Here is a 257,362-nt window from a genome sequence, read left to right as displayed (position 1 = left end):
CCACAGTGTCAAGGCATAATGATTGAGGAAAAACTAAGAAATTTTAAGAGCCTAATCTCTGGTTCTCAGGACCTGGTGCTTTTTCTCAATAGGCAGTTTGCCTTTTTTCCACAGTAACTGGAAGAAAACTGAGTTTAGGGATTGCCCAGAACTGGGAACTTGTGAGTCAGAAAACAGAGCAGTCATGCTGATAGCTGGAGGGGGACTCCACCCCCTTGACAACCCAACAGCCTGGAGACACAGCCCCAAAACATCTGTGCAAACAAGTCCTCCCTGAAGACAAGCAGAGTCTGGGAGATGCCTCACTTCTTATCCCCAAGATCTCTCCCACCATATGACATATACAGAGCATCACAGCACACACTGTTCCTAGAGGATTAGCAGTTCAGCAAATGTGTCAGCATGAATTGCTATCTGTGCCACGTCACTCAGGGCTTTTAAACTGTCACGACACTATTCTTTTGCCATTTCAACAAATGTTTTATGGAGCTCCTACTATGTGACAGGCACTGCTCTAGATGCTAGGATTGGAGCACTGAGTAAAACAGAGACCTTGCCCTCACAGAATTTACATTCTAGTTAGGGGAGGCAGATTAAGCAAGCAAGCAAGCATCTTCAGATAGTGCTAAGTGCCATGAAGAAAAATAAAGCCAATAAGGGACCAGTGTGTGATGCGGAGTCCTATTTCAGCTAGGGTGGTGAGGGAGGCCTTCCCTGGAAAGGTGTTGTTGGAACAGACATTTGAATGAAGTGAGGCATCCAGTCACATTAGCATGGGGGGGGGGAGAACAGTTCTAACAGAGGGACCAGCAAGGACAAAGAGCCTGGCATGTTCAGGGAATAACAAGATTGCCTGGCAGACATAGAAAACAAACATATGGTTACCAAAGAGGAAAGCGGGGTTAGTGGGAAGGGGGTAGGGATAAATTAGGAGTTTGGTATTAACAGATACACACTACTCTATATAAAATAGATAACTAATAAGGACCTACTGTATAGCACAGGGAACTATACTCAATATTTTGTAATAACCTATGAGGGAAAAGAATCTGAAAAAAATAGATATAGATGTATATATAACTGAATCATTTTGCTGTACACTTGAAACTAACACAACATTGTAAATCAACTATACTTCAATTTAAAAAAATTTTTAAAAAAGATTGCCTGGTAACTGGTTGAAGTGGAATGAACAACAGGAGAATGAAAGATGAGGTGACAGAGGTAGACAGGGGCTAATCAAGTAGGACCTCATAAGAAAATGTGGTAGCATTGGATTTTCTACTAAGTGAGATGAGGAGTTGTTGGAAGGTTTAATTTGTTTTTTTTAGTGTGAAAAATTTTAAACACATACAAAACTAGAGAGAATAGTAATCATGAACTTCCATGGAAGTTCTGGATTCCACAACTATTAAGATAATGCCACTTGCTTCATCTATCCCAACTCTTTTTTTTTAAGCTGAAGCACTTTAAAGCAAATTTCACCCTTATGTATGGCACATCTAAAAATTATGACCGGGCTTCCCTGGTGGCGCAGTGGTTGAGAGTCTGCCTTCCAATGCAGGGAACACGGGTTCGTGCCCCGGTCCGGGAATATCCCACATGCCGCGGAGCGGCTGGGCCCGTGAGCCATGGCCGCTGAGCCTACGCGTCCGGAGCCTGTGCTCCGCAATGGGAGAGGCCACAACAGTGAGAGGCCTGTGTACCACAAAAAAATAAAAAATAAAAATTATGACCATTATGTAACAATAAAGCCATTATCACACCAAAAAAAATTAACTATGCTTCCTTAGTATCATCTAATACGCAGTCCACAGTCACATTTCCCTCCTTGCCTTCAAAATAGTTTTTCTTACAGTTGGTTTATGATGTTCCATCAATTATTTTAATCTAGAGCAGTCCTCTCCCCCAACCCCCCACTTTTTTCAAACCATTGACTTATTGAAGAAACTAGACCATTGTCTTATAAAAAGCCCATATTCTGGATTTGTCTGTTAGCTTCCTCATGGCGTCTTTTAAGTTGTTCCTTTATCCTTCCTATTTTCTGTAAACTGGAAGTTAGCCAGAGGCTTGTTTAGATTCAGGTTCAATTTTGAAAGTAAGAGTACTTGATGGGTACATGCTTCACATTGAGGTTATCCCCCCTTTAGTGCTTCTGAGATTAATCTGAAGTGTGGGTGGCGATAGCCTGATCTTTTCATTGTAACATTCCACATCAACCTTCACCTCATGGTTACAGCAGTCAGTGATGATCGTTACATGTCACAATTAATTTCATCAGAAGTTGTACAAGGATGTTTTTCTATTTCTATCATCCCGTCCACACTTATTAGCTCACATAATGCAGTGTACTGATAAGCTTCACTTCCAACTCTACCCCCTCTAAACTTTTCCTTCCCTGTCTCTACGGGGAAGGTTAATTTGGTTTTTTTTTTTCCTTCTAGAGTTCTTTTTCCAATTAGAAGCATTTATATGATATATTTGTATGTACACATATATATTCATATCCCTCCTCTTCTTGACTAAAGGTTGCATAGCTGTATATGCTATTCTGTATCTTACTTTTTTCACTTAAACTATATCCTGGAAATCACTTCATGTCTGTCTCGAGATCTTCCTCATTATTGGTTTTGAGCAAGGGAATGACAAAATCTGACTTATAGTTTAGAAGCCTTCCTCTAGCTGCCTTGTAAAAAATAGAATTTAAAAGGACAAATACCAGACTTCCCTGGTGGTGCAGTGGTTAAGAATCTGCCTGCCAATGCAGGGGACACAGGTTCGATCCTTGGTCCGGGAAGATCCCACATGCCGTGGAGCAACTAAGCCTGTGCACCACAACTACTGAGCCTGTACTCTAGAGCCTGTGAACCACAACTACTGAGCCCACGCACCGCAACTACTGAAGCCCACGTGCTTTGGGGACCCGCGTGCCGCAACTACTGAGGCAGTGTGCTGCAACTACTGAAGCCCATGTGCCTAGAGCCCGTGCTCTGCAACAAGAGAAGCCACCGCAATAAGAAGCCCGAGCACTACAACGAAAAGTAGCCCCCGCTCACTGCAAGTAGAGAAAGCCTGCACGCAGCAATGAAGACCCAATGCAGACAAAATAAGTAAATAATAAAATAAAATAAAACAATATTTTTAAAAAAAGAACAAATACCAAAGCAGAGAGGTCATTTAGAGGCTGCCATCTTGGATCATGCAAATAAAGGCAACACCTTAGGGATGGAGGGGCCTGGGCCCCTGACAACTTCACTGAGTAGCCTGGCACAATAGCCACTTCATCTTTGGGTCTGAAAGAGAGAGAAATAGATCTTTATCTTATGTAAACTACATTTTATTTTGGATCTCTGTCACATTCACTGAACCTACATCCTAATTAACAAATCATTCTTATTCTAACATGCTCTGATTATTATGACTGGAGTCAAGACAACTGGCTTCTTGTCTTGACTGTATTGATCATGTGACCTTGAGCAAAGAAGAGGTGAGAGAGTGTTCTGGATAGAGGAACAGCATGAGTAAGTTTTCAGAGGCTGTGTAATTTGGCTCTTATCTCATAAGCAATAGAGGACCCCTGAAAGTGGTAGTACAGAAGGAATTCTCAAAAGATTAAGTGGGTAGTAGTATAGAAGGGAAGAGAAACCAGAGACCAGGAGACCAGAATAGGAAGCCAGCCCTAGGCCTTGCTTCTACCCAACACGTAGCCATTGATGATCCAAGATAACTTATTTCCTCAGTGACTTACCATGGTTAACCTTACCACCATCCTTCTAACTCCACTTCCTACTATTTTCTCTACTTGTTGTTAACTCCACTCCAGCCACAAGATCTGCTTGCTGTTCCTTGAATAAATTCCTTGAACAAGTATGCTCCTGCCTCAGGGCCTTTGTATTTGCTGTTCCCTCTCTCTGGAATGGCTCTTCCCCTTGATAGCCACATGCCTTCCCCGACCAATCTACCTAAAATGGCAGCCCCATCCCCATCCCCCTTACTCTGATTTCTTTTACTTCACAGAATGTATCACCATTTGGCACTATATATTTATTTTGTTGTTGTTGTCATCCCTCCCTGGAATATAAGCATCATGAGGACAGGGACCTTGTTTAGTACACTGCTGAAATCCCAGCACTTAGAACACTGTATACAATAGTTGGCACACAATAAGTATTTGTTGAATGAATGAATGAGATATAAAATAGATTTTACTTATGTCATTCTATGAGTAATTGACTTTAAGAAATTTTAGAGAAAACATGAGGCTAAAGAGGTGAGGGGGGAAGGCCTAGAACGGAACACTCAGCCCTGAGGCTAAGAACATGGAGGAATGAGCTTGAAGAGGAGATAAGAGGCTTAGCCTAATCCCATTTACAGACTGAAAAGCACTCAAATAGACTTTTGTGGCGATTTTAACGTTTTCTGTAAGTAACTAAACCTATTTTTGCATCTCTATCTTTTTCCCAAAGTTATTAAATTTTTTTAAGAACAACAAACTTTTAAAATTTTGGAAGAAAGTGTAGAAAAATATCTTCATATTCTCAGATGGGGAAATTTTTATTAAAACAACGCACAAAGGATTGATACATTTACATTAAAACTAAGAACTTTTTAAAATCTTTAAAGAAAGAGAAAAGACAATCTACAAACGAGGAGAAAGATCATTCAACAAATATTATTGAGCACCTACTATGTGCCAGGCACTGTTAATGGTCCCTAGGATAAATTAGTAGACAATCAAAACAAAATCCCTGCCCCTAAGGAACATTCTATTGAAATGCATATGTTGATTAAAAGGGGCCAGGTACCATCCTAAGTACTTTACATATATTAACTTATTTAATTGGCACAGTAACTCTGTGGGTTAGGTACTCCACGGGTGAGAAAAATGAAGCTCAGAGAGGTTAAGGAAACTGAGGCACAGAGAGGTTAACTGCCTGAGATCACACAGTTGGTGAAGGGTGGAGCTGGGATTTGAACCCAGTCTGGCCCTAGAGGCCAGGTACTCTATTCCTTATTGTAAATTGGTATACTGACATTCACAGCACCCAAGTGACAAAGGATTAGTATATGGACTGTGTCAAGAGCTCCTACATATCATTAAGTAAAAGATAACCAATAAAAAAATGAGTAAAAGACATAAGCAGATATTTTCCAGAAGAAATATGGCCCATAAGTATAAGAACCGATGCTCAACTTCTTTAGTAATTAGGGAAATACAAATTAAAACTGCAACAAGGTAGCATTTGACACTAAACTGATTGGCAAGAATTTAAAAGTCAGTTAAAGCCAAGTGTTAGGATATGGAGCAATGCGTACCCACACTCTGCTGAAAGCATATGATATAATCACTTTGGGAAACAATTTAGCATGTCCTAGTAAAACCGAATATGCACAGAACCTATGACTCAGGAGTTCCACTCCTAGGCATATACCCTAGAGAAACTTTTACGCATGAGCCCTACAAGACATGGATAAGAATGTCCTAGAACCAGGGTTCATAATAGCAAAAACAAGCTGGAAACAACCCAAATGTCCATAAATAAGACCATGGATGAATAAACCATGGTACATCCACCCATATTCATACAGTGGAATACAAAAAGCAAAGTTACATATGTCAACAAAGATGAAACTCAAAATCTTAGTGTTGAGTGGAAACAATCAAGTTAGAGAGAAATACCATATATATGTGTGTATGTGTGTATATACACGCACACATATATACACAAAAGTAGGCAAAACTAAACAACATACGTGATAAAACTACAAATAAAAAAAGGGAATGACAGACAAACACATCAGCACAGAGGTTATTCAAGGTAGGGGAGGAGATGAGGGGAAGGAGATTAGGGAGAGGCACTCAGGGGCCTTCGAAGCTACTGGTAGCATATTATTTCTTTAGCTGGGTGGTAAATACATGTGTGTCCTCATTATTATATAAATATTAGTTATTATATATTATAATTATAAAAATGAATAATATAGAACAATATATCATAATAATGTCTTCATTATTATTTCAATTCTTTTATACATATGATACATCTCACAAAAACACGAAGAAAAGAAAAAGCAGACCCCTAGCCGATCTGAAAAAGATTATATATTCTTTTCAGAAACAGGAAGGTAGGGGAGGAGTAGGAAGGCCATGCCCATTTCTGCTGGTCCCCCCGTCGCTCTGTGTAGGAGCTCTCAGTGTTAACTGGGTGTTAACTGGACTCCAAAGACTTCCTCTTGGCTCCCCACACTTGGTCTGTGTCCAGTCCTTCCCCAGTGATCACAAATGAGCAGCCCTTGGGCCAAGTCTGTCTGCAGTTGTGTTTTGTTTAGACAATCCAGTTATTGTCATTTTAAAAATTTTAAATCGTTCAGAAAAAGAGAATCCACATACATATATACATACATGTGTACATAATTCCTATAGAGACAGATAAAATAAATATGTGAAATACTGACAATTGTTGACTTGAAGAGGTAGATGATATACAGGTGTGTATTATACTATTCTTTCAACTATCCTGTATGCTTGAATTTTTTTTACAAGAAAAAGTTGGAAAAACTAACTTTGAAGGCCTTTAGAAGGAGCACGCCCTCTCTAGTTCACCACAATCCCCACCATTCCCTATTATAACTCTCAGCCTGTTCCCTCATTTCTAGTACCCCTGGTTCCTAGAGACATTTGAGTTTGCAACTGGTAGCTCAGCTTGGAGGGCTTGGCCCCTCTTGCATCTCCATGTCTCCTGCATGTACGTGGTTTGTTCGGCCATTCCCACAGGCCGAACAAACCTTATGCAAAGTTTTGTTTTTAGAACAGGAGAGGACAACACAAGCTGATGTAATTCCCCACTACCCTGCAGTAGGGAGGGAAGCCCTCTTCACCCACCTCCCAGCAGCTACAGAAACTTCAGCAAGTGTACTCTACCTTATAAGACAAAGGTGGGGCCTTGAAAAAGACAAGCCACACCAGTTAGTTTCTCCTAGAAGATAAGATGAAGAATTTGATGATTCTTTATGACTCTCTGGCATCAAAGGTGAAAAGGATGGGGAAGGAAAATCTTCCAGCAACATCAGGGGGCCTGCGAGGCAAACAACTATATCAGGGAGATAAAGTATGAGATAAATGTGAAGTATGAGATAAATGTGCCTGGACTTATGAGTTAGAAAGAATCCCTTGAGGGTGCTTAGGCACCAGTTTGCAACCAATAAACCGTTCCTCTTTAGACTGATCAGTGCTTAGTCCCTCAGAGTCCAGTGGCATCGGGGAAACTGAAGCAGCTTCCTAGTTAGCATCTGCCCAGCCATGTTCGGTGATATGACAGGTTCTTTCTTTGCAAACTCTGGTTTTCACTCCCACTGCACTAAACAAATCCATGATTCCTGCCACCCACAGTTTGGCTATTTCTGCACACACCACACAGCATGAATTCATCCAATTGTTTAGCAGCAAAACAGGCTTAGAAAGGAATAGGCAGATAGCTAGAGGCAGGCAGTGCCACTTGAGGGATAAGGCCATTTTGGAATGGCCTTGCCTTTTGGTTTATTCTTGCCTTGACCTCCACACCTTGCTGACTTCCCGGATCTTAGAACTTCAACTCGTTTCTGATATCCACCTCTCCATAGGACCAGGCATCAGCTTTAGGGAATATTGATGCCCGTCCATCCTTCCCCATGACCTACTTTGGCTATTTGCCATCCACATCCTATTGTGACAGAACTCACCTAAGGATTTGATGCTGCGGTCATGAATCCTTACCAGGTCAGGGACTGAAGATAAGGAAAAGAACTCTATTACCAAAGCTGTAGCATCAAGACGATACCTTCAATATATAGAATGGATAAACAACAAGGTCCTACTGTGTAGCACAGGGAACTGTATTCAATATCCTGTGATAAACCATCATGGAAAAAAATATCAAAAAGAATATATATGTAAAACTGAATCACTTTGCTGTATAGCAGAAATTGACACAATATTGTAAATCAACTACACTTCAATAAAATAAACTAAAAGAAGAAGAAGAAGAAGAAGAAACCTTCTGATGTCTGAGAAGGAAGTGAAGGTCAAGACCAGACAAGTAGCTGCTAAGTTGTGACACAGGGGCAAGACAGTACTTCTCATGTGTAGTGCTTAAGAGAGCAATTCCTACTGCAAAAGTAGATAGATAAATAGATAGACAGACAGATAGATAGATAGATAGATGATAGGTAGATAAATAGACGATAGGTAGGTAGATAGATAGATAGATAAGAGGGAAGGGGGACATCCATAAACAATGAGAGTGTGTCATCAACCAAGGATTACAATTAGTACAATTCTGTGAGGTCATGTTAAAATAAAAAAGGGTGAGGGAAGAAAAGAAAGGATCAGTGTACTTACTACCAATCAGTTCTCACATTCCCGGGTTTCCTAATTTCTTTGATACAATTCATGGTGACCAGGACCACCCACATACCAAGGAAGTCTCTGGCCTAGGGAATTGCAATCACTCTCATTCTTAGTTCAGGTGAGACTAGATTAAAAAAATTTTTTTTTCTCAAAAAGAAAAGAAAACAATATGAAAGCATAGAAACCAACGTATTGATACAACAGATTTCTTGTACTGATCTTTGCCGGATACAGGCTCATCTCAGTGATCCACACCTTTCAAGACCCTTTTTTTTTTAATTTTTATTTTGCGGTACGCGGGCCTCTCACTGTTGTGGCCTCTCCCGTTGCGGAGCACAGGCTCCGGACGCGCAGCCTCAGCAGCCAGGGCTCACGGGCCTAGCCGCTCCGCGGCATGTGGGATCTTCCCGGACCGGGGCACGAACCCGTGTCCCCTGCATCAGCAGGCGGACTCTCAACCACTGCGCCACCAGGGAAGCCCCAAGACCCATTTTTCTACACTTCACCTCAGCCCCGAACTTGGCTTGTGTTTAAACGCTCCTGAGCTTGAGCGGAGGTGAAACTAAGCAGCAGCCCTGCCAGGTCTAGTATATAGGGGGCCTTCAAGAAACCTGTTTCCTGAGCTGTTTGGAGAAGAGGGTCAAGCCCTTTCTTCAGACCTAGTCATTTCCTGGCAGAGAGAGGCCGACTCTGCTGACCACACTACCCGGTCCCCGGACCTTACCTGGGTTAACTGAGGCTTGAGGAAGTGGTCCGCTTTTTGCACCAGTAAATCCTAAAAACTGCTGGGAAAGAGGAAGCTGAGCAGTGCCCACTGAAGGGGCTGCGGGTACGTGACGGTTTCTGATCAGTAACCTTTCACCTACCATTAAAAGACCTACAAGTCTGACCAGATAGTGAAAGAGGCATGTCTAAAAATTAGTGCTTCCTCCATAATAGGAGATTGGTTAAATGAATCATGGCATATCCATACAATGAAATGACGATGTGATAGAAGAAAATTGACATGAAAAAAATGTCCATCATATACTTTTAGGTGAAAAAACAGGTTACAAAACAGTACAGAGAATATGATTTCATTTTGATTAAGAAATTATACATATAACTAACATTTATTGAGCTTTAAATATGAGCATATAAATAAACAAGGCACTGAAGAAAAAGCTTTACATTAATTACTTACCCTCATGACAACCCAATGGTATCGGTAGGTATTATACTCATCTTTTAGAGATGAGGAAACTGAGGCACTAAGCAGTTAAGTAATTTGCCATAGTTCACTTAAGTGGCAGAGCTGAGGTACAGACTGGGATCTGTTGGACTCAAGAGCCCAAACTCTTCACAGTGACACAATATTTATCTCTATATTCATACAGGAAAAAGTCAAGAAAGAGAGATACCAGGATGTGAACAGTTAACAGTTGTTATTTCTGGATTGTGAGATTATGAGTCACTTTTGTTTCCTTTATGTTTCCTTGTGTAGTCTGAAATTTTTATGAATTACATGGATTATTTTTATAATCAGGAAAAATAATAAATCAACCTCCATTTTGAAAAACGCAAACAAGCCATTGTTTCTAACCTGTAAGCAGCAAACCACTGTGGGGGCCAGGGAGTAACTTAATTATTACAAGCATTCTGGAAATTCCTATATGGCCCAAGCACTGTCTAGAATGAATAAAAAATATGCTTACACATATTTTTTTTCAAATGTCACAATGTATACTGTCATGATGTATAGTGGAAGTCTATAACATTTTAAATATTAAAATTTGAAAACAAAGGATGCGATCTGCTGTTAAAAGAAAAAAATATGTGTACAGATCAACACTCTGTAGCTTGAGTGTCTTCTCAACAACTGACCTCTTTTTTGGGGGGGTGAGGGAGGTGGGAGGAAATAAAGGGGAAAAACTGAAAATGCACAAATTATTAGAAGTTAATCTAGGAGCAGTCCTGAGGAAGACAATTTACAAGGACGAGAGGGCATGGAGAGGGAGTTAATGTCGCCCCAGAAAATCCTATTCTGGAAAGACAGAATGCTAATCTCCCCTGTATTGCCAGGGGCTAGTCCTTACCTTCAAGCACAGGGATGTCAGCACAGATTGCAGGAGACGCTGTAATGCCTGAATGCTCAAGCTTGCTACAGGGCCGGGCTGATATTCAATTAGCAGGAAGAGCTGGAGTGGGGACAGCCCTCCAGGTGCAGAGAAGGCAAAGTATGCAGAACTCTGTCTTTTGCCAAACCGACTCAAAGGTCAACACTTGCCTTCCTTCCTCTCATTCTTCTTTTCCTGTTTTGCAATGTGCCCCTTGTCCTCTATTTCTGTACAGCCTTTTGTCCCCCCACTCATGTCCCCAGGACACACTCCTCCATAGGACTCCTGTGATCTCATTACCCAGAAGAAACCACAGACCTCAAACTAAGATATTCACTCACTGATTATTTATTTAATACTGAGGGCCTAGGACTTTCCAGGCATTATAGGAAGATGCATTTAAAAATAAGATATGGTCCATATCCCTTTAGAAGCATACCGACTTCAGGTGTGAAAATCAAACAAAAACAAAGAAAAAAAAAACAAAAAAATCAACAACTCAGTTTGCTTCATTGGGCATGAAGTTATAACAAGGTAAGAGATGGGAGTCAGAAAGAAGAATGAGGGCTTTGCTGCCCCCCCCCACTTTGGCCTGTATGTGGGGCTCACCCCTGCTCATGGGAGGTGGTGCTGCGGTCTGGAAGACAGGCTAACTCCAAGGGAGAACAGTCTTTGACAGGTCAATGGCAAGGGGAAAAGGAGGGTAGGAAGTGGGATTGTTCTGTATTAAAAGTAAATGAAGGGGCTTCCCTGGTGGCGCAGTGGTTGGGAGTCCGCCTGCCGATGCGGGGGACACGGGTTCGTGCCCCGGTCCGGGAAGATCCCACATGCCGCGGAGCGGCTGGACCCGTGAGCCATGGCTGCTGAGCCTGTGCGTCCGGAGCCTGTGCTCCGCAACGGGAGAGGCCACAACAGTGAGAGGCCCGAGTACAGCAAAAAAAAAAAAAAAAAAAAAAAAAGTAAATGAAGATCTTGCTGAAGGGCTCAAACCTGAGTCTGATCCAGTGTTTGAATCCAACTGCCAATCTGGGGGAAATACAGACACGCAGCAAGCGAAGTCCAGGCTGTAGGAGATTCTCCAGGTCAAATGTGGGTTGTTCAACAGATAAATGATCAGGAAAAGAAAGGGATGGAGGGGGAAGCTGGAAACTAAAACAGACCTAAACTCTTACAAAATGCCAAGGTCATAAAAGACAAGGAAAGACCAAGAAACTGTCACAGACTGGAGAAGACTAAGGAGACACGATGACTAAATACAACATGGGACTTGATGGCACCCTGGAACAGAAATGGACATTAGTAGAAAAAAACTAGTGCAATTCGAATAAAGTCTGGAGTTAACAGTAATGTCACAATATTGGTTTCCTAGCTGTGATAACTGTACTATGGTTACATAAGATGGTAACGTAAGGGGAAGCGGGGTGAAGGGTATAGGGAACTCTCCGCACTATCTTTGCAACTCTTCTATCAATCTAAAATTATTCTCAAATAAAACATTTACAAAAAAGAAATTTTAAGGGTTATAATAATCTTTTTAATGGACAAGATTAAACCATAGTCATTAGGGAAGTGTGTTTGGGTAATAAAACCATAGAAATGCAAGGGAACGATTCCTCTAAACGTCAAAGATAATGGTTACTTTGGGAGGAGAAAGAGAGCTGTGACTGTAATAGGGCACATGGGAGGCTTCTGGGGTGGGTGAAAAACTTCTATTTCTTGACCTAATGGTGGCCACAAGGTATTTGTCTTATAATAATTCATTAAGCCATATTTGTTTTAGGTGGTTTTCTGTATCTGGGTTTTATTTTACAATGAACAATTAAAGAGAGAGACTTAACAGACATAACATCCAAATAAAGTCAGTGGACCTTGTTTAGATCCTGATTTAAATTAACCAACTATTGGATTGGCCAAAAAGTTCGTTCGGTTTTTTCCATACAATGGTTCTAGTAGCACTTAGTTGTCTTTAACTTCATTCGAAACAATTTTGTTAGATTGTATTGTGACAGCTGTCATATCAGCGTGCATTAAAAAGAAAACTTACCAAAACTGGTGAATTTTTGTGTAGCTATTTTGATATTGAAGATGGAAGAAAAAAAGCAACATTTTGGGCATATTATGCTTTATTATTTCAAAAAAGGTAAAAACGCAACTGAAACACAAAAAAAGATTTGTGCAGTGTATGGAGAAGGTGCTATGACTGGTCGAACGTGTCAAAAGTGGTTTGTGAAGTTTCGTGCTGGATATTTCTCACTGGACAATGCTCTATGGTCAGGTAGACCAGTTGAAGTTGATAGCGACCAAATCGAGACATTAATTGAGAACAGTCAACCTTATACAACGCGGGAGATAGCCGACATACTCAAAATATCCAAATCAAGCGTTGAAAATCATTTGCACTAGCTTGGTATGTTAATCGCTTTGATGTTTGGGTTCCACGTGAGTTAAGTGAAATAAACCTTCTTGACCGTATTTCCGCATGCGATTCTCTACTTAAATGTAACGAAAACGTTCTGTTTCTAAAACAAATTGTACAGCAGAAACTAACACAACATTGTAAAGCAACTATACACCAATAAAAATTTAAAATAAAATAACATGATTATAATAAAAAAATAAATTAAAAAAATAAATTGGGATGGGCGATGAAAAGTGGATACTGTACAATAATGTGGAATGGAAGAGATTGTGGGCAAGCGAAATGAACCACCACCAACCACACCAAAGGCCAGTCTTCATACAAAGAAGGTGATGCTGTGTATATGGTGGGATTGGAAGGGAGGCCTCTATTATGAGCGCCTTCCAGAAAACCAAATGATTAATTCCAACAAGTACGGCTCCCGATTAAACCAACTGAAAGCAGTACTCGACAAAAAGCGTCTGGAATTAGTCAACAGGAAATGCATAATATTCCATCAGGATACCCCAAGACTGCATGTTTCTTTGATGACCAGGCAAAAACTGTTACAGCTTGGCTGGGAAGTTCTGATTCATCCGCCGTATTCACCAGACATTGCAACTTCGGATTTCCATTTATTTCAGTCTTTACAAAATTCTCTTAATGAAAAAAATTACAATTCCCTGGAAGACTGTAAAAGGCACCTGGAACAGTTCATTGCTCAAAAAAGTAAAAAGTTTTGGGAAGATGGAATTATGAAGTTGCCTGAAAAATGGCAGAAGGTAGTGGAACGAAACGGTGAATACGTTGTTCAATAAAGTTCTTGGTGAAAATGAAAAATGTGTCTTTTATTTTTACTTAAAAACTGAAGGGGGCTTCCCTGGTGGCGCAGTGGTTGAGAGTCCACCTGTCGATGCAGGGGACGCAGGTTCGTGCCCCGGTCCGGGAAGATCCCACATGCCGCGGAGCGGCTGGGCCCGTGAGCCATGGCCGCTGAGCCTGCGCGTCCAGAGCCTGTGCTCTGCAACGGGAGAGGCCACAACAGTGAGAGGCCTGCGTACCACAAAAAAAAAAAAAAAAAAAACTGAAGGAACTTTTTGTCCAACAAGTATAAAAAGACATTTGTATATGGACTGGATATTAGATATTATTAGAGGAGTATTAATTTTGTTAAGGGTGATAATGGCATTGTTATTATCGAAGAAAACATCCAAATTTTTGTAGATGCATAGTGAAATTTAGGGGTGAAATGACATGATGTCTTAGAATTGCTTTAAAATAATCCAAGGGGGGAAAAAAGAGCTGGGAGATAGATGAAACAAGTATGGCAAAATGTTAATAGTTGTTGAAGATGAACATAAAACATGAACACAAAAATGAAAATTTCTTGCATTCTCTAGTTTTGTGTGCGGGGGCAAATTTTTATAATAGAAAATTAAAAGAGGGGGACAGCCTCGAACCAGGCTGCCTCAGGGCAACGGCCGCAACAGATATCTAATCCCAGGTGCTCCCCCCCCCCACAAACCCACAGCGCTCCCTTCCCACCAGCCATCTCCCTGAGGTCACAACCCCAGCAGTCTCAGAGTGGCCTGTGATGTGAGGGGTGTTTCCCTTCTCTGGACCTCTGCGTCATTAGGACCAGATAGCAGCCCTTCTCACCTTTTCTTCATCCTTATGTTCTAGTAATACCAGGAAAGGGAATCAAAGGGCAAATGGGCAAGGCCCAGAGCTCAGAACTGATGGGGCAGTCCTTACCACTCCAGAGCCTGCCCCCTTCAGTGGGTGGTAGATGTGGGGCTGGACAAGGACGGGACAGGGAGATGAAAATCCTCATAACTATATGCATTCAATATCGGGTGAGCTTCCAGAGGCTAGTGGTACCTTTGGTTGGAACACCGTTCTGGGATCTTCGTCTCCTTCAGGCTCCTGGGCATCATGCCTTGTTTCAAGCAACCTAAGCACTTCCAGAGTCTGGTATTTCTGTACTGACCCCTGAGCGACCTTGCCATATGTGTGTACTGATCCAAGAGAGCATGGCAAGAAGCCAGAGTCAGAGGCCAGGACCAGATCTGGGGTGACTTTTGTGCTCATGGGAAGTCTCATCTCTGGCCTTTGATCATCTCAGTTGGTACTACAGAGTAAAGCCAAGGAGTCTCAAGTTCCCTGAGTGCCCTGGAGAAGGAAGAGATAGAGTCTCAGGGGCAGAAAGGACAGGTGGAGGTGGGAGGTGGAACAGGGTCATGTTGCTTATGAGTAGATCTAGCTAGTTTCAGCCACTTCCTAACCCTCACTATCTGGAGAGGAGAAATGAGGGCCATGGAATAAGCGTGATATGTCCAAAATCTTAAGGAAGCATGGGGAGTGGGGCAGAGGAAGCATTAGCATTACAGACTTAGAGAAGTATCGCCTGTGTTTGAACCATAGAATTTTCCATTCTGGGAGGGGAGTGGTAGTAGCATGGTGGGAGTGAGGGGAGACAGAGATAATGGAAGGAATGGTGAAAGGGCAAGGGGACAAGAATGGTGTACGGGGAACAGTAGAAGGCTGCAGATGCTGTATGCACGGAGTATGGGGAGATATAGACAGTATATGGACAAGGGAGGGTGAGCTAGTGTTTTAACAAGAGTTCAAGGATGATGAATAGGGAGGGAGACAGGAGACAAGAGGGAAAAGACGGTGGATGAGTGGAAGCAGTGGGGGAAAAGCTGGTGGCAGGCAGGGATCAGGAGTAGGGGGATGGTGAGCGGGCAGGTGGACGGGGATGACAGGTAAGCAGAGAAATAGATCTGGAATGTATGGTAAATGATAGAGGAAAAGTTTGAAGGACAAGTGGACATGGCTGATGGACAGGCAGGAGCTGGATTGTGCAGAAGGCCAGGACCAGGGCGCTTGGAGAGTTTGGAGGGCTCTTAATAGGGCTGGACATGGTCAAGTTCGGCTGGCAGCACAAATTTGGTCTGATGTGCTCCCTCATCAGTTTGGATCTTGCAACCATTGTCCATTTACCTGCTGTTTACATCCTAGTGGCCGCTACCAGCCCTCTACTTTGCCTGTTTTTTCCAGGACTGGAAGACCCCAGAGCAAGGTAAGACTCATGGACCTAGAAAGAACAGTACTGAAGAATGTTCCACCTCAACCTGTAACCAGGCAGTCCCACTTACCATGCCACAGGCCTCTCATCCAAGTTCTCAGAGCCACAGGAGCTAGGCCAGCCAGGACCATCCTGGGGTCTCTTCCTTTTCCCTAGCAGAGCCACAGTCCCTCCAGGCTGCTAGGGAAGCACTGGGTGAGTGGGAGGGGTGGGCTTGGCACACACAGACACCATACCCTACAGATATTTCTTTTTTTTTTTAAAGAAGATGTTGGGGGTGGGAGTTTATTAATTAATTAATTTATTTTTGCTGTGTTGGGTCTTCGTTTCTGTGCAAGGGCTTTCTCCAGTTGTGGCAAGCGGGGGCCACTCTTCATCGTGGTGCACGGGCCTGTCACTATCGCGGCCTCTCTTGTTGCGGAGCACGGGCTCCAGGCGCGCAGGCTCAGTAGTTGTGACTCACGGGCCCAGTTGCTCCGCGGCATGTGGGATCTTCCCGGACCGGGACCCGAACCCGTGGCCCCTGCATTAGCAGGAGATTCTCAACCACTGCGCCACCAGGGAAGCCCCCCTACAGATATTTCTATCTCAGGTGGCAGGTGATCAGCCTGGGTAAGGAACTGGTGTGCCTGGACCCGCATCAGGGACTATTTTCCCATTTCTGTAAGTGTCTCTTCCCCAGCGTCTCTCACAGTTCTCCAGATAGTAAGCATTGATGCCAGATGACTAGGGCTGTCCATAAGGAAAATGAGCATCCCAGAGAAGTCTCAGTGCAGGCTAGACAGACTTCAGGGTCCAACATTGCTACTGGGCTCTCACTACCTTGCTAGTACTTAACTATCACTTCTAAGCAGCACCAAATCCAAATGTAGAATTCTGGTTCCTCGTCCAGCTACACTAAAGTTGAGAACTTTTGAGAAAGGGTTTCCACCCACAGGAACTGTAACTGATGTTTTTTCATCCATTACTCCACTGACACTTCACAACAGCCCTGCCAAATAGGTATTACTATCTCTAGTTTATCAATGAGGAAACTGAAGCTCAGAGAGATTAAATAACGTGTACAAAATCATGCAGCTAGTGAGTAACAGATCAAGGATTCAAAGCCACATCTGGTTATCTGACTAAAATTGCTATTCTCTCTACTACTCCTCATCACCTCCTTCACCAAAACACTGGCTTTCATCACATGAATGAAAGAGAACAGAGGTCTCAGGTGAAGCATTTAGCATAACCAGTTAGGGATTGTGGGATGCAGTAGTAGAAAATGTGGGGAAAGAAGAAGCTCAGATGTACCATCTCCTTCACTCCACATCCAGGTTACCCTTACAGGTAAGCCAAGCAGTGAGTAGCCAGTGTAGTAGAATGTGAGATATGCTGGACAGGCCTACTTTCCTTCAAAATATCTTTCCAATGCCCTCCCAGCCTCCACTGCTCCTGAAGTACCCCTAGATCTTTAGGCTCCTTGAGCTCTGTGGCCTCTTAACATGGAAATATTCCCAGGAGAAGAAACATTAAGCTGAATTACTGTGTGTAATTATTCAGAAAATACTTATTAAGCACCATTTATTAAGCAAATGGGATGATAAAATAATAAATATTTATATTTGCTTAGTTGTCTAGATTTGCAGAGTCTTGCCACAATCTGGAGTACCTAAAGCTGAGATTATGATCTTCATTTTACAGATGTTGAAACTGTGGCTCAGAGAGTCTGAGTGACTCACCCAAATGACATACCTGAGCCCCACCTTGATAACTAGTGCTCCAACTTGGTTCTTCTGATTTTCAGTTCTATGCTCTTTCCTCTCTATCACAGTAACTCAAGGGGTTTACAGGTAGGAACTCAAAACAAGCACACATAAAAACTTAAATAACAATTCAGGATAATAGTATAAGTGATATCAAAAGACAATAAAAGTGTCAAATGACTGATATAGATAATAATTACTGGAGGGATGACCAGGAAGATCACTGTGGGTAAGAGTCAGCAGAGAAGACCTCCAAGAGGAAGTGGGACTTAAGCCTGGCCTTTGACACTGGGTAGGAAGAAGACAGTGGGAAAATAAAGGGAGGGCATTCTAGAGTATGGGAAAGGAAGAATAAAGGTGGAGAGGTGAGAAAGCGAAAGTCTTATTTGGAAAAAGAATGAGGAGATCAAAGTAGCTGGAGAAGAGAGATTTGTACTGGGGAGGAATGGAAAATAAAACTGAAAAAGTGCTCTTGAATTTCTTCTTTTTTTTTTTGGACACAGCACAAGCTTTGACTAAAAAATGGAGAAACGAGAACTAAGTTCACAGATCAACTTCTCATCCACCTGGCAAGAGGGATTTAATTTTAAAGAGTAAAGACAAAGGGAGCAGAAGTGAGACTAATGATGGGGAGGCATAGGCATTAGTGCTCTTGAATTTCTGACAAAAGGATTTCAACATGTCTTGTAGACAATGGGGAACCATGAAAGAGTTTTGAGTGAGAGAGTGAAACTGAAAGCAGTTTGGGGGCCAATTAATCTGGCAATATGCACTGTATGTATTGTGCTAGGAAAGACTGGCGGCAAGGAAGACCAGTTGGGAGGCAGTGACAGTCAGTCAGGGAGAAGGTGACAAGAGCCAGTATTAGAATGGTAGCACTGGGACCATAAAGGAAGGCCAATTATAATTGACATGATGAAGGAAGAAATGTCAGAATCTTGTGAAATAGGGAGGGCAAAGAGTCAAAGTTGCCTGAGTGTTTTCAAGCCTAGGTGACTTGAGAAAAGAAGATGCCATGAACACAAATGAGCACGACAGGTAGGGAAACTGGTTCAGGGAGTTTAGTTTTTGACATTTTGGGTTAGAAGTAACAATGGAAGATCCAGTGAAACTATCCAGTGGGCAACTGAAGACATACAGGTGGAGCTTGGGAGAAAGGTCAGACAGATCTGAGTTGGCCTGGTGTAATGGAAGGAGCTCTGGAATTCAGGGGTCCTGGAGCCTCGTCTCTGCTCTGCCCCTAATTTACTAAGTCATGGGCAAGTCATATCTCTGGGCCTGTTTCCTCCTTTGTAAAGTGAGGGGGTGCCCCGGCCCTAGAAGAGTTCTGAGATACTCTCAAGGACTATGAGTCAACTGAATTGTATTCACATGTATATATGTTCTCTCCAAGAGAAAAATCAAGGCTCAAATGAGGGGAGGGGATTAAATAATCCCCAAATGCTATGACCATGACAGATCTTGGAACTCTGTTTACTTAGGGAGTAAAAGAGAAAGAGAAGAAGTAATAAGAGAGAGTAAAGTAGGAAGAGAGAAACTTTAAAGCAAGGGGATAAAATAAACTAAAGTTAAAAGTATTACAATAAATGGAAGAAATAGTTATATCAAATATGACAAAGGGTTAACATGTACGTTAAATAAAAATACATTTAGATAGATAAGAATACCACTAAGATACCAATTGGAGAAGGATATGAACAGAGAGTTCACCCAAGAGAAAGTGCAAATAGTAAACATATGGGAAAGTGTTCAATCCCATGAGTAATCAAAGAAAGGAATTAATAAGTTAATGTTTAAGCCATCCAAAGAGATTTCTAATAAAGTCCAATGCTGGGGCTGCAAGGGAACTGGAACACTCGCATGTCATTGTGGTGTTGAAAACTATGCAGTCCTTTGGGAAATCAAGCTCTATAAAAACATTCATGCTCTTTGATCTAGTAATCTCACCCCTGGGAACTTTTCCTAGGAAGAGGATTACAAAGAAGAAAAAAGCTATATGCATTAAAATATTCAAAGCACAGAAAAATTGGGAGTCGCCTAAATGTCCAGTAATAGGGGAAGAGTCAAATAAAATATAATCTACTGATGGATGTAATTTTATGTGGCCATTGAAATGATAAATATGAAAGACTGTAACACAAGAAGAGTATCTGCAATTAAGATTTTTAAAAGAAGAATTAAAAAATATATGTATACTATGATTGCACTTATATAAACAAATATATATGTATTATACAAATTGGAAAAGCACAGAATGTGGAAAAATAAAAACAATTGTCTAGGGTTGGGAAGTTGAGGTAAATATTTTCTTTCAAATTTTGCTTTAATGTTGTCATAGTGGAATTTATTAATGTGGTTTTTATAAAAAGTTTTAAAGAAGATATGCAACAGGGTCAAGCGAAGCAGAGAAGTCAAAGAGGATGAAGGCAGAGAAAAGATCATTCAAGGTTTTGCTTATGAGGCAATTTGTGTTCTAGGTACAGAAAAGTGTAGGAAGGAAACCAGATCCAGAGAGTTAAGGGGTGACTTTGTGGTGAGGAAATGGGATTCATGGTACTCTTTCCAGATATTTGAGAGTGAAATGAATAAGATGAATAGAATTTGGTTTTTGTTTGTTTGTTTTAATTTATTTATTTTGGGGTTGTGTTGGGTCTTTGTTGCTGCACGGGTGCTTTCTCTAGTTGTGGCGAGTGCGGGCTACTCTTTCTTGTGGTGTGCAGGCTTCTCATTGCAGTGGCTTCTCTTGTTGTGGAGCATGGGCTCTAGGCACGCGGGCTTCAGTCGTTGTGGCTCTCGGGCTCTAGAGCCCGAGGCTCAGTCGTTGTGGTGCACGGGCTTAGATCCCGCAGCATGTGGGATCTTCCTGGACCAGGAGGGCTCAAACCCGTGTCCCCTGCATTGGTGGGCGGATTCTTAACCACTGCACCACCAGCGAAGTCCTAGAGTTTGTTTTTTAAGACTAGATGTAATCAGTTACAGAAGAGGCTGAAAATGAAGAGGGATACACAAAGGAAAAGGAAAGAGGGCCACTTCTTATTCTGGGACTGCAGGGAAGAAAGGGAGAAAGACAAAATGAATATAGTAGAGTTATCGTGAATGAAACAGAGGGAAGCTGACATATTAGATTTTCTCCGTTTTTCAGGAGGCAAGGTAACTCTTTTTTTTTAACATCTTTATTGGAGTATAACTGCTTTACAATGGTGTGTTAGTTTCTGCTTTATAACAAAGTGAATCAGTTATACATATACATATGTTCCCATATCTCTTCCCTCTTGCGTCTCCCTCCCTCCCACCCTCCCTATCCCACTCCTCTAGGTGTCACAACGCACCGAGCTGATCTCCCTGTGTCATGCGGCTGCTTCCCACTAGCTATCTATTTTACGTTTGGTAGTGTATATATGTCCATGCCACTCTCTCACTTTGTCACAGCTTACCCTTCCCCCTCCCCATATCCTCAAGTCCATGCTTTAGTAGGTCTGTGTCTTTATTTCCGTCTTACCCCTAGGTTCTTCATGACCTTTTTTTTTTTCCGTAGATTCCATATATATGTGTTAGCATATGGTATTTGCTTTTCTCTTTCTGACTTACTTCATTCTGTATGACAAACTCTAGGTCCATCCACCTCACTACAAATAACTCAATTTCGTTTCTTTTTATGGCTGAGTAATATTCCATTGTATATATGTGCCACATCTTCTTTATCCATTCATCTGTTGATGGACACTTAGGTTGCTTCCAACTCCTGGCTATTGTAAATAGAGCTGCAATGAACATTTTGGTACATGACTCTTTTTGAATTATGGTTTTCTCAGGGTATATGCCCAGTAGTGGGATTGCTGGGTCGTATGGTAGTTCTATTTGATAGAAAGCCCAGAGATAAACCCATGCACATATGGTAACCTTATATTTGATAAAGGAGGCAAGAATATACAGTGGAGAAAAGACAGCCTCTTCAATAAGTGGTGCTGGGAAAACTGGACAGGTACATGTAAAAGTATGAGATTAGAACATTCCCTAACACCATACACAAAAATAAGCTCAAAATGGATTAAAGATCTAAATGTAAGGCCAGAAATTATCAAACTCTTAGAGGAAAACATAGGAAGAACACTCTATGACATAAATCACAGCAAGATCCTTTTTGACCCACCTCCTAGAGAAATGGAAATAAAAACAAAAATAAACAAATGGGACCTAATGAAACGTCAAAGCTTTTGCACAGCAAAGGAAACCATAAACAAGACCAAAAGACAACCCTCAGAATGGGAGAAAATATTTGCAAATGAAGCAACCGACAAAGGATTAATCTCCAAAATTTACAAGCAGCTCATGCAGCTCAATAACAAAAAAAAACAAACAACCCAATCCAAAAATGGGCAGAAGACCTAAATAGACATTTCTCCAAAGAAGATATACAGATTGCCAACAAACACATGAAAGAATGCTCAACATCATTAATCATTAGAGAAATGCAAATCAAAACTACAATGAGATATCATCTCACACCCGTCAGAATGGCCATCATCAAAAAATCTAGAAACAATAAATCCTGGAGAGGGTGTGGAGAAAAGGGAACCCTCTTGCACTGCTGGTGGGAATGTAAATTGATACAGCCACTATGGAAAAGAGTATGGAGGTTCCTTAAAAAACTACAAATAGGAGGCAAGGTAACTCTTAAGAGGTCATAGGGGAGGATGAAGTTGGGGTCTTGAGAAGGTAGAAAATACAGGAAAGAGTTGCTCTGGAATGTTCACTAGGAACTCAGCAGGCTAAGGGGAATGGGGGCTTAGATGAAGTTCTAACACATCAAGTTTCAGTGGGTCAAGCCAGCCTTGGGCTCTGACTTCACCTGCAATCCCCTCTAGTCCTAGGAGAGAGAAGACTGTCCCAAGGTGAAAGTCAAGGTGTTTAAAATTAGAGTGTGAAGGAAGGTGGCCCAAAAGTAGCAGACCACAAAGTCTGGGCAGTTAGTCTCAGTTAAGCATAGGGGACTTCAATGGACTGGAGAAATGGAAGAGCCTGGGTCAGCTGTGATGAAGAGAGCAACTTTGTTAGGTGGGGCTGGTGGATAGGAGAGGTGATAGGTGAGGAGACTGTGGTCATCAGAATAAAAGGGAGCGAGTGCCGATGAGGAACAGCATATGAAACAGTCTAGGCAGTGGCCATGAGACTGGGAGGCTAGTAAGAAGAAGGCCAGTTCATTAACTCCTAGCAGAAGGGGTCCTTGATGTCTAGAGAGGAAGAGGGAGCACTTACAAGAATGCAAAGGGGGACTCAGGGGCAGTGAAATCATTTTTTTTTCTGCAGACCAGCCCTAACTTTACTCTCCAGAGAGACCCCTTAGAAGCCAGGAGACAAGCAAGGGATCAGAGCTAGGTCAGCAAGAGTGGGGCAAAAGGAAAGGAAGGCTGGAGACTCAAGAGACCAAAGGACTGCAAGGCAATTTTAGAGAGGGTGCCTGGAAGTGTAAGCCTACCCTTCTCACGAATGCCTTCCCAGAAACTCTTACTTCCCAAGGCTTGGGAGTTAGCTCCCCAAATTCCACACCCCACCCCCACTCCTGGAAGTCTGTAAGCACTAAGATAGTGCTGGAGAGGAGTGACTGGATGGGAAACTCTGAGGGGAGCTGTCCTAGTCCCAGCGCCTTGCCCTGTCCTCGAAGTCCTAAAACCTGATCTGAAAGAGCTGGTGAGAGATTTATCTTTATCTAGGGCAGGAGCTAGAGAAAGGGGAGAGACCAGTGGAGAGTCAGCTCTGGGCCTCAGTCCCTGTCACCACCCCAATCTCTGCACAAACCTTCTCCACCCTTTGGTGCTGGAACTTATGCCATAGACACGAGAGCTCCTCCCTTGCGTTCTGAGCCATCCACTCTGCCTTTCATTAAGTACAGGAGAGCTGTCAAATATGTTCTCAGCAAACCTCATAAAGAAGGGCCAGTCCCATTCCTGTTCCAAAGGCCATTATCAGCTTGGGTCCTGCCCCCTGAGGCTCCTCAAGGTCCTCACCCCATGGGAAGACTCAGGACTCCCTCTCTACCTCATGGCTACCCACCATTCAACAGGGCCATGCCTCTAGCTGCACATGGGGACCCTGTCAGGCAGGCTCTCTGGGACGGTGCCCTAGTTCAGTGCCTCAGTAGACAAGACTATCCTGTCTTCCAGGGGAAACCAGGGAGTGGGTGTGGGCACTACATATGTCACTTCCCAGGCATTTGTGATATGCTGGTGCCCCCACTTCCTGATTCTGGCTATCACTGTCAGATGAGTCAGGCCAATACTGAGATCACCCCAGCTTCTTCACCCCTCCAGTTAAATGCTCTGGTCTGGCTGAAGGAATGCATGCTATACAAGGATATGGGGGGAGAGGGCAGGAGAAGGAGGGCTGGGGAAGATTTCCAGCAGCCTTGTAGGACCAAGAAACAGGACCAGTGGCCCCAGGAAGGGGACAGAAACAAAGAGAAAGAAGTCGAGGACGAAGAGTGGCTGCTAGTGTCTTTGGCTAAAAAGGAGAGGGCAACTGAAGGATTTAGGAGAGATGGGGTCACACGTGATTTCTCTGGCTCCTCCTAAACCTCAGGGTGAGGGCCTCTCTCCAGAGCTCAGAAAAGAGGAGAAAGCAGCCAGATAGGGTGTCACTATAAGGTTCCCTCCCCTCTGCCCTGCACTCACCCCCTTTCCTTCACTTCCCGGCTTCCGTTACAATCTATCTGCCCAAGCCGCCATCCTGGGGGGTGGCTGTCCACCTGCAGCTGCTGTCCTCAGGCAAGGACACCAGTGCCAGAGAGGAGGCAGCTGTGGGGAGCCGGGGCCTGCCACCCCTGCAGAGCTGCCGGAGCTGACGTCAATACTTGTCCCCAGTGAGCAAATAGAGCACAGGATCCAGGCAGCTATTGGCACTGGCCAGAGGCCGAGTCACTTTATAGACCATGTTGATGAGGTTCAGCACCCAGCAGTCAGCTTCCAACAGCCTTGCATGTAATAAACGGTGTGGGTGATGTGGAAAGGCACGAAGCAGACAGCAAAGACAGTCAATACCACAGCGATGGTGCGCAGCGAGCACAGACGGGAAGATGACTGGGCAGCCCCTGGCAAGGGCCGTTACAGGCGCTGGGCCATGAGCCCATAGCAGACAAGAGTGACCAGGCAGGGCACGTCAAAGAGCAGCCCCATGACTGCCGAACTGAAGTGCACGTAGTGGTCAAACTCCTCAGGCCGGGTGGTGTCGTGGCACAAGATGATGTCCCCCTTAGGGCTGGTGGTGACAAAGAACATGTTGGGCACGAGGCAGCCAGCTACGACCAACCAAACTGCCAGGCAGAGAAGGCCAGCAAGGCGTGGGCAGCCCCAGCGCAGCGCCCGCAGCGGGTGGCAGATGCCCAGGTAGCGGTGTACGCTGATGCAGGTGAGGAAAAGGACACTGCAGTAGAGGTTCCAATAGAAGAGAAAGCGGATGAACTTGCAGAGCCCAGTGCCAAAGGGCCAATGGTTGCGGGCTACATAATAGTAGACGAGGGTGGGCAGCGACAGGACGTACAAAGTATCTGACAAAGCTAAGTGGAACATGTAGGTGGCTGTCGCGTCCCACGGTCGGAGGCAAAAAAGGAAGAGCCAGATGGTCAGGGCATTGAGGCCTAGGCCCAGCGCAAACACAACTGCATAGCTCACGGGCAGCAGGATAAACTTGAACTCCTCATTAAACCGGCAGTCCAGCTCCAACTCACTGTCGTCAGGATCTGAGTGGGGGCCTAAGGCTGTGAACAGTGAGGACTCCGTACTGGTCATGGTCCCCCTAGGGGTGGAAAGGGCAGAAGTGAGGGTGACCAGATTTCCCTGGCCCCCCAGCCCTGACCTGGGGCAAAAATGCAGAAAATGGGGAGGGCAATGGTTGAAGCACAAGGGGGAGTTGAGGATGCATCTGGGAGTAACCTGGGTCAGCCTGGCTCCTGCCAGAGCTCCCTCGGTCCAGCCTGGGGAATAGTAGGCAGCAGGCAGTGCCAGGGCTCAGGAGGGCAGTCAGTGGGTTTGGGTCGTTCTTCTGAAGCTGACTCTGTCCTTCAGAGCTTGGTTAGCTAAAGGGGGTCAAGGCCTACCAGGACTATCCAATGTAGGAAGATACCCAGACCCAAATTGTCTCCCAACTTATCACAACAGCTGTGTCCCTGTGAAGAGGGCATCTCTCCATACAGTAACTTCTCTCCCCTGGTCCCAGTGTGTCTGAACTACAGTGATCTCTGATACCTTCCCCCAGCCTGGGCCAGCCCAGAAACCCCATCACCACCCTTACCCAAGAAACTTGGCACGTCTCCTACCTGCTCCCCTTGAAGCTGAGCCCAGCTGACTCTGTCACCCTTCCCCTTGGCAGCCAGAGGGCATATCCAAGGGGGCGGGGTTGGGCGTGGGACCTGTACCTCCTCCCTGTCCTGGGAAATCGTTAGAGCTAGAAAGGCCCATCAAGATTATCTAGTCCCACCCACTCAGTGCACCATTGGGAAACTGGGGCCCAGTGAGATGACTATTTAACGGCTCCTAAACGACTGTAGGAGAGAGTACACAAGGAAACGTCCAAGTTGACAGATGAAGAGCCAGGCCACTGGAGATAACTAAAACTGCAGGAAGATCATAGAAATCTGTATGAGCAGAAACATGGAAAATGAATGTTAGCATGGATAACACATCGAAAGATTTTAGGAAATCTAAACTACTGATATAAATCTTAACTCCATGTGCATATAATTATAAGAAATCTGTATATAGCACTTACTACATGCAAGGCACTGTTCTAAGTGCTTTGTACTTATTAATGGCCCCACAGGCTCTCTGTGATGTGGGTATCATGATTGTCCCTACCTCACTGATTAGAAAACGAAGGCACAGAAAGTTGAAGTGCTTTGCTAATTAGTGGTAGAGTCAAGATTTCAAACCCAGGAAGGCCAGCCTTTGAACCAGGCTTTAGCAATCCATAACTGCTATGCTTAGTGGCCTCTCTAAGCCACTGGCCATAATCTAGGAAAGGATAAGCAAACATGTTCTGAGAGCCTATTACGTGCTTGGACCAGTTCTAGGCACTGGTAGTTCACTAACAGTAAACAAAACAGGCAAAACCTCCTACTCTAATGGAGCTTACATACCAGTGGGAGGGAAAAGATAATAAAATTAACAAGTAAAATATATAGATCATGATCATTGTTATGGAAAAAAGTAAAGGAGGGAAAGGGAATAGAGAGGGTTTCTGTTTTAAATATTAGGGTGACTTTTGAATAAGGACCAGATGGTTGTGAGGAAGAGGAAACATAGAGAAGAGGTCAGAGAGTTTGGCACAAACCAGATCATGAAGGTCCTTGGAAGCCATTGTGAGGACATCTTGGCTTTTACTTTCAGTGACTGGGAAGCCATTGAGAGTTTAGAAGAGAAAAGTATCAGGATCTGATTCACATTTTAGAAAGATCCCTGGCTAGCTCTATGTTGAGAATAGACTACAGGGCTAGGGACACAGGAGGAAGATCAGATCAGAGGCCATTGCCAATAGAGATGATGGCGGCTTGGACCAGGCCAGTGAAGGTGGTGAGAAGTGGCAGATTCTGGCTAGCTTTTGAAAGTAGAGACAACAATATTTACTGATAAGGGGTATAAGAGAAAGAGAGGAGTCACGAATGACTCCAAGATTTCTGGCCTGAGCAACTGGAAGAATGGACTTACACCATTGACAAAGATGGGGAAGGCTGTGAGAGGAGTAGGTGTGGGGAAACATGAGGAGCTCATTTTTCCACCTGCCAATTTCAAGATGCCTATTATGCATGTAAGAGGAGGTGGTGGGGAGGTGATTCACTCCTCCTCAAGGATGCTAGCCCACATGCTTCCCTTACAGACTCCACCCCCTCCTACATACCACCCTTCATCTCTCTCTATCACCCCAGGAGACCCTGGTCTGAATACAGCCAAGACAGTACGGACACCAAGCCTAGATGTTTGAGAGCCTAGTGCTAGGGAACATGGAATTGTCAGGAGCTCTGGGCCTAAGGCTCCTGGGGCTAACTAAGTCTCCGTGATTATGGAAGTCTTAGGCACAGGAAGCAAGCTCTGGGCCTGGAGGACTCTGAGGGTAAGGTGGGTAGTGCTCTTGGGGAGGGGGAGCAGGCTGCAGTAGAATCCAGTCTGAAGGGAGCTGGGAAACAATGGGGACTCTGAAGTGATCTTCAGATCCTGAGAATGTTGCCCAGCTGGATCCCGGGAGTGAGGGGAGGAGGCAGGGCTGTAGGGGAGGCTCTAGAATCTGGAATCTAGATCTCTTGGAAGAAGCAGAAACCTAGATGGGGGAAACCTGGAGATCCTTGCCCAGTGAGGGTGTGGTGGATAGAAGGTAGGCGTGGAGAAAGCACTCATAGCCTGAATCCTGGACAGCTGATCACTGTGATTTTGCACAAAAGGCTCAGGTGTTTGGAGTCAGACAGACCTGAATTCAAACCCTTGTTCTTCCATGTATTAGTTGTGTCACCCTGGATACCTCTTCATGACTGAATTTCCTCATGAGTGAAATGGGGTCAATAATACCAACCTTTTAGGGTTTTCTGAATACTGAATTGGTTAATAGATGTGAAAACACTTTGTAAACCGTAAAATGCTGCTAATCTGTAAAGTACTTTGTATTATTTACTTTGCTCCCAGGGGTGAAGCTGGCCTCTTCAGAGGAGGACAAGTGTGATCTGAAGCTTGGCATACACCCAAGGGGACATTCCAGTGTCCACTAAACTAGAGAAGCCCCAGGAGGAGCCAGCTTCCTGCTCCTATTGCTTCAAGCTGGTTTAGCTCTGCCAGGTTTCTGCCAGTCCCTGGACGCAGCTGCAGCTGCCAACGCTGCCACCACTGCCGCCCAGTGGCTACTTCAGGAAAAGCCCTCTCCCAACATTCCCCAACCAGAAGCTAGCTTCCGCTGACGTCACCTGGGCCAAAAGAAATGCATGCCTTCTGAAAGGCTGCAGACCAGACCCCTCTCTCCTGTGAAACTCTTCCTCACTTTCATTTCTGTGACTTTACTCTGATTCTCCTATTCCTCTGGATGTTCCTTCTGACCCCTTCCCTGGCTCCTTTTTGTCCTCCTTCCTCCAAATGTGACCCTTCCGCAACACTTACTTCCAGATCTCTTCTCTCCTCTCCTCCTTCTCCATTCCTCCACTGTTTCTTCCTCTCTCCTTCTCTCCCTCTCTCTCTCTCCATCCACTCTCATGATTTAACTTACAAGTTATGAATAATTATAATGACCAATGAGATTCCAGCATACAAATCTCCCTCCGATCAAAATTTCTCTTCAATTGCCTAGGTTTTCTTTATGAAGTGAAAAGACGAGGTCGCCTGCTGAAAGTAAGGTACAGTGTGGAGTGGAATAAGACAATCCTCACAGGCTTGATGGAAAGGAGCAGTAACCTGAAATCCTTGACAATCCAAATTTACTAATAAAATCATGGGAAAGTGACTGGTTCCATATAATTGTACCCAAGTTAGTGTTGTCCAGGTGTCTTTTCTATAGCGTTCCCTTTTAGTCTTTCTAAATGTCTGTTCTTTATCTCCAACAAGGCTGTTAACAACTTTAGACTAGAGACCAGTACCACTGTGTCCGGTACCTAGGACAGCAGGGGAAGTCTCTGTTTCTACCATTTGATTTGTCTGCCTCCTCTCCATCCTCCCGCACTGAGCCAGTACCGTTGTGCAGATCCCACTTAACTCTGCTGGTATGCTGTCAGCTGCAATAACAGAAAATGCCAACTCAGTTGACTTTAAAATAAGGAAATGTATTGTCTAGCATCTAAGTCCAGGAGCAGGGAGTTTTCGAGTTGATTAATTCAACAGTTCAACGATGTCATTCAAAAAATCCTGATTCTTTCCATCTTTCTGATCAGCACCCCTCAGCCTGCTGCTCAGCAACTCTCATGGTCACAAGGTGGCTGTTGCATTTTAGGCATTGCATCCAAACATGGAAATACCACTGACAAAAGGAGAGGAAGGCCTCTCTTCCTGTGTGTTTATTTTTATCACTCAGGAAACCTTTCCCAGAATCTCCCTAGCATGCTTCCCCCCATGTCTCAGTGGCCTGAGTTTCATCATGCCTATAACTAAACCAACCACTGGCAAAAAGGATGAAATGACCATGACTGGCTGAGAGGAGCAGAGAGCCAGGTGGAGGAGGGTGGGGTACATAAAAAAGTGGGGATTCTGCCCACAAGAAGGAAGGGAGAGATGCCTACTGAGTTGATAAACAATCCTGTCTGCTAGGATCCCTTATGGAATAACCAGCCCTTCCTCATTCAGCTATCCGGTCATCACTTCCAAACTGGAAGGACTGTCTGGGAATATCACTGGGGTGTGCAGAGTGAGGGTGGGTAAGGACCTGAAGATACCTCTCCCATCAATCTATCACAGGGGCCAGACACTTCACCTTTAGAGAGGCACTCCTTTGCCTTCTTACTCTTGCCTCCTCATAAAATGCAAATACTCTTGATCAAAATAAAACTATGGTGTCTCTCTTTGGGAGACTACTAACTGGAAAGGGACACAAGGGAATTTTGTGGGGAGCTAGAAATGTTCTATATCTTGATCTGGGTGGTGGTTACATGTATGTATACATAGGTGTAGTAGTTTCTTATTGCTGCTGTAAAAAATGACCACAGACTTGGTGCCTTAAAACGCCATTTATTCTCTTACAGCTCTGGAGGTCAGAAGTCCAAGATCAGGTTCACTGGGCCAAAATCAAGGTATGAGCAGGGCTATGCCTGAACTGTGACAGCCACTCGGCAACCATGAGGGACTATAGGGAAGAATCTGTGTCCTTGCCTTTTCCAGTTTCTAGAGCTGCATTCCTCCATCTTCAAAGCCCAGACATAGCATCTGGCTGCAGTCCTCATATTGCCTTCTGTCTCTGCAGTTAAATCTCCCTCTATATCCCTCTGCTTCCCTCTTATAAACAGACTAGTGATTACATTTAGGGCCCGCCCGGATGATCCAAAATAGTCTTCCCCTCTCAAGATCCTAAATTTAATCACATCTGCAAAGTCCTGTTTTGCCATATAAGGTAACATTTATTGGTTCCAGGGATTAGGACCTGATATCCTTGGGGACGCATTATTCAGCCTTCCACAGTAGGTAAAAATTCATCAAGCTGTGCAATTAAAATTTGTGCATTTTACTTTTGCTAAATTATACCTCCGGCAAGAAATGCACATACTCCAGGAAAAGAGAGAATGGTTTAAGTTCAATCATAATAATGAATTAAAGGCCTATGAGATCTACGTCCTGTTGAGAGTACCATGGGCCTGAGTTGAAAGAGGGGCTAAGCTTCAAGTGTGGGTCTGAAGACAAAAATGGGTTGAAGGCTAGTCCAAAAGTACATTCATTCTGACTTTTCACCTTCTCCATAGACACCAACCTTCTCTGCAGAGTCTGGGCTTCTAGCTGTAGCTGAAAATCCCTGAGAAGGAGAGAGTTACAATGACTAAAAGCCAAGGCCCTGGGATGCATACTAACAAGGAATGGCAAAGGCTAACTCGGTTATTTGGGCAAAGAGATTATAGGACAGCTAGCTCTCCAGTGCCCACAGTGGGGGGTGGGAGATAGGGAAGGCCCAGCCCCCTGAGCCACGGACATAGTCACCCTCTGAGGAATGGACACGCTGTCGTGGAGGGTTGAGGGCTGCATCTATGGATAGATACTAAAGCGCAGCCGGCACTATGGTGAGGTGAGGTGGTGTAGGGTCCTGTAACCCCAGAGCTTGGATATCCTGTCTCTACATCCCCCATGTTCATGAAGCCTGGGCCTGGGCCCTATGAGAAGGACATCCAAGAAAGGAAGATTACTTTTGTTGCTACCATTGTGGGGAGTCCTGGCAGCTGCAGGACAGAAATATCTCTAATTCCATGAGTGGTCATATGAGGCGAGGGAAGCTGCTTAGAGCCTATAGCGTGGACTTAGTTTTAGGGATTGGAGAGAGTCAAGGGCTGGGGGGCAGGAAAGGTTTACTTCAGGTGGGGGTGATATAGATGTCAATTGCTTTTTCCATCCACAGGCAACATCCTGCCCAGAGAACCTGCCCCTGGGCCAAGAATCCTTTGTTACCTTCCTCTCCAACAAGAAAAGAAGTTCAATGCTCACAGACATGTGCACACAGCTCAACACACTCAGCCTCCCCTGCCCTACCCGACCCACATGTACGGAAGATTGACTCCTGCTGTGCACATAAGCTGGGATAATCGGGTCTCTAAACATCACTTCAAGAGTCCCAAGTCCTAAGGAGTGGGGGGCTGGGGAAGGGGTGCTCTTTCCCATACCTTTGGCTTTTGTGTGGCCTGTAATAGTTGATCAAGAGATATAGAAAGACTGGAATGTGACACAAGGCTCTCCTTTCAGAATCACAAAGGCCTATGCTTTGAGCCCTCCTATTTCTATCTCTCACATTGCTTTTCTTTTAATGTCCCAGAGTCCCCTTTGATCCCGGTCCTCAGGTTCAAGGCCTCACAAGGCCAAAACCTTGTAGTTCCCTTTCTCAAGCTCCCCTGACTTTAACACCATCAGATTCAACCCCTGACTCCGGCCCTGTCCCAGCAGCAAGAGCCTGCTAATCTTTTAGCCACTAATCTTTTAGCCACTAATCTGCTTTCCAAACTCTTGGCACCTGAGCTATTTATAAAGCAGTATTTCATGCCCCCCCAGAACCCTATTCTTCTCCCCTGACCCCCACCAATCTAAAAACTCAGAGGACCTTGGGTATAAGAGGTTGGGGAGGCGAGCATAGTGACCAGAGCTGGAGACGGATGTGAGCTTCATCTTCCTCCCCAGGTAAGAGTCCAAAGTCTTCTATTTCCAGCCCATACTAGGCCCCATATCCCCTGCCCTTAGCACCCCCATCAGTATATCAAGAAGCACTTGAAGGGCACCTTTCCTGACACAGCTGACAGGCACTCAGGCTGAGAGACCCTGGGGGAGACCTCTGGAAGCTCCCCTAAGTTCACCCCTCAAGCCAGATCTAATACACATCAAAGAAAAGCATTAGAGAGACGTCTTCCTCTCTCTAAGTATCCCTACTCCAAGGCTTAGCACCTGGGGACATGGATGGAGATAAGGGTGGGAAAATCTGGGGAGGGTGATGAGAGCGATGAATAGGTTCAAGGAAGGCTTTCAACCCCCATACAGGTTTCTGCCACCAACAACCACGAGCGTTAGGGTACCAACCTTTTCTCTCCCGCAAATTTCTCCTTTCTTAGCTGAGTGTTAAGGCCACCGTGAAGTGAACTCAGGATCAGAATCCATTGCAGGAGCAAAGCCAGAGTCTGGGTTTTGTTCATTCATTCATTCATTCATTCGTGTATCTAACAAACATGTCTTGGTGCCTACCGTGTGCCAGGTGATGTTCAGACTCATCCAGTCCAATTCTCCTCATACTTTCCTGGATGGAGGCCTTTCTCCAGACAAATTTCTTCTCTCAAAAGGCTCTCAAGAGTGCCCCAGCTATTTCAAAAAGCCTCTCTCTTTCTGGAGAAAAGACAGTATGGTTAGTCAACAATTCATAAAAACTAGGGAAGGTTTTTTCCAATGTCCAGGATAGTTGAGATTATGGCTGAATAAGTAACCTTGGCACAAGGGAGAATAGGAAGCGTGGATGGTGGTGAGGTGTCTATCTAAGAAGAAAAGGTTTCATCCCACTAGGTGTGTCTGGATGGTATACCAGAGCCAGGTAAGGAGAATAGGGACCAAATGATTGAGCCTTCCCCCTTCTTTCCCTTTTGCCAGAAAAGGCTCAACAACAACGCCATGGCCAACATATCCAGGTAAGTAAGAACTCCTAATTCTCTGAATCTGTGACTTGTCACTTACCCAAACCCAAGTACTTGCCTTTGGGGTGAAGGGGTTTGCAACCTCTCCCCAACTTGTGTCTTGGACTCTATCCCAACTGCCTCCACCTTTGTGTCATTTCGCTCTCCCTGGGCCTCTTCTTTTTTTCTTTTCCAGCTCCTCCCCAATCCCACCAGTAAGATTTATTTATTATTTATTTATTTTTGGCTGCGTTGGGTCTTAGTTGCGGCACGTGGAATCTTGGTTGCAGCGCGCGGACTTCTCTCTAGTTGTGGCGTGTGGGTTTTCTCTTCTCCAGTTGTGGAGTGCAAGTTCCAGGGCACATGGGCTCTGTAGTTGTGGCGCACGGGGTCCAGAGTGTGTGGGCTCTGTAGCTTGTGGCACTCGGGCTCTCTTGTTGAGGCCCGAGAGCTCAGTAGTTGTGGCACACAGGCTTAGTTGCCCCAAGGCATGTGGGATCTTAGTTCCCTCACCAGGGATCGAACCTGCGTCCCCTGCATTGTAAGGTGGATTCTTTACCACTGGACCTCCAGAGAAGTCCCTGGGCCTCTTCTTCTAATCCTAGAAATATTTCCTTTTCTCCCCCACTTCCCTTTCTCTTCTTCTCCCCTTCCCTTCTCTTCCAATCCCCCTCCCTATCCTCTGATTTTCTCCTCATAGGGTATTTAAGAAGACCTGCTCCAATGGCAAGGTGAGAGAACCTGGCCCAGCTGGGCAAATAAGAGGGCAAAAGGGATAGGTGGGTACGTCCTTCAAGGTCTCAGGGGTTTGGGTTGGGGGCTTCAGGGGAATCTTTTCAAAGATGATTATGAGAATAACATGGGAGGTTGTTCCACAACAGCTCTCCATCTACCTGGGGAAACGGGACTTCGTGGACCATGTGGACATGGTGGAACCCATTGGTCAGTGAGTCCAAAAAGGGAAAGAGCCCGGGGAGAAGGGAATGGGGGTGAGGGAGTAAAAGAAAGCCAAGAAAGGACCATGCAGAAGAGGAGGCCAATTAAAGAGAAAAATGGGAGGAACCATTCAGGGGTCAACTTCTGTTTCATAGTCTGAGGACCTTTCCTGACCAGAGGGCCATCTCTCCCCCTCTCCACAGATGGTGTAGTCCTGGTTGACCCTGATTACTTAAAAGGTCGAAAGAGTAAGTAAAAATCCTTGTTGGTCTGTGTATGTGCCAGGAACCCCAACCTAAAATGTTACACATGCCAGGCAAGTAACCTGAATGAGTGGAGTGGACGTGTGGACCAGAAGGGTATAAGAAAATATAAAAGTAGTGGGAACTGTGAATGTCTTGTCTGGTGGAGGCTAACCACTGAGAATTTCAGCCCAGTGTGGCCAGATTTTCCAATTGTTAAAGAGGAACTGGAAATGAAGCTCAGAATACAACCTTGAGAGGCCCAAAGTCTGAAAAGATTCTAGTGCCCCTTCCCCAAATGATATTCAAAATAGATATATTTCTAAACATAAATGAAATTTTGTTTTTCAAGATCACACAAAATTTACATGTGTGCTGAAATTAAGTCTTTTTCTAAAATTTCTGATTTTCTCCATTACTGTTGGTGGTGCCTCTGCTTAGGCTGCCCATGGAAAGATCCAGTACACCAGAAATCCATATTTTAATGCAAATTTCCTGATTTTCAAATGTTGGCAACTAATTAAAAGATTTTTAAAGGCCTGGATAAATCAAAAAACTTTATTTTTCCATAGGCTGGATGTGACCTTCAGCCTGCCACTTTGCATTTGCTTTTTCCTTTAATTGCATATGTCTTTTCATATTTCCTTTGTGTAGGGAAACCCATTTTTTCCATTAAAAAAATCCCAAACAAAGAAACAAACAAAACAATAACTACAGCAAGTAACAGCAAGCGACATTGCTCTGGCCACAGGATTATATATCCAGATTACACTGAAATATTGTTTTGCCACTTTTTTTTCCTTTTAATTCTTATGCTGTGATCCAATTAGACTGAAAATTGGGTTTGATTTGAAAAAGGCTCAGAATAAATTGATGAATACTAGTTCATATGTAACCTTTAGATACTGTGGAATAAACCAGACTTAGTCGCTCAGATTAAACAGTGCAGATAAGCAGTCCACCCAGTTTTAAATAGCAGAGGAACTTTGGGGTATGGCCAGTAAATTAACCAACTTATTTAAGACTCTCAATTACTCTGTAGTTCTAAAACCTAAATCATTTTTTCACAGTCCTACAAAGTCTTCAGAATAACCTACAGAAAGAAATCTTTAGTTGAATAAATGCATGTCAATCCAGGAATAAGATGTGTTTTTTCCTTTAATTCTAATCTTCTTCATGTCCCTTAGTAGTTTTATATTATTATTCATTTAAGTTGTATATATTTAAGTTTATTCCTTAGCTACTGTATATGTTTTGTTACTTTTATGAAGATAATCTTATTTGCATCATATTTTCAAATATGCTTTTTTTTCCTTTTGAGGTGCATTTGTTGATGTGAAATATGCTTACGCTACACCCTGAATGAAAAAGGCTGGTTGTAGGGCAATATATGTGGTTGTGCGAATGAAGTGCGGTTTAACAAAAATTGATGTGTGATCTCTCTGTATTATTTCTTACAACTGCATGTGATGATCTCAAAATAAAATGTTTCATTTAAAAAAGGCAATGAGAGAGAAGTCAATAGCTAAGGTGGCCTTATGTTTAATTATAGAAACAAAGTTGGGAAGCAAATGCAACAGAAATTAACAGCAGTTATCTCTGGAATATGATGTATGATGGCAGGGCTTTGATTCTCTTTGTGTTTTCTGATTGCCACACAATTAATATGTATTGTTTATATAATAAACACAAATATAAATTAATAACTTTAGAATAGATGTTGAATTAAAAAAAAATAAAAACAAGCTATTTCCTAACACACTAAAAAAAGGATGATTCTAAACTGCCAGAGAGCCAGTAAGGTCTTGGGGGTGGGGTGATGCCCTCCCCACATGCCACAGCGGGATGTGACAGAACAATTCATCTGATTAACACCTTTACCTCAGGGGCTATTAGATACCCTTCTGCCTGGTCTCACCTGATCTTTTTCTGTCTTATTTCTCATCTCTTTCATTTCCTCCCTTCCATTGTTTCCTTCCAGCCACCTCTTTTCCTCTTTTTCTCATCTTCTGTTTTTTCCTTTCCTTTGACCCCTCTTTCCTTTTCCTTTTCTTTCTCTCTCCCTTTCCCACTTTTATTGGCATAATTGGGAACCAAGGTGAATTTAATTTGTTGTATCTTTTGAAAATTGTTAAGTTTGTCTTCATTGTAGAAATATTAGAAAGTACAGATGAAGGAGAAAAAGACTGTAATCCTCTCACCCAGAGATAATCACTAATATTTCACTTCATATTTTCTGAGCAAAAATATCTATATTTTTATTAAAAATACTATATTATAAATAACATTTTCTAATCTTTTTTACCTATGCAATATGTAAAAATCTATAAAGTTTTAAGTTGCCTAGTAGTATATTGTATGGGTGTACCATAATATATTTAGCCAACTTCAATCGTTGGACATTTTTTGCTATGATAAACAACCCCATAAAGTACATGCTTGTATGTATTTCTTTTCATACTTGTCCAATTATTTCTTTAGACTAAATGCCTAGAAAAGGAATGAATGACCAAAGGGCAGTCACACATTTTTAAAGGTTTCTATTGCCAAATTGCCCTCTAAAATGGTTGTACCAATTAACTCTCCCTCCTGCAGGGTATGAAGTTGCCCATTGCCCCAGTCATTATAAACACTACCATTATCATTACTTTCAGTCTTTGTTGTATCTTTTGAATATAGATTCATTTTCTTTGCTTGCTCGTAATTTTAAAAGCAGATAATCTGGCTGTTTGTTGTTTTGATCTCTTAAAAACACAAAAATGACTTGCTTTCTACTAGTGTGTGGCTCTTGGTAGTTTTCTTTTCTTTGGGTCAGGGCTCCTGATTAAAAGTAAGATTCCCCACCCCTGTTCTAAATCTTTCCTTCCCTCAGTCTCTGTCACTGTCTTTGGACAGCTATCTTTCTGTACCCCATCCCACACCTTTAGTGCACTCAAGTGACTTTCTATTTGCCCCTAATCTGAGGTACTAGCTGCAATGTATAAGTTCATTTATAACTGTTCCACTTTTCTAATATTCCCATGATCGTCACCATCATCATCCACATCTAATTTAAATTTCCAAAGGGATTTCTCATTCATCAACTCCTTACAACCATCCTATGAGTTAAGTTGGGCACATACGAGACTGGGCTTTGGAGTCAGGCCTGAGTTGAAATCCTGGGTTGTCACTTAGCTGCTCTGAGCTCATTTTCTCTACCTGTAAAGTGGAGGTAATAATACTTCAGAGGATTATTGTGAGGTCCAAATAACATATGTAGAGCTCTCAGTGCAGTCCTATTATTGACAGGTGAAATAATTGAGGCTCAGACAACTCGAGGGACTTATGCAAGTCATATTCAAGCCCAAGTATTCTGACCCTAGAGAATTATGTAATGAATACCCTGTACTCACCACCTAGCTTTAAAAAGAATCACAGAATCAAACTGAAGTCTCCTGTGTATCCTTCCCTAATCCCATACTCCTTCCTCCCTCCCTCCTTTTCTTCCTGCCTCCACCGCAGATAATTACTATCCTGAATTTGATGTTTATTACTCCCATGATGTTTCTATACTTCTACTCTATATTTATATATCAGTGAGTGACTTTGGTACTGTTCTACATGCTTTTCAACTTTACGTACATGGTATCAGATTGTGCATATCATCGTGCAGCTAGCATTTTTTACTCAATAGTTTTTGAGACTTAACCATGTTAATACATGGAGTTTAGTTCATTTATTTTAACCTCAGTTTAGTATTCCATGATATGAATATACCACAACTGTTTACCCATTCTCCCATTGATAGGTATTTAAATCATTTCCAATCTTATGCTATGACAAACGTTGACGCAATGAACATTCTCATAGGTATCTCCTTATAGACATGAGCAAGACTTCCTCTAAATTCGTCTTAGATCATAAGATATGAGAAGATTCAGCTTTACTGGATAGTGCCCAACAGTTTTCCAAAGTGGTTGTACTGATTTGTTAGCAATTTTTTTTCTGCATTCCCTTGACCAACTACAAATCTCTAGGTCCTTGAATTTTCTATTGTATCAGTCTTAACATCTTACTGGTTTCCTCATTAATTGAATTGTCCTCTGTAAAAAAATAAATAAATAAACCTAGGGACTCTGACAGAAAAAAAAAGTGGTTGTACTAATGTATATTCCCACCACAGTGTGTAATGAACCCCATTGCTCCACATCTGGAGCACTGCTCAACACATAGTGCTGTCAGACTTTAAAGTTTTTGACAATATGATGGCTGTGAAGTGTTATCACATTGTGGGTTTTTTAAAATTATTTATTTATTTATTTGGCTGTGCTGGGTCTTAGTTGCGGCATGCAGGATCTTCGTTGTGGCATGCGGGATTTTTTTTTAGTTGCAGCATGCAGGATCTTTTAGTTGCGGCATGTGAACTCTGTTTTTTTTTTTTCCCGGTATGCGGGCCTCTCACTGTTGTGGCCTCTCCCGTTGTGGAGCACAGGCTCCGGACGTGCAGGCTCAGCGGCCATGGCTCACGGGCCCAGCCGCTCTGCGGCGTGTGGGATCTTCCCGGACCGGGGCATGAACCCGTGTCCCCTGTATCGGCAGGCGGACTCTCAACCACTGCGCCACCAGGGAAGCCCCATGTGAACTCTTAGTTGTGGCATGTGGGATCTAGTTCCCTGACCAGGAATCGAACCCAGGTCCCCTGCATTGGGAGCACAGAGCCTTAACCACGGGACCACCAGGGAAGTCCTCTCACTGTGGTTTTAATTTGTACTTATCTGATTATCATTAGACTGGACATGTTTTCATACCTTATTGGCCATTCTGTTCTGCTCTTCTGTGCAGAGTCTATTCATAAACTTTGCACACTTTTATATTGGGCTGTTTTCATTTTTATTACTGATTTGTGGGAGTTCTTTATGTATTATGAACACTAAACTTTTGTTTGTTATATGTGTTGCAAGTATTTCCTCTCAGGCTTTTGCTTGTTTCATTATTTATAAAGACACTTAATGTAAAGAACTTTTAAATTTTACTATAGTCAAATGTATTGATCCTTTTCTTTATGGCCATACTGTTTTGATCATATTACATTGTCTCTCCATGTCTTCCTCTGAGCTATTTAAGATCTCCTTTCCCCCTCAGGTCTGACAGGTCACTCTCTTCCTCCTTTGCCTGCAGTGTTTGTCATGTTGACGTGTGCCTTTCGCTATGGCCATGATGACTTGGATGTGATTGGTCTGACGTTCCGCAAAGATCTGTATGTACAGGTCCAGCAAGTGGTCCCAGCTGAGCACAGCAGCCCCCAGGGGCCCCTCACAGTCCTGCAGGAGCGACTGCTGCACAAGCTGGGGGACAATGCCTACCCTTTTACCCTGCAGGTACTGACCCCAAGTCCCGGGTAAGGCTTCCAGGGAAGATTAAGAAAGGAAGCTAAAGAAGGAGAACAGAGGAAAGGGGTCCCTGTTTCTTCTGTTTGCTGACCTCCTTCTGATCTTTTAGATGGTTGTCAACCTGCCCTGTTCGGTGACACTGCAGCCAGGTCCTGATGATACAGGGAAGGTGAGGTCTGGGTTCTGAAAAAGAGGGACAGGGGGATAAATGGACAAGACTAGAGAAAGGGACAGTTAAGGGACGGGATCAGACATTTCCTTATAAACCCATGAGGAAGGGAGGGGTAGTGTCAGAAATGAGTTCTTCTTGCTCCTGCCCCTTTGCAGGCCTGTGGTGTTGACTTTGAAGTGAAGAGTTTCTGTGCTGGAAACCTGGAGGAGAAAGTCTCCAAGAGGTATTTCTTTGGTCCTCTCCAAAATCCCTGCCTCCGGCCTGTGCCAGAAAACAGATCTTGCTCTCAGGACAGAAACAGCCCTACTTCTAACCTCTGTAGCACTGTCACCACCAACTCAGATGCCCAGTTCTGATTTCCCTCTGACTCCTCTTCTTTGCTCTAGGGCAAGGGTCAGCAAACTTTCCTGTAAAAGGCCAAAAAAGAAATATTCAGGCTTTGTGAGCAATGTAGTTTTTGTTGTAACTACTCAGCTGTGCCACTGTAGCATGAGAACAGCCATAGGCAGTACGTAAATGAACGAGCGTGGCTTTATTTATGGACACTGAAATTTGAATTTTACATAATTTCCACATGTCATGAAATATTATTGTGGATTTCTTTTCAACCATTAAAAAATGTAATAACCATTCTTAGTTTGCAGGCCATACAGAAACAGGAAGCAGGCCAGATTTGGCCACTGAGCCATAGTTTGCTGACCTGTGGTCTAGATACCTACCTTGAGGGTCCAGAGGAGTTCTCTGACAGAGGCCTCCCACCACCTCCCCTCCCCAAGCAAGGACTGGGCTATGGTGTTAGCATGAGAAAGGTCTGTGGGTCCTAAGGAGACATTCTGGCTGTCCCCTTGGCCTCTACTTAGAGACTCTGTGCGGCTGGTGATTCGGAAAATCCAGTTTGCACCCCTGGAGCCAGGCCCTGGTCCCTGGGCCCAGACTGTTCGCCGCTTCCTTCTGTCAGCTCAGCCCCTACAACTCCAGGCCTGGATGGACAGGGAGGTTTGTCACCCCCATTTAATGCCCCCTACCTTGCAACCCCTCTGACACCCTTTCTTCATTGATCTCCTACTTGGGAAGACAAGGGTGGAAGCCAGGGTGACAAAAGCACTGAGGAAACAAATTCTAGGCCTTGATCTGGGTGTTCTCCCTCCAGTCTTATAATGGGCCTCTCCTCCTGCTTCAGGTTCACTACCACGGCAAATCCATCACTGTCAACGTTTCCATCAACAACTGCACCAACAAGGTCATCAAAAAGATTAAGATTTCAGGTGAGCTTCTTTTCCTATCCTCCGCACCTGGTCCCAAATCCAGAGGTCTTTTTCCAGAACTCTGCCCCACTTACCCAGTCTGCATTCTTCTAGGCTTTCCCTCCATTGCAGGCTTATCAGAACACGTATCTCTGTTTGTCCATATGCACATCTTAGTATATCATGAGTAATGTGCCCGTGTACAAGGGCAGCAAGTTGGGGTCTCGAGGATGACTGACTAATTGTAGTCATGTGTTTTTCCCGGCTCTTCAGTTGACCAGATCACAGATGTCATCCTGTATTCACTAGACAAGTACACCAAGACTGTGTTCGTTCAGGAGTTCATGTGAGCTGGCGCTGGGGCCTGGGTCAGAGAGCCAAGGGATAGGGTGGTGGGACGAGGGCCGGGGTCTGGAGGCAGAGGAGGGGGTTGGGGAAAGAAGGAAGTGGAGAAGAGCCCAGGACTGAGGAACATCAAGGTGAGGGTTGATGTGGAAAGAGGGAGGGATTCTCAAGAGAGCTGGAGGGGGGATACCACAAGAGGATCATCAAGTCCTGAGAGAGGGCAGAGGCATAAGTATTTCCCACCAGAGTGAATTGTTCCCACTCTCCACAGTCAGACATGCCAGCTCTCTTGGATACTCCAGTAGTTTCATGGAATCGTGCAAAAAACTCTTGGGAATGAGAATCACTTAGTTGGCAAGCCTAGCTTAAGTTCATCTCTTCTTTTCCTTTGAAAGGGAGACTATAGCTGCTAACTCCACCTTCTCCAAGAGCTTTGCAGTAACCCCACTCCTGGCTGCCAACTGTCAGAAACAGGGCCTGGCACTGGATGGCAAATTCAAGCATGGTGATACCAATCTGGCCTCTAGCACGATGTAAGCTCAAATGTAACTCCCAACCTTCATTTTCTACCCCCAACCCATTCTGTGTGCTATATGTACAGTTATGAGGTTTCACCTCCAATGAAGCCTACCTGTTTTTAAAAATGTCCCTAGGTCAGTGTTCAGAGCTGCCTCCAGGCAAGAGGGCTGACAGTAAGCTAAATAATACCCATGGGACCAATGGCAGGCTTAGGTCATAGGCAACAAGAAAGGAAAAAGTGGAAAGGAAAAATTCCTTATGTTGTATAATATTTCACAGCTCATAAAGGTCTTACGTATGGTACTGTTATCTTCATAAGAATCCCATTAAAGTAGGCTGGATATGTATTCTTATTCTACTTTACACTTAACGACCCTGAGGCTCAGAGAGATGAAGGAACTTGTCCAAGCTTGCGTAGCTAATAAGTGGCAGAGATGGAAAAGATTCTATCACATGTCATCTGGCTCTAACACTGCGATCTCTACAGCAGCTACTCTCTAGTGAAGATAGAAGTTCAATGCAAGACAGATGAGAAATGGAGAGAAAAGAGGACAAAAAGAAGAAAAATATGATAGGAATTGATATAATTCTACCAAATCATTCATTTGGTCCTATGCCTAACACTTGGAGGCCCTAGTGTAAGATGTATCTCCCACCAAAAGCCATCTGCCACCATCTAACAAGCATCAATTCCCACTGCCTTTCCCTATGCCTTATCAATCATGTTGCTATGGACTATTATTGCTTGAAAGAGCCTGAGAAATCATACAAACAGCATTATTTTACAGATAGAGGATCAGCATCCCAGGGCAATGAAGAGACTTTCCCAAGATCATATAGTTTTCTGTGCCTTATTTTTCAATCAGTGGGTTTTCATTGAACACCTGTTACATGCTTATTCCTATGCTAAGCAATGTGGGAGGATACAAAGACGTTTAAGACAGTCTCTGCCTTCAGCCAATTTACAGCCTAAACGGAGAACAAAGAGGAATTTAAATGCAATCTAACAGTTAAATGTTAGTACGTGTGGTTCAGACTACAAATCCAATAGAAGTTAATAGAAGCCAGCACAGCTGGAGAGGGCTTCCTAAAGGAGACAGAAGGAGCTAGAGCTTGAAGAAGGTGTTGGATCTGGATAGCAACAGAGGAAGAAAAGAGTGTTCCGGGTTGGGAACATAGCCTGTGCAAAGGCTAGAAGGTAGGAATCTGCATGGCACGTTCTGATGATGGAGAGAGCATGGGTCCACTTAGGTTGTATCCCAGGTGTTAGGGAGTTAGGGCAGGAAGGTTAGATTGTTAAGGGTCATGAAAGCCAAGCAGTGTAGTAGTCATATTCAGAGAGGTAGGCTCCTGAGCAGAGGGTGACCTGGTAAAACTGGATCTGAGGAACAGAAGTGTGGTCCCAATGAGTAGGAGATCAGAGCCTGGGAGCCCTGTCAGATGACAAAAGGTGCACTGAATGAATTAACCCCCAGCCCCTCCCCTCCAAACACACAACAATGAATACTACCACCTCCAGTCTTCGACCAGGAATGGACAAGGAACTGCTGGGGATCCTGGTGTCCTACAAAGTCAGAGTCAACCTGATGGTGTCCTGTGGAGGGTGAGTAAGAGTGCAGGGTCTGTCTGGGCAGGGGCTGGGGAGCCACTTCTGTTTTCCTCCCAGTTGGACTGACCCACTCAAGCTATTCCCCACCCCTTCTCCTGGACCAGTTTCCCAAACCTGTGAGCTCCACGAACAAGCCACCTTCCCTTCCAGAAACCCATTCTGTGGTTGAGTTGGCCTTACAATCCTTCATTCCCCTGCAAAATTAGGTTGCTACTAACCATTTCCAGCTGCTAATTTTAGGGTGTCATTCTACCCTCAGCATCCTAGGTGACCTGACAGCCAGGTAAGACACTGTGGGGAGGGGGAACTGGGGCAAGAAGGGGAGGATGCGATCAGGAGACGAAAAGAATGACACAGGAGAATCTAAGGGCATCCCAGGACTGAAAAATTGAGGGAGAGGTTCAGGGAGTGGCCTTGGAGGGAAATCTGTAACTCTACCTTGGGATCCTTGCAGTGATGTTGGCGTGGAGCTGCCCTTGATCCTGATGCATCCAAAGCCATCGAACGGTGAGTGACCAGGTGGGACTCACAGGAACAGTGGTCCCAAGGGTTGGGAGGACTGGCAGTTTGGGTAGAGATTGAATAGCAATAGGTAGGTTGGGTGTCTAGGTTTTCAGGGGAAGTTGTGTGTGTGTGTGTGTGTGTGTGTGTTGTGTATATGGGAGGGAGAGGGTTAAAAAGGGAGAGGAATGAGTAACAGGACATTTCTTCAGGGAACTTATCAGCTTCAATCCATATTTCCTTCCCTCTCCATGCTTGCTACAGAGGCTGCTAGGTAAGAAAATGTGAGGCCTGGAAACCTCGCCCCCCTTTCCCCACTGCCACTCTCCATTTTATGACGATGGAAATGGAAAAAAGCTTCCCTGGAGTGTTGCTTTCAATAGGTGTGCAGTGGAAACATATGGTTTAGCTTCGTGTCATAGTTCAGTGCTTTTCATACGCCCCCCTCTTTCCCTTTTTGCGTCCCCCGCCCTCCACCTCCTGCTCTTCTCCCAATCGTCCTTCCCCCTCATCCCTTCCAGTTTTCTTTTTCCTTCCCCCAGCGCCTCCTCACCCTAACTTCTCCCGTCTTTCATTCTCCCATCCCTTCCCTCCTTCCCACCCTCCATTCTTATTTTCCCTCTGGCCCTCATGGGGGCTTTTGTGTTGGCAGACTGGGGAGGACACAAAGGAAACAAGCCAGTGTGATCCAAGTGGGGCGGGGGCAGCTGAGAGGCGGTGAGGATCGGAGTTGGGAAACAGGGAAGGGATCACTTCTCTGGGATCAGGAAACGGGAGTGGATGTGGAAGACGCTCACACAGCTGTTCCTAACCCTCCATTTCCCTCTGCTGCTTCTGCAAGCTCTGAGGACATAGTCATCGAGGAGTTCGCTCAGCAGCAGCCCGGCAGAGAGGAGAGCCAGGAGGCTTTGGCGGCTGAGGGGGATGAGGGCACCTGAGTGCCTGGCTCGGGTGCCTCTGTGTGGAAGCCCCACTGTAACACTCTAATAAATCAGCTTGTCCAGATGCGCCCGCTGATCGCTTTGGTATCTCCTCCTCCCGCAGGAGGGTAATGGAACTACCTAGAATAAGCCACCTCCCCACCCGCCACCCCACATCAGTGATTAGATCTCCTGCAGCACGTGCTTTTCCTCTAAACAACCCTGACTTCCCTCTGGCAAGGCCACCTACCCCTGAGTCCTTCAACTTTCCTTCTGAGCCCTGGTCACCTCTGCCCCCACACCCAACTATCCCACTCCTACCTCGGAGCTGCGGGCAGCGCCTGAGGGGACACAGCCCTGAGACCAGCCCTGAGGGCGACGCTGATGGTTGGACAGAGTGCCATGTGGCCCCAGGAAGCAAGTACCACCCACCTGCCAAGCATACAGCACACCACAAGGCCCACAGCCGAGGCACCCAAGCACCAGTCTCTGCGCAAATCCAAACACTGCAATCCTTGGGGGTCAGAGCAGCGGGGGTCTGGGTTGGGCTTTGGGAACAGGAAGGTGTGATGGTATGGAATGGAACGGGGGGGTTCTCTGGGGAATCAACTTCCTCCTCGCCTAGGGTGACACTTGACCTACTTATCATCACCCACTTTATGTACAACAGCTTTGAAGGCGCCTGCTTGGTGAGCCCACCGCCAAGGCATCACACAGTACATTTTTGCCCCCTTCTTTGGTCAACTTACCCAGGGATTCTTCTCCTCAAAGTTATCTATTGTAAGCGTTGAAAAGCTGAGCCAGGACACTTTTCAAGAGCTATTCTCCACTTCCGGGTCTAACACTGCCTGGTATTGGGGGTAGAGGAGGGGTTTGCAGGAGACCTTTGGAATTGACTTTCTAAGATCATGTACTTGGAGGACTGAATAGTGAGTGTTCACTCTCATGCCACTAATCCGGTACCTCAATCACTTAGGCCTATTCATCACAGTAGGGTAGCACCACCCCACATTACCTGTGGATAAAGGAGAAATAAAATGTGAAACCTCCCCAAACTACCAAATCCTGTGCTGTTTCTTATTCTGTCTGCCCTCATCTAATCTCCAGCTGTAACCAAGTCCAAGTAGCCTTGAATCCTTAAATCTGCTGCTCTGTAGGGTCTTCCTTAATCAAAATAGTGTATTGAGATCGGACCTGTCCTAGGATGGTAGGTACTTGGTTTGTGGCCATAGCAGCCACTTTTCAGGAACCCAATTTCCTTGACTCTTTTTATGCCTTTATTAAGTTCTAGCCTTTAAAAAGCTAGTTTCTTTTCTATCTTTCTCCACCTTCTTTCTAAACATTTGTTTTATGCAGGTTCAGCTGCAGCTATGGAATGCAGCTGGCCAGGAGAACTTTTGCAGCCTAATTCTAGCAACATTCATGATTCAACTATTGCTGTGGTTGTCTATGATATCACAAGTGGGAGTTATGCCATGTTTTACTTGAAAAGGGGATTGAGGGAAGCAATAGAGAGGTTGGTAAGACTAGCAGAGAGGATTAAAAAATACAAGCATTAGAGCATAAGAAAAAAAAAGACTAGGAGAAAGACAGGTATGTTATTTTCTCCAAATCTCTACTAAATGTTTCAACTCTCTGCAACACATTGTCCTGTAGACATCAACTTTTTCAAGGAAACAGATAAGTGGGTAGAAGATGTACTGGCAGAGTATATCATCATCATGTTGGTGGGTAACAAGATTGATCTGAACAACAAAAGGAAAGGTATAACTGCAACTGCTTCTGGCATACCTAGAGCTCAATCCCAATGGGGAGGGTCTACTGTGCTCTATTTACTTGGGAGGCGTTACCTGTGTCAGGGATCAGAAAGGTCATGGGTTCAGGGCTTCGAGGGCTCCTGGTCCTAGGGATGCATCTTTACGCCTCAGAAGGATCTATCCCTATCCACTAACTCTGGGTCAGAAGGGGGTCTTACCACTATCTGGTCCCTTGTATCATTTCTCATTTGTCCAGACAAGTCTCTACCGAGGAGGCAGAAGAAAAATCCAGAGACCTCAATGTGATGTTTATTGAGAACAGTGCCAAATTCACCACTGCTTATTCTTTTGGATAACCTTGGCTTGTCCTATCGTGGGGGTGGGGGTAAGGTTCATCTCCCCATCATGCAGTGCAAAGGCCTGGAATCATATCTCTAAACCTGACCTTTTCTCTTTCTTTTGCACACACACACACACACACACACACACACACACACAGGGCTATTCCATAGCATGGCTTCTGCCCTCACTTCCAGAGGTAATTCCTCTCCACTGAAGGAAGACGAGAGTATCCTTTCTCCCAGCTTTGCTGGGGTAGGGAGGGTACAAGCAGAGAAGGCAAACTTCCTTTGCTGAGTTGATGGCCAGGCCAATTTTTCTGCCTGACTGATACTGAAGGGAAAATGGGACTAACTTCAGCCCAAAGCAGCTCCCTGGTTTGCCTTTAGGTGAAAGGGATCATAAGATAAAAATTCCTTTTCTGTATGTCCTAGAAGATGCCCCTGGGAGTTGAGATTTGACCCTAGCCACTTTATTACCTTCCTTCCTTACCACACACTTCAGTGCTGAAATCCAACTGGAACCCTCCAATGAGTCAGGCATCAAAAGCCATTGTTCCTGTTGATAGCTTAGGTTATCTCTCTGCCTAACATGATCAACTTACTGCATTTGGGCTTCCCAGTACCAGTCCTTCTCCCCCAACCTCATGTTTATGGTTTAAATACTTGGCCACTTACTAAGCTCTTGTTCAATTCCTAGGCTTAGGAGTAAAACGGAACCCCTGAAAATGCTATCACTTTCTCTTGACCACTTCTCACAGTTACAGGGTGGAAAGTTCTGACAGAGTCCAGGAATTCCACCTGGCCGTCTCTGACTGCTAAAACACATCTATAGGGGATGCAGTTCTACAGCAGCTGGGATACCTCAAAGATTGATACAGTTCCTTCTCCACTGTTTTCTTATCTCACCCTCAATAAATGACTGGTCCTTTCACCTCAGCCTCTTATTGTTTGCACCTTGTCCATGCTCTGCCTACACCTCCACAATGCAGTTGCATCATGCTGTGCCCCAACACAGAACCATTCTAAATACCTCAAAGAACCAATTTAGGGCAGGATTTTTGCCTCTTAGGCCCATGGCACCTGGCTGGGACTTTTTACCCTGTTTACCACACTTCTTTGATGAGTTGTTTTAAAACCTTTTAACCACAGACAGTTGGGAGAGTCTTGGACCTCAACATTCAGTAGACTCAGCCAATATGCCTTTGTGCAAGTATCTCAGCCTCTAGCTTCTCAGATGGCCACTGGGGGGCAGCAGAGCAAACAGGAGCATAAATTCTATATGGGGGGATTTCCCAGGAAACACAGAGACAGCTAGATTGATTGTACCTCCAGCTCTGCTCACTAGGATGTTGCCACCTGACAATAGCAGCGAGCCTCTAGAAGAGGTACCATAGTAGAGCTGGGGTGGGATTTATAGGAAGAACCAGAACTTCCTCAAAGAGATATGTTACTACTATTTAGAACTGTTTCCCGTATTTGAAGACTTATTCCCCTTATTTTAAAATCCATTAAAAACAAAAAAGAAGCATGGAAACCCTGGGTGATTACTGCTTCGCAGAGTTAGTAAATTGGTTGGTTTGTGCAAAATTTGGAGAGAAGAGAGTAGAGTGGCAAAGTGGGTTAACTGTGGCAACATGAGTAGAAGTGGCACTGAAAGTGCAGAGGGGCAGCCTCCTAATTGTATTGTGATTGTTTAAATCGAAGTATAGTTGATGTACATAATTGTATTGTGACTTTGAATAAAAAGATCTTTAAGTACAAAATAATAAAAAAAGAAAAATAAAAATTCAGACTTCCAGGCTCCACCTCAGATCAATAGAATCACTCAATGGGGGCAAGGGCCTCAAAATATATATTGAAGCTTCCCAGGATTCTTTCAAGGCAAATTCGGGACTTTCATTATGGGGTACAACTTCGCCCCATACCTCATTAGACAACTTTCTATTCTGAACGGGCATTGTGAACATGCCAATGGAAATGGCATAAGGTGTGGCCTGGAATCTCTAACAATGGAGTGCTAAGAACATAGCAGAAGGTTATTTGGGGGCTGGGGTGAAGACAAGGGGGAAATCAGCAGTCAGTACTACTCAACGAACCAGGTGAAAATTGGGAAGCAATTTCTTACTGCTGTCCCTGAAAAGAAATGCATCCAAGCCTCTCCCTTAGTTTATGTTCCCGATGAAAGAATCTGGGAAAAGAGAAGACAGAACTATATTAATACTGCCCCCTGCAGAGAAATGGCCACAGCTCATGGGGGAAGGGGCACTGTTTCCTCCAGTACCCCCTCACCCTATACCATTCCTCAGTTATACTGTAGGTAAGCTTCCTGGGTCTCCCTAATGTTCTGAGAGAGATAATTGTGAAGTACATATAGTGTTGCTCTGCTGCTTCTAGTGGCTCTTCTCTTTGGAAGAGCTTCTATTTTTATCTCGAAGGCATTTAACACCCAATCAGTATCATCCAAATCAGTATCAAGCAACATTTCCTCAGCATTGTGTTTTACTTTTTTGGAGAGAGAAGATAGAAGGAGGGAGTGGGGGAAAACGGGGTTCCACTGGAGTCTCCAAAGTGTATGACTGGTAGCATAAGGATGGGATGAGATGGCCAGGCAGATTAGGTGGGAGGCCCCCAAGATTTGTAGACGTTAATGAAAATGACATGACATATGTGGAATTGCCTCGCACATGGTATTCAATAAATGTCAGTTGCCTTCTCTAGCAGGGTTCTCCACAGGCTAAGCGATACCTAGACATCATCAGCCTTCTCCTTCCAGGGAATGAAGCCCACCTAGAAAACTAGGGAACTCAAAGTGCAGTACAGGTGGGATAATGCAGTTGGCCAGCTGGCTCAGGACAGGGCCTCGCTGTCTCCCCATCCTCCCTCCTCCACTCTGCCAGGGTGGGGCTGAGAGTAGAGTTTCCCAAGTGGCTTCCCTGAGGCCTAGCTAGCTCGTCCTAGAAGATTCCATGTGGAGGGCTGTGGGTTGCAACTCTCTAGTGCACAGTCCTCTCTTTCTGGCGGTGATAATCTGGGGGAAAGAAGGAGGAAAAGAGCAGGTTATTTTCCAGCCTGAGCTCCCAACTCCCCATCTCCAACTTGTGGGGCCTCTAGTAATTGGTATTTAAAGAGTTCCTACCGAAGGCCCCGCCAGGTAAGCAAAAAAGAGAGCGGCACTTACTATAGGGAAAGAAGCGGACACGCATGCTGATTTCTCGAGCTGTCTTCAGAATCTCAACAGCCTGGAAGGAACACAGCAGCTTGTACAAATGAAGAGATACAACCCAGGACAGAATCATAACAGAAGGAATGTAGTTTGCCATTCCAACCTTCTGGGTCACTAAGAGCTGCTTCCCTCTTACCAAGGAGAAATTCTTTCTTATCAAGTTACACATCAGGCTAATCTTATCCACTGTGTCCTACCTGGGATGGCTTCTTGCCTCACCACAGCCCAGGGTGCTGTGCTCACCTTGCTGTGCTCAATATCTTGGAAATCCACATCATTCACAGCTAGGACTTGGTCCCCTTCCTGAAGTCCTGCTCGATGTGCATCAGAGTCCGGAATCACCTGTTGGTAAGAAGAGAATATACATGATCAAGGTGGGATAATTTCAAAGAATGTAAGTGAATTAAGTGCTATTCAAATGTAAGGTACTATCGGTTGTGTGTGTGTGTGTGAGACAATGCAGGGAAACGGTGGCTTGCCAGGTGGGAAGTTTTAAGTGGGCAAGGGTAACCCCACTATGCCCCTTCTATGAGTCTACTAAATCATCCCTCTCCCCAAGCCTTGGGACATCAGGGTTCTGCAACCTGATAACTTAACAAAGGGAAGTAGCTATCCATATTGCCTACCAGGCACACGCACCTTGGAGATGAAGATGCCTAGCTGGGAGGCCTTTCCTCCTCGGATGTTAAATCCCAACTGTAAGACAAGAGCACAGAATGGGGGCTCAATACAGACCACAAACACAAGAACATCTAGTGGCATCACTGTATGATAGCTTGCCTTGTGTCCCTTAGAGAGAAGTCAGAAGTTGTGGAAGTGGCATCTCAGCTTTTCTGCCCATAAGAGTAAGTTTCTTTACCTCCTTACCTGCTTCCCAATCCGTCCCCCCAACCGTGGCCAACTTCAGGGCCTGGTACGGACAAATCTCGCCTGGAATAAGAGGCAACTGTTCCATAAGCTCACCTGAGCTCCAGGGGGCTTCTTCAGTGTGATGATACGGGGCAGAAACTGGGTCAACTCATTGTTGTAGTCTGGGTGGTATACCCTCTGCAAGACACAGCAACCCCAGAAATATTACTGCCAGTCTTACTACCTTCATCTAGGACACAACTGCATCACCCTGAAGCCAGGAGAAGGTGAAGTCATGGACTTAGTTTAAGTAGAACAGATAACACTGTCCGAATAGGTAGATGGATAGCAGTGGGGAAATGCTAGCCACCCAGTAGCTCCCCACTTCTTTACCTCGACAAAATGGAAATCAGGGCTCTGAATTTCCAGAATTCTCTGGTGTAAGTGGACTCTGGCAGGAGGATTCCATAAGAAGTTCCCAATGGGCCCAGTTGCTCAGAATCTAACTTCTGGCTAAGATTCACTCTCCATTGAGCTTTCTAACCCTGCCATCCTACCTTTCATATATCATCCCTTGCCTATGGGGAAAAAAAATCCCTTGTACAGATGGTTCCCACCTCATGAGGAGGAATCCATGCTGGGGGATTCTCATAGGCAGGCAGGAAAACCACCGGGTAGTCATCATAAGGAATCCGGCTGTCCATCTCCAGCAAGGCCCTGAAATGGAAGGGTGAATCAAAGCTGACGAAAATGGTTCAAAAGGGATAGCAGCCCAGCGAGTTTCAGAAAACAACCCCAACCCATTCCAAGGCTGTCAGTCTCTAGGCCCGACCCACTTCTAGGAAGGTGATAAACATTTTGGGAGAGAAGGAAGAAAACTATCAACTTGGCTGAATATCTGGACTCCAAGCAACCTGTTAGGTACACTATAGAAATGATCTCTTTTCTCACAACAATCCTGCAAAATAGATGTACCGTCTTCATTCTAGAGAAGAGGAAATCAGGAACGCGTCTAAAAAGATCTGACTTCTTTGGAAATTCAAGGGAGTGCTGACTCCAACTACCCACAGGGACTCGGGGCAAGGTACCACCCCACATTCCCTAATTGGATCAGTAATGGTGGGGGTCCCCAGATCGGCCCTTCCTTTACCACCAGACACCTTCCAGATACCCGTCCCGCATCGTGCCTGAGTCCTGCGCCCACGGCGCTGTAAAAAATCTTCGTACAACCTCTCCCGCCGGCAGGCCTAAGGCGCCCCGTACTCCTCTCACCATCAATTCAGCCTGGGACCCGGAAGCGGATGCTCATCTGAGGAAAAGGGGCGGGGTCAGGGTGCGGCGCGCAGGCCTTCCTCCTCCCCAACGCGTCTTCCTGCGCGCGCCGCGTGCGTGCTCCACGCACAGTCTGTCTGCGCTCCAATTGGCTGGCGCCTCCGAGAGAGGTTTGAAACTTGGCGGTTAAAGCTGCGGTTGGGGCAGGACGGCGGGAGACTGGGGAAGGGACGTGTAGTTTGGTGAGTTAAGGGGGCACACCTTAGCTCAGGATCTGCCTTTCCTGGTACCCTGGGGCTTTGGTTCTTTGTTGTCGTCTCCGCTGGGCTTCTCCTTTTCATTTCAGACGCCACTTCGCTCTCTTTAGAGGGTCGGCTGACTGGCAGCCCTGTCGTGGCAAAGTCTGAGGGACAGTGACTTTCCCGAGGCAGCGATCCCGCTGGGAGCGGGAGGCTGCCACCGTAAGCTACCGCTGACTTCCCTAACCCACCACACCCTCCGAGGAAGGCCGGAACTGAGGAAGAACGCCTTCCCACCCCTGCCAACCTACCAAACTTAATCAGCGATCATCTCCCCCCCCCCCCGCAGAGACGGTGCCGAGGTAGGATCATGAAGGAAGAGGTGAAGGGCATTCCTGTAAGAGTGGCACTGCGATGTCGTCCTCTGGTCCCCAAAGAGATTAATGAGGGCTGCCAGATGTGCCTTTCCTTCGTACCCGAGGAACCTCAGGTGCGTAGCGAGTCCTGGGCCTGCCTCTGAAGAGCTGGGGCCAAATGGCAGTGAGGGGCGTGGTCTGGCCTTTCATTTTTTTTCTTACTCCTTGTCCCTTGCCTTCTCTAGGTGGTGGTTGGTACTGACAAATCCTTTACCTACGACTTTGTGTTTGACCCTTCTACTGAACAGGAGGAAGTATTCAATACAGCAGTAGCACCACTCATAAAAGGCGTATTTAAAGGTGAGGCTGTTTGATTCTTCAAACGGTTCTTGAGCATACACTGTGTTAGGCACTGTGATTGCGTGCTGCCAATACAGGAATGGATGAAGCATGAGTCCTGCCTTCAAAAAGCCCACAGCCTAAGAACTAACCCAATATCACTTGTACCCTTGAAACTAGTTTTATACTATATTTGCTTTCTATGGTTCTGCTCATCTTTGACTTGTATATGTTTCTGTTTGTTCGTCCTGGAACCTCATTAGATTCTAAGCTGTTTGATGGGTGCTGATGAGGATCTACTTGAGGCCCAGGCACTGCAAAGCCTGTTGAGGGATTCAGAGATAAATAACTTAGCTTCTGGGCCCTGGAAGAGTTCAAAGTCCAGGGGTAGGAGTGGAAATAGATGACTACATACATACTTTTTAAAAAATCTTTTTATATTTTATTGACATTTATCACTTGTGTTTTTTCTTTTGTGAATTTTAAATTTATTTATTTATTTATTTGGCTGCATCAGGTCTTAGTTGCAGCACACAGGATTTTCATTGCTGCGTGCAGGATCTTCGTTGCAGCATGCGAACTCTTAGCTGCAGCATGTGGGATCTAGTTCCCTGACCAGGGATCGAACCAGGGCCCCCTGCATTGGGAGCGTGGAGTCTTAGCCAGTGGACCACGAAGGAAGTCCTCATACTTTTAAATACATTAGAAATATTAAACTTTTTGCTCCTATCTTTAAGAAAAAGTATTTTAAAAGTTAAAACCTTTGAGATTTCCTAAAGCCCCCGAATACCCTGGCCAGTTAATAATCTTGATTACAGAAGCTAAGGCTTTAGTGTTATTGAAGACTATGGCAAAGTTCTGAAGAAGGGAGCAGTGCCTGAGAGGTGTCTAGTTGTTATTCTAGTACAGTGGTTATTCAGGATTCAAAGCAGAGGGCTATTTAAAAGAAGTAGAACCATGGCATACTAGTCCCTTAAAGTTGAAAGGGATATTTGTACATCATCTAGTCTAACTTTCCATCCAAAGAAAAATACTTTCTAGCAATATCTCTAAGTGAACTTCCAGCATCTGGTTAAAATTTTTTTCTTTGACAGGGATATCACTGGCTCATAGGGTAGTCCTGTTGATTGGTTTTGGACAACTCTAATTGTTTTAGATTATATTGAGATGAAATTTGCTTCCCCATAATTTCTGCCCAATGATGTTAGTTCATCCCTCTAGACAAACAGAAGCCTTCTTCCGAGCAACAGCTATTCACATTTTTTTTTCACTTCTTAAAATGATGTCATGGCTCAGGACACATTGAATACTTTGTTTCAAATTTTTAAATTATTAAAGCAGTAATCTCAAACTTACAGAAATGTTGCGAGAACAGCATAAAGACCTTTTTTTTCCTGAATCATTTGACTTGAGTTGTTGACCTGATGGCCCCCGAATACTTCAGTGTATATTTGCTACAAACAAGAACTTCTGTCCTACTGTCCTATGTAACTACAATACGACCATCAAAATCATGAAATTAGCATTGCTACCTCACTACCATCTGGTCCTCAGACCTCATTCAAGTTTCACCAGTTGTTCCAATAATGTCCTTTGTTGCAAAAGGATCTAGTTCAAAATCGTATGTTACGTTTAGTTGTACTACTTCTATAGTCTCCTTTATTATAAAACTCCTTCAGTCTTCTTTTGACTTTCATGATCATGACACTTTTGAAGATCACAGGCCAGTTATTTTGTAAACTGTTTTTCAATTTTGTTTTGTCTGAAGTTTATGATTAGATTCAGGTTGTATCAATATATCTTTAGCAGGAATATCACAGAAGTGATGCTGTATTCTTCTCATTGAATTCTATCAGGCAGCACACAATTTTGATTTGTTCCATTACTATTGATGTTCATTTTGATCATTTGATTAAGGTGATGTCTGCCAGACTTTTCCACTCTAAAGTTAATCTTTTTCCTATTTACATATTTGGAGGACCATTATTTGATTCTAAGTCTCTTCTAATTAACCATCCCTCCTTTCCTTTAGCCATTCCTAAAAAAAAATATGGTATCCAGACCCTTCATTATCTTGTTATCTTCCTCAGAATGTACCTTTCACAGCTTAGTAAGAACACTATAGTTCTACTTTAGTATTCTTAACTTGGGAAACTATGAGAATTATAGTCTTTAGAGGCAGTATAAAGTAGAAAGTGATTCCAATATCTATGTGTTTTGTTAACATTGCTCTCATTTGCAGAGATAAAGCCAGTATTTTTCAGTCAGGTCAACAGCACCCTGAGTTTTTGTAAAAAGTACTGAAACTTGGTTTCCCCACTTATTACTATATATACATATCTGTGGTATTACAGAAGATTATGGAATATTATTCTCTTGTCCCAGAGTCATGCCAGGTGATATTAGCAATCTATTACAGGGAAAATCTCAATTTAACATCTTAAGATCTTCCAGAACATCAAGGTCTTCATTTAGGTGAATAAGTTCTTTCAAAAAGAAAAAAAAGCAAAGGACATATATCACATTGAATCATACTTAAATGATGACATTTCTATGAGGAGCCTGATAATACGGTCCAAATGCAGTCTGAGAATTCATATAGGGAGAGATGCTTTCTTTGACTGTAAAAAGCAAATTTGTTGCCTTTTCAAATGAAGACTCTGTTAATCGAAGAAATACAGGTTGGAATCCCTTCTATTTGCAGCTTCTAAAACTTTCATTTAATTGCCCTAATTTAGAATTGTTCCAAGTAGAGAGAAAGTAGAATTATAAAACTCTGAATGGCTTTTAGACAGTGACTTGGCCACCTTCATTATCTCAGTCATATCTTTAAGTGTTTTACTTCCTAGCTTTTAAGGGCTATCAAGAGAGGCACACATTCAGGTTTGATATTTTTCTTCTTTGCTTATTTGGAGTAGTGCAAAGTCATGGCACTCATATAACTTTTCTTTGTGTCTGACATTCCTAAGAGACCCTTGTGTTTAGAGAGCAGTCTCAATTTTGTTACAAGTAATTGCTGAGGAAGTAGAGTGTACTGATTGGTTGAAAATATTTGAGCATCACCGCACATGTGACTTCTATTTTGTCAGGATACAATGCAACCGTCCTGGCCTATGGGCAAACTGGCTCTGGAAAAACCTATTCGATGGGAGGTGCATATACTGCAGAGCAAGAAAATGAACCAACAGTTGGGGTCATTCCTAGAGTAATACAGCTGCTCTTCCAAGAAATTGATAAAAAGAGTGACTTCGAATTTACTCTGAAAGTATCGTACTTGGAGGTAAATGATTTATCTTTAATTATTCTGAATTCAAATTTATCTTTGGGTAGAAAAATAAATACAAATCAGGTTTTTCCTGGCATGACTCAAATGAATAAATTGCATTTTTAGTAAATTGCATTTTAATAAATTGATAGAGAAAACTCACTGGCTCAGTTGGATCTGGCTCCCACCCAGTTCTTTCCCTGTTGTCAGAATAGTCTGTTTAATCCGATTGTTAGAGGAGTTGGCATTCCCATATAAAAAGATAATAGGAATCCTTTAATTCCAGTTTGGCCTCTATTATTGATTCCCTGTAGAGTCTGTAGAAAAATATTTGATATCCCTTTAGTGTTTCGAGGCTTGAGTGATAATGTTGCTACTCCATGAAGAATGTTATAAAAATTGGGTGAAGTATTGAGCTGTGTAAGTGATGACAGAGTGTTTATTCAACAGATATTTATTGAGTACCTACATGTTACAGGCCCTGTTCTAGGTATTTGGGATATATCAGTGAACAAAACAGATAGAAGTCCCTGCCTTTGTGGGTATTTTCATTCAATTATATATCAGTATACAAGTAGACTGACCAGTTATATCTAACCTCATGACACCAGAAACACATAGTTAGGGAACTTATGGCTTCTGGGAAACTAGCTGGTTGACTCCATAGCAGTGATAAGATGTCTTATCTTTAAGGAGCAATAATTAAATGTATATAATTTAAACATGCAATTATAAATAGTATGTGAATACTTCATCCTGAAGTTGAATCTCAATATGTTAGTTGGTATAGGAGGTATAGAGGTGGAAGATGGGGAGTTAAACATCATTAAGATTAACCTTCTTGAAACTCTTGATTAACCCAGTTGTGGCCAAGGTGACCAAATGTAAAAATAACTTAGGAACCTGCTATATTAAATAGTAGCAACAGCAATAATAGCAAACAAATGTGGTGCTTACTATGTGCAAACACTGTTTTGGTACTTAAAGTTCTGGTTGTTGTTGAAATATTGGTTGCTACCTCTCCCTTTTGCTTCCCACTTCCACCCTCCACTAAGGACCCATTGCTTACATTTTAACAAAATTGGTGAAGGTGATGTTGTCATGACACCATCAAAGAACTGAATTTGGGCACCCATGTAGCTTTCATCGTGTCTGCTATTCCTGAGAAACACTCTCTCAAGAGAGCAGTCTCAATTTTGTTACAAGTAATATGTGAATTTATTCCTGTGAGTATCAAATGGTTACATGTAGTGTTAAAATCCTTTTCTTAATTATAAAAATAGTATGTTTGTTGCAAAAAATTTTTTTAATACAGAAAGTCATAAAGAATTTTAAAAATTACCTGTGGTCCCACCACTCCTCAATTACCACTGTTAACATCTTGTTTTTACCACTTTGTTTTCAACAATACCAGATTTACAATGAAGAAATCTTGGATCTTCTGTGCCCATCTCGTGAGAAAGCCCCTCAAATAAATATACGGGAGGATCCTAAGGAAGGCATAAAGGTGTGTTTTTCTCTCATTTGATGTTATTTTAAAATGTTGGCCACTACTAAAGTTCACACTCCTTTTATTTGCCACTGTGGTTTTAAATCACTACTAACATCTCAGTCCTTCAGATTTTGTGTGGTCCTAATTCCCTTTGTTAACCTAGAATTCCTAGATGGGAACTTTTGTGGGGAAAGAAGTTTTATCACCTTCCTATTACCTCTTGAAGGAATGCTAATATCAATTAAATATTTATTGGCTATTTACAGAGTTCTGAGGCTGGGCTGTCCAGTATGGTAGCCACTAGCCACAAATGGCTATTTAAACTTAAATGAACTAAAATTGAATATAATTTGAAATTCAGTCCCTCAGTTACCAGCCACATATCAAGTGCTCAATAGCTACGTGACTAATGGCTACTGTATTGGATAGCATAGATATAAAACATGGTCATAGTAAATTCTGTTAGACAACAATGTAATAGACATTGTGCTAGATCTCTGGAATGATATTTAGAAAGTAAGACAATACAAAAATTTTAAATTTATAAGTACCATAGGAAGAAGAGATCGCTTATTTGAGAGGCTTCCATCACATGGTATAGATGTAGGCTGAGGAGCTGTAGCTGAACAAAGGTTGAGGCAAGGTTGGGAGTATTGTATATGGGAGTGGACCAAATCCAGGAGCCAGTGTTGAAAACAGGCAGAGCTTGGTTCTAGCAGCAGCTTGAGTATTCAGGAGTGGGAGAATTTGAGGTGGGAAGTAGATGAGAATAGGGTAGTACAGACTTAGGAAAACTTGGTAAAATAATACTTTATCCATCTTTCTCTCCTTCTTCTCTTCCCTGCAGAGAAAGCTGAAATTTAGGGTGCAGGTGCTTGAGGGGCAGATGCCTATGCTACAGAAATATTTTTCCTTCTGGGTCGTTAGGTCATTAGCCAGGCACTAAAGCAAGGCTTGAAGAATCAGACTTATTTTGAAAGCCTGATAAGCGTGGGTTACAGAAAGACAGTTTGGATAGTGGGGATAAGAAACCTGGGTAAAATACATGCTGTCACCAGAAAGAATGTTGGTACTGAGCCGGCTCTTGACCCAGTACTAAGATCTTTTATATGTCCTATACCAAGGCAGGAATTAAATCCCAAGCACTATTTGAGGGAAAGTTTGCAATACAGAGAAGTGTTAAGTTTCTGACTCAAATTGGGAAGGGTAAGGACAAGTTTGTGAGCACTCTTCAGTTGGGATGGATGGAATATAAGTAAGTAAAGAAGTAAGGTTATTCTTGTAGTAAGGAATAGCTTAAGCAGGAAAGCAGAAAATATATTCCTGGGGGTAATAAGACTAGATCGGTCTGTCTGCATTAGAGGATATGGGTTGGGAAGTAATAGGAGGTATGTTAGGACCAGATTATGAGGCCAGGCTAAAGAGCTTAGTTTCTATCCCTGTGAATAGTATGTAAGCTACTTAATACTTCCAAATGAAGGATTGCACTGGCTACTTTTACCAAGTTTTTATCTTACGTGTATATCTCCGACTAGGTTAGCTCCCGGAAGGTTAGGAGAGTATCTTAAAATCTCTTTGTACCCTCATTATCTAGCATAGGGCTTAGGAGTTTGGTGACATTTTAGGAAGCAGGACTTTCGGAAGGCTAAAGAAGAATGGATTGAAAAGGAGAAAAACTAGGATGAGGAAGGAAAATTTAGGGAAATGTTGCCTTATTTTTCAGGCGTGAAGTAATATGGGCCTGGATTAGGCAGGTAGATGTGGAAAGGAAAAGGAAACAATGGATTCAAAAGAAGAATGACTGGGAGTTGGTGATAGGTGAGATATGGGGGAATAGCAGGAATTAAAGGCGAATCTGAGGTTTTGAGAATAGCGATCTCAGTAGAAACGAAGAAGTAGTGGAGAGAATCAGTATTGGTGGAAGGAAGATGAGTTTGGTTTCATAATTTACTGATGTCAAAGTGTAAGTAGCAGGCAATTTGAAGTATAGGACTAGAAATTAGGGCCACAGATATAGATTTGGGAGCTATGGGGTAATAAAATCATAGCATATTGAGGCTAGAAGGGACTTCGTAATCATCTAGTTCAATCTCCAGAGGCTCCAAGAGATTTTAACTTGTACAGATTCTCCTGGGTAGATACAGTACCAAGCCTAGGACCCTGTTTTCCTGGCTTCCTAATCCAGTGGAAATTGTACCATGCTATTTTCCCTAGTGAGTATGAGGTATAAAATGGGTCCAAGATATAGGGAGGAACACAGGGCCACATGGAGGAGAATGTAGCAAAGAGAAATAACCATAGCTATTTGTGTTACCCTTGCTGTCCTTAGGGCCAAAACTTACCTTCACTTGGGGCTCCCTGGAAGGCACATATCCATTGCTACCATAAAATCTAGAGGTCTTTTGTAGCTCTAGTATTGACTGGCATCCTTGTTTTGGAGGTCCCCAGCGAAGACTGGAGACCTTGGTTTGCAGTGATCACAGAGTTGCTAGTTAAAACTGTCCTTATGGGACTTCCCTGGTGGCACAGTGGTTAAGAATCCACCTGCCAGTGCAGGGGACATGAGTTCGAGCCCTGGTCCAGGAAGATCCCACATGCCATGGAGCAACTAAGCCCGTGCGCCACAACTACTGAGCCTGCGCTCTAGAGCCTGTGAGCCACAACTGAAGCCCACACACCTAGAGCCCGTGCTCCACAACAAGAGAAGCCACCGCAATGAGAAGCCCATGCACCGCAACGAAGAGTAGCCCCCACTCACCACAGCTAGAGAAAGCCCACACACAGCAATGAAGACCCAACGTAGCCAAAAATAAATAAAATAAATTTTTATAACAACCCAGCCCTTATTACTGTGACTATTTATTGAGGTTCTACTGGAACATCAAGGCATTATTTTTTAAACCACCAATCCTTATATTTCTGATGAAGTATTTGAAGTCGAATCATAAGAGAGTTTTTTCTTTCTCTGAATTAGATTGTGGGACTCACTGAGAAGACTGTTTTAGTCGCCCTGGATACTGTTTCCTGTTTGGAGCAGGGCAACAACTGTAGGACTGTGGCCTCCACAGCTATGAACTCCCAGTCATCCCGATCTCATGCCATCTTTACAATCTCCATAGAGCAAAGAAAGAAAAGTGACAAGTAAGTTCAAGTTACAAGTAAGAGTCAAGATTTTTAACATTCGTTCTACTAAAGTTGAATAATAGCTTGTTTCTTGATTTGAAAAATAACCAGACATCAGTACTCTGAGCATGAGTAATGAATGGAGCCATTTGGACTGATGTGAAAGAAAATGAGAACTGGCAGGTGAGCTTTGATACTCACCTACCCTCAAGCTTGTGTACCATTCTCACTTGTGTCCTGTTATCATCACAGGAATAGCAGCTTTCGCTCCAAGCTGCATCTTGTAGACCTTGCTGGATCAGAAAGACAGAAGAAAACCAAGGCCGAAGGGGATCGTCTAAAAGAGGGTGAGAATAATTAAGGCTACAGTCATAGATAAAAACTTCTAGTACTCTTACTGCTGTTGTTGGTGTCTTGACCGGAATATTTCAGGTCACATTCTAACAGTAACTACAATTCAAGTTTGAGGCTGATTTCAGAAACAGTGAAAAATTGTTTCTCTCCCTTGCACTCATTTTCTAATTTAGGTGTGAGATTTGGATCTGGTCCTTGGTTTGATTTCATCTGGCCCAGGCAAGTTTTAGTTTTTGTTTTGTTTTGTTTTACCCCCAACTACTTATAATTAAAATCAATATCCTGATTCTGTCATCCCAAGTATTCACTATCCTTCCCAGATGTTGTCACTTATAAACCTCATCAGCATGGTTTCCATATCTTCATTTAAGTGGTTGGATATAAATGATGAAGCTCCTAAGGCTAGGAGAACCCCATGGTATACGCTATTAGAAACCTGCGTCTAGCATGATAATGACCTGGTAATCTGCATGCTTTGGGAATGGTCTTTCAAGCAGTTATTAATCTAGCTAACAAAAATTAACAACCAGCTCCCATTTCTCAATTTTGTACTTAAGGATCTCATAAAAGATTTTTTCAAATGCCTTGCTAATGTCCAGATATACTATATGTCTACCATATTTTTCATAGCTACCAGCTTAGTAACAGTACAAAAAAGAAAGAAGGATTAGCCTAAATTGACTTTTTCTAAGTGAATTCAAGCTGGCTTCTAGTGCTTATTCTTCCATTTCTAGGTTCTTGCCAGCCATCTCTATAATAATCTAGAAGACTTATATCAAACTGACTGGTGTGTAATTTATGGAATTAACTTACCTCTCTTTTTTCGAAAATTGAAATTACATCTGCCCAGTCTTCCGGAACATCCTTCTCTGTGATTCCTCAAATATCATTGACATAGCTTCAGTGTTCTTGTTTGAAATTACTCTCAGTTCCCTCAGCTATAATTCATCTGGTCCAAGACATTTGAACTCTTATTAAAGTAGCTGAGTTCTTGCTTACTACCTTACTACAATGATTCTTTACTCATATTGGGCTTCAGTTCCCTCTTGGGAACTGAGAAGGCAGAAGCAGAAATAGTAATTGAGGAATTTTACCTCTTTGTCATTTATCATTATTATACTGCTGGCACAGGGCAGAGACCTATTTCTTCCTCATTCAGCTTTTTGTTCTGAATGTATTTAAAAGTGCCCTTTTTGTTCTATGTTTGAACTTTGAGATTTATCCTTCTTAAGACTATTTTTAAAGGTTATTTTGCCTCCTCTATCTTTTTTTAGGTGTACAGTCTGAGGTTTTTTATTTTTTGTATTTTAAATTTATTTATTTAATTTATTTATTTTTGGCCGTGTTGGGTCTTTGTTGCTGCACGCAGGCTTTCTCTAGTTGCAACAAGCAGGGGCTACTCTTCGTGGTGGTGTGCAGGCTTCTCATTGCAGTGGCTTCTCTTGTTGTGGAGCACGGCTCTAGGCACTCAGGCTCAGTAGTTGTGGCACACAGGCTTAGTTGCTCTGCCGCATGTGGGCTCTTCCCAGACCAGGGCTCGAACCCGTGTCTCCTGCATTGGCAGGCGGATTCTTAACCACTGCGCCACCAGGGAAGCCCTCTGAGTTTTTTTTAACAGCTTTATTGAGATATAATTCACATGCCATAAAATTCACCTGTTTAAACTGTACATTTCAGTGGACTTTTGTATATTCAGAGTTGTGCAACCATCACCACAATCTAATTTTAGAACATTTTCATCACCTCCAAAAAGAAACTCATACCCATTAGCAGTCACTCCCCATCCCAACCCCATTTTCTAGCCCTAGGCAACCACTAACCTATATTTCATACAAATGGAATCATATAATTTATGGTCTTTTGTGACTGTCTTATTTCACTTAACATAAAGTTTTCCAGGATCATCCATGTTGCAGTGTATATCATCACTTCATTTTATTGCTAAATCATATTCCATTGTACAGATATACAACATTTTTGTTTGTTTGTTTTTTGCGGTACGCAGGCCTCTCACTGCTGTGGCCTCTCCCGTTGCGGAGCACAGGCTCCGGACGCGCAGGCTCAGCGGCCATGGCTCACGGGTCCAGCCGCTCCGCAGCACGCGGGATCCTCCCCGACCGGGGCACGAACCCGTGTCCCCTGCATCGGCAGGCGGACTCTCAACCACTGCGCCACCAGGGAAGCCCCAGATATACAACATTTTGTTTGCCCATTCATCAGTTGTATCCAATTTGACTATTTTGAATATTGCTCTGTGAACATCTATATATAAGTTTTTGTGTGGACAAATGTTTTAATTTCTCTTTAGGTATAACCTAGGAGTGTTATACGTGGGTCATATGGTAGCTGTTTAAATTTCTTTTAAAAAAATTAATATGTAATTAATATACCATAAAACCCACTTTTTTAATGTGTACAATTCAGTGATTTTTTAGTATATTCACAAAGTTGTACAACTATCACCACAATAAATTTTAGAATATTTTCATCACCCCCAAAAGAAACCTATACCCATTAGCAGTCACTCATTTTTTTCCATTGTCCACCCCCCACCACCCCACCTCCAGGCAGTGACTAATCCTTCTGTCTTTATGGATTTGCCTATTCTGGACATTTCATATAAATGTAATCATACAATATGTGATCTTTTGTGACTGGATTCTTTCATTTAACATCTTTTCAAGGTTCATCCATGTTGTAACGTGTATCAGTACTTCATTCCTTTTTATTGCCAAACAATATTCCACTACATGAATATATTGAGTTTTTATTTATCCATTCATTTGTTGATGGACATTTGGGTTGTTTCCACTTTTGGTTTTTATTAGTAATGCTGCTATGAGCACTGATGTACAAGTTTCCGTGTGGATGTGTGTTTTTATTTCTCTTGGGTATATACCTAAGTGGAATTGGTCAGTCAAATGATAACTCTATGTTTAACTTTTTGAAGAACTGTCAGACTGTTTTTCATAGCAACTGTACCTATTCTACCTTCTTACCAACAATATATAAAGGATTGTAATTTCTCCATATTCTTAGTTTTATTATGTCTTTAATTATAGCCATCCTAGTGAGTATGAAGTGGTACCTCGTTGTGGTTTTGGTTTGCATTTCCCTGACGGCTAATAATGTTTCATGTGCTTCTTGGCAATTCGTGTATCATCTTTGGAAAAATGTCCATTCAGATTCATTGCCCATTTTTTAAATTGGGTTATTTATCTTTTTATTGTTGAGTTGTGTGTGTTCTTTACACATTCTGGATACTAGCCCCATATCAGTTATATTATGCTTTGCAAATGTTTTCTTCCATTCTTTGGGTTGCTTTTTCACTTTATTGAAGGTGTCCTTTGAAGCACACATTTAAAATTTTTAGATGAATTCCATTCATCTGTTTTTTCTCTTGTTGCTTGGTGTTTGGCATCATATCTAAAAAATCATTGCCTAATCCAAGGTCACAAAGATTTACGTCTCTGTTTTCTTCTAAGAGTTTTATAGTTTTCAATGTTAAATATAGGTCGGAGATCCATTTCGAGTTAATTTTTGTATATAGTGTAAAGTGGCAGTCCAAACTTGAATCTTTTGCATGTAGATATTCAGTTATCCCAGCATCATTTTTTGAAAAGACTATTCTTTACCCATTGAATTGTCTTGGAATGCTTGTCAAGAAGCAATTGGACTCTCAGTTCTATTCCATTGATCTATATGTGTATCCTTATGCCATTACTACACTGTCCTCATTACTGTAGCTTTGTAATAAATTTTGAAATGGGGAAGTGTGAGGGCTCCAGCTTTGTTCTTTTTCAAGATTGTTTTGGCTGTTTTGGGTCCTTTGCATTTTCATATGAATGTTAGGGTCAGCTTGTCATATTCTGCAAAGAAGCCAGCTGGGATTTTCACAGGGATTGTGTTGAATCTGTAGATCAATTTAGGGAGTGTTGGCATCTTTCAATTCTTTCAAGTCCTTCAATTCATAAACATCAGATGTCTTTCCATTTATTTAGGTCTTCTTTAATATCTTTCAATAGAAATTTTTTTTAATTTTCAGAGTACAAGTTTTACACTTTTGTTAAATTTATTCCTAAATATTTTATTCTTTTCAATGCTTTTGTAAATGAAATTGTTTTTACTTAATTTCATTTTCAAATTATTTATTGAGCTTTGTATATTGATCTTGTGCCTGCAAGCTTGCTGAGCTTGTTATTTCTAATAGTTTTTTTGATGGATTCTTCAGGATTTCTGTTTACAAAATCATGTCATCTGTGAACAGAGATGGTTTTACTTCTTCCTTTCTGATCTGGATACCTTTATTTCCTTTTCTTGCTTAACTGTCCTGGCTAGAACCTCCAGTACAATGTTGAATAGAAGTGGCGTGAGTGGATATTGTTGTCTTGTTCCTGATCTTAGGGGAAAAGCATTCAGTCTTTTACTATTAGGTATGATGTTAGCTGGGGGTTTTTCACAGATGCCCCTACCAGGTTGAGGAAATTCCCTTCTATACCTAGTTCATTGAGTGTTTTTATCATGAATTTGTCAAATGTTTTTTCATCATCTATTGACATGATCACGTTATTTTGGTTCTTCTGTTGGTATATTGCATTAATTGCTTTTTGGATGCTAAGCCATCTTGTATTCCTAAAATAAATCTAACTTACTGTTTTTATACCTTTAATGACTTTACTGGACTAATTCTACAACTCCCTATAGTTTGTGGTCACAGAAGTGTCTGCTCAGTTACTTTAGTAGTTAGCTAGTGATTGGTCTCATTTCCTTAAATGCCTTGAACCTATAACTCTTCCAGCATTTGCCTAGGGCTCTGAGTTTGTGTTGCGGCTTACCTTAAATGCTAAGGTTCTTTACAACGCTTAGTCTCTACTTCTTGAGCAGGGTCTCAAAGTCAGCCAGAGGTACAAGATGAGGGCCTTTTAGGTCTTTACTGACATTTTTAGGTCTTTCCTGAGCATGCACATGGCTTTCTCCAGCAATATATCAGAGCTTTTAAAGTCCCCAGTGGACTAGAGGTGGGATAGGGACGGTGGGAGGGAGACGCGAGAGGGAGGGGATATGGGGATATATGTTTACGTAGAGCTGATTCACTTTGTTATAGAGCAGCAACTAATACAACAATGTAAAGCAATTATACGCCAATAAAGATGTTAAAAAATAAATAAAATAAAGTTCCCAGTGGAGGGACTACCCTGGTGGTGCAGTGGTTAAGAATCCGCCTGCCAGTGCAGGGGACATGGGTTCGAACCTTGGTCCGGGAAGATCCCACATGCTGCAGAGCAACTAAGCCCGTGTGCCACAACTACTGAAGCCCAAGTGCCTAGAGCCCGTGCTCTGCAACAAGAGAAGCCACCACAATGAAAAGCCCGTGCACTACAACGAAGAGTGGCCCCTACTTGCTGCAACTAGAGAAAGCCCGCACACAGCAACAAAGACCCAACACAGCCAAAAATAAATAAATAAATAAATAAATTTATTTCTAAAAAATACATTAAAAAAATAAAATAAAGTCCCAGTGGACATTTCACTCCTCAGATCTTCCTTTTAAGTTTTCAGCCAGGCTCTTGTTTGACCATGGCTATTAAGTTGGGTGTGTATCATCACCAGATATTTTTCTATATACATATATATATGCACATTTAGTAATACATTTGTTATATGCCTTTTAAAATTTTGGCATTGCTAAATCAATTTATTTCCTTTTAATTACACAAGTAGTACATGAATCAATTCCTGGTATACAAACATAAGCAATATGGATGAAGATAAAATCCCCCTTGATTTACCACCTAATCCTAATCTAGAGGTAACTACTTTTACCTGCCTGGTGGGTAGCATTCAAGATGTTTTTCTGTGTATATATTTTTATTGGTGTTTCCTGTTTTTTGTTTGTTTGTTTGTTTTTTGCGGTACGTGGGCCTCTCACTGTCATGGCCTCTCCCGTTGCGGAGCACAGGCTCCAGACGTGCAGGCTCAGCGGCCATGGCTCACGGGCCCAGCCGCTCCGCGGCATGTGGGATCTTCCCGGACCGGGGCACGAACCCGTGTCCCCTGCATCGGCAGGCGGACTCTCAACCACTGCGCCACCAGGGAAGCCCTTTCCTGTTGTTTTTAAAGATAGATGCTATCATACTGCATATATTGTTTTTCAGCTTGCTTTTATCTCAGCAATATATGTTTGAAATCTTTTTGTATTAGTATATAAGTCTATCTCATTTTTACAACTGCTATCTAGGATTCCACAGTATACAAAGTCTACCTTGTTTGTTTATTCCTGTTTTGACTGACATTTAGGTTGTTCAGTTCCTGGCTATTGCAAAATGATGCCTCAGTCAATAGCCTTGTATGTGATATACAAGTGAGAGTATTCTCTAGGTTATATACGTGGAAGAGAAATTGCTAGTTTGAAGGGTGTACACATTTCAGATTTTTAAATACTGCTAAATATTGTCCTCTAAAATGTCTGTCCCAGTATGCACATACCTACAATATATGAGACTATGTTTCACTGTACCGTTGACAATATTGGATATTATTGACCTTTTTTATTTTCCCCATCTTGAACATTGCATGTTATTTTTATAGAACTTGTATTTCCCCAATTACTTACGAAATTAAGCATCTTTTTATGTTACTGGCCATTTCTCTTTCCATTTCTGTGAATTCCCTGCTCATACCCTTTGTTTTGGTTTTTTTCTTTCAGGTTGACTTTTTCTTGTTTTTCTTGTTATTTTTCCTGTTGACTTTAGGAGTTGTTTCTGTATTCTAGATATTAATCCCTTGTTGCATATATTTTTCTTAGTCTCATTTTTTAACTTTTTTAATCTTTCGATTCATGTCTTATGTGTGTATTTCTTCCTATATACTTTTTTCTTGAGGTAAAGTTTATACGCAATAAAATGCCCATATTTTAAATGCTCAATTTCTTGAGTTTTGATAGTTGTATGCCCTCATGTAAATACCAACGAAGACGTGATAAAAAAACATTTCCATCTCCCCTAGAAAGTTCTCTTGTGTTTTTTCCAGTCAATCCACCCTTCCCACATTCCACTTTAAGCAACCACTTTCTGACTTCTATCACCATAGATTAATTTTACATGTTCTTAGACTTCATAGAAATGGAATCATATAATTTTTTCATGTGTCTGGCTTCTTTTGCTCAACTTAAGATTTTTTGGGCAGATTTTTTTCATGATCTTGCTTTGATTAATAATGTGTTCCTTTGTACTGCTGAGTAGTATTCCATTATATGATTATACCACTATTTGTTCTTCAGTTTTCCTATTGATGGAAATTAGGGTTATTTCCAGTTTTTAGCTATTATGAATAAGGCTGCCCTGAACATTCGTGTACAGGTCTTTTTGTTAACATACATTTTCATTTCTCCTGGGTAATTACCTAGGAGTGGAAGAGGTAGATATATGCTTAATTTTATAAGAAAGTGCCTAACAGTTCTGTAATATGGTTTGTACTGTTTTATGCTCCAGCAATGTTATTGAAAGTTCCATCTTATCACAGCTTCATAAATAAAGATGTTGTCTTAGAAATTCTAGTGGGCATCAAATACATCTCATTATAGTTTTTTGTTGTTTGTTTTTGTTTTGTTTTGCTGCACCACGCAGCTTGTGGGATCTTAGTTCCCAGACCAAGGACTGAACCTGGGCCACGGCAGTGAAAGCACTGAGTCCTAACTACTGGACCGCCAGGGAATTCCCCATCATAGCTTTTAAAAAAATTTTTATTAAAGTATAGTTGATTTACAGTGTTGTGTTCATTTTTGCTGTACAGCAAACTGACTCAGTTTATACATATATATATTCTTTTTCATATTCTTTTCCATTATGGTTTATCATAGGATATTGACTATAGTGTGCTATACAGTAGGACCTTGTTGTTTAATATAATACTTTACATCTACTAATCCCAAACTCCCAATCCTTCCCTCCCCTACTCCCTCCTCCCCCTTGGCAACCACAAGTCTGTTCTCTATGTTTGTGAGTCTGTTTCTCTTTCATAGGTATGTTCATTTGTGTCATATTTTAGATTCCACATATAAGTGATATCATATGGTTATTTGTCTTTCTCTTTCTGACTTACTTCACTTAGTATGATAATCTCTAGGCTCATCCATGTTGCTGCAAATGGCATTATTTCATTCTTTTTTATGGTTGAGTAGTATTCAGTTGTATATATGTACCACATCTTCTTTATCCATTCATCTGTTGATGGACGTTTAGGTTGTTTCCGTGTCTTGGCTATTGTGAATAGTGCTGCTATGGACATAGGGGTGCATGTATCTTTTTGAATTATAGTTTTGTCTGGATATATGCCCAGGAGTGGGATTGCTGGATCATATGGCAACTCTATTTTTAGTTTTTTGAGGATACTCCATACTGTTTTCCATAGTGGCTGCACCAACTTACATTTGTACCAATAGTGTAGGAGAGTTCCCTTTTCTCCACACCCTCTCCAGAATTTGTTATTTGTAGACTTTTTAATGATGGCCATTCTGACCAGTGTGAGGTGGTATCTCATTGTAGTTTTGATTTGCACAAAAATTTTAATTTTGATGAAGTTCAGTTTATCGTTTTTTTTCTTTAATGCTTAGAGCTGTTGGTATCCTGTCCAAGAAACCTTTGCATACCCAAAGTGATGACGATAATTTCCTATGTTTTCTACTTGAAGCTTTATAGTTTTAGCTTTTACATTAGTTGTATAATCTATCTTGAATTAGTTTTTGGTTATAAAGTGAGATAGGGGTTGAAGATCATCCTCCACCCCCCATGAATATCCAGTTCTTCTAGCACCATTTATTAAAAAGAAGGTCCTTTACCTACTGAATTGACTTAGTATATTGGTGTATTGAGTTGACTGTATGTGTGTGTGTGTCTATTTCTGGACACTATTCTGCCCTATTAGTGAATTTGTTTATTCTTAAACCTTTTATTTATTTTTTATTATTATTTTTTAAAATTATTTATTTATCTTTGGCTGCGTTGGGTCTTTGTTGCTGCGTGAGGGCTTTCTCTAGTTGCTGCGAGTGGGGGCTACTCTTCGTTGCGGTGCACGGGCTTCTCACGGTGGTGGCTTCTCTTGTTGTGGAGCACGGGTTCTAGGTGCACGGGCTTCAGTAGTTGTGGCACGCAGGCTCTAGTTGTGGCTCACGGGCTCTAGAGTGCAGGCTCAGTAGTTGTGGCGCACGGGCTTAGTTGCTCCGCGGCATGTGGGATCTTTCCAGACCAGAGCTCGAACCCGTGTCCCCTGCATTGGCAGGCGGATTCTTAACCACTGCACCACCAGGGAAGTCCCAAACCTTTTAATAAATACAGTTCATCACAGTATATTTTAATCTCTGGGAGGGCAAGTTTCACCTCACTTTTCTTTTATCAGAACTGTTTTGATTATTTTCTTGTCCAGGTGAATTTTAGAATCAAGTTGTCAGGTTCTATGAAAAATCTTTTTGGGATTTTTATTGAGAACTTAAATTCAGCTTATAGATTAAGTATAACTGAGCCTACGCATCCATGAGCATGATCTCTCCACATTTATTCAAGTCTTCTTTTATGTCTTTCAGTAAACTTTGTAGTTTTCTTAATGTAATTCTTACACCACATATCCTGGTAGGCCTATTCCGGAATATTATAGTTTTTGTTGCTATTTTGAATACCTCGTTTTCTATTTTTATTTTCTAATCCTGTTTAAGAAAAGTATTAATTTTCTAATTTCCATCTTATATCCAACCACATGGCTGAATTGCATTCTTAGTTTCTCATAATTTGTCAGTTGTGTTTCTTGGATTTCCTAGGTAGGTATTCACATTATTTTCAAGTACATACTTTGGCCTCTTTCTTTCCAACATTTATATCTTATTTCTTTTCATATCTTTTTCAGTGTAAGCTTGAATAGTACCAATGATAGTAACCATTCTCATCTCTTTTTTTCTTTTTTTTGCTCTAACCAGAACATTGCTAGTGTTTCACCTTAATCTACTGGCAGATAGCCTTTATCAAGTTAAGGAAGTCCTAGTTTTAGTCCTAGTTTGCTAAGAATTATATATTTTTAAAATAAGAAATGATTATTGAATTTTATCATTGATTGGGCATTAATGAACATGTAGTTTTTCTTTTTTTCAACCTATTGATAGAATAAATTGTAAAAATAAATTTTCTGTCATTGAATCATCCCCAGTTGATCATGATAAATTACTCTTTCTGTACATTGCAGGATTCACATACTAGTTTCCAATTTAGGGCATTTATATATCTGTTCCTATGAGAGAGTAATCTATAACTTTTTTTTGTATGTATGCTCTCCTTGTTTTGGTTCGAAGATTTTGCCAAGTTTTATATATATATATTTTTTAAATTTATTTTTGACTGCATCTGGTCTTCGTTGCTGTGTGCAGGCTTTCTCTAGTTGTGGTGAGCAGGGGCTACTCTTCGTTGCGGTGCGCAGACTTCTCATTGCGGTGGCTTCTCTTGTTGCAGAGCACGGGCTCTAGGCACACGGGCTTCTGTAGTTGCAGCACGTGGGCTCTAGAGCACAGGCACAGTAGTTGTGGCACACGGGCTTAGTTGCTACACAGCATGTGGGATCTTCCCAGACCAGGGATCGAACCCGTGTCCCCTGCATGGGCAGGCGGGTTCTTAACCACTACGCCACCAGGGACGTCCCAAAAGATCTATTTAAAACTATACATTTTCCTCTAAGTACCACTTGGATATAATCATATAATTTTGAGAAATAGTACTCTAACTGTTCATTTTTAAATAGGAGATTTCCTTTTTAATTTCCTCTTTAACATAAGAGTTAGGTAGAAGGTGTCTCTGTGTATTCTTTTGTTGTTAATTTCTGATTTATTGCATTATGATCAATGAATGTGTGTGATTTCTGTTTCTTGAAATTTTGTCTGACTCTTGTTTGAGCTTTGTTAATATTCCATGTATATTTGAAAAGAGTGTGTTTTCTGCTAGGTATATAGTTCTATGTATACCTATTAGATAAACTCATTAATTGTAGTATTCAGAGTCTCCATGTCCTGTCTTGTTATTTACTTAATATGCTATTTTCTTACATTATGACCAAGGATTTATCAATTTCTCCTTGTATTTCTTTGTTTATGTATTTTATATATATATATTATATATATATATATATATTTTTTTTTTCGGTATGCGGGCCTCTCACTGTTGTAGTCTCTCCCGTTGTGGAGCACAGGCTCTGGACACGCAGGCTCAGCGGCCATGGCTCACGGGCCTAGCCGCTCCACAGCATGTGGGATCTTCCTGGACTGGGGCATGAACCTGTGTCCCCTGCATCAGCAGGTGGACTCTCAACCACTGTGCCGCCAGGGAAGCCCCCTGTATTATATATTTTTAAGCTATGTTGCTGGCTGCATAAAGTGTCATGGCATATATCTTCTTAGATGATTATATCTATTGTATCTGATTAATATTTCTTCACCTACTTTCTCTTTGTTAGCCCTTGCTTGGTATGTCTTTTTGTATCCCTTAATTGAAACCATGTATCTTGAGTTCATTCATTCATTCATTCATTTATGCCCAATTGGGTGTTCTCTTTTAACAGAGGGTTTTATTCTACATGTTTTTATGTTTGTGTTTGGACTTATTCCTGCCATATCATTGGCTACTAGCCCAGTGGCCTACTCCTACGCTGGTACTACAACCAATTACCTTGATTGTTATCCCAAGGCTCCCTCTTGTTTGCTAGATCCACTACCTTCAAGTCTACACTACCCTTAGAGTTGGTGCCACCTTTTCATAGCAGTTCTCTCCTGTATATTTTTTCTTCTGTTAGTCCAATTCATCTGCTTTCAGTCTCAAGGATTTTGCCATTTCTGATCCACCAGTGATAGATTCAGAAGTGGCTGCTGGGCCATTCCAAATTGGCAGATTTAATAAGCAAGGGAACTTAACACGAGGCTTGTGTTGGGCAGCTGCAAGACAAGTGGATCTCCACACCTGCCCACCAGAATCTTAAAGTTTATATAGAGGCTTAACTGAGTTTAGTCATGTACACTGTCCATATGGTCTCAATACGACCTTACTCTCTCAAGGCTGCATTCTTGAAAATGGCTCTAGCTGTGGGAATGGTGGACAGCACATAAGTTCCAAGGACAGGGAAGGGGATGAGGAGCCCCCAAATGCCCAGGTCCATTTCATGGGTCAATCTGTGGTAATATCCTCTCCAGTATTACTGAGTCCAAGCTTGAACTGCTTGCTACACAACAGGCCAATAAATAAAGAGATGCATTGTTGGGGCAAAGAATAGTGACTTTATTCGGAAAGCCAGCAGATCAAGAAGATGGTGGACTAGTATCCCAAAGAACCATCTTCCCAAGTTAGAATTCAAGCTTCTCTTATACTAAAAGGAGTGCGTGTGTATGGTTGTTGGTACAAACTTCTTGGTGCCAGAATCCATTGATCTTGTAGCTGTCTAAGTAGGTCTGGTCACAGTGTTCCTATAAACCTCCAATAAGACAAATGGTATTCTCTGTTCTGCAACATTTTATCTCTATATGAATGGAAAAGTGTTACATCTTTAAAGGGCAGAGCCTTGAGAATGGACTGTCCTGTATATTTCAGGCTATAAGCAACATTCTTAACTTGTAGCAAAAGCAATAGAATACAAAGGTTAAAGTAAAAGAAACAGATCCCTTATGGAATCAGATTTGTTCTTCCCCATTACACCATGACCTCCTCCAACATTACCATCTTTCTCCAGAAGTCTCTTCAGGTCTGGATGGTGTGATTAGGGCCAGTTGTCCCCTTCTGAACTGTGGTCTTTGACATAAAAGGCTCAGATGGGCTGGCTTTCAGTCACATGCCCACTCTGAACTACAGGTGGGGTCAAATACTCCACCCTCTCTCCAAGTAAACCCATAGATTGAGGGTTGGGGAGAGAATAATTTTAAGTAAAACGTGCTGTTTCCAGAAGAAGGGTCAAACTACACTGAGTAAACAAAAAGTATATGTGTCTATTAGCAGTAAATAATGGTTCATTCAAGTCATTTAGATAATTAAATGCCAAAAGTAGGAGTTGAAATTATATGTTCTAGGTAATAGGAAACTATTAATCATGGATATAAAGATCTGTTCTCAAAGAATTCTATAGGCTCTTAGAGGAAAGGCAGTGAGTTTATATTTTTTACCATTGTATCCTCAAAACTTAGAATGGTACCTGGCACAGAATGACTGCATAATGTATTTGCTGATTGGAGTTAATGTAACTGACTTGAACAATTAATTATCGGTCCCTGTGAGATACCACACAAAACTTTTCAATCTAATCTTACATCTTATCTTTCTTATCCACTCTCAGAATTTTAAACTAATTTCTGTATTATAATTCTATGTATGGTGATAAACAATATACCTAAATCTCCTGCCTTAACTGCTTCTCTGAACTTCTTAACCATAATGAAACTTTCCTTTTAGACTAGTTTTCTCACTAGTTCAGAATGTTTAAAACTGAACACATTACCAGTTCTCCAAAGTTTCTTTTTCTTTTTTTTTTAATCTTTATTGGAGTATAATTGCTCTACAATGGTGTGCCAGTTTCTGCTTTATAACAAAGTGAATCAGCCATACACACACACATGTTCCCATATCTCTTCCCTCTTGCGTCTCCCTTCCTCCCACCCTCCCTATCCCACCCCTCTAGGTGGTCACAAAGCACCGAGCTGATCTCCCTGTGCTATGCAGCTGCTTCCCACTAGCTATCTATTTTACGTCTGGTAGTGTATACATGTCCATGCCACTCTCTCGCTTTGTCACAGCTTACCCTTTTTCTAAATATCTATTTAATATATTGCACCACCTTGTGTGTTTGGACTTAATTACAAAAGCTTGAAATCTAAAATCATTTCAGATCTCTCTGTGCTTGAACAAGTGTGAACTTGTGAAAAAGTTCCCCCAATTCTACTGCCTCACTATTTTTCATATCTGTGTTCTCCAGCCTAATCAATTGCAGGAACTTAGTAGGTGCCTTATATAATGTCTGGATTATCAAAATAATTACCCTTGGGCTTCCCTGATGGCGCAGTGGTTGGGGGTCCGCCCGCCGATGCAGGGGACACGGGTTCGTGCCCCGGTCCGGAAGGATCCCACATGCTGCGGAGCGGCTGGGCCCGTGAGCCATGGCCGCTGAGCCTGCGTGTCCGGAGCCTGTGCTCCGCAACGGGAGAGGCTACAACAGTGAGAGGCCCACGTACCGCAAAAAAAAAAAAATAATAATAATAATAATAATTACCCTTATTTTTCAGCTTTATTGAGGTTTAATTGACAAATAAAATTGCAAGATATTAAAGTGTACAATGTGATAATTTGATATATTTATACATTGTGGAAGGATTACCCCCCTTGAGTTAATTAACACATTAATCACCTTTTTTTTTTGGTGAGAGTATCTACATTTAAGTTGTACTCTTGGTACAATTATGCAATACAGTATAATCAATTTTAGTCACCATGCTATACATTAGATTCTCAGACATTATTAATCTTATAACTGAAAATTTGTACCTTTTTACCAACATTTTCTTGTTTCCTCCATCCCCAAGCCCCTGGCAACCACTTTTCTGCTCTCTGTTTCTGTGAGTTCAGTTTTTTTTTATGTCCACCTATAAATGATATCATACAGTAAAAAAAAAAAAAAGTGGCTGCCAGCTTTCTCACTTGGCAGCATCTTCAAAGACTTTTAAGAGCTCTCAAAGGAATTTAACTCAATTTCATTAGAGAGTTTTGCCCCTACATTCCAGGTTCCTTTTTTTTTTAACTTCAGAGCTTCAATTTCCTCATTTGTATAATAGGATTTGAATATATACCCCCACAAAGATGTGAGGATTAAGTGAACTCATATTGTAAAAAAATGTAACATAATTCCTAGTATATATTACCCTCTTAATAATTATTAATTCCATCTTCTGTGGTTTCACTTGCTCTGAGTGGTGGTTAATAAGGAATATAGGGGCCCTACTGATATTTATAAACAAGCTCAGATGAACTAAGACCACCTAGGAGCTTGCTAGGGTGATTGTCATCATTTGAGGTAGATTTTTGAGGGTGGAAAAGGCTTGTGGGAGTGTGACTTATACCAGCGTAATTAAGTTTTCTTTAGCTAACAAAATATCATTCCCAAAGCCAAGCCCCCCACTGTTAGAGGGAATCATTTTCTACCTATCAAGAGCTAAGAAGGTTGCTAGCCCCTCTAGGATATTTTCAGTGGGTGGATATGGCTCATCAGAATTTTGTTGCATATTGCATTACGGGGGGTGGAGGAAGGAGGTGTACTCAAGTGTCAGATTTGATTTATGAGGCAAAGAAGTTTATGACAAAATCACAATTGAGTCTTATATCAAGTGGGAGATGCCTTTAGCTGAAAGGGAAGCCAGTGAGAAAGCAAGGCACAGGTATATAGGAAGCAGACAGCAGAGAGAAAGATAAGGAGTTTGATTTTGGATGTGTCAGATTTGGAATGCATATTAGAAAAGTCCAGGAAGAAAGGGGAAATTCAGAACTAGAACTTAAAAGCAAAGTCTGGGCTGGAGATAAATATTTGGAATCTATGGGTGAGGTTGCCCAGAGAGAGTTTTGTAGAGAAAGACTAGATATTGAGAGAGCCAACACTAAATATTAATGAGGAGCACTAATATTTAAGAGTCAAGAGTAAAGGAGCCAATTAAAGAGGTTCAAGGGACACAGGATATTAGTAGCTAAAAAAACAAAATAAGAGTTTCTAGAACGAAGGGATTGTTACCTGTGTCAAATGTTTCAGAGTGGTTACATAAGATGAGGCCTGAAAAGAAACGGATTTGTTCACTGAGGTTTTTGGTGACGGAATCAGGGCAGGTTGCATCAGATTGAGGTGTGAAAGTAACTACCATTCTGAATGTGATGTTTATCTTTTCCATTAATTTCCTTATTCTTGTATCCCTTAATGATATGTAGTGGTATTTTGCCTGTTTCTAAACTTTTCATAAGTGGTTTAATAATGTATTTGTTTTTTCATCACTGATTTTTTCCTCAGTGTTATGTTTGTGAGATTCATCCATCTTGATCCATATAGCTCTGTTCTAAGCTTTTTTTTTAACTAAAGTCTTAAATTTTCTTAGTATAAAGTCATATCAGTAAAACGAAAATTATCTCTTTGCCAATATTTGTTCCTGTTATTTAATTCTCTTATTTTTTGTTTATTAGCAAGAAACATGATGAAGGACACATCCTGCGCTTGTAAAGTTGCTTTCCTTGGGAGGAATCTAGTTTCTGATTTTAATTGGAATAGTTTTAGTGTTTTAATATTTGGAATGATAATTGCTACTGGTTTTGGTAAATGGTATCTAATTCTTTTAGTTCCAGAAAGTAAAGCTGTACTTTAATCTCCTTGAGAGATCTTTTTTAAGCTAAGTTGTCTGCTTCCTTTCAGCAACTCTATTTTATAAAAGGCCTATTCTAAGCGTTCTGCTTGTTTCTTTTATTGGTTTCTGGGTCTCCTTACGTGTATTGTTATTTTCCTTTGCTCATTGGGGCTCGTCTAATGCTGGGGTGCCTTACATTGTAGCAGCTATGTTGAGTGGAAAAGCCACAGTGATTTCTGCCCATGAGCCAGGACTGTAGCAGCAGGCATGTTGTCAGTCAGCTTGTCACACTCTCGGGAGGCATCAAGAGGGGCCTCTCTATACTCTTGTTCCCTGGTGCTGTCCTTGTCTCAAGGTGGGGAGGACCCAATCCAACTCTTCAGTTTCTTCTCAGCATTTTCAGATCCAGGAAAACCTGGCATACTCACATAGGTAATATCCCCTGTCCCCTAGGAGTTCATAGAGTCCTGCAGGCCAAGTCTTCACCAGGAACTGTGTTCCCATCCTTGCACTTTGGCTGTCCTACATCAGACCCCAGGCCAGTAACCCAGAGCTCTCATCTGTTCCAGAGATGAAAAACCCTGCATCACCCCTTATTCTCAGGTCTCAGACCCATCCTGTGACCTCATTCTCTTGGCTGACTGCAGTACCTACTTGGCTCAAGAACAGAGTAGATGGATCAGACTTGGGAATAGAGGGGATCTGGGATGTCTTTAACCTACCATCTTCCTAAAATCCCTCTACATTTTTAAAATCCCCATGAAGGGATGAGATTATTCATTTTTCTAAAGTTTTTTCACTTTTCTACTATTATTACCAATTTGATAAGTGAAAAGTGGTATCTCATTTTCATTTCTGTAGTTATTAGTGAATTGAATATACTTTTATATTTATAGACCATTTATATTCTGGATTAAATTACCCATTCAAGGCATTTCTCTCCCTTTAGTCAGTTTGGGTGCTGTACATTTCTTGTTAAGTTTATCCCTACTTTTTGTTGTGACTTTGAATATAAAACATGTTCAGATCACTGCCAGATAGATTATAAATAGATTACAGATGGATAACAGATAGATTATTCAATTGAAGAATAATATACATATAGAAAGTTGCCCAAATCATAATTATACAGTTTGGTGAATGTTCACAACATGAATATACCCATGTAACTAGCACCCAGATCAAGAAACAATATTACAAGCATCCCAGAATTACCACCGTGCCCACTTCCAGTCTCTGTCTTCCCCAGAGGGTAACCTTTGTGTCTGACTTCTTTCATCCAGTGTAAGGTTGCCAAAGAAAATACAGGATGTCCAGTTAAATCTGAATTTCAGATAAACAGTAAATCATTTTGCATGGAGCATATATATATATATTAAAAATGATTCATCATTTATCTGAAATTCAAATTTAACTAGATGCCCTGTATTTTTTTTTCTCTTGCTAAATCTAGTAACCCTAACTCAACATTATGCTTGTGAGATTCATCCATATTATTGCATGTAGTTGTAGTTCATTCATTTTCATTACTAAACATATTCCATTGGTGAATATACCACAGTTTATTTATTCTTTGTACTGTTACATGGGCATTTGGGTAATTTCCAGGTTGGAGCTATTATGAATAGTGCTGCTATGAATATTCTTGTACCTGCATTTTGGTGAACATGTACACAAATTCCTTCAATCCTGAATTCTCCTGTAACTGCTACCCTATCTGCTTCCCTTTAGAGTTAAGCTCCTCAAAAATGTTTACACTGCTTAGCAACACATGTGATTCACTCATACATTTTTTTGGTGAGATATAGCATACCTACAGAAAATTGCATAAATCATGTATATAGTTTATTAATAATTATAAAGTGAACACCCATGTAGTTACACTTAGGTTGAAAAACAAACATTTCTAGCACCCATATATAGCCCTCACAGGTCACGATCCCCTCCCTTCCCTCCAGAGGTAACCAGGTAATCCTGACTCTTGTGGTAGTAATTACTTTGCTTTCCTTGATAGTATGCCACCTGTGTATACATCACTAAACAGCATAATTTATAGGGCTGGCCAAAAAGTTCGTTCGGGTTTTTCCATAACATCTTACCAAAAACCCAAACGAACTTTTTGGCCAACCCAATAGTTTTCTTTACTTTTAAACTTTATATAAGTGGAATCATACTGTATGTAATCTTTTGTGTCTTACATCTTCCATTCAACATTGTGTGTGAAAAGTTCGTCTGTTGCATATAGCTGTAGTTCTTTTATTTCCATTTCAGTATAGTTTTCCATTGGTATGATTATACCACTATTTATTCTTTCTACTGTTGATGGAACAACAGTTTCAGTTTCCAGTTTTTAGCTATTATCAACAATACATTCTTGTTCATGTATCCTGATGCATAAGAATTTTCTAAGGTATATACCTAGAATTACTTGGGCATAGGGTACATATACACCAAGCTGTCTTCCAGAGTATTCCAATGTGTGAGAGTCCTGTTGCTGAGCAGTCCCCATGTAGTTATATTCCCCATGTTCTGTCAGAATTTTAAATAGTTGCCAATCTAGTGGGTGTGGAGTGATAAACTTCACGTGGTTTTAATTTTCATTACCTGGATGACCGGTTGATCACTTTTTCATGTGTTTATTGGCCATGTATATTTTCTTTTCTGTATAATTCCTATTCTATTCTTGCCCATTTTTCTATTGTGTCTGTCTCTGACTGATTTTAAAACGTACTTCTTTATATACTGTAGATTCTAGTCACTGTTCAGTTATATTTATTGTAAACCTCCCCGCCCCCACATGTTTTGCAGATACCTTCTCCTTCATCTCTGGCTTGTCTTTTCACTCTCTTTTCATTTATAATTCCTTTATATTATGTCTTCTTTAAGAAATCCTTTAGTACCACCAAGATATTCTTGAAATTATTCTTTATTATCTAATAAAAGCTTTACAATATTGCCTTCATATTTAAGTCTTTAATTCACCTGCAACTGTTTTCTGTACACAGAATGATGTAGGGGTCCAATTTTGGTTTTCCATGTAAATACCCATTTATCCTAGCACTACTTATTGAAAAGTCCATACTTTTCTCACTGATGAGCAGTGCCAATTTTGTCATTTATTAAATGCCCAAATGTAGCTTGGTCTGTTTTGGGGCACTCTATTCTCTTAAGTCAAATTAAGTTTTCCAAATCTATGTATATCTCCTAACTTATTTAGGACTTCTTTAATATCTCTCAATAATTTTCCTTGTAGACATCTTATACATCCTTTGTTCTATTCTTCGGTAATTTGTAATTTGACTCTATTGGAAGTGATATTTTAAAATCTTTTTAGTAAAGTATAATATACAAACAGAAAAGTACATATAAGTGAATACCTTGCTGAATTCTCACAAACTGAAAAAACTCATGTAACCAGCATGAATAGAATCTTTTAAAATTTTATATTCTAACTTTGTTTTTCACATATGGAAATAAAAGTTATTTTCTACTATTGACTTTGTATCTAGGAACCTGATTCACTCTCTGTAGTCTATCTTCACCCACCTTACTAAAACAACTATGTAAAACATCACCAGTGATATATATATATATTTTTTAACATCTTTATTGGAGTATAATTGCTTTACAATGGTGTGTTAGTTTCTACTTTATAAAAAAGTGAATCAGCTATACATATGCATATATCCCCATATCTCCTCCTTTTTATGTCTCCTTCCCACCCTCCCTATCCCAGCCCTCTAGGTGGTCACAAAGCACCAAGCTGATCTCCCTGTGCTATGCGGCTGCTTCCCACTAGCTATCCATTTTACATTTGGTAGTGTATATATGTCCATGCCACTCTCTCACTTCGTCCCAGCTGACCCTTCCCACTCCCCGCGTCCTTGAGTCCATTCTCTACGTCTGCGTCTTTATTCCTGTCCTGCCCCTAGGTTCTTCAGAACCTTTTTTGTTTGTTTGTTTCCATATATATGTGTTAGCATAAGGTATTTGTTTTTCTCTTTCTGACTTACTTCACTCTGTATGACACACGCTAGGTCCATCCACCTCACTACAAATAACTCAGTTTAATTTCTTTTTATGGCTAAATAATATTCCATTGTATATATGTGCCACATCATCTTTATCCATTCATCTGTCGATGGACACTTGGGTTGCTTCCATGTCCTGGCTACTGTAAATAGAGCAGCAATGAACATTGTGGTACATGACTCTTTTTGAATTATGGTATTCTCAGGGTATATGTCCAGTAGTGGGATTGCTGGATCGTATGGTAGTTCTATTTGTAGTTTTTTAAGGAACCTCCATACTGTTCTCCATAGTGGCTATATCAATTTACATTCCCACCAACAGTGCAAGAGGGTTCCCTTTCTCCACACCCTCTCCAGCATTTATTGTTTGTAGATTTTCTGATGATGGCCATTCTCACTGGTGTGAGGTGATACCTCATTGTAGGTTTGATTTGCATTTCTCTAATGATTAGTGATGTTGAGCATCCTTTCATGTGTTTGTTGGCAATCTGTATATCTTTGGAGAAATGCCTATTTAGGTCTTCTGCCCATTTTTGGATTGGGTTGTTTGTTGTTTTGATATTGAGCTGCATGAGCTGCTTGTAAATTTTGGAGATTAATCCTTTGTCAGTTGCTTCATTTGCAAATATTTTCTCCCATTCTGAGGGTTGTCTTTTTGTCTTCTTTAGGTTTTCCTTTGCTGTGCAAAAGCTTTTAAGTTTCATTTGGTCCCATTTGTTTACTTTTGTTTTTATTTCCATTTCTCTAGGAGGTGGGTCAAAAAGGATCTTGCTGTGATTTATGTCATAGAGTGTTCTGCCTATGTTCTCCTCTAAGAGTTTGATAGTGCCTGGCCTTACATTTAGATCTTTAATCCATTTTGAGTTTATTTTTGTGTATGGTGTTGGGGAGTGTTCTAATTTCACTCCTTTACATGTACCTGTCCAGTTTTCCCAGCACCACTTATTGAAGAGGCTGTCTTTTCCCCATTGTATATTCTTGCCTCCTTTATCAAAATTAAGGTGACCATATTTGCATGGGTTTACCTCTGCACTTTCTATCCTGTTCCATTGATCTATATTTCTGTTTTTGTGCCTGTACCATACTGTCTTGATTACTGTAGCTTTGTAGTATAGTCTGAAGTCTGGGAGCCTGATTCCTCTAGCTCCGTTTTTCTTTCTCAAGATTGCTTTGGCTATTCGGGGTCTTTTGTGTTTCCATACAAATTGTGAAATTTTTTCTTCTAGTTCTGTGAAGAATGCCACTGATAGTTTGATAGGGATTGCATTGAATCTGTAGATTGCTTTGGGTAGTATAGTGATTTTCACAATGCTGATTCTTCGAATCCAAGAACATGGTATATCTTTCTATCTGTTTGTATTATCTTTAATTTCTTTCATCAGTGTCTTAAGTTTTCTGCATACAGGTCTTTTGTTTCCTTAGATAGGTTTATTCCTAGGTATTTTATTCTTTTTGTTGCAGTTGTAAATGGGAGTGTTTCCTTAATTTCTCTTTCGGATTTTTCATCATTAGTGTATAGGAATGAAAGAGATTTCTGTGCATTAATTTTGTATCCTGCTACTTTACCAAATTCATTGATTAGCTCTAGTAGTTTTCTGGTAGCATCTTTAGGATTCTCTATGTATAGTATCATGTCATCTGCAAACAGTGACAGCTTTACTTCTTCTTTTCCCATTTGGATTCCTTTTATTTATTTTTCTTTTTTTGTGCTGTGGCTAAAACTTCCAAAACTATGTTGAATAATAGTGGTTAGAGTGGACAATCTTGTCTTGTTCCTGATGTTAGAGGAAATGATTTCAGTTTTTTGCCGTGGAGAACTATGTTGGCTGTGGGTTTGTCATATATGGCCTTTATTATGTTGAGGTAAGTTCCCTCTATGCCTACTTTCTGGAGGGTTTTTATCATAAATGGTGTTGAATTTTGTCAAAAGCTTTCTCTGCATCTATTGAGATGATCATATGGTTTTTCTCCTTCAGTGTGTTAATATGGTTTAACACATTGATTGATTTGCATATACTGAAGAATCCTTGCATTCCTGGGATAAACCCCACTTGATCATGGTGTATGATCCTTTTAATGTGCTGTTGGATTCTGTTTCCTAGTATTTTGTTGAGGATTCTTGCATGTACGTTCATCAGTGATATTGGCCTGTAGTTTTCTTTCTTTGTCACATCTTTGTCTGGTTTTGGTATCAGGATGATGGTGGCCCCGTAGAATGAATTTGGGAGTGTTCTTCCCTCTGCTATAGTTTGGAAGAGTTTGAGAAGGATAGGTGTTAGCTCTTCTCTAAATGTGTGATACAGTTCACCTGTGAAGCCATCTTGTCCTGGGCGTTTGTTTGTTGGAAGATTTTTAATCACAGTCTCAATTTCAGGGCTTGTGATTGGTCTGTTTATATTTTCTATTTCTTCCTGGTTCAGTTTTGGAAGGTTGTGCTTTTCTAAGAAATTTTCCATTTCTTCCAGGTTGTCCATTTTATTGGCATATAGTTGCTTGTAGTAATCTCTCATGATCCTTTGTATTTCTGCAGTGTCCGTTGTTACTTCTTTTTCATTTCTAATTCTATTGATTTGAGTCTTCTCCCTTTTTTTCTTGATGAGTCTGGCTAATGGTTTATCAATTTTGTTTATTTTCTCAAAGATCCAGTTTTAGTTTTGTTGATCTTAGCTATTGTTTCCTGCATTTCTTTTTCATTTGTTTCTGATCTGATCTTTATGATTTCCTTCCTTCCGCTAACTTTGGGGTATTTTTGTTCTTCTTTCTCTAATTGCTTTAGGTGTAAGTTTAGGTTGTTTTTTTTAGATGTTTCTTATTTCTTGAGGTAGGATTGTATTGCTATAAACTTCCCTCTTAGAACTGCTTTTGCTGCATCCCATAGGTTTTGGGTTGTGTTTTCATTGTCATTTGTTTCTTGGTATTTTTTGATTTCCTTTTTGATTTTTTCAGTGATCCCTTGGTTATTTAATAATGTATTGTTTAGCCTCCATGTGTTTGTATTTTTTACAGTTTTTTTCTGTAGTTGATTTCTAGTCTCATAGCGTTGTGGTGGGAAAAGATACTTGAAACGATTTCCAATTTCTTAAATTTACCAAGGCTTGATTTGTGACCCAAGATATGATGTATCCTGGAGAATGTTCCCTGAGCACTTGAGAAGAATGTGTATTCTGTTGTTTTTGGTTGGAATGTCCTATAAATATCAATTAAGTCCATCTTTTTTAATGTATCATTTAAAGCTTATGTTTACTTATTTATTTTCATTTTGGATGATCTTTCCATTGGTGAAAGTGGGGTGTTAAAGTCCCCTCCTATGATTGTGTTCCTGTCAATTTCCCCTTTTATGGCTGTTAGCATTTGCCTTATGTATTGAGGTGCTCCTATGTTGAGTGCATAAATATTTACAATTGTTATATCTTCTCCTTGGATTGACCCCTGGATCATTATGTAGTGTCCTTCTTTGTCTCTTGTAATAGTCTTTATTTTAAAGTCTGTTTTGTCTGATATGAGAATTGCTTCTCCAGCATTCTTTTGATTTCCATTTGCATGGAATATCTTTTTCCATCCCCTCACTTTCAGTCTGTATGTGTCCCTAGGTCTGAGGTAGGTCTCTTGTAGACAGCATATATACGGGTCTTGTTTTTGTATCCATTCCACCAGTCTATGTCTTTTGGTTGCAGCATTTAATCCATTTACATTTAAGGTAATTATCGATATGTATGTTCCTATTACCATTTTCTTAATTGTTTTGGGTTTGTTATTGTAGGTCTTTTCCTTCTCTTGTGTTTCCTGCCTAGAGAAGTTCCTTTAGCATTTGTTGTAATGCTGGTTTGGTGGTGCTGAATTCTCTTAGCTTTTGCTTGTCTGTAAAGGTTTTAATTTCTCTGTCTAATCTGAATGAGATCCTTGCTGGGTAGAGTAATGTTGGTGTAGGTTTTTCCCTTTCATCACTTTAAATATGTCCTGCCACTCCCTTCTGGCTTGCAGAGTTTCTGCTGAAAGATCAGCTGTTAACCTTATGGGGATTCCCTTGTGTATTATTTGTTGTTTTTCCCTTGCTGCTTTTAATATTTTTTCTTTGTATTTAATTTTTGATAGTTTGATTAATATGTGTTTTGGCATCTTTCTCCTTGGATTTATCCTGTGTGGGACCTTCTGCACTTCCTGGACTTGATTGACTATTTCCTTTCCCATATTAGGGAAGTTTTCAACTATAATGTCTTCAGATATTTTCTCAGTCCTTTTTTTTTCTCTTCTTTTTCTTGGACCCCTATAATTCGAATATTGGTGTGTTTAATGTTGTCTCAGAGATCTCTGAGACTGTCCTCAATTCTTTTCATTCTTTTTTCTTTATTCTGTTCTGCAGTAGTTATTTCCACTATTTTATCTTCCAGGTCACTTATCCGTTCTTCTGCCTCAGTTTTTCTGCTATTGTTTCCTTCTAGAGAAGTTTAAATTTCATTTACTGTGTTGTTCATCATTGTTTTTTTGCTCTTTAGTTTTTCTGGGTCCTCGTTAAACGTTTCTTGTATTTTCTCCATTCTGTTTCCAAGATTTGGATCATCTTTACTATCATTACTCTGAATTCTTTTTCAGGTAGACTGCCTATTTCCTCTTCATTTGTGTGGTCTTGTGGGTTTTTACCTTGCTCCTTCATCTGCTGTGTGTTTCTCTGTCTTCTCATTTTGCTTAAATTACTGTGTTTGGGGTCTCCTTTTCACAGGCTGTAGGTTTGTAGTTCCTGTTGTTTTTGGTGTCTGTCCCCAGTGGCTAAGCTTGGTTCAGTGGGTTGTGTAGGCTTCCTGGTGGAGGGGACTGGTGACGGTGTTCTGATGGATGATGCTGGATCTTGTCTTTCTGGTGGGCAGGACCGCATCAGTGGTGTGTTTTGGGGTGTCTGTGACCTTATTATGATTTTAGGCAGCCTCTCTGCTAATGGATGGGGTTGTGTTCCTGTCTTGCTAGTTGTTTGGCATAGGGTGTCCAGCACTGTAGCTTGCTGGTCATTGAGTGGAGCTGTTCTTAGCGTTGAGGCGGAGATTTCTGGGAGAGTTTTAGCCATTTGATATTACGTTGAGCCGGTAGGTCTTGATGGACCAATGTCCTGAACTCGGCTCTCCCACCTCAGAGGCACAGGCCTGACACCCGGCCGGAGCACCAATACCCTGTGAGCCACACAGCTCAGAAGAAAAGGGAGAAAGAAAGAAAGGAAGGGAGGGAGGAAAAGGAAGTTATTAAAATAAAATATTTTAAAGAATTATTTTTAAAAAATTGAAAAGTAATAAAAAAAAGAAAAAAGAAAGAAGAGAGCAACCAAACCAAGAAACAAATCCACCAATGATGACAAGCACTAAAAACTATACTAAAAAAGAAAAACGGACAGACAGAACCCTAGGACAAATGGTAAAAGCAAAGCTATACAGACAAAAATCACACGAAGAAGCATACACATACACACTCACAAAAAGAGAAAAAGGAAAAATATATATATATCTATATATTAAAAAAAAGGAAGAGAGCAATCAATAAACAAATCTACCAGTTATAATAAACTCTAAATACTAAACTAAGGTAAACATAAAACCAGAAATAAATTAGATGCAGAAAGCAAACCCCAAGTCTACAGTTGCTCCCAAAGTCCACCACCTCAATTTTGGGATGAGTTATTGTCTATTCAGGTATTCCACAGATGCAGTGTACATCAAGTAGATTGTGGAGATTTAATCTGCTGCTCCTGAGGCTGCTGGGAGAGATTTCCCTTTCTCTTCTTTGTTCGCACAGCTCCTGGGGTTCAGCTTTGGATCTGGCCCCGCCTCTGCATGTAGGTCTCCTCAGGGCATCTGTTCTTCGCTCAGACGGGACGCGGTTAAAGTAGCAGCTGATTAGGGGGCTCTGGCTCACTCAGGCCGGGGGGAGGGGAGGGAGGGGTACGGAATGCGTGGTGATCCTGCAGTGGCAGAGGCCAGCATGACATTACAACAGCCTGAGGCACGCCGTGTGTTCTCCCGAGGAAGGTGTCCCTGGATCAGGGAACCCTGGCAGTGGCGGGCTGCACAGGCTTCTGGGAGTGGAGGTGTGGATAGTGACCTGTGCCTGCACACAGGCTTCTTGGTGGCTGCAGCAGCAGCCTTAGCGTTTCATGCCCTTCTCTGGGGTCCGCGCAGATAGCCGCGGCTTGTGCCCGTCTCTGGAGCTCGTTTAGGTGGTGCTCTGAATCCCTTCTCCTTGCGCACCCCGAAACAATGGTGTCTTGCCTCTTAGTTCCAGACTTTTTCCTGGACTCCCTCCTGGCTAGCTGTGGCGCACTAGCCCCCTTCAGGCTGTGTTCACGCAGCCAACCCCAGTCCTCTCGCTGGAGTCTGACCTCTGAAGCCCGAGCTTCAGCTCCCAGCCCCCACCCGTCCCGGCGGGTGAGCAGACAAACCACTCGGGCTGCTGAGTGCTGGTCGGCACCGGTGCTCTGTGCAGGAATCTCTCTGCTTTGCCCTCTGATCCCCTGTTGCTGTGTTCTCCTCCGTGGCTCTGAAGCTTCCCCCCACCCATCCCCCATCTCCACCAGTGAGGGGGCTTTCTAGTGTGTGGAAACTTTTCCTCCTTCACAGGTCCCTTCCAGAGGTGCAGGTCCCATCCCTATTCTTTTGTCTCTGTTTTTTCTTTTTTCTTTTGCCCTACCCAGGTATGTGGGGGAGTTTCTTGCCTTTTGGGAGGTCTGAGGTCTTCTGCCAGCATTCAGTATGTGTTCTGTAGGGATTGGTCCACATGTAGATGTATTTCTGATGTATTTGTGGGGAGGAAGGTGATCTCCACATCTTACTCCTCCGCCATCTTGAAGGTCTCCTCCACCACTGATATCTTAATTACCAAAATGAATTGGTTATTTTTAGTGTCCATCTCACCTGACTTCTTTGTGGCATTGACACTTGAACATACCTGTCTTGAAACTCTTCTGGTTTGTGAATGTTCACTTTCCTGGTTCTTTTCTTAACTCAAACTATTCCTTTTCAGTCTCTTTTGCTTTTCTTCTTCCTGTTCCTAATAATATGCTAATTATTGTACTCAGCATGATTTCCTTGACGAGAAATGAGTACCCATCACCTGCTGTTAGTTCTTCCTTAGCAATATTGTGGAGGTTCACCCACTTCCAGTCTGTTCCTCCTGCCTCTGCAAAGTCCGTGCCTTACCCAGCACACCTGGTCAGGAGCCTCCTAACACTTTCACTCCTAGGAGGCATTCCTTCTAAGTACCATAGCCATGTTAATCTTCTTAAAATACCACTTTGTCCATGACATCTCCCCTGCTTAGAAACTAAGTGGCACATCACTGCTTATAGGATGAAGTTGAAAAACCGTAGCTAGGCCTTCCAGAACCTTTGTACCCTGATCCCATGTTACCTCCTCAGCTGTCTTTCACAGCTTTCCTGCCCACACTCTCCTCTCCAGCTACATGGCCTCCACAACACGCCCTGCTAATTCTAGCTTCTGTGTACTTTCATCACAGCTGTCTCCTCTTCTCTCCCAGAATGAAGTCATTCTCCCCATCCCCCATCAAACTATCTACAACATAGCCATCTTTCAAGGTCCAACCTAAGTCTTGAGGTTTTTTGTTTTGTTTTAAAAAGGGCATATGTGTTTTTTTTTAAAGAAGATGTTGGGGTGGGAGTTTATTAATTAATTTATGTATTTTTGCTGTGTTGCGTCTTTGTTTCTGTGCGAGGGCTTTCTCTAGTTGTGGCAAGCGGGGGACACTCTTCATCGCGGTGCGTGGGCGCCTCACTATTGCAGCTCTTCTTGTTGCGGAGCACAGGCTCCAGACGCGCAGGCTCAGTAGTTGTGGCTCACGGGCCTAGTTGCTCCGCGGCATGTGGGATCCTCCCAGACCAGGGCTCGAACCCGTGTCCCCTGCATTAGCAGGCAGATTCTCAACCACTGTGCCAACAGGGAACCCCAAGTCTTGAGGTTTTTGATGTCACCTTTTGTAAACATTTCATCTTCTAATGTATTTCTTCTCCTCTAAAATTCTATAGTGCCAGGGGGCTATCTGGTCATTTTCTGGCCCCTCTGTATTTCCAGCTTCATCTCTCAACACTTCCCCACAGACTTCAGGGATCCAGCCACAGCAGTCTACTCATTGCTTTCCAAACAGTACTGTTGTTTCAGATCTCTGTGCTGTTGTATATGCTGGGTTTTTTCTTTTCCCTACTGCCTCAGAAACCTGGTTTCATCAAGCACCCCTGTTCCTCCTGTGTTTTTAACCTTTCCCTCTCTACTGGTTTTCCCCCCTCAGCATAGAAGCATACCAATGTGTTTCTCCCATTTTAAAACAAATTAAATCCTTGATCCTCCTCATACTACTGCTCTTTTCCCTTTTCCTTTCACTCTGCTTTTTTGTCAACCCTCCATCCTCATCCCGTTGAAACTGTCCCTGCTGAGATCAACCAATGACCTGAATAACTGAATCCATTAGGCTCTTTTCAGTCCTCCTCTTACTTGGTGACTCCACTGTGTCTCACACCCTGCCCCTTCTTCTGGACAGTCTCATTCCTCCCGTGGATGTGTGACACTACCCTCTCCTGGGTTTCCTCTTACTTTTCTGAGGACTCTTTCTCAGGCTCCTCTTATTCCACCCACCCATACCTGAAACATAGCCCAGGTTCTGTCCTGGGATTTTTTTCTTTCTCGTCCCACTGTTCAAGCCCATCACCTTGCTCCCTCCGCACCACCTTAAGTGGTCTCACTCACTAAGATGCTTATAGCTCCTACCCATGTGCTGCTTATCCCAAACCTCTATCTCCTGCCCATATCTTGCATCTACATTTCAGCCTATAAATGTAGTTGCCTGTGGGGCATCTCGTGAATGTCTCACAGGTACCTCGCATTCCACGTATCTGAAGCTGAACTCCCCATCCTTCCCTGCCTCTGTTAAACCTGCCCCTCCATTACCTGTATTCAGTAATATCAACATTCCCTCAGTCACCCAAGCCGGAAACCAGGGCATCACTCCATACCCTTTCTTCACTCTGACTCCTCTTTCCAATCCCATCAGTCACCAAGTCCTGTCAGTCTTACTTTCTCATCTCTCAAGTCACTTTCTTTTCTCTAACCCTACTACCACTACCTTCGTTCAGGCCTTCATCGTTAGCTTATAGCACGCTTTCCAACTGGATTCCTTATCTTCAGTCAGGCACCTGTTCAAGTCATCTACCAACCAGCAGCAGCATGTTCTCCCTAAACGGGATATCCCTGCTTAGAGCTCTTTTCAGAGCTCCTCACTTTGTGCCACGCTGCTTAGCAAGGCCTTTGTGCTCTAGCCTTGCCTACCTGGCTAGCTTCCCCTCTCCTCAGCCCTTCGTCAGAATCTGCCTAGCCATACTAAGTGTGCTACGTTCTTGCTTGTCTATGCGCCTTTGTACATCTTGCTCCTTCTGCTATAAATGCCTTCCCTCTGTCTTCACGTGACTAATTCTATTTCCCCCTTCACTACTCAGCTCCAATTTCATCCCCTTGAACCACCTCCAGTTCTTTGACCACCCCCATTTCCTTCCACTCCCACCTCCCTCATCTGGTGCTTACCTCTTTCCTACACTAACACTACCCCAACTCTGTACTACAGTCATCATCTTGCCTGGCTGACTCCCAGTAGACAGCAAGCTAATCAAAAGGGGGAACTATGTCTTATTCATCTTTGAACCCCAGGGGCCTGGCATAGTGCCTGACATGTCATCATTGGCCCTCATTGAATGCCTCAGTTCTTTTTCCCTTTTGGTCTGACTGGTAATGCCTACTAATATTTCAATTCACAGTTCAGATGTCACCCACCTATGAAACCTCTACTTTGGGTCGAAGTCTTTCCATCAGTTGGTGCTCCCATAGTGTTTTTTCCTAACACTTTATTATGAAAATTTTCAAAGATACAACAAAGTTGAAAGATTATACAGGAACATCCCTACACCTAGCATCTGGATTCCGCCATTAATATTTTACTATATTTGCTTTATATCTGTCCATTTATCCACTCATTAATCCACATTCTTTTTCTTTTCAAATTCTACTCGATGGTTGATGCTTTTCCTTGCCCTGTATGCGTCCCTTTTATTTTTATTTATTTATTTTTTTAACATCTTTATTGGAGTATAATTGCTTTACAATGGTGTGTTAGTTTCTGCTTCACAACAAAATGAATCAGTTATATATATACATATGTTCCCATATCTCTTCCCGCTTGCGTCTCCCTCGCTCCCACCCTCCCTATCCCACCCCTCCAGGCCGTCACAAAGGACCGAGCTGATCTCCCTGTGCTACCACATTCTTTTTTAAAACACATTTTTAAAGTAAATTGCACACATTAGTGCACTTTCTCCCAAATTCTTAAGCTTACATATTATTAACTGGAGTTTAATATTTCTTTAGATTTTTAATGTAAAATTTACAATGAAAAGCACAAATTTTAAGTGTATTGTAGCTGAATTTTGACAAATGCATTTACCTAAAAGCCTGTAATCCAAAGCCTTATCATGATATAGAAGATTATCTCCCTTCCCAGTCAGTTGTCACCCTACCACGTCTCACAGCATTCTCCCTTTTCACTGTAATTGTATTTGTCTTTTTTTCTCATTAAACTTTGATTTCCTTGAAGGTAGTGACCAGTTCGTATTTTCTTGCCACCTATGCTAAGACTGTGTCTGACACACAGTAGGCGTTCCATAACTGTTGTCTGGCCAGATATATGAATATCTGCCTTATTCCTGGAATATGAGTACATGTTGTATTCATCCTCTTTCTTTCTCGTCTCCCACATCCAAAAGGTCTTTTAGTCATGTCATATTTATGTCTTAAACACCTTCTATCTCCTTCATTCCTCTCCCATGGTTCCAGTCCTTAGAGATCGCTCAACTGAACTATTAAAATTATATCCTTGTACCTGTCTCTTTATGCACTGATGAGAAAGTTTCTTGATAGACACCCAGAAGTAGAATTGTTGGGTCATATTTTAATGAATGTTTTTTTACTTTAGTAGGTATTGCAAAATCCTCTCTAAGGAGCTTGTACCCTTTTACACACCCACCAGCAAATATTATTAATTTGATCATTTTTGCTAAATTGATGGATGCAAAATTTTATTGTTGTTGTAATTTGTATGTTTTGATTTCTAGCAAGGTTGAGTGTCTTTTCAGTAAAGTTGCCAAGTAAACCACAGGAAGCCCAAGACATGGATATACTAGGAATACAGGAAACACAGGACATACTTATACTAAAAACTTATTTGTGTTTTATATGTCCTATATTTTTATCTGTTAAATTCTGTGAATTGCCAACTCAAATACTGTGCTTGTTTTTCTATTGACTTTTTAGAAAATTAATTGGGAGAGGGAGTTCATATATTCTGGACATAAGTGGTCAGTTTTATGAGTTCCAAATATTTTGTCCCCATCTGTGGCACATCTTTTTACTAAGTGTATGATGTCTTTTGTCATATAAAGTGTTGGGTTTTTTATATAAATAGAATTTCAGTGTAGTCATGTAGACATAAAGGCATTTCTCCTATGTTTTCTTCTTTAAAAAAAGTCTTAAATCTGTCTGGAATTTATAACTACGTGTGGTGTGAGGTAGCAACTTAGTTTTATGTTTTTCCATATGGATAGCCATCTTCCCCAACAGAATATATTAAATTGTCCATCTTTTCCTCAAAAAAAAATAACCTCCTAAATGGTTTCTTAAACACCAGTTTTTTACTCCCAAATCTACCTTCCAAATGACTACCAAAGTAATATTTCTGAAATCTAAATTTGATCATGTTTATTCCTTCTTTAAAACCTTTCATTTGTGTCCATCATCTACAATAGATGTTTTTAATCTGCCTTCTTTTTAAAGCAAAGGAACTCTTTTTAAAATGAAGTCTTAAAACAAATTATAACAGTTGAAATAAATTAAAAAACAGATTTTAAATTCACATACATTTATTTTGTAAGTTTAAATTTATAGCATTGAGTAGGTCAATCTTCAAACAATAAGAATATTATAGCTATTTTATGATCACAATTTCTTTCTGTTTATTGCATATTATAAGATTTTTCATGGGAAAAAAAATGCAGTACATCCAGCAAAGGACTTGTATCTAGAATATATGAAGAACTCTCAAAACTCAATAGTAAAAAATAATCCAACTAGAAAATGAGCAAGACACGAGCAGATATTTCACTGAAGAGGATATACAAATGGCAATAAGCACATGAAAAGATGTTCAACATCCTTAGTCATTAAGGAAATACAAGTGAAAACCACAAGGAGATTTCACTGTAAACCTCTCAGAATAGCTAAAATAAGAAATAGTAACAATATCAAATGCTGGCAAGAATGTGGTGAAATTGAATTTCTCATACATTGCACTATTGGACATTTATTCCAGAAAAAGTGTATGTTCACACAAAAACCTGTACGCAAATGTTCATAGCTGCTCTATTTGTAATGACCAAAAACTGGAAACAACTCAGATGTCCACCCACAGGTGAATGAATGGTTAAACAAACTATGGTACATCCATGCCATGTAATACTATTTAACAGTAAAAAGGAATGAACTATTAAAACAGACTCCTTGGATGGATTGTTATTATGCTGAGTGAAAAAAAAAAGGCTAGTCTCAAAATGTTACATACTGTATATGCTGTTTATACATTCTTGAAATAACAAAATTATAGGGGAGAAAGCTTAATGATTGCCAGGGGTTAGGGATTGGAGGGTGAAGAGATAGGTGTGCCTATAAAGGGCAGCACAAGAGAGCCTTGTGATGATAGTACAGTTCTATATCTTGATTTTGGTGATCATTAATGAAGTTATACATGTGATAAAATTACACAGAACTACACGCACACACACAGAGTACGTGTCAAAGTTGGTCACATCTGAATAACATCTGGGGATTGTGCCAAGGTTAATTTCCTGGTTCTGATATTGTACTATGGTTGTGTGAGATGTTACCATTGGGGGAGGCTGGGTGAATGGTGCACAAGACCTTGCTGTACATTTCTTTTGCAGCTTCCTGTGAGTCTATAATTATTTCAAAATAAAAGGGTTTTTTTTAATGCAATATAATGAAAAGTAACTTTTTCTCTTTCCCCAAATCCCTAGTCTATGTCTTTAGACATTCTCTCTTTCTGTATAATGGAAGCATACTATGCACTGTGTTCTAATCTACCCTATATTTATGGAGATTGTTCCATATCAGTATATACATCTCTACTGTATTCTTTTTCATGTCCATATATTATATAGATATGCCACTGTATTTATTATACCATTCCCCTATTGATAAACATTTAGGTTGGTTCCAGACTTTTGCTATTACACACTAGCTCCAGTGAACATTCTTAGTTCTTAGTATATAACATGATGGGGATTCTGGATAACAGCTATAATCTTATTTAAGATTTTGTATCTATTTTTTCTATTTTTTTTCTTGTCACACATTATCAAGAAAATCCTGATTCATACTAATACATAATTATGAGTTATAAACATTTTTTAACAGCCCACTTTACAATCTCTTCAATTATTAAACTGATCTAGGAGCTTCAATGAGGAAGTGATAGGACATTTAAATTCAATGTTGGATCACTAACGATATATTTCCTAATATGTTATATAATAACTATAAATGTCTAACAAGACACAAAGCTTACAAGAAGCACTGAAACCATCTTTTTTTTTTTTTGAGTGCCATTGGATAAGTGCTTCATATGCACCATCACATTTTCTTTTTTTTTTCCAGCTTTATTAAGATATTCTTGACATATAACATATGTTACGTTTAGGGTGTACAATGTGATGATTTGACACATGTATATGTTGCGAAATGATTACCACAATAAGGTTGGTTAACACCTCCATCCCCTCACATGATTACCATTTTTGTGTGTGTGTGGTGAGAACATTTAAGCTTTACTCCCTTAGAACAAAGTAGTGGTTACCAGAGGGGAAGGGGTTGGGGAAAGATGAAATGGGTAAAGGGAATCAACTGTATAGTGATGGATGGAAACTAAAACTTTGGTGGTGAGCATACTGTAGGACATATAGAAGTAGAAATGTAATATGCACATGAAACATATAATGATATAAACCAATGTTATCTCAATAAACTTTTTTAATTAAAAAAGATTTAGTCTCTTAACAACCATCAAGTACATAATACAGTACTGTTGATTATAGTCACCATGCTGTACTTGAGATACCCAGAAGTTATTCATCTAATAGCTGGATGTTTATACTCTTTGACCAGCATCTTCCCATTTCCCCCACCCCTCAGCCTCTGGCAGCCACTATTCTACTCTCTTTCTATGAGTTCAGCTTTTTTTAAATTCCACATATAAGGTGAGGACACATAGTATTTGTCTTTCTCCATCTGATTTATTTCACTCAGCATGATGCCCTCAGGGTCCATCTATGTTGCAAAAGGCAGGATTTTCTTCTTTTTGTGGCTGAATAATATTTCTCTCTGTGTGTGTACCACATTTTCTTTATTCATTCATCCATCAATGGACAATTAGATTGTGAAACCATCTTTAATAGTATATCATAGCATGTTGAGCTCCGTATTCATTTGGTACTACACAACCGACTATGATGCAGTGATGAGCACATGAATTGAGTAACTGCCTCTGTCTGGTGTTTCAGTACAAGCTCATGTGCTACAGTGGTATAATTATCTGTACAGTTTTCCATGAGTGTGCATGTGAACTGGGCAAACGTCTCGTGCAAAGCCACAACTTTAAATTACACATTTGCAAAAACTTCGAACGTATGTACGAATAATAGAGGTATTTTCAAAGACTGCAGAAAAATTAATTAACCTTGCTGCACAAGATAATGTGTAGATTCTAACACAGTATTGTGAAGCAGTTAGACTCCAATAAAGATCTATTTTTTAAAAAAAAGATTTGCTTTATAGCACATTAGAATGAGCTATTTAAATGCAGTTTTTTTAAAAAACAATATAGGGCTTTTTTGTTTTTGCTGCGTCGAGTCTTAGTTGAGGAATGCGGGATCTTTCGTTGCGGCATGCGGGATCTTCATTGCGGCATGCAGGCTTCTCTCTAGTTGTGGCGTGCAGGTTTTTGTCTCTCTAGTTGTGGCGTGTGGGCTCCAGAGCACATGGGCTCTGTAGTTTGCAGCAGGCAGGCTCTCTGTTTGAGGCACGGGGGCTCAGTAGTTGTGGCGTGCGGGCTTAGTTGCCCTGTGGCATGTGGGATCTTAGTTCCCCGACCAGGGATCGAACCCATGTCCCCTGCATTGGAAGGCGGATTCTTTACCACTGGACCACCAGGGAAGTCCCTTAAAAGCAGTTTTTAAAATAGTTAAAATAATGTTAAATAGCGGTGATGGTTGCACAACAGTGTGAATGTACTTAATGCCACTGAACTATACACTTAAAAACTGTTAAAATGGTACATTTTATGTTATATATATTTTACCACAATAGAAATAATTTTTAAAACAAAATCCAAATTACAGTTGCAGAAACTGCAGTATTTTTGTGGTTCCCTAAAGTATCCCTAAGGTTCTAAGGAACACAATTTGAAAACCACTGTCCTACAGGATAAACACAAATACCTGAGCATGACATATCTTTCATGCTCTTTATGATCTGTCCCTAACTGTCCTCTGGCCTCATTATTTGTTACTCTCTATCTCATAACTTGCATGAGATACTCTCTATCTCATAACTGTTGAACTCCCTGTAGTTCCTAAATGTATGTTGCTCTCTCACAAATATGTGCCTTGACATATGTTACTTCTTTGCCTGGAATAACCTTACATTCTTCTTTCCCACTCTTCCCTCCTCCATCAGCATTGTCCTAGTCATTCTTCACAGTTCAGCTCAAATTTTCAATTCCCACTCCTATGAGAACCCATTTTTACTATACTTACCTTTTCCTTTAACATTATATTTGCAAATAGTTTTTGTTGGTGTGTCTATCTCCCTTTAGATTTTTAACTCCTCGAGAGTAGGGATTGTGACTTATTCATCTTTCTACCTCTAATGCCTAGCACAGTGCCTAGAATATTGAACATATTCACTAAATGATGATAAGGACTCAAATGTGTGGGGTGAGAAAAGAGGGAGAGTCCAGGATGTCACAGGTTTGTTGTTTGTTGGATATCCGACTGTTTAGGTGATGAGACAATGAAAAGGAACAGTGCTGGAAGTGAAATAGATTTGCACTGAAAGATGAATTCTGTGTTGTTCAAGTCTGTGTTATGCAGTGCCACGTGGGCACAGCCCACTGGAGTTTATTCAGTAGGCAGACAAAATATAGCTTTGGACAATAGGAAAGAGGTCTGGTTTGGAGATGGGAATTTGAGGGAGTCATTAATATAGGTGTTTATTGGAACTCTAGGCAAGGATGAGATAGCCCAGGAAGAGTATATATAGTAAGCAAAGAGCCTAAGACAGTCCCAAGAGAATACCAACTTTAATGGGTGGGTATTGGAAAAACTACCCCATTAAGTAGACTGGGAATGATTGAGAATGGGGGACACAGTAGTCACATGGCTCTGGAGGGGCGACGTGAGAGTTCAAGCTTTCTTTAAATGTGTTTTCTACCAACCCCGTCTTTTCAGCCTCAAGTCTCTCCTCTTTCCAAGGTACCTGGTGCCTCTAAGGAGCAAATTTGCTCATTTCCATAGAGCATAGAGGTTAAGATCATGGATTTGGGAGCCAGACTGCCTCCATCTGAATCCTGACTCTGCCACTTATTAGCTATGTGACCTTAGGCAAGTTACCTAATCTCTTTGTGCCTCAGGTCTCATATCTGTCAACACAGATAATCATACTTGATGCATACTTTATAGGACTACTGTGAGGATTAAGTAAGGTAATAAGCATAAAGTTCCTAGAACAGTATCTGGCTCATAGTAAACACTATATAAACTTAGCTGTTATTATCACTGTCGTGGTCATTATTGTCCCTCTGCAGGCACTTTAGATTGAGGCTCTTCCATCTTGCTGAGTCAGTTATTGCTTCTCTACCTGTGCTCTAAAAACACATCGAAACCTCTTGTCTACGGATATTTCCTCTCCTGTGCTCTGTGATCTTATGGGTTATTACTTTTTAAATTCCTTTTAGTGATATCTTAGGGGGGAAAGAAATGCTGGTGGTCAGTCTCCTGTGTTTGAACAGAATTTCCTCTAATGCTCTCTGTGTTCTTTTTGTATATAATTTTATTTGTTACATTGGTTCCTATGAAGCTGTATCAATTTTTTATTGGAATAATATGTGCCTAGATAATTACAATTTTATTTTTTGAAAGCCTTTCATACTTTTCCCCCTTTAGACTTTCTGTACCAGAAACTTACCTATCTTTTTTCCTGAATTTTAGAGATACGTTTTCTTACCATCTAGCATACTGATGTCTGACCGTGCACCTCAGTCCCCTACAACCAGATTCTCATCATTTTACTTACATAATCAGTTCTTCCATGTGTGTCAACTTGAAGGCCAACTTCAAGATACTGCCATTTACTTCTTCACTTGCAGTATCTTTTTGGTGAAGAAATTGTCATCAGAGTAGATAAGGAATTTAATGGGTGCTGTGCTTTCACTGTCAGGTAACTTAGCAAATATCCAGATAATCTAAGTTCCTCTATCCTATTAATAATAACTTACATGTAGGTAGCACTTTATAGATCACATTTGATTTTTATCATAGCCTCATGAGGTAAAGGTATGTATTACACCTGTTTTATGGATAAAGGAAAGTTTTAGTGGCTTGTCCAAGGTCACACACATTGATAAGTGGGAGAGGCAGAGTTTGAACTAAGATTCTATCTCCCAATCAAGTTCCTTTCCACTCTATTCCCTCTTAGTAGTTACTCCTGTAAGTCTTGTGATCTAGTGCAGTAATAGATCATTCCCCTTCTAGCTAGGCAGACCATATCTATACTATCATATTACTTCTGTTTTTCACCCTAATCTTCTTGGCTGTGCTACCTGCCTTAGGCTCATACATATTTTCTTCACTTATAGAGCAGGGTTTCTCAGCTGTGGCACTATTGACATTTTGGGTCAAACAATATTGGTGGGGAGGGACTGTCCAGGGCATTGTAGGGTGTTTAGTGGTATCCTTGCCCTCTACCCACTAGATGCCAGTAGCACTCCCCCTGACCTCACAGGTTGTGACAACCAAAATGTCTCCAGATATTGCCAAATGTCCTGCAAGAAGCAAAATTGTCCCCAGTTGAGAGCTGCTGCATATAGAGCTGCTTCGTTTCTCTTCTGCCTCGTTTTTCTCTCCTGTTACCAATATACCCTTTTATTCTAGTTGTGAAACCAATTGTAACGTGCCTCCATGATACTTGTGAAGTTCTAGTCCCTTTTTAAAGTTAAAATCTCTACTTTATTATTTATTTGTTGCCCTCGTGAACAAATACCCGAAGCTGTTAAGTAGTATTCTTGATCCTCTCCTCACTTGGTCTGTTCTCAATCTTTTAGCGAGAAGAGGAACTTCTGGTCTTATAATTTTATCTGGGCATTTTCTCCATAGCCATCCTTGATTAGAACTTTTAAGTCTCTGCAGTCATGTTCTTCCCAGTCTTTATAATATATAATCTCCAACCATGTCAAGAATTTTCTCTTAACAACAGGAAATCAAATGCTGTTTTGTGATGATTTCTTTCCAAAGAGACATTCATTTCCCTTGCTCCTATCTATTCCAAAATTCCAACTCTCATTTGAAGAAAAAAAATCAGCCTTTTTATCCTTAAGTCTGTGCTTCTTACTTAGATCACAGTAGCCATAATTTCTTCTCAGAGCTCATCTGGACTTTTATTGTTGTTCCTGTGGAGCTATAGATGGACATTTTGCTCAGCAGGTTTGAAAAACCTCAGCAGTCTCTCCTTCACATCCTAGATGGGATATGGGCCAATAAGATGGCACAATGTTCTGTTTGGCTAAAAGGGGGAAAGAAGAGAAAGGAGTGAACTAATATGAGGATTAGTACAGGCATTGGTGAGGTTTGATCAATCTCAGCAGGATCTCCTTCACATCCTGGATGGGATAAGTGGCCCTGAAAAATGGTACCCCTTCCAACTTGCAATAAAGGGAAAAGAAAGAGCTAGTTGCTTGAGGGAATTGTTTTTGTTTTAGGTTGGGGAGATTTGAGCATGTGTATAGACTGAAAAGAAGGAATTCATGAAGGAAAAATAAATTGAATATCTAAGAGGGAGGGGGAAGATCAAGGGATCCAGGGTCCCTGGGAAAATGGAGGGAATAGAAACACTGTCAGAGGCTGAAGGGAAAATAAAGGTAGCTATTTCCTCCTCTGAAACAAGGAGGACAAAGGAATCAGTAACAGCAAAGGAAAGACTGTGAAGTGAGGAGAGGGAAGGTTAGGGAGCCCTTGTGAATAGTTGATCACCATAATGTATTTGTTGAAATCATCTACTAATAGAGTGAAGGTAGATTTCCAGTCTTGGAAATGATGAGTGTTTAGAATAGCTGCTGTGGTGAAGGAAGAATGAAGAAGAGAAGATTGTCTATTGACCAAGGGTTCAGCCAAGGTCAGATAGCGTGTTTTATAATGGATGGATCCAGTCCATTTTGTTATGTGACTTTCAGAAACTTACACACGCGCGTGTGCACACACACACACACACACTCACACACACGGTTGGTTTAACCTAGGCCTGGGAATTGACATGGTGGGAATGGCAGAAGGTCATGGGGCAGAAGGTCATGGGTCATGGGGCAGAAGGTCATGGGTCTAGTGAGCGCTTGGGAAAACATAACTGAAATGATTGACTTCAGGGAATAGGTAGTTTAAGGCCCAGGAAGGATGATCTACTGGGAGTATTAGAAAGTGTCATAGGGACTTCCCTGGCAGTCCAATGGTTAAGACTCTGCTCTTGCACTTCAGGGAGCACGGGTTCGATCCCTGGTCGGGAAATTCAGATCCCACATGCTACATGGTGCAGCTGAAAAAAGAAAGAAGGCATCAGTATATTTGTAGCCACAATAAGGGTGAAGAACAGGATCCATGAAAGAAATGGAAGGATAGTAGTAGGATGCAGAGAGGAATTTTGGAGTTCAGGATCTTGTAGATAAAATTGTTTCAGGTTATAAGGGAGTCCAAAGTACGGCTGAATAAGTAAAGTAGTACAGCACTAACAATAATGATGCCATTTGTATATCATTTAACTTTGTTTTGTGTAAGGTATCTTATTAACTCCCCACCACAACCTAACGAGGTGGGTAGATTTGCCTCATTTATAGAGGAACTTACCCAAAGTTGCATAGCTAATCAGTGACAGATCCAGGATTAGAACCTAGGTCTATCTGACACCATTGCCCATGCACTTAACCATTATACTACATAGACTTTCCATAGTAAACATAACCATGGGAGGGTCAGGGGCTTTCAAGGGACCTCAGAGATTATTACAATGTTTAAAAAGTAAACCTTAGAATTTAAGAAGTGGAAAAGAACCTTTACTCTATTTGAAGCAATAAGAGGAAAGGTATTTCATTGTGGTATAATAGACAGAGCATAGGATTTGACTGCAATCCTGAGGTGGAATCTCAGGCCTACCACTTACCCGCTAATGGTACCACTTGACCTTAGGCAAGTCATTTAACCTTTGAGCTAGTTCTGTCATCAATAAACTGAAAATGATAGTTAAAATAATGATAATAATAAAAATAGCTTTTAATGTAATTTCACAGCATTAATTTAAGCATTAAGTGTGATAATGTATATTAAAAGTGTGATAATGTATATAACCACTTGTAAATAACTATACAAGTGGTTATTGTCATGGTGATCGTTATCTGTCTCTCTGCTTTGTTTCCATGGGAAAGGGCAAGAAGTGCCAACAGACTCAATTGTGCATTCACCTTTGTCCTTTGAACTTTGCTTAACTGGAAGACCAACTGTTTGAAAGAGGAAGAGATGGAAAGAAAGTAAAATATCAGAGTGGATATCACCAACTTCTACCAGCATCATGTTTATTCCCATTTCTACCTATACCACCTAGGAAAAATATGTGGCCTGTTTCCCAAGGAGCATAAGAATATCTGATAAGAACACTAAAGATTTTTAAATACTGTTGTTTTTCATTTCTATGAAGCTTTCTGTTTGAAAAAAAAAAGAGGCACTCTCAGAAAAGTGAACAAGATTAAGAGGTTTCTTTAAGATTGCTGACTTAATATTTCTATAGGGTCTTTATTTCTTATCTCTTTCTCAGGATAGGCATATGTTAGATGTTACCCAGGTAACATGGGTATATGTTACCAAGCAATTTAAATTTTGTTTCCTGCTATTAGGTATTAATATTAACCGAGGCCTCCTATGCTTGGGAAATGTAATCAGTGCTCTTGGAGATGACAAAAAGGGTGGCTTTGTGCCCTACAGAGATTCCAAGTTGACTCGACTGCTTCAAGGTAAGCCCAAAGTGCCTCTAAAAATAAGAGAGTAACTCAGAATGATAGTGCTGAGAAAGGAAAGATAGAACAGGTAGAAAGCCAGATTTTTTGGACTATTACATACAGAGCTGTCTAGTTGATAAACAGGAGAGAGACCTGTTGGCAAGCAGGCTTCTAAGGTAATGGAAAAATGTCTTCATATATGGCTTTGAGAGCCAAAAAATCTGTATGTAGCGTGTCAACTGTACTTAGTACTTTGTACCTGAAAATGAACTTAGTTACTGCCTTTATTACTGCTGATAAGAAGAATTCCCTAAGGAGTTAAGATCTACCTAGAGGGGGCATCCAAAGAAATTTTAATCCTAATAGTGACTCCTAACTTGGCCCAGTAAGGTTTTTTTTGTTTTAACCTGATTAACTGCTGAAGTCACAGTCTCTCTTAAGAACGAGGACACATGCAATAGGATTCTAAACTATATCATTTTATACAACAAAAATCTTAATGTTTTTATATTGACACAATAGAAAACTTGTAGATACTTAAGAATTTTTTTCTTACAGCTCTGAGATTGAAGTCACCAACCAAAACGGACAGTTTTGCTTGCATCCTACTTGTTTGATTTCATTTCCTTCCCTTGTTCTTTTTCAGATTCTCTAGGAGGTAATAGCCACACTCTTATGATAGCCTGTGTGAGTCCTGCTGACTCCAATCTAGAGGAAACATTAAATACTCTTCGCTATGCTGACAGAGCAAGAAAAATCAAGAACAAACCTGTTGTTAATATTGATCCCCAGAGAGCTGAACTTAATCATCTGAAGCAACAGGTAGAAGGAACTTGACATTTGATGGGAAAAATTACAAGTGTGTGAGTGGAATGATAGAGCTCCTATTTCTCAGCTTCTCCTCTACCAGAATTTTAGAGATGTTGGTTAAGCATTATGTTAGTTTGGGGAAATCTTAAAGTAACTCCTATTAACAGGTTTTTGGTCATATTTAAGGTTAGGGAGTGGCACTGGAGATTTCACTGATAAAGAAGTGAGCAGTAAGAGATGAGGCAAGAGAGGTAGGCAGGAGTCAGATCCCAAAGGTCCTTATATAACTTGTTAAAGGATTTGGAATTCAACCTGAAAGCTGTAGGGGGCCACTGAAAGATTTAAGTAAGAGGGTAACATGTTGAAATGAGATTACTCTAGCAAGTATATAGAAAGTGGATTAGAGGTGGGCATGACTAGAAGTAAGAAAATAAATTAGGATATTATAATAACTCAGGTGAGAACTATGGCCTGAACTAAAGACAGTAGCGATAGAGATGAAGAAAGGGGGACAAATTAGAAACAAAAAACAAGGAGGTAGCATGTATAGAGCTTACATATGTGGTGACACATGTGACATGGAAGGGTAGGTAGGGAGAATCAAAGTTGATTCCCAGGTTTCTTGCTTGGACAACTGAATAAATGGTAGTAATAATCATTGAGTCGGGGAATATAGGAGGAAAAACAGGGTCAGGTAGGGAAATGGAAATGATGACATTCAGTTTTGGGCATTTTGAATTTGAAGGGCTTGTAGGACATCTAAGTAGAGTTGTTCAAACATGACTGGGTATGTGGGTTTAATGTAGAGAGGTCTGAACTGAAGATACAGATTTGAGAGTCATCAGCATTTAGATGGTATCTGAAGTTATGGAGTGGATGAGATCAAAGAGTGCCCGGCACGTTAAAGGCACTTCCTCAATATTTGCTGAATGAGCAAATGGACAAGAAGAGAGAAGAAGCCTAGCAGAACTCAGGGGTAACAGCAGCATTTAAGGAAGGGGGAAAGGAGTAGAAGACAAGTGAGATGAAGAAGGAGCAAACAGGCAGGAAGAAAATCAGTGGTTCATGGAAGACAAGAGAAGAAAGTTTCAAGGAGGACTACTGAAAGTATAAATTTATAAAGTGTAAAGTAAGATAAGGGTTGAAAAGTGTCCATTGATTTTTTTTTAATCAACAAGGAGTGAGAAGAGGGTCAAGGGAATGATAGGAGCAGATTGCTATGGGATGGACAGTGAATGCTAGATAAGGAAGTGGAGGAAGTTGTTAGGCTCTTCTTTCAAGAAGGCAAGATGAAAGAAGACAATAGCTGGTAGTCAAGGGTCAAGGGATGTAAATCTGTTTGTTTTTAAAATATGGAAGAGACTTGAACATGTGAAAGAACCAGTTGGGAGAGACTAAAACTGAGAATAGGGATGAGTTGATAAGGGGTCATCTCTTAGTTGAGATCCTGAGCACAAATAAAGAGGGCTTTGCTTTAGACAGTAGAAGGGATACTTGCCCCCAAGACTAGAAAAAAAGAGGTTAGGATAGGAAGAATACAGTGACACTAATTTAGAGGAAGAAGAAGGGAAATTGAGCAATTTTCAGCCTGACGATCTTTATCTTCTCAGTGAAGTAGGAGGTAAGGTCATCTTCTAAGAGCAAGCAAGCAGATGATGATAGGGTAGAGGGACTGAGGTAACCACAGAAGGCTTAAAATCACGGAAATTGAAGAAGCAGCTGACTAGGAACATGAATTTGTGGTGGTATCAGTATGACTTTGCAGCAGCTCAGTATCTCTGGCAGAGGAGCTGAGAAGGCAGGTGGTTGGGTTGACCCCTTGCGGGGGGGGTCAGGTTTTCTTTGTGTAGCACTCTTCCCAATGGGAATCTAGTGTTTCCCAACTGTCCAGTGTTCACTCCGTCTCTGGCCTTCCTCCTCAGTGATAATAATTACCATTCATTCAATCTGTTGTCTTCCTTCCCCTTATCCTCCTTTATTTCCTTCCCTCTTAGGGTTCACTATAGAAAATATAAATAATTTACCTGTTCACAGAATCATCTCAATTGTAAAATACCTTACTCAGTCCTGCTCCTCTGTTTTCTTTCATGTGTATTCCTATTGCCAAAAATGCTCTTTTTCCTGGTCATTTATTTGTTCATCCATTCCAACAATAAATATTTATTGAACACTGTTATGTGCCAGGTACTGTGCTGGGATACATTGTTAAGCAAAGCAGACACAGTTTCTGCGTTCATGGAATTTATTGCCTAGTGGGGGAGACAAACATTAAACACACAATCATACCAACATATCATTATAAACTGGGATAGTGTGCTATAGGGCACTGTGAAAGTATGGAACAGGATCTTCTGTTAAATATCTAATCTGAGAAGGCTTCCCTGAAGTAGTTACATATGAGCTGAGATCTGAGGGACTGAGTAGGAATCATCTATGCAGAAAAGAAAGAAGGGGATTCCAGGAAGAAGAAATAGCATGTGTAGCAAAGTATGATGGGAAACAGCATTGACACTGCAGCCAGGCTGCCTGGGTTCAAATCCTGGCTCTATACCTCACTAGCTGTTTACCCAGGGCAAGTTCTCTGTGCCTCAGTTTCCCTATCTGTAAAATGGAAATAATAACAGTACCTGCTTCATAGGGTTTTTGTGAGGGTTAACTGAGTTAATACATGTAAAGCATTTAGAACAGTGCCAGGCATATAGCATGTCTGCAAAGATCTTGAGTTAGGAATACAGTGCATTTGAAAAACTCAGAATGCCAGTGTGGCTAGAGTGGAGAGAGCAAGGAAAGGGTGTTCCAGTCTGAGACTAGAGAAGAAGCAGAGGCCTGATCAACGCCTCATGTACTACGTTAAAAATGATTTTAAGCAAGGTGGCAACATTGATCATTTCCACTTTTAAAAAATGGTATGGCTGCTGTGTGGAAGTGGATTATAGTGGAGCAAAAGTAGACTCATAGAGACCACTTAAGAAGTTACTGCAGTAGTCCAGAGAGAGAAATGGCTTAGAAAGTGATAGAAAGAAGTGACCAGTGGATTAGATAAGGGGGTGAGGGTATGACATCCAGCTTTCTGGCATGTGAAACTGCATATTCACTGACCTAGAGTATACTGAAGAAGGACCAGGTTTGGGATAGCAGAAAACTAGGCAGAAATATTAAGTAGATATTTGAATATAAAGGTTCTAAATTCAGAAAAACTAAGGGGATCTAATAATAGTAATACTCAGCTCCCTGGGCTGATTTGAGGATTAAACAGGATATTATGTCTAAACCATCTTGCGTAGTGTCTGGCTCCAGGGGCTAGACTCAGGCCTCAAAGAAGCTCCCTTCCTTTCAGATTTCCTGTCTCACCTTGACATTCATATATGATTATGGTTCAAAAAAAACCCTTTTATATTCATTATTTAATTTTATCATCATAATAAGCCAGTGAACACAGCAGATATCTTTATTCCCATTTTAAGACACTGGGGTCTAAGAAATGAATATAGGTGGTTCAGGGCAGGCTGATGGAGGAACCAGGTCTCCTGATATCCTGCCCTTGACTTTTCCCACTGTCTCTCCAAGATGGAGCAGTAGTGGCTTATCAAAGAACAGAAAGCTCTTCTCCCTGCAGTGGTATAGTAACTCTGATAAGCCTTACTTGCAGGTTGCAAGGGAGAGATAGCTGGATTGGAGGGAACAACGCCCCCCTACCAGCAGTTCCTTCACTGATGGCCAGCAAATCTCCCCTAAGCTTTCTGCCTGAAGGCTCCTTTTCATAAAATGGAGATAAAATACCAGTTTCTCCCTATCAAACAGCCTTGTTCCCTGTAAATGCTTTAGAAATCTATGTGGACCAAGTGAAATCACATGTGTTGTCATGCTTTGGAAATAATGATGTGACAATAAATGTAAAATACTAGTGATATTGCATTAAAAAAAGGGTTCTAAATTCAGAAAGATCTGTGTTTGAGATAAATTTGGGAGTCACCAGTTTATAGATGGTAATTGAAACCATAGTCAGAGATGAGACTTTAAGGAGAGAATAGAAAGTGAGTGAGCTTTGAGGAACTTTATCATTTAAAGGACAGTTGGATCAAAGATGAACTAAGAGACTTAGAAGATCAGCTTGAAGAATAGAAGGAAAAGCAAGAAAGAGTGGCATCTGGTAACCCAAATGCTACCAAACAGTCAAATAAAATGAAGACTGAAAAATGTCCATGGGATGTAGTGACATGCCGATCATTGGTGACATTATCAAGAGTTATTTCAGCGGAATGTTGTGGGCACGAATCAGGTTAGAATAGGTTAAAGAGCAAGTGAGAGAAGAGCAAAAGGAAATGGAGGCAGTGGGTGTAGACTATTCTGTCAAACTTTGTGAAGGAGAGAAATTGGGCAAAAGAGATAGGAAGTGGGATTGGGAAAGGTGCTTTTGTTTTGTTTTGTTTTAAGATGGGAGAGACTTGAACATGTTTTAATCTTAGTAGGAAGGATTCTGTAAAAAGGGAGAAGTCAAAGATATAGAAGAGAGAACGGATAACAAATAGAATAAGATTTTTTTTAATTAATTAATTTATTTATTTATTTATTTGGCTGCACCGGGTCTTAGTTGCGACACGTGGAATATTTTAGTTGTGGCATTCAGGCTTTTAGTTGTGGCATGTGGGATCTAGTTCCCTGACCAGGAATTGAACCTGGGCCCCTTGCAATGGGAGCATGGAGTCTTAACCACTGGACCACCAGGGAAGTCCCCAGAATAGGATTTATCAGAAGGCAAGAAGACTTGGGATCCAAAGCTCAAGCAGAGCAGCTCCTCTTTTATCATAAGAGGAAATGGAGAGGTTGATTGCACATTCACTCTGGTTTAAGATACGTCTCCACGAAGCCTCCTTTGGACTATTTTGGGATTTCATTAATTTGCTTCTTCTCAGAACCTTAAAGTACTTAACTATACTTGATGACTAGTATCTTCTGTCTTGTGTTATTTCTTACATTTTCAGGCCTTAGTCTTGTCTTCATCAACTAGATTGTAAACTGGATAATAAACCACAAGAGTTTATTCTTGTATCCACCCCCCACATTGCGTAGCCCAGTGCTAAGTTTGATTTTTTTAATTAATTATTTATTTATTTATTTATTTATTTATTTTTGGCTGTGTTGGGTCTTTGTTGCTGCGAGCAGGCTTTCTCTAGTTGTGGTGAGCAGGGGCTACTCTTCATTGTGGCACGCAGGCTTCTCATCACGGTGGCTTCTCTTGTTGCAGAGCATGGGCTCTAGGCGCACAGGTTTCCATAGTTGTGGCACACAGGCTCAGTAGTTGTGGCTTGCAGGCTCTCGAGCACAGGCTCAGTAGTTGTGGCACACGGGCTTAGCTGCTCCGTAGCATGTGGGGTCCTCCCGGACCAGGGCTCGAACCCGTGGCCCCTGCACTTGCAGGCAGATTCTTAACCACTGCGCCCCCAGGGAAGTCCCTAAGTTTGATTTTTTTAAAAAAGTAGGTTCTCTGGAACTTGCCTGGTGGTCCAGTGGGTAAGACTCTGTGCTCCCAATGCAGGGGGCCCGGGTTCAATCCCTGGTCAGGGAACTAGATCCCACGTGCCTGCCACAACTAAGAAGTCGGTGTGCTGCAACTAAACATGCCACAGCGAAGATCCCATGTGCCGCAGCTAAGACCTGGTGCAGCCAAAATAAGTAAATATTTTAAAAAATAATAATAATAAAAATAAATTTTAAAAAAATAGATTCTCAATAAAAACTCATGAAGATGCTTAGGTAAAAGAGACAACTCATCTTCTAAGTACTAGTTATTCATGTAATGCTGATTGTCCTTTTATCATTGAATCATCAACCATGTTGCTTTCTGTAATACCTAAGATATGCTTTAGATTTCATAGGTATCAAGTAAGATTACCCGACTACTAATCATGGTAATTTTGCTGATAAGGGATAAGTAACTTTTTTTTTTTTTTTTTTTTTTTTTTTTTTGCGGTACGCGAGCCTCTCACTGCTGTGGCCTCTCCCGTTGTGGAGCACAGGCTCTGGACACGCAAGCTCAGCGGCCATGGCCCACGGGCCCAGCCGCTCCGCGGCATTTGGGATCCTCCCAACCGGGGCATGAACCCGTGTCCCCTGCATCGGCAGGCGGACTCCCAACCACTGCGCCACCAGGGAAGCCCGATAAGTAACTTTTGATTGGTAACTAGCTGACTATTTTTCTTTGCCTGTTCCAGGTACAACAGCTACAGGTCTTGTTGCTGCAAGCCCATGGAGGTACCCTGCCTGGATCTATAAAGTAAGAGTCATAGATTAATTTTAAATGTATATTCTAACAGAGCCTTTTTCTCCTTATGATTGTTTTCCCCTGATATTCTAAAGTTTCTGGTAGCACTTGGTGTCAAGGTAGGGAACTTAACAAACTTGCTGTCTATTTAGGACTAGCTAGTTAGCTTTGAGACAACCTGGTATAATAGAAAGAGCATAGGTTCTGGCCTCAGAAATTTATTAATTGGAATTCTACTATGAGGAAGAGCTGTCTCTCCCCTCCCACCATTTATTTATTTCATTATGTATTTATAGCCATATAGACTCATGGGTATTTATTTTATTCTATGCATTAACATCCAATACTAGCATTATGTTTTATTGCTTGTTTTATTTGTTGTTTCTGCTTTGTCCACTAGGAGCTCCTTCAGGGTGGCTGTTGTATTCTTTAACACGCTATCAAGTTTTTAAGCATTTCTACCAGATGCTCCACACCCGTCTTCTATTTTCCCTGCCCCAATTCTGGAATCAACCATATGTCCAAGGAGCCCTGGGTTTTCTTTTTAATTGGAAAATGGTGTTTAGAAACCAGATCTGGGTGCTAGGTGTGCTCATTGTTACTGAGAAGTCATTACTTCTAGGCCCTCTCAGTGAGTAGAGCTAGGAAATATCTGTATGTATAGTAACCCACACATATATCTATATTTTTATGTCTACCTAACTGTGTATATATTAAAAACCATGATTTTAGACTGATACCTCTGATTCCAGTCCAACACTACAGGGTTTATTCTAATCCTCCCGCTCTCCTTATTTATAACTTCTTTCTCCAGCAGTGAAAAACCAGCTCTCATTATCTGCATTCTATTTACTTACTTGTTCAGTTCTAGTATACACGTAAAATAATTTTGGAATTGCTAGCCCATACCCCTGTGAGAAACACTTTTAGGAACTAGATTACAGCATATATGTATAATTCTTTTGTCTTTAGGCTTAGAATATCCAGGCAAGATATTGTTTCCCAGAGTTACTGTTTGTATTCCATTGTGGGTTCCCACTACATCTTACTTGGTTAGTTTTAATTGTTTGTTTATATTTTGGGTATATGAAGTGTATGTGAAACATTATCGTGGTCTAAGAGTCAGAGTTTTACAAAAAGATATACTCAGAGCAGAGAAATGCAAATCAAAACCAAAATGAGATATCACCATACACCTGTCAGGATGGCTACTATCAAAAACAAAAAATAACAAAAAGTAACAAATGTTGGAAAGGATATGAGGAGGATGTGGAGAAATTAAATTAGAACCTTTGTGCACTGTTGAAAGGATTCTAAAATGGTGTAACTGCTATGGAAAACGGTATGGAGGTTCCTCAGAAAATTAAAAATAGAACTACCATATGATCCAGCAATCACACTTCTGGGTATATATCCGAAAGAATCGAAAACAGGGTCTCAAAGAGATATTTGCATACCCATGTTCATAACAGCACTATTCATAATAGCTAAGAGGGATTTCCCTGGTGGTTCACTGGTTAAGAATCTGCCTTCCAATGCAGGAGACGTGGGTTCAATCACTGGTTGGGGAACTAAGATCCCACATGCTGTGGGGCAACTAAGCCTGCACATTCTGGGGCCTGCGTGCCACAGCTAGAGAGCCCGTGCGCAGCAGCTGCTGAGTCCCCGCACTCTGGAGCCCACACGCCTCAACCAGAGACAAGCCCGCACACCACAACAAAGAGCCCATGTGCTGCAACGAAAGATCCTGCATGCCACAACTAAGACCTGATGCAGCCAAATAAGTAAATAAAGATTTTTTTTAAAGTAGCTAACAGCTTCCCTTGTGGCACAGTGGTTAAGAATCCGCCTGCCAATGCAGGGCACATGGGTTCATGCCCTGGTCCAGGAAGATCCCACATGCCGTGGAGCAACTAAGCCCGTGCGCCACAACTACTGTGCCTGTGCTCTAGAGCCTGCGAGCCACAACTACTGAGCCCGCATACCGCAACTACTGAAGCCCGTGCGCCTAGAGCCCATGCTCCACAACAAGAGAAGCCACCATAATGAGAAGGCTGCGCACCGCAATGAAGAGTAGCCCCTGCTTGCTGCAACTAAAGAAAGCCTGCATGCAGCAATGAAGACCCAATGGAGCCAAAAATAAATAAATAAAAAATAAATTTATTTTAAAAAAAGAATATAGGAAGGACTTAAACACCTTCCTATATTCCATAAAAACTAACTAACTAAATAAATAAAAAGTAGCTAAGAAGCAGAAGCAATACAGATGTCCATCAGTGTATGAATGTATAAATAAAATGTGGTATATACATACAACAGAATATTATTCAGCCTTAAAAAGGAAGGAAATCCTATAACATGTTACAACATGAATGAAACTTGAGGGCGTTATGTAAGTGAAATAAGCCAGTCACAAAAAGACAAATACTGTATGATTCCACTTATATAAGGAATTTAAAGTACTTGAATTCATAGAAATGGAAACTAGCATGGTGGTTACCAGGGGCTAGGGGAGGGGGAAAAAGGGAGTTGTTATGTAATGGGTATATAATTTGAGTTTTACAAGATGAAAAAGTTCTGGAGATCTATTTCACAGCAATGTAAATATACTTAGTGCTACTCAACTGTACACTTAAAAATGGTTAGGACGGTAAGTTTTATGTTATATGTTTTTTACCACAATTTTTTTAATGTAAATTTATTTATTTATTTATTTATTTATTCCTGCATTGGGTCTTCATGGCTGCATGTGGGCTTTCTCTAGTTGCGGCAAGCGGGGGCTACTCTTCCTTGCGTTGTGTGGGCTTCTCATTGCGGTGGCTTCTCTTGTTGTGGAGCACGGGCTCTAGGTGCGGGGGCTTCAGTAGTTGTGGCATGCGGGCTCAGTACTTGTGGCTCACGGGCTCTAGAGCACAAGCTCAGGAGTTGTGGCGCACCGGCTTAGTTCCTCCACGGCATGTGGGAATATTCCCAGACCAGGGATCAAACCCATGTCCCTTGCATTGGCCGGCGTATTTTTAACCACTGTGCCAACAGGGAAGTCCCCACAGTTTTTAAGAAAAAAAAACCTACAAGAGAACTAGAAGAAAATATAGGCAAAGTTCTGTGTGCACATAGGTGAAGGTAAAGAGCATTAGAAGCAGTGGCACAAAACTAAAATAACAGACTGGGGTGTGTGTGTGGAGAGTTGTTGTATAATGGGTATGGAATTTCAGTTTTACAAGGTGAAAAACTTTTGGAGATCCATTGCACAACAATGTGAATATACTTAACACTGTTGAACTGTACACTTAAAATTTACTGGTTAAGATGGTAAATTTTATGTTGTGCTTTTTACCACAATATTTTTAAAATTTTATTGTATTTATTTTTTTAAACAGCAGGTTCTTATTAGTCATCAATTTTATACACATCAGTGTATATATGTCAATCCCAATCACCCAATACAGCACACCACCATCCCCACCCCACCACGGTTTTCCCCCGTTGGTGTCCATACGTCTGTTCTCCACATCTGTGTCTCTATTTCTGCCTTGCAAACGGGTTCATCTGTACCATTTGTCTAGATTCCACGTATATGCGTTAATATATGATATTTGTTTTTCTCTTTCTGACTTACTTCACTCTGTATGACAGTCTCTAGGTCCATCCACGTCTCTACAAGTTACCCAATGTCATTCCTTTTTATGGCTGAGTAATATTCCATTGTATATATGTGCCACATCTTCTTTATCCATTCATCTGTCGATGGGCATTTAGGTTGCTTCCATGACCTGGCTATTGTAAATAGTGCTGCAGTGAACATTGGGGTGCATGTGTCTTTTTGAATTATGGTTTTCTCTGGGTATATGCCCAGTAGTAAGATTGCTGGATCATATGGTAATTCTATTTTTAGTTTTTTAAGGAACCTCCATTACTGTTCTCCATAGTGGCTGTATCAATTTACATCCCCACCAACAATGCAAGAGAGTTCCCATTTCTCCACCCCCTTTCCAGCATTTGTTGTTTGTAGAGTTCCTGATAATGCCCATTCTAACTGGTGTGAGGTGATACCTTGTTGTAATTTTGATTTGCATTTCTCTGATGATAAGTGATGTTGAGCAGCTTTTCATGTGCCTTTTGGCCATCTGTATGTCTTATTTGGAGAAATGCCTACTTAGGTCTTCTGCCCATGTTTTGATTGAGTTGTTAGTTTTTTTTAATATTGAGCTTCATGAGCTGTTTATATATTTTGGAGATTAATCCTTTGTCCACTGATTCATTCACAGATATTTTCTCCCATTCTGAGGGTTGTCTTTTCCTCTCATTTATAGTTTCCTTTGCTGTGCAAAAGCTTTTAAGTTTCATTAGGCCCTGTTTGTTTGTTTGTTTTTGTTTTCATTACTCTAGGAAATGGGTCAAAAAAGATCTTGCTGTGATTTATGTCAAAGAGTGTTCTTCCTGTGTTTTCGTCTAAGAGTTTTATAGTGTCAGGTCTTACATTTAGGTCTTTAATCCACTTTGAGTTTATTTTTGTGTATGGTGTTAGGGAGTGTTCTAATTTCATTCATTTACATATAGCTGTTCAGTTTTCCCAGCACTACTTATTGAAGAGACTGTCTTTTCTCCATTGTATATCCTTGCCTCCTTTGTCATAGATTAGTTGACAATAGGTGGGAGGGTTTATCTCTGGGCTTTCTATCCTGTTCCACTGATCTGTATTTCTGTTTTTGTGCCAGTACCATATTGTCTTGATTACTGTAAATTTGTAGTATAGCCTGAAGTCGGGGAGTCTGATTCCTCCAGCTCCAGTTTTTTTCCCTCAAGACTTCTTTGGCTATTCGGGGTCTTTTGTGTTTCCATATAAATTGTGAAATTTTTTGTTCTAGTTCTGTGAGAAATGCCAGTGGTAGTTTGATAGGGATTGCAATGAATCTGTAAATTGCTTTGGGTAGTATACTTATTTTCACAATATTGATTCTTCCAATCCAAGAACATGGTATATCTCTCCATCTGTTTGTGTTGTCTTTAATTTCTTTCATCAGTCTCTTATAGTTTTCTGAATACAGGTCTTTTACCTCCTTAGGTAGGTTGATTCCTAGGTATTTTATTCTTTTTGTTGCAATGGTTGGTGAATGGGATTGTTTCCTTAATTTCTCTTTCTGATCTTTCGTTGTTAGTGTATAGGAATGCAAGGGACTTCTGTGCATTAATTTTATATCGTGCAACTTTACCAAATTCATTGATTAGCTCTAGTAGTTTTCTGGTGGCATCTTTAGGATACTCTATGTATAGTATCTTGTCACCTGCAAACAGTGACAGTTTTACTTCTTCTTTTCCAATTTGTATTCCTTTTTTTTCTTTTTCTTCTCTGATTGCCATGGCTAGGACTTCTGAAACTATGTTGAATAATAGTGGCAAGAGTGGACATCCTTGTCTTTTTCCTGATCTTAGAGGAAATGCTTTCAGTTTTTCAGCATTGAGAATGTTTGCTGTGGGTTTGTCGTATATTATGTTGTCCTTTATTATGGCCTTTATTATGTTGAGGTAAGTTCCCTCTAGGCCCACTCTCTGGAGAGTTTTTATGATAAATAGGTGTTGAATTTTGTCAAAGCTTTCTCTGCATCTATTGAGATGATCAAATGGTTTTTATTCTTCAATTTGTTAATATGGTGTATCACATTGATTGATTAGGCATATTGAAGAATCCTTGCATCCTGGGATAAATCCCCCTTGGTCATGGTGTATGATCCTTTTAATTTGTTGTTGGATTCTGTCTGCCAGTATTTTGTTGAGGATTTTTGCATCTATGTTCATCAGTGATATTGGTCTGTAATTTTCTTTCTTTGTGACATCTTTGTCTGGCTTTGGTATCAGGCTGTTGGTGGCCTCATAGAATGAGTTTCGGAGTCTTCCTTCCTCTGCAGTTTTTTCGAAGAGTTCGGGAGGGATAGGTGTTAGCTCTTCTCTAAATGTTTGATAGAATTCACCTGTGAAGCCATCTGGTCCTGGACTTTTGTTTGTTGGAAGATTTTTAATCACAGTTTCAATTTCATTACTTGTGATTGGTCTGTTCATACTTTCTATTTCTTCCTGGTTCAGTCTCAGAAGGTTATACCTTTCTAAGAATTTGGCCATTTCTTCCAGGTTGTCCATTTTATTGGCATAGAGTTGCTTGTAGTAGTCTCTTAGGATGCTTTGTATTTCTGTGGTGTCTGTTGTAACTTCTCCTTTTTCATTTCTAATTTTATTGATTTGAGTCCTCTCCCTCTTTTTCTTGATGAGTCTGGCTAAAGGTTTATCAATTTTGTTTATCTTCTCAAAGAATCAGCTTTTAGTTTTATTGATCTTTGCTATTGTTTTCTTTGTTTCTATTTCATTTATTTCTGCTCTGAGCTTTATGATTTCTTTCCTTCTACTAACTTTGGGTTTTGTTTTCTATTTCTCTAGTTCCTTTAGGTGTAACGTTAGATTGATTATTTGAGATTTTTCTTGTTTCTTCAGGTAGGATTGTATTGCTATAAACTTCCCTCTTAAAACAGCTTTTGCTGCATCCCATAGGTTTTGGATTGTCGTGTTTTCATCGTCATTTGTCTCTAGGTATTTTTTGATTTCCTCTTTTATTTCTTCAGTGATCTCTTGGTTATGTAGTAATGTATTGTTTAGCCTCCATGTGTTTGTGTTTTTTACCTTTTTTCTCTGTAATTTATTTCTAATATGATTTCAGTTTTCTTAAATTTACCAAGGCTTGATTTGTGACCCAAGATGTGCTTTATCCTGGAAAATGTTCCATGTGCAATTGAGAAGAAAGTGTAGTCTGCTGTTTTCGGATGGAATGTCCTGAAAATATCAATTAAATCTATCTGGTTTATTGTGTCATTTAAAGCTTGTGTTTCCTTATTTATTTTCATTTTGGTTGATTTGTCAATTGGTGAAAGTGGGGTGTTAAAGTCCCCTACTATTATTGTGTTACTGTCGATTTCCCCTTTTATGGCTGTTAGCATTTGCCTTATGTATTGAGGTGCTCCTATGTTGCGTGCATAAATATTTACACTTGTTATATCTTCTTGGATTGATCCCTTGAACATTATGTAGCGTCCTTCTTTGTCTCTTGTAATAATCTTTATTTTAAAGTCTATTTTGTCTGATATGAGAATTGCTACTCCAGCTTTCTTTTGGTTTCCATTTTCATCGAATATCTTTTTCCATCCCCTCACTTTCAGTCTGTATGTGTCCCTAGGTCTGAAGGTGGTCTCTTGTAGACAGCATATATACGGGTCTTTTTTTTGCATCCATTCCACCAGTCTATGTCTTTTGGTGGGAGCATTTAATCCATTTATATTTAAGGTAATTATTGATATGTATGTTCCTATTACCATCTTCTTAATTGTTTTGTGTCTGTTATTGTAGGTCTTTTCCTTCTCTTGTGGTTCGTGCCTAGAGATGTTCCTTTAGGATTTGCTGTAAAGCTGGTTTGGTGATGCTGAATTCTCTTAGCTTTTGCTTGTCTGTAAAGGTTTTAATTTCTCTGTCGAATCTGAATGAAATCCTTGCTGGGTACAGTAATCTTGGTTGTAGGTTTTTCCCTTTCATCACTTTAAATATGTCCTGCCACTCCCTTCTGGCTTGCAGAGTTTCTGCTGAAGGATCAGCTGGTAACCTTATGGGGATTCCCTTGTATGTTATTTGTTTCTTTTCCCTTGCTGCTTTTAATGTTTTTTCTTTTTATTTAATATTTGATAGTTTGATTAATATGTGCCTTGGCATGTTTCTCATTGGATTTTTCCTCTGTGGGACTCTCTACGCTTCCTGGACTTGATTGACTATTTCCTTTCCCATATTAGGGAAGTTTTCAACTATAATCTCTTCAAATATTTTCTCAATCCCTTTCTTTTTCTCTTCTTCTTCTGGGACCTCTATAATTTGAATGTTGGTATGTTTAATGTTGTCCCAGCAGTCTCTAAGACTGTCCTCAATTCTTTTCATCCTTTTTTTTTATTCTGCTCTGTGGTAGTTATTTCCACTATTTTATCTTCCAGGTCACTTATCTGTTCTTCTACCTCAGTTATTCTGCTATTGATTCCTTCTAGAAATTTTTTTAAAATATAAATTTATTTATTTTTGGCTGCCTGGGTCTTCGTTGCTGCACACGGGCTTTCTGTAGTTGTGGCGAGCAGGGGTTACTCTTTGTTGCGGTGCGCAGGCTTCTCATTGCAGTGTCTTCTCTTGTTGCGGAACACAGGCTCTAGGTGCACGGGCTTCAGTAGTTGTGGCACGCAGGCTCAGTAGTTGTGGCTCATGGGCTCTAGAGCTCATGCTCAGCAGTTGTGGCGCACGGGCTTAATTGCTCCGCAGCATGTGGGATCTTCCCAGACCAGGGCTCAAACCTGTGTCCCCTGCCTTGGCAGGCGGATTCTTAACCACTGCACCATCAGGGAAGCCCCTAGAGAATTTTTAATTTCATTTTTTGTGTTGTTCGTCATCGTTTGTTTGCTCTTTAGTTCTTCTACGTCCTCGTTAAACGTTTCTTGTATTTTCTCCATTGTGTTTCCATGATTTTGGATCATCTTTACTATCCTTACTCTGAATTCTTTTTCAGGTAGACTGTCTTTTTCCTCTTCATTTGTTTGGTCTGGTGGGTTTTTACCTTGCTCCTTCATCTGCTGCTTGTTTCTCTGTCTTCTCATTTTGCTTAACTTACTGTGTTTGGGGTCTTTTTGCAGGCTGCCAGTTTGTAGTTCTCGTTGTTTTTGGTGTCTGCCCCCAGTGGTTAAGGTTTGTTCAGTGGGTTGTGTAGGTTTCCTGGTGGAAGGAACTGGTGCCTGTGTTCTGGTGGATGAGGTTGGATCTTGTCTTTCTGATGGGCAGGATTGCATCTTGTGGTGTGTTTTGGAGTGTCTGTGAATTTAGTATGATTTTAGGCAACCTCTCTGCTAATGGGTGGGGTTGTGTTCCTGTCTTGCTAGTTGTTTGGCATGGGGTATCCAGCACTGGAGCTTGCTGGTTGTTGACTGGAGCTGGGTCTTAGCATTGGGACAGAGATCTCTTGGAGAGCTCGTGCCAATTGATATTACGAGGTCTCTGGTGGTCCAGTGTCCTGAACTCAGCTCTCCCACCTCAGAGGCTCAGGCCTGACACCCAGCCGGAGCACCCAGACCCTGTTAGCCACACGGCTGGAGTGCCTTTAGAATTGGGGAAGCTGGCCTGCAGTGGCTCTCCTTCTGCACTGCACATTAGAATCAGCTGCTCCTTCCTTGTTTTGCCCCAAAGGCAGTGTTCCACAGGGAAAAACAGTGGCCTTGAAAATAGTCACAGCTCTGAGATGACCTTTTTTTTCCCCTTTGTGCTTAGTTGGGATTCACTTGCTCACAGGGGCCATGTGCAGAGGCCTCTCACCTGGCTCTTCTGACTGGAGTTCCTAGTGCGGAATGGCTGCCACCAACACCTCATCTCAGGCAGGCCAAAAAATTACTCTTTATGTAGTAAAAAGTTTATCCATCCTTTTTTTATTGCCTCCAGATTTTTTAGCCTCTAGATTTATTGAGATATAATTTACATACCATTAAATTAACTAATTTTAAGTGTACAATTCAATGGTTTTTAGTAAACTTACAGAGTTGTACAACTATCACCACAATCCAATTTTGGAACATTTCCATCACCCCAGAAAGATCCCTTGTGCCCATTTGCACTCACTTCTGTTCCCACTCCCAGCCCCAGGCAATCACTAATCTGCTGTCTTTTTCTACACAATTTGCCTATTGTGGACATTACATGTATGTGGAATCTTACAGTATGTGGACTTTTTGTCTGGCTTCTTTCATCTATAATGTTTCTGAGATGATCAGTACTTCATTCCTTTTCATTGCTAAATAGTATTCCGTTGTCTGGATATACCACATTTTGTCTATCCATTTACCAGTTCATGGACTTTTGGGTTGTTTCAACTTTGTGAATATTATGAATTATGCTTCCATGAATATTCACCTGCAAGTTTTTGTATGGACATATGTTTTTTATTGGGTAGATACCTAGAAGTGGAATTTCTGGGTCATATGTTTAACTTTTAAAGAAACTGCCAAACTTTTCCGAAGTCGCTACACTGTTTACATTCTCCTCATGTTTCTGGATTTTGCTTCATAGTTAAGAAGCTTTCTCTATGCCAAGATTAAAGAGGAAATCACCCATGTTTTCTTCTAGTACTTGTGTTGGTTTTATTATTTACATTTCATTTTTCCATTTGGAGTTTATACTTGTGTTTGGTGTGGACCTATTTTCTTTTAATATCCTTATTTTCAATAACTCAATCATTTTTTCTGATTATAAAAGTGATACCTTGCTTCTTATAGAACATTTAGAAAAGTATAAAGAATAAATCTTAAAATTTGTCATAGTTTTATCACCCAGAAATGACTGCCCTTCTCTTTGTAACTCTCCCTCTTTGGGTCATTTAATCTTGGTTTCCTGATAATATTTTTAAAATGTTGGATAAAGGAACTGAGGAAAGCTTGGATCTTTTAAAGGGTCTCCTAAAGACCTGTTCTAGTATAGCCAGTTTAGAAGCAATTGACCCATCTTTTCTTTCAATTTAGCACAGACCTGTTTCATGTAAGACAAGACTAATGAAAACCATTCCAGACTTCCAACTACCTAGAATATCCTATAGGATATAGTTTTAGCTACAAAAGTAACAGATTCTAAGAAACAGTTGATGAATGAAACAATGTAACTCAATTGTTCAATGTTTTACAGAGAAATAAAATGCTACTTTTCTCAAAAATGTATATTTATATCTTTAGAGACATTTCTTAAGGCTTTTTACAAAATGTACAGTTTATATACATGATTTTTTTTTGCTTTTTTCCTTAGGTTATATTCTTTTCTTTGTGAATGTGTGTCATTGAAGCTTTTGTATAGATTTTCTGCACGTGTTTGTCAATTTTCACATGCTCAACTGAGGAATCCTACTAGCATTGGCAATTAAATAGCATCTGAAAGAGGAAACATTGGTTTACATTGTATTTTCCCCGGTTTAGAGAAACCTTGGAAATTTTTAGAGGAAAAAAACTTGAGTTAAAAGTATCATTACTTTGGAGCTTGTCAACTTGCATGAATGATGCATGGAAGTTTTCAGTTTAATAACAATAAAGAAATCAGAGCAATCTAAACTAACACTAAATTTACTCATAGTTTATTTTTATAATCCACAATTGAACATTCCTTCATAAGAGTTCTAGTAAATTCTCAAGAGTGTAATGAAACCCTATGGTGTGGCCTTGCTCTTAACTTTTGATAAAGAACATGCTAAGATCTTCTATAAGACTTCATGGAAATCTTAAACTGGGTGAGAGGGCATCTGTTCCTGAAATCCTTTTCTGTCCTTTCTTGAGATTGAGAACAGCTGTTCCCTGTCCTTTTTTTCTCTTTATTATATCCTTGACAACTATTCATTTTCCCCTTCCGTTTCCTTCAGATCAAATCTTCATATTTCTTCTGATCTTTTTTTGCCAGTCCTATTTTCTAGTCTTTTGAGCAATTAATCCCAGTGGATTACAAAAAAAGCAAATCAAAACTGCTTCTTATTGATCTGTTTCAGTAGTCTGGAAGTGATAGCAAGTAATCTGCATAAATGCCAAACATTGTTTGAAGCTATTTCTGTCCCTTCCACTCCTATTTGAAATGAATACTATTGTTGCCACCACCCACTATAAGCCATTAAAAATTGATAGACAAATGAACAGGAGGCTGTGGGTCATCAGTTTGAAGGGAGGCAAGCATTTAGAAGGGAGCACTTGCTTATGGAGAGTTGTGAAATGTGTTCTTAGTGGCCACAGGTCATCATTTCAACTTTTTCACTCCTTAAATGCTATTTCCCTAACTTTACAGCAAATAGGTAATTGACTTATGTTGATTAGCTTAAATTTTGACCCTTAGCAGTGTCACTTCTACCTCCTCCATACCTCTTCCTTCTCTAGTTCCCTAATCTTTAATGAGGGATTGAGAATGAGAAGCGGGAGAGAACATGTATCTTAGCTATTAGTTAGCCTTTACTTCTTACCTACATAGCATACATAGAAAGATCTTAAACCAAGATCCTAAACCTAGAGGTTAGTCATTCTTGTTGCAACCATTTCTTGCTCTGAATTATTACCTTCCTCCAAACCATTAATTTAAAGTAGTTCAGGCATACATTTTTATTTATCCAATATACTACCTGGCTGGAAGTATACATTGGAATGAACGCTTTTTCTAGACTTCTGGGGGGTAATTTTAAACCAATTCCACCCTAAGGCCTATGGGATATATATTTTTATCCACCTTTGATATAACTGTTATCAATCGGGAACTTTTCTTTTCTTTTTTTTTTTTTGGTTGCATTGGGTCTTCACTGCTGTGCATGGGCTTTTCTCTAGTTGTGGCAAGCGAGGGCTACTGTTCATTGCAGTGCATGGGCCTCTCATTGCGGTGGCTTCTCTTGTTGTGGAGCACAGGCTCTAGGCATGCAGGCTTCAGTAGTTGCAGCACACAGGCTCAGTAGTTGCGTCACACAGGCCCTAAAGTACGCGAGCTTCAGTAGTTGCAGTGCGTGGGCTCAGTAGCTGTGGCACGTGGGCTCTAGGGCATGCAGGCTTCATTAGTTGTGGCACGCGGGCTCAGTAGTTGTGGCTCGCAGGCTCTAGAGTGCAGACTCAGTAGTTGTGGCACATTGGCTTAGTTGCTCCGCGGCATGTGGGATCTTCCCGGACCAGGGAGCGAACCTGCGTCCCCTGCATTGGCAGGCATATTCTTAACCACTGTGCTACCAGGGAAGTCCACAAGTACTTTTCTAATATGTTACTTTCTTTGTCTTAGTGTGGAACCATCAGAGAATCTACAATCCCTAATGGAGAAGAATCAGTCACTGGTAGAGGAGAATGAAAAATTAAGTCGTGGTCTAAGTGAGGCTGCTGGTCAGACAGCCCAGATGTTGGAGAGGATCATTTTGGTGAGGCTTCAAGACTAAACTACTACCAGTCTGGACATTTACTAACTTTAGTTTCTGAAATACTTAACATGTTTCTCATTATGAGAGACAAGTTACATGGAAAGAAATGAATTAATATTACCATATCCTCCCTGAAGCCCCCTCCAGGGAAAATCCAAGAACGTTTAATCAAACATACAGAAAAATTGAAAGACTTATACCGTGAACACATATATATCTACCACAAAGAATCTACATGAAGCCCATTTTAAAATGGATTTGTTCTAAAATATCAGAGAGGAAAGAACCAGGTCCTTCTGTCACCTTAAGTTCTGCCTAATCATCCATAATACCAAGTAATTCTCCTCACTAAGATTTTAGTTCCTTTCTATCTCCCTTCCCGTAATGTCACATTTCATATCCCATCCTAACAGCTGCCATGGAGAGAGAAAACATCTGGAAAATTAATTTTAACTCCTTTTACATATGGTTAATTTTCAAATAGTGGATCACTATGTAACTGACTACACCAGTTCTGTGTCCTACTACATGTGTGATAGTACCCTCCTGGATCAGTGTGTGCGGGCTCTGTCACTAACATTGTTCTACTAGTCTAAATACAACTCAATATTTGATAGCACAGCGATTGCCAGAAGTAAAAATGAGTTTCCACCAAAATGTAATTGACCATCTGTAATTTATACACCTTCACGAATCAGTGTACTCCAGTCAAGGAAGAGTAACCTGCTTAAAGATTTCTTTAAAGGGGGCCAAATCCTAGGTCCATTGTAATGTCCATTACTAGCAGAAGGGTGAAAATGGGATCTAGGGGATTTTTTTATATACAGTTTTCTATCTCCAGTGCTACATTTTATGTCTTTGAAGTAACTCTAGAAGCTGTGCTTCACATGTGAGTGTGGCTCACATAACAGACAGTACTTGTTATTCTAGCCGTGTACCCATCTGACCTTTATAAGGTTGTTACAATGGCTGCCCAATAGGTTTATTGTTTGATGTCTTGTCAGAACTTCATAACGAGCACAACAGTTTTGTCCTATATAAACTGTCCTTCCCAAATCTGTTGCAGCATCTAGCATGTTACAGATACTGTGACTGAAATAAAATGGAAAATATCAGTAACCCTTCCCAAAATGTAGCTGCCTCTCTGCCATTTCTTCTTCTCTGCCATCATTCTTATGCCTCATCTTTTTCTTGCTTTCTTTTGCTAAAACTAGTCTACCATATAACATAGTGTAACTTGAAAAAACCCTCAGCTCATATTCAATGTGAGGCCCTTTTATGTTTTAAATGTCCTTATGGTGGGGCTAGGGAACAGTGTAGTGTAGGAGGCAGTTTTAAAGCAAGTGGGTTTTTTGCAAACAGCAGGGCGTAGCATGCCAGGAAGTATTGCTTTTTCCCCCAGTTGCAAAGTTCTCTATGGAATTAAGGCTTCACGCTCCACCCTATAGTCTGAGCTTCATGGCAAGCATAAGACCCAGCTGCTTGGATGCTATTTTTAGTAGCTCATGTTGACTGAAGGGCTAATTTCCATGACTGTTAAAAAACACATTTCTTGCTAAATAACCAAAGTCCACTAAATCCTCTATTACAGCAAAGGAGTTAGCCTCTCTACCTAGGTCTTAATCCATAGGACCAGAAGAGAGGGCCTAATTAGGTGAGGCTGTCAGGCAGTGCCACTGATGATCTCCTGGGTCTTTGTTGCAGACAGAACAAGCGAATGAAAAAATGAACGCCAAGCTAGAAGAGCTCAGGAAGCATGCAGCGTAAGTTTCCTACCAGATGTTTGTGACCTATACCACCTTAGTACATAATCACGGACCCACTGGCCTTTGCAGTATGATTAACCCTTGGGTTCCTTTGCTTGAATTTTCAGCTGCAAAGTGGATCTTCAAAAGCTAGTGGAGACTTTGGAAGACCAAGAATTAAAAGAAAATGTAGAGATGATTCGTAACCTGCAGCAAGTGATTACCCAGCTATCGGTAAGCCAAGTAGGGACAGTGTAAACAGGCATATTGCTTTCGTTTGTTTCTCTTGATGCATATAAACATGTCTAACTCTGCACCTTTTGCTGAAACAACTAGATTGTGAGCTGTTTGAGGACAAAGATCATGGATCATTGGATATGACCTGAATATTGAATTAGTTAAATCAAAACCACTCATAGATTACACGTGCAGTGGCACATTAATATTTCAGTATTCTAATCAAACACTGGAAGCAGCAACACTGGTGCAAAATTGCCTGGGTAGCATGAGCAGCAGTCATTGATTTGCTGTCTTTTCGGTGTAGGCTAACTTAGTAAGAGGCCTTATACCATACCCCAATTTTAAATAAGCTGGGTTCTGACAGATAGCATAGAGCCTCCAGGGAATACCGTAGCTCTCTTTTATAACCAGTAATAAATTAGTTTGAACGATCATTCCACTATAAGTTCACATTTTTATTTATAGAACTAGTATAGTAGTTGTGGGTGGGTTTTGTTGGGAGGGTGGTTGTTTGTTGTTTTTCCCAGAAGAAACATTCTTACAGTCCTACCATCCTAAAAGCCTCTTTTTATTTTTGGTGTTCCTTCTCTATCCTAGTACTTAAGCATAGATATTTTTTTGAAAAATTGAAATCATATTATGTTATGGGGTCATGGTTGGTAAAGGGGTTATGGTTTGTTTTGTTCCATCTATACCCTCTTGTTTATTATTCTGAAGCAGTAACGTGTATGTAAGTGCCTGGTAGTAATTCCTAGGTCTGAAACAGAGGTTTTAATTTTACCAGAACAGTGATTCTCTACCCCGGGTCTTGCCCAGTGTTTTCTAGAGTTGTCAAAAGGTTATCACAACATCATCCGCATCTCTATTTTACTCTTAAAGAGTCAGTGAAAAAAATACCATACAATATTGTAAGGGGAATGGTTAGGATGGCCAGTTCAAGAAATTAAATGAGTAAACTTCCAAAAGACTAGAAAGCAGTGTTTTAGAATAAGTAGTACTGTACAAAATTATTACAGGTAGTCCAAGATGACAGTTCATTTTCCTAACAAACAAGCCATAGTAAGTGAGAATCTGAGCTCCAAAGCCAGACAAACCCTGGTTTGAATCCCATTCTGCTACTCACTAGCTGTGTAACCTTGCTAAGTACTATATTGATATTGAAAGAAAATAATCCAAGTGACTCAAATCGAGGTTAAAGGCATTATTCAGCTGATGTACTCAGGGATCACCTGAACTCCAAATAACTCCCCGAGTTGAAATAGGATTGGGGTTTCATACAGTGAGAAGGGAGGGGTGTGATTCCTTGTGGTTTGTCTCAGTTGGCAGTTTTTGTTGTTAATTGCTGTGAATCTTTTGGTTGGAGGATGCTCCAGTTTTCATGCTTCTTGCTCAAGAACACTGGTGCAATCCCATCCTGATAAATGTCCAATTATTTTCAAGAGTTGTTCTTGCAAGCCTTGTTGTTTGTCAGTTTGCCAAGGTTCACAGGTGGGAGAGGTGGCAAAAAACCCTCTCTCATGTCTGTTTTAATCCTCTTACATTAGCAATATGAGCAAAGTGTGGTGGGAGCCCAAAGGAAGGGGTAATTAACTGCCTAGAAAATTCAGGAAGAAAAAACTGGGTCCTAAAAAATGAATAGGACTTTGCCACACAGACAGAGGGGAAAGGACGATCTATATAGAGGAAAAGGTATATGCAAAAGCAAAGAGGTATGAATGTTTAGAACATGGTAAGAACTTCATTGTGGCTGAAGTATAGAATGTGTGCTAGAGAATGGCTATCCACAAGGTTAAATTTCACCATCTGTAATCGAGGTGAAGCATCTTATATATGAAAACTTTGTGTGAACTGCCTCAGAATTGAGATAATCTAGACTGCAGAACCCTACTGGAGCCAAATCTTATAAGATCAGAAAAGAGTAATCCAAGGCACCATTGTTCGTGGCCACCACACTGATCTTAAAGGATTCCACACCACCTCTTTGAGTCACATGGGAAAGATGAAGAAGGAAACTAATGGAACCAAGTTAACAATATAAGAGAAGGCATATCTTCAGTGAGGATCTGGCAGTATGACTGGTACCTGGCATGACTGTGGAGGAAGTTGCTAGTGGTGGCTGGCTCAGAGGAACTCTAGAGAATTGCTGTGTCTGTCACTAAAATTCACTTGGCATGCGTAGCAGGAGGGTGCTAAAGATTGCCACAAGCTGATAAAGTCCCTGGCTTCCATCCACCATCATGGTCAGGTAGAGTAAACCCTTTTACCCTGGGCTCCTGCTGGACTCTTGAATCAGAGTTCTCTGTGTCTATTGTTTGGAGACCCTCCCAGCTACATATTTTTTTGGAAATACACAACAATGTATCCTGTGGCTTTTACTGAGACTCACTACAGTGAAAGCAGAATGTTTTAAATGTAAGTGCTTGTGCCCTTCATTCTGGATTAAAACTATTTTTATTACAAGTGATGGTTGAACACCCTCTTTTCAGTTATGAAGGCAACCATTGTTCCTGGACCTTTCTCCTAGGGCTTTAAGTGCTAAACTGTACTATTTCTTCCTTTAGAATATAATTCGGGCAAACCTTGTTGCAGTTACCTGTGAGGAAATTCATGCAGTCCTTTCAGTTCCTACAAAATCACATTTTTTTTGTTTTTACCCCTTTCTCCAAGACCAGTTCCATAAAAAGCTTTTTGCATGCCCAGTAATGCTATTGCCTACAGCCCACAAGCACAAACTTCATTTTGGAGGGTATTACTGGTTAATGTAGCTCAACGTACCTGTTCCCGTAGTAGTCCTGTTCCCCTGACCATCACCTTCAGCCATTCATGTCTTTTTATTACAAGAGGTTCTCAGTAGCCTTAGAATGAGGGAGAAAGGCTGTTAGATTGAAATAAATCCTATTGTTATATATTTACATTTAGGATTATAAAGGCATAAACCTGCCATGTTCATGTAGAACGTGTCACCAAAGCTTAAACCTTAGCATTGTGAAATTTCACTGGGCCAAAAGGTAAACCCACAGTAACAACATGTCTTCTTCAGGGCATGTTGAATCGGATCTACCTGGATCCTGACCCTCTGGAAGGTCCTAGAAAAAGTCTCCAAAAGCCAGTGTCATAGGCCCTACTAGTCTAGGATAGGTCTATAACTAGTCCTTTTACTGAGACTTACTGGGAGGGAGAAAAGGGTAACCATTAACCTATAATACATTGAAGTGCTCTGTTTTTTAAGAAGGATTTAGTATGTCCTGCCCTTGGAGAATCACCAGTAGTGTAAATCATGATGAGAAAGGATGTAGGAATACTGGGGCTTCCTTTGAATTCTCTTTGAGTCTCACTGGTTAGGAATTTCTGGGCAGAATAAGGGAAATGCTTTACAAACAGCATTTACTAAGGGCCTTTTTTTTTTTTTTTTGCCAAACTGTGTGGCATGCGGGATCTTAGTTCCCCGACCAGAGATCGAACCCATGCCCCCTGCACTGGGAGCATGGAGTCTTAACCACTGGACCACCAGGGAAGTTCCATTAAGGGCCTCTTTCACTTCTTGCCTTAAAGGTACTAAGATTCAAGTTTCAACAACTATGTAATGTTTCACTGGGCTGGTGCCGGGACTCCCTGTGCTAACCCTAAATTCTTTCCTTGCTATTGAGCCAATAGCTCTTTCATCTATGACCTTAATCATGTGACATCCTGGAAATAATCCTTTCTTCCCAGGGCTTTTCAGAATCACTTAAACAGAAGTGGTAATCTTTATGTTGCAATGCCAAATAAAGCCTAAATTCCAGTGGGGAGAACAGAGCTTGCTCATATGAGAGCCTATAAATAAATTAGTCCTAATAAGTGGTTTTAGGTTTCCCTTTTAGGTGGTTGTTGTTCTAATGCTCAAGAAAGGAATGTGCCCTTCCCTGGGAGGGAATCAGTGCTTACCCTTTCCCTTCAACTAACCACTACCTCGAGGAGCTGCATATGATTGGTTCCTATGTATATGAGGGACAGAGTCTGAAGTGTGTCTGACTTAATGAGCACATTTTTCTGGGGCATTCACCTGTGGCGTTTATTTCCTTGTAGAGTGGGCTCTTGCTACCTTGACTGGATATAAGATAAAAATCAAAAATAATCCTTCATCCTATTCACTTTTCTGCTGCATTGCCTTTATTTGCTATGTCTGGTCTTAGGATGGTATGTCCATGAGAACTGGCTAGACCTGTACATTATAGAGGTAGACTTAGTGGTAAAAAACAGAAAAAGAAAGGATAGAGTCTATAAAGTGGATTGAACTTTGGCCTGCTGGAATGGCTGTTTCACTCTAGCCCAGTGAACTCTGGCAGAGCAGGAGAGGTGCAATAAATATGTCAGTGGCCACATGACCCTATTTTTACGAAGACTGCACAATCAACCTTTATACAAAAGACAGACCCTTGAGAAATAGGAAGTGGAAACATGGTTGTTGGGGTATATGTGACTACAGAATTGGTCCAACACCTTAAATGGTCTCTATATACACTTGAAAACAACTAAATAACCCATATAAAACCCATTAGTAAGCTCCTAAACTGAGATATCATTTCTCATTGCAGGATGAAACTGTTGCTTGTATGGCTGCAGCTATTGATACTGCAGTGGAACCAGAAGCGGTAAGTAATTGGCCCCTTTGTGTAGAACCAGGAGCTTTAACTGTGCCATTTCTTATGATTTATCACTCACCTGAGGAAGAGACTCCCTGATTGCTACCATCCTCCATAGAATGCCTTGGAAATCCAGAAATCTTGAGTGTAAAACTCAGTTAACTATAAAATCCCTAACTTGGATAGTATCTCTCTCTAATAGTATAACTGCTAAGCAAAGCTTCTCAGGGTTGCCACTTTCCATATTTGCAGTCTGGCTTACTGATTTCTTATTAGATGCTAGTATTCTGCATCAACTGTCTAGCACATTAAGACGAAGAAGGAAACAAATTAGGAAATTATGGCAAAGTCAAAAAAGCATTAGAGAAGAAATGGAAGAAAATTTTTTCTCAACATACGTTTCTGTGGATGCAGTGGTTAAGGGCTAAAAGAACCAAGGAAAATATTTTGAGCATTCAAGTTGCAAGAATAGATAAAATGTGTTAGATACTGGCTGAAGGCTATAGAGCAGAGTCAGAATGAAAGGATGGACAGTGGTTTGCTTGAGACAGCTTTTTCTCCCTAAAACAAATATATGTTGGTATTTTTTATATTCTGAAAGAAGAAAGATAGGAGGTAAATCAGGTGCCAGAGGTCAGCTCTGTGAGAATAAATGAAGCCTCTTCTCCATTTCCACCATTACCAAAGTGCCATTTCCAGAGCCCTCTCCTCTAATAAGGTGAAAGTAAGAAGTGTTGGCCAGGGCTTCCCTGGTGGCGCAGTGGTTGAGAGTCCGCCTACCGATGCAGGGGACACAGGTTTGTGCCCCAGTCTGGGAAGATCCCACATGCCGCGGAGCGGCTAGGCCCATGAGCCATGGCCGCTAAGCCTGCACGTCCGGAGCCAGTGCTCCGCAACGGGAGAGGCCACAACAGTGAGAGGCCCGAAACTTGGTTCACTCTAAAAGAATCAGTTAAAGGATAGAAGAAATAAGGTTCTTGTGAGAGCAGAGAAATAGGTTAGCTCAATTTACTTCTGATGTTTAAAGCAAATGTTTGAGAAGCTACAGTTTTAAAAGAACAGAGGTACTTAAAAAAAAAAGAACAGAGGTACTGATAATGGAGAAGTGGCTGTGAGACTTGATGAAACAGTGCCTAAGGAACTCCAATTGCTTTTTCCTCTCACAAATCATTATACTGATCTTTTCCAGCAAGTGGAAATCAGTCCAGGGAGCAGCAGGTCTTCTGATGGTTTCACCACTCAGCATGCTCTACGTCAAGCTCAGATGTCTAAGGAGCTGGTTGAGTTGAATAAAGCCCTTGCACTGAAAGAGGCCCTAGCCAAGAAAATGACTCAGAATGACAGCCAACTACAGCCTATCGAGTTCCAGTACCAGGTACAATATTTACTAGGGCACGTAATGTTCATATCTACCATCTCTCTTTAGTAGTATGGGAAGAAAGCAGGCACACCGTTTTTGATGATGACAAGGCAACATAATGTGCATAGTACAACTGGAGTTGTACTGCTGGTTAAAAAAAGGATGCATTCGGGCTTCCCTGGTGGCGCAGTGGTTGGGAGTCTGCCTGCCGATGCGGGGGACACGGGTTCGTGCCCCGGTCTGGGAGGATCACATATGCCGCGGAGCGGCTGGGCCCGTGAGCCATGGCCACTGAGCCTGCACGTCCGGAGCCTGTGCTCCACAGCGGGAGAGGCCACAACTGTGAGAGGTGTGCATACCGCAAAAAAAAAAAAAAAAAAAGGATACATTCAGTATAAAGAAACTGTAATTTTCTTTCATTTAATCTAATACCTTACTTATGCAACAGGTATTTAATAAATAGTTAGATAATGTTATAATAAATGTGGTCCCTACTTGTAGAGAAATTTTGTTCTAATAACTATGCTGGGATTCTAAGAAAGGTACATCTCTTAGTAGACAGTCTGGGTTATAGTGAGAATTATGAAGACACTTGTAGTGGATGTCACATGACTTGGCAAATGGCTAAACTGCTTTTCCTAGTGGTAGTCCTAAGTGGCCCTTGCTAATTAATAATCAGGTCTTTACTTAAAGACAAGTCTTGGGCTTTTAGGTTGTCCACAAGGTTACCCTTGCTCCAGACCTTATTTTCCCCTGTAGCCCGGTATTTCCCATCCACAAAGGGATGTTAGCAGAACTGGTAGGGGGAAGGGTGGATTGCTTTCCCATTCAGCTATATCCTATCATCCCCAAAGTCCTATATGCTGTTCTCGACAAATCCCTGTATTACTCATACATTTCTACCACCAGTTCCCCTAAGTTTTCAGAGTAAAAACAAGAAAAGTGTTTCTCCTAAATAATTTTCACTTTTTTTTCCATAGGGCAGAAGTTGCTTCCAAAATAATAACTGAGTTGCCAATAGAGGTGTTATTTCCTTTTTGTTATCACAGTCTTAACTTTTTTTTTCAGTCTTAACTTTTTTGAAACTTATTTTTTATTTATGTCACACAAATGCATGTATATCATTTTTACAGGTCAAATAGTACAATGCTCAGAAAAATAAAAGCAATCTCCTGCCCTACTACCTTCTCTCCTATTCCCTAGGCTTATAGTTCAAGTTCTTTAAGCTGTTTCTTCTGACATTTACCTCCAGATTTCTAGATAAGAGTTGGTAGTATAATTATGTTACTTTAAATTTTTTGGACATTTTCAATTGACTTCCCACTATGGGAGATGGGAATATAGCTCTCTTATACATCCCCCCATGCACAGTGCCTCACCTCTATCTTTCAAAATGGTTATATCACACTTTTTGATTAAATGAATATTTAGTGTTTAAATTTTATGATTACGTAAGTTTTATAACTGAGCCACATAGTATACTATGATTCCATTTCCTTTCTTATACAGCCTTTTGCATTTCCTGAAGTTAATTTTGGGAGTTCCCTGGCGGTCCAGTGGTTGGGACTGGGGGCTTTCACTGCTGTGGGCCTGGGTCCAATCCCTGGTCAGGGAACTAAGATCCCTCAAGCCATGTAGCACGGCCAAAAATAATAATAATCATCACAATAGTAATAATAATCTCATTTTTTCATTTACTTAGTCTGCTATTTACCTGTCAATAATTTATCTCCAAACTTCTTAACAGAATTATAAAACTCCTCTCAGTAGTCAAACATACCAGGTAATTTATCAATCCATTTCTTTCTTGAAGACAACCCTCTTGGAATCTTTTGTTCTGGTTTGCTTTCTCTAGGCCTACTGCTCAGCCATCAGCCTGGGACCGTCGTCCTGGGAACCTGCTTCACTTCTCATCTCTGTATTGAAACCGATTCCATGTCTTCCTCATTCTTGGGCTACTCCTTTGTGTTGGTGGAGTACAACCCAAACAGCTTTCTGAGAAAGTGTACATGAAAGGAAAATGTTTTAAACCATTGCATGCCTGAAAATAGCTTTTTGTTGTTGTGGTGGTGGTGGTGGTGGTGATGGTGGTGTTTCTTACACTTGTTAGTTTGGCTGGGTTTAGAATTCTACAGTGGAAATCGTTTTTCTTCAGAATTTTGAAGGCTTTGCTCCATGGTCTTCTATTTCCAATGTTGCTGTTTAGAAGTCCATTATAATTCCTGATTCTTTTTATTTGACCTGTATTTTCCTCCCCTCTGGCAACTTTCAGGATCTTTTCTTTATCCCCAAGTATTCTTTAATTTCACAATCATGTGCCTTGGTGTGGATCTGTTCTCACTTATTGTGCTTGCTGCTTGGTGGGTCCTTTCAATCTAGAAATTTGTATTCTTCTTTAGTGGGAAGTTTTCTTGTATTATTTCTTTAATAATGCCCACCTCTCTATTTTCTTTGTTTTTTCTTTTCTTTTTTTTAGTAAATTTATTTATTTTTTTGGCTGCATTGGGTCTTCGTTGCTGCACATGGGCTTCCTCTAGTTGCGGCGAGCAGGGGCTACTCTTCACTGTGGTGTGCGGGCTTCTCATTGCGGTGGCTTCTCTTGTTGTGGAGCACAGGCTCTAGGTGCGCAGGCTTCAGTAGTTGTGCACGCGGGCTCAGTAGTTGTGGCTCACAGGCTCTAGAGCACAGGCTCAGTAGTTGTGGCGCACGGGCTTAGTTGCTCTGTGGCATGTGGGATCTTCCTGGACCAGGGATCGAACCCCCGTCCCCTGCATTGGCAGGCAGATTCTTAACCACTACGCCACCAGGGAAATCCCTGTTTTTTCTTTTCTTGCCCTCCTCTTAGTCAGATATTGGATCTCTTAGATTTAGTCTCTGCTTTTCTTATCTCCTCTCTCCTATTTTCTATTTCTTTGTCTTTTTATTCCATTCTCTGGGAGATTTCCTTGCACTCCTTCTGGTGAATTTTTTTATTTGTCTATTTCTAAGATTTTTTAAAATTCTCTAATTGTTCCTTTTTATAGCCTTCTCTTCTTTTTTTTCGTGGATGCAGTGCTCATCTCTAAGGATAGAAATTAAATTTTGTTGAAGTTTTCTTCTTCCTGCCTTGCCTCTGTTTTGTTCAAATTCCCCTCTTTAGTGTGTTTGATTTGGTCTTTCATGTAAGAAGCTTTCTTCAAATTTCCAGTGATCTTTGGTTGTCCATTCATATTTAACAGTGAGACACTAATAGCCAATAGGAAGTTCTGTATGCATAGGTTTCTCTGGGCTGGTCAGTTTCCAATAAAGAAATCTTTCATTCTCTTGCCTGGAGTTGTGTGGGGAGAGTAGTAATATGCCCTATTTCTGGTAACTCAGAGGAAATGAGGGAGTTGAAGTCTCTCCAGTTATATACAGACTTTTATTTAATTCCCTATCAGTAGTATGTTACTTTATCCCTGCCTTTTGCTGTGTCTGCTGCCTATGAGTCCAGCCTGTCAGGTTCAGCCTCTCCAGAGAGGAAACCTCTTCTCCTCTTTGTGGTGCTATGGTACAAATTAGCTTGTTACTTCTTGACATTTGTCCTATAGGAGTCATAGTTTAGCTTTTTCTACTCTAATTCAGTTACCACTTATCCAAAATATTTTCCTCATCCAAAAAAGTTTGTTTATATCTCTTGACTGCTCTCTTCATCCTTGTTGATTTATACCCTTTTGGGAGGTCATTTTAGTGGGTTTTCAGGAGAGAGCAAGTTAAATACATAGCTCAATCTTCCATACTAACAGGACATAAAATGCAGCCTTTTTTAGGTTGAACGTATTTTGGCCTCTCCAGGATAAACGAAGGATTAACGATAAGGCTGAGAAATTATTCCTCTTCTTGTACTCTTGCCTAGAAACACAGGGACATATGTTCCCCCAGTGTACTTCTAACCCTATGAGGGGGTGCTAGTAATGATCTATAGCTATAGCTGTAGTAAGATAACTTGTCCTTTTTTTCCCTTGGAATCAAATATGCTTGAGCTTCCAAACCTTAAAGTTAAAAGGAAATAAATTCTTAATGTTAACAGTACCTTTTAATCACATGTAAATGTCTCTCTTTTTCTAAGAAATAAAGGTAATTTTTTGTTCTAAACAATATTTTTCCTATCACTGTAAAGAATTGCTATAGAAAAATCTGAGGAGGTATAAGTTCTTGTTAGTGAAGACTACCATGAATTATAATAGCCCAGGAGTCAAATATTTGAATAATTTCCCTTGTGGAGCCAGTGAGACTATTAACTGAATGTGGCATACATAATGAAGAGATACTATTTTTTTACCCATCCCATTGGTAAAAATTTTGAAGTGTAGCAATATCAAATGTTCACAAGGGTGCAGGGACATAAGTACTCTCATACATAGCTAGCGAGAGTGTAAACTGGAATAACCACTTTGGGGGACAATTTGGCAGTATCTATTAAAATTGAAAATGTGCACCCCCATGACCCTGTAATTCCACTTGTCTCTACCCTAGAAAAACCTTGCACGTGTTCACAGAAGGCATGTACAAGAATGTTTCATTATGGCAACAAAAAGAATGAGATAGATCTGTATGCACTGATATAAATAAACCTCCAAGACCAAGTTTTAAAAAAAAAGCAAGTTACAGAATATTATCTACATATAATGTAACTCTGTTTATCTTTAACGTATTTCAGTAAGTACACACATACACATATATATATGCACATGTGTGTGTATATATTATTTTAAAGTCTATTTATTTACATATATTATTATATATTCTAGGCATTTGCCACAATATACTTAGTAAATACACACACACACACACACGGCATTTACATTTCTATGTAAATGTCTAGAATATGTACATGTCCATATACATAGTATGTAAGTGTCTAGGGAAAAAGTGTCTGGAAGATCTGGACCAAGCTGATGACAGTGGTTACTTCTGGAGAGAGGACTGGAATTTTGGCAGGGGTAAGGAAGTCAAGGGGACTTGCCCTTTATATGTATTATCTGGATTATTTTTTACAAGAATGTTTTCATGTGTTACTTCTATAAGTACACATACACACACACACACACACACACACACACACACACGTTATTGCCAGTTTAAATATACAGGGTATATAAAGCAGTGAGATTGGTTTCATTGATTAGATTGAAATGACTAAAAGTATACTTCATGGAAAATAGCTCTTGCCTATTTAGGTACAGCCCCACCTAACCTGCCTCTGCTTCTTTTTGTCATTTCAGTACTGGTCTAAGGCCCTCGTATAATCTTCTTGGCTACCAACCACTCATTCAGTCAGTTTCCTTTAATCTTTTTTTGGTTATGAGGACAGGAAGGAATCTGTTCATTGAGTTTTCCCAATCTTGGAAAAACTACCAAACTTCAGTTTCTAGAATTTGTTTTCTAAGTGCATGCAGAACTGCAGTTGCTATTGAATGCATACGTTTGAAAGTTCAGAATATAAGAATGTTTGTGCAGCTCTTTACAGTTTACAAAATATCTTTACTTTTTATCTTATTCAGTCTTCCCAACAACCCTGTGAGGTAGGTGGTGTTAGTTGTTTACATAGATAGGAAAACTCTCGGGGGTCCCCAAGACCACCCCCAGGTTCAATGATTCACCAGGAGGACTCACAGGACTCAGTGTAAGATTTATTACAGTGGAAGTATACAAAACAAAATGAGCAAAGAGAAAGAACACATGGGGCAAGGTCTGAAGGAAAACAGGTGCAAGCTTCCAAGAGTCTTCTTCCGATGGAGTCACATAGTATGTACTTAATTCCTCCAGCAATGGGTTTTGACAACATGTGTTGTCAAAATGTTGTCTATCAGGGAAGCTCCCCTGAGCCTAGGAGTCCAGGATTGTTAGCAGCAGTAATTCATGTAGGCATTCTCTGCCTAGCACATACAAAAATTCTAGACTCCCAGAAGGAAAGCATGTGTTCAGGATAAATCATACTGTTTGCACAGTTTAGGCATAATGAGCCACTCTTATCAGTTAGGAGATGGTGGGAATCCTACCAAAATCCAAGATCCCAGACATGAGCCGAGGTCCAACTTGCAAGCCAGGTCTGTTTTTAGGATATCAGTCTCAGGCCTGCCACAGTAACTCTTGTTTGCATAGAAACTAAGACTAAAAGAGATGAAATGGCTTTCCTTAAGTTGTTTAGATAGGATGTGCTGGACTCAAGGTTTAAACCCAGGCCTTTGGATTCCAAGTTCATACTTTTCCCACTATATAATTTCATTCTCCATCAAATCAAGTACAAATGCTTTTAGTGTGCGATCGAAGTGGTAAAGTTGAATGCCTAGTTCCTTAAGACATGAGATGTTGAAGTGATTTTCTTGCTTTGCCTTTTAATGTTTTCTTTCTCTCGACCTATAACATTTCTAGGATAACATAAAAAACCTAGAATTGGAAGTCATCAATCTGCAAAAGGAAAAAGAAGAATTGGTTCTTGAACTTCAGACAGCAAAGAAGGACGTCAACCATGCCAAGTAAGAAAAAAGTCAATACTATTATTTCAAGTCCCAAACTGTGTATGAAAAGCCGTAGACGAAACAGAGAAGTGAAAGAGCCATTTCCTGCCCCTACAGGATTTAAACCTAATTATGGAGAGGAGACCTAAAACAAAAGAAAAGCTAAGGAACTGAGATTTTAAATAACATCTCATGGTGACAGTAAAAGAATGCCATAACACAGCATATGATTAGCAGCCAAATAAATTTCTTAGGCAGTAATGGCTTTAAGAGTTCAGAGGCAGGAGATATCAGTTCAGGCTGGCGTGATCAAGGAAAGCTTTATAAGAAGTTAGCATTTGAGCTGTATTTTGAAAGGTTATCAGACCTACCAGACAGCAAGAGTTTCTTTGTCCCTGTGCTGATGGTAAATTAGTTTGTGAATAGAATTAATATTCAGGCTAGCAAATGAAAAATCAATCTAGCCATCCCTTAGCCGGTTAAGAATAAAACCAAGACAAATTACCAGAATATCCTACACTCCCTTAGACCTTTGCCTTTATTGGCTATTCTACCTTCTTTTTACTTAGTGATTCTGTTATATCTCTCTATAGTATCTAAAGTTCATGTTCTTAAAAGTTATGTTGAATGTTTACTTTCTATCTCAGACTTGTGTAACAATCATCGGAATTATTCTTTACGCTCAAGTGAAGTGAAATGCCTTCAAAGAACCATCCTTTTAATGCAGAGTGGTGAGAGAGTAGTGTATTGAGGCAGCTACATTGTTACTTACGCAAAAAATTTCCTTTACTCTTTAGCTCCCAGTGTTGAGATGGTTTTGGTTGTTTGGGTGGGATTCATTATTTAAAGATGGCTATGTGACTGGCCGCCTATTTTATATATATCAAGGTTGTGAACCTGGGAGTCTAATATTATGTCTTTTGGAGTCAGACTTTGCTGCTGCTAGTCCTCATTCCTACAACATCTGTGTTTAGGTTGAGTGAGCGCCGCCGGAAACGTCTCCAGGAGCTAGAGGGTCAAATAGCTGATCTGAAGAAGAAACTAAATGAGCAGTCTAAACTTCTGAAGCTGAAAGAATCCACAGAGCATACCGTCTCCAAACTGAACCAGGAAATACGGGTAATAAACTCTCATCCTTGCATTTACCGTATAGAAACTTACAAACATAGGCGTTTTATTTAGAATTATACTACAGAGGTGTTTGCAGGTGAGAAAGTAGCAGGCAGGGCCCATCATTTCAAGTGTTTGAATCTCTACAAATGTCCCTTTTGTAGGACATTGTGCTAGCCATCTAGAATCTGAATAACAAAACTCTGCTTTGACATTCAGAGTTTTAATGTTAGATTCTCTGAAACCAAAGGGCGAGGATACCTTAATATTTAGTGGTGACATTCTGACCACTTTCCATGATCATGTGGAATAATTTTGCAAAGTGGTTGCAAAACAACAGACACATAGAGAAAATTTTCAGTCATTGAATGTTCAACTTCTGACATGTACAAAGTGGTGGTTACAGGTCATTGTACTGAAACTATTCGAATACAGTGGTTGCTAGGTAGATTTGTCCTTGAGACTTAGTAGATACTTCCTTGAAATTTCATTTATATGCAGTGAATTTAGGGCTGGATTTAGCTTGTAGGTACATTTTTTCTATTATTTCTTCAGAGCGTTCATTTGTATAGTCTATGCAAGAATAGCAAGTGGTATTGCAAACGTAATCAGAAAATCTGTTGGCAGGCTTCTCAGCTCAGCTCTGGATTTTTTTCTCTCTTCTTAATGGTTAGTCTATCCATCTGTACATCAGCCCAGAATAAGTGCAGATGACTACTATTCGTGCTGGTTTTTGTTTCTACAGGTGATGAAAAACCAGCGGGTACAGTTAATGCGTCAGATGAAAGAGGATGCTGAGAGGTTCAGACAGTGGAAGCAACAAAAAGACAAAGAAGTAATCCAATTAAAAGAACGGGTAAGTAACTACAATTTCTCAAAGTCCTACCTAATGAACCCTTTCCTGGGCTGACTAACATTAAAGCTTCTCTTCAAACAGCTGGTATCTCTAAATATATGATACATTCATGAATTTAACAACTATTTATTAAACATCTACTACGTGCAAGATACTATCCACTAGATACCATGGAAAATAGAAAGATGAGTAGTGTATGTGTTTTGCTCTTGAAGACTATCTTGTCTAAAGGGGAAAATGAGACATAAGCATGATTTTCTTCAATACAAGAAATAAAGAGACTTGTGCTTTACAAATAGTCTAAAATACCAATGTAATTAAGAAAGGGAAGCACACTTCCAGTTGGACTGAAAAGACCTTGAACAATAGGGAGGATTTTGATAGAGATAAATGCAGGCATTCCAGATAAATGGAAGAGCAGGAACAAAGACACAGAGATGACAACTTTGTAGGAATAGCGAATGATCCAGGTGGGATGAAAGATAGTAGGAGAAGATTCCATTGGAAAGACAAGTTGAATCTGGATTGTTAAAGATCTAGGAAGTTTGAACTGTATTTTGTTAGCAGTGTAAAGATTTTTAAGGTTTTTGAGAAACAAAGTGCTATCAGCAAAGTACTGCTTTCCAAAGATACATCTGGGAGTCAGGTGTAGAACAAACTGAACTATTGAGAAACTGGAGGCCAGAACACAAGTTAAGCAGGTATTGCGTCATCCAGAAAGATAATAAGGGCCTGAATTCGAGTAGTAACAATGTTCTTGGAAAGAACACTGGAAAGGACATTAATTTGGGGTAATTTTTAGAATTGGCCAGAATGTGATATGTTGGGTCAGGAAATGAGAGAAGTACTTCAGGAATGGTGACATGAGGAATGGTGGCATGAGGAGCTTTGTGGACTCTCTTCCCAGCAAAAGAAGCACAACTGGTGAAATGTATTGTCCTAAGGGCATACAGCAAGGAACCAATTATTCAAGGAAATCTACTAAATCTGAGTAAGAACAACAATAGTCTGTGGCATATGAGCCACGACCAACTCTCTCCCTTCATCCCCCCCAGCTCCATGTTGCTGAAGCTTTGTTTCAGGCAAGAGCAGCCAAGAGATCTGGGGATCCCTTCTTCCACCTAGCCTCCATGCAGAGGGTGGAAGCTGTATCCCTGCTGCAGAAGACCAGGACTACTGGGGTCTGACTACCATAACCCATCTAATCGTAGGATGTAGGTTCCATGTCAGGAGACCAGCCAAGAAAAATAGGGTATGCTGCCACTGGCCAGCATCCTACTCATAGAACAGAGATGTCACTCAGAGAAGTGGGCTTCTGTCCCCATCCCCAGGTCCTAAGCAGTGGTGCAGAGGATTCTGCCCAGGGGGAGGGGCAGGCCATAGGAATGCAGCTCTCCCTAAGGGGACTGACTTTATTTGGGGACAGAGTCTGGGGAAGTTAAAACCTAAAGGTGCTGTCAAAAACAATGGAAATTTTGGTGGTGAGCAATTAAGAGGAGACTGGTAGCTCCATGAGAACAATAAATGAAACAGCAGTTGAAATATTCAAAGATCTAATGACTGAAAACTTTCTAAATTTGATGAAAAACATTAATCTACACATCTAAGAAGCTCAATCAACTACAAGTAGGATAAATGCAAAGAGATCAACGCCCAAGACACATCATGTCCAATGGTTGAAAGACAAAGACAAAAAACTTAAAAACAGCAAGATAAAATTACTCATCACATACAAAGAAATCCCAATAAAATTAACAGCTGAATTCTCATAAGATCAGGAACAAGACAAGGGTATCCACTCTCGCCACTTCTATTCAACATTGTCCTGGAGGTTCTAGCCAGAACACTTAGGCAAGTAAAATATATGAAAGGCATCCACATTGGAAAGGAAAAAGCAAAACTATCTCTATTAGAGATGACATGATCTTGTATGTGGAAAATCCTAGAGAATCAACTGAAAACTATTAGAACTAATACATGTGTTCAGCAGGGTTGCAGGACATAAGTTCAATGCACAAAATTTGGTTGTATTTCTATTCACTAACAATTTGAAAATGAAATTAAGCAAGTTCCTTTTATAATAACCTCAATAAGAATAAAATACTTAGGAATAAGCTTAACAAGTGTAAGACTTATACACTAAAAACTACATCATTGAATTAATTAAAGATCTAAATAGGGCTTCCCTGCTGGTGCAGTGGTTAAGAATCCACCTGCCAATGCAGGGGACACGGGTTTGAGCCCTGGTCTGGGAAGAGCCCACATGCTGCGGAGCAACTAAGCCCGTGCGCCACAACTACTGAGCCTGTGCTCTAGAGCCTGCAAGCCACAACTACTGAGCCCATGCACCACAACTACTGAAGCCCGCGTGCCTAGAGCCTGTGCTCCACATCAAGAGAAGCCTCCACAATGAGAAGCCCATGCACCACAATGAAGAGTAGCCCCCACTCGTCGCAACTAGAGAAAGCCTGCACGCAGCAATGAAGACCCAACACAGCCAAAAAATAAATTAATTAATTTTTTTAAAAAAGATCTAAATACATGGAACAATAATCCATGCTCATGGATGGGAAGACTTAATATTCTTAAGTTGGAATACCCCCTCAGATTGATCTACAGATTCAACACAATCCCAACCAAATTTCCTCTAGCTTATTGGTAGAAATTCACATGCTGATCCTAAAAGTCATATGGAGATGCAGGTGACCCAGAATAGTCATAACAATCTTGAAAGAGAACAATACATTTGGAGATATCACATTTCCTGATTGCAACACAACCATCACCTCACATAGTTACCCCTTCTTTTCAGTGTAGGGAGAACACTTAAGATCTACTCTCCTAACAAATTTCAAGTATACAGTATAGTAGTATTAACTATAGTTACTATGCTATACATAGATCCCCAGAACTTATTCATTTTATAACTAAAATTTTGTACCCTTTGACCAACCTTTCCCCATTTTCCTCACTGCCCCCATCCCCTCCCCAGTACCTGGTAGCTATCATTCTACTGTCTGGTTATATGAGTTTGACTTTTTTAGATTTCACATATAAGTGAGATCATATAGTATTTGTCTTTCTCAGTCTGGTTTATTTCACTTACCACAGTGACCTCCAGGTTCATCCATGTTGTTACAAATAGCAGGATTTCCTTGTATGTGACTGAATGATATTCCATTGTATATACAGTTGACCCTTGAACAACGTGGGTTTGAACTGCGCGGGTCAACTTATACATGTATTTTTTTCAATAGTAAATACTACACTACTATACTATCCACAGTTGGTTAAATCCATGGATGCAGAACCACAGATATGGAGGGCCAACTGTAAAGTTACACATGAATTTTCGACTGCATGGGGGTTGGCACCCCTAACCCCACGTTGTTCAGGCGTCAACTGTATACACGTACCACATTTTCTTTATCCATTCATTTGTCAACAGCTTAGGTCAACTTAGGTTGTCAACTTAGGTTGTATCCATATTTGGTTATTGTGAATAATGCTGCAACGAATATGGGAATGCAGATATCTCTTCAAGATACTGATTTCATTTCCTTTGGATATATATATACCCAGTAGTGAGATTGTCAGATCATATGGTCTTTCTATTTTTAATTTTTTAAGGAACCTCCATGCTGATTTCCATAAAGACTATACCATTGAAAGACTCTTCAGTTACATTATAAGGTTTTATTTTAGCTAGCTGAATAGCAATAAAAAGTCTGACTCTTTTCTTCTCAGGACCGTAAGAGGCAATATGAACTGCTCAAACTTGAAAGATGCTTCCAGAAACAGTCTAGTGTGCTCAGACGTAAAACTGAAGAGGTAAGAAAATCCAATCTGCTAGGTCAAGTGTATTATCACTTTCAGGCTTGGATGATGGTAGAGGGGTATCCCTTAAATGAGCCAGTGTCCTGAGAAACCAGGGATAACAGTCTTGACCAGCAGTTCCTAAGTCTTGATCCCTGTTTGTCATGAGCTGTCAGCAGATAAAAACCTGATGAAAATGGCACTATTCAAATAAGGATTTTTTCTAATTGGGCTTGCTTCTTTCCAAACAAAACAAAACAAAAAGAGTAATTCTGATATATGACATTTCCAGACGCTTTCAATCTGCAGTGCTTCCTTGAAATTGTGTGCCTCCCCTAGGCTCTAACGGAGTAGCTGTTCACCAGTGTTATGTACATGGAGACTTATAAATGTAGTTCCTATAAGAATTCAAACCCATAGAATTTTTTATTTTTCTTGACTAATATGCTAGAAATTAGAATGTTCTTTCTTTTTTATTATGTTAATATAAATTCTTTTATTGAAGTAGAATATATATACCTAAAAAGGGCACAAATATTATGTACATCTCCATGAGTTATTCCAAAGCGAAAAAACCTGTACAACCATCAACCTAAGACAAACAAGTCACTACTAGACTCTTAGAACTTCATCCCCACCCCCACCTGTTCTCTCTCCAAATGACGAGTCCTTCCCTCTTCCTCAGAGGTAACGACTGTCCTGACTTCTGACACTACAAATTATTTTTCCTGGTTTTGAAGGGAATTACAGAGAATGAAGTGCATCTTGTTTCTTTGATTTGGTAGTAGAATTGTAATAAACACCAATGCTGTTGCACGTAGGGGTGGTTTGCTCTGAACTTGCCTTTCAGTATCTTTTGGCACAGGTACGTGAGCATTTCTGGTGAGTATACCTAGGGGGGAAATGATGAATCACAGGGATTGTGTATGTTCAAGTTTAGTTAATAATGACAAATGATTTTCCATGGTGTTTGTACCAAAGTTTACTCACACCAGCCATGGATAAGAGTTTCAGTTGCTCCATATCCTCACTAACCTGGGGATTGTCAGTCGTTTTATTTTTCATCGTAGCCACTCCAGGGTTTAAGTAAAAGCATCTCACTGGGTTCTAATTTGTATTTCTCAGATGATTAGCTGTATGAATCATCAGATACATAATTAATGAAGAATGTTCTTCTTTCTACCCTTCAATTCAACGTTACTATGAGCCATTTTTATTTAGGCAGCAGCTGCCAACAAGCGTCTCAAGGATGCTCTCCAAAAACAACGAGAGGTCGCAGAAAAGCGGAAGGAGACTCAGAGCCGTGGAATGGAAGGCACTACAGCTCGAGTGAAGGTATGGACAACTTGAACTGCCATTTGTCTTATGTACATTGGGGATAGGAAAAAATGGGAAGTAGCTTTCTTTTCGTTTAGAAGTAAACACTACAAAATCTGGAGTTCTACCTGAAAGCATTATTTCCTAAAGATATGATTATCTCTGAACGGTTGTTAAAGACCATGAGTAGTGAACCCTTTCTATCCCTGCCCCTGTTCAGTTAATTTTTAAAGTTTTATTGAGGTATACTTGACCTACAATAAATTATACATATTTAAAGTGTACAGTTTAATAAGTTTTGACACAGATATGCGCCCATTAAATCATCACCACAATCAAGATAAAGTCAATGTCCATCAGGACCAAAACTTTCTTCATACACCTTTGTAATCCCTCCCTCCCCTCCCCAGTCTATCCCTCTACGCCCCATCTCCAGGCAGCCATTAATCTGCTTTCTGTCACTGGATTTTCTACATAGACGATCACATCATCTGCGCATAGGGACAATTTTATTTATCCTTACCCACTCTGTATGCCTTTAAAAAAAACTTTCTTGCCTTATTGTACTTGCTAGAACCTCCAATAAAATATCCAATAGAATAGGTGAAAAGAGGGCATCCTTGCTTTGTTCCCAATCTTAGAGAGAAAGCATTCAGCCTTTCACCGTTAAGTACGATATTAGCTATAGGTTTTTTGTATATGTTCTTCATCAGGTTGAAGAAGTTCTTGTCTGTTCTTAGTTTGCTGAAAGTTTTTATGATGAATAGATGTTGGATTTTTTCAAAAGTTTTTCTGAATCTTCTTGAGCTGATCTTATGGTTTCTGATCTTTTTGAGATAATCTTCTTGAGGTGATCTTATGATCTTATGGTTGGTTGGTTTGTTTTTATTCAGTATGGCAAACGACATTGATTTTTTTCCAACTTATTTTATTAAGGTATAACTGATGTACAGTAAGATCTACCCTTTTTACTGTAGTTCTGCAAGTTTTAACATCATATACAGGTGTATAACCACCACCACAATAAAAATATAGAGTAGTTCTATATTCCCCTATAACACTTTGTAGTCAGTTTCTCCCACATCCATATGCTGGCCCTTCACAAACACTGATCTGTATTCTGTCATTATTGTTTTCACTTTGCATTGCATCAGTGTCATATAACTGGAAACGTACAGTATGGCTTCTTTCACTTAGCATAAGGCATTTGATATTCATCCATGTTGTTGCCTGTATTATTCCATCATATGGATGTTCCACAGTTTATCTATTCGCCTGTTAAAGGTTATCTTGGAGTCTTTTTTTTCCCTAGTTTTTGGTGATCATGAATAAGGCCACTATAAAGGCATTCACATACAGGTTTCTGTATAACAAAGGTAGTCATTTCACTTGGGTAAATACCTAGGAGTGGGATTGCTCGGTCATATGGTAAGTGTATGTTTAACTTTATAAGAAACTGCCAAGGGACTTCCCTAGTGGTCTAGTGGTAAAGAATCCACCTTCCAATGCAGAGGACGCAAGTTAGATCCCTGGTAGGGGAACTAAGATCCCACATGCCGCGGGGAAACTAAGCCTGCACACCAAAACTACTGAGTGTGCGCACCTCAACTAGAGAGCCTGAGTGCTGCAAACTACAGAGCCCATGCGCCACAACTAGGGAGAAGCCCATGCGCCACAACTAGAGAGAAGCCCTTGTGCCTCAACAAAGAGCCCGAGAGCTGCAACAAAAGATCCCACATGCCGCAACAAAGATCCCACATGCCACAACTAAGACCTGACACAGCCAAAAATAAAATTTTTAAAAATCTAATAATATCAAAACAAAGAAGATATACAGACTGCCAACAAACACATGAAAGAATGCTCAACATCATTAATCATTAGAGAAATGCAAATCAAAACTACAATGAGATATCATCTCACACCGGTCAGAATGGCCATCATCAAAAAATCTAGAAACAATAAATGCTGGAGAGGGTGTGGAGAAAAGGGAACACTCTTGCACTGCTGGTGGGGATGTGAATTGGTACAGCCACTATGGAGAACAGTGTGGAGGTTCCTTAAAAAACTACACATAGAACTACCATATGACCCAGCAATCCCACTACTGGGCATATACCCTGAGAAAACCATAATTCAAAAAGAGTCATGTACCAAAATGTTCATTGCAGCTCTATTTACAATAGGCAGGAGATGGAAGCAACCTAAGTGTCCATCATCGGATGAATGGATAAAGAAGATGTGGCACATATATACAGTGGAATATTACTCAGCCATAAAAAGAAACGAAATTGAGCTATTTGTAATGAGGTGGATAGACCTAGAGTCTGTCATACAGAGTGAAGTAAGTCAGAAAGAGAAAGACAAATACCGCATGCTAACACATATATATGGAATTTAAGGAAAAAAATGTCATGAAGAACCTTGGGGTAAGACAGGAATAAAGACACAGACCTACTAGAGAATGGACTTGAGGATAAGGGGAGGGGGAAGGGTAAGCTGTGACAAAGTGAGAGAGAGGCATGGACATATATACAGTACTAAACGTAGGGTAGATAGCTAGTGGGAAGCAGCCACATAGCACAGGGAGATAAGCTCAGTGCTTTGTGACGGCCTGGAGGGCGGGATAGGGAGGGTGGGAGGGAGGGAGACGCAAGAGGGAAGAGATATGGGAACATATGTTTATGTATAACTGATTCACTTTGTTATAAAGCAGAAACCAACACACCATTGTAAAACAATTACACTCCAATAAAGATGTAAAAAAAAAAAACAATAGAAAGTTTAAAAAAAAAAGAAAAACTACCAAATTATTTATCTAGTTGTTCAGTGCTGGTATATAGAAATACAACTGATTTTTGTATATTAACTTTTATCTTCTGACTTTATTAGTTTAGTGGCTATTTTGTAGGTTCTTTGGGACTCTCTACATAGGCAATCATGCCATCTATAAATAGTTTTATTTCTTCCTTTATAATCTATATGTCTTTTATTTATTTTACTTGCCCTGTTGCATTGGCTAGGACATTCAGGATGATGTTGAATAGGAGTAGTGACAGTAGAAACCCTTCTGCTATTCCTGATCTCAGGGGAACAGTATTCAGTCTTTACCATTAAGTATGACATTAGCTATAGGTTTTTCAGAGGCCCTTTATCAACTTAAGGAAGTTCTTATCTATGCTTAGTTTTCTGTGAGTTTTTATCCTGAGTGGATATAATTTTTTTTTTTTTTTGGCCACGCTGCACAATTTGCGGCATCTTACTTCCCTGACCAGGGATCAAACCCAGGCCCCCAGCAGTGAAAGTGCCGAGTCCTAACCACTGGACCACCAGGGAATTTCCAATGAGTGTGTATAAATTTTGTCAAATACTTTTTGTCTCTAGTTTGTTGATTTGGTGAATGACTTTGATGTTCAAATATGGAACCAGCCTTGCATTCTTTGAATAAGTTCCACTTGGTTGTGATATATCATCCTTTTTATGTATTATTGAATTCAACAGTACATAAAATTAAGATTTTGCTAAAATAAAATTTCGTGTAAAATTTTTGCATCTGTGTTCATGAGATATTGGCCTGTTGTTTTCTTGTAGTGTCTTTGTCTGGTTTTGGTATCAAGGCCTCTTAGAATACGTTAGAAACTATTGCCCCCTCTTCAATTGTCTGTAAGAGTTTGTATAGAACTAATATTGTTTTTTCCTTAAAAGTTTGGTACAGGGACTTCCCTGGTGGTCCAGTGGTTAAGAATCCGCCTTCCAATGCAGGGGATTGCAGGTTCCATCCCTGGTCAGGGAACTAAGATCCCACACACCACGGGGCAGCTAAGCCCACACACCGCAACTACTGAGCCCATGTGCCGTAACTACAGAGCCCACACGCTCTGGAGCCCATGTGCCGTAACTACAGAGCCCACACGCTCTGGAGCCCATGCGCCACAACTACAGAGCCCACACGCTGCAACAAAAGATCCTGCATGCCGCAGCTAAGACCCGATGCAGCCATATATAAATAAATAAATATTTTTTAAAATAAAAATAAAAATCCTTTAAAAAAAAGAAGAGGAAGTTTGGTACAGTTCACAAGTTAAGCCATCTGGACCTGAAGGATGTTTTTGTTAGTTGTTGCTTTTGGTGGGGAGGAGGGGTTAACTGTAATTCAGTTTTTTAACTGGATATAGGGTTGTTCGGGTTATATATTTCCTCTTGAGTGAGCTTTGGTAGTTTGTGTGTTTCGTCTAAATTGTCAAATTTATTGGTATGAAGTTATTCATAATATTTCTTTATTATCCTTCTAATGTCTGTAAAAACTGTAGTAATGTCCTCTATCTCATTCCTGTTATTGATATTTTGTGTCTTTTCTCCTTTTTCTTGATCAGTTTGGCTAAGGTTTATCAAAGAACCAGCTCATTCTTACAAACGGTTAAAATAGTAAATTTTATGTTATGTATATTTTACCACAATTAAAAACAGTACCCCCAAAACCCTAGCTCATTAATTTCCAATCTGACCTTTATTATTTCCTTATTTCTGCTTTGGATATAATTGGCTTTTTTTCTTAAAGGTGGAACCTGAGGTCATTGATTTGAGTTCTTTTCTTTTCTAATATAAACATTTAGTTCTATAAATTTCCCCTTCAGTACTCCTTTAATGACATCCCACAAATTTTGATAGTTATGTTTTCATTCAATTCAAAATACATTCTAATTTCCCTGTTGATTTCTTCTTTGATCCACAGTTATTTAAAATGATGTTATTTAGTTTCCAAATATTAGGAGATTTTTCCAAATATCTTTCTGTTATGATTTCTAATTTAATTTCATTATGGTTAGAGACTATCCTTTATATGACTTGAATCCTTTTGAATTTTTTGAGACTTATGGCCTAGAATATGGTCAGTCTTGGCAAATGTTCAAACTGTATGTACTTGAGAAGAATGTATATTCTGCTGTTGTTGGATAGAGTGTTCTACAAATGTCAATCATGTTAATTTGATTGATTGTGCCATTCATTTCTACTGTATTCTTGCTGATTTTCTGCCTACTTGTTCTATCAGTTACTTAGAGATGGGTATTGAAATCTTCAATTAGAATTATGGATTTGTCTTTTTCTTATTATAGTTCTGGTTTTGCTCTGTATATTTTGAAGCTCTGTTATTAGAGGCATAAACATGTAAGATTAATTGATCCCTTTATTATTATAATAATAAGTTTATTATTATGATCATTTTTATCCCTAGCAATATCCTTTGTTCTGAAATCTTTTTCTGATAATATAGTCCCTCCAGCTTTCTTTTTTTTTTTTTTTTTTTTTGCGGTACGCGGGCCTCTCACTGTTGTGGCCTCTTCCGTTGCGGAGCACAGGCTTTGGACGCGCAGGTTCAGTGGCCATGGCTCACGGGCCCAGCCGCTCCACGGCATGTGGGATCCTCCCAGACCGGGGCACGAACCCGTGTCCCCCGCATCGGCAGGTGGACTCTCAACCACTGCACCACCAGGGAAGCCCCTTCCAGCTTTCTTTTAATGTTAGCATGGTATATTTTTTTTAAATTCTTTTAGCTTTAACCTCTTTGTGCCTTTGTGTGTTTTTAAAGTGTTTTTCTTGTAGGCAGTATACAGTTGAGTCTAGCTTTTTTAATCCAGTCTGACAATCTGCATTTTAATTGGGGTGTTTAGACCATTTACATTTAATGTGATTATTGATATGGGTTGATTTGAATCTATCTTATTGCTATTTGTTTTCTATTTGTCCCATCTGTTCTTCATTCCCTTTTCCTTGTTTTCTGGCTTCTTTTGGATCAATTGAGTATTTTTATGATTCCATATTATCTCCTTTATTGGCTTATATATGATTTTGTTTCAGATATTTTGGTGCTTTGTATATTAGGGGCATAAACATTAAAGATTAGGTTCTCTTGAATAATTGACTCCCTTACCATTATGAAATTACATTTTTTTATCCTTGATAATATTCCTCTTTTTTCTTTCAGTTTTACTGAGATAAATTGATAAACAGCACTGCAAAAGTTTAAGGTATACAGCATAGTGATTTGACTTATATACATCTTGAAATGATTATCACAATAAGTTTAGTGAACATCCATCATTCATATAGATACAAAATTAAAGAAATAGGGCTTCCCTGGTGGTGCAGTGGTTGAGAGTCTGCCTGCCGATGCAGGGGACACGGGTTCGTGCCCCGGTCCGGGAAGATCCCACATGCCGCAGAGCGGCTGGGCCCGTGAACCATGGCCGCTGAGCCTGCACGTCCGGAGCCTGTGCTCCACAATGGGAGAGGCCACAACAGTGAGAGGCCCGCATACCGCAAAAAAAAAAAAGAAATAGAAAAAAAATTTTGTGTGTGTGATGAGAACTCTTAGGATTTAGTCTTTTAACAACTTTTATATATAGCATACAGCAGTGTTAATTATATTTATCATGTTGTACATTACATCCCTAGTACTTACTTAATCTTATACCTGGAAGTTTGTACCTTTGACTGCCTCTCTGGTAACCACAAATCTGATCTTTTTTTCTATGAGTTTGTTAGTTTGTTTATTTTTGAAGTATAATTGACCTACAGCACTATGTTAGTTCCTGTTACACAACAGTGATTCAATATTTCTATACATTTAAAAATGATCACCATGATAAGTCTAGTTGCAATATGTCACCATACAAAGATATTACATAGTTATGGACTATATTCCCCACACTGTACATTTCATACCCTTAACTCCTTTATTTTGCAACTGGAAGTTTGTACCTCTTAATCTCCCTCACCTATTTCTTTCCTCCCTCTATGCCCCTCCCCCTGGCAATCACCTGTTTGTTCCCTGTATCTATAACTGTTTCTGTTTTGTTATGTTCATTTGTTTTGTTTTTTAGATTCCCCTTATAAGTGAAATCACGCAGTTTTTGTCTTTCTCTGTCTGACTTATTTCACTAAGCATAATATCCTCTAGGTACATTCATGTTGTTGCAGATGGCAAGATTTCATTCTTACGGCTGAGTAATATTCCATCGTATATACATATATATATCTCACATCTTCTTTATCCATTCATCTATTGATGGCAGTTAGGTTACTTCCATATCTTGGCTATTGTAAATAATGCTGCAATGAACGTAGGGGTACATATGTCTTTTCTAATTAGTGTTTTTGTTTTCTTTGGATAAATAACCAGGAGTGGAATTGCTGGATCATATGGCAGTTCTATTTTTAATTTATTGAGAATCTCCATACTGTTTTCCATAGGGGCTGCACCAATTTACCTTCCCACCGACAGTGCATGAGGGTTCCCTTTTCTCCACATCCTCACCAACACTTGTTTTTGTTTTTTTACTTTTTATTTTATATTAGAATACAGTTGATTAACAATGTTGTGACAGTTTCAGGTATACACACTGCTGTATTTAGAATGGATAACCAACACTTGTTTTTTGTTGTCTTTTTGATAATAGCCATTCTGACAGGTGTGAGGTGATATCTCATTGTGGTTTTGATTTGCACTTCCCTGATGATTAGCCATGTTGAACATCTTTTCATGTGCCTGTTGGCCATCTGTATGTCTTCTTTGGAAAAATGTCTATTCAGATCCTCTATCCACTTTTAAACCTGGTTGTTTGTTTTTGTTTGTTTGTTTGTTTTTGATGTTGAATTGTATGAGTTCTTTGTGTATTTTCGGATATTAACCCATATCAGTAATATCGTTTGCAAATATCTTCTCCCATTCAGTAGGTGGCCTTTTTATTTTGTTGATAGTTTCCTTCACTGTGCAAGAGCTTTTAGTTTGATATAGTCCCATTGTTTATTTTTACTTTTCTTCCCTTGCCTGAGGAGACATAGCCCCCAAAATATTACTAAGACTGATGTCAGAGAGCTTACTGCCTATGTTTTCTTCTAAAAAGATTTATCGTTTCAGGTCTTACGTTTAGGTCTTTGATCCATTTTGAATCTATTTTTGTGCATGGTGTGAGAGGGTAGTCCAGTTTGATTCTTTTGCATCTAGCTGTCCAGTTTTCCCATCACCATTTATTGAAGAGGCTATCTTTTCCCCATTGGTATATTCTTGCCTCCATTGTCATAGATTTATTACCCATATAAGTGTGGGTTCATTTCTGGGCTCTCTATTCTGTTCCATTTATCCATGTGTCTGTTTTTGTGCCAGTACCGTACTGTTTTGATTACTGTGGCATTGTAGTATAGTTTGAAATCAAGGAGCATGATACCTCCAGCTTTTTTTCTTCTTAATAATATTCTTTGATGTAAATTCTATATTATTTGATATTAATATATCCACTCCAGCTTTCTTTGATTACTCTTAGCATGGTATATCTTCATCCAAAAGTGAAAGGTTTCTCAGGGATGGTTACTTTTTCAAAAACTGAATTTAGTTAATTTTGTTTGCTTTTTTAAAAAATTCCATTCATCTATTTTAAAGATTAATAATAGTTATCTATTTATTAAATAGAACAGGTAATCTAAATATACTTCAGTTCTATATTATGACTTGTTAAGGACAAAGGTTAAGGAGAAAGTGGAGAAGGTAAAGACAGAATACATAGAAATGCTAGGATATCTGGAGAAAGATTTTCTGCAGAAAACTTTTCTTGTGACCTTTTGGGATATTGCTGTTAAAGGCTCTTAGAGCATTATTGGGATTTTTGGTCAGTGTAGGCACAAATGGAAATCTCACTTCTAGTTACTTGGGCTCTGGTCCAAGTGAAATTAAATCTGGAGCTGAATATAGCCCATGGGCCAGAGATTCCTCATCCCTAACCCAACATCACTGATTTATCTTCTAGAGTTGGCTTGGAAATGAAATTGAGGTTATGGTCAGTACTGAGGAAGCCAAGCGCCATCTGAATGACCTTCTTGAAGACAGAAAGATCCTGGCTCAGGATGTGGCTCAACTCAAAGAAAAAGTGGAATCTGGGGAGAATCCACCTCCTAAACTCCGCGTAAGTGCCCTATGGAAATACGTTACCAATGATCAGACTCCACACTCCCCAGAAGCCCTCACTACTTTGGAGAATTACTTTCCAAGTAGTACTTCACCCTCATCCCCACTATTCTTCTTTACAGAGGCGTACATTCTCACTTGCTGAACTGCGTGGTCAAGTTTCTGAGTCAGAGGATTCCATTACAAAGCAGATTGAAAGCCTAGAGACTGAAATGGAACTCAGGTAATGGGACTATGTCTAAGGCATTATAAAAATTTATGCCTTGAATCAAAATAGAACCTATCAATCAGTTATTCAAAAGCTTGTTTTTCAGAAGCTTTGTGATGTAGGAGAAACAAGAAAAAGTAACAATTTTTGAGCTATACACTTCACTAGACATGTTAGATACATTTTCTCATTCAGTCTCTCCCTGTGAGGTATACCTTGTGAGGTAAGTACCATTCTTCTCACTTTAGAGATCTAAGCTAAAGGTTCAAAGATCTTAAAAAATTTGCTGAAGTTTATACAGAACTGGGATTTGAAACTCAGTTTATCTAATTCCAAAGTCTATGGTCTTTATCATATACCACAAGAACTGACTAAAAACAAAACTTTAGAGGAACCCAAGAAATGATACCAGAAGATCAACAACCTGGGAGAAGGAGAATTAGAGATCATCAGCAAAGTAGATATAATATAATGCATAAGTAAAGTATCATGACCATTAAATGAGATTAGAAAGTAAAGTACATAGCACAGTACTTGGCATATTAGAAGTGCTCAATGAATGCTCTTCTCTTTAATCACTGTTACTTTCTTTTAAGTATCTGTGAAATCTAGAAGGAACAAAACTTTGACAGATATTTTATAGTGTCTTAGGGTAATACAATTTTATTGCCCAGAAGACCTTGGAGACCATTTAATTTGTTTTTAGCAACACATACTAGCTGTTTATCTTTGGATATGTCTTTAAGTTGCTCAACATTTGAGTTTCTGCTTTATGCCGCACTGGATGCAGTTGGGATATATAGAAAGAATAGATGGCATTGTCCTTGCTCTCGAGTAGAAACAGTATAATGACTGACAGTGGTGTGTTGGAATTGTTTGTTAAAATTTTAAGACGGTTGTAAACTGTTGAGAGCTTACAATTCCTTTGATGAGAGTATTCACACTACAGAAACTAGCAAAAGCTACAAATCAGATCTGGTTTTTTTAGGTACTGTTTGTTAAACATTTACCTGCACACCACTGTGCATAAGTAAATGATTATTTAAATGTAGGGCAGGTGCCAGGTAGAGGGCAATTAGACAGAGGTGACTTTAATCAAGGGAATTTCCCTAAGGACAAGAAAGGGCATTTGATAGATAAAACAATGCTGAAGTGTTCTGGCCCACCTCTTCCAAGAAGCCTTCCCTGACTCTTCATCCCTCATTAATTTTCCTCTTCTCTAAACTCCTTCAGAACTTACAGTACTCGGTCATGTAGTATAGATGATGTATGTTATCTTTATATTTATTAATTATTTTACATTGATTAGTCTTGTCAATCTAGACAGATTGTAAGCTTGTTAAAGGAAAAGACTATATATTAGACCAGGGTTCTCAAAGTGAGGTCTACAAACTCCTGGGGTGTCACTGAGACCCTTTCAGGGAGTCTAGGTGACTCCCTGTTTTTATAATAGTATTAAGACATTGTTTGCCGTTTTTACTACACTGACATTTGCCATGATAGTGCAAAAGCAACAGTGGACAAAACTGCTAACACCTTAGCTTGAATCAAACCAGTAGCACAAACCTGTACTAGCAGTCATTGACTACTTCACCACTACACACTCTCGGTTTTACTTAAAAGTCAGTTTTACTTTTGGCTTTGATAAAGCAATAAAAATTATTAATTTTATTAAATCTCAACCCTTGAGTTCAGATCTTTTTAATATTCTGTGTGACAGAATGGGAAGAACACATAAACCACTTGTGCTGATGCCGAAGGACGATGTTTCTCTCGAGGAAAAGCACTTGTGTGATTGTTTGAGGTGTGAGTTTAACAGGCCTCTTTTTTCATGGAACATCATTTTTACTTGAAAGAACGACTGACAGACAAACTATGGTTATTCAGATTTGGGTACTTGGCAGACATTTTCTCAGAAATGAACCGAGTGAGCCTGTCAAGTCAAGGAAAACAAATGACAGTGTTTGTCACCAAAAATAAAATTTGAGCTTTCAAGCAAAACTTAGAATTTTGGAAAACGTGTATCTGCCACTGTAAACTTGACAGTTTTTCATAACTTTTCTAATGAGACCAGTAGTGATATTAACAATTGTGGTCTTTTTTATATTGTGTAATGAAATGTGTTGATTTGAAGGCTCTGTATGACTGTCCAAATGACATGTTACAGAATCACGTTTGAGTAAAAGATCCATTCAGATTGCAAGTAACCACATTTCAACTAACTTTTAAGGAACTTGTTGGGTTTTGGTGTAGTCTCAAAGAAGAATATCCACAGTTATCTGAAAAGGCTATTAAAATGCTCCTCCTGGGCTTCCCTGGTGGCGCAGTGGTTGAGAGTCCGCACGCTGATGCAGGGGGACGTGGGTTCGTGCCCTGGTCCGGGAAGATCCCACATGCCTCAGAGCGGCTGGCCCTGTGAGCCATGGCCGCTGAGCCTGTGCGTCTGGAGCCTGTGCTCCACAACGGGAGAGGCCACAACAGTGAGAGGCCCGTGTACAGCAAAAAAAAAAAGCTCCTCCTGGGGCCTTCCCTGGTGGCACAGTGGTTAAGAATCCGCCTGCCAATGCAGGGAACAGGGGTTCGAGCCCTGGTCTGGGAAGATCCCTCGTGCCGCAGAGCAACTAAGCCTGTGCACCACAACTACTGAGCCTGCAGTCTAGAGCCCACAAGCCACAACTACCGAGCCCAAGTGCCACAACTATTGAAGTCCATGCGCCATGAGCCCCTGTTCCGCAACAAAGAGAAGCCACCACAATGAGAAGCCCATGCACCGCAACAAAGAGTAGCCCCCACTCGCCGCAACTAGAGAAAGCCCATGCACAGCAACGAAGACCCAATGCAGCCAAAAATAAATAAAATTAAAAATGAAAAAGCTCCTCCCAGGAATTCCCTGGCAGTCCAGTGATTAGGACTCGGCACTTTCACTGCAGTGGCCTGGGTTCAGTCCCTGGTCGGGGAACTAAGATCCCGCAAGTCGCACGGTACGGCCACAATAAAATAAAATAATAAAATAAAATGCTCCTCCCTTGTCCAGCTACATATCCATGTGCGGCCAGATTGCCTTCATTTACATCAACCAGAACATATTACAAAAGATTAAACGCAGAGGGAGATATGAGAATCCAGCTATCTTCTACTAAACCAGACATTACAGAGATTTGTAAAAATGTAAAACAATCCCACTCTTCTCACTACATTATTTTTCGTGTTGGAGAATGTTGTTGTGTGTGTGTGTGACACACACACTCCCCCAACCTGCATTCATGTCCTTTCCAGACCTTAGAATGTGACTTTATTTGGAAATAGTGTCATTGCAGGTGTAATTGTTAATGTATAATGGATTGTTTTGATTTTAAGTGAATTAATAAATGTTTTTCTCAGTTTTACTTTCTAATACTGTAAATATCTATAGGTATAACATACATGAGCTGAATTTGTTAGAGGTCCTCAATAATTTTTAAGAGTGTAAAGGGGTCCTAAGACCCAAAAAGTTTAGAACTGCTATCTTAGATTATTTTAGTACCCATCTTCTTTATAGTACCTTACATAGCACTGCATGTTATACACATGCCGGTATGCTCCCTCTCGCTGGACACCTAGCAAATTTGAGAAGGAAGCTATTGACAAAACTGAAATATTGTGTACATCTTGGTCTCAGGCCATACTTGACCGTAAAGTATCTGGAAGCTATAACCAGGGTCATGGTATCTAGTTTTCGTAGAAACTTCTCAGTCCTGTGGCAGGTACTCCAAGATAACCTCTCACGACACCAGCCATAGGTATCAGTTTGGTGTTAGATTCCAGCAAAGAGCATCTACCTGTTTGTTCTTTTGAGATTTTTTTTCCCTTAAGGTCTCTAACCTGAATCTTGTCCTTGCATAGGTGAGCCACCACGTCACAGTTCCAGCTTATGTGGCCTCAAGACAAAGTCACATTATGGTCAATGTGCTACAACAAAAGCCTCACTAAAACAAATCTTTCCAAGTCCCACTATATGACCCACTTATTTCAACCAGTATTTAATAAAATAAAACCATTTGGTTAGTCTTAGCATCCCTTTGTAACAAGTTTTGAGATACTGTATAAAACCCTAACCAGATGACTCAATCATTATTTAAATGGTATTTAACTGATACCTCTGTCCATGAAACTATTTGAAGTTTCTCCTCAGAGCTCTTCCCCTCTCCTTGGTGTTGAGGCTACTAGAAATAAGGCTCATTGTTTCTTTCCCTGAAGGAGTGCTCAGATTGCTGACCTACAGCAGAAGCTGCTGGATGCAGAAAGTGAAGACAGGCCAAAACACCGCTGGGAGAATATTGCTACCATTCTGGAAGCCAAGTGTGCCCTGAAATACTTAATTGGAGAGGTAAACATCTCTCTTCCTCTCAGCAATTCAGGGTCTGGCTTGGTGGGTTGAAATAAGATGTTAGCCTAGAATACTATCATAGTGTTATTGCCACTGCTCATGGTAGAAACCACAATGACACAAACATTAGAGAAATAGTTTTATGGGTAAAGGTTGGTGTGAGCAAGTACAAGCCAGTCACTTAAAAATATATATGAGTGCTCGCTTCGGCAGCACATATACTAAAATTGGAATGATACAGAGAAGATTAGCATGGCCCCTGCGCAAGGATGACACACAAATTCGTGAAGCGTTCCATATTTAAAAAAAAAAAAAAATATATATATATATATATATATATATATGAGTTGCAAGTTGATACCCATACCTGGCATATAGCAGGTGCTCAATAAATGTTCACTGTTATTATTATGAAAAATCAGGATGCCATAGTAGGCCACAGGTCAAACGTAAAATATTATACTATACTACTTTTTAAAACACCTCTGACATGTATTATATTCAAAAAGTTTAAGATACAATCTAGGAAAGAGAAAACCTTTGACATATAAAGATTCATCTTAGGGAAAATCCATCTTCACTGACCTTAAAATAAATATATCATCTTCCACTGTCACAAGAGGAATTAAAATTGATCACCTCTGGTGATTGAAGCAAGCATACAAACTCCGACTCTGCAAGTTTGAGCAGTGCTATCCTTTATGCATTTTTGTGTTGGGTTAGCAGATTTTTCCTACTAAGGAAATCCTGATTAGTCTTGTGAACACTGGTGTTTATGATGTTCACCATCTGGGCTAGTAGAGAATATAAAACTAGGCCAGCATAGGATATCAATCTAGCCTGAAGAGCCAGAGCTGTAGTCTCGGCTAATGTGTCTACAAGTTCCAACATGTGAACACAGACATTCTGAAATGGGACATAATTAGCCATAAGGGTGTGTGCTGTGGATTTCTCTTTAAAATTAAGGAAGAACTTCTTGAGTATCAGAGTTTGGAATTGTCAGATACTGTTTGTGTTAGATTTATTCTTGCCTTGAGGTAAAACAAGGGATTAAATGACCTCAGCAGTGGCTTCCAGCTCTAAGATACCTATCTCAGCAGATATCTATCTCGGCCCTTGGTTTGGGTGGTGGTGATTCTATTCAATGGTAGAATCCATATGACATGAAAACATAAGAATGGACTTGGACATGGAAGAACTTTTCTCAGTCCATTTCAAGAAAGCTGACATTTTCCTGCCTAATGAATGGGGAAAGGTGGCCATTCTCCAAATAAACTGATCTTCTTTTATCCCTTCCAGCTGGTCTCCTCCAAAATACAGGTCAGCAAGCTTGAAAGCAGCCTGAAACAGAACAAGGCCAGCTGTGCTGACATGCAGAAGATGCTGTTTGAGGAACGAAATCATTTTGCTGAAATAGAGACAGAGTTACAGGCAGAGCTGGTGAGAGTGGAGCAACAGCACCAAGAGAAGGTAAGCTGGCGAGCCAAGAAGCTATACTGAAAAACAAACCATTGTTGCTCTTTGTTGTTAGTTAAAAATAATAATAATAATAATGGGGGTATGAAGTTTCCTTCAAAAGGCCACGTAGTCTTTTCCAATTTTTGTAAATAAGAAACCAGAAATAGAGAAAAATGACTTATCTAATAAGTTTACACATACCAGTGACAATGGCTCTTAGCCTCCAACTTTAATACCAAGATGAACATGATGATGCTTCAAGCCATGAGAGCCAAAGAGAACAATTTACTTTGAAATCACAAAGGAGTAACTGGATCACTGCTTGGACTAAACCAGAATTCCTTTTTCCTCTCATTCCTTTGGTACCTTTGGGTTGTATCTTTCTCTAGGTGCTATACCTCCTCAGCCAGCTGCAGCAAAGCCAAATGGCAGAGAAGCAGCTAGAGGAGTCCGTCAGCGAAAAGGAACAACAGCTGCTGAGCATCCTGAAGTGTCAGGTATGGAGATGAGACAAAGGTCTCCAGAGATGGGGTCCCCAGGCCTGACTGAGAATCCTGTCTGATTTACATGACTGTACCTGCAGGAAAGAGTAATTACCTACTGAAAAAAAGCTTTATAAAGGTAGCCTTTTATAATGGTAGCCTTTTATAATGGTAGTCTCTATTGCCTTGTTGCCCTGTTTGATCAATTTAGGGGTGTTTAGGATATAGCCACATATAGGATAACCTCCGTTTTGGTACAGAAATGACAGTACATACTCCATATCAGACTTTGAGGCCTCCTGGTTCTTCGCCTCAACGCTGAGCTCTAAAGAGTTGAGAAAGTTAAATCATCCAGTAGAATCCTAGGGACATTTAGCTGTCTCTTCCCGTGCCTGTTCTGAGTTGAGACCTGACCTGTTTGTAAAATGCCTGGGGTCTGCATTTCTTCCAGAGGCTGGGAATACCACACCCTTTAGTAGCATGATGGAGTACTATTTTATCCAACTTAGAGTCTTTTTCCTGAACCACCAGTCTCTACGGCTTCCTTGGCACTGCCCATCAAAGACAACCAAATGTGTTAAGGTCGTAGGCATGAATCCAATTATCATAAGTGCCAAGGAAGTTTAATCAGGTTTATTAGTGTAGCAAATAAACTGCCTAACCTGTGTTGAGAAGCGTGGGCAAAAGCATCTGTAGACTTCAAAGAAACAGCTGACACTCTGGATGGGTTTCTTTATCAGCATCCTGATATGAATAAGGGATATGAGGCTAGAAAATAGAAAAGAACGAGGAAGGCATGTAGAGCAGAGCCCATGTTTCCTGCAAGTGCAGTCGTGGCTGCTTGGGAGCGTTGGAATAGAGGTGGCACTCAGGACACCTAGGAATTGGTGGGGATCAGGCATTTCTCTGGGCGCCAGTGCCTGCTGTGCAAAAACCACCTGCTGCCAGCAACTTGGCAGTAGTATGTTTTCATCCCTGTGAGTTGTTTGGTAACCCACATGTAGTGCCCAAAATAACCCCACCTATCACTGCATTATCTCGAAATAGGATGAAGAACTTGAGAAGATGCAGGAAGTATGTGAGCAAAATCAGCAACTTCTCCGAGAGAACAAAATCATGAAGCAGGTAGTACAGCTTCCCACCCATTTAATAAGCCCTGGGAGACCCTCTTGCAACAGAGGCCAGCTCGTGGGAGCAACCCTGAGTATAATGACTTGGCTCAATTTTATGAGGTCTACATCTAGTTTCCATGTGGTATGGTCATGTGCATTTCAGATGGCATAAACACATTTTTTTTTTTTTTTTTGCGGTACGCGGGCCTCTCACCATTGTGGCCTCTCCCGTTGCGGAGCACAGGCTCCAGACGCGCAGGCTCAGCGGCCATGGCTCACGGGCCTAGCCGCTCCGCGGCATGTGGAATCTTCCCGGACCAGGGCACGAACCCGTTTCCCCGGCATCGGCAGGCGGACTCTCAACCACTGTGCCACCAGGGGAGCCCACACATTTTTTAATTTGCTCTTTTCTGAATCTAATACTGATCTTGTAAAGTGGGAGTCCTTCAACCTACTTTGCTCTTACCCTGCCTCACTTTACCATGGCTTAAGATTAAGCTAACTTAGGAATCTTTATGTTTTAGCCATGAACACTCTCAGAAGCTGCCCTGCAATGTACACTTTGTCTCTTCTTTTCAAATAGAAATTGAACCTCCTCCAAGTAGCCAGCAGACAGAAATCTCATCTTCCTAAGGATACCCTTCTATCTCCAGACTCTTCTTTCGAATATATCCCACCTAAGGTAAACTGCTCAGGGCCTGTGATACCTTTGCATAGCCAAGGTTTGGGGTGAGTGTACTAAAATCACCTTTCAGAAGTGGTTGAGAGTTAAAATTCCCACATTCCAGCATCTCAATTTTCTATGGAGTCCCAAATAAAATTACAGTACAATCGTGAAGAAAATAGTCATTCTCCCTCCCTAGACGGCTGACTTTGGACCATGTACAGGCATTATGCAACACAACTGAGGAGGAGGCGCATAGAAAAGAGCAGTGTTCGGCTGTCCATCCAAAGATACTTATCATATCATGAGCCCCTCCCTCCTCCCTCAGATTGCTCAACCTCTATCCCTTCAGTTTCTCTCCCTTCAAAGACTGAGGCCAAAGGCTAAAGCAGAATTTCTTCTGATTGGTAAAGCCAAGTGGGGTATATTTGAGGAAATCTGAAATCTCTGCTCTGAGAATATAGCGGGCAGCAGCTACTGGGAAGATATAATCCACATGTTGTTGTTGTTGTTTTTAATTAAATAACCATTCCAAACTTTTTTTCTTAGCCCAAACCTCCCCGGTTTAAAGAAAAGTTCCTGGAGCAAAGCATGAACATCGAAGATATAAAATATTGTTCAGAATATTCTGTGAATGAGCCTGAGGACAGTGATGGTGATGGTGGTGATGGGGATGATGAGGAATGGAAGCCAACAAAATTAGTTAAGATGTCCAAGAAGAACATCCAAGGGGTAGGAGGCAGCTCATCTCTTTCAGGGGTTCTAGTCATTAGTCTTCACTGCCAGTGAGGGTGTACCGACCCCAGACCCTACACCTCAATCCCTCGATCGTGTTCAGAGGCACTGGCTCTGCTGAGGGGTGCTTGTTGGGCCAACTCTGTATGGAACTGGGGGCTAGTTGAGAGGGCTGCCTGGGTGCACAGGGAGGCTCTTTTCATGTTTTCAAGTTCTGACCAGTCTGAACAAGTAGTAGTGTTCTATACCATCTCATTGAAACTGGTTCCAGTGTGACCATAATAATCTTTCACATTTTTAAAGCATTTTACAGTCTATATACCATTCTCATATATGTTACCTCTTTTCATTGTCAGCAAAAAAAAATCCAGTGAGGTGTTTATTATTTGTATTTTACAGCTGGATCTGAGACCCACGAGAGGGAAATGACCTTGCCCAGGGACATAAAACAAAGTGACAGTCAGGACTTGAAATCGAATGTTCTGACTCCAAGTCCAGTTTGTTTCTACCACATCATGGTCATATCAGTAAAAATTGTAGCCCAGAAGCTAAGTGGGAGCTTTAAGATTGAACACACCAAAGTTAAGGCTAGTTAGAAACAATCTGACTTTGAGGCATGCTCTATTTACTTACACAATGATAATCCTACGGATTTATTAAACCTAGGTGTTCTATGTTGAGACATTAACTTCCCAGGCATTACAGTTCATCACTACCCCAACTGTGGCCTGCAGCCACATTCCACTTAAAGAGAACAGCTCACAAATTACCCTAGCTGGATTCCTGGAAGGTTATTCGATTTCATTAGCTGATAGTGCACCACATGGGGAACTGAGCCTTGTAAAGCTACAACACCAGAGAGAAGCGCTTAACTCATGAGGACTAGACAGCCGTGGTGGCCGTAAGTCATTTGGAAAGTCATCAGGAATGCAACATACCGTGTGCTCTTAGTGGGACTAAGAGCTCATCCTTAGCCTCAGAGAGCTTATAATCTAATGGGAAAACAAGCCAAAGAAATAGGAACACATCACAGGACCTCAGCATACTCATCTCAGGGAGATGGACTGAGGGGCTTTTAAGAGTGACTGTAAAGCCAAACCAAATAGATATAGTTTATGAACATGCCATGAAAGGGACGACTCTTGCTTCATTATAAGACAGAAAGGGAAATACAGTCTTGGGAGCACCTGGGAAGCCATTTTCTGGCACAATGAATAGCATATCGCAAAGACTTGATAGTAGAGGTAGTAGCGGGACATAGAGCTGCGACACTGAGAGAAGATGGGGCAGAACATGTCTGACTTTGATTCACTTACTCAGCAAACATTTATGCTCTCTACTGTGGTTGAAGTGGTAAGCATGAGCTGATTGTTGATGAAAAGGTCAGCCAAGTACTGGGAAGCACAGGTGAGAAGTACACACAGAAACAAATGGTAGAGGACCTAAAACTCTGGGGAAGGAGTTTCCAAATGGCAAGCAAATATGGGTATACTTGTCCTTGAGGAAAGCTTATCACACACACACACACAAGCATAGATATAATAGCACTGTTGCTGTAAGCTTAAAAAGGAAATACAGACGTATAGCCAAAAATGCAAGTAAGTGATATTTGCTATCAATGATAAATCCTATCTCTAAAACACTGAGAGATGATTATTTTCTAGGCTTTTTCCCTGATTTTATAACTTGAGAATATAACTGGGCTTTAAGGGGAGCAAGTTGGCATACAATCTAGTTTCTCCCTTTTGGAGGCCTCGAAGTACATGGACTGCTCTTTGATCAGACTGCTTGTAGACACATCAGCTGTAGACCTTGATGCTTTGCATGAAGGCCATCCTGATTATTATTGTTTCAACCCAGCTGAAGCGGGCTGGTATGAATCACTAGGTATCTGCAAAGGAGACTGCAGCAGGTACCAAAATGATGACTTGTCCAAAGCTAATGCTGAAAAAACTAGGTTTCCTCATTCAGCTATATTTCCTATCTGTACTAAGGAGATGCCGAAGGATAGGCCATGTGCTGTAGTAAAGAAGTGATAGCTTAGAAGCCAGGTAAACATGAGTTGTAGCCTTGACTTTGCCACTGTTTAGTTGGATAGCCTTAAGCAAGTCACTTAATCTCTCTGAGCCTCAGATTCCTTATTTATGTAATAAAGGGATGAGGCTAGAATAGTGATATATAAGGTCCCTTCCAGCACTAATATCCTGAGTCAAAGTAACAGTCAAAGTTGTATAAATGGGTTTTGTTGTTGTTGTTTTTAATAAATGGGTTTTAATAATACTACCTTTATATGGGGCTATATGGTGTCTGAGAAGTTAAAAGAAGGAATATATGCAGGAGCACCTTGTGAAGGATAAAATATCATGCAGGTATTGTTATTAAAGCACTGTAAGCATTTTTACAAATATTCCCATTTGTCCCCTTTGGCAGAAAAGAGGGAGGAGGTATTCTGGTCTCTAGTAATGAAAGAATGGAGATAAACTTGGATGGAGTGACTTGTCCAAGGTCATGCCAAGTATTAAATATAAGACTAGAGCCCAAGCCTCCCAATTCCTAGCCTGGTATCCTTTATGTTACAATTTTTACCAGATCTTATCATTCTGAGATATAATGTAACACTGAAATCAGTGCTAGAAGAATTATAGACTCTAAAGAAATAATTCTCAACCCTGGCTACACGTTAGAATCCCCCAGGGAGCTTTTAAACACAGGTTGCCTGGGACCCCACCCCCAGATATTCTGATTTAATTGGTCTGAGGTGGGACCTGGCCTTTTTGAAAAGCTCCCCAGAGATTCCTTATGTGCAGCCAGGGTTGAGAACCACTGGCTTAAAGGAACCCCAGAGGTCTTTCATCTTGACTTCCCACTGCTTTTATATAAAGAATCTCTCTATTATAGTGGTTCTCAGCTATGGTGTTGGGACATGCTGGTGGGTTGCTAGCAGTTGTGATACACACACACGTATACACACACATCCCACATACATCATATTTGAGATTTTGTCTGTGGCAAGATCTTGCTCCCTCTCTTATATTCTGATCTGCGTCCTGGTGTGAGAGAAAATAGGATGAAGCTAAAGCTAGTGCACATGGCATTCGTGTGAATACATCTGTCATGTACGTCATGACTGTTCTATAATACAACTCCCAGGTGTTTATCTAGGCTCTGCTTGCTTGAAAACAAGCAATCTAGTAGGGGGAGGCTCACAGTCGTGAGACAGGGCAGCCCATTGTATTCCAAGTAGGTGTTGGAAAGTTGTCACTTGTTGAGCTGTCCTATAAATCATCCCAATGAGTCTTGGCTATGTAGAAATCTAATTGTTCTTCCTTATGATAGCCCTTCAGATGCCATTCTTGTACTTTGGATAAAATAGAGACACATGGACAGGGTAATAGAGTGTTTTTGAGGCATATAATATAGATAAATGTGTAAATGGTCAGAGGACCATACCCAGCCTGTAGCAATCAATGGATCAATGTCATCCTGGCGAGGTGTCTCTAGGACATGTCATAGAACTCTGTGTTTTGCTCTGTCTTTTTCAAAGAAGCAAAGTTAGGGGTTTTTTTTTCTGTTATGTCCAGTGTTGGCAAAGGTGACTAAGGTGGGCATTCCTGTTGTTAGGAGTGTAGTTTGGCATACCTTTCTGGAAAGCAACTTGAAAATATGCATCAAAAGCCTTAAAAATGTTCCTATCCTTTGGCTCAATAATCATACACATAGGTATTTATACTAAGGATATAGTCATTGATATGTAAAAAGATTTATAAATCTTTTTTGAGCATCAAACTATGTATCAGCCACTGCTTCTAGGTGCTGGGGATGCAATAAACAAGACAGGTAAAATCCTTGGCCTCATGAAACTGAAGACATTCTTGTGGGAGAGACTCATAGTGACCAGAAAAACAAATAAAATAATTTTAGATGATAAGAGATAAAAAGAAAATGTAGTCAAATCATAGAGAATGATGGGGTAGGAAAAGAGTACTTTGGACGAGTGTTTGGGAGAGGCCTCTCTGAAGAGGAGATATGTAAGCTGAGATCTGAACAAAGTGAAGGAGCAAGTCAGGAAAAAAATCAGAAGAACATTTCAGGAACAGGAAACAGTAAATGCAAAGACCTCAGGGCAGGAATGAGCTTGGCTTATCAAGGAACAGCTGAAGAGGCCAGTGAGGCTGGAGGATACTGAGAAGTGGGAGAGTGCAGTACAAGGTCGGGTCAGAGGGGTAATCAGAGGCCTTGTCAATCATGGTAAGATTTGGATTGTATTTATGTACCAGGATATTTGCTGCAACATGATTTTTAATGGCAAACAATTTCTTTCAAAACAATCTTAATATCTAACGTTAGGTGACCAGTTAAGTAAATTGACATTTCCACATGATGAAAGACTATATACAATTGTTAAATATTAAAAATCATGGTTTTGATTTTCAGATTTTATAAAGTACTATATATTATTCTCATAATGGGGGCGAGGGGGAAGATGTTTTAATGGTTTCTTTTACCCTCACAACTACACAACAATGGTGATGGTTGTCCATATGAAACAGACTCAAGGGCTTGAATTTAACTGTAAATGCAATATGAATCCACAAAGATATGACAAGGGAAAAAAAGCTACTGTGATTTAGGACTCATTAGCAGAACTATGGAGTTCATAACAAGGGAGGTGTTTGTCTCAATCTGCTTCACAATGGTCACACCACATTTAGAAAGTTATGCTCATTTCTGGGTGTCACAATTGAAGATGAACTTGGAGAAATTGTTATATAGCCAAGGTGGTGAGAATTCTTGGAAACCATGTCATGTGGTGAATCATTGAGGGAGCTAGGTATATTTAGCTTTGAGAGGATTTGGACAGAGTGGGACTGGGGAGTGAAAATGATGCTCAGGGTTTGAACATATATGCTGTGAAAGTGGGGTTAAATTGATTCCATATCATTCCAGATGGCAGAATTTGGTCCTGAGATCAGAAGTTATATAGACACTGTTATCTCAGGATAAATAGAGCATTGGATAATAAGACCAGGGATGTTTGAGTGGGGCTTCATACATCAAATCAGGCTTTAGATGGTCACTGAGGTCTCCTCTGACTCTAATCCATCATTCTGAGAGCTCTGTCACCTATATTTGTTCCAAGCCAAACTATCCTTACTTTCTTCCACCATTTCTCTTACAACATCACTTCCTATAATGCTGGTCACCCACCCCCTTTTTGTTTAATTCCCTCTTTGTGAAGCACATACACACAGTGGACTCCTGAATGTGTGCACAAGGAAACATACTTATTGATAAAATGGGCTTAATATATGGAAAGCGCTTGTAACAGTGCCTGGCACATGGTGATGTCAGCTATTACTACTGTAGCCTTGTTGTAAGTGTGAAATATGGCACTATGAGGAGTATGGGTAAATTGTGGCATGCTCATAGTGTGAAAATGAATGGAACAGGAGCTACATGCATCAACGGATGATAAGATACCATTTATATAAAGTTTAAAAGTATGTAAGATAACTCCTTACATATTTTAAACAAAAACTCATATGTGGTAAAAAAGAGACATGCATGGGATAATAAGCACCTAATTCAAGAGACTGCCCCTGGGAGGGAGGAAGGCAAATGGGATCAGGAAAGCATAGACAGGAGGCTTCAGTTCTATCTGTATTTTACTCATCAAGGGAGGGTTGGGGACATGAGTGGGGTTTGTTTCTTGTCTACACTTTTTATATGCCTAAAAAAAATTATGGGGCCCTAAAATAGGATATATCATTTCAAATAGAGTCTGACTGACCCAGGGTTTACTGAAACATTCTCTCCCTATGATTTCTGAGCTCCAAATTACTGGCTGACTGGCTTGCTTTTTTTTTTTTTTTTACATGTTTATTGCAGTATAATTGCTTTTACAATGGTGTGTTGGTTTCTGCTTTATAACAAAGTGAATCAGTTATACATATGTTCCCATATCTCTTCCCTCTTGCGTCTCCCTCCCTCCCACCCTCCCTATCCCACCCCTCCAGGCGGTCACAAAGCACCGAGCTGATCTCCCTGTGCTATGCAGCTGCTTCCCACTAGCTATCTACCATACGTTTGGTAGTGTATATATGTCCATGCCTCTCTCTTGCTTTGTCTCAGCTTACCCTTCCCCCTCCTCATATCCTCAAGTCCATTCTCTAGTAAGTCTGTGTCTTTATTCCTGTCTTACCCCAAGGTTCTTCATGACATTTTTTTCTTAAATTCCATATATATGTGTTAGCATACGGTATTTGTCTTTCTCTTTCTGACTTCACTCTGTATGACAGACTCTAGGTCTATCCACCTCATTACAAATAGCTCAATTTCGTTTCTTTTTATGGCTGAGTAATATTCCACTGTATATATGTGCCACATCTTCTTTATCCATTCATCCGATGATGGACACTTAGGTTGCTTCCATCTCCTGCCTATTGTAAATAGAGCTGCAATGAACATTTTGGTACATGACTCTTTTTGAATTATGGTTTTCTCAGGGTATATGCCCAGTAGTGGGATTGCTGGGTCATATGGTAGTTCTATGTGTAGTTTTTTAAGGAACCTCCACACTGTTCTCCATAGTGGCTGTACCAATTCACATCCCCACCAGCAGTGCAAGAGTGTTCCCTTTTCTCCACACCCTCTCCAGCATTTATTGTTTCTAGATTTTTTGATGATGGCCATTCTGACGGGTGTGAGATGATATCTCATTGTAGTTTTGATTTGCATTTCTCTAATGATTAATGATGTTGAGCATTCTTTCATGTGTTTATTGGCAGTCTGTATATCTTCTTTGGAGAAATGTCTATTTAGGTCTTCTGCCCATTTTTGGATTGGGTTGTTTGTTTTTAGGTTATTGAGATGTATGAGATGCTTATAAATTTTGGAGATTAATCCTTTGTCAGTTGCTTCATTTGCAAATACTTTCTCCCATTCTGAGGGTTGTCTTTTCATCTTGTTTATGGTTTCCTTTGCTGTGCAAAAGCACTGAAGTTTCATTAGGTCCCATTTGTTTATTTTTGTTTTTATTTCCATTTCTCTAGGAGGTGGGTCAAAAAGGATCTTGCTGTGATTTATGTCATAGAGTGTTCTGCCTATGTTTTCCTCTAAGAGTTTGATAGTGTCTGGCCTTACATTTAGGTCTTTAATCCATTTTGAGCTTATTTTTGTGTATGGTGTTAGGGAGTCATCTAATCTCATACTTTTACATGTACCTGTCCAGTTTTCCCAGCACCACTTATTGAAGAGGCTGTCCTTTCTCCACTGTACATTCCTGCCTCGTTTATCAAAGATAAGGTGACCATATGTGCATGAGTTTATCTCTGGGCTTTCTATCCTGTTCCATTGATCTATCTTTCTGGTTTTGTGCCAGTACCATACTGGCTTGATTACTGTAGCTTTGTAGTATAGTCTGAAGTCAGGCAGCCTGATTCCTCCAGCTCCATTTTTCGTTCTCCAGATTGCTTTGGCTATTCGGGGTCTTTTGTGTTTCCATACAAATTGTGAAATTTTTTGTTCTAGTTCTGTGAAAAATGCCAGTGGTAGTTTGATAGTGATTGCACTGAATCTGTAGATTGCTTTGGGTAGTAGAGTCATTTTCACAATGTTGATTCTTCCATTCCAAGAACATGGTATATCTCTCCATCTGTTTGTATCATCTTTAATTTCTTTCATCAGTGTCTTATAATTTTCTGCAAACAGGTCTTTTGTCTCCTTAAGTAGGTTTATTCCTAGATATTTTATTCTATTTGTTGCAATGGTAAATGGGAGTGTTTTCTTGATTTCACTTTCAAATTTTTTGTTGTTAGTGTATAGGAATGCCAGAGATTTCTGTGCATTAATTTTGTATCCTGCAACTTTACCAAATTCATTGATTAGCTCTAGTAGTTTTCTGGTAGCATCTTTAGGATTCTCTATGTATAGTATCATGTCATCTGCAAACAGTGACAGCTTTACTTCTGCTTTTCCAATATGGATTCCTTTTATTTCCTTCTCTTCTCTGATTGCTGTGGCTAAAACTTCCAAAACTATGTTGAATAAGAGTGGTGAGAGTGGGCAACCTTGTCTTGTTCCTGATCTTAGTGGAAATGGTTTCAGTTTTTCACCATTGAGGACGATGTTGGCTGTGGGTTTGTCATATATGGCCTTATTATGTTGAGGAAAGTTCCCTCTGTGCCTACTTTCTGCAGGGTTTTTATCATAAATGGTTGCTAAATTTTGTCGAAAGCTTTCTCTGCATCTATTGAGATGATCGTATCGTTTTTCTCCTTCAATTTGTTAATATAGTTTATCACATTGATTGATTTGCGTATATTGAAGAATCCTTGCATTCCTGGAATAAACCCCACTTGATCATGGTGTATGATCCTTTTAATGTGCTGTTGGATTCTGTTTGCTAGTATTTTGTTGAGGATTTTTGCATCTATGTTCATCAGTGATATTGGCCTGTAGTTTTCTTTCTTTGTGACATCCTTGTCTGGTTTTGGTATCAAGGTGATGGTGGCCTCGTAGAATGAGTTTGGGAGTATTCCTCCCTCTGCTATATTTTGGAAGAGTTTAAGAAGGATAGGTGTTAGCTCTTCTCTGAATGTTTGATAGAATTCGCCTGTGAAGCCATGTGGTCCTTGGCTTTTGTTTGTTGGGAGATTTTTAATCACAGTTTCAATTTCAGTGCTTGTGATTGGTCTGTTCATATTTTCTATTTCTTCCTGATTCAGTCTTGGCAGGTTGTGCATTTCTAAGAATTTATCCATTTCTTCCAAGTTGTCCATTTTATTGGCGTATAGTTGCTTGTAGTAATCTCTCATGATCTTTTGTATTTCTGCAGTGTTCGTTGTTACTTCTCCTTTTTCATTTCTATTTCTATTGATTTGAGTCTTCTCCCTTTTTTTCTTGATGCGTCTGGCTAATGGTTTATCAGTTTTGTTTATCTTCTCAAAGAACCAGCTTTTAGTTTTATTGATCTTTGCTATAGTGTCCTTCATTTCTTTTTCATTTCTTTCTGATCTGATCTTTATAATTTCTTTCCTTCTGCTAAATTTGGGGTTGTTTTGTTCTTCTTTCTCTAATTGCTTTATATGTAAGGTTAGGTTGTTTATTCGAGATGTTTCCTGTTTCTTAAGGTAGGATTGTATTGCTATAAACTTCCCTCTTAGAACTGCTTTTGCTGCATCCCATAGGTTTTGGGTTGTCGTTTTTTCATTGTCATTTGTTTCTACGTATTTTTTTTAAAAGAATGTATTATATTCAGTTATGTGTATCTTTTTTGTTGTTTTGTTTTTGTTTATTTATTTATTTTTGGCTGTGTTGGATCTTCGTTTCTGTGCGAGGCCTTTCTCTAGTTGTGGTAAGCGGGGGCCACTCTTCATCGCGGCGCGCAGGCCTCTCACTATTGTGGCCTCTCTTGTTGTGGGGCACAGGCTCCAGACGTGCAGGCTCAGTAGTTGTGGCTCACGGGCCTAGTTGCTCCATGGCATGTGGGATCTTCCCAGACCAGGGCTCAAACCTGTGTCCCCTGCATTAGCAGGCAGATTCTCAACCACTGCGCCACCAGGGAAGCCCTCTACATATTTTTTGATTTCCTCTGATTTCTTCAGTGATCTCTTGGTTATTAAGTAGTGTATTGTTTAGCCTCCATGTGTTTGTATTTTTTACAGATCTTTTCCTGTAATTGATATCCAGTCTCATAGCATTGTGGTCAGAAAAGATACTTGATACAATTTCAATTTTCTTAAATTTACCAGGGCTTGATTTGTGACCGAAGATGTGATCTGTCCTGGAGAATGTTCCATGAGCCCTTGAGAAGAATGTGTATTCTGTTGTTTTTGGATGGAATGTCCTATAAATATCAATTAAGTCCATCTTGTTCAATGTATCATTTAAAGCTTGTGTTTCCTTATTTATTTTCATTTTGGATGATCTGTCCATTGGTGAAAGTGGGGTGTTAAAGTCCCCTACTATGAATGTGTTACTGTCGATTTCCCCTTTTATGGCTGTTAGTATTTGCCTTATGTATTGAGGTGCTCCTATGTTGGGTGCATTAGTATTTACAATTGTTATATTTTCTTCTTGGATCGATCCCTTGATCATTATGTAGTGTCCTTCTTTGTCTCTTCTAATAGTCTTTATTTTAAAGTCTATTTTGTCTGATATGAGAATTGCTACTCCAGCTTTCTTTTGGTTTCCATTTTCATCGAATATCTTTTTCCATCCCCTCACTTTCAGTCTGTATGTGTCCCTAGGTCGGAAGTGGATCTCTTGTAGACAGCATATATATGGGTCTTGGTTTTATATCCATTCAGCCAGTGTATGTCTTTTGGTTGGAGCATTTAATCCATTTGCATTTAAGGTAGTTATCGATATGTATATTCCTATTACCATTTTCTTAATTGTTTTGGGTTTGTTATTGTAGGTCTTTTCCTTCTCTTGTGTTTCCTGCCTAGAGAAGTTCGTTTAGCATTTGTTGTAAAGCTGTTTTGGTGGTGCTGAATTCTCTTAGCTTTTGCTTGTCTGTAGAGGTTTTAATTTATCCGTCAAATCTGAATGAGATCCTTGCTGGGTAGAGTAATCTTGGTTGTAGGTTTTTCTCCTTCATCAGTTTAAATATGTCCTGCCAGTCTCTTCTGGCTTGCAGAGTTTCTGCTGAAAGATCATCTGTTAACCTTATGGAGAATCCCTTCGTGTTTTTTGTTGTTTTTCCCTTGCTGCTTTTAATTTTTTTAATATATTTTTTCTTTGTAATTAATTTTATTTTCTTTTTTTTTAAAGAAGTACTGTTTATTAATTTATTTTTTTATTTATTTTGGCTGCGTTAGGTCTTCATGGCTGTGAGTGGGCTTTCTCTAGTTGTGGCAAGCAGGAGCTACTCTTCGTTGCAGTACACAGGCCTCTCGTTGTGGTGGCTTCTCTTGCTGTGGAGCATGGGCTCTAGGCACGCAGGCTTCAGTAGTTGTAGCACGTGGGCTCAGTAGTTGTGGCTCATGGGCTCTAGAGCGCAGGTTCTGTAGTTGTGGCGCACAGGCTTAGTTGCTCAGCGGCATGTGGGATCTTCCCAGAATAGGGCTAGAACCCATGTCCCCTGCATTGGCAGGTGGATTCTTAACCACTGCACCACCAGGGAAGCCCTGTATTTAATTTTTGACAGTTTGATTAATATGTGTCTTGGCGTGTTTCCCCTTGGATTTATCCTGTATGGGACTCTCTGTGCTTCCTGGACTTGATTAACTATTTCCTTTCCCATATTAGGGAAGTTTTCAACTATAATCTCTTGAAATATTTTCTCAGTCCCTTTCTTTTTCTTTTCTTCTTCTGGGACCCCTATAATTCGAATGTTGGTGCATTTAATGTTGTCCCAAAGGTCTCAGACCATCCTCAATTCTTTTCATTCTTTTTTCTTTATTCTGCTCTGCAGTAGTTATTTCCACTATTTTATCTTCCAGGTCACTTATCCGTTCTTCTCCCTCAGTTATTCTGCTATTGATCCCTTCTAGAGAATTTTTAATTTTATTTATTGTGTTGCTCATCACTGTTTGTTTGTTCTTTAGTTCTTCTCACTCTTTGTTAAATGTTTCTTGTATTTTCTCCATTCTAGTTCCAAGATTTTGGATCATCTTTACTATCATTATTCTGAATTCTTTTTCAGGTAGACTGCCTATTTCCTCTTTATTTGTTAGGTCTGGTGGGTTTTTGCCTTGCTCCTTCATCTGCTGTGTGTCTCCCTGTCTTCTCATTTTGCTTAACTTACTGTGTTTGGGGTCTCCTTTTCGCAGGCTGCATGTTCGTAGTTCCCGTTGTTTTTGGTGTCTGTCCCCAGTGGCTAAGGTTAGTCCAGTGGGTTGTGTAGGCTTCCTGGTGGAGGCAACTAGTGCTTGTGTTCTGGTGGATGAGGCTGAATCTTGTCTTTCTGGTAGGCAGGTCCACATCTGGTGGTGTGTTTTGGCATGTCTGTGGCCTTTTTATGATTTTAGGCAGCCTCTCTGCTAATGGATGGGGTTGTGTTCCTGTCTTGCTAATTGTTTGGCATAGAGTGTCCAGCACTGTATCTTGCTGGTCGTTGAGTGGAGCTGGGTCTTGGCATTTAGATGGAGATCTCTGGGAGATTTTCGCCGTTTGGTATTACGTGGAGCTGGGAGGCCTCTTGTGGAGCAGTGTCCTGAACTTGGCTCTCCCACCTCAGAGGCACAGCCCTGATGCCTGGCTGGAGCACCAAGAGCCTGTCATCCACACGGTCATGTGGCTGTAGGTAGGAGGCCTCAGTTCCTTGCCACATGGATCTCTCCTTAGGGCTGCTTGAGTGTCCTCATGACATGGCAGCTGGCTTACCCCAGGATGAGTGATCCAGCCCGTGGTCCCCAGGACTGTCGTGGCTTTGGCTGCTGGGGCCCCTCCAGAGCCGGCAGCCTCAGTGAGGCCGCCCTCCGCTCAGGCTCTGGGGCAGTTCAGTGACGGCGGGAAGAGACCCCAAGCCAGGAGTTCCAGCTCTGTGGAAAGGCAGACTCCATTCTTGCTTGTGGGATCTTAGTTCCCCAACCAGGGATTGATCCTGGGCCCTTGGGCCATAGGCAGTGCAAGCTCCGAGTCCTAACCACTGGACCGACAGGGAATTCCCTGCACCAAACTACTTTTAAGCCAGATCTCCCCCACCCAACATTACATTTATATGGCTGATTTGGGGGAACTTAGTGCCAGACTTACATTTATCCCTGTTATAACTTTTCTGTCTGCTTGCAGCCCATCATTCCAGCCAGTCAAAATATTTTTGAATTGTGATCCTATTATCTTACATATTAATCATCCTTCCAGCTTTGTGTCATTGTTACAGCTGATAAATATGCCTACCTTGTAGACTGGCTATGAGATTCAAATGAGATTTTGCATTTCTATATATGAAAGTACTCGGAAACTGTAAAGTGCTATACAAATGTAAATGATTTTATTTCATATCATCAGTGATTTATTAAAATGTTGAATGATTAAACTGCTGAGGACAAAGCCCAGGCTGACACTAAACAAACTGTAGAAATGTGAGTTGGATGAAAGTACAGCTGGGTAGATCTAAAGATACTGAGCAACTATACTCAGTCCTTAAATATGCCTAATTCTACTCCCATTCATCTCATAGTTCTTCACTTTGGCCATAAAATCACCATGAGGATCTTTGTCAGTTGCCCTGCATTATTATGGTATCCATCCAATCCATCTTTCAAGTATACTATCCCAAAAGTGTGGCATGACTTGTTCTTAGAAAACCTATGGGGGTTCTTGGTGATCATTGTTTCACTAAAGAGAGGACTGAGGAGATAGAAGCTTAGTAAAGTTGATGGTACTTTCCAGTTTTTCTAGAATGGCCTGAGAATGAAGGGAAGGTACTTCAAACCTAGTCTTCTGACTCAGTAATGTGTCTTTCTACAAACCTGCTTTGCAGTGTTCCTGCAAGGGCTGGTGTGGGAACAAGCAGTGCGGGTGCAGGAGACAGAAGTTGGACTGTGGCGTGGACTGCAGCTGTGACCCCACAAAGTGTAGGAACCGTCAGCAAGGCAAGGTAGGATCGGTGCTGTCGTCCCTCACCATCCTTTCAGATCTCCCAGCAGTTTCTGTCCTTTTCTTCTACCTTCCTTCCTGAAAGCCAGTCTCCTGCACAGCCCTTCCCACCCTTCTTCCCTCTGCAACCAGAAAAAGACATTTCGTTTCTCAGTCCTTCTTCCTTGCTGCTAACCTGTCCACACAACCCCTTCAGAAGCCACAGCCTCTCCCAGGAGATTCCCAGATATGCAGTTCCCCACCCCTAGCCTTGGCTGTAAAATTTCTGTACAGTGTCTAAGGCACAAGCAAGGAACAGTAGAGCAAGCATTTACAGGCATACAGCCACGCAGGATCAAACTAGTCCAGAGGCTTAGCTGGAATTGTAAGGGCCACGTGCTGAGGTAGCAGTTTCCAGGAAGGAAGTTAATCCTTCTGACATCTTGAGACATTAGTTACTTAGACCTTCTCCATGGGAACCAGCTATTCCATGGCTCTAGGAAAAGACCCATAGGAACTTGGTCTTTCTGATATTCACTGTTCTGAGCCAAGTTAACTGTAATTGTTCTTACATTGCTCCCAGGGATAGCAGACTCAAGGAAACAAAATGTGTACTGAGAAGTGCAGCACCAAGCAGGTCAGATGCCCGAACTTGCCTTATGCCTACCTGTGCCCACGGCAAAAGCTCATTCCTACTGCTCTCTGTGTGATACACAGGAATTTTAGCAAGACTAGTTCACCGTGCATTTCTTAACCATCTATATGGGTGCAGTTTTGCCCTGGGTCGTCCATTAAAAACACTTCTGAGGTAGGTAATCATTAGAGGACTAAAGTGGCAAGCTAGAGGTCAGGCTAAGAACTGTAGAAGTAGCATTGCAGAAGGACCTTCAGGATTCTCTATGTCCATGCTTTTCTCAATTTGGGTTCTAGAGTCCTATAGTGGCTCCATGGAAGTGCTTCCAGGCAGAGGAGTGTGGCCCAGCTCAGTTTGACCCCGTGCCAACCAAAGCAACTTGCTCTTTACTTGTTTATATATCGAGTTTCCTCTTAGAATTTCAGTTGGAAAACCACTGATCTAGTCCAATACTGCCATTTTACAGAGAAGGAAACTAAGGCCCAGAGATAAGCTTAAGTGACTGGGTGTGATATTATACAGCTGGTCATGGCAGCTAAGATTAGACCTCAGGCTTCCTGACTCTTAATCCAGTTCAGTTTCCATGACAACAGGCTATAATTCTAATCCAAGCTCTACCACAGAGTAGCCTTGTTACCTAAGCAACTTCTCTCTCTTGGCCTCAGCTTCCTCTCTGAAAGGAAGACCAATACAGGCAACACTCTGTAGAAATGCTAAAAAGTATATTATAGATTGGGGAGGGGAGAGGATTAATCAAAGAAATGACCAAGGCTCAGCCTTGTTTTAAACCATGCCTCATGATGTGTCCTGTGCTACTCTCCTACCCAGTCTTTTGCCTTCAGAGGCTGCCTTTGAGCACTATGACCTCCCCAAGCAGGGTCACCCTAAGACCTGCTTACACTGACTGATGAGGCCCTCAGAGCTGGTACCTCACTGGCTGAAGGGGAGCAGACTGATTGTGTAACCCTAGTAGCTGAATTTCTAATATCCCTGTCTGATTCTCAGGATAGCTTGGGCACTGTTGAGCGGACTCGGGATTCTGAAGGCTCCTTCAAACTGGAGGATCCCACAGAGGTGACCCCAGGATTGAGCTTCTTTAACCCTGTCTGTGCCACTCCCAACAGCAAGGTAGGTGGCCTAAAAGCCAGGTGTTTCCAAATGTATTAGCGTCCGTCTCAGCATTAGCACTGACAGAGAGCTGTGGGAGAAAAGGAGGTAAAGGTACAATCAGCTTGCTGGGAACTGGGAACTGGGAACCGGGCATCTGCTAGAGTCTGGTTTTTTCAACAGAGCTATTTGGGGAGTCACCTCATACCATTGGGAGTGTGCTAAACATCTGTAGTGGCTAGGCTGCGCTGAGCTTCTGTCCCTACCCCAGATCTAGTCATATAGCTGTCTCTGTCCTTCCTAGATCCTGAAAGACATGTGTGATGTGGAGCAGGTGCTATTAAACAACACGGCTCCAGGTGCCTCCTCCCTTGGCCTCCCAGAGTCAAAACATGTAGCAACAGAATCCCAAGAAAATAAAGCTCCAGGGAAGAAAAAGAAACGAGCTCTGGCCAGCAATACCAGCTTCTTCTCTGGCTGCTCCCCCATTGAAGAAGAGGCCCACTGAAGTTGGACTCATCATATCTGCCCCGGTCTGGCTTGGGAGATGCCTTCAGGTTGCAGCCAGAAGGGGTTTTTTTTCATGATTCCTCTTGATTTCAGGTTTCTTGCTGTTGAAAAAAGGAACAGCACGTTACTGAAAAAGAGGGAAACTTTGTTGGATGTTGGCAACTTCGTGTCCAGAGGGAACCTTTGTTGGATGTTGGCAACTTCGTGTCCAGAGCCCCTGACGACTACTCTCCTCTCCAGAAGGGTGCTAAGCTACCTGCTGAAGACAGAACCAACTGACCTTCCTGATGACTCATGAGGAACCAGTCCCCAGTACAATCTAGCTGTCTCTTACTCATGAGCAGTTAGGGCTGTGTCCCAGTGGGAATGAGACCAAGGCTGTCTTATCTTTAGGTTATCTCAGTTTCATGGCAGAGCCTAGCCTAGGTTGGAGGCCCGGCACAGATCTTCACGCCACCTCCAGAATGGCGCTGGGATCTTTCTTGTCTCTAAATTTCAAGTGTTTTAATAGTACAATCAATTGTCTTTCAAGTTGCTGAGGTAAATGAAATCTTTTTAAATGTTAATGTTAAGTAAATAAATAAATCTTAGCCCATCTGCTGTTTGGAAAGAGTCTTCTGTGCTAGCGGGAGAAATACAATTTCAACCTGTGTTCCTCCGCCCCTGGGAACGCTATTAAGGAAAGTCAGTGCAAGTGCCCAAGCCCCACTGCCTTGTAGCAGCCCTCATCCCCTGAGGGGAGTATGGAGCAGCAAGTCATGTGTCTTCATGTTGCTCTGTTATCTCAGGAGGTTAGAATAATGCTAGCAAGGCCAGTGGCCTGACCTTCACTGTAGAGGCTGCCTGACCTCCAGATTTAGGAGGAAGGGACCATATTTACCAAGCATCTCCATGTGCTTGCCACAATTTTATTTGCTCCTCACAAAAAAGTTCAAGGTGAATAGGTCTCATTTTGCAGATAAGAAAACTGAGATACAAAGATGTTAAGTCACTTCACTAAAGTCACAAAGTTAACGAGTAATCGAGCTAGTAGGACTTGAACCCAGGTCTGACACCAAAAGTTCTTAGCTGGCTCTAGATTGGCAGTGATGGCCATTACTGACAGCCTGCGGCCTGATTTGGAGTCACCTGGGCATGGGATCGTACTGCTGCCCAGCCCCCGGACAGGACTACACTTACACCCTGCTTCCTCCTTTGAAAGGGAAGAGGATGGGCACAGCTTACTCCTCACTCTGCATCTGGGTTCTTCATCTCTGCTTAAGGCAAAAAGGGAGCCAGCCCTGGCCCTGCAGCCTTCTCAGGAGTTCACAAGCCCTGAGCGTCATATCCATGCATTCTGAATCCCAGCCCCCTGCCCCAAACAAATCTCCCAAAGTACACCCCAGAATTTAGCACATGAAAGCCAAGACTCCTCCAAAATCCAACAGAGTCCAAGCAAAGGAAACTGAAGGACAACCTGCCTAGAGCGAAGCCTTCGGGACTAGGTGACCCTGCAGCCCTTTCTGGCCTCCTGCCAGCAAGCAGCCTTGCTTCTCTTTGCATTTTAATGCCGAGGGAGCAAGGGAGCCTTTGCCATTGCCAACTAGAGCCTCTGGATACAATGGGAAGGCAGAGAAGGAGGGGGCAGGCTCTTGGCCTAAGAGAGCAGGTCTTCCTTCTCACTGTTCCAAATCCAGTGCGTTTGGGGGAGGGGTAAATGAACTTATCCCCAGAGAAGACATTCTTTCCCACCAACACTGCACTAGCCCCCAGGCATCGAGCCACTGCCTCAGCCAAAAGGTTGAGAGGGAAGGTCAATCAAGCCAGCCCCCAGTCCCTGGCCCACCCAGAGCCCTGTGCTTTAGCACTGAGCTGACTCTACGGCCTGCTGGCCATCCCTCCCCTGCTGATGGTGTGGTAAGTGTCTTTTATGTGTATTCATCTTCCAAAAGCCAGTGACCATACCACTATACACTCCTCAAATGATTCTTGGAAAGAGACGGTAGATGCCTTGGGGTCAAAGCAGTGAAAAAGATGCAAATCTCAGCACATCTTGAATGAGCATCTCCTTTCTGGGGTGAGGGGGGAAAGGGAAGGGCTGCTAGTACCACCCAGGTCCCATAAGGCCCACGGAGACCCCGGTCCAGAAACTGGGTGAAACAAGAAGTGGCATGCAATTCTGAGTTCCCTTCTAGATGCACCTTGCAGAAGCAGAAGCAAGATCCCAAGAGGGAAGGGAGGCTGATGAATTAAGGCTATCCTCCCAGGGAGCTTGAGACTGGATGCTAGACTTCCTCGCACACATACACACCCCCTTCCAGGGGGCTGGCTGGGCCCCTTCTCCTCACTGCCAAGTTGCAAAGTTGTGTGGTCACCTCCCCCCCAGCTTCCCGCCCACCCGCGCCCTCAGCCCTCAGCCCTCGCCTCCCTGAGCCGGGACAAAGCCCCAGCAGTGACTAAGAGAACAGGAGGAGGGACAGAGGGATGGGGAAAGCTGCACAAAGGAATTCCTCACCCCAAGCCCCCTGACCGACAGCGAGTAAAGAAGCAGATCTGCTCGCCCTCCCCCTTCCCCCCTCCCATCTTCCCACCCGACCAGGCACGGACACCACAGGCAACAGAGCAGCTGCAGGCCTTGGGAGAGGACCCGCACAGCCTCCTGTAGGTGGCAACAGTGCCACCTGTTTGACTGGTGGGGGCTGAGCCTGGAAGAGGGAGGAGGCTGACAACTCGGAGAGGACCTGGGAAACAGTGCAGTGCACAGCAGAGGGCAGAGAGCAGAGCGGACCTGCTGCTGAGAAAAGGTGTGAGGGCTCGGGAAGGCTGGGGGCCACAGGCGGGAGTGGCAGGGAAGAGACCGGCTCCTGCCGGCAGGGATTGGGCCCAGGGATTGAGCAGCACCCCTGGTCAGCTCCCCTGACTGGAGTTTTCTGGCTGCTCAGATCCTGACCCTATCCTACAGACAGCTTCTGGAGGGAGGTGGGACCCTGGACGGCAGTGTCCGGGGTGCAGAGGCAGTACCCGAGGTACGGCTGGAGCCCGAGGCAGGCTACAACCACTCGGTCCCAGCATGGGAAGAGGCAGGGGACCTCCCTCTGGGTTGGCTTTTTCCTGGGAGGGGTGTCAGGGTGGGGAGAGGTTTCCCTCCCCCCAGCTTCAGCCCCCTAACTTCCATTCCTACCCCAACCCTCCTTTCCCAAGGCAAGCAGAGGGTAAGAAGGGCTGTTTCAGGAGCGGCCACACCCTCCTTTCAGCCACTGTGCAACCCCTAAAGACTCCACAGCTTCAGGGGAGCCCAGATGACAAGGCAAGGGGTCATGTTCCTCAGACCACACCCACTTTGGGTGTATCCAGGGGCTCCTTTACATACTCCAAATCACCTAGAAACCCATTTTACTGACAGCCACTAGTGCGCATGCACATACAAATGCTGACACAAATCCCACACCTTCTCATGTAGAATCAAAATCACACACCCAGCCTAGTCTGGGGATCAGTAAGCCAGCTTGGACTCAGCTTGACCTCAAAGCACAAGGTCCAAAGACAACCACAGGCCCCATACACACCTTTGCCCTGTATTTGTTGTACTTTCACCAAAGTGTCCTCAGAGGGTGGGGCCCCTGAGAAGGAAAAGGCGGGGACTGGGTTCCTGGCTGAGGTTGGGGGATGACTGGGCAAGAAACGACAGGACTGGGGTGAGAGGGCTTAGACGTTCCAGGTGTGTGCAGGCAGGAAAAAGTTTCCTTCAGAAGGTAGGGAGTGACCCAGGCAACCTGTTCTCCTCAAGATTTCCTCTTATTGGTAGTGCCCCCTTGCCCCTGGGAGGTGGAGACAGAGAATCTTTCAGTTCAGAGCTTTGTAATGTGTGCAATCTCTGTATCCATAGCAACTGACCAAATAGCCACTAGCCAGGCCTCCCTCAGCCCCAGGTCAGTCCTGGTGCCTCTCCTTCAGGTTACTCCTGGCTTCTATGGTGGAAGCCTCAACACGGGGCCGCCTGAAGTTTGGCCAGATCTGCCTCAACTTGCTAAACCGTGTTTGCCCCACCCCCAGGGAAGTTTCTCCTGAGTCCCTACCACAGGCAACCTCTCCATCCCCAGATAGGGATGCTGTTGAAAGGGGAGGAGATGGAGAGAGTGGGTGTATATCCTGCCAGGAGGCTAGACCTCTGGGTGTCCCACTGACTTTCCACATATGCAGATGAAAGGGAAAGAAAGACCCCGGAAACTGTCCCCTTTGCTCACCTCCTCATCCAATCTGGCACTTGGGGCCTGCCCTGTGACCTCCGTTGCTGAGCAGCGGCCCAGGCCTCTGCTCCTCCCGAGGCTCCTCACATATACTGGGAGGGAGGCTGGGATCTGCCTTCTGCCAGGGTCCCTGATAGCCAAGTGTCCCTTCCCCCAGGCCCTCACCATGGGTGAGTCTCCCGGCTGCTGCTCGGTCTGGGCCCACTGCCTCCACTGCCTGTATAGCTGCCACTGGAAGAAATGCCCCAAAGAAAGGACACAAACCAACCAGGTGAAGTACGGATGGGGTGGGGTGGGGGGGCAGAAGTCCAAGGCAGAGGCCACTCGGAGGGGATAAGAAGGCCAGGTGTGTTCAGAGACAGCGGAGGGGAGGGGATAGGAAAGGAAGGGGCTTTCTCTCCCCAGGAGGAAAATCCCCTCAAACATGGAAAGAGCTACCTGCAAAAGCAGAGCACCCCCATGCCTGGCAGGAAGCCCCCTTGAGCTGCCCTCTGTTGGGGACTCTGAGCTGAAGTGGGGATGGGCTGTGAGCTTCTCTCCTGCCCCTTTGCAGTGCGAATGCATCTGGTTTGGCCTGCTCTTCCTCACCTTTCTCCTCTCCCTGGGCTGGCTGTACGTCGTGCTCATCCTTCTCAATGACCTGCACAACTTCAATGAGTGTGTCACAGACCCCCTTCCTCAGCAGACATGTCAACCTACTCCCCACCTCGGGACTCCAGGGTGCTCGGTCATCCCCAGCCCTGCCTGGCTTGCCCCCTACCCAGCCTCCTTGAAAACCCCTCCGTGAAGTCTCCCCAGTCTGTGGAGCCCCTGACCCCCTGAAGGGCTTCCCCTCACTCCCTTCTAGCCCCCATCCTAGAGCCACCCAGCCCAGCTCCCCTCAGGCTACTATCGCTGCCCTTCCCCCACTCGGACACCTCCCTCTCCCCTTCCATAGATTCCTGTTCCAGCACTGGGGACACTGGATGGACTGGTCCCCGGCATTCCTGCTGGTCATCTCTCTACTGGTCACATACGCATCCCTGCTCTTGGTGGGTCCCGGAGCAGCTGGTCTAATCTTAGCCCTTCCTTCCCGCTCAGCTCTACCCTGTCGTTCTCACCCTGGCCACTGAGGGGAGGGGAGGAGGGAGGTGTCAGCCTGGGAAGCCCCTCTCTTGGCACCTCATGACTCCCACCACCTCTGCCCCCAGCTCCTGGCCCTGTTCCTGCGGCTCTGTGGCCAGCCTCTGTGCCTGCACACCACTCACAAGGTAGAGTGGGCATATGGGAGCAAGCGGGAGAGGGGTACACTGGGCCCGGTACTTAGCCAGTTCTTCTATCCCTGGGCACGAGCTCAGGACCTGAAGCCCAGTAAATATGTGCTGAGTGAAAGAAGGACAGTGGTTGAGTCAGGAGAAGAGAATGGTCCTGTTTTCAGAGTGAGGGGCAGCCCAGGCAGCCACAAGCCCAGGTTGACATGAAGATCCCTGGTTCCCCAGGTGCTGCTGCTCCTCATTATACTTCTTGTGGCCGCTGGCCTTGTGGGACTGGAGGTCCAATGGCGGCAGGAGTGGCATAGCTTACGTCTGTCACTGCAGGTGAGTGGCTGGTATCCAGGGCTTAGCGGGGGAAACCTTCGCCTGTGGCCAACCCCAGGACACAGCTTGCTCCCTGGTGCCCCGAGACTCCAGGTAGCTCTCAACTTCAAAAGTCAGGTCCTAGGGGGAGAAGGGGAGGGCTTCTAGGGAGAAGAGCCCTCCTCAACAGCTCTTGTCCACAGGCCACAGCCCCATTCCTTCATATTGGAGCAGTTGCTGGCATCACTCTCCTGGCCTGGCCTGTGGCTGATACCTTCTACCGTATCCACCAAAGAGGTGCCAACTCTACCCTCTCACACACCCTCACTGGCCATCAATGCTTCTGCCTCCTGCTGCTCCGTTCCCTGCACCTGCACTCTGCTTTCTGTCCCCAGGGCCCACCACTGTCCTTTCTCTATAGCCTGTCCCCCACTCCCCACAGGTCCCAAGATTCTGCTACTTCTCCTATTTTTTGGAGTTGCCCTGGCCATCTACCTGGTGCCCCTATTCATCTCCTCAGCCTGTATCATGGAATCCAAAGACTTACCCCCCAAGCCTGAGCTGATGGGACACCGAGGGGCCCCCATGGTGAGTGCTGGGCAGAATGCTGGCAGGGCAGGGAGGGTCTGCTCCTCTAGGCTGCTGTGACCAGGCCTGTGGGTTCCCAGGCTCTCACCCTTCCCTGCCACCTCCTCACCTTTCCCAGCTGGCCCCCGAGAACACTCTGATGTCCCTGCGGAAGACAGCTGAATGTGGAGCTGTTGTGTTTGAGACCGATGTGATGGTCAGGTGAGGGAAGCCGGGGTCCCTTCCCGAACCCGGGGACACAGCAGGGACGCTCCGGAAATGATGCCCCAGAGCTTGGCCCTCTGACTCCCCCTTGTGCCTTCAGCTCCAACGGGATCCCCTTCCTCATGCATGATGAGCGCCTGACCAGGACCACAGATGTGGCCACTGTGTTCCCACACCGAGTCAACAGCCACAGTAGCAACTTCTCCTGGACTGAGCTGAAGAGACTCAATGCCGGGGCCTGGTTCCTACAGGTGAGGACAGCCTTCTGGAAGAGGCAGCCATGGGCAGGGGCACTCGGGGGTGGAGTTCATTCATTGATAAGCGTCTGCTGAGCCCCGTGTTGGGCGACAGGTATACAATCTCTGCACTCAGGTCATTCCCTCCTAGTAAGGAAAGCACCTAGGCAACAGGCTATCAGAATATGAAACCTCCAGCAAGAGCAAGGTCTTTACTGGGTAGAGAGGAGAGAGAGGTCACTGTTGGGCAGGGGGAGCGCAGGAGAGGATCAGGAGTGGTTTCACAGGAGAGGATGCCTGAGCAGCATATGAAGTGAGGGTAGTTTTTAAGATGGACAAGGCAGGGAACGGGAATTCTGGTCAGAGGGAAGAGTGTGTGTAAAGCCCAGAAATATGAAGAAACCTTTCCAGGGAACAAAAAGTGGCTCAGTGGGAATTCCCTGGCGATCCAGTGGTTAGGATTTGGCGCTTTCACTGCCTGGGCTCGGGTTCGATTCCTGGTTGAGGAACTAAGATCCTGCAAGCCGCGTGGCAAGGCCAAAAAAAAAAAAAAGACAATGAAAAAGTGGCTCAGTGGAAGTGGGAGACAAAAATGCATGGGAGTCGTGGGAGATGAGACTGGCCGGGGGCCGGGGGAGCAGAGGCTTGGTCTCCGGGGGCTTTGAATGCCAGGCCTAGAAGTGTGGACTTCAATCCTGCAGGTGATGGAAATTATTTAAAAGAATAATTAATTTGTTTAGTTTTTCTTTTCTTGATTACCAAAGTAATACAAGTTCCTTATAAAAAAATTTTTAAAAAGTAAAATTTCAGAGAAATAACCTAAAATTGAAAAATCTCCCGTAATCCAACCCGTCAGTTGGATACATATTCTGAGGGATTAAGACATATCTGAGCGCTTAAGAGTAAAGGACGTCTGAGTTTGAATCTTGGCTTCACCATTTCCTAGCTGTGTGAGCCTAGGCAACATTCCTTAGGGTCTCTGTGCTTCATTTTCCTCAACTATAAAATGGGAATAATAACAGTACCTACCTTGTAGGATTATCGGGAGGACTAAATAAATTAATACACATAAGTGCTTCTAATGCTGCCTGGCACATAGTAAACATTTAATAAGTGTTGATAGCTCACTTTCTCCATGCCAGTGACTAGGAGGTAAGGTCATCTGTTGATTTCAAGGGGAGGAGAGGAGAGTGGCAGAGGTTTGGAACAGCCACCAGGAGGAATGGGAGAGGGAACAAATCAAGAAAAAGTAAAAGGATGGCTAAGTGGCACTGAGAGCAAAAAATAGGACTACAGGGCTTCCCTGGTGGCGCAGTGGTTGAGAGTCCTTCTGCCGATGCAGGGGACACGGGTTCGTGCCCCAGTCGGGGAGGATCCCACATGCCGCTGAGCGGCTGGGCCCGTGAGCCATGGCTGCTGAGCCTGCGCGTCTGGAGCCTGTGCTCCGCAACGGGAGAGGCCACAACAGTGAGAGGCCCGCGTACCGCCAAAAAAAAAAAAAAAAAATAGGACTACAGTGCCAACAGCCTACGTGGTGTGCTCTGCCCCCCGATTCTAGGGGTGGAGGGGGCGGACAATTGCAGAATTCAATGAGTTTGGGATTTGTGGGGCAGGAAAGGAGTTGACGGGGCTGTGGAAAAGTAGTTCAAGCTGCGGATGGACCATGGGTAGGGGATGTAGGTGTGGCCAGAAAGGGGCTGATGGATTGGGAGGAAACCAAGGGGTCAAGATCCCAGAGGTCTCCGTGAGACCCAAGGGCAAGTGTAGTGAGAGTGAGGAAGTTAGGAGACCGGGAGGATAGGAGGTTGGGGCCAGAGTAAGGTATTAGAGGGTCTAGAAAAGGCCACAATTTGGAGAAAGGAAAAACCCTGGCTCAGCAGTGGGCCGAAGCTGTACACCAAGTGGGGGTAATGAGTGAAGATAATGAGGATGGGAGGATGGCCTGGAGGCTTCTTCTGGTCTTGAAACAATTTTCTTCTTCTTATAGAGGCGACCCTTCTGGGGGGCTAAGCAGCTGTCAGGCCCTGATCGGAAAGACGCTGAGAATCAGACAGTGCCAGCCCTGAAAGAACTACTGAAAGAAGCTGAAGCCCACAACCTTTCTGTCATGTTTGACCTGCGCCGCCCCCCACGAAACCATACATACCATGACACTTTCGTGAACCAGACACTGGAGACTGTGCTGAGTTCAGGGGTGCCCCAAGACATGGTGATGTTGCCAGGACCCCAAGTGCTCCCTAGTGCCCCTCTCCCCTGCCTTCCCTAGGCCATGATGATAATGCTGAGGCTTCCCCCCGCCCCAGGGCCCCACCCCAGCTCATACAGCCCAACCGCAGTCAGACCTCTCTGCCCCTGTCCCCACCCCCGGAATCCCTAGGCCTTCGCCAGCTTCATGCCCATCCACCCTGAACCACAGGTCCTCTGGCTACCGGATGAAGATCGGGCTTATGTTCAACAACAGGCCCCCCAAATGCGCCAGATATATGGACATCTGGGAGGCCACAGCACTGAGAGGCCCCTGTTTCTCAACCTCCCCTATCAAGACCTGCCACTGTTGGATATCAAGTGAGTGCCAGAGGAAAGGAGCTGAGGGGATCACACGAGGCTTAATGGTGGGGAAGAGCCGAGGCTGGGAAGGCAAAGGCCATTCATTCATTCACTCATACAACACATATTTATTGAACACCTGCTATGTGTCAGGCACTGTTTATTGCAGGCTTTGGGGGTGAGACAGACAGACAATAAACCACTGCACAAAACATATGCATATTGGATAGTGATAAGTGATCTGAAGACAAAAAAATTGGGAAGATGTAGTAGAGATTGGGAGAGAGGGGCTAGGGAGGGTCACAGTAGGAAGAGTGGTTAAAGAGGTGGTGTCTGGGCTGAGACCTGACAGGTCACAAAGAGAGGACAATGGGAAGAGCTGCAGAAGAACAGGAACAGCAGCCTTGTGAGGGAGGGGAAGGCAAGGCTGGAGAGGTAGGCAGGGGCCAAATTGGGTAGGACCTTGTAGGCCACCAGAAGGATTTTAGCTTTCATTCTACACCAAAGAGATTGGTGCAAGAGAGGATGGATCCAGGGGAGAGAGGCAAGAGTCCCAGATGTGAGCTGGGCCCCAGAAGCTGACCCAGCCAGGAAACATGATAGACTTACAAACATGCAGTTGCCAAGGTCTCTTATAATATCCTTGTGGTCAGATAGAGAAAAATGTGGACTGAAAGATAGCCCAGTTATCATATTAAGTATTTCAAGGACCTTTCCCCAAGTTGTCACCATGGCAGGAGACACGATATCAGCTTTGGCCCTCCCCTTAGTCTTGTCCTGGTCAACATCGACTGCTGATCATGTTTCCAAAAGGCATGAATTGGTAATGAAAACACTGATGGGAAAATGGAGGCCCACTCCAAGATGACGGGCCAAATGTACCAGGATGAAATGCAACAGAGATACATGCAAAGACCTATATTTGGGGTCCAAAAGAAGCTCAACTGCACAAAAACAAGAGAGGGAGACACTGGCATTAGCAGGAGCGTGTGTGAAAAAGACCAGGGCTTTGATTGACCACTGTGAATAATGAATGACACTGCCAAAAACTAGCCTGACCCTGGGCTGCCTTCACATGGGCGTAGTGCCCAGAAGGCAGGAGGAGTTTTGCTCTCCTCGAGGCTGGTCCCAGCCTACCCGGGATATCACCTTCAGATGCAGGCTCCAAACTTCAAAAGGAACATAGGTAAATTGGAGTAAGGTCAGATTAGAGAGGTTTTTATGAGGAAGGGAATGATAAGCCAGGTCCCCAGCCCCAGTTGAAGTGACTGGGGCTGTTGGGCCTGGAGAAGAGGGGAATGTGGTCACTGCCCCTCAGACCTCTGAAGGGATGTCACGAGACAAAGAGGAGAGACACATTTGTGTGGCCCCAGACAGCAAAGCTAAGACCCGTAGGTGGAATCCACCAGGAGACAGAGTTGGTCAGGGGCTGCTATGCAAAGGCAGAACTGATGGCTCTGGGGAAGTGACACTGGAGATTCAAGCACAGAGAGGGGCTGTCTCCCTCCCATGCCTGGAACGCCATGATTCTGGATGTTCCCTATTTCTTCCCCTCCTCCACAGAGCACTGCACCAAGATAATGTCTCGGTGAACCTATTTGTAGTGAACAAGCCCTGGCTCTTCTCCCTACTCTGGTGTGCAGGGGTGGATTCGGTCACCACCAATGACTGCCAGCTGCTGCAGCAGATGCGTTACCCTGTCTGGCTTATTGTAAGGGCTCTGGGACTGTCACCCCTCCTCCTCTTTTCCCATCCCTGCTTCTCCTTAACCCTATCCCTCTCTTCCTTACTTATTGCCCCTCCTCCCCCCATATACTACCTGTGTCTGTATATGGGTCGCTCTGGCCACTGACAGGGGCTTTTTTCTATTCCCATAGTCCCCTCAAACCTACCTACTGATGTGGATCATTACCAATTGTGTCTCCATCCTGCTGCTTTTGTGGACCTTCCTCCTCCAACGGTGAGTGTTTTGTGCCCCAGCTTTCTGAGTCTTTATTCTCCCTAGGGTCCTGGTGATAGGGCTGATTCAGATTCATAAATGCTGCCTGGGGCTTGGGGTTTGGTCTGTTTGGTTCCTCGGAGATTCTTAGAACCTTCCTTATATATCCAATTGGCTTGAACCTTTTGGGAAAGGCAGTCTGGGGGAACTCGGGGTCAAAAGGTCATGCTTGAAGCTGGCTGAACTCATAATGAGAAGCTTTTCTCCCTATAGGAGATGTGCTAAGAAGAGAGAGAGAGCCGGTAAGAACTTTCTCCCCTCACTTCATTTTTCTCCTCCTCTAGCCTTCCCCTTGCTCATTCCCTATATGCCCCTCTCCCCAGGCTTAGAAACAGCAGTGCTGCTGACCAGGATCAACGCATTCATAATGGAGTAAACGCCCTGTCCTGGACCCCCACCAGCCAAAGTCTGAGGCCTGTCTGCATTGGCCAACAGCAAGGAGGAAGAGAGAATGGCCGAGGTGGAATGTTGGTGGGGTTGGCGTGGGGTGAACTTTGCCAATAGGAGGTTTTGAACTATGAGGGCCCTCTGCCCAGATGGTGGCATGCCCCAAGCTTCCATGGAATCTGTTCCCCTTGGGATTTTGACCTGAAGTGGTTAGGAAGACACTGAGTCACCAGAAGTTTCTCCCCAAATGAAACTAGAACAGAGGAAGAGACGAGGAGATTGCCAAGAGAATGTTTCTGATCTGTGTTCACGTGTTCTTGTGTAGAAGGCACAGGGTGTCAGGGATGGGACAGCTTGGAACAGACTGAAGGAGATGACAAAACGGCCTTTCCTGGAGAACTATAAGATGATGGAGATATTGACCTGGCTTCATTCACTGTCTCCCCTGACATATGCAATTTATCTGATTTCCTGCCTAGAGGCTGGGGGCCAAAGAGCCCATCTAGCCATGTAATTCTGTGCCTACAGGTGGCTTTTTGCTGTGCACAGTCTTTTCCTCAAGACACATTCGTTCCTGAATCTTGTCCGTTAATCGGTTATTCAGTGAATTGAATGCCCATTTGGCACAGTCTAATCTTTTCAGCGCTGGGGCTGGGTGGAGGATGCACCTTCCATCTAGGGTTGCATGTGACATGACATTGAGGGGTCATCATGGGGAGAATCGTGGGTTGGAGGTGGCAAGAGGTCCACCTGGGGCAATGAAGGGCTGCAAATGGGAAGCAGGAGAGCAGCCGCCACAGGGAGCGTTCCGGGTGGCCCAGGCGCGCTGTGCAGAGTTGCGCTGTAGCTCCACCTTGTGGTCACCTGCCCCAAGAGGAGGGCCGCGCCGTCGTCACCCGTGACGTATTTGCTGAATGCTACCTGTTTCTTGTGCCCATTGGGGACCTGTGTCCTTGACTCCGTATCCCGAGGGCATGGTCCGATTTCCACAAGTTTTCGCTTCTCTGGGCTGCGTGCAGGGTCAGGTTGCCGGGCCCACCTTCCCCTCGAGGAGCAAGGTCCCCGGTATGTTTGCTGCTCGTGAGCCCCTGGGATAAACAGTTAAGATGACCAGCGCGGAGCTGGCCTAGGATAAGTAGTCTGGTAGAAGTGCGGGAGGGGCTAAGGCAAACACAAGGACAGGAGGGGGCTCTGGCTGACTCTTCAGTCCCCACCGCACCCACATTCACCCCGGTTCATGGCTCCACACGAAGGGAAATCGAACTAAGGGTCTGACGAGGTCGGGAGGTTCGGTTCTCAATTCCTCCTCTCTCGCCAGCCTGGGACCGGGGGCGGCACTGGCACCTAGGGACGAGACCCTCCTCGGTTGCAGGGCAGGCCCTGGAACTACAACTCCCAGGAGGCCCCACGGCCACTTCCGGTCTCGGGATGGACCGAAGCTAATTTGAATTTGTGTTCCCGCCCCCTCCTCCTCCCAGACCCCGCCCCTTCCCTTCTCGCCACCCCGCCCTCGCCATGCACACACATGCACATAGACACACAGGCCGCCGTCCACGCCAACATACCTGGCCTGCAGCAGGCGCGGTGGGCGGGGGCATCGGCGTGCGACGGGCTGGGAGGTGGGAGGAGCGCCGGGAGCCCACGCCGCGGCTGCTGCCTGGTCCCAGTCTTCTCGGGGGTCCACGCCGCCTGGGACCGCCTCTTCCACACACTACCTTTTCAAGCTGCATTTCCGTAGTTTTCCCTGTTCCCGATCCCGCCCCTCAGACCGACTGCCGGCCTCAGCTCTGGGGCGCCCAGGTACTGCCGGGCTCTCACCTCTCAGCATGGACCTCCCCCCACCCCCATCCCTACTTTTCTGTCCCCTCCCAGTCGCTCAGCCTCGCAGACCCGCAGCCTCTTCCTCCCCTCCCATTCCGACCTGACCCTGACCACATCCAGGGTTTCCAACCCCCGCAGCCTCCACCTCTCAGCTCCCAGGCTCTCAGCTGCAGTCCTCTAGCCTCAGAGTCTAGACTCTCTGCCGGAATGCCCCAAGCCCTTGCCCCTAGTCCCTAGCCTTGAGCACTCAGCCCTGAGCCTGCCACCGTCCATCCTTCCTCTCTTCCCAGGAGGACTGGACAGCTATGGCGCACTTAACCTCTGTAAGGTCCTGGACTGGAGGCTGAGATTAACAAAAACTTGAGGGTGGAGGGCCAAGGGGCGCTGCTCATTGGGGTTTGGGTGCAGTTGCTCTCGTTATTTTTAGCTGCTGACTCACAGCTTCTGGCATCCGGGTTTGGGGCTAGCAGGCTGGGCTAGGGGGCTATTAATAGAGCTAAGGCACAGCCCCGACCCAGTTCAGTTTAGAACACAGGGAGCAAGGAGCCTCCCCCTGCCATCGTGCGGCTGTGGAGATGTTGTGGACTGGGGCAGTGGCTGGACCAGGACCTCTCTGGCTGCCAGTACCTCAGCCTGGTATCTCTACCTTGGAACTCTTGAGGGAAAGCCCACGATGAGACTCCGGGTACAGCTCTCCCCTAAGCTTGCCATGGCTTGGGGCTCTGCCACAATGAAGCTCCTGCTGTACTGATTGTGAAGAGATGAGTCCCAAGTGGAGGGATTATTGTGCCCACGGCTTCGGCCTGCTTGGACCTACTCCTGGGCCAGAATGCTAGGTTACTAGGAGGAAAAGCTGTGGATTTCTGGTCCCCAAAGGCGGTCCTAAGGACGGAATACTTCAGCATGGTCCTAACAGAGAGGGCACAGAGCTGACAGGATTTGCTAGCCCCAAACCAGACACAGTACTAGGAAGCTGCCGAATTCTGTGTTCCTACCCTGCCATTCTTCTTTTTGTTTCTTTCCCTCTTGTTGGGCTCTGTCCCTACTCACAGGGGTCAACAGACCTCAGGATCTCTCCCTACTCCATAGAGAAATCTAATTCAGGAAAGCCACTGAGAAACTTGTCTCCACCAAGGTATGAATGATCCTTTATATATTGTCGTTCCTATGGGGCCTTTTTATTTTAATGGGCGAAAGTAGGAGTTCCCTAATCCATACCTTGGGAAAGGTGGGGAAATCTTGATACCTAAGTAGACTAATCACCAAAATTATTCCTACCCACGCCCAATGTGCTAGAATTCCCATCCACCAAGGATGCACACCCACAGCAATGCCCCTTACTCACAAACCAGAAACTTCCTGCTTTCAGCAATCCCAGTCTCTGGCTCCCAGGTGAAACCCGAGGGCTTTGGGGCAAGGGTGATTATTTCTCCACACAAAAAGATTGGGGTCACCCAGTGAAGCTGTACTTTCAAGAATGAGCCCAGATTATCAGACAGCAGCGGGCCGCACTGCCCTAACCCCATCAGTTTGCTGAGGGAGGGTGCTGGAGAAACGGTGGATAGGAGTGAGAAACAGTCCCCTTCTCCCAAATCCCTTCTCAGGCTCCTCTGTGGCTTCAGTCTCTATGCGGGCCTCCCGGTTGCCTAGCAACCACAACCGCCTGCAGGGGCGTGGGCTGTTTTCGACCTGTAGGGGGCGCCTGTCTCCCTGGGGCCTCAGGCTGGAACTCTAGCAGTTGGGAGGGGATTCCAAGTGTCAAAGCATCTCAAGGTTGCTGACTTGCCAACCAAGTCCAGTCTGAGCATCAGAGAGCCTGTAGAGTGGGGAGAAGCTCACTATGAATGTAAAGGGATGTAACTCATATTCATTAAAAATGAAAATGTGTGTGTGTTTGTGTGTGTTTGTGTGTGTGTGTGTGTGTGTGTGTGTGTGAGAGAGAGAGAGAGACAGAGACAGAGACAGAGAGAGACAGAGAGAGACAGAGAGAGAGAGGGAGAGAGGAGAGAGAGAGAGCAGTCAAATAGGGACGGGGTGTGGGGAAGGCAGTTTGACCCTCTCCATTCACTCCAGGCTTAGCAATGTTTATTCCTCAATCAGAGCAGTTCAGAGGCCCAGGCTATAGGGTGTTTTTTGTTTTTTGTTTTTCCTGAGCTACTTTTAGGATGTAGGAAAAGAGTCTAGCACTCTATAGTATTGGCAAACTGCTGAGCATATAAAAGACTTTAAGGTCCTGAGTTACCAGCCTAGCCTAGACTTGGTCATGAAGGAAGATATTCATTCATTTGTTCATTCAACAATAATAATTAACCCTAACCCACTGTTACAAGGTAATGTGCTAAATGTTTTACATTTAATCCTCACAAAAACCCTATGATGATTTCCATTTCACAGATAAAGAAACTGAAGCTCAAGAAGTAAAGTAACGGCCAAGGTCACACAACTAGTGACTGGCTTGGGTGTGGCTGAGCAACCACTGTGTGCCAGGGTCTAAGAATACAGGAAACAAGACACTCCTCTCTTTTCTCTACCTAATGAACACCTAGTCACCCTTCAGGAGCAAACTAAAAATATCATCTCTTATGAAACTTTTCGTAAGCCCCTCGCCACCCACAAGTAGAGTTGATAACTTGCTTTTTTGTATACCCCTCTGAAATAGCACTTTTCACAGTTATTGTAATGAAATGCTTCTACATGTCCATTTCTCTAACTTTGAGCATCTTGGCGACAGGGTCTGTTTACTATTCATTGCCACTTGGATGTCTGATAGACATCTCAAACTCAACATGTCCAAATCTGGACACCTGATCTTTTTTGCCCAAATGACCCCTCCCCTAAAGCAGTCCTCATCTCAGTCGATGGCAGTTTCACCTTTCCAGTTGCTGTGGCCAAAAAACCTTGGAACCACACCTCATATTCAATCTGTCAGCAAATCCTGTTGACTCTCTCTTCGAAATACATCCAGAATCCAATCACTTCTTATCACCTCCAGTGCTACCACCCTGGTCCAAACCACCATCACTCACGTCTCTCTGGCATCACCTCAGTAGCCTCCTGACTGGTCTCACTGCTTCACCCTTGTCCCCTGTGGCCTATTCTCCACATGGAAGCCAGAGTGATCCTGCTAAACACAAGTCAGATCATGTCAGTTCTCAGCACAAAAACTCTCCAATGGCTCCCCATCTCTCTCAGAGTAAAGCCAAAATCCTTCAATGGCCTACAGGCCCTATACAATCTGGTCTCCTACTAAATCTCTGATCGTATCTCCTAGTACGTTCTCCCTCTCACTCTGCTCCAGCTGCTTGGTCCTCCTTGCTGTTTCTCGAACAAGCCAGATGCACTTCTTACCCATGACCTTTGCACTGGCTCTTCCCTTGCTGGGTATACTCTTCTGCATGGCTCCCTTCCTCACCTCCCTCAAGTCTTTGTTCAAATGTCACTTTCTCAGTGAGGCCTACCTTGACCAGCCTATTTAAGATTGCCTCTATTCTAATTTCCAGTTTACAGTAAGTACAGGGTATAGAGGAACAAGATAAATGACACCACGAGGGGAAAAACAACAACAACAGACAAATCCAGAAGTAGGATATTCTACAAAACAACTGAGTTGTACTTTTCAAAAAGCCAGTGTCATTAATTTAAAAAAAATAAAGATGGGAGACTTCTAGTTCTGGACCCAAGTGGAGTAGACATGCTTCTCCCTATTTCTCCCACTAAGGACAGCTAAAACTCTGTATGTGATATATAAAACAAACATAGGAAGATGCTAAAAGAAGGAGAAAAGGACAGACTTGACTAGGTGACTTGACTAAAAACAAAAACATGAACAGAGCCTCAGAGACATGTGGGACTATAACAAAAGACCTAACATTCATGTCATCGGAGTCCCAGAAGGAGAAGAGAAAGGGAGGGGGCGAAAAAGTCCTCAAGAAATGATGGCTGAAAATCCTCCAAATCTGGCAAAAGACACAAACCTACAGATTCAAGAAGCTGAACAAACCCGCAACACAGGATAAAGTCAAATCCATGCCAAGACACATTATAATCAAACTTTTAAAAACGAGACGAAGAGAAAATCTTGAAAGCAGTAAGAGAGAAACACCACTTTACCAACAGGGGAAAAACAATTCAAGTATCAGCGATTTCTCACCAGAAACCATGGTGGCCAGAAGGAAGTGGCAACAACATATTTCAAGTGTTAAAAGAACTGCCAAGCCTGGATGCTATATCTAGTGAAAATATCCTTCAGAAATGAGGGAGAAATCAAGATATCCTCAGAAAAAGGAAAGCTATGAGACCATGACACCAGCAGACCCACCCTAAAAGAGTGGTTAAAGGCAGTCCTCAAAACAGAAAGGAAATGATAAAAGAAGAAATCTTGGAACATCGGGAAGGAAGAAAGCATAGAATGAGTAAAAACGTAAGTATGTACAACAGACTTTCCTTCTTCTCTCGAGTTGTCTAAATAATGTTTGATGGTTGAAGCAATAAGTAAAACATCATCTGATATGAAGCTCAGTATATGTAGAGGAAATATTTAAGACAACCGTACTATAAATGAGACATGGTAAAGAGACCTAAAGGGAGGTAATTTTTTTACACTTTCCTCAACCTTTTAAAATGATGACACCAGTAGGTCTTTGTGGTGATGAAATAGTTTTGTATTTTGATTGCAGTGGTTGTTACAGAAATCTCTGCATGTGGTAAAATGGTATAGAACTATACACACACTATACCAATGTCAATTTCCTGGTTTTGATATTGTACTATAATTATGTAAGATGCAATCATTGAGGAAAACTGGGTGAAGGGTACACGGGCCCTCTCTGTGCTATCTCTGCAACTTCCTTGTAAATCTATAATTATCTCAAAATAAAAAGGTTTTCTTTTAAGATTGGGGCTGTTCTAGTGGCTAAAGACACGAATGCAATGTGACAGCCTTGATTAGGTTCTGATGTTAAAAAAGATAAAAGGCGGGGAGGGGGAAGGGTGAGCTGTGACAAAGCGAGAGAGAGGCATGGACATATATACACTACCAAACATAAGGTAGATAGCTAGTGGGAAGCAGCCGCATAGCACAGGGAGATCAGCTCGGTGCTTTGTGACCGCCTGGAGGGGTGGGATAGGGAGGGTGGAAGGGAGGGAGACGCAAGAGGGAAGAGATATGGGAACATATGTATATATATAACTGATTCACTTTGTTATAAAGCAGAAACTAACACACCATTGTAAAGCAATTATACCCCAATAAAGATGTTAAAAAAAAAAGATAAAAGGCAAGTTTGGAGAAATTTGAATATAGACTGGACATTAGACGATATTAGATGATATGAAATTATTGTTAATTTTCTTAGATGTCATAATCATATTGTGGTTATGTGGGAGAATGTCTTTATTCCCACAAGATGAATGCTGAAATATTTAGGGGAGGAGTGTAATGAAATCTATAACGTACATTTGAACGGTTCAGAAGAAATTGTAGATAGATCGATAAAGCAAATATAACAAGACATTGCCAGTTGTTGGCTCTATGAGGAAGATATATAGGTGTCCCTTGTACTATTCTTTCAACATTTCTGTATGTTTGCAAATTGTCATTTTTAAAAAAGTTGGAGAGGATATGTGGAGGATATACATGTGATAAAGCAAGTATAGTAAAATGTTAATGAGAATCTAGGTGGCAATTGGATGTTTGTTCCCTGTAAAATTCTTTCAATTTTTCTGTATGTTTGAAAATTCTCATGTTAAAATGCAGGGGTAAAAAACCTGAAGAAAAATGATCACAACCTCATGTCCTTCCCTAGTACTCCCAATCCTGCTTTCTCTGCTCTTTTTCTTTTTTCCCATAGCACTTATCACCATATATCGTAGTATATACTTCATTTATTTATTGTGCTATTTTTTGTCTGTGCCCTTTCACTAGAATGTGAGCACCCCAAGGGCGGGGATTTATTGTGTTTTGTTCTGTTTGCTGCTATATCCTCAAATCCTAGAACAGTGTCTGGCACATAGCAGGTGCTCAGTGAATGCCTGTTGACTTAAGAATGAATTTCTGTAGCCCTAGGGCCTAGGTCAAGGTCTTGCACAGAGTAGGTGTGCAATGAATGTTTGTTGAACTGAGATCTGAGATCTGCAGGAGAACTTAGAATAGACCTGTTGGACTTGAGTGGTTCAGAGCGTGGACTCTGGAGTCAAATGGCCAGGATTTGCATCGTGATTCTGTGACTTCCACCTGTGTAACCTAGCTGTATTAACATCTCTGAGCCTCAATTTCTCGGTAAAAGTCGGATAATAATAGTAGCACCTTGGTAGGGCTTTTGTTTGCATGTAAAGCACTTAGGACTTTGTGAAGATTCAATAATTGGTAGCTAATGACATAAAGAACAGCAAAAAGATAAGAGTTTTCCCAGCATGTCATCCTTCTTCCATCCGCCAACAGACTGAGCCAGGAGAGGCTAAGGAAATGTCCTTGGATAAGTATTCCCAACTTCTTCTCCAGACACCCAGATTTCTTTCACTTCAGATCTCTTCTTACCTTTCCTTCTGCCCTGGACTTTCTTTACTCTCTTGGCATCCTGAAGCTCTTTCCCCCATCATAACCATGCAGGAGTGGAGTTGAGGAGACAGGAATCTGTGCACCAGGGACAAAAGCTTAGAGCTTTCCTTTCCTTCTGTTCTAGGCTTGAGTCCCTCATTGGTGATGGAAGCAGGTCAAGTGTGAGGTTGCAGTCATTTCGGGGCCTAGAGGTTGAGAGAACAATAGTCCTGAGGAAGAGGCCCTGACAAGAGAGTAGCCTCCTAAGCTGCCCTCTTCCTTGGTCCCCTGTTAGGAGAGAGCACCTCCCTCACCCTGCTCTAACGTCCCTTCGATCTGTTCTGCCGCCTCAAGTCTTTACTTCTGGTGGCCCCAGCTCAGAGCAAGCCCGGGGACCCATTGAGCATCTCCCTGCAACTCCCTCTTGGTAGTGGGGTGGGGTGGAGTGGGCCGAGGACAGGCTGAAATTGGAGATTAGGGGGCACGAGAGTGGGGGCTGAGCTCACCCGTGGCACAAGTGCCCTGTCCCTGCCCTAGGGTTGTCCCTACCCCCGATATCTGGGGAGCTGGGGCTGAGCCTGGGGGCGCCACTGCCTCTGTTCCTTTAAGGAGCCGCTGTTTAGCATTCCTGCCGCTGCCGCTGCCGCTGCCTGACTCTGCACGCTGATTGGCTGGAATCAACTGAGAAGGGAGCCAGGGAGAGATGCTCTTGACTCCACTCAGATCCATCCTGGGGACCAGTGCGGGAGCGGTCCTCGCAGCACCCAGCTTCTGCCCAGGCTCCCGCTTCTTCTTTGCCGCTGGGCCTCGGCCCAGGAGCCACGACGGGCGACACGGAGCCGCCAGTGCTGGAGGGGGAGCCGTGGGTGCGGGGCAGCGTGGGGGCAGAGGCCCCGGGACGCCCGCCCGGCCCCAGGCCCCGCTCCGCCCGGGCGCCCCCACGGGTGCCCCCCCCTTCCTGGTCCGAGCAGTGTGAGTGTGCCCGGGAGCCTGGCGGCAGCGGCGGCGGCGGCAGCGGCGGTGTGGAAACCGGCGTGGGCTGGGGGGTCCGGGCCGCGGGGGGCAGTGCCATGCACAAGCACCAGCACTGCTGTAAGTGCCCCGAGTGCTATGAGGTGACCCGCCTGGCCGCCCTGCGGCGCCTCGAGCCTCCCGGCTACGGGGACTGGCAGGTACCCGACCCCTACGGGCCAGGTGGGGGCAATGGAGCCAGCGCCGGTTACGGGGGCTACAGCTCGCAGACCCTGCCCTCGCAGGCGGGGGCCACCCCCACCCCCCGCACCAAGGCCAAGCTCATTCCCACCGGCCGGGATGTGGGGCCAGTGCCCCCTAAGCCAGTCCCGGGCAAGAGCACCCCCAAACTCAACGGCAGCGGCCCCAGCTGGTGGCCCGAGTGCACCTGTACCAACCGGGATTGGTATGAGCAGGTATGGATCAGCAGAGGGGGTGGTGGTGGGGCAACGCACGGGGGCTGGGGAGTGGGCGCCTGGAGGCCTGGGGTGCAGCACGGGTTCCCAGGGCTCCCAGCCCGCAGACCCTGAGCCCTAGCATTGCAGCTGGGCCAAGAGAGGCGGTGTGTGCTTCCCAGTGTGTCTGTTTGGGGGTCTCCATTTGGAGGGGATTGGGAGGAGCTGTGTGTCAGGAGGCGAAGGCATGGCGGAGGGGCACATTCTCCCGTGTGGGGGGATTGGGTTCGCCTCAGTGTGGGCGGGGGGGGGGTTAGCAGTGTCTCTGTGTCTGGCAGGGGGCGGGAGGTTCTGCGGGGGCTGTGTGCGGTGTGTGTCTCCACAGGAGGGGAGGAGGGGGCAAGGTGCTCTGTGTAGGGGGGACGTGTATGTGTGTGTGTGTGTGTGTGTGTGTTGAGGTGTGTGGAGGAAGGCAGTGGAGCTCCTGTGAATCTATGTCGAGGAGCCCATGTGCCCAGCTTGCTGAGCTTCATCCCTTGATGCCATGAGTCCCTCTCCGTCCTAGTCCCTTTGTGTGTGAATGTGCACATGGACATGTGGGGACGTCTCTCTGGATGTGGAGGTGTCTCTGTAGATGAAGCTGCAGGTTTGGCTGTGTTTGCCTGTGTGTGTGTGGCTACATGTATATGAGCATGTGGCTGCAAGTGTGTGCACGCGTGTGCCTCTGTGTGTGTGTGTGTGTGCGCGCGCGTGCGCGCGCGTGTGTGGTGTCCCTGGTGAGAGGCGCTTGACAGGCAAGGGAGGGGAGGGGGAGGAGGCGAGAGACACGTCCCAAGCAAGGCTGAGAGGCTGCTGAGAAGGATGGACTCTTTTGTCCAAGCAGCTCTGAAGTGTGTATGTGTACTCAGGGGGCGAGGGGGGGACTGAAGCCAGCTTCCTTGCTCCAGAACAGGCATGATGCCTGGAGCCAGGCAAGGGGCAGCTGCTATGGTGCAGGGACTGGCCCCGGTGGGGCATCTTCCCCTTGGGTACCGCAAGATGTGGGAGAACTTGGCCCCCCAGTCCTGACTTGGCACAGCTTGGGAACCCCTGGGTGCTGGGCACAACTCCGGCTTCCACTCCCAGCCTAAATAAACTGCCAGCTTAGAAAATGGAAGGAGCATCTGTGGGAGAAGCAGCAAAATGGAGGCTGGGCCGGCAGAGCCGGGTCCCTGGCATGCATGGCGGAGGGCCTGTCTGGTTATTCGGCTCTGCAGCCCCCAGGGTAGGGAGAGGGGAGGAGGAGGCTTTGTTGTGGAGGGCAGGTGCTGGCTGCCCCAAGCTGGTGACCGTTCTGGCCACCTCTGTCCCCCTCTGGGGATCAGATGTGCTCTCACTCAGAAGCAAAGGTGGGGACTTCCTGGGGAGAGGAGTCCTCGGTTCTGGCCTTCTGTCTGTCCACACTGACTGTTTCCTGTGTCCCTTGCCTTGGCCCCTTGCCCTCTCTAGCGGATTCTCCTCCATCCTGGGGCCCTACCCTTGTAAACACTCTCTTGTGCTTGTCCTGCTCAACTGGTAGATAGGTGCCAGTCCCAAGGCTGGGCCAGTTGGTCAAGGTTTCTTTGCCAGGGCTGATCCCTGGCTGGCTCCTGGCCCTGGGAGCAGGTTCCCTGAGGGGGGTGGTGGGAGGCTGGAGGGTGGACCAGTGGAAGCTGGGAGCTGCTGGGTCTCACCAGAGCTGGACTTGAAGCATGGCTATCACATGTGGGCACACATGGTGTACCAGATGCATACAAGAGCTACATGGAAATCCTTTTGCCTATGTGTCTGTTGCATGGTACTTCAGGCAGTGGTGTTGGTTTGCGGGCTCTTAAGAGCCATCGGTTCTTCCTCCTGGGATCAGGGACAGGAGTAGGGCTGCAGTGAGAATCCTCCCACCAACTCCTAGGGCTGCAGGGCAAAAAGCCCTGGGGCCAGGCTCAGAAAAGGTGGAGGCATGACTAGCCAGCCCTCTCCTCCTCTCTGCTTTTCGAAGCCAAAGCTGTGTGGGGTGTAGGTGGGAGGGGAAGCAGAGCAGGGCATGCAGAGGAGCCCTCACCCTGGGTTTGCAGCTTCCCTCTTCCGACGAGGAGACCAGGGGTCAGGAAAGGGGCAACACAGCCAGAGAAAGATGGGGGAGGGGCACCAGGCTATCTGGGGAGAGAGGCAAGAGGGCTCCTCCATTCTTGGAGATAAGAGTGAAAGCCAGGGAGCAGGTGCTACTTGTCTGTCCAGAATCATATTTTCACTTGACAGTGGCCACAAGTAAGTCCTGTCTGAGAGGCCATCTCTATGGGTTGGTCAGACCAACCCTGTTTCCATCCCTTTCCCTCGCTTCTCCTCCTGTGGCTATTGCATGTTGAAGGCTGTGGACTCTGCTGCCAATCAGTCCATGGGTCATCAGCTTCTCCCTCATGGGGCATCTTGTCCACTCTGCTCCTGTCCTACCCCTGGCTTTGCCTCTGACTCCCGAGCAGATCCCTTTCTGCTGGGAAACACAAAGGGTTCGGGATCAAAAGCCCCTCGATAGAAAATGGATTGACTTCTGCCCATTTGAGGAATTGGGTTCTTGGGGACACAGGAGATAGAATGAGGGTTCATGAGGTACTCTGAAGGGGGGAACTTTTCTTTTTCCCACGAGCTTTGCTGGGCAAGGTGATGAGTGGCCAGAACATCAATGGCCTTGGCAGCTTGCTTCACTCAAAAGAGCATGTGGAGATCCAGGTTCTAGCCCCTGCTCTGCCACTAACTCCCAGTGTGCCCTTAGGCACAACCTGCGTCCTCTCTGGGCCTCAGTGTCACTATCTGTCACATGGGAGAGGTTGAACAAGATGGTATCTGCTGCCCTTCCAGCTCTGACATGGTGGGAGTCTGTGATCCCAAGTCAGGGAGAGCTGTTGTTCAGAAGGGGTGCAGGTCCCTGTCCAGGCCACTGGGTGCCCCCACGGATGCTGAGTGTGGCATGGTTTGCCTGCCATGTTCAATTTCTGCCATCCCCCTCAGGCCAGCCCTGCACCCCTCCTAGTGAACCCCGAGCCTCTTGGTGAGTGCACCACTGGCTGGCTCGGTCCCAAACAATTGATCTGGGCTAAATGAGCAGCTGGGTTGGGCCTGATATGGCTGGAAGCAAGGGGAGGGGGGGGCCTCCTCAGGGTCAGCCTGTCCCATCTGTGGCCAACAGATGTCTCAGGGTCAATTTGGGCTCTCCTACTACTCTGTGGGGAGTTGGGGGACAAGCAGGTTGACCGGGGGTAGGGGGGAGCGGCGCAGGAGGCACTTAGGGCCCTGCCTGTGTCTTCCCCTAGGTGAATGGCAGTGATGGCATGTTCAAGTATGAGGAGATAGTCCTTGAGCGGGTGAGTCTGGAGGTGGGGCAGGATAAAATGGGAGGGCAGGGTTAGAACGGGGAGAGGGGAGGGCCCTGAACCTTGGTCTCAAGACTCGTGGGGGACCTGCATTGAGAGAATGGGGAAACGGCGGCCCTCAGAGGCTGCATCACTGCATCAATCAATCAACTGTCTAACAAATATTAATTGACCTTGCTCGCTGAGGCCTGGGGAATTGGGGAGGGAATGGCTTCGCTGAGGCCTCCACGCCAGAATGGTCAGCACAGGCTGGGAATCGGCCAGATTGGTGACGAATGTGCCCCAGCCTGCCGTGGCCCCTTCTGAGGCCTGGAGAAGCTGCTCTTTGGGGGCAGGGGTAGATGGGGCCCCGGAAACCCTCCCCCATGCCTTCTGCGTGAGAAAACTGTGCCCCTCCACTTCCTTCTGCAGGGCAATTCTGGCCTGGGCTTCAGCATTGCTGGTGGAATCGACAACCCCCATGTCCCCGATGACCCTGGTATCTTTATTACGAAGATTATCCCTGGTGGAGCAGCTGCCATGGACGGGAGGCTGGGGTGAGGTGGCCTGGAAGCAGGGCTGGGGACGGCAGGGGCAGGATGGAGGTGAGGGGAGGAGGGCCGCCTGGCAGGATGACCCTTGAATTAGATCTGAGATGGGGAGGGGTGAGGAGGGAGGGGAAGGGGAGGGGAGAGGAAGAGGAGGAGGTGGGAGAGGGGGTGGAGGGGGGGTGGCAAGGTGTCATGCCTCTTGGGCTTCCCCCACAGGGTGAATGACTGTGTGCTGCGGGTGAATGAGGTGGATGTGTCAGAGGTGGTGCACAGCCGGGCGGTGGAGGCACTGAAGGAGGCCGGCCCTGTGGTGCGGTTGGTGGTACGGAGGCGACAGCCCCCACCAGAGACCATCATGGAGGTCAACCTGCTCAAAGGGCCCAAAGGTGCGGCCCTCTGGGTTCTCGTGCTCTGGCCAGAGGCCCCTGGTTCGCCCTGTAGGAATTGGAAGGGAATACCCTCACTTCCTTCCTGACTCCCTGGTGCAGCTCACATCCTTCTTTCTTGAGCTCACATCTCACCTGTACTGACCTCGGGATGGCAGCCTGGTGTTTGGGATCCCTGGGGGGAGCTCCTGTGGGGCTGGTGGCTTCGCTGGGTGCGGGGGTTGGGATTGACTGCGTGTTCTAACTTCTCCTTGTGTCCCTCTCCCACTCCCTGCTGGCTCCTGCCCAGGCCTGGGTTTCAGCATTGCTGGGGGGATTGGCAACCAGCACATCCCAGGAGACAACAGCATCTACATCACCAAGATCATTGAGGGGGGTGCTGCTCAGAAGGATGGACGCCTACAGATCGGGGATCGGCTGCTGGCGGTGAGACAGCCTTCCTGGGGATGCCCAAATGGCGGGGTGGGGAGGTGGAGCTCTAGTAGCCTCTCCCTCCACCTGAACCTCACTCAGGGACTAGGCATCATGGGAAATTTCAAGAGCATCATCTGAGTTGTGTGTCCCCAGATAGCAAGGCCCTAGTCCTCTTCATGGCTGGAACTCCCTCACCTGTCCCCCCCCCCACCCCCTGCTTCTCTGCCCCTCACAGCACTGTATTTGGACCTCTGTTAGATAGAGCACTGTTGAATTTCACTGAAAGGGCACCCCTCAGTGTTCCCTGCAGAGGCCCTCCCTTCTTCTCCCCAGTGCTAGCCCTAAGGCCTCTCCTCTCCTAGGTGAACAACACCAATCTGCAGGATGTGAGGCATGAGGAAGCTGTGGCCTCGCTGAAGAACACATCTGACATGGTCTATCTGAAGGTGGCCAAGCCAGGCAGCCTCCACCTCAACGACATGTATGCACCCCCCGACTACGCCAGCAGTACGTACCAGTCTGCCCTGTCCCTGTCCTGAAGCCTTGCCCCCTGGTTTCTGGAAGGGAACAAGTTTATGCTCCTTGTTAAGAGAGAGAGAAGGAGAGAGAGAGAGAGAATAAGACTGGTGCTCAGGAAAGCTGAGTCCAAATCCCAGCCCTGTCCCTTATACCTGGGTGCCCTTGGACAAGTCCCTTTCACCTGTCTTTAGTTTCCTCTTTGGCAAAAAGGAGCTAATGATATATGTGCTGCCCTCCTCATAGGACTGCTGCAAGGATCAAATGAGATCACGGACGAGAAAGCCCTTGGAAAACTGTATCAGGCTATAGAGATGTGAGGGATTATTATTAGTCACACCTCTAGTCATGCCTTTCTTTGTAGATTGCCTTGACTTTAGCTCTTTCTAAGACTCACAGGAGTGAGCTCAGGATTCAGAAAGGAACTGTGGAGGAGGAACCCTAGGGGGTGGAGTGGGGAGGAGACGCCTGAGGAATCTGCATCCCTCGGTCTGGTCTCTTTACATCTGAGGTGGGGGGGGTGGTCAGCCCTTGGTGGCGGGTGGAGTATGGTACCACTGGGGAGTGGTCTCGGAACTTTTCTCTCCCTTTCTCGATTCCAGCTTTTACCGCCTTGGCTGACAACCACATAAGCCATAACTCCAGCCTGGGTTATCTCGGGGCTGTGGAGAGCAAGGTCAGCTACCCTGCTCCTCCTCAGGTTCCCCCCGCCCGCTACTCTCCTATCCCCAGGCACATGCTGGCTGAGGAGGACTTCACCAGGTAAGACCCCCTCCCCCGCCCCACCCCTCCGCATCCTACCTAGGGATGGGGCGGAGAGGAATTGCTTCTGGCTGGCCACAGGCCTCCTCGTAGTATGGCATAGAAGAGGATAAAGCCCTCATACCTCGTGTCTTTGGGGTCTGAGGCCCCCTCTCAGGCCCTTGGGACCCTAAGGAGGGACAGAGGTGGCTGCAGGGACAAGTTCTACCATCAGGGGGAGTGCCAAGTGTGTGGCCCCCATTCGAAAGTGCAGAGAAAGGGTAGGATGGAGTGTTTAGGGAGCTGAGGAGGTGGAGGCTGCGGGATTTCCTGCCCCGAGACAGTTGCAGCCCCCTCTGCTGCAACCATTCCACGTTAGAGAAGAGAGCAGTTCAGCCGGTGGCGTTGGTCCGGGATGCTGGGAGGCTGGCGGGCCAGGTGGCCTGGCACGCAGGGAACGGCCCCGCCCCACTCTGGAGGCTGCTGCCGCTGCGGAACTGGTTGGACCGGCAGGGGTTCCAGGGGACAGGTTTGCTGCAGGGTGGGGCCTGGGAGGCTGCTGGGCTGGCTGCAGTAGAGCCGGAAGGGTAGGCGGACGGAGTTGGCGGGGGCGGGGTGGGGGGGAGCTGGAGGAGCCATGGAGAGGGCACGCAAATTCTCAGGCTCCGGCTTGCCCCTGGGCTTGGGCTCAGCTTCGGCCTCGGCCTGGAGGAGGGCTTCGCGGAGGAGGGCTTCGCAGAGGTGGGCCTGGCCGCTCCGCTCCCTGCGGCCTGGAGGGGATGCCAGGTAGGAGGAGAGGAGGGCTTTAGCAAGAGCATCCGGGTCTCAAGGAAGGAGCCTCGCACCTGAGACTGGGAGCAAGAAAGGAAGAGCCTCGGACCTGGGGCTCCTCAGATGAAAGATGCTTAAAGTGAAGGCAGTGGGCTGGGCAAGTGTGCTGAGTCAGGTTGTATGGATATACAGGAGCCGCAGCTGCTCTCACTTGATGACACTGACCATTTACAGAGGGATTCCTTAGACATGGTTAGTTGGAGTCGGAGTTTTCATGTGTTTGTCTCCTCTCTTCAGTTAGGCTCCTAAGCTTCTTCTGGGGACCTGGGATTTCTTTATCTCTATCTCCCACATCACGCAGCAAGGGTACATAGTGCTAGCTGTTGACTAAATCTGTTGTTGGGGAAAGTAGGAGGGGTCATAGTTGGTCGGTGGATTTTTGAGACTGCGGAGAAGCATGTATAAAGTAAGTATGCACAGTTTGTGGGTGGTGAGTGCAATCAACCCCAGGGCCATCCCACAGCCCCTAACTGATTCCCCTTCTTGTGGCCCAGGGTTCAAATCACACCAGTTGGTAGGATGGGAGAATCTGGGGAGGAAGAGGACCAGTGAGTGGGCTCTGAGATATGGTCTCTAGAGCCCAGGGTAGGGGTTTGTTGACCAGAGAGAGTCGGAGACTGTCCACTGGGAAGTTGACTCCAAGCCCTCAGGAAGAAGGGAGGAAGAACAACTGAAACTTGGCACCTGGAAGCAAACAGCAGCCAAGCAGGTTTCAGGAGAGAAAGGGAGCAACAGAGTATCATACCTAGGAACCTAAGTCCGTCTACAGCCATATGGGCCTTGTTCCAGGCTGGCCCTCGCAGGGACAACAGTTTATACCTACTTTGTCCTGACCCTTCCACTCCTTTCCCACCAGAGAGCCCCGCAAGATCATCCTGCACAAGGGCTCCACAGGCCTGGGCTTCAACATCGTGGGAGGAGAGGATGGAGAAGGCATTTTCGTCTCCTTCATCCTGGCAGGAGGCCCAGCTGACCTGAGTGGGGAGCTGCGCAGAGGAGACCGGATCTTATCGGTGAGGAGACAAAGGCAAGGTGGGAGGATGGGAGCTATGCCAGTCTGAAAGGGAGGAGGGAAGACCTGGCTGTCTCCAAGGAATGCTTCTTGAAGTGGGGGAAAGCTAAAAGCTGGAGAAAACATATTCTCTTTTTTTTTTTTTTTTTTTGTGGTACGCGGGCCTCTCACTGTTGTGGCCTCTCCCGTGTGGAGCACAGGCTCCGGACGCGCAGGCTCAGCAGCCATGGCTCACGGGCCCAGCTGCTCCGCGGCATGTGGGATCTTCCCGGACCGGGGCACGAACCCATGTCCCCTGCATCAGCAGGCGGACTCTCAACCACTGCGCCACCAGGGAAGCCCCATATTCTCTTTATAGATGTCCTTAGTGAGGGACAGGGAACCAGACTTATACTTAAGGAGGAAGTGAGTATCTCTTGGATCTTAACCCTGGCTGGCATTTGACCCCCACAAAGATATTATTATGCTAGAGATATATCCTTTAGGTCTCATCCTAGGGGCAAGGATGGGATATTGCCCATCCTTGGATGAGAAAGGCATCCAAGTAGGCTTAGAGATGGTCTACCCATCTCCCTCTCCTAACTCAGGACAACAGAGGACTCCTTTCTTGCTTTTGGGGTGGCTCATAACTCCTCTCTTTGGACAGGTGAATGGCGTGAACCTGAGGAATGCAACTCATGAGCAGGCTGCGGCTGCTCTGAAACGGGCTGGCCAGTCAGTCACTATTGTGGCCCAGTACAGACCTGAAGGTAGGAGAAGGAAGGTGGAACAAGATGATTTGGGGAGATTAGACTTATTACTAACTGCTGGCTTTTTGCCATCATAGGTAACAAAGCCACTTGACTAGGTCCTTTCTTACACTGGTACAGTAACCTCTTCCTCTCTCGTTTTCCTTCTGGACTGGGGTAGGTTTGGACAGCTTGGGAGCATCAATCAAGGCTGTGCTCAGAGCCTGGTGAATAGGGCTGCAATGCAGCTGAAGGCCAGTAGTGGGCGGCAGTTTACGGGAGAAAGCGCAGAGATCGGGGCGACTGGAAAAAGGGGAGGGGAGGGAGGCAGAGGCGGAGGGCTCAAGAGGCGAAGAACATAACTGTGTTCCCTGGAACAGGAGGGTAGTTCTCGGTTAGAAGGACTTGAGGGAGAAGAGTACCAACCTCTTAAGAGTGCTTGGGCCAAACCTCTATGACCCCCCCACTTCTCCCCTCATCAGGGTGACCGTGAAACAGCCATAAACGCGCTGAAAAGGTGATGCTAGGCTCTCCAGGTAGGGAATCGGAAGTGGACCCCCCTTTCCCTGCTGGGGACCTTCTTTGTGTTCTGCGGGAGCAGTCCCCCGGCTTGGGCGAGTGGGAGGGGCCGGTTATGCAAATGAAAGCATTTGATTGGCTGGGGCCAGCCAAGGCCCAGGTGCCGAGGTGAGCTGCGGGATAGCGCGCCTGAGCCAGCCGGCCGGCGGGGTGGCCATTGGCCGGCCGAGCGCGGCCTCCAGCCTCACGCCCCGCCCCCTGACCCAGGCGAAGGGCGGCGGGCGCCCCTCCTTTCCCCCCTCCCCGCCTCGCGCGCCTCAGGCGTCTCCTCCTCCTCCCTCCCCTCCCCCTCCCCCTCCTCCTCCTCCCCCTCCTCCCCCCCTCCTCCCGCGTGCCCCGCTTTGTGTCCGTGGTCTCCCGCGCGGGACAGAGGGGCCGGCCGGAGCTGGCGGTTTCTCAGCACTAGACCTGGACTCCGACCCGGCGCCAGGTGAGGTGGGGCGGACGGGGGTCAGGCCCCCTCACAGTCCCCCCTAGCCTCTCTACGGTTCTGTTCTCAGACTTTCTCTTTTCCCACACTGCGCCCCCAACTCTGAGCTCTCCCCGGAATCCCTGGGTCGCGTTTGGAGCCCCTCCCGAGGGTCCCTCGCGGCCCCGCGGAGCAATGCGCGCGGCTGAGCCCCGGCCGGCCTCCACCTCTTGGCCATCACCTCTCCCCACCCACGAACTCTGCCCCTTCTCGCCTGGGACCTCTGTCCGCCCCCCACTCTCCTTCCTGCCGGCGGCTGCGCCCCCAGCAGCTCCCTAATCTCGGTCCTCAGAGGAATTTTCTCCGTCTTCCCCTCCCCCACATCCGTTACTACGCCTCCTTTCCCCCCCACCCCGACCTGGCGACCTCTGGGAACCCCCGAGGTGGGCTTGGTGTTCTCGGGCCCCCCCCCATGCCCGCTTTTGTTTGCCAGCGTTTGCGACTGTCGCCGACTCCTTTCGCCTCCCCCTCCTCTTTGTAAGGCCGGCCTTTGTCCCTTAGGGCAGGTGCTCTGTTCCGTGATGAGAATGGGGAAAGGCTGGCAGCCCTGCTGCAAAGCCGTGAGGGATCGAAAGCGCCTACCTTTGTCCTTTCCGCTGCCCCCCTACCCCTTGTTCAGCGCCTCAAGCCAGGAGCCTGAAGGCCAACAAGAGAGGGGCCTGCAACCTTATGCACTAGGCCCTTTTGATGGGGACAAGTGTAGGGAGATGACTAACAGGAGAGCTTGTTGGTCTGAGGTAGTAGGAAAGAGGGATGCAAATGGACACTTTGAGTCATTTCTTTCCATGTTGGGTGTCCCGCTTAATGACAAGAAACACACATTAGGGCTATTGTTTTTATGATGCTTGGGCGTGCTGTTTGCTTCTCAGTGTAGAGCTCACCATCTGATTTTTATTAGCAACCAATATTTATCCATTTCATGGCCACAACTTAGGCAACGTAGGTTCTGCAAAGAAAATGGTTTCTCTTGCATATTTGTGTGTGTGTGAAGGAGAAATTGATGTGTTTCTTTCGGTTTTGCTCACTGATGCTGGGCACATGGAAACAATACTGTGAATTTGGTGGTAGTATGTTGGAAACTGGTGACTACATGTTTCTCCGAGTTTTGTTAGGAGAATGTAATTGATTTGCATAAAAAGCTGCAAGTTGTCCTGGCTAAAGGGATTCCTTCAGTGTTCATTGCTCTCTGGGCATATTTCTGAGCATTTTTGATGTTTGTCGGGGTGCTGTCTTATGCTAGGTCTCTCTACCATTTGCCAAACAAAACCTTTCTTCTCTTAGGATTTAGTTGAACTACTGTTGTTAAGTCTCTGCCACCCCAATCTCATTTCTTCCTTTGGTTTGGAAAATCCAACAGGGCCCCAACATGCAAAAGCTTTTTTTATTTTCCATTCAAAAATGGACCCTTGGAAACAGGTCCAGAGAGACTATCAAGCATTCCGTGTTGGGCTCTGAATTTTCTTTGATAAAATGATAGTTTTTAAGAATAAGGACTCCATGTTGATCATTTTATAATTATGTTAAATACTGTTCTTTGGAGGATTGCATCACATAGGCATTTACAAAATGAGTAATCCAAATATATGTTTGTTGGCTAAAATGGCAGAGACTTTGTATGTTATTGGCCAAGTAAGTGTTCATCATTTGTATTTTTTTCACATGGAATGTGGGAGCTGGAAAGGATCACGTAGTCCAACCCCTCATTGTGCAAACCAGAACAGCGACAGGAGAGCAGGGACATGACTTGCCTAAGGTCATGAAGGGAAAGTTGCCGAGGGTCAGCAATCAGTTTAATCCTGAAGTCCACCAGCTGGGACAAATCGTGCTTGGGAATACCTGAGAAACCTAAGACCTAGTTGGAGCAGAGGAAAGGAACTGGGAAAATAATAGAAGAGAGGGTGAGGGAAAGATTAGAGTGGTGTCCATGGTGGCCCTTGAGGCACCATTGCCAAACCAGTGCAGCCTTTAGCTAGATATCCTTTAGTACGAGAGCTTAAAAAAAATAGCCTTGACTAATTAGAGCAATCAGAGTAAGAACAATTTTTCTCCTTTTTTTAACAGCTTAATTGAGATATGATTCATACACCATACAATGCATCCATTTAGGTGTGCAATTCAGTGGCTTTTAGTGTATTCACAGAATTGTGCATTCATCATCACAGTCGATTTTAGAACATTTTCATTACCCCTCTCTTTTGAATACATAGAGATGGTACAAGCATTGGAAGGGTGATAGGTGTAGGACAGTTGCTTCCTGATGTATCTCATCTGGGCAGTTAGGGGCTGGATGGCAGCTCTGACTTTGCTCTAACTGTGAGATTCTTTCATATATCTGGTTGCTTAATGGGTTGAACCCATAATGAAGATAGGAACCTTGTCTATCTATTTAAACTTCGTATTGTGCCTAAGCATGGGTGCTTTACAAATATTTGTATGATGAAGCTTTGGAAAATATTAAAATAGATATAGAAGTGCCAAATGATAAGCTACTACAGTGAGAGATGCTGTTTAATAGTTTCACTCCTGATTGCTCCAAACTGTTGTGGACACAGCAATCCTACCTATTTAGCTAAAAATAGCATGATGTTCTTGGGCATGTATAATCCTGCTTAAAATTCAAATTGAAAATTGAAACAACTGGCTCTTGGCAGAGGCTCTCTTCCAATCTATTCTAAAATGAAAAATATTTTTCTGTGACTTGTGGAATTGCTCCACCAAGGGAAGGATGGTTTTCATGTTATAACATTTTGATTTAGAAACTATCTCCTACATTTTCCTCCCTAGTTGCTTTGTGTCAGCCTCTGTTTATAAACTCAGCTAGTATTTTTCTGGAAAGCCCTTTTGTTTTTAGCATAGATTCTGAACCCCAAATCAGGAGGTGAGCCAGAAATTGGTCACTAAGGTAGCTAAACTGGGAACTGATCCTTTGTGACTAGTCTTTTCAACTGGAATATAAATCCATACAGGCTGGGGGTACAGGGAATGAGAAAGAACTAGGGTTTTCCATACTTATTTTAAAGTGCTGAAGAAGCACACTTTTCACCATGGAAACACCTTCAGTAAGGCCTGGAAGAGTGTAAGGATAAGTGTTGGTAATAACTTGAAAGCATAAAAGGGATATTTTCCCCATAACATTTAAGTTTACCACCCCATCTCCCCTGTTTGAGAATGAGAGATGTAAACATAGGTGCCACCCTATCAGCATGATCTCTTTTGAGAGCACAGAGGTGAAAGTTTATCAAGGCAAAGAATCAAAGTTCTGAAACTCCTGTTGCCATCCTAAAAGAAGGCTAATGTAGGGAGGGAAGAAAATGAATTCCTGTTAACAGCATTTCTACACTGAACAATTTGAAGGCAGCTACCATTGTATTTTTCTTTGTGCCCCAGCACCTAGTCCAGAGCTTGGCACATGTTTTGTTGAATTATTGAGTATGTCTGCATTCTAGATGGCTTTGTAAGCATTAATCTTCAGGATATCCCTGTGGGATAGGTGGTATTATCCCTATTTTACAGATGAGGAAAGTGAGGATCAGAGAGGTTGAGTGACTTGATCAAGATCCCACAGCCAGTAAGGGGCATAATCACAATTTGAAGTCAGAGTTCCTGAGAACTTCGTGTCCAGGGCTTTTGCCAAGAGACCACAATGACCTCTCTCCACAGCAGAGAAGCTGTGAGCCCCTTCTCTCTACCCAGAAGATACTGCTCTGAGACTCTTCAGGTGCCAGAAGCTGTTAACAGATGGACTAAAGCCAACTCCCAAATGTCAGCTTTTTTTTTAATAAATTTATTTATTTTGTTTATTTATTTTTCACTGCATCGGGTCTTCGTTGCTGTGTGCAGGCTTTCTCTAGTTGCGGCGAGCAGGGGCTACTCTTCGTTACGGTGCGCAGGCTTCTCATTGCAGTGGCTTCTCTTGTTGAGGAGCACGGGCTTAGTTGCTCCGTGGCATGTGGGATCTTCCTGGACCAGGGATTGAACCCGTGTCCCCTGCATTGGCAGGCGGATTCTTAACCACTGCGCCAGCAGGTAAGGCCCCAAATGTCAGCTTTTTAAGTCTTGATGACCACAAACTGCTGTACCAAAGGAGGAGGTAACCTGGGGGTAGAGGGGCTGCTGGAAGCCTGAAGGAGACGCCCCTTCTCCTGCAAAAGGAACTTGGACTTGGGAAGACTACCATAGAATGATATTGTGGGGGGAACCTCAGGAGGAGCCAAAAGATGGGAATTGGTTGGCTTGACTTAACAGCAAATGTGTGCAGGCCTAAGAATACTAATGCAGTAAATAGGAATTTCCCATTTCTTCAAGTGAAATAGAGTTGTATTTGTCATTCATTTTTTTATGAACTTACAGTTCACTCATTTAAGGGTGTAATTCAGTGGTGTAAAATTCACAGAGTTGTGCAACCATCACAGCAGTCAATTTTAGAACATTTCACCACCTCAAAAAGAAAAATCCTTTAGCTGTCCCCCCAGCCTCTCCCCACCCCACTGCCCCACCAACCTCCCCATCCCCCTCAGTGCTACTAATCTACTTCCTGCTTCTATGGATTTGCCTGTTCTGGACATTTTGTATAAATGGATTCATATATGGTCTTTTATGACTGGCTACTCTCACTTGACATAGTGTTTTCAAGGTTCATCTGTGTTGTAGCATGTATCAGTACTTTATTTGTTTTCAGGACTGAATACTATTCTATTATATGAATATATCACATTTTGTTTATCCATTCATGAGTTGATGGGCATTTGGGTTATTTCCACTCTTTTGGCTATTATGAATGCTATCTTTGAACATCTGTATGCAGTTTTCTGCATGGGCATGTGTTTTTATTTCTCTTGGTTATATATACCTACTGGATCATATGGCAACTCTATGTTTAACCTTTTGAGGAATGGCCAGTCTGTTTTCCATTGTGGCTGCACCATTTCACATTCCCACCAGCAGTGTGAAGGTTACAGTTTCTCCACATCCTTGCCAACCCTTATTAATATCAGTTTTTTTGATTCTAGCCATTCTGGTGGGTGTGAAGTGATATCTCATTGTGATTTTCTTTTCTTTCTTTTTTTAAAATTTTTATTTATTTACTTTTGGCTGCATCGGGTCTTTGTTGCTGCACGCAGGCTTTCTCTAGTTACGCCAAGTGGGGGCTACTCTTCGTTGCGGTGCGCGGACTTCTCTTGTTGCGGTGGCTTCCCTTGTTGTGGAGCATGGGCCCTAGGCACGCGGGCTTCAGTAGTTGTGGCTCGCAGGCTTCAGTAGTTGTGGCTCGCAGGCTCTAGAGTGCAGGCTCAGTAGTTGTGGCACACGGGCCTAGCTGCTCAGCGGTATGTGGAGTCTTCCCGGACCAGGGCTCAAACCCGTGTCCCCTGCATTGGCAGGCGGACTGTTAACCACTGCACCACCAGGGAAGTCCTCATTGTGCTTCTCATTTGCATTTACCGAATGGCTAATGATGTTGAGCATCTTTTCTTGTGCTTATTGTTTTGCTTTGCTTAGTCCCCTGATTCTCACGTTGTTTATAAATTGACTTGAGACCCGAGCAAGCCAACTGTTATTACTCAGGTGATTAGAGGGAACCAGGAGGATAAGGGACTACCTTTCCACTCTTATCACTGTGTGCTGGAGGGCGTGGGTACGGATAATTTTATCTAGGAATGCTGACCTGATAAAAATGATAGGGCCCACCTTAAAAAAAAAAACAGAAAACCCTCCAGCTTATTCACATACCATACAATTCACCCATTTAAAGTGTACAACTCAGTGGTTTCTAGAATGTTCAGAGGGGTGCAACAGTCAATTTTAGAACATTTTCCTCACCCCAAAAAGAAGTCCTGTCCCATTAGCAGTCACTTCCCATTTCCCCCAAACTCCTCCCCTCGCCTTCCCTCGCCCAAGGCAACCACTGATCTACTTTCTGTTTCTGTAAAGTGTCCTTTTCTGGCTGGTTCATATAAATGGAATCATACAACATGTAGTCTTTTGTGTCTGTCTTCTTTCTTTCAGCATAGTGCTTTCAAGGTTCATCATGTTGTAGCATGTAACACTTCATTCCTTTTTAAGGCTAAATGATATTCCATCCTATGGTTATACCATAAGTTGTTTATCCATTCTTCTGTTGATGGACTTTTGGGTTGTTTCCACCTTTCAACTACTGTGAATACTGCTGCTATGAACCTCACGGGAGGTTTTTGTGCGGTCAAATATATACCCAATTCTTTTGGGTATATATGCCTAGGAGTGGAATTGCTGGGTCATAAGGTAACAACATTGAACATTTTTGAGGAACTGCCAGACTTTCCCAAAGTGGCTGCACCCTTTTAGGCCCACCCTGTTTTGCAGACTTAGAAGAGAGAAATATGTTAGCTTTCTTTTCAGTTTTGCCTCCTGGGGCTGAACTTTATATACAGGGGGTGTGTGTGTGTGTGTGTGTGTGTGTGTGTGTGTGTGTGTGTGTGTGTGTGTGTGTGTGTGTGTGTGTGTGTGTGTGTGTGTGTGTGTGTGTGTGTGTGTGTGTGTGTGTGTGTGTGTACTCGTGTGCACTGTGCTTTTTTGTCTTCCATGTAGCCTAAGGACATGGTAGCTAGAGTTGGCAAAGAATTCTGAACCTAGCTAGACAGGTGCTTTCTTGTCCTTGTTACATGGTTTGAGGCAAAATCCTAGGAGCTTTGGTGTCTGTAAAACATCGATTCTTCTGATGGGGTAGAGTGATTAGAATGATATAGAGAATGAATTATTTCTTATTTATTTATAGCTTTTTAGGATTTCTTTTTAATTTAATGTGCTGCTTGTTGAAATCTTGACCCTGGTATTTACACTGTTGCTTTGTTTGTTTGAAGATTTAGACTTATATTCCACAATAGGGTAATTGTTTTATTGGTTTTTTAAAAAATTATTTTATTATATTTTATTTTTGGGTGTGTTGGGTTTTCATTGCTGCACGCGGGCTTTCTCTAGTTGCAGCGGGGGGGGGCTACTCTTCGTTGTGGTGCATGGGCTTCTCATTGCAGTGGCTTCCCTTGTTACGGAGCATGGGCTTCAGTAGTTGTGGTGCACAGGCTTAGTTGCTCCGCGGCATGTGGGGTCTTCCCGGACCAGGGCTTGAACCCTTGTCCCCTGCATTGGCAGGCGGATTCTCAGCCACTGTGCCACCAGGGAAGTCCCCATGGGCCCCAGTTTTCTGATCTGTAAAATGAGGGGACTGTGCAAAATGATCTCACATGTTTCTTCTAACTCAAATCCTGTGTTAGATAAGTGTAAGTGAGTTGTGAATTAAATTCACAAGTTCCTGTTTGTACCTAGACTGTTGTTGAATCACAGTCTTGAGATTTTGTTTGGTTGGTTGGTTGGTTGGTTTTTTTTGCGGTACGCGGGCCTCTCACTGCTGTGGCCTCTCCCGTTGCGGAGCACAAGCTCCGTACGCGCAGGCTCAGTGGCCACGGCTCACGGGCCCAGCTGCTCCGCGGCATGCGGGATCCTCCCGGACCGGGGCACGAACCCGTGTCCCCTGCATCGGCAGGCGGACCCCAACCACTGCGCCACCAGGGAAGCCCGAATCACAGTCTTGAGTTAATAACAGTCTTATTTTAATAAAGGTCTTGTCTTCCCCTCTTCTTTCCTGTGATAAGGCTTTCATCCTCTTGAAATAGATCTTTGTTTACTTTTCACCACTTTTCACTGAATTTAGATATCTTAAAAAAACAAAGACCCTAGAGATTTGGGGATTTTTCAACTTGATGAAATTAACACATTTTGTATAAATATGTGCATTGGGGATCTGGATACACATGTGTCCTTCAGATTTTCAAAAAGGAGAAAGAGAATTTTGTAAATCTTGGGTTAAATTCCAAACTAGATTATTAAGAGTTGTTTTTTTTTTAAATGTTGAGCCTTCTTTTAATTTATCTATTTTTATTTTTGGCTGTGTTGGGTTTTTGTTTCTGTGCGAGGGCTTTCTCTAGTTGTGGCAAGCGGGGGCCACTCTTCATCGCGGTGCGCGGGCCTCTTACTGTCGTGGGCTCTCTTGTTGCAGAGCACAGGCTCCAGACACGCAGGCTTGTGGTTGTGGCTCACGGGCCAGTTGCTCCGCGGCATGTGGGATCTTCCCAGACCAGGGCTTGAACCCGTGTCCCCTGCGTCGGCAGGCATATTCTCAACCACTGCACCACCAGGGAAGCCCAAGAGTTGTTTTATAAACACTCAGAAAAAAGAAGTGGTGAGCACTGGAACCAGTATTGGTTCACTAAAGTCAAACGAATCATGTCAGACTGCCAAATTGCCTTGATGGACAGGGTTACTGGACTGGTAGACCAAGGAAATAGGGTAAATGTGGTATATCTAGATTTTAGCAATGCATTGGCAGGGCTTCTTTGGTCTACTCTTGGATAAGATGGCAAGGTGATAATAGTGATAATACATTTAAGTGGATTTGTCTGCAACTGGTTGGGTGATCCGTCCCAGAGGAAAATGATGAAGGAGTCAAGAGCAGTGAGGAGGGGAATTTCTAGTGCACGTGTGTCCTGGCTTCATCCTTGGGCCTGTCTTTTTCAGTCTGCCTCCCCATCCCCCTCAAATTATTTTATATTATAATATATATAATTTTAAAATATATAATTTTTAAAATTATATTTTTCCTGGATATATAAATATTACATTCAGATTTGTAGAAAATTGGAACATAACAAAATACAAAGTAAAAAAAGTTCAAATCACCTGTAAAACTACCTCCAGAAATAACCTCGTGTTAGTGTATATTTCCCTCCAAACTTTTATATATCATATAGTATGTATGTATCTCTTTCAAGACTCGGATCATTGTATTTAAGCAGTCTTATATCCATTCTTTTAACTTGGCATCATGCATATTTTATTAAAATGGTTTTTAATAATTAAACAATATTCCATCATGTGTGTGCCATAATTCATGTAATCATTCCCTTATTGGAGGACTTGTAGGTTGTTTGCAATTTTTTGATCTTATAAATAACACTTTGATGGATATCCTTGTATGAGGCTTTTTGTGAATCTGTGATTGTGCCTTCAGAATGAATTCTTTGGAGTGGAATTATTGGGCCAAAGGATATGAACATGTTTAAGACTTTTGATATATTTGATATATTTTGGTATATTTCTCCACCTCCACCAACCTTGCTAACATGGAGTATTATTTTTTAAAAAGCTCTGCAAATTGGATAGGTAAAAATGTTACTTAATTCATATCTTAATTTGTATTTCTTTTTCATAATAGAATTGAACATTTGTGTGTGTGTTTGTTTGTTCATCATTTTCTTTTTTTGTGTGTGGATTGCCTGTTCATACCCTTTCCCCATTTCCCTGTTGACGTATGTTCATTAGTTCTTACTGATACGTAAAAGCTTTAAAGTAGTTAGAATATTAGTTCTTTGTCATATATATTGCAGCGGTTTTCCCCATTTTGCTTTATTATTTTATTTTATTTTGATGTACAGATGTTTTGTTTTTATGTAGTCAAGTCTATCAGTGTTTTCTTTTGTGTATTTCACCTCTGCCCCTAGGTTTGGAAGGGCCTTTCCTACCCTGAGATAAAATAAATGTCTGCCTTTGTTTTATTGTAGTTATTTAATGTTTTTCTTTTTGCATTTAAAACTTTAACCTGCCTGGACTTTATTTATGAGGTAAGATAGGACACTACCTTATTTTTGCTCCAAATATTTAAGGAATACCTTGGTACCATTTATTAGATAATCCATCATTTTCGTGCTGTTTTGAAGTGCCACCTTTATTACACACGCACACACACAACCACACACACATGCTCATAATTTGGATTTGGGGTTTCTTAATTCTGTTCTGTAATATTTTACTCTGGGATTATCAGAGTAAAATATGAAAAATGACCACAGATGTTTTGACAAATAACCAGAAGGGTCTTTCTCTAGGTCTCAGTTTCTGGGTTCCTTCCACAGAAACTTGACCCAAAAGAGATTCAGTTGATACCCCAATAACTATTTGTGAGAGAATTCGTGATCCTATTGGAGTGACTACTGTGAAGAACATTTGAATCTAGATTCTCAATTGACATAGTAAAACATAGAAATCAGGGAATTCCCTGGTGGTCCAGTGGTTACGCTTCCGTGCTTCCACTGCAGGGGGCCCAGGTTCGATCCCTGGTGGGGGGAAAGCCGCCGGCTGCGGCCAAAAAAAATAAAAAACAAAACAAAACATAGAAATCAGTTATATTATCTCAAGTTAGCAAGCTTAGTCATAAAATGTTGTGTGTTTCAGTCACTGTGTTGCAGCATTTCTGTTAAGTGGAAAAGATTGTTGTGAACAAGAGTACCTGCTACCTTCAGGGCAAGGTATTCATTCTCATGTTTTCTAGATGAGGTGTTTTGTCTTGGGGTGGTTCTTACATAGACTTTGACTTATGGGTTAAAGGAGCTAAAGGCTTTGTTAATCTTGCATTTGAATATACTATATGAAATTCTTTTGAATTAGAGAAGAGGCCCTATTTGAAGCTTTTACCCTGATCTGTTGGGTGATCTAGAACAGGGTGAGGAGAACCAATGGCCAGATCCTATGAAAAACTTTTTCTTAGCTTGATGCGAGATCAAAGCATTTTTCATTCTACTCGTTTCAGACCAGGTGGCTGAATGTCATGGCACATTTATATAGTATAGCACTTTTGCTCAGTGGCCCTTCCTGCATAATCACTAAGCTCTTTAGGGGACAGAAACATCCAGTCAGTAGGGATAATCTGGATTTTTTTTATGGCATGCTGATATGGCTTGTCTTGTTTTCTGTTTTATTCCCAGTATCAGGACCCTGGTAATGTGTGTGTATGGGTGAGGAAGCACATTGTGACAGTGCAGGGACCAGAATACAATGACACTGAAGTTTCTGTTCTGGGTTAGTCATAGTTCCGAGCCCATTGTTCTAAAAGTAGAGCTGCAATTATTTTTCTTCAAGCAGCATTTGCCCATATGGAGGTCTGTTTGCAACTTTTCTGCCCTCTCATATAGCCTTAAATTCTTTTTATTGCAATTTATACTCCTTAAATTGGTATTTTTTTGACCCAAAGAGTTTAGGATTATTTGCAGATGTGAAGATTTCCTTCTTGTAGATCATATTAAAATTTTTTATTAGACTAGTCCTAGGTTTGATTTCTTATGGCCCTCATTGATTTGGTTCTAAAATCATAATTATGTCAAAATTAGAAGGGAACTGAGAAATTGTCTAGTTTTAGAGGTGTCAGATTCTTTTTTTTTTAATATAAAACTTTATTGACCACTGTTCACCAGTATTTACAATAAAGTAAACAATATACAGTTGAATAACATTCTGATTACTACAAAGTTATTGTTTTTCCTGGCTTCTGCTGAACCAGTAACCCCAAATACTGAGAAGATTGAGCCTACATGTAAGGAATGGGTTGGGGTAAAGTTTGAAAAAACATGCAGGTCAAGTTTAGATTAGTAAAGTTGGTTCACTCATTTATTCCTGCAGATCCTAAATTGCCAGCATCTCTAACCATCTGATTAGGTTTCCATTAACAAGTCTGAGACATTCCATGTATCACAGTCTTTCAGTAAATACAGCACAGGGATTTCAACTTCTTATAAAAGAATGGTTTGCCAAAAGGAAGCTTTAAATGTCCATTTAACTAAGTCTTGCTTGGCTAATTAACACATACCAGAATTTTTCTAGTTTTTTCATTTGGGTTGACAGAGATAAAATTTTCCTTTCAGGGGTTTTTACATATAAAACTGCATTTATATGATGGTAGATATGGATGCAGATTCTGGTAGGGCTGCTTTAAAAAATTATCCAATTTAAATTGTTTACAGTAATTTGTCTAATTAATTACAAAATTATTTAATTTGAAAGGTTAAGACTTAAATTTTCAATTTAAGTTGAAGTGATTTCTTATATTGCTCAAAATGATAGAATCCCAGAAACATGGGCTTATCCATGGTTGTGAAAGGCTGTTTTTGTTTTGGTAAATGTGTTTAAACAATAACCAGAAAACCCCCAAACCATTTACATATGTATACACATACAAAAAACCCAGAATGGTCCTTAGGCATATATGAGTTAAATGCAAATTCTAAATTCTGATTGAGTAATGACTATGGAGATTTTCCCGCACATTTAGAAAAGCTGTTCTCTAATGCAGAGGAAATAATATACCGTGGTATCAAACGTTCTTTTCTGCTAAAGGAAGCAACTACAGAAAGCTTTTATTTGTTCAAAGTAACCAGTGCTACAGATGCAAAACAAAAACAAAAACAAAACCCCCCAAAACCCAACAACTTCCCCAGTACTACTTCAAAACGAACATATCAAACTTGATTTTCATTAGAATGTAGTTATTTCTTCACACTAATAAATCAAAAAAATCAAGACCCAGATTTTTGATAAAAAAATATATAAAAAGCAATGCAGACAATTATTGAGCTTCATCTTCTGGACAAGAATGCCAAGTTAGTCTCTCTTCATAAAAAACAATTACAAATAAAAACCACAGGGCCTCCCTGGTGGCGCAGTGGTTGAGAGTCCGCCTGCCGATGCAGGGGACACGGGTTTGTGCCCTGGTCCGGGAAGATCCCACATGCCACGGAGCGGCTGGGCCCGTGAGCCACGGCCGCTGAGCCTGCGCGTCCAGAGCCTGTGTTCTGCAACGGGAGAGGCCACAACAGTGAGAGGCCCGTGTAGCACAAAACACACACACACACACACACACACACACACACACACACACACACACACACACACACACACACACACACACACACACACACACACAAGCAATTACAATTTGAGGACACTTCATATTTGCCTCTTTTGCCAGCACCAAGTCCGCCTCATCTGAATGTTTCCATTTCCTGAGAAACATGAATTCTCCACTGCTGTCTGTGGCACCAATTATTCGCTCTGGGTTGAGACCTCTGGCAAAAACCTCTTGGTTTATCAGCAGCATCTCTTTTCTTCTTTGATTTGCTATCATCAGATTCACTGTCAGATAAAAATTTTCTTTTTGTTCCATCTTTTTCTTTACCAGCTTTTTGAGAATTAAGAAATGCTTCAATTAGCTCTGGACAATCTAAATTTCCTTCGGGTTCCCAAGTATTGTCTGCATCTGTAAATCCCTTCCGCTTCAGGAAATACTCCACCTTCCCATTCACTACACGTCGGTCCGGTACTTTTTCTACCACAAATTCTTCAGGTTCTGCCTCTTCGACTTTTTTACTCTTTCCATTCTGTTTCTTTCCCATTTTTTGCAATGTAGTTTTATTGGAGGCCATTTTTTACTGCAGACTTGAAGAGCTATTATTCACCGCCTCCGAGCTGCTCCGGTCCGGGTCTGCGGCTTCCGTTAGAGGTGTCAGATTCTTTAAATAGTATGCCCCATAATTAGAAACTAACCTAAGTAATAGGCTTCATATTATTTTATAGAGACAAGTTTGTGATTCCAAGAAATGTTGTGCTGTTTGACGATTCATGTACTTATCACCACACTGACAGGTATCTTCTTGATGGGCTTATTTTACTTTTGGCTCCATCCATTTCTTTTGAAAACATGAGCTATGTTGTTGGGACAGATGCTTGTAATTCATACAAATCCTGAGGGTTTGCACTCCAAAGGCAACTGTAGAAACCTAAAACACAATTCATACTCATCAAAATCTGTGACTCTCACGAGTTCTGTACATTTGCACAACGGGTGATTCCTCTGAGCTCAGGGCAGCTCAGCAATGGCAAATGAGGGCTGTATGAGTTTGAGATTGGAACACCTTCACTTCCATAGGAACAAACGAGCCTTTGGGCAGCTATTGCCTTGTTTTGTGTTGATAGCCAACCAAGACACATGCTGTTATTCAGCCCTGTCTTCCCTACTCAGTATTTGTGTGGGGACTCAAGGTCAGGAAGTTACATTTCTCTTTTGCATTCTATTTGTATTCCTGTCTTTCCATTGTTCCTACCTGTCACAATCTGTGTGTCTGAAGTCTGTCATCCAGTTGTCTCCCCAGCTTCATTGTCACTTCCAAATTTGGTAGGCATGGTTTTTATTTTATTTTGGAGCATTTACCTTTTATATCTTCATTCAAACCATAGGTAGTCAGTGCTTCAAGCAGAGTAAGTACCCTTTTTTGCTTCCCATTGTTTCCTGTCTCTACAACATTTTCCTACCCATAATCAAATAGAACCACATAAGTCTTCTATGGGTTGAGAAACTGAGCCCCTTTCTGCTTTTCCAAATTACTGACAAATGTCATTTTTTATCCTGAGAAGACAGTTTTTCTGTCATTAGGAACGTAGATGCATTTGAGATCAAAGTCTTATAGGGGAGATGGATTTGGAGGCTTGGTTATGTGTCCATTTCATATTAGTGAATATTGTAGTTTCAGTCCTCTTTGATGCTTTATTAGGCTATTAAGTAGGTCTTGAAACCTCTGATATGTTAGTGTTTTGCAGAAGTGGTTTGTGGTTTTGTTGTTCAGTTTTTACCATTTTGGGGTCAGTGGAAGGAGAAAGTTTTGTATTCTTTTTTCTTACATTAGTTCCTGAGGAGTCAGAATTTGAGAATTACAGTGTCTAGGTTTGTCCTGTTGGATCTTTATAGTGAGTTAGCACGTTCAGTAAAGATCGTTGATTCAACAAGGGTGCAGATTGCCACGCTAAACTTTGAGAAGGAAACAAAAACCACATCAAGGAGCTTACAGTTTTGTAAAGAAAATGACATCACCACAAGTTCTGGGCACTAGATTTTAAAAAGGGAGAGGTAGTGGAGGGCCTGGAAACCACGTTAGATGAAGAATGGTTAAGGAAGTAACAATATTAGCCTGGAGAATAGAGAACTTACTTGGAGTACATGATGGCCAGTTTCTATTATGGCTGACATTATCCCACCTTTTCCTGGTCTTTCAGGAAGAAATTCAGAAGCTGCCTTTGATCCTTCCTCACCCTACATCCAGTCAGATGTCAGATTTTCTCTCCTCTAGCTCCAGCATATTTCCTGATTCTTGCCTCTTCTTTCTGTCCTCAGTTGCCCCCACACTATGTCAAGCCTTTGAAGTCATTGTCTATACTAGTAGAACAGGTCTCTGTTATCTTTGTCGCTGTTTTCCCTCTGTATTATGTTCTCAGAATAATCTTCCCCCAAACCGAGTTCTAATTGTATCACTTTCATATTTAAACACTTAACAGTGGTTCCCAAAGCCTAGTAAGAAAAGTCCTATCTCAAACTCTTATAATCTGGCCCCCTAACCTTCCATCACTTCTCCTTCCCCTGTTCACACTCTACCTTCTCTTCAGTCTTATTCAGTAGTCTTGGAACCTGCTCCAGGCTTTCCCAGCTCTTTGATTTTCTTTAAACTGTTCCTTCATACAGTTATGCAGAAGAGAATCCATCATGTTTTATACTGTTTTAGACACCAAAGTAGGACCAGTTAGCAAAAGAGATGGCCCTCAATCCAAGAATTTTCTCTTGAATAGTGTTGTCTAATAATTAAGGAATACAGAGCTTCCCAACATTGGATATATTTGAGCAGAGGCTAGGGGGCTAGCTGGTTTGGATGCTGTAAAGCAGGCCCCCCTAGGGGCTGTAGGGCCTAGACAAAAAGAGAAAGCATGGTCCTCTGCTGTCAAGAAACTTAAATCTACATGTGAGGCACCACACTTATTCTCCCCACAATAGCCATAGTGATACACATACAAGCATGTTCATGTCATTCCTTTACTTAAAATCTTTCAGTGACTTCTTTCTGTTACTCTTAGGATGAAAGCAGAAATCTTTACTGTAGTCCACAAGGTCATGTATAATCTGACCTCTGTCTACCTTACAAGTCTGATCTCCTGCCAGTATTCCCTTACTTCCCTGTGATCCAGATATTTTGTACCCTCACATATGCTGTTCCTTCTGTCTGGAATGCTTTCTTTACCCCTTTTCCACGGGCTAACTCTTCATCCTTAAAGTCTCAGCTTAAATGTCGCATCCTCATGGAAACCTTTGTTAACCTCCCATCCCCCACTCAGTAGATTGGGTCACCCTGTTCGTCTTGTAGCATTTTCTTCATAGCAGTTGTCACAATCGTAATTAAAATTGTAATTAAATAGTTGTTTTTTTCATTATTGTAATTTCTAGGAACTGTTTGATTACCATTATATCCCCATCAGCTCTCATAATGCCTGGCACACTGTAGACATTTAGTTAATATTTGAATAAATAAATGAATGAATAAAACTTCTGGGTGGTGAAGGACATAAAGGATGTTCAGTGTCAGGCAGGGAGGAAAATTTCAGGACAAGGGAATAATAGGTAGGAATGAACAAATTGTGTTCAAGAGTTCCAGGCAGGTTAGATCAAAAGAGGATCTGTCTAATAAAACATGGGATAGATCGGCTGAGAGTGACAAGATGATGGTTTTAGCAGTCTTTGAAATTTTAGTTGAGATATTAAAGTTCTGTAGTTGCTGTTGAGTTATTATAGATACCTGGACAGAGGGCTACAAGTTGGCATTTTAGGAAGGCTTTTCAAATAAGAATCTTAAGCTGGATTGGAGTTTGGAGAGCCTGGGGGCAGACCACCAGCTAGAGCAATACAGCAGTGGTCCAGAGAAGAGATAACACAGTGTGACCTAAATCCAGGCAAGAGATAAAAATAATCATGAGAAAAGGAAAAGGCAATGACAATGGAAGTTAGAAAGAAAGATGGATTGAGGAAGCAGTTAGGAAGAACATCAGCAAAACATTGAGGAAACACTGGTTGTGCACCGGAGGAAACACTGGTTGTGCACAGGAGGAAGGGGGCTGTCATTTACTGTACCAGGGAGGTTTGGCATGAAATTACTAAGTAGGAGGAGGCAGAGTGGTCAAGTCTAGAGGTAGATATTTCTAGAGGTAGATAAAGTATCATATAGGTGGTAGGACAAGCCCTTTGAATCAGCAGCTCCACCCACAGGAGGACCTTTTCTGTGATTATGCAGAGAACATTTGAGGTTCCTCTTTGTCTATTCCAGAATGCAGTCTTGGCTTTACTTTTTCATAACCAAAAGGCTTATTAGAGTTTTTTCCCCCAAACAAAAAGATCAATCTGTCCTTAAAGGTAAATTCTGCCTCTACTTCTTCAGGAACAGAAGAGCTGCTGGAAGCTTTAGACTAGCAGTTTATCCTCACTTCCAGTCATGAAGGTTTCAGAATATTGGGGTTCATTTTGGTAGTGCCAATCAAATTTTTTCATGTGCATGTAATTTGACCCTGCATTTTCACTTCTAGGAATCTATGCTATCGAAATGCTCATACAAATATACAGAGCAGCATTGATTGTAATATAAAAAAATTATAAACAATTTAAATGTATGTCTGTTGGGATATGACTGAATAAATTATGGTCTGTCCATAATATGCAATACTGTGCAGCTATTATAAAGGACGAGGTAGATCACTATGTACTGACATGAATAGGTTTCCATTATATATCAGAATGAAAAAAGCATGTGAATCTATGTGAGTTGTGAGTGTATGTATATAAACGATATATACATGGAAGTAAGTCTGGAAGGATACATACTAAAAATCCTAACTGGTTACTTCTGGGTAGTGCGATGGGGAAATGATACAGGAATGTCCAAAGAAAAAAGTTAAAGATTTTAAAAAATCATGTGCTACTTTTATAATTTAAAAAAGTGTAAACTCATTAGATTTCTTTGCAGGCACATTGGACAGAGGTTTCTTTTTTTTCTTTTTTTCTTTTTTTGCGGTATGTGGGCCTCTCACTGTTGTGGCCTCTCCCGTTGCGGAGCACAGACTCCGGACGCGCAGGCTCAGCGGCCATGGCTCACGGGCCCAGCCGCTCTGCGGCATGTGTGATCCTCCCGGACCGGGGCACGAACCCGTGTCCCCTGCATCGGCAGGCGGACTCTCAACCACTGCGCCACCACGGAAGCCCTCTTTTTTCATTTTAAACATCTTTATTGGAGTATAATTGCTTTACAATGGTGTGTTAGTTTCTGCTTTATAACAAAGTGAATCAGTTATACATATACATATGTTCCCGTATCTCTTCCCTCTTGCGTCTCCCTCCCTCCCACCCTCCCTATCCCACCCCTCTAGGTGGTCACAAAGCACCGAGCTGATCTCCCTGTGCTATGCGGCTGCTTCCCACTAGCTAGCTATTTTACGTTTGGTAGTGTATATATTGGACAGAGGCTTCTTTAGCACTTTCCTTTCCCGTGGAATTTGCAGTTGTATTGCCAATTTTTTTTTTTTTTTTTTGGAGAGCTTTCCAACCCTCTTGTCCTAACTTCCTTTTGAGACAGGCTGCAGGATACTTACCTTATCTTTTCCCTGAACTAACAAAACAAAACAAAACTCAATTCTGTAATCAAGACCAGCAGCTTCAAATTTTATTTGGCATCGGAATTACCTTGATGCTTGTTAAAAATACAGATTCCTTGGCCCACTCAGTAGGTTCTGAGTCAGTGTATCAGGGGGTAGGGTCCCAAATCCTGATCTTTCAGAGGCACCCCAGATGGTCAGTGAGAAATCCTGTTTTGGGGAATGATGTCTGATTGTCCCCTACCCCACTCCCTTTTCTCTCTGTGATTAGTAAAGAGAATGAGGGAGCAATGACTGACTCACTATGGATATCTTTGTGGATCACAAATGGTTGGGTTCATATGAATGGGAAAAAAATGAATATAACACAGTTTAGTAGACTTGAGATTTTAGTAATAAGTGTTGTTTCTTTAAAATAACCTGTTTGAAGTAGGCCTTTTGGATTAAAGAGGCTGGTCTGGTGGGCTTCTTAGGCAAAGACTTAGGCCTAGGAGATGCCTTTCAGCAACGGCTTTGTTATGAGTGGAAGGGGAAAAGAGGGACCTTGGCAAATTGTAAGGTCTTAGAATTCAGATGCTTTTTAGGTGAAGCTTTTGTCCTTGGAAAATGAGGCCTCTAATATTAAGATGAGGTACTATCTAAAGACTATTCTCAACAGCTTTTTGTTAGAATTATTTTTTTCTTTGTTATAAACAAAGTTTGTTAATCAGATGCCCACTGTGGGTTATTAACATCTCAAAAAGGTGTTTAAAAAACATATACTCCAATTGCTCCCAACAGTTAACCTTGGGAACAAAAGCAAATGGGAATACTTCTTAACTACTTTTCCAAGCCCTCAGTGAAGCTGGCAGCCATGAGTTAAATAAACCATTAGTTTTATTAGTTTGAGAACAGAAGCATCGACTTGGGCAGAGTTTTTTAATCTGCTCCTCGTTTACCCAACAATCATTTATTCGGAGCCTACTTTGTGCCTACTGGACATTAGATAACTCTACAAATAAAAGGCAGAGACCGATGAGCAGCTAGAACTCTAAGGGGATCATCTGAATGGGGAAAAAGTGAATAAAACACTATTTAATAGGCTTGAAAGCTTAGTAGCACATAGAAAACAGAAAGTGGCTTCCTTAAAGCAATAGCCTTGTTCTCTTTCTATAGTCTATTTTAAGTGGGCTCTCTGGCCCAGCGTTATCAACCTTGGATTAGGAGCTTTGAGGAAATGGTGGTTTGGCGGTTGTTTTTAAAGGGTTATTTAAGAAATGTAGTTACTAAGCAACTGCCATGACCGGCTGCTAAGTTGGAGTTCAGTGGGCAAGCCAATTCCAAAGAAGAGAATATATAAACAAGTTGGGAGAGGGGGAATATGGCTTAAGGATAGATTGGGTGGTGGGTTTTTTTTCTTTTTTTTTTTCTGTGTTCAACGCATATTTCTGCCTTTTACTTATCTTGCTCAAGAAGGGGTTGCTTGGTCAGAAATCTCTTTGTCTCACCCAGTCTCCTTTTAGCCGGTGAGTGGGGAGGAGGGCCAGAAAGGAGCCAACTGGAGAGGGCTGGGCTGGAGGGCTGAGCCTTGGGGCGGGACCCGCGCCTGGGCGGCTCTAGAGGTAGATAGCCCTGCTGCTGCGCGCTTGGGCCATCCAGGGCTGCCATGACAGATCGGTCACCACCTTCTACCTTTAGATTGGGAAGCCTCATTGATATTGATGTGTTGCCTTCTAACCCTCAGAATAGGGACATTGTCCAGCTGCTGTCTCTCTTTTTTTCTTTCCCCAACATTTAATGGGTGAGTCAGTGACTTAACTGCTTCCTGCAGGATTTCAGGGACAGGAGTAAGTAATGAGGACAAATCACCATAACACCAGTGCGTGCTGAATGAAAGAGCACATGAGTTTAACCAGTTGGCTTCATTGGTACCAGAGTGAACAAAAAGAAACTTTGTTGAGAAGAGGATATTTGTATGAGTTAGAACCCTATTCCCTCCTGTTTAGGCTTTTTACTGTTTCCCTTTATACCCAGCTGAAGGTCAGGTTGCTTTGCTGAGGGAAGGGGAGTGTCAGGTGTTAGAACAGGTGTTTTGTTTTCTGCCTGTAGAGTCTTACAGCCTAGATGGGGATGCTTCTTGCCAGCCCTCTGTGGTGCATGAAAATGCTTTTGTGGAATTCTTTTTTCCTGGAAATGTGTTTGTTTTTTAAAGCAGTTCCCCAACCTTCAACCCCCAGTATAAATTGTGACTTCCTTTAAAATCAGCTTGTCATAATGAAGTATGCCTGTTTTCTACCGTTTTCACAGTCTGTGCCTTAGATATATCCCATTTTATGTGGTAATTATAGACTGGCAATTATAGACCTGAAAAATGTGCGGTGTGTGTGTGTGTTTGTGGTAAATGTGAACATCATATTTAAAATGTGCTAGGAGAGTGTCACAGCAAAGTAGCCCTGTAAAAAGCCTTTTATAATAATTGTATGGATAGAGTTAATTTTCCTATGTCAAGTTTTCTTACATTGGGTGTAAACCTGTAGTCACCTTTCCAGAATGATGAGACTTTTTCAGACTGTTGTAACGGTGTCAGTGGGCTACAAAGTTGGGCATGGACTTATGACCCCCCTGGCTAGATGGTTTTGGAGGAGAAAGATGTCAGCAGACTTCTGGGTTTGGGAGAATTTCTATTGTAATGTTCAATTGTTACTGAAGCCAAAGACCCTGTTTGTTAAAAGGGAAATAATTCAGGAGAGCTTTGTGATCTTCTCTTCTGATTGTGAGGTTTGTTTTTACCTTTGTACTGCATTCCAGTGTCCCCCCTCAAAAAAACAAGTCATCTAGAAACAGATCATCTTTGCCTAACAGTGATATAATGGCCTCAGGTCCTTCGCTGCCCCACCACCCTGCATCTCAGGGCCATCTGTTCTCTGCAATCCACTTTTCGGGAAAGTCTCTTTTCCCATCTGCTCTCCTTGGGCCTTAGTGCCTGCTCTAAAGATTAATGAAGGCTGCACTGGAACCTCTTTCCAGTTGTTATTTTTTTTAAGGATCAGTGAGTTTTTCCATTCGATATGTCCAAATGTTACTCCTTTTTCAGGTGTATTCTTTCATTCTACTAGTCTGGGGGTGGAGAGAAATCTTTCTGTGCATTGAGGAGGTACTTTGCTTATCAAAGCAAAGATTGACTGGGCTGGCTCTGGCTGCTTTGAAGCCAAGGGTCCTCCTGGCTCTTTGGCCGCTGGCACACAGGCTTGGTGCAACTCCTTGGGTTCATTCTTTTCTTGTCCTTTCCCTTGTCTCTCTGACAGAATACAGTCGCTTTGAATCGAAGATACATGACTTGCGAGAACAAATGATGAACAGCAGTATGAGCTCTGGGTCTGGGTCCCTGCGAACGAGTGAGAAGAGGTCCTTGTACGTCAGGTAAGTCTCACCTCTGAGCACCAGGCCTTGTGCTGCACAAGGGGAGTTCCGTGCCAACCCAGCCCTTCTTGTTTAACTAGTGGGGTAGGGAGTGTGTACTCCCAGTACTAAAACAACACTTTGCACTGTATGCTCAGGTTGTGTGCTTTATGGTCAGTATCTCCTCCCTTTTGTGAGCTGGCTTCTTCCTTTTTGCTCCTGAATGACTCAGTATGGGAAATTTTCAGTTTGCTCTAATTGTAAAAGACTGTTGGGTGATTGTTGCTATTCAGCATTCAGAGAGCACTCAAATGTTCAAAGTACTTTGCTTGCAATCTGTGATTTGAGGGGAAACTTGGCATTCTCCCCTTCTACATATGCATAATAGACATCAGAATTTGTATCCGAGCATATCAGCTATCACTGTGTTCTGGTACAGGGTCTCTTTTAAGAAACCAAAGAACTGACAGGTTGCTGCTTTCTGGGTTTTTTTTTTTTTAATTGTGTTCCCTCACTCCCTGTGCACTGGTCTGCTGTATCTGAATCATGGGACATGGGATGGGATGGTGTATCTTCCACAGGAAGGGTAGGTGGAACGGATATATAGCATTGAGTGTATTGCTGCTGAAAGCTGTTCTGAGATACTGTCCAAGGCTGAGCTTTTGACCCTTGAGTCACATTATAATACTTTGTCAGGTCAAAGTACAAACCTCTTAGAGAGTTGGATTGCTAAATGAACACTATGGACTCCTCCTAGAATTAGGGATAGTTTCCTTCTTCCTGCTTGGGCTTCTTGGCAAAACTCCAACAGTCTGGGGCAAGCATATTGTACCTCTCCAAGGATAAAATCCTCGGAGAAAGAGGTGGTAGGATTACTCCTCTGAGCCGTGTGTGTGTGTGTGTGTGTGTGTGTGTGTGTGTGTGTGTGTGTGTGTGTGTGTGTTTAATGCTTGTATCAGACTCTTGGGTTAAACTTTTTCTAGTGGCCTCTGATACCAGCTGGAAGGTGGGGAGGGGAGGCTACAGTTGCTAGTTGCCTGGCAACGTGACATCTACTCTGTCCTTGGGGTTTGAGATGACATAGCCAACCGATATAAATGCTAATTGCAGTTTTTCTCTCAGGTGCTTGATTTTCTTTTTCTTCAGTTGCTAGTTCCTGACCCTCCTGCACGGAGAAGAGCCAAGGGAGCCCAGATTTGAGCCTCAAGCCCACTAGAACCCTTCATGGTTCTTTTCTAAAATGAACCCTCAGCTCTACTCCCTCTGTGTTGAGAGCAGCTTTCTTCACATTTGTTGTGAAGAGAGGAGAGCAGGAGGAAGGCTGGACTAGTCACTGGTGATCTTTTCAGTCTCCTGTTTTCTGTCCCTAAGCCCTTGCTCTGGATCTGCAGCCTAGACACTGGGGTGCCAATGGGGGGACTCAGAAATATGCTGTCGCCTCCCGCAAAAGGGTAATAGTTATGTGACTCGGTCAGGATTGTTCCATTCCCGTGCTTCCAGCCCCCGCAGATGTGGCACTCCAGTGTGTGTGGGAAGCTGATCTTTAGGCAAGACAGTTTCTTTGGAGAGCTTTATTTCTAAATTTCCCCTCTCTGCCTATCCTGTGCTAGAGCTCTCCCTGCCTGGGCAGGGGGAGTGGGGCATCAGCTCTCAACCTGGAAGACCTGGAACACCCTTCTCTGGTCCTGGCAAGGGACGCATTCCATCTGACTCTGGGGAGGAGGGTGGAGACTGCACTCTGTTTCTAGTGAATCAGTTTATACAGTTTATATCATCTGCCGTTAACCTTATGTAGATAATATCTGTATCCTCAGAGGAAAGTAAATATGGTTTAGAATAGTGAACATTTGTAATCACTAGAGTTCATCAAGGGAAATAATATTTTATGGCTAGATTAGCGAGCTGAGGTATTTCGCTAAGCTAACCCTCTACCAAAGCCTGAAGCCTGGCTCGCTCTATTGCTTTTTGTGCCTGTTTTTGGCCTTTTTTACTCTACAGTAGCTTCCTTTTGTTCAGCATTTAAGTATATTCAAGGTTCTTCCATTCTTAATAAGGAAAGAAAAGAAATTCCCTTGATTACCAATAGTCCCTTAAACTATTGTCTTGTTTCTCTTCTTCTCACCACATTTGCCACATTATGTGCCAGGAAACACTAGCTCCTCAAGATGTTAAGTATTGTGTGAAAAATCAGTGGTTCAGTAAGTTGGGCAAATGCAGGATTAAACAGAGGAAAATAGGGTTCTTTACTGTGATCAGTCTCCAGGAGGGACTGTACTAGGCAGTGTTTCCCCCCAAAGATAGGAGCATGGGAGCCTTATTTGGAGAAACTGGTCTTAGCATCCAGGCTTGGAAATATTGCAGTCGTCTGTACTTGCTGCTGCTATTGCTTCAAATTGCTTCTCTTTCAATAGGAAAGGAAGTGTGCATCTGCTTATCAGCATGGTGGTATGGTTCCAAGCAACTCTGAAAGGCTCCAGAGGGGCAGAAGCCCAACTCTGTCAGTAGTGACTGCTTCGCTGATTCTCTGCCATTGGTCTGATCTCTTCATATTTGTTTCCGTGTATTACCGGCTTTCTTCTTTAAAGGCTGTCTTTCTACCTTGCTGACCATTCCTCAATACGTTTCATTAGCTCTGCCCCATAAATGGCAATGTCATTTATGTTCACAGCTTCAAATCCTGTTGTGTAAATGACAACTCTGATCTCTTTACTGAACTCCAGACCCACGTATCAACCACTTGTTGCACACGTGACTGGAGCTGCCCTCCCAGTGCCTCAAACAAGCAGTGTGTTCCAAATGGACCCCCACACCTACTCATCCTCCTTACTTTCCTTATCTAAACTAATTGTGTCACCCTATCATGTGGAAAAGGGATTAGATTTGTTCTGTCACCCAAGGCAGATCTCAACTCAACATAAGGAAGATAGAGCTTATGATTAAAACTGTCTGAAAGTGGAATGAACTGCTTCTGCAGATAGTAAATTTTATTCTTTGTCACTGGAGGTGTTACCAAAGAGGCTGGGCAGCCATTTGTCTGAGTGTTGCAGAGCAGGTTGAAGCTAAAGATCTGCTCAGAGGCTTTTAGTAGTTCCCAGTGTCTTCAGGATGAAGGGGAACAAACAAACATTTTAAACAAACATTTACGGGAACAAACATTTAAACATTCTCTTTAAATTGCTTTTAAAATCCTTTTAATAATGCTACGAAGTAGGCATTATTATTCTTATTTTTCAGGTGAGAAAACTGAGATTCCAGTTAGACAGCTAAGAAGTTCCAAAACTGGAATTTGAACCTGGCTCTGACTAGAGCTCTCTCATCATTTCCCAAACTTGCTGATAGGAATCAGCTGGCATGCTAGTAAAAGTACAGATTCCCAGGCTCTTCTTCTATCGATTTAGATTCACCAGGTTTGGGGAAATGTATGTTTTTAACAAGCAGTCATAATGCTTAGGAATGACCACTTGTTTGTCACAATAGACATTTATTTCTGTTTCACTCGAACAACTGAACATTACACTTACTTTAGCTCCTGCCACGTGGAAAGCAGTAAAGCATGGGCCTGAGAAATTGGGCGTGGTTGTGGCGGTAGATTCAAGGAAGCGGTAGACGTGGTTCCCGCCCTCCAGCAGCTTGCCATCCACACAGATGATACTACGCAGCAGGTGGTTAAAGTGAAGGAACCCTTTACAGTGGGATTTCACCTCTAATTCTGTTTGCTGTTGTCTCCCCTTCTGACATGCTCCTCCTCCCTTCCCTTCCCTTGAATCTCTATCCTCCTCTCGTGCGCATGGGGTTGCAAAACTGTTTTGAAGCAAATAACACCCTCTTGCAGCTGCACCGAGGCTGTAGCAGGTGAAGCCTTAGGAAGCTGCAGCCACACTAACCACAGGGGAGATGGGATTTGTGGAGCGGGGAGCAGGAGGAAGAAGGAAAGATAGCAGTGTTTGGAAAATGAAACTTGGTTTTAAAGTCACTAGTGACTTAATGGAAAGGCCTTCCCCACCCTTCACCATACTATAGAAACACCTCTTAAATAGTATAGGCAGGGTGAACAGAGCCCCTCTTTCTGCCCAGTCTAGGGCCTTTGCTCTGCTGGTTAATTTGCCTTCCACACTAGAAAAGTCCACAAAATATGCCTCTCTTGAGCCTTTTGCTCAGGGTCAGGGTGATTAGATGTTTAACTCAGGCCATTCTGATGTGAAGGTAGTAAAAAGACACAGGGTAGGTTAGAGTTCCAGAGACCTCCAAGTTCTACACTTGTATTTAGTTTATTTATTTATTTCATGAATGAACAAAAGACCTTATCCTCCAAAGCTTGCCAAGAGGCTTGATAGTACATTTGTAGAAATAGCTTTTGAAAGTCTGTTCCGGCTAGCCTGGCTACATTCTTTGCAGTCACAGGACAGCATCAGGCATTTTGGGAGTCCTGGCCTTCTGGCTGGCCATCTGCCATCCCAGTTTTCTTCCCACTCTAGGAAGGAAGTCATGCCCCATCTGTAGTCCTGATTCAAGAAACAATGTCAAAAAAAAATGTCAGAAATATTGGCTTGGTCATCAAAGAAGGCTGGAAGGTGCTCCTTCTTCTTCACAAGCAGACATTAATTGTACACTGCTCTGTGCTTAGCCCAGGGTGGTGCTCGGGGGAGCCCAACTTTGTCTTGCTCATTAGTGAGTTTCAGTAGTGGATTAAGATGCCAGCGAGGTAATATTGGCAGGCTTCACTATCTGACAGAATTTGGGAGTGATGATAATCCGCATCTTAAAAAGCAACCACAATTTATGTAGTGTTCAGGGCTACCAGAGGATGGGATAGTTTCCTGTATCAGTGATTCTGGAACTGCCTGTTGCTGGATCATATACAGACACCAGTCCTGGACTTGTAATCCCCTCAGCTGATCCAACAGGTGCTGTGAACCCTGAATATTCACACACTGTGGGTCTGTGAATGCCCCTCTAACTTCATAATTGCTCTCTAAGGCCTGAGACTCTGAGGTAGACTAAGGAGAAGAGTGCCCTCCCCTGTTCTCCATGTTCCCTTCTTCAAGGTGTGCAAGGGACTCCTGACTTGCTGCCAGCTGCACTTGCCCCTCCTGTGATGACCCACCTTGTGTCTATCTGAGTACTCAAGTTTGGACTTTTGAGTTGCTCTTCAGGAGCTGCGAGAAATTTTAACTCTTGCACTAAGGTCAAGGGCCGATTTACAGCTCTCTGTGCATCCTTTAGATGGACTAGGCAAGGGAGGGGCTGCTGAATTTTTAAGTAATATGTGCCCTTTATCTGGTACTTTCTGTCTCAGGCAGCTTGGGCTGCTGTAACAAAATACTATAGGCTGAGTGCTTGAACAATAGACATTTATTCCTCACAGTTCTGGAGGCTGGGAAGTCCAAGTTCTAGGTGCTGGCAAATTCAGGTTATGGTGAGCCCCCTCCCCCCTTCCTGGCTTGTAGATGACCACCTTCTTGCTGTGTCCTCGTGTGGCCTTTCCTGGGTGTGTTCTGAGGAGAAACAGGTCTCTTTGTCTCCTCCTCTTCTCATAAAGGACTAATGTTAGGATGAGGGCCCCTCCCTCATGACCTAATCTAAACCTAATTGCCTTCCAAAGGCCCCACCTCCAATTACCATTACATTGGGGGTTAGGGCCTCAACAAATGAACTTGGAGGGGGGAACCCAAACATTCAGCCCATAACACTGACCAAAGGAAGAAATCGATGTCTCCCAACTGGTATGGGAGGGATATACAGTGGAAGAACACTGCAGGATAGTAACTGGGAGGGTGTTCTGTGCTCCCTGCCCCAGCTTGGTCTCATCCACCATTCACGAGCATCATACGTGGCCTCAGTCCTCAAAGGGCTTTCCCCAAAGGGATATAATATGAAAGATTAGAAAACTGCAAGAGTTAAATAGCAATAAACAGAAAATATAAAGAAAGATCACTGCTAAATACGTAGTATGAATTTGGAAGAAGGAAATTTGGAGTGGGCAGGGTCACAGAGAAGGGTGGAACTTGGGTTGGGCCTCAGAGGAGCTGCTGATGGCGCAAGGGGACAGGCAGAGCCTCCCAGGCCAGACAGATGGCTGGGTCCACAGGCAAAGAGGTGGGCACACTACTAGGTGAGTACATGGAAGCAGCTACTTGCCTTTGAGGCTGTAGTGCTGAAGTGCTGTTGTTTACTTTGCTTTGAGAAACCTGCCTGACCGGTTTCCTCGGTATTTGCCATTTTCTTTGCATTCCTGTTCACTAAGACACCAGGGTGTCTGGGCCAGATGCGTATGATTTCTCTGAATCTTTCAGACCCTAAACTTTAAATTTTAGGACCCGAACTGCAGAGACTTTGGGCCTGGTAATCTGTTTACTTTGAGCTGATTATATTCCTGCTTTCCCACTTGGCAGTGAGGTCCCAGCTGAAAGGAAGATTAGGCAAAGTCCTCTGGAGCGTGTGCATCATCCCTGTGGGCAGCTCTTAGGGGATACTATTTGAAAGGTCACCACTTAAACAACATATCTTTCAAGACCTTTGACAACACCTTCTCCTTAGGAAAGACAGGCAGCGGCATTTAAAGCTGCCGCGCTGAAACTTAGCTTGGGAACTCCAACCTGCAGACCCTGGGAAGTGAGCATCTGCTTTTCATGCTGCTGTGACTTGGCTCCAGAAGTGGCTTCATCGCCCACTTTCTGTTTTTACGTGCCACATTTTACCTGGGACATGCTCTTTACCCTGCTTTCAAGATAAATCAGTATTTTCTGGCCTGGCCATGATGTTTGAGAAGTTGTGGGAATACCCAAGATCTGGCTCTCCTTTGCTTCACAGAGGTACATGGCCATAACCAAGGAGAACATATTCAGGGTTGAAGTCAATAATCTTCTATGTAGACCACTCACTGTGATCTTAGGCTGTGGATGGTAATATTTCCATAAGCTTTGTTCTTTCCCGACATAGTGTTTCCTTCTGACCTGACCAGTCCTTAACTTGGAGGCCCCCATGAGATTCTTTATATTTACACCCAGGAAGGATAAGGAGTTTCTGAGGCTTCTAGTCTCCCAACACACCATCTTGTCAATAAGCTCACACACATGAGATGGGACCAAGGTGACGGAGTAGTTAATTATGGTCTTTTTTTAGGTGTCCGGAGAAAACAGGTGTTGCTTTTTTTTTTCTGCTCACTCTTGGTTTGAGTCAGAGGTTGAAAAGGTTGGTTGCTGTGTCATCTGGGCCCTGCATGTGTAGGATTTTGGCTCCAGGACAGTTGTTCAGTCTGATTTAAAAGGGGAGGTATGTTACTGCCTTGACTTTCCTTAGTGCTTGCCCTAAGGATAAAAAGGGGCGGGCAGGAGGATATATTCATGTTGTGGAGAAAGGTGTTCTTTGATCCTCTTATCAAGCCTGACTAGAGGCATTTGTAACAAGGTGCCAATCCCTGTCACTTCCTTAGGCTTCTAGGCTGTTCCTAAGAGAGACTGTTATTGCTAGAAGGCCACAGTTTAGCATGCCTCTTAAAGATCTTAGGTAGGTAGTCAATATTTTTTCAAAATTTATTAAGGTCTAATTTGCATACTTTTTCCTATTACATGAAATACATGTCATTTGAAAGGTGGTTTGACTTTACTACTCAGGCTTGTTCTCTTTTACTGGATTACTTCCCACGTGAAAGTTTAGCCTGGTAATGATTTTTTTTTAATTTATTTGGTTGCACCAGGTGTTAGTTGCAGCACGTGGGCTCCTTAGTTGCGGCACATGGGCTTCTTAGTCGTGGCACGGGAACTCTTAGTTGCAGCATGCGTGTGGGATCTAGTTCCCTGACCAGGGATGGAACCCGGGCCCCCTGCATTGGGAGCGTGGAGTCTTAACCACTGCGTCACCAGCCTGGTAATGATTTAAAAAAAAAAAAAAGCAAAAAAAAAAAAGTGAGGCAATGAAGTCGGTCACACAAGGCCTCCTAAATGAATGCCAGACTCCTTAGCTGGACTCCAGGCTGTCCACAGGCAGGCCCTGGCCAACCGCTCTCCCGAGTGCCCTGCGGTGAGGCCAAACGTGGGTGCTGCTGACCCCGGTACACACCCTGGGCTGCTTGCCTCCGAGCTTCTGCTCATGCTGTTCCTTCTAGCCGGAAGGGCCTCTCCCCATCTCTGTCTTTGAAATCTGAACCGTCATCGAGGAGGCCCAGTTCAAAGTTAACACCTCCCCATAGATTCCCCAAGCTCGCTGTGACCTATGTTCCCTCTGAAGGCTTTTAGGCCTTGGTTTGTCCTGCCCTTGTGCCTCTCGCTATGACACACTGTCAGCATACTCCACAAGGCCAAGACTCATTTTGCTTCTGTATCTCCCTTCTGTCAAGCACAGTGCCCCAAAGTAGACTCAGTGAGTATGTAAATAATGGAAGAAAGATATTTTCCAGACATAGCCAAGTGGACAGTTAGCTTTTTTTTTTTCTTTTTTAAAAATGTGACCGTGACTTAGACCTCACAAAATTTTTCTGAGATTTAAGAGCCCTGGTCTGAGAGTTAACCATCATACAACTCTAAGATGAGGCCCTGTGCATCTCTGGGACTGGTTTTCATTGTCTATGAGGTACTTTTCAAGCTCTTAGTCAGACAAAATTTCAGCAGGAAGAGACTTGGAAAACAAATCAAGATCATGACAATGGAAGAAGGACTGTTGAAGGAATTAGGAATGTTTAGCCTGGTAGAGAAGACCTAGGAAGGACTCAGACTCATTAAATGTTTGCACTGGAAAGAAATTTAGAGAATATCAAAGGAATTTCCTTTATTAGATAGGAAGTGGGGTGAAATGACCCTTGAGGTTTCAGTGTTCTACAGAGCTCTTCTCATTTGCTGTTCCAATTGATAGAAAAGGAAATTCTTGTCAATTCGCCTTTTACGTTCTCAACTGAGAATGATATTGTAGTTCGGAATTTCAAATTCAAGTTTTAGGCTGCTATGTTTTTAACAAAATCATCGTTTAAAAAAAGCATTGTCCATTCTGTTGTTCACTATTGCTCATTCACAAATTTATCAGATAGAATGTAGGTAAACTTAGGTACTACATTTTATTGGGAAATTGCCTTTTTATGCCAGGGAACTTAGAGCCAAACAGGTTCCTCATCTGAAGTAAATGACTCAAGGCAGGTGCCTGGTTTATTGACTCCCCCAGCCCTTTTTATTTTCTTTTTTAAAAGTGCCTAGAACAGTGGTGTCTGTTCATATTAGATGCTGATAAATATTTGCTTAATTAATGAATATCCTTAAGAACAGACTATTGTATCATCATTTAAAATATTAGTTTTGAAGAATAGTCAATGATATGGGAAATATTAATGATACAATTTCAAGTGACAAGTAAGGTTGCAAAATTGTGTATACACACCATGTTTGTAACTTAGAGAAATATGTACTTTTTGATTTCTGTGTTTATTACGCAATATTATACAATACCACGACAGTATGAAGAATTACTTCTAAGTTACATTAAATGTGATTTTTCTATTTTTAGGCTTTATATTTTTCAAATATTCTATAATGAGCTTTATTAATTTCATTTTTAATGAAATTAATGCATATGGATAGTTTAAAATGTCAAATATTACAATAGCATATGCAAAAAATTTAATCCCTTGCCTATTCACCCCCTTTCTTGCTACACAAAGGTAACTGCTTTCGAATATTTTAACTGTAACAAAAAGAAATAGTAAATCTAAATAGCCTTCTATGTGTTAAATAAGGGAGTTACAAAATAATAGGGATGTAGAAATATAGTCAAATGAAAAATCAGGCATTTATTTCCACCAGGAAAAAAACAATAGAGGACTTCCCTGGTGGTGCAGTGGTTAAGAATACGCCTGCCAATGCAGGGGACACGGGTTCAAGCTCTGGTCTGGGAAGATCCCACATACTGTGGCACAACTAAGCCCGTGCGCCACAGCTACTGAGCCTGCTCTCTAGAGCCTGTGAGCCACAACTGCTGAGCCCGTGTGCCACAGCTACTGAAGCCCACACGCCTAGAGCTCGTGGTCCGCAACAAGAGAAGCCACCACAATGAGGAGCCCACATACCAGCACAAAGAGTAGCCCCCCTCTCGCGGCAACTAGAGAAAGCCCACACGCAGCAACGAAGACCCAACGCAGCCAAACATAAATAAACAAATTTGTTTTAAAAAAAACAACAATAGAAAAAGTTTATAGGAAAGGAGGGGTAGTCATCTATGAACACCACTTACATAATGATGTAAAATTAAATATTGTTTAACCAAAAAAATGTGATGTAACTAAATTGGGAGGGCAGGGGAAAAAAGAATGGGTGAGTGCTATAGAAGACCGATACATAATGTCTAAAATGTAAAAAACAAAGCAAGAAGAAGCAGTTGTTTAGAAATATGTTAGAAAAGAAAAAGAAACAGCTAAAATATTTGAAAGCAGTTCCTTTTTAAATTGAGTTACATTTTTTGAAAGTCGTAAAAGGAACACATGCCTGTGGTTTAAAAACAAACCAAACAGTTCCATTCCTGACAGGCAGTGGGAACTGCTGGCATTCTTGTTGCCTTGGATCTGTGCTTATTTTGTTTTTACTTAGCTCGTGTTATGTGTTTTAATATTGTAAAGTATCCAAAATTCATCTTGGAAGTAAACTGACCTATTAGTTTTATTTAAATCTCAGATGTTTAATCAATTACCAATAATTGGATTCCTCATCCAGAAAATGTTTACATCAACTTTACTGTATGTACTCCAGCTTCTTACTGCTGTTGCCAAAGGTCAATATGGTTCTGTGAGGTGCTAAAATATATATTGGATTGTCCCTTTTATGTTTTAAACTTGTAACCAGTAAACTCTCCCTTCTAATCTTCTACAGCCTCATCCTAATCTCTCCTAACTCATTTCAATATCTTCTTCCTTCCCTCCCCAAACTAATTTGTGCGGAATCCAAGCTCTGTTCTTTTCCTTACTATATTTGTTTTAATCTTTGAAGCCCATAATGACATTTAGTGTTTCTCATTGTCACTTAAGATAAGGTCTTCACCATGCACGTGTTCGTAGGAAGCTCTGACAGAATAGCTTCCTTGCTTTAGGACACTCAGTTTCGAATGCAGTGCAGACGTGTTCAGATTTGATTCTATCACACAAAGCCCAGAAAGAACCTTGGGGATGGAGGGCCTCCTTAATCTGCTGACCTCAGCCTCTCTCCTTATTGCTTTGAGTGTGTAAATTGAGGGAGATAAAGGGTTTTTGGTCAGAATTTGGGTATTTTCATTTTCAAATACTCTGACAGTGACTTCTTAAGGATTCCATTTTAAGAAGTTTAAGATGTAGATGGGGGTTTCACGCTCCACAGTTTTATGACCTTCTGCATTTCATTTGGGCCGGCCTGCACATGGGGAAATAGTATGTTTTACTTTGCAGCTTCCCTCTGAGCCACAGACCACTGTATTGCAGGTAGAAGTCTAAGTCTTGGAACTAGTTCTGGGAAATCTGCTGGGCTGTATGTGCAAAGGTGTTAACAGAGAATATGAAGAAGACAGAGCCTAGATTACAAGTAGAAAAATACAAACTTTTCACTGAAATCACCCATTTGTGGTGACTGCGTATGAGGAGAGATCCAGTGGATGAGAAAAGTAGACACTTTCGTGTAGATGTGTCTGTTCCCTGAGCAGGGGAGCTCTGCTGTCAAGTACCAGCTTCACCAGAGCCGAAGTCAGCAGTCTATCCTGAAGGATTGAGCTTGCAGCTTTGGTTTAAATGTTCCTTCAAATCCGCCCCCTTTCCCTGCTATCTCATCATATATGAGGTCAGATTAATGTTCCTAAGTCTCTTTGGATGTGTCACTTCCTTACTCCCGAATCTTCAGGGGTCACTAGATCAGGTCTATTCAAGACCTTCCAAAATTGGCACCAGACCTTTATTTCCAGCCTCATTTTCCATGACTCTCAGCTGCAACCAGGCTGGTCTCCTCCTTTTTTTCAAGCCTAGATGGAATAGCTCTCTCCCCACCTTCTCCTACCCTCCCCTTTAATCTTTACTCTGCATGTCTTATCAGAGGACCTGGCTTCTGTCCCAGTTAGTTTGGTGTGTGACCTCAGTCAAATTATTCTTCCTCCTTGAGCCTCCGTTTCCCCGTATATGAGAGAGAGAGACTGAACTGGGAGACTTCTTTAGAGGGGCCCCTTCAACTTTATCCTTGTGCGGGGTCAACATCAGCCTCAGCTTTTTCTTTCGCTGCCCCAGGATGCACGGCCCTTTTCTCTTTTGTATTTCTACAGCATTTACCATTCATTGTTTGGGATTGTAGTTAACATTTTTGTGTCCTATCTTCAACTACTTTTTAAAGATTTGTTGTAAACTGAGACAGCCCATTGGCAGAACTAACTTGTTTCCCTAGGACGTGGCTGAGGGAGAAGACTAGCGAGGGTGTTCTGCTTTGGACTCACACTTCATGTCCAGAAGCTGGGAGGAGATGGGACTCGTGAAAGATTGTTTTCCCTTATGCCCCTTGTTGGGAGAATGGGATATTTACAATGTCAAGACTGAAAGAAGGATGCAGTCTCCCACAGAATTCCTTCTGGTCTGCTGTAAGGCTGCTGGGTGTGTGCTGGCTCTTTGGGTTGACCTTCCTCTGCCATCCTTCCACCTATTTAGGGTTGAGATGACCATTTCATCTTTCACTGTTTGTTTCCAGGGCCTTGTTTGATTATGACCGGACTCGGGACAGCTGCCTGCCGAGCCAAGGCCTCAGCTTCTCCTATGGTGACATTCTACATGTCATTAACGCCTCTGATGATGAGTGGTGGCAGGCGAGACTGGTGACCCCCCATGGAGAAAGTGAGCAAATTGGTGTGATCCCCAGTAAGAAGAGGTGAGTCGTCATGATCATGAGAGAGGTTTTCCTTCCCCTGTTCCTGGTATTGATTTCTTTTTTACCTATTATACTATAAGTTGCTTGAGAGCAGTGGATGTGCTTTATTACTCCTTTTTGGTAGAGAGCTGGTGCTCAGGACATGGTTACGATTCAGTGAGTCAAAGATGGCTGCTGTGCCCACTGCAGCCCACTGCTGAGACCATGCACTGGCAGTAACAGGACTTCTTTCTGACTCCAAAACAGGGTGGAAAAGAAAGAAAGGGCTCGATTGAAAACCGTGAAGTTTCATGCCAGGACGGGGATGATTGAGTCTAACAGGGTAAGTGGGGATCCCCAAGGAAGTCAGCCACATGTGAAGAGGCATAAGAAGCTTGAAGTCTGTCTGGTGGATAAGAAAACTGGAGAGCACAAAAGAATATCTCTTTTTCAGGGCGCTGGCTCTGTCCTATCAGAATACTGACTGCTTTTCACAAAGCAGAGAGAGCGGGCACCCAACCTCTACAGCCAGTGTATACTCCTTCCCCCTGGGTAACTGGCTCTTGAAGATGTGTTGGAGTTGGACTGTTTGGAAGGCTGACTTTCTTGGGGCACATGAAACCACTTGTGGGTGTCTCCCTGGCTGTAGACCCTTTCGGATCTGTGGGGACCCTGAACAGAGCCTGGCCTTGTCATCCAGCCAGCAAGGCCAGCCCCAGAGCTCCGACCGCCCTTCAGACCGAACGAGGCATGAGGGCTCTGTCCATTCACCCCTTTTCTTCTGTGAGCTTCACAGGCCAAAGAACTTCTGGAGCGGTAGAGGGAAGAGAGACACGGAGTAGATGACTCTGTGTGTATCAGTGGCACCTTAGGGCATGTGTCCAGGAGGCTACAGTGACCTTTATCCTTTAGGAAGTACCAGTGAGTGCTGTGAGTCTGGATTAGGTAGAAACCTCTAACATCCCTACAACATTTTCCTGTAAACATAATTTTCCTCTTACATCAACTTTCATTTAATCTCATAGACTCCATTTGTGAGAGATGGTCTTTTGTTTAGCTCACCATTGTCTCCATTTTAGTTTTTCTTGCATGCTTTAAAATCCATTGTTCTGTTTTTTTTTCTTCTGTCCTTCCCCTCCATGTTCATGTTCTTTCACAGTCGATCAAAACGAAACGTAAAAAGAGTTTCCGCCTCTCTCGAAAGTTTCCATTTTACAAGAGCAAAGAAAACATGGCCCAGGAGAGCAGCGTACAGGAACGTAAGTAGCAGCAGGGAACAGAGAGCAGGCCACCCACAGCCCCGCCCTCTCTTCCTCATTTGCACCGAAGACTGGGAAAGTGTGTGTGGGTATGGGTGTGGGTGTGTATGTGTCCGTGTGTGTCGGTCCCCCGTCTATCCGCCATGTGTGCATGCGTGTGAGTGTGTGTGTGTGTGTGTACCTGCTTATTTGCAGAGTCAGGGTAGAAATTGGTCTGCACAGGGAGACGTTGGGTCTTTTTTGTCCAGCTCCTCGCTCTGAAAGAATGTTGGAGGCTCTGAGGTAGAACTGGTTCCAGGGCTTGCCCACCAGAAAGTCGCTGGCACTGGCATTGGGAGTGCATGGCTGAGCTCTGCTGTGGTGGTGATGAGCGGTTATCAGCTATAGGGTCAAGTTCAGAAAAATGGTTTTTCAAGAAAACCAAGTCTAGGGACTCGGTGTTGCTCTCCTGGCTTCTTCCTCTTGTGTTTTCTTTCCCTTATCTTCACTCATCTATGTCAAGAGAAGAGCCTTTTCTTCCCTGGACACCTGGAGTTGGGCCTACTTCTTGAATTACATGCAAGTGCATATGCGTGTAATGCCTAGGGACGTTCACACAGCTCTAACAGACTCACTGTCTTCCCAGAGTGTTACAGAGCCAGCTTTCAAAATAAAATCCTTCTTGCTTAAACGAATTGACACCGAACGGGGTTTACTAAACATTGTCCAAATAAAGGTTTATTGAGCAACACAAAGCTGGTTTGATAGAAAAGGCCATAAAGCTGGGCTGAATGAACTTGCCATCCTGAGAAATATTCTCTTTCTACCATGTGCCTCAGAAATTAACTGCTCTCACCCTAACCTTAAATACCAGGTCAGGCTGCTAAAGTATTTCTCGCATGGCTCATGGTGAATTGTAAACCTCTCCTCTTCTGCCTCACAAGGAGGGGTCTCGGGGTCCTGAGCTGTTAGGACAGCAGGAGACTGACTCGTTCCGATAGGGAATGTCCTTTTTCTAGGCCAGCATGTTTCATGGTCATGGGATACATAGGTCATCAGTGTCTGGGGTGGCAGCTAGTAGATTACAAGGGTGCCCTCATCCAGATGCAGGTTAGGGCTCACAGTTCTGGGTAGCTCAGTAAGGAGCACTAGGTGCAGTAGGAGACGGTCTGAGACAGAGGCCTGAGGTGAGGTCACCATAGTTCGTTCACCAGACAATTCCAGAACTTCCGTGCTGAGCCCAGCCTGGGGAGGCTTCGCTGTTGGGCGGCCCAGCTGAACGGGGGAGGGGAGTGGCTGCTGGATAAGCGTTGAAACTGCCTAGTGCTTATTCTCCAGAAGCTGAGCTCATCCCCTGTGGTCTGCAGAACTCAGGTCAGCTTGGAAGCCCACACCTCAGACTGCACGAAGCTTTCCCTGAAGGGTTTGGACAGAGTGAGTCAGTATTGGACGAAAGCTCCTTGGGATGATGATAATTCTGCCAGCCTGTCTGCCACACATAGATGTTTGACTTTTCATTCACCCTCAGAGGGAAATGGTGATTTCAGGGGCAAAGCAGAGATGGCTGTGTAACTACACACTTAGTCAAAGCAGGTGTTCCAAGCCTTGGTAAGTCACCTGTCTGTCCTGTCGGCCTGTAGGCTATATATAGACCACCTCAAAAAGGTCATCCGCTCCAGGGCCTTTTGGCAGCAAATTGGGCAGCATGAAGTCCAGGTATCATATATGACCTGGGATGTTCTTTCTGTAGCAAAGTTCTTAACCTGGCTATATTTATAGGTCTTCATAGTATTTCATACTTCTGTCACTGATGCTCACCTGGCTCTGTATTCTTCCTTCCCCTTGTCTTTTTTCTCTATTTTCTGTCTTCTCCCCAATTCTTTCCCTCCCTCCCTCCTTCCCTCCCTCCCTCCCTCCCTCCCTCCCTTCCTCCCTTCCTCCCTTCCTCCCTCCCTCCCTCCCTCCCTCCCTCCCTCCCTCCCTCCCTCCCACTTTGTCCTGCTGTCTGTGAAATTAGGACTTCCCTGGGTTAAGTGACGATTATTATGGAGCAAAGAACCTGAGTAAGTCAAACTTACATACTGTTAACTGTATTTCTGGCATGAGTGGAGTTGCTGGGGTTGGGGTATAGGGGACATGGGTGAGGGCAAAGGGCGGAGGGGAGGGCAGTGAGAGAATTTGTGAGAACTGGTACCACAGCAGGAGGAATTAGAAGTGGCTCTGAATGTCACACTTTTGCTCTGGATCCCTGGTACCCTAATAAAAGCCTATCATTCATGTCTCTTTTTTTCCTTTTGTACCTTGAAATGGTGTGGAGCCGTCTTGGCATCCCACCTTATAAGTGAGGGGGAGCAAGAAGTGCTTCTCCAGAGGTGACCACTCAGCTCATCTCTAACCTATTGTTGAGGTGAGGGGTGCCCGCCTGTTGTATTCTTCTTCCAGTGATGCAGCACTAAAGAATTGGACTTAAGAATTAGCTGTTTCAGTCTCTCTAAACAGGGGGTAAGAGTACCGTGAAGCCCTTTACCCAGCGTACATCTGGGATGTCCCAGAAGGTTCAGGGGCCTCAGGAGATGGCTGTGGGCTGGCTCCCCACAGAGCATCTCTAAGGGGCTGAGCAGGTGGGAGCCTCGACAGCATTTTCTGGACTATATATATTTAGTGCTTTAGCTTGGGAAAACCCTGACCAACCTCTCCCCTCTGGAAAATAATCCTAGACTTGAAAAAGGAAGGGACCTAGATGACAGGGCCTTAGCCTCCCTGCTGTGCACACAGGCACGTGCACACACATGCGGCCGTGCCGGGCAGGTTCTGTTAGTGGATACTCTGCTTCCATAAGTAATAAAGGCGTGAGGGTAAAGGAGCTTCATCGGGGGGTTGCTCAGGAACTAGCATGGGTGGTGACTCAGCCAGTCCTTCCTGGGGGCCACAGCATATCACGGTCTGGAATAGTGTCATCTTGGCTGAAACGAGCAGTGTCTCACTCCATAGTTCGTTGTTTCCATGTTCCATCTTCATTCGACTGTCGTCTTGGGAGCGATGGGCTTTCTTTGGGCCAAACTGTGCTCTGTGCCTCCTGCAAGTGCGGCTGCTGGGCCCGCTCAGATGCGGGGAGGCCCCGACAGTCTGAGACAGGAGGATCGTCTTGTCTTCCCAGTGTTCTTCTTCATTTGTTGTCTCTGTGTTGTGACGTGTCTGTCTTCTCCTGGACGGAGGAGCATCCCCTTTCACCGCTGGGGCCAAGCCCTCTTTCCAGGTAGCAGCAGCAGGAGGGCTCTTGGTTCCACCCATTGGCCAACACGTCATTCCCTGCTGATTGCTCAACCAACCCAGTGCTTAGCCTCTTAGTCGTGCACAATTCTGTACTTCAGGGGTTCTATGTGGGGAGGAAATTCAAGAGCAGCCTGGTCGCTGGGCTTCTCTTTGCTACTGTCACTGCCTGTCTAGCATTGGGAGGTGCATTTTGGGATAGGATTTGGAAACCATCCAAGTCAGTTCTTCTGATTCAGATGAAGAGGATGCTGCCAAAGATTGGAAGCTGGTAGTCTGTAGGGAGGGCCTTGGCAGCCCCAGAGGGCCCTGGGGACAAGTGCGAGGTGGCCGGGGCTCAGGATTGGAGCTGTGCTTCCCAGCTGGTAGCCTGATGTGGCAGGCCTCCCGTGGCCTGACTTGGTTGGCAGCCCAGTGTCTGGCTCTTGGAGCATTTGAGTTTTCTGCCGCGTGTGACCTCTCAGTGGTGTGTTCTGAATCGGAGTCTCTTTCTTGTTGGCTTGCAGAGGGAGTGACATCCAACACCAGTGACAGCGAAAGCAGTTCCAGTAAGTGTGTGTCATTCTCCCCCATGTCATGTAGCTCTACCATGTGTCCCAGCCATCCTCATTCCAGCGTTGCACGGCTGCCATTTCTGTTCAGAGGCTACTGCTTCTTTTAGCCATGTACACTTGGAGATCCTGGAAATGCTGTGGCCATTTTGTCCTTATGGGATGGGATTTAGGCTGTGTATTAAAGGGGAGAGCATAAGCCCTGCAGTTCTGGCCAGGACCTGACTTAAAAGCTTCCCTGGGCCCTGGGAAGGCTGAGCAGCCAGTGAGCAAATCCCTGCCGTAGCCACTGTGGGCTGTAGGTGCTGCCAGTTTTACAGATTTGCTCAGAGACCAAAAGAAGAATGGCTCCTGTGGGATACTGTTCTGAATTGCCTTTCCAGGTCACTAGTACTCCCTGGGTTAAGGCTTGGTGTCCTTACCTTTTAGCTGGGCTAAATGACCAGATGACTGCCCAGTTTTCCTTCAGAGATCCTGTGACCAGGCCAGAGAAGCCACAATTCAAGCCGCATGAACTTTGGGACTACTGGCCTCTCAGGAGTTGTGGCTGGAGGCCCTGAGAATGCATCCTGGGGCTTGATGCAGATATCGCTGCCTTCCCCGGCACTGCCGTCGGCCACTTTGGGACCTCCTAGCGCCCAGTACCACGTCTCTTGGTGACTGTTTTAGGAAGAGCTCATCACTGCTAGGATAGATGGAGCTCTACCGTGAGGGGAGAGCAGTGCTCAGCACTGCTCTTAAAGGGCACTGAGGACCTTAGCCCAGCCTTGTGCCACTTTTCTGGTTGCTTCTTCCAGTGAAGGGGAGATAGGTAGACCCTTAAAAGGGGCAAAGTTTAGCTGCATCTTTGGGGACCTGCATGAGTGCCCTGACTCCCTTGCCTGCAGATGAGGGGACACAGGCAGTGTGTCTCGACCAGTTGACGCTTTCCTGTGATTCTCACCAGAGCAAGAAGGCAACTGAGCACAGTAGAATATTACCTATAAGAAGAGTTCCGAGAAATTGAGGTGGCTTTTGGTGGAGGCTTCATGGCTTCTGGGTCATGTCCCTTTGCTCAGCTATATTTCACTGAACAAGAGGACTCCTGACTCCTGTCCCAGGGGCGGTGAAGGTCTTCCTGTGCTTTCTTGCCAATGGGAAGTAGATAGGCCCAAGGGCAGGTGTTAGCAAGTACCAGCTGACAAGGCTGTTTTCTGGCAGAGGTGGGGGTGAAGTGAACGTTGTAGGGAGATGAGGACACAGGGAGGCAGATGATAAAGTGCTAACATGTCTCCCTTTTTTGTTGCAGAAGGACAAGAGGATGCTATTTTGTCATATGAGCCAGTGACACGGCAAGAAAGTAAGCCCCCTTCTGAGAGCCTTGCCTTTGAGCCAGTCTGGTGGTCATGGGGCCCGGCCCAGTGGTTGGCCGTGGCGGCAGAGGGGTGAAGGTGGGGGAGTAGGAGGGCAGCCAGTCCCTGGATGCCTCCTTCTCATCTACTTCTTCCTAGCGTTAGAACAGGGAAGGCCACCCAGCGTGCATCCCTCACTATACCTTTGCTTGCTGCCGGGATGCTTTCCGAAGGATAGGACAGATTGAAAAGGATGGCAGAGGTCGCTTTCAGTGGATGTGGCCACTGCTAAAAGAGAGGCTTCGGTCCCTCCCTTCCGTGGCTGCTCTGAAAGCCCTTGCTCAGCTGTTGGTGCCCATGCAGAGATTTCTCCTGAATCTGTTGGAAAGGGAGATGCTTCTGGTTTCATACTTGCCTTGGACTTAGATATTCTCAAATTAAAGGCTCTTTGATGTCTTTGTAGTTAAAAGGCAGGATGGCTGAAGATGTGCTCTCCCGTCTGAGCAGTGGCTCCAGAGCCTCAGTGCTCCAGGCATACGGGGAGGGACAGCAGGCCGTCTGGTGGGGGCCTCACTGACTGTCTCTGTGCTTGCTCTCCAGTTCACTATGCAAGGCCTGTCATCATCCTGGGCCCAATGAAGGACAGAGTCAACGATGACCTGATTTCGGAGTTCCCGCATAAATTTGGATCCTGTGTACCACGTAAAAGCCCAGGGCATCTTTGGGAGGGAGGCGTTGGTGCCCTGGGAATTGTTGCTCTGATGTTTTATGGAAAGGGCCTGCGGCCAGGTTCTAGGGTTCTCTGGGAACAGGGTGCATCTAACACCCTGGAAGAGGGAGTTCCCTGGTGGTCCAGTGGCTAAGACTCCATGCTCCCAATGCAGGGAGCCCAGGTTCGATCCCTGGTCAGGGAAGTAGATCCCACATGCCGCCACGAAGATGCCGCATGCCACAAGTAAGACCCGGCACAGCTGAAAAAATAGTTTTAAAAAATGTAAAAAGAAAAAACCCACCCTGGAAGAGATTAGGCAGCAACGCATTCCCCCAAAGCTGATGTGGGGAGGATTAAGACATCAGGCCGGCCTGCTCACTCCCTTGGAGAGGAGTTTGAGTGGTGGTGGTTGGGAACGATTGGGCGCTTGGGGGTGCCCAGCCCACGAGGTGTGGGTGCGGCCCTCTGGTCGGCTTGTGAGGCTCGCTGGCTCCTGTACCACGTTTGGCACCCTCTGTCTGCCAGACCTTGGCCCAGGAAACCCCACCTTTCTGGTCCGGTTGAAGCTAAAGCAGATAGCTCCCAGCTTCTAACCTGGCTGTTAGAAGAGATGTAGGCAAGACAAACTTCTTCCCAGCCTCTTTCCCCCGACTCATCTGAAAAGCACTGGAGTGGCCCTGGGGCCCGGCGGTGGTTGGGGGGAACAAGTCAGCTCTCCGGGGCTTGGGGCAGGTCGTTGTCCTTGCACCACAGAGCGTTTCCTCTCTTCCTGCAGATACTACCCGGCCTCGGCGTGATAATGAAGTGGATGGGCAAGACTACCACTTTGTGGTCTCCCGAGAACAGATGGAGAAGGATATTCAGGACAACAAGTTCATCGAGGCAGGCCAATTCAACGATAATCTCTATGGGACCAGCATCCAGTCAGTGAGGGCAGTTGCAGAGAGGGTAAGGAGAGAGGCGGAGGCGGTGGCCCTACGAAATTACCCTCAAAGGGAGCACAGAAATGCTGCAGCCAAAGTTCTGCGTGGATCCTCATCCTTCCAGCACATGGCCCTACCCAGTGGCAGTGCTGACCAACGCCACGCCCACTCCGCGTGTTCCCAGCCCCAGCTTGGAGGCATCTGTCTCCTCTGCGCAACTCACCCCAGAGCGTCACCCACCTGCAGCTTCACATGTGGCCTTGTCTGGGGAGTAGGAGCAAAATGTGGAGCCTGGGTACCTCAGAAGTAGAATCTTCCAGGCCTCTCTGGGTGGTCCCATGTTTCCCGCAGGTGGATGTTTGGGTTAGCACAGGGCGTAGACAGGGACTGGGTGGACTGATGCCAGTCTTTGCTTTTTCAGGGCAAGCACTGTATCTTAGATGTTTCTGGCAATGCTATCAAGAGGCTGCAGCAGTCACAACTTTACCCCATTGCCATTTTCATCAAGCCCAAGTCCATTGAAGCGCTTATGTAAGTATTTGCTGAGACTCTCGGCTAGGAGAGGGCCCTGGAAAGGAAATGAAAAATCAGGTGGTTTGTTGGGCAGGGGTAAGACCCAATGGGTGCTCAGTGGAATGTCTGCGCCCCACCCTGTTCACTGGGGGCTCCTTTGGATTCGAGTGCACTTGCGTGTATTCCTGGTTGAGCTTTCAAACCTGGAAGGTTTGAGGAATGTTGAGCCTTGGGCCGCTGCTGCTCTCAGAGGGCAGCTGAGCAGCTCTTCAGGGAGCCTGGAACAATCCTTTATGTTAATCAAAACATAGAACCTAGTTTTGGGTACTGTTTTCTTCCGTGTCTTTGGCAGGGAAATGAACCGACGGCAGACATATGAACAAGCAAATAAGATCTATGACAAAGCCATGAAACTGGAGCAGGAGTTTGGAGAATACTTCACAGGTGAGTCTCCCCATTGCACAGCTGGGGTAACATGGGAGCAGCTGGACACCTATTCTGTGAGTGTTTCCAAGAGGCCCAGACACCTTGCACAGAATTTCTGGGTGCTTTTGAGCTCAAGCATTGCCAAAGTACTCAAGTGCCCTCCAGCCAGAGGAGTTGAGCCAGTTTCTGGTATCAACCACCATCACCAAATGCTGCCTTTGATCGTTTTTGTTCGTCTTCATGTCCCTCCTAGATTGTAGGCTCCCTGTTTTAGTTTGTTTCCCTCCCTCCCAGGCTCCCCCATCCAGCACTTGTCCTTGCATGTTTTATGTACTGAGTGAATGTTTGTTGATGATGATGATTCCCTGGCGTGGTGTTCAGGCTGTCGTCTGTCAGTGTGTGTGTTTATATGGTCACCTACTTTAGAAGGGTCAGTTCCTAAAAGGTTGGGAAGGTTTCTGTGTAATATGTTGCTTACCTTTTGAAGTACAGGGACATATGTGTGCAAGGTGGTGCTGAGTGAACTCTAGCTGGTGGTGCTACAAGGTTACCGGGGGACAGGATTCATAACTGTCCTCGCATACCTTGGGTCTTGGAGCTCCCTTTTCTGTTAGCATCCATGTCCTTGTTTGTCGGGTTGACCTCTGACATGGAGCAGATGTGACGGCCCCAGGAGCACGACACCTTGCCAGAAATTGTGGCTTTTTCAGCTCTTGCTCTGGATAACCAGGATTTTCCACATCTTCTGGTAAGGCTGCGTTAGAATTACCAGCTGCCGGCCTCATGGCAGCCGAGAGGGGCATGATCTACAAGGTCTGGCATCTAATGGGTGCTCAATAAACATTTCTGAAGAACACATTTTCCTACTAATTGCTGCTCAGTCTCACTGTCTTAGCAAGTTGACATCAAGCCCCGGGCCTGCAGTGCCCACCAGTTTCCCCAGTGACCTGGGCTCCCAGACGGCCGCCTAGTGAATGAACGGGGCTGAGCTGTGGGACAGTTGGGATGGGCCAGACTGTCAGGGTTTGGGGCAGGGGGTTGCTGTGGACCACAGTAATAATTCTGTTTTCCTCTTCAGCCATTGTACAGGGTGACTCACTGGAAGAGATTTATAACAAAATCAAACAAATCATTGAGGACCAGTCTGGGCACTACATTTGGGTCCCATCCCCTGAAAAACTCTGAAGAATCCCCTCCAACCATTCTATTGTGAACAGAAGAAACCAAGTCCCTCTTCCCTCCTCCCTCTTCATTCCTGTCCCCATGGGGAGAACAGATGACTACTGTTCTTGTCCCCTTTTTTAGATATGTCCAAAAAATTGAGTTTTCTAGTCCTGTTCTGTTTTTTTAAATTTTTGTTTTGTTTTAGTTTATTTTTTGGGATGATGCCATCTCACTCATCATGTGACTGCGCCCATTCCTGCATGGACCTTTCCCAAGCACTAGCACAGGTGCAAATCCATCAGAGTCATTGTTTTCATAAAACCAAGCAGAAGCGAAGAGAAGAGAGGAGGACTGATGGAAAGACAGACTGGACAGCTGCGCGGCTTATGAAGCGAGCCCCGCGCACCCCGCGAGGAGAGGCTCCCAGGCTTTGCTACGATCTGTACGCTGCCTCGCGGCTTGGGACAGCGCGGTCATGGTGACAGAAAGTATCTTATTTATATATAGATATATATATGTAATTTATATAAAATATATAGAAATTATTATATATATATATATTATACACTCTCATATAATATATATATATATTCACACGCATTTGGACTAGAAAATCTATGGAGACTTCATCAATGGTACTGTGTTATTAGAGAAATGCTTTAATTTTCATATTCCAATCAGATGGCATCTTATATCCCAACTGGTTGGGGAGGGAGTGAAAGTGGTAGTAAGTGCTGTAACGAGGGCACCCGCATTGGTCATTCTCTTGAGAGCTGGGCTTTTCTTTAGGAGGGGTCAGGTCAGCCAGAGAACGGTGAGAAAGGGCTTCGGCCCGGGGGCCAGAGGCTTGGAGCTGTGACCCTAGAGCCGATGCTGCCCTTGGGGCACAGTCAGGCCCGCGTGTGGGGAGCGAGAGAATGGCTAACGGTGCTCCCAACGTATTAAATTGCCAATTGTTTTATGCCACCTGATGTGTCTGCATGAGAGGTTTCCTTTTTGTTCATTTTTAAGCTGCTGTTAAACCAAAACCATGTTGTGCTACTGTGTCAGCCTTTTCATTCTTCCAAATTTTACTTTTACTATTTAAGTGAATGTGTAGAATCCAATTTGACCGTGTTCTAAAGGCTCATGATGTTCTGGAGGAGCCGGGCCTTGTGATAGACTAGGCGACCCGGGCTTGGCCATCCCGTCAGCGGAAAGGGAAGTGGGGGCAGGTGAGAACCGACAGGAGCTGGGCCTCCTACTGTAACGTGTCCCTTCACTCACCTGCCAGGGACATGCTGGGCTCAGCTGAGGCTCTGTCATGGGGCCCACTGGCAGGGACGGGGAGTCACTTGCCTTCCAGCTCTGCGCTGGGACAGTGGGACGGCCCTGAGCTTGGCCAGCCGCGTAATGAAAAGTTTGATTTGGGTTTTTTTCGCAGCTGCTTCATATGCCCTACCTACCCCAATCCCTCACCAACAGCTGGTAGCTTACTGTTTCTTCAAGAAGAAAGTAGACTTTAATGCTGTCAATTTGAGCTGTAGAGCTACAATTCACTTACTGTTGAGATGTGAAACCCTGTTGCTTTTTCCCAGAGTCAGACGGCAGTGTTTGTGGTCAAGGGGGTTTTTCTCTGACCAGAAATGCAGGCGGCAGGTGTGGCCCAGGCCCCGCCCTACCATGCTCCTTTGAAGCCACCATGCCTCCCTCAGCTCCACGCTGGAGGCACGACCCAGGGGAGAAGAGCGTGGACATGCTTGGCCCCAGGGTTGAGCCTGTTGTTTCCTAGCCCACCGTGTTACAACCGGTGCAAAGCATACATGTCGAAGATGCTTTGAGCGCTACCAGCCAGATTTAGGAAGTCTGTTAACAGTTCTCCTACCGGCATGATGAGGCTAACTGTAAAGTGTGGGGCCCAGAATATGGGTAAAGAAAGGGCAGCAGCTTTACCTGCGCAGTACACTGGATTGGAGGCAAGAGGGGTAAAGTGGTGTCCGATTATGACTCTGGGGAGGAGGGGGTGAGCTGGGAGTGTTTTGATTTCTCTGATGTTAAGTGATGTAGTCTGAGTGATGCTCAACCCTCTACCCCTCCCAGGGAAGAAAAGCAGAGATTCAAAGCAAGCATGACACTAGTTGGTTTACCAGTGTTCCTTCCAAGGAGACATATATTTTTTAATAAATGATAGTTGCAATGAACTGTGGCTCAGAGACCTTCTTGAAGTAGTTGAGAGGGGAGGGTGGGGGCACAGCAGTGGGAAACGTGTCCCAAACCTTTGGGGGCCAAAAGGCTCTCTGCTTAGTGACCATCAGCTGACCGAGTCAGGTGTTCCTCTGGATGGCTCTAGACTCCTGTGGTCATAACAGGTCCTTTGTGAAAGCTTTGCGCTCAGTCTTCTACCCCACCCCCAAAAAACTGCCTCAGGTAGTGCTGGCCAGGTGTGTGTGGAGGGCATCCACGGCCTTCAGGGCAAAATGGCAAAGGTACACAAAGACAGGAGGTGCTTAA

At 43.0% G+C, this 257,362-nt stretch overlaps 7 protein-coding genes, 2 long non-coding RNA genes, 1 other non-coding gene and 1 pseudogene across 29 annotated transcripts; 6 read left to right on the top strand and 5 right to left on the bottom strand.

Moving 5' to 3' along the window:
* Positions 1-24,421: 24,421 nt before the first annotated feature.
* On the bottom strand, positions 24,422-25,500 carry P2RY4 (pyrimidinergic receptor P2Y4). The gene is given in 2 exon segments (XM_060137336.1): positions 24,422-24,693; positions 24,696-25,500. Coding segments are annotated over 2 exon segments (1,077 nt in total).
* A 4,967-nt stretch (positions 25,501-30,467) lies between these two features.
* LOC132513030 (uncharacterized) lies at positions 30,468-40,681 on the bottom strand. Its single transcript, XR_009538416.1, has 4 exons — positions 40,546-40,681; positions 40,151-40,242; positions 33,094-33,231; positions 30,468-31,174 (listed from the first exon to the last, which is right to left on the bottom strand). It is a non-coding gene; the product is annotated as an uncharacterized LOC132513030 (long non-coding RNA).
* On the top strand, positions 33,511-45,387 carry ARR3 (arrestin 3). The gene is made up of 16 exons (XM_060137246.1): positions 33,511-33,527; positions 34,213-34,243; positions 34,394-34,454; positions 34,652-34,696; positions 39,848-40,047; positions 40,169-40,228; positions 40,387-40,454; positions 41,092-41,227; positions 41,412-41,496; positions 41,749-41,821; positions 42,216-42,353; positions 43,859-43,942; positions 44,208-44,231; positions 44,403-44,455; positions 44,714-44,723; positions 45,291-45,387. Exons 1-16 carry the CDS (start codon positions 33,511-33,513, stop codon positions 45,385-45,387), a joined length of 1,182 nt encoding a protein of 393 aa, XP_059993229.1.
* Positions 45,388-46,277: 890 nt separating this feature from the next.
* Positions 46,278-47,482, top strand: RAB41 (RAB41, member RAS oncogene family). Its single transcript, XM_060137335.1, is given in 5 exon segments — positions 46,278-46,298; positions 46,726-46,777; positions 46,780-46,830; positions 47,026-47,133; positions 47,388-47,482. Coding segments are annotated over 5 exon segments (327 nt in total).
* Positions 47,483-48,039: 557 nt separating this feature from the next.
* Positions 48,040-52,854, bottom strand: PDZD11 (PDZ domain containing 11). Of its 4 annotated transcripts, none has more exons than XM_060136984.1 (7): positions 52,727-52,854; positions 52,157-52,256; positions 51,654-51,737; positions 51,330-51,386; positions 50,934-51,032; positions 50,646-50,706; positions 48,040-50,495 (listed from the first exon to the last, which is right to left on the bottom strand). In XM_060136984.1, the coding sequence occupies exons 2-7, from the start codon at positions 52,241-52,243 to the stop codon at positions 50,461-50,463; spliced, it is 423 nt and encodes a 140-aa protein (XP_059992967.1). In that variant the 5' UTR covers positions 52,244-52,256; positions 52,727-52,854; the 3' UTR covers positions 48,040-50,460. The 4 variants fall into 4 exon arrangements, with proteins under 4 accessions (XP_059992967.1, XP_059992968.1, XP_059992966.1 ...); XM_060136985.1 differs by having other exon boundaries at positions 52,812-52,839; XM_060136983.1 differs by having other exon boundaries at positions 52,690-52,805.
* Positions 52,855-53,420: 566 nt separating this feature from the next.
* Positions 53,421-179,706, top strand: KIF4A (kinesin family member 4A). The gene is made up of 30 exons (XM_060138622.1): positions 53,421-53,540; positions 53,652-53,766; positions 56,835-57,025; positions 58,425-58,517; positions 61,477-61,643; positions 61,878-61,972; positions 103,695-103,811; positions 104,443-104,618; positions 110,819-110,880; positions 123,700-123,832; positions 125,537-125,595; positions 125,706-125,811; positions 130,392-130,448; positions 131,629-131,814; positions 138,193-138,296; positions 139,253-139,397; positions 140,134-140,244; positions 143,992-144,075; positions 145,282-145,395; positions 154,179-154,334; positions 154,459-154,559; positions 158,781-158,910; positions 160,210-160,380; positions 160,758-160,865; positions 161,898-161,975; positions 162,546-162,644; positions 163,176-163,358; positions 176,794-176,910; positions 178,528-178,650; positions 178,934-179,706. Exons 1-30 carry the CDS (start codon positions 53,421-53,423, stop codon positions 179,135-179,137), a joined length of 3,705 nt encoding a protein of 1,234 aa, XP_059994605.1. The 3' UTR covers positions 179,138-179,706.
* Positions 159,108-159,214, top strand: LOC132514187 (U6 spliceosomal RNA). Its single transcript, XR_009538675.1, has one exon. It is a non-coding gene; the product is annotated as a U6 spliceosomal RNA (small nuclear RNA).
* On the bottom strand, positions 176,291-192,696 carry LOC132514000 (uncharacterized). Its single transcript, XR_009538607.1, has 3 exons — positions 192,448-192,696; positions 179,092-179,240; positions 176,291-177,031 (listed from the first exon to the last, which is right to left on the bottom strand). It is a non-coding gene; the product is annotated as an uncharacterized LOC132514000 (long non-coding RNA).
* Positions 181,787-191,566, top strand: GDPD2 (glycerophosphodiester phosphodiesterase domain containing 2). 7 transcript variants are annotated; one of them, XM_060138395.1, is made up of 16 exons: positions 181,787-181,922; positions 183,523-183,636; positions 183,919-184,022; positions 184,303-184,396; positions 184,556-184,615; positions 184,844-184,942; positions 185,125-185,218; positions 185,364-185,509; positions 185,628-185,710; positions 185,814-185,964; positions 187,937-188,158; positions 188,366-188,514; positions 190,060-190,207; positions 190,374-190,456; positions 190,709-190,737; positions 190,819-190,998. In XM_060138395.1, the coding sequence occupies exons 2-16, from the start codon at positions 183,532-183,534 to the stop codon at positions 190,869-190,871; spliced, it is 1,620 nt and encodes a 539-aa protein (XP_059994378.1). In that variant the 5' UTR covers positions 181,787-181,922; positions 183,523-183,531; the 3' UTR covers positions 190,872-190,998. The 7 variants fall into 7 exon arrangements, 5 of the variants coding, with proteins under 5 accessions (XP_059994378.1, XP_059994377.1, XP_059994376.1 ...); XR_009538544.1 differs by lacking the exon at positions 190,060-190,207 and having other exon boundaries at positions 190,819-190,925; XM_060138394.1 differs by lacking the exon at positions 190,709-190,737 and having other exon boundaries at positions 185,442-185,509; positions 190,819-191,566.
* On the top strand, positions 192,527-257,052 carry DLG3 (discs large MAGUK scaffold protein 3). 11 transcript variants are annotated; one of them, XM_060138625.1, is made up of 22 exons: positions 192,527-192,682; positions 193,756-193,838; positions 195,098-197,123; positions 203,968-204,018; positions 204,439-204,563; positions 204,774-204,943; positions 205,233-205,369; positions 205,720-205,864; positions 206,476-206,635; positions 208,302-208,458; positions 209,104-209,206; positions 231,830-231,944; positions 244,589-244,765; positions 245,012-245,087; positions 245,904-246,003; positions 249,759-249,800; positions 251,092-251,142; positions 251,735-251,836; positions 252,622-252,794; positions 253,191-253,300; positions 253,635-253,726; positions 254,787-257,052. In XM_060138625.1, the coding sequence occupies exons 3-22, from the start codon at positions 197,064-197,066 to the stop codon at positions 254,891-254,893; spliced, it is 2,253 nt and encodes a 750-aa protein (XP_059994608.1). In that variant the 5' UTR covers positions 192,527-192,682; positions 193,756-193,838; positions 195,098-197,063; the 3' UTR covers positions 254,894-257,052. The 11 variants fall into 11 exon arrangements, with proteins under 11 accessions (XP_059994608.1, XP_059994611.1, XP_059994610.1 ...); XM_060138628.1 differs by lacking the exon at positions 192,527-192,682 and having other exon boundaries at positions 193,588-193,838; positions 195,098-197,127; XM_060138634.1 differs by lacking the exons at positions 192,527-192,682; positions 193,756-193,838; positions 195,098-197,123 and adding exons at positions 200,309-200,665; positions 247,321-247,416.
* Positions 220,717-223,558, bottom strand: LOC132513972 (chromobox protein homolog 3-like; annotated as a pseudogene).
* Positions 257,053-257,362: the final 310 nt, after the last annotated feature.

Source organism: Lagenorhynchus albirostris, chromosome X (genome assembly GCF_949774975.1).
Source record: "Lagenorhynchus albirostris chromosome X, mLagAlb1.1, whole genome shotgun sequence".
Classification (NCBI taxonomy): Eukaryota; Metazoa; Chordata; class Mammalia; order Artiodactyla; family Delphinidae; genus Lagenorhynchus; species Lagenorhynchus albirostris.
This window is presented reverse-complemented; position numbering and strand designations above follow the sequence as displayed.

Coding starts and splice junctions, on each gene's coding strand:
- DLG3 (XM_060138634.1), top strand. CDS start 200,309: ATGCACAAGCACCAGCACTGCTGTAAGTGCCCCGAGTGCTATGAGGTG. Junction 245,088..245,903: donor GGATGATTGAGTCTAACAGG/GTAAGTGGGGAT, acceptor GTTCTTTCACAG/TCGATCAAAACGAAACGTAA. Junction 253,727..254,786: donor GTTTGGAGAATACTTCACAG/GTGAGTCTCCCC, acceptor TTTCCTCTTCAG/CCATTGTACAGGGTGACTCA.
- ARR3 (XM_060137246.1), top strand. Junction 34,244..34,393: donor AGACCTGCTCCAATGGCAAG/GTGAGAGAACCT, acceptor GTTCCACAACAG/CTCTCCATCTACCTGGGGAA. Junction 41,228..41,411: donor AGGCCTGGATGGACAGGGAG/GTTTGTCACCCC, acceptor CTCCTGCTTCAG/GTTCACTACCACGGCAAATC.
- KIF4A (XM_060138622.1), top strand. CDS start 53,421: ATGAAGGAAGAGGTGAAGGGCATTCCTGTAAGAGTGGCACTGCGATGT. Junction 130,449..131,628: donor CTGCAGTGGAACCAGAAGCG/GTAAGTAATTGG, acceptor GATCTTTTCCAG/CAAGTGGAAATCAGTCCAGG. Junction 161,976..162,545: donor AGAACAAAATCATGAAGCAG/GTAGTACAGCTT, acceptor CTTTTCAAATAG/AAATTGAACCTCCTCCAAGT.
- GDPD2 (XM_060138393.1), top strand. CDS start 183,532: ATGGGTGAGTCTCCCGGCTGCTGCTCGGTCTGGGCCCACTGCCTCCAC. Junction 184,023..184,302: donor GACCTGCACAACTTCAATGA/GTGTGTCACAGA, acceptor CCCCTTCCATAG/ATTCCTGTTCCAGCACTGGG. Junction 184,943..185,124: donor GCTTACGTCTGTCACTGCAG/GTGAGTGGCTGG, acceptor TCTTGTCCACAG/GCCACAGCCCCATTCCTTCA.
- PDZD11 (XM_060136983.1), bottom strand. CDS start 52,721: ATGCGGGACGGGTATCTGGAAGGTGTCTGGTG. Junction 51,738..52,156: donor CATGGATTCCTCCTCATGAG/GTGGGAACCATC, acceptor TGTGTCTTGCAG/AGGGTATACCACCCAGACTA. Junction 51,033..51,329: donor TAGGCATCTTCATCTCCAAG/GTGCGTGTGCCT, acceptor TCTTACCAACAG/GTGATTCCGGACTCTGATGC.